The sequence below is a fragment of the Nyctibius grandis genome, chromosome 3, assembly GCF_013368605.1.
Source record: "Nyctibius grandis isolate bNycGra1 chromosome 3, bNycGra1.pri, whole genome shotgun sequence".
Lineage (NCBI taxonomy): Eukaryota > Metazoa > Chordata > Aves > Nyctibiiformes > Nyctibiidae > Nyctibius > Nyctibius grandis.
In genome coordinates, this window is record NC_090660.1 from 87,381,140 (window position 1) to 87,615,085 (window position 233,946).

At 42.9% G+C, this 233,946-nt stretch overlaps 1 protein-coding gene across 4 annotated transcripts; it reads left to right on the forward strand.

The window, feature by feature from the left end:
* Nucleotides 1–15,996: 15,996 nt before the first annotated feature.
* On the forward strand, nt 15,997–211,090 carry SAMD12 (sterile alpha motif domain containing 12). 4 transcript variants are annotated; one of them, XM_068396367.1, is made up of 6 exons: nt 15,997–16,080; nt 35,444–35,622; nt 64,879–65,008; nt 111,969–112,109; nt 124,383–124,454; nt 201,847–211,090. In XM_068396367.1, the coding sequence occupies exons 1-6, from the start codon at nt 16,068–16,070 to the stop codon at nt 201,867–201,869; spliced, it is 558 nt and encodes a 185-aa protein (XP_068252468.1). In that variant the 5' UTR covers nt 15,997–16,067; the 3' UTR covers nt 201,870–211,090. The 4 variants fall into 4 exon arrangements, with proteins under 4 accessions (XP_068252468.1, XP_068252466.1, XP_068252467.1 ...); XM_068396365.1 differs by lacking the exon at nt 201,847–211,090 and adding an exon at nt 127,137–127,211; XM_068396366.1 differs by lacking the exon at nt 201,847–211,090 and adding an exon at nt 127,137–127,211 and having other exon boundaries at nt 64,879–64,978.
* Nucleotides 211,091–233,946: the final 22,856 nt, after the last annotated feature.

Genomic DNA, 233,946 nt, shown 5'->3' on the forward strand with positions numbered 1-233,946 from the left:
TTGACAGCAAGACCCATGCACAGCCACTTCAGCCAGTGTGAAGAGTTTTCTGTTTTCCTGAGCTGTGGGTCAACTGAACCATGCTAGATATTGCAGTCGGATCTTCTCCTTGCTTCTACACCAACCTAATCCAAAATAATGCCATTCACTTTCCTGGAATGATGCTTGTGGGTGTGAGAAAGTAGGAATTGAGGATTTGGCACTCCCAAAGCTTGTCTTCATTTGCAATCATTAGTTTAAGTTAATACACCTGAATTACTTCATTTGTGCTTAGCTTAATTTCAGCGAGCACTGGCATTCAGGGAAACACCACTCCAGCTACGGGAGTGATTTGATTAGCAGTGCTGAGTGATTAGATTAGCAGAGTGGCTGGACAGAGCTGTTAATTACTTGTTGTCATTCCAGCTGACGTGTCCCCACTGCACCAGCAGCTCGAGCTATGCATTTGCATAGATAAAACCTGTGCACACTTGTATCCTGCTGTTTATTTGTAATTTACAATCTTGCCTCCTGTCAGTGTTTCTAGTCCCTTAGCTTACATGGTAGAGGTCTGTGATAGGCTGCAAGCTCTGTTGTTAGCCTGTACTGGAGATCATTGTATGGTACTGAAAATGTCAGTGAGACAAACTATTGGTTCTTTATTGTAACTCCAGCAGAGATGTATGTCTCATTCTCTGGGTAATACTCTTTCTGGAGTGGTGTTTCTTGGTGTACAACAGTGCCTCATTGCAGAAATGCTACAGTTTTGTGATGCTGTTGCAAATAACAGTAGTTTTCACAGTCTCTTAAGCTCTGTTGAGTTCCACATTGTGGCAAAAAAAAGCTTCCTAGAAAATAACCCTAGTTTTAATGCTGAAGATCCAGAGGTGGGATGCCCACTCGCTATTTGTGAGCATTTCTGTTCAAGGACAAATGAAAGTAAAGCAAGTAAGCAGTGAGAGTAGGATTTCTCTAAGCCTAGTCCTCTATGAGTTCCATGTTTAAGCTCACTGGTTTGTCTGTGCTAATGCTGCTGTCAGGAGAGAGGATGACAAGCACCTTCAATGAATGCTGCTTCTCCTCTCCTTGGTGACTTCCAGGAAATGTAGTCTTATTGAGTGCTTTATGCTTTGATAGATCAAGTTCAGTGAGATGAATCCTACCCTTCCTGCTCCCTGCCGAGAGGAAGCAGACCTATGCTGCTGCTCCTTTGCCAAGAAATAGCAGACGTTATGTTTGCCCATATGGAAGCAGCGCTCTGAATTCTTGTGCTGGGAATACATGTGGAATTCCCTTTCTATTAAAAAGCAAAACAAAACAGTCTGCTCAGAAATAAGTGGAAGGCTTTTAGGAATGTGGAATAGGTGTTCTTTCCCAGGAACAATTTAACGTTCTGTTGGGTCACTATGAATTCCCTTGTCTCTCTGGGTAGTAACAGCATGCAAAGTACAAAGGGAAAACATAAAGTAACACTGTATGAATGATCTCAAAATATAACACTGATGAGGAAAGGTAACATAAGAAAGGGGATAGGGCTGTGATGCTTTGCATTGCTGAGAACATCTGGTGTTTGCATAGTAACAGTGTCAAATCCTTCAATACTGAACCTACACCAGGAATTTTCACTATATGAAGTATAAGGCAATGAAAAATCAGGGTCATAATATCCCACTGAGTTTCTGAGTCATCTTATTGCACTGAAATAAAAGCACTTTAGAAAATACAAGCCATCTGTGATGTTAAATGCAATTATCTGATTTGCCTTAATAAATGTTCACAAATCCCTGCCAAACACTTGAATTTTTCAACACTGTTCTGAGTCATTCATAGGCAGGTAAAGGTCATCATGCTAAGAAATTATCAACTCTAATCATTATCAAGTTATTATTATCTGCAATAACACAATTGCTTCCATCCAAATCCAGCACATAAAAGATTTTTAAAGAAAGAGACGGGTTATTTTTTTAGCTCTGACCTTCAGAGGATCACACTAGGTATGTTATCACACTGAAGTCTACGCAGTATTGATTATTACTTATAGCTTCATCCTACGGGCACTGAGGTAAGTGACAAACATTACTGTTGTTAAAGGTCAAATCCCAACCTCTATGCTCCAGATTCCCCATGGCTGGAGCTTCTCTACATTGGGAATTCCTCAGATATGTCCTTTTTTCTATTTGCCCGGTAAGTTTGCCCAAGTGTGACAGGGCCACTGTGATTATTCAAATTAAATATTCAGGTTGTAAGTGCCTTGTGCCCAGGATGTAGCAGCCCTACTGTGCATACACAGATCATGTTCTAGACGGGCTCTGTACAGATGCACATGTCCCACACTGCACAGGTTCATGTATTTCTCTCTGAGGAGACCCAGAAGAGCTATGATAATGCTATCTAAGACTTTGTTTCTCAGATGTTATTTACACCTGTGACAAAAACTACCAAGATTAATTTAAAATCTATTTTGCACAAGTGTAAATGTTTCTAGCTGCCCATCAGGAAGAGCTGCATGTGTGTGTATTACCCAAATCTGAGCACACTGAGGCTCCACAACACAAACATCAGTGCACACACCAATCAATGTCTAATATGTGAGTGTAGCAGGCGTGGTCTGAATGCTCAGCCAGTAAAAATCAGCATAGAATTGCCAAAATAAGGACCTTAAAGAAGCAGAATTGACTTAGCTCCACAGCGAACCAGGATCTAGAGGTCCAGGATCCTCAAAACAGTAGAGAAGAAAATTGTTATAACCAGGAGGAATACAGAGACGCTGTCCGAGCATGCGGGGCTGATGTTAGCAAAGCCAAAGCCCACCTCGAGATGTATCTGGTGAAGGACATGAAGGGCAACAAGAAGAGCTTCTACAGTTATGTGAGCAGCAAATGGAAGACTAGGGAAAATGTGGGCCTGCTGCTGAATGGGGCAGGGGCCCTAGTGACAAAGGAAATGGAAAAAGGCACGGTACTCAATGACTTCTTCACTTCATCTTTACTGGTAAGACCAGCCTTAAGGAATCTCAGGCCCTTGAGAACAGTGGGAAAGTCTGGAGCAAGGAAGACATACCCGTGGTCAGGAGGATCAGGTTAGGGAACACTTAAACAAACTGGACATATATAAACCCACAAAACCTGATGGGCTGCACCCAGCAAGTGCTGAGGGAGCTGGCCGACATCATTGCAAGACTACTCTCAATTACCTTTGAAAGCTCATAGTAATTTGGGAAGATTCTTGATGACTGGAACCGGGCAAATGTCACTCCCATGTTCAAAAAGGGCAAGGAGGATCCCAAGAACTACAGACCAGTCAGCCTTGCCTCAACCCTTGTGAAGGTGATGGAGTAACTAATCCTGGAAACCATTTCCCATATTTAGGATGGGAATGCCATTAGGATGGAATCCATTATCAAAATGGATTTACACAGAGGAAATCATGCCTGACCTGAGAGGCTTCTACGATGAAATGACTAGCTTGATGGATAAGCAAGGCTTTCAACACTGTCCCATAACATCTTCTTAGAAAAAGTGATGAAATACATACTAGATAAATGATTGGTGAGATGGATTGAAAACTGGCTGCTATGCTGGGCTCAAAGGGTTGTGATCAGAAGCACAAAGTCCACTTAGAAGCCAGACACTAGTGGTTTACTCCAGGGGTCGATACTGGGGCAAATACTATTCTGTCACCTTCATTAATGACCTACTGGGATGATAGGACAGTGTGCACCCTCAGCAAGTGTGCTGATAATACAAAACTGGGAAGAGTGGCTGATATACTGGATGGTTGTGCTGCCATTCAGAGGAACCTAGACAGGCTGGAGAACATGGAGATACCGGAGTATGTCCATCAAAGGGCCGTGAAGATGATTAAGGGATCAGAGTATCTCTCATGCAAGGAGAGGCTGAGAGAGCTGGGTCTGTTCACCTTGTAGAAGAAAAAGCTTGGGGGGATCTCATGAATGCATATAAATACCTGATGAGGGGGAGTAAAGAAGATGGAGCCAGACTCTTCTCGGCAGTGCCCAGTGAAAAGAAACGAGGCAACAGCCACAAACTGAAATACAGGAAATTCCATTTAGATGGCAGAAGAAACTGTGAGGAATGACCAAACACTGGAGCAGGTTGCCCAGAGAGGCTACGGAGTCTCCACCCTTGGCAATATTCAAACCTGACTGGCCATGACCTTGAGCAACCTGCTCTAGTTGCCCCTGCTCTGAGCAGGGGGTTGGATTAGATGATTTTCAGAGCTGCCTTCCAGTCCCAATGGCTGCCTGGGGCTTGGATGGGTGGACTCTTCAATGGGTTAAAAACTGGCTGGATGGCCGAGCCCAGAGAGTGGTGATGATTGGGTCAAAGTCCAACTGGTGGCCGGTCATTAGTGGTGTTCCCCAGGGCTCAGTTCTGGGGCCGGTGCTGTTTAATATCTTTATAGATGATCTAGACGTAGGGATTGAGTGCACCCTCAGAAAATTTGCAGATGACACCAAGCTGGGTGGCAGTGTCGATCTGCTGGAGGGTAGGAAGGCCCTACAGAGGGATCTGGACAGGTTAGATAGATAGGCCGAGACCAACGGCATGAGGTTCAGCAAGAACAAGTGCCGGGTCTTACACTTCGGCCACAACAACCCCATGCAGCTCTACAGGCTGGGGGAAGAGTGGTTAGAAAGCGGCCCGGTGGAAAGAGACCTGGGGGTGCTGATCGACAGCCGGCTAAACATGTGCAAGCAGTGTGCCCAGGTGGCCAAGAAGGCCAATGGCATCCTGGCCTCTATTAAGAATAGTGTAGCCAGCCGGTCTAGGGAAGTGATCGTCCCTCTGTACTCGGCACTGGTGAGGCCGCACCTTGAGTACTGTGTTCAGTTCTGGGCCCCACACTTCAAGAAAGATGTTGAGGTGTTGGAGCAAGCCCAGAGGAGAGCAACCAAGCTGGTGAAGGGTCTGGAGGGTATGACCTATGAGGAACGGCTGAGGGAGCTGGGGTTGTTTAGCCTGGAGAAGAGGAGGCTCCGAGGTGACCTTATTGCAGTCTACAACTACCTGAAGGGAGGTTGTAGTGAAGTGGGAGTCAGCCTCTTCTCCCGGGCAACTAGCGATAGGACAAGAGGACATAGCCTCAAGCTTCACCATGGGAGGTTCAGGTTGGACATTAGGAAGAATTTATTTTCAGAAAGGGTCATTAGACATTGGAACAGGCTGCCCAGGGAGGTGGTGGAGTCACCATCTCTGGATGTGTTTAAGAAAAGACTGGACACGGCACTTAGTGCCATGGTCTAGTTGACATGGTGGTGTCAGGGCAATGGTTGGACTCGATGATCCCAGAGGTCTCTTCCAACCTGATTGATTCTGTGATTCTGTGATTCTGTGATTGCGGGTTACTGAGATCATTTAATTGTTCCAGCCCACATCAAGTTGCAGTTCAGCAAATAATAGCAGCAGCCAGGATTGTTTAAACAAGTTTCCCAACTGTTTGCCAACTGGTCACATGGACCTGCTATGGTAGACTGTTCCTCTAGCTCTGTTTACATATACATCCTCTATTAGATATGGTTCTTTCATTTTCTATGAGGAATGCTTATGCAGTAAGGATCAGTGATTCACACTCTCCAATTAAGAGCAAGGAGGGCACTCAACATTTTACTCTTCTCTGAAGAAAAGGGACCCAGGTATTTTTCAGGAAACCATACATCTCATTCACTGCTCTCAGATCTCCAGTACAAACTCATCTGAGGCTATCAAGGGCAAGTGTAGAGTCAAGGGCAAGTGTAGAGTCCTGCATCTGGGCAAGAACAACCCCATGTACCAGTACAAGTTGGGGACAGAGCTGTTGGAGACCAGCGTAGGAGAAAGGGACCTGGGGGTCCTAGTGGACAACAGGATGACCATGAGCCAGCAGTGTGCCCTTGTGGCCAAGAAGGCCAATGGCATCCTGGGGTGTATTAGAAGGGGTGTGGTTAGCAGGTCGAGAGAGGTTCTCCTCCCCCTCTACTCTGCCCTGGTGAGGCCGCATCTGGAGTATTGTGTCCAGTTCTGGGCCCCTCAGTTCAAGAAGGACAGGGAACTGCTAGAGAGAGTCCAGCGCAGAGCCACGAAGATGATTAAGGGAGTGGAACATCTCCCTTATAAGGAGAGGCTGAGGGAGCTGGGTCTCTTTAGCTTAGAGAAGAGGAGACTGAGGGGTGACCTCATTAATGTTTATAAATATGTAAAGGGCAAGTGTCAAGAGGATGGAGCCAGGCTCTTCTCAGTGACATCCCTTGACAGGACAAGGGGCAATGGGTGCAAGCTGGAGCACAGGAGGTTCCACTTAAATTTGAGGAAAAACTTCTTTACTGTAAGGGTGACTGAACACTGGAACAGGCTGCCCAGAGAGGTTGTGGAGTCTCCTTCTCTGGAGACATTCAAAACCCGCCTGGACGCGTTCCTGTGTGATATGGTCTAGGCAATCCTGCCCCGGCAGGGGGATTGGACTAGATGATCTTTCGAGGTCCCTTCCAATCCCTAACATTCTGTGATTCTGTGATTCTGTGATCACTGAAACAGCCAAGTTCTGCATTGGTGACATTACTCTTGCTTGCTTGTTTCCACCTCATACTGCCCAATTCCTAGTGCTACCATGTGCATTTGGGCAGTCATCAGTGAATGAGAGCAGATAACTGATGTGGGTAACACTCAACAGGCTTTGTGCCAGGTTAGTCTTCAGTACAAAGGAAGGCTGTTTGAGGCTAATGATAGCAGTAGAGAGCAGGAAGGTAAACCACTGCTTTAGATAGTGCTAGCCCAGGGTAGCTAAAAGTGTTCAAACAAAAAGCTAGAAGCCTGGAGAAGAGAAGGCTCTGGGGAGACCTTCTAGCAGCCTTCCAGTACCTGAAGGGGGCCTACAGGAAAGCTGGAGAGGGACTTTTTACAAGGGCATGTAGTGATAGGATGAGGGGGAACGATTTTAAACTGAAAGAGGGTAGATTTAGATTAGATATTAGGAAGAAATTCTATACTGTGAGGGTGGTGAGACACTGGAACAGGATGCCCAGAGAAGCTGTGGATGCCCCCTCCCCGGCAGCACGTAAGGCCAGGTTGGATGGGGCTTTGAGTAACCTGGTCTAGTGGAAGGTGTCCCTGCCTTGACAGGAGGGTTGGAACTAGATGACCTTTAAGGTCCCTTTCAACCCAAACCATTCTATGATTCATAAGTTCACAGGATGATTCAGGGCGGAAAGAACCTCAGGAGGTCTCTAGCCCAACCTCCTGCTACAAGCAGGGTCAGGTGTGAGATCAGAGCAGGTTGTTCGGGGCTTCATCCAGTTGGGGCTTGGAAATCTCCAAGTATCATTACTGCCAAACCTTTCCGAGCAAGCAACCTGCTCCAATCCATGACTGTCGACCTGGTGAAAAAGATTTTCCTTATACCCAGCCTGAATCTCTCTTTTTCCAGTTTATGCCCAATTTCTCCCAACCTCCAACCATGCACCACTGTGAAAAGCCTGACTCAAAAAGCTGTCGTCCAAGGCAGCCACAGCTGAGGTCTATGGATGCAGCCCTACTGCTGGTTTTGGATTGTTCTGCTGGGCAAGTTGTCACAAACTTGCTTCGTGAGGAAAATGTGTGACATGTTTCCACATTTGCATAAAATTTCTCGTTAGTTTACCACTAAGCAATGAATGAAATAAACAACTCATCACATCATTTGATGATGGCAAAAGTCAGTCCTACTCTCTGTGCAGGACTTAAGACATAGGTGCTACTGGAGAGTGGCATTAACCTCACACTTATAACAGGATAGACATTTGTATGTACTGCTGTTCACCCCAGAGGTGTACAGAGCATATTAACTCATCTGCTTCCCTTCCTCAGTTTTCTATCATATGAAATAAAACCTAACAAATTCTATGGATCTTCTGAGTATTTTAAAACTCAAATTCCACTTTTTTTCTTGCAACTAAGAGCAGAAGACATTGGCTATTTAAGAACATATTTTTTTATCAAAAAAAATTGATTACTGAACAGACAGAATAAGAGAAAACACCAGAAATTGCAATAGTAATGATAAAATACACCTTGAAGACATCCTATGGTCTTTTCTGAGTCTCCTACAGACCCCCAAATGCACTTCCTGTAGTATTATGGATTATCAGGCAAGATATTTTTGACAATAAGGGAATACAGGTGTGTAAGACAAATAATACTCAATGTATACTTCAGCAATAGTATCAACAAAGAATATTAATCATACAATTACACTACTACACTATTAAAATCTGTTTTTCAGTGCCTTAATGGCATACTGTTGAAATCATATTACATATATTTTAAATATGTTTATTATATTTTTGGGCAGACTACAGCCTCCCTGCCTAACAGCTCTTCTGAAGTCATTCTCAGGGCCCAGAAAACTGCTTCTGAATATCAGTGTTTACAATTTAACATATTAGCATACCTCGGTTCTTTCTGTGACAGTAGGATTGGATCCACACAAGCAAAAGTATCTGTTGCCATGGATCAGAGCATGGGACTTAAGTATAAACTCAGTTTCTCCCCTTTTCTCAGTATATGCTTAGTTGAGTTATAGAGCACCTTTTTCTCTTAAAGTCAACATCATGCAGAACATTAATAACAGAAAGTTGGATACTGAAAAAAAAAAACCAGCAATGCACCCAACATTTTCTCCCTGTGCTTTTCAGGCATTTGCATGAGACTCAGCAGGTCATCTTCTCAGGAAATGACACTTCCTACAGCAAAAAAGAAAATGCATAGAAACTCCCCACCCTCCTTCTCGCACTCCAGATCTGGCACCCAGTATCCCCGAGGCTGTTTTTCCAGCCATGTGGCTGGCTCTGACAAAGGGAGGGGAATTGGACGGGAATTTTCTACTGACTGCTTTCACACCTGAATTTCCAGCTACCTCCTACACTGTAGTGTCCATAAAATTTCTGCTGAAACTTCCTTGTTTTTCATTACTAAACCAGGGCAGCTCGTGACCCAGGGCGTGTGCTGAGAGTGTGCCCAAACGACCGTACAGCCCTTCCCTCTTCCTCTTCCAGCTCTCAGTACGGGCAGAGGGACTGAAGTGGAAAACCCCACTTCTTCCTGATCAGTCTCAACTCTGTATAGTCCTGTGCATGTTCCTCCCACACCTTCCCCCAATTTAAATGCAGTAATCATCAGTCACCTTTGAAAAATCCCACCCATTTCTGTGTACTGATTCCCAGCAATACGCAAGGCAATGAAAGAGTCCAGAGACTGAGTTGTGAGGCAGGTGGGATGGTCCTGTGACAGGGCTATTTCTGTCACACTTGAGTTTGATGGCAAACTTGGAATGGTTTTAATTTCACCATCACAGCCTAGACCCATTCTGCTAAGTGAATCACAGCCAAAAATATTCAGTCACGGCTCTGATGCTGTTCATCGCTGGAGACACTTGGTGCCTGACTTGAGGTCAATGATTTTCAGATGTTTCTTTCACTGCCCCTGAAAGATATCTCTGTGCATGTGTTTGGGCATCCAAAATAATTAATCATGTCTGAAAATCCTGGGTCATGATATGGCAGAAGCACCTCGCTACCAAGGTCATCGGATGAAGATGAGTGAGAATTTCACTATGTTTTACAGAAAGGGCTTAAGAGCACAAAGGGATGCTTAAAGCTTAATGACTGCTGGATTTCCATAAGGTGAAAGGGGAATGAAAAGGGAAAAATGATGATGGATGACAGCGTAGTGAAGTACACAAGCCTAGCATCTTGTTTAGACTTAAGAACTCTTCTAGTAGAGCTATGCTGTTGATGGACGCACTTTCATCTAATGTCAGCTGGCAGAAGTCCTTCCTAGAAATAATTCAAATAGCTAAGGAGCCTCTGGTCGGTATTGCTCATTTCATCTGGTGACCTAGGGCAAAGTACACAGCAAATTGACTTTGGCTGTGACAAACCCAGTCTGTTTAAAGGGAGTTTGCTACACTTTTAAGAGAAAGTTTAGAAGAAACCTGTCTGGAGAGAGGCAAGGTAAAAAGAGAAGCAAGAAAACAAGGAAGAGTGATGAGATAGCTCTTTCTGAGCAGAGAAAGCTGGTCTTTTTCTACTCTATAATTTAGCAGGGTGTTTTTGAAAGCTCTGCTCAAACCAGATTGTACTTTACCATAGATTAATTGAATCCATTTACAGCCTCTTTTCTCTAATGAGTGACATACATTAAATTACAATTTGTCTAGTTTTGACCAGAATTTGAGAAGTTTCTGATGTTTTTAGATACTGTTAAACACTAGGTTTCACTAGCTATCATGTAACATTAGGTATCAAACACTATACCTTTTAACTTCTGTCATGCCCTATTTGTTATCTAGTCACAGCCATAATTTTGCTGCTCTTCAGCAGGCACAAAGTTGTAATTAAAAACTACAGGGTTGTTTAAAGGGCTTAGTAAAATTGTACTCACTGGGGATGTCCTCAGGGCCCACAGCTGAAATGTAGTTACGAGTCAGAAATTCAGCATACTAATGGGGATAGGACTCCAGCTCTCCACGTCCATGCCACTTGAACTCTGAGCCTTGATTTATTCACTCTGTGGCTTCTAACTCATTCTAACCAAGAAAGCACTGCTTCACATACGCATTAGCCAGATAATTACTCTCACATACTTCCAAATATTGTCATGATTAAATAAATGATTAATGATTAATTGAATACATCAGCTTAATACAAAGTGTCATCAAAATCACAAAAGTTTATGTAGTGATGTTGAGAAGTGTGGTGGGTTGACCCTGGCTGGACGCCAGGTGCCCACCAAAGCCACTCTATCACTTCCCTCCTCAGATGGACAGGGGAGAGAAAATATAACGAAAGGCTCATCGTCGAGATAAGGGTAGGGAGATCACCCACTAATTACTGTCACCAGCAAAAGAAACTCAACTTGAGGACATTAGTTTAATTTATTACTAATCAAATCAGAGTAGGATAATGAGAAATAAAAACCAAATCTTAAAACACCTTCCCCCCACCTCTCCCTTCTCCTGTGCCTCAACTGTTGGAGCAAGTCCAGAGGAGGGCCACGAAAATGATCAGAGGGATGGAGCACCTCTCCTATGAAGACAGGCTGAGAGAGTTGGGGGTCTTCAGCCTGGAGAAGAGAAGGCTCTGGGGAGACCTCATAGCAGCCTTCCAGTACCTGAAGGGACCTACAGGAAAGCTGGAGAGGGACTTTTTACAAGGGCATGTAGTGGTAGGACGACGGGAAATGGTTTTAAACTGAAAGAGGGTAGATTTAGATTAGATATTAGGAAGAAATTCTTTACTGTGAGGGTGGTGAGACACTGGAACAGGTTGCCCAGAGAAGTTGTAGTTGTCCTCTCCCTGGCAGTGTTCAAGGCCAGGTTGGATGGGGCTTTGAGTAACCTGGTCTAGTGGAAGGTGTCCCTGCCGTGACAGGGGGGTTGGAACTAGATGATCTTTAAGGTCCCTTCCAACCCAAACCATTCTATGATTCTATGATTCTATGAACTTCACTCCTGAATTCTCTACCTCCTCTCTGCAAGCGGCACAGGGAGACAGGGAATGGGGGTTGTGGTCAGTTCATCACATGTTGTCTCTGCCACTCTTTCCTCCTCAGGGGGAGGACTCCTCACACTCCTCCCCTGCTCCAGCATGGGGTCCCTTTCCACGGGAGACAGTCCTCCACGGACTTCTCCTAAATGAGTTCTTCCCACGGGCTGCAGTTCTTCATGAACTGCTCCAGTGTGGGTCCCTTCCACGGGGTGCAGTCCTTCAGGAACAGACTGCTCCAGCGTGGGTCCCCCACGGGGTCACAAGTCCTGCCAGCAAACCTGCTCAAATATGGGTTCCTCTTTCCATGGGGCCACAGGTCCTGCCAGGAGCCTGCCCCAGTACAGGATTCCCACGGGGTCACAGCCTCCTTCAAGCCCATACCCCTGCTCTGGTGTGGGGTCCTCCATAGGCTGCAGGGGCACAGCCTGCCTCACCATGGGCTGCAGCGGAATCTCTGCTCCAGTGCCTGGAGCACCTCTTGCACCTCCTTCTTCACTGACCTTGGTGTCTGAAGTTGTTCCTCTCACATATACTCCCTCCTCTCTCTGGCTGCAGTTGTGCAGTTTTTTTCCCCCTTCTCAAATACGTTATCACAGAGGTGCTACCATGGTTGCTGATGGGCTCAGCCTTGGCCAGCGGTGGGTCTGCCTTGGAGCCGGCTGGCATTGGCTCTATCTGACATGGGGGAAGCTTCTAGCAGCTTCTCACAGAAGCCACCCCTGTAGTCCTCCCACTACCAAAACCTTGCCACGCACACCCAATACAGGAATAATCTGCTCAAGGTTGTATGTGTGTATTACATATATTTGAAAACTGTGAAATCTAGGAACACCCTATTTTCTTGACAGAAAGTATGTGAATATCAGCCCATTTCACCCAGCGTATGGGATCAGGTGTGTGACTGTATTGTGCTTGGGAATACCAGCGTATCCTCTCAATTGTTTTTACTTATAATGCACTGTGAATATGCCTACCACTCTGCAAACATGTGAAAGACAAGGCTGCTGCTCCAGGGAGCTTGTATCTTGACTCATATACAACACAAAGGCTAATAGTTCAAATGCATATGAGAGCAAAGAACAAGTGAGGTCTTCAGGGCAAAGTTGGTAATAGAAGGCTTCAGGAAAGGGTTGGGCTTTAAGGCCATTCTGTATAGGCTCTGGTTTTCCTTCATAAAATAAATAACGAGCTCCCATTATTTTAATTACTTTAGATATTTCAAGAATGTCAAAATTCCTGGGGTTTATGAAGACCTTATTCATTTGCACATTGTATATTCTTGCACTCTAATTTGAACTCATCAAGGTTTGTTTTGCAAAAATAACCTGTCATGAATAACACTTATTAGCCCCAATAGCCACTGCTAACAAACAGAAAGAACATGTGAAAATCTTTTCACGCCCTATATGTATTTGCCCTTGTATACTTGGTGCCTCTGCTCTTCCTCTCGATTTCAGTAGTGACATAACTTTGGTGAGTGAAGGAACTCATAGACTCTTGCTGGCTAGGTTAATATTTGTTGATACATTTAAAAAAAAAAATGGGTATTTTTGAAGGAGAAAAATCTTCAAAATTTTTTTAATATCTCAAAATGAAACAGAAAAAGGTACAAACCCACAGCTGTTTTTTGGACAGCAAACATTTTAGGACAGATCTTGAGGGTGCCACGTTGTTTGGTGAAAGGAAGGTTTGTGAGGCATTGAAGTAAAGACTCAGTTACTGTGTCCCTAACTGCCACCATTTTCTGGATTTTTTGGACAATGTGTCAGAGTTGGACAAGATAAAGATGGTGAATGGACAAAAACTGAGGGTCTCAGTCTGGGATGAGGTGCTGACAGGAAGCTCCTGATGCTCTTTGTGGGACGGGGAGCAGAATAGACCCCCTATAATTCAAGAGGAAGTAGTTAGTGACTTGCTGTGCCACTTGGATGCTCACAAGTCTATGGGACCAGACGGTATCCACCCAAGGGTACTGAGGGAGTTGGTGGAAGAGCTTGCTAAGCCGCTCTCCATTATTTATTATCAGTCCTGGCTAACCAGGGAGGTCCCAGATGACTGGAGGCTGGCCAATGTGACGCCCATCCACAAGAAAGGCCGGAAGGAGGATCCCAGGAACTACAGGCCTGTCAGGCTGACCTCGGTGCCTGGCAAGGTCATGGAACAGATCATCTTGAGCATGATTACACAGCACATAGAGGACAACCAGGGGATCAGACCCAGTCAGCCTGGGTTTAGGAAAGGCAGGTCCTGCCTGACCAACCTGATCTCTTTTTAGGACCAGGTGACCCGCCTAGTGGATGAGGGAAAGGCTGTGGATGTAGTATACTTGGACTTCAGCAAAGCCTTTGATACTGTCTCCCACGGCATTCTCCTGGATAAGCTGGCAGCCCACAGCTTGGACAGGTGCACTCTTCGCTGGGTTAAGAACTGGCTGGATGGCAGGGCCCAGAGAGTGGTGGTGAACGGTACCGCATCCTGCTGGCGTCCGGTCACTAGTGGTGTCCCCCAGGGCTCAGTACTGGGCCCAGTCCTGTTTAATATCTTTATTGATGATCTGGATGAGGGTATCGAGTGCACCCTCAGTAAATTCGTGGACGGCACTAAGTTGGGTGGGAGTGTTGATCTGCCTGAGGGTAGGAAGGCTCTGCAGAGGAATCTGGACAGGTTAGATAGATAGGCTGAGACCAATGGCATGAGGTTCAACCAAGGCTAAGTGCTGGGTTCTGCACTTTGGCCACAACAACCCCATACAGCGCTACAGGCTGGGGAAAGAGTGGTTGGAAAGCAGCTTGGTGGAAAAGGACCTGGGGGTAGTGGTGCACAGCTGGCTGAACATGAGCCAGCAGTGTGCCCAGGTGGCCAAGAAGGCCAACAGCATCCTGGCGTGTATCAGGAATAGTGTGGCCAGCAAGACTAGTGAAGTAATTGTCCTCCTGTACTTGGCACTGGTGAGGCCGCACCTTGAATACTGTGTCCAGTTCTGGGCCCCTCACTTCAAGAAAGACATTGAGGTGCTGGAGCGAGTCCAGAGGAGGGTAACAAAGCTGGTGAAGGGTCTGGAGGGTATGACCTATGAGGAACGGCTGGGGGAACTGGGATTGTTTAGCCTGGAGAAAAGGAGGCTGAGGGGAGAGCTTATCGCTCTCTACAACTACCTGAAAGGAGGTTGTAGCTGAGTGGGGGTTGGCCTCTTCTCACGGGCAACTAGCTACAGCACTAGAGGGCATAGCCTCAAGCTGCACCAGGGGAGGTTCAGGTTAGACACTAGGAAAAATTTCTTCATAGAAAGGGTGAAGAAATTAGGCATTGGAATGGGCCACCCAGGGAGGTGGTGGAGTCACTGTCCCTGGAGGTGTTTAAGAAAAGACTAGATGTGGCACTTAGTGCCATGGTCTAGTTGACACAGTGGTGTTAGGCCAAAGCTTGGACTCGATGGTCCCAGAGGTCTTTTCCAACCTAGTTGATTCCGTGATTCTGTGTGCCTTTCTCCTTCCCTGTGGAAAACCTCCTTCGGCTGCTCCAGGGAGAGTAGCGGGATGGGCTGACACCCAAGTGATAGAATCATAGAATCATTTTGGTTGGAAAGGACCTTTAAGATCATCAAGTCCAACCGTTAACCTAACACTACCAAGTCTACCACTAAACCATGTCCCTAAGCACCACATCTACCCGTCTTTTAAATACCTCCAGGGATGGTGACTCAACTGCTTCCTGGGCAGCCTGTTCCAGCATTTGATAACCCTTTCGGTGAAGAAGTTTTCCCTGATATCCCATCTAAACCTCCCCTGGTGCAACTTGAGGCCGTTTCCTCTTGTCCTACCCCTTGTTACCTGGGAGAAAAGACCAACACCCACCTCTCTACAACCTCCTTTCAGGTAGTTGTAGAGAGCAATAAGGTCTCCCCTCAGCCTCCTTTTCTCCAGGCTAAACAATCCCAGTTCCCTCAGCAGCTCCTCATAAGACTTGTTCTCCAGACCCTTCACCAGTTTCGTTGCCCTTCTCTGGACTTGCTCCAGTACCTCAGTGTCTTGTAGTGAGAGTCCCCTGGAGCCATCAGCCTGGAAGTCGCAGGGACAGAAATACCACGACAGAAATTCCCAGTGCACCTGTGCCACGGTGTTTTCTGTGGGCAGGTACCTGCTCAGCCCCTTCTTCCCACACCTTGTGGTGGTCACCACCCCTCCAGCCTCCCGCAGCCCAACCCATGCCACTGGCCACTGCCTGCCCCCATCTCCCGACTCGGCAGGTAAATGCGGAGGCAACCGACGCCGCCAAGTCCCCTCAGAGGGCTGCGGAGCCTCTCCGGCCGTACGGGAAGCCGGTGCCTGGGCCCGGCGCCCAGCAGCCCCCAGCGGGTGGCGGGCCCGGGCCGGGCCGGGACGGGCGGGACTCCATTTCCCGGCGTGCCGCGGGGCGGGCGCGAGGCCCCGCCCGCCTGTCAGCGGGAGCGCTGCAGGTTGATCGCGGCGGCTGCAGATGAGCGGAGCCCGAGCGCGGGCCGGGGGGCGGCCGGGGCAGCGCCGCCGGGGCCGGGTCGGCGGCCGGCGCACTATGCAAGGCCGGGAGGATGGCGGTGGAAGGTAAGGGCTCCGCGTCCCCTGCCCGCCGCCCCCGGTGTCCCTCCCTGTCTCCTCCCCCCGGGCACTCACCTGCGCCGCCGCGGCGGCGGCGGCGGCGGGGGGGAGGGAGGGGGGGGCGGGCGGGCAGTTGTGTCCGCCGGTGGGGCCTGAGGCGGCGGCGGCGGTGGCGGCGGGGCCACTCTGCCTCTTGCTGCACCGGCCTCGCCCGCGGGGCGCCCGGCCGCCCCCGGCGCCGTGCCTGCCCCCGGGCCAGGTGGCGCGGGGTCGGGCCGCCCGCCCGTGGGGGCTGGCGGCGGCGGGGAGGCAGCGGGGGCTGCCCGCGCAGCCTGCGGCGGCCGGAGGCTTCAGTCCGGCAACTTCCCGGCGGGCCCGGAGGTGCCGCCTCTCCCGGCACGGCGGGGGCCGCAGACCTGCGCCGCCTCCCGCCCAAGTGGCCCCGGCGGCCCCGCTCAGCCCGCCGGGCGCTTTCCCCGCCCCGCCGCCGGTCTCCCGCAGGAGCCGAGGCGCCGCCGTCCCTCGGTGCCGCCCCGATCCCCGGCGTGCCCTGAGGGGAGGCCGTGGTACCCACGAAGCTCGAGCAGCCCCCGTCCTCCCGCGTGGGCGCAGAGCTGTCGGCGCCGGGGCGGGCTCGGCCCCTCCTTACGCCTGTGGGAGATGCAAAAGCCCAAGGGCCGAGGAGCCCGGCTCCTGGAGAAGTACCCGATAACTGAGGTGGTGCCCACCAAGAGCTGGAAAGGTGTACGCTTTGCTGAGGTGTTCCAATAGATGCTGGGCTCCAGCGGCAGTCTGACGGTGGCTGCGTGTTCCCTTTCCATGGGGCTTTCTGGAAGTTGGAGGAGAGATGTGACTAGGTGTATGGGAAAAGGCAAATCCACTTTCCTGCTGTCCGCTTCCAAAATTCACTTGGTTTTCTAGTGCATTAGAGCAAGGCATTGAAAATCCTGGGGTTTGTGTCCCAACTTGCTTTCTTCTGTGCCCTCGGGAAAGTTTCAGAAGTCCACAGTGTGAAAAACAGCCATCTGACCCCTCTCCTATGCTTCATTTTGGGGTGTGTTGTTTTTTTTGGGGTGCTTATTTTGAGACTGGCTTGAGCTTTGTTTCTCAGATATGCTGAGATCTACAGTTCCATCAGAGACCCCTTGCTTTGTTGCTGAAAATCGTGTTGAAGCTGTCTTTTTCTGAGTACCCAAGTCAGCAGCACAAATGATAGTCCAGCAAAAACTTGGGCTTACTGAAGGCAGTGGACAGCTCAACATCCCTGAAAACCAGCTTCCTAGGCAAACTCAAATAAAGGTAAACAAACCTGCTATGTCTCAGAAGGTGTCTGTGTACAGCCAAAGTTGTCCACCCTAAGCTGTAAGGTTCTCCATGAGTCAAACAAATTTCTTATACACAGACTGCTTTACTGAATGGCAGCTTTGAAGACTGTAATGATATAAAGAAGGAAGGTAGTGGTCCTGAATAAAAGCATTGCTTCTATGATGGCAAAAACTTAGCAACATGAACTGGGCATGCGTGCCCGGTAGTGGGTAAGTAAGTAAATGAAACGGACTGCCATGCACCAGATGGTTCATATGCCAGCAGCAACCCCTATTTCAGTGTGCTCGCTAATGTCATCCTCCTTTATTCACTTGAAGTCCTTCTCAGACTGTTTGCTAGATCTTTTCAGGTCTGTAATAATTCCTGTCATATCTGCAGTGCCTTCCATCTGAGAATCTCTAAGAGCTTTGTAAATATTAATGAAGGAAAGCTCTGCTAAAGCTTTGGGAAGCAGTGCCTTTCCCTTCTCCTGAGATGGGATTTTTTTCTTTAACGCCTTCTTCCCATTTCCTTCCCCCAGGATGCATCCCTGCTATGGTCTCTCAGAACAGGCTTTCTTGTCTGTATGTTCTGCTTTCCTCCCATTTTGGGTTTTTCTCCCTCAACTTTCTTGCCTTTGCATAATTCTATTACCCTCACACTAGCACAGCAAGATGACTGCTTACTTCTTCAGCACAAGCAGCCATGTGGCTGTGACTACTTTGTGTGAATGTAGTGCATGCACATTTAAGACCTTTTCTTACCCATCTTTTTCTGTTGGAACTATGTTTCTTTGTGTGACTGTGCATAAAAGCATGCTTTTATCTTAATGCATCTTCTGCCGTATTGGAGCCCTGGGTGTGAGCTGTGTTCTTTTCATGAACTGTGACTTTTGGCAGGTAACACGTGGCATTACAGCTTCTGTTTGGGAAGCTGAGAGGTTACTTGTCCCTCATGGCTCTGATCACCACAGTGTGCAGATCCTACTCTAGTCAAAAGTACAGTTGTTGTTGAATCTTCTAAATTGATAGTTTTGTAGAAAAATGCCAATTTACTGAACTCAAAATGTCTTGGACTCAGGAAACACACACTGCTTCCCTCCCCCCCCCCCCCCCCCCCAAGTTGTTTGATTTGTTTGTTTTCATTGGAAAAACATTTTCCTGGTTTGCTGCTTGAGATCTCGAGAGCATAACGTGCTGTATACCAGCTCTGGAAGCTTGGAAATAAGGAAAGCCCTGAAAACCTGTTTTGAGCTGAGGTGGTCTGGCCTTCCAGTCTCTGTGGTAGTCAGCTGGGAGCTCGGCTAGGATGGGCATCCTGGGTCTTCAGACCTTTTTATAGAGTGTAGCAAGGCTTCTGGATGGCTGGGCCAACTGGCTTCTTGTGCGAGCTCACAAGTGGCTGGCTCTGGGATGCAACTGGCAGGGAGTGGAGAGGTCCCTGGGGCACAAGGAAACCATGGATCCTGGAGCATGGGAGTTCCTGGCCGGAGCCAACATCTGCTGCCCCACCAGCTCTGGCAGGGCTATTGTTCTGTGGAAACCGCCTGGTTGTCAGCCTTAGCCGTGAACCCAGAGACTCTTTGTTTCTTCTTTCAGAAATGCTCTGTGTGGCTAAAGTGAAAATATTTTATAACTTCTAGTTTGTGGAGAATCTTTGAAAAATTCTGATTTCATTTTATCTAACAAACTGTTGAAATCTTCCTCAAATTTGATTATTTTAATGCTGTCTTAGCATGGAGTGCTGGAGTTTTGTTATGGCAACAAATATCCAGTGGTTTACTTAAGGAAAACATCTGAAATTTTTTACTGGGATAGCTGACAGTGATGGATTTGCAAATATGAAATAGGAATTTGGAGGATACTACAGTTCTTTGCCAGTTATATATAATACATACCTGAGTGTCCCAAAAGAGATTATGTGGACTGGGACGTCCTTTGGGTTGCATAGTACCAGTGCTTCCTGATTGATGAAAGGGTTGGTGTGTGTTTGGGGAAAGTGAATTTGCACTCCTTAATATGAGCCTATCTAGATGGGAGCACTGCCAAGGTAAGTCTATTTTTAGACTTAACAGTTTTGACAATGTTCCTTTAAGTGTTTTTTTTCCCTCTAGTAAGAATGAAAGAACTAGGTCAGAGCCAGTAGAAAAAGGCTTTTGATCTCTGCAACAGCGTTCTCAAAAATTTATTTTTGCTGTTGTGCAGCAGAGGTAAAGGGGAAGGGAGAAATGATGATTTTTTCCCCCCCAGTGTTTATTGCACAGGAAAATGAGAGACTGACAGCACCCACCAGATAATGTATGCATGCAGGTAATCCCACACAGTTCTGTCGGGTCCCCTGCAGCTCTGACCTGTGGTGTCTTTGAGATTCCTGAACAAAGAAGTGCTAATTATATCATGGAGTTCTTACTACGAAAGTGTTTAATGAAGTTTGGTCTAATGCCTTTCCTGCTGTGTATAGGCTTTGGAAAGTGTATACATACGTTTGTTGCTGGTGTCCTCCAGATAGTTTATGTAAACTTCTACCATCCTATGGCTCTTCTGTAGTAGACTCATGCTACTGAGACCCTGGATCTACATACAGGAGAATATTTTTTACTAAGTAGCAGAGCCTTGCTGACATAAAATGCCAATGTCTCTGGCCTTACCCCTTGGTAATCCTCAAGGGGACTAGAGACTTGAAGGAGGTTATGGCATTCCGGAGTGTGGCATCAAGGTTTACTGCCGCAAGACTGAAGTTATTTGCAGCTTGTAACCAACTTCTGTCAAAGTGATCCTCTCGATTTCAGCAATGTGATATACCTGGGTGGAAAGTCTTCAGTGCCTAGCCAACTCCAATGGATATTGCATGCTCACGTGTGTTTCCTCAGAGACTTGAGATATGGTGAGCTCATAGATGTGCTATGCCAACTCTGGCAGGAATGTTAAAGCGAGTTCAGGACCATTCGAAGGACAGCTTTGAGGCAGGTTTCAGTGTAAGTACCTATCATGCTGTTCCAGGGTGTGCCCAAAAGTACAACTCTTTTGACAAATATTCAGTTATTCAACTTCGTCTTGTTCCTACACCCACTCCAGGCTCAGACTAGATGTCTCCACATCTAAGTTTCCAGGGAACGTGATCTAATAGCTGGGTTTTCAGCACACTTAATTGCCTGTGGAGCAAAGAAGTGACAAACCCTGTCATTCAAAAATAGCATGTGCTTCCATCAATGCTCTTATTTTCTTCAATAGTTTCCAACCACTCCTTAGCTTGAGGGACTCAGACATGTGGCTTCGAAAGAGCTGCCAGTTGGAAGCAGGGCTGAGATATGCACCTACCTCTGCTGTTGAAACTGTCATATTGGGTCATAGCAGAGGAGATGGATAGGACCAGTGATGGAGGTGCACACAGGGCAGAGAGGAGTAAGACCTGAACTCCAGCCTTTGGTCTTGGTACCAGTTCTGTATGTAATGTAGTGACTATTGCAAAAATGCATCAGCAGTTATGGGCTTCCAGACTATAGGTCTTCTCCCATCCGTATTCATGTGGCAGCCTTCTTATTGGGCTCTATAACACCTATACCCTTCTTTCTTGCTCAGCAACAGCACAACTTCAGAAGATGAGGCTACCCTTCTTGACAGACCACCACCACCCTCCCACCCCCACCTGCTGTGCATACAGCTTGGTGGCAGTGTGGGCTCCTCTGCTTTGAACCACTGCTTAGAGCCTTCCTATCTAGGTTGCTACATTGAAAAAGTCACAGTTCATTGCATCTGACTTTAACAAGACAGATAGTCAGTGATCCCTCTCCAAAGGAATAATGTAGCTAACTAAGGCCAGGAGTCTGTTTTGGACTGCAAGTTTGAACTCGTTTTGAACAGGTACACTATGCTCCTCAGGCATCATATAGGGAGACTGTGAGCTGAAGTTCAGAAGGTGCATTCCACTGTGGGAACTAGAGACCCCAAAATGATGCTGTGGCAACAAAGACTGTCACTGCACTGAAGTCTCTCTGGTGTATTCAGACTGAGTGGGGAGTGGAGATGATTGCAGGTTATGTGGTCATTTTCCCCTCCCTGGTTTTAGAAATGAACCCATATTAGGCAGGAATCAAGATACAGTATAGACTTGGTGTGTCACTGCATTTCCCTTGGATGAAATTTGGTTGTAGGGTAAGAGTGTACCTGGAAACTGAGAAGTGCTTTCAGGTCAACCAATTTAGATACAATTCCATGAGTGTTTGGCCTTACCCTTTAAAATACTTGGAAGACTCAGAAGCTGAAGGAGGACATTGATTAATATAAATTGGCTGTTTCAATGCAGTCGAATCCCGTCATAAGGATAAAACTTGTCAGGTGGTGGTGACGTATGGGCAAAGGGAAGGGATGGTGCTTTGAAAGTTCACATGCTTTCTCTGCCAAGAAGAGAAGGCAAGTGAGCAAATGACAAGAGTTAGACATTAGATGCATTTCCCTTCTTCCATACTACTGGAAAGAACTGACAGAGTCTGTAGTGACGTTTTAAGATCCCACCTTTACTGCTTAAATAGAAATTATAAAAAAGAATTCTTCTTGAGAGGGGTTTTTTTTTCTTTTCCTGAGGTGTCCAAGCATGGCAGGTAACATCCAAGGAGATTGTGTAGCTTTGTTCCTCTCGTTTACAGCTCAGCGTATGAGGCCAGGGCAAGCTGTTTGGAGCCGGTCTCTTGTGCTTCCCAGTATTGCTGTGTCACGAGGGTTATGGCAGGAGAGCAGCAGTGAGAAGATCGGAGTAAGGCACTGTAGCCAGGTGGTGGTCAGAGTTGCAGGTTGGTGTGGGTTGTTCAGCTAATAACCCTGGAGAGGTTTCTGTCCAAAGCATCATCTGTGCAGGCTTGCTAGTGAGTGCAGACCTAGGTACCTGGATAGCACCAGAAGTTTTTGTTCTGCCCATTGGACTCTGTAAGTGCTACAGCTAGTTTGCAGAGGGTAGTAGAGCTGCTGGCAGGCTACTGCTCAGCACACTGAGTATTGAGTTTCTGGGTTTGTTAGGGATACTGTGTCTAGTTCTGCCAACTTTCTCTGCTCTCCTGGCTGAGACAGCTTTACTCTCTTGTGTCGTGCCCCATCTCTCTGGTGTCTCCCTTTTTTGTTCAAACTGTATGATTTCTGAGGCAAGGACTCCCCTTTCTGTGCACAGGAGATACTCAGAGGTTGGGACTGAGCAATCCTGTTGTGGGTTATTTCTCATGAAAGCTGTTGCCTTTGAATGGATACAGGTATTTACCCTTGCAGATTAACGGTTGAACAACTCAGCCCTCAATTATTTGCTCAAAGCATGCAGAGAATGTGGAGGGAGTAGTTCTGGAAGGTGCCAAAGGCAAAGGTGGAGAAAAGGGCTAGAAAATGGAGTAATTTTGAAGTCTTCTGAAACTGTCTGCTTTTTGGTGGTCAAAATAGCAAATAGGTTTTCAGGAACTATGAGGAAGAGCTCCGAACAAGGCAAGAAAGATCTTTGTTTCTACGTCATTGCCTATTGCTCTTGTATTTTGAATGCTCCCTGCAGTTTTTGCTTGCCACACCCCAATAAAGGGACAGGACTGGAAAGAATACAGAAGAGGGCAGTCTGCTGGTCAGAGACGCTGTATGTTCCCTGAGGGCAGGTTACAAAGATTCTGATTCTTTAGCTTGGAGAAGAGATGACCTGGAGAGAATCCTTAGACGTTGATGAATGATTTGGAGAAGGTGAAAAAGGAACTAGGTCACAAGGCAGAACAGTGAAGTGTAGGGTTTTGTGCTTAAAATAAAAAAAAAGGAAATAGTTTTTCATATAATACACAGTTCCACAGGTGCAGCTTTCAACCTTGGGTCATTCCTAACCCGCCAAGGAAGGATCAATTCCTGCACGCCCTGCTCTCACCCCATTTCCTTCAGCAGTGGCATAAAGGGCTAGACTTTTAGTCTGACCCAGCCTGATCACTTTTATGACAAAGTCTAGCTCATCTTGTGTGCGTCCAGAGCAATTCCACTCACCACAAGAGCTTGATTTATGTCAAGTAACTGAGAGGAGAATTCGGCCAGGACAACCCAGAAACACAGAGAGGAGATGGGGGATTGGGCACTGAGCTATAAAAACGTTAACAGACAGGGTTGTGATATATCAGATATGTTGCTCTCTTTTTCCCAATAGATAAGTACTGATACTGTTCTGTAAGAGGAACTGTCTGCTATGTCAGGTCAGTGGGATTGGGGGGGGAAGGAGGGGCCCCACATTAGGCTGCAGCTATAGAAATGCCATCCTGGAAAATACCAGTTCCCCACAGCAGGTAGGGTTGGAAGCTGCTGTACTGACCTGCATAAATGAGGTGAAATATGGCCCGACACCTTCAGGAGAGCCTGAAGCAGATTAGATCTACAGATCTCACCCTTAGTGGCTTCTGCCTTGGGTAGGTTGTATGTTCCCTCACCTTTGCATAGGGTCCTCTTTCTCTCTCCAGAAGCATCCTGTGGCAGGAGGACTACAAAGAGAATGATGAGGGAGTTGCTGTCAGTAGCTGCGTGCTCTCTGTGCAGCATGAGCTAAACTTGGCATTAAAGAGCAGGTTCATTACTCAAAACAGCAAGAATTCACCCTAATAGGTGCTGCTTGTGGATGAAGCAAGTGGGTGGGCAGGGGGACTGAACTTGGGCTGAAGTGAACTCTGCATTCAGTTACAGGATCTAATATGCTTGCAGGGAGTATGTGACTGAACAGAAGGGCGTGAGGAAGACATTTGGTGTGGATTGTAGCCTGTCTTTAGTGCGGTCCTATCTGTCTGTATAATGTGGAACCTTGGTAGCTCCTGCTCTTCAGCTGAACATTCAGGTCATTACTTCTCTCCATTCCCCCACTCATTTGCTCTCCTCTGCCCTGTTTTTGTGGCTTCCCCCCCTCGAGGGGATTTTAGTTGAGTTGGTTTGCTTCTCTGCAAATAACCTAGTAAAAGCAAGAAAGAGACTTTTAATAATGCTGTTTCAGAAACGTAAAGAAAGAAGAATTGTAACGTGTGTAAATAGAAGCTTTCTCCTGGATTTTCCTCTAGCAAAATAATTGCATGCTCTCAGCTAACGGTTTGTCGCTACACAAATCAGCTGGGGTACTAGAGTGAGTAGGATACAGTGGTATGAGTAAGCAGTAGGAGGTGAAGAATTTTACTGGGGGAAGGCAAGAAGGCATTTCCAGGCTCTTCAGTTAAATGTGCAAGGGAAGGTGTAGCCTCGAACAATGATAAAGGGGGGTAACTTTTAGGCAGTTGAGAGAAAGCCAGGACTGAAAACAGAAGTCAACTGCCAGACTGCAAACTAGTTATGCTAGTGAGAATGAATAAATATATTTGCCTTTGCATTTTGATGACTTTGTGCATCATTCATGGGACAAGAAACAAAGCCTTGATTCACAGCTGGATTGCAGCCATTTCTGTGCCACATGTTCAGCACAGAATCACAGAATGGTTGGGGTTGGAAGGGACCTCTGGAGATCATCTAATTCAACCCCTTGCCAATGCAGGTTCCTCTAGAGCACGTTGCACAGGGTCACGTCCAGGTGGATTTTGAATATCTCCAGAGAAGAAGACACCAGCTTTCATGAGTAGGGCCAAGGCAGAGATCTGTGATGCGTGTCTGAGACAGCACACCTCTGATGCCATAATAAAGGCTTTACCTGTGTGTGTCTGAGCCGTGCTTTGTATGCTGGATAGGCTCACTAATGTTTAGAAAAGGTTTCTGATGTAATGCTGGCTGATGATAGAGTTGAGTAGTAGTGCTATTAGGACTTGAGCTGAGTGTTCTTAGACAGGTAATTTGCGGTGGAGTGTGACTAGCTAATCTCCTAAGCAGTGATTGCAAGACAAATTTCTTCCAGGAATAGTGGAACTAATGAAGACTTGTTTCTTACCCAGGTGTGTTCTTTATCCCTTCTGTCTACTCCCTCTCCATATTCACTGTGAAATCCTCAGAGGGCAACAGTGGTACCTAGTCTGGAGGTTGCCCAAGTCAGTTGATGACTGACAATTGCAATGTATGGTGGATACTTTTCCTTCAGAAAGAACATTATTGTAAATCTCTTCCTCTCTATCTACCCATTGATTTTTTTTGTTTTCATACTTGTACTTCTTATCTCCTGTAGCACCCTCTTTGATTGCAAGTCTGTGCATCTCACAAACTTGAAATCCAGAGCTGTTGTTTCCCTTTTCAGGAGAAGCTTTGTAGATGCTTGGACAAACCTTCTTATTAACAGAGGATGAAATTAGTTTGCATATCAAATTAATAACTATTTTGTACTGTAATCCATTGCTCCAGTGATGTTCCTGTATACATATGATGCATGTTACTGGCCTTTATTACATTGTTCACTAAGATCCATTTTGCTCTGAGCTAATTGCATAGCTCACCAGTCCCCTTCTTTGCCCGTATTCTCCTCTTCCTCTATACCTGTGCAGGATTTGTGGTAGACTTGCCTTACTTATTCACTGAATTGGTCCATTTTTCAATGAGCCTCTTTGTTGACAGTGTGAGTTCAAAAGCTGCTTGTACCAACTGTACATTTATTAAAATGGAATGAGAAAATGCTTTAGAAATAATTTGGCTGTCCCGTCGTTGTGCCTGCTTTTTATCATGAAATCCTGTTGCTGTTACAAAGGCAGCACTTGCATTGCTGAGGCTCCAAAGTCTATTTAGCATAGTGATAATGTGCGGTCTGTCTCCTGAAGAGCAGGTGTAACAGAAACTGTATTTTATGTTTACTGCCTTTGCTAAAGTCTATGAGATAAGGGATGGCAAGTGCCATACGTAATATAAGTAGTTTTCAGTAGGAAAATTGTCAAAAATGCACAAGTAAATTTCTTAGGTGACTAAACTTAAGTGTATAAGTATCTTGGTGGGATGAGGGTCTTAAAAGGCAAACTCAACCCGTAAAAGAAGAGGATTTCTTATTCTGGGCTTAGTGTTTATGTTCTGTAGACAACTAAGGAGTCTTTCTTCTCTCTATACACTCAAGATTTGCATGGCCTTAAACCAAATTATGAGTTTAGTTTGATTCTGATGAAACTCCTAAGTTATTTCTTCTGGTTTCTTGGTATATTTCTGATGTTATACAAGACTCACTGCCATCAGCTGCCTCTTAACAGCTGAGGTGTGTGTAAGAGATGTATGTGGAGTTTCATAGATTGTCTCATGTTTTTTCTCGTTCTCTGTTTGTCTTTGGCTGTAGTTTTGGGCACTTTTTCATTGCTTCTGGAGAGAGTGAATGGCTTGTATTAGTAATTGGCTTGGTACTGTGGGATGACTACCCAGTTACTCATCTGGAGAGGTTCAGAGATAGATCCATCAGGAGTGCAGTTACTTTAAATTTTGTCTTGCTGATGATAATTCTAAAGGGGTAAAAAAGACAAAAACTCCAAAATTTACAGTTACAAACTCAAACGAACACCCCTCCTCTGAACGCTTCATCCCCTTCTGCCTCTATCATCTTCCTACACCTGTCTCCCCACAGCTCTGCCCTCCCTGCCCATCTTCTGCCTCTATCATCTTCCTACACCTGTCTCCCCACAGCTCTGCCCTCCCTGCCCATCTTGATGTGGTTCAATGTCCACTTCCTTGCTGCAGAGCTGTATCTTCTCTTGCCCTTCGAGATACCTCCCAGCTGGAGGGCATGTCCCACTGCTTGGACAAACTCTTGATTGTAAAATTAATATGTTGTAAGAAGTTTATAATTTGTTAAGTTGATTAATCCAGTAGATGATTAATAGTCATGATAAAGAGAGGCTAGAAAGACAAGCAACTCTCTGGAGGGACCTGAAGGTACAGCAGTGTGCTGCTGTGTCTGCCAAGCCTTGCTGTCTATGTCTGAGCTTTGAACTCAAACCGATGGGTACAGTTCATCAGTAGCAGCAGTTTGAAAAGCACGCCGCAGCTCAGCGCTGGCCTGGCTTTTGGCACAGCCTGTTTGTGATGCTGATTTTTGATGCTGACTAACAGAAGAACATAGCTAGACACCAATAATACTTCAGCTAAGTACTTTGGGACTTCAGCCTTAGAGGAGGTTTCTGGTAAATCCATGTTATCTGTACTGAAGTAGAAAAGGTCCTGACTGATTTGGTGGGCTGCTTTGCTGCAGTGAATACTGCTGATTTGGTGGCCCTTGGATAGGCAGGTTCCAGAAACAGAGTGGGCAAAATCTTGAAGTTACCTCCTCAGCAGGTTGCAAGCAGTATTTACTGGGTGGCAACGTAAGCAGCAGGTTGTATTTGTGTGAAACTTTGACTGCGGTTTCAGCTGGTCCAAAGTGATGGGTTGGGGGAACTGTGCTGATTTACATTAGCTGGAGATAGGACTGTATGGAGAAGTAATTCCTACAGGCAAAAGTTTCTCAAAACTAGGAACTGATTAGTGAAGCAGATGGACCATCCATAGGACTTACAGAAACTGATTACTGTGGAAAAACTTTCTCCCAGATAAAATAGTCAAAATAATGCTAAATTTTATAGTACAAATTAAAGTCATCTTTATTAGCTGTTTTTAATCTTGTTTTTTAGTATTGTAGAAGTGGTAACAACTGCTTAGGTAAGACATAATCTTTGAAATAATCCCATGTTTTCTAGGGATATTCAGAGTTACTAATGAAGTACAAGCTTCTGGAAATATGGGAAGAGCTTTGCAAGGTGGACCCTTTTTGCTTGTTTGGTCAGTGTTGAGCAGGCATCTCAATGCTCTCAGTGTGAATGTCTCCCTGAATCTGATCAACCCAGTTAAAGCTAGGTGTGAATGATGGCAAGCAAAAAGGCCTAGGGATGCTGTTTGACTGCTCGGTATTGAAATGCAGCATCTGGAAGTGTATAGAAGTCTGACTGAAAGCACTGACTGCAGAATTTGATGTGGTTGGAGCTTTGATTTGCCCTCGACAAAGAACTGGGCAGAGATGGAAGGAACAGGTCTAGTGAGAGCTGCTGTCCAAAGGTCTTGCAGGATCTCGTTTCCTGGAAATACCTGTTAAATCTTCATGACCTTCATGAGAACTTGAGGTGACTGAAAAGATATTTGGATCCTTTTTATAAAGTCCCTGCTATGTCTGACCTGAGTTTGTTAATGTTCCAGCTGTACAGACTAACTTCTGTCTGTCTTTTTCAACAATGTGGCATTTTATGGTGGGAGTAGCAGGTGGATTGTATGGACTTACCTCCTAGCATTGTGCAGCTAAGTCTGTGTCATGAATACATAAAATGGAGCTTGCATGTTTGCCAGTATTTGACACATGAAAGTTTTCTAAGGATTGTTAGAGGTTGATGGGTATCTCCTGTGCCTGCTTTTTGTCTCCAAATAGCAAAAGCTAGCATATGACTGTGATGCACACAGAACAGGGCAGATGAGTAAGAAGATGCTATTTTTACTTGATTGCTTTTTAGAACAGAGCAATTGTTATTGCATGTAACTCAAGTACTTGCCAAATACTCTTTAATGTAGCATTAATTGATCTGCTTAAAATTTTAAGCAGCCAGCAGTATTCCCACTGAAACAAGTAGTTATGAAACATTTGACACAATAGGCAGTGGAGAGCACAGAGGTAGAGATTGATCATAGCTTTGATCTGCTAAGCCTCGAGCCTACAGATGGAGAGACAAAGACTTTCCATCTGCCCATGCAAAACTTTGGATATCTCAAGCCTGTGTTTTTAAGAGTGCCTTCAGGCTTTTCTCAAGACAGGATTCACAGAGTACCCTCTAGTAAAATGCAAGGCTTCCCCCAGATGCCAGTAACTTACTATGGCCCTTGGTGACTTTTGTGTACCATCAAGCGTGCTCAGACAGGCTGTCTCCTGGCTGCTTGCCATCCGGGAGGCAGGAGTGTATGGGAGGGAGGTAGAGAGGGGAACATTCATGTTGCCTTGCGAGCTCTCCTTTTGAACTGCATACGCACGCCGTAAGGGACCTGCGTGGGCACAGAGCTCGGCTCACACGTATCAGCTTCTGCAGGGCAACAAATTCTCTTGCTCTGTCTACATGGAAAGGACTTGGGTTTGTGTTCTAGCATGTGGAAAAAATACACTGTGTATTGCATTAATTTTGTTCCTTCCCTAGTTTTTTTTAGGACAGACGTGGTCATTTTTCCATTTTGGGTGCTCCACTTACTATTTTCTTGCAGAGTTTTTTGACTATTAACTTCGCAGATCTCAGCAGTCTTTTCTTTAAAGTTCTGGAAAAGTGGATATTTTCCTGTAGATTCAGCTCTACCATTGAGCTAGGAGTACAAGAGCACTTAAGTACCTTTGTTTTAAATAATAGTTTGTTTTGTAAATGTAATCTGTAGAGCTTTGTTATGGTGTCTGCCAGCACCATTTGTCATGAGCTTGGTGCTGTGCAGTCAGAGCTGTACAGAACATCCACCCTCCCTCCACAAAAGAAAACAAGTTCCCACCACAGAAAGCTTTCAGTCCAAGTTAAGTGACAATAGTTAGGGAGCATGAAGAGAGACACAGCTGTTAGGTGGGGTTTTCAGCAGGGAAAGGAGAATTTAAGTGCTCTGAAACTGGATGAAGAGTTGTATTACTGAGACATATGGATGATATATGAATATTGAGGTTGTATGGAAGAATATTGGAAAAAGGTTCTATTTCAAAATCTAACGATACTGTTGATATCTAGTGGTATTGGGCTGATACTGGAGGTAGAGTTTGGTGTCTTGATGGACTTTTAAAGTCTGGGAATGATGAGGTGGATTTAATTTGGTAGAGTGAAGAGGTGCTGAGACAGTAGTGATATTGTCTAAGCAGCGGTGTGGGAAAATGGTCTGAGTGCAGAGGGTGGGGTGAGCTAGCATTAGCTAATACCAGGGTAATAAGAAGTAAGAGCCTGGACAAGTATTTTAGCAAGAAACTACTTTGTAGGTAGAATCTTTTCCAGACGAAAGCCATTAAGTCCTGAAAGAGATTTAAGAAGAGTCAGCCTTAGCTGACTGGTCAGAGCAGTTGAGTTGTGATAAAGCTGGTGATTTGTGATTCTTTTGTAAGAGCTGCTTAGACTCAGTTCTACAGGATGTTAACCCTGGGTGCTGTCAGTCCCCCAGCCCCTTTTGCTTTGCACAGTCGATCCTGAGTTTAGTGCTGATCTTATCTAGCTAAAATTATATAAGGTGCTGATTTAAGAAGATAGTATGTTATTATTGACCAAACCTTGATATATTTCCCTGCTTTTAACAAATCTTGAAAGGGAGCAATTATGGTTTGTCTTGACATTTAAAAGGAGGCAAGAGCTCCATCTCTGCCACATAGATGGAAATATGTATTTTTATGTGGTAACAGGAAATAACAGACCCATGTACGCACATAGTCTTTGCTTCTTACCCTCTGTGTGGCTGAGAGTTGGAGGCAGCACTAGAGGAAAACAATAGAGCTGGCTACCTGAAGACGGCTCATGACAAAGAGAGATTAGCTTTGTGACTGAGATACTTTGCATCTCTGCTTCTTTTTTTTTTCCTTCTGCCCTTCAGTCTGCCTTAACCCCATGCTGAGACTCTTGTTCTAGGTGTGTCTTCCTTAAAGAACAGATTCAGCCCAGGTGTATGGTAAGCCAAGACTGTGGTGGGGGTGACGGAGAGAGGTGAACTCTTTCCTTCTCCCTCTAGCCTTAGGAAATGCACCACTACAGGCTTGGGGAAGAGTGGTGGGAAAGCTGCCTGGTGGAAAAGGACCTGGGGCTGTTGATCGATGGCCAGCTGAATATGAGCCAGCAGTGTGCCCAGGTGGCCAAGAAGGCCAACAGCATCCTGGCTTGTATCAGAAATAGTGTGGCCAGCAGGGCAAGGGAAGTGATTGTCGCTCTGTACTCAGCACTGGTGAGGCCGCACCTTGAATACTGTGTTCAGTTTTGGGCCCCTCGCTACAAGAAAGACATTGAGGTGCTGGAGCGAGCCCAAAGAAGGGCAATGAAGCTGGTGAAGGGTCTGGAGAACAAGTCTTATGAGGAGCAGCTGAGGGAACTGGGGTTGTTTAGTCTGGAGAAAAGGAGGCTGAGGGGAGACCTTGTTGCTGTATACAAGTACCTGAAAGGAGGTTGTAGCAAGGAGGGTGTTGGTCTCTTCTCCCAGGTAACAAGTGATAGGACGAGAGGGAACGGCCTCAAGTTGCACCAGGGGAGGTTTAGATGGGATATCAGGAAAAATTTCTTTATGGAAAGGGTTATCCAGCAGTGGAAGAGGCTGCCCAGGGAAGTGGTGGAATCACCATCCCTGGAGGTATTTAAAAGATGAGTAGATGTGGTGCTTAGGGATATGGTTTAGCAGTTGACTTGGCAGTGCTGGGTTAACGGTTGGACTTGATGATCTTAAAGGTCCTTTCCAACTAAGATGATTCTGTGATTCTGTGAAATAAAAAAAGCTGTCTCCCTCCCTCATCTCAGTATCAGCAACTTTGGAAAAGTCTTCCCTGAGGCAGCCTGTGTTTCTTTTAACCAGTCACCTCTTTTCAATAAAAAGGGAATGGGCATGTATGTCAGCACTAGCAGCCTCTCTGATTTTTTTCTCTCTTTTGTATCCTGAAGGAGCTCAACATAAAGCATTGCTGAAACAGTGCTAACATTCATTACTCCTGAAAGAATGATGGGCTAAGAGTCAAGCAGCATCTTGCCATGTGATATATTTCTTTTTTAAGCCATCCAAGTGATGCTTATGCTACCATGTTATCAGAAATCTGAATCATTTGCTCCCTGTAATGCATGGTAAATCAATCCTGTAACCCAGGAGGCTTTCCTTGTCCATCCCCTACCACCCTCCTCCCTAATCTGTATTGTTTGGGGGCACAGGGAAGGGAGGAGTTGCAATCCACAGGAAGCTTGCTGCTGGCAATGTTCTTCCAGGCAGTGTCCACTGTGCTTTGTGATTTCTCTCTAGTGAGCACTGGAAGGGGGCTGACAGCTAAAACCTGCCTGTTTCTGGATGCTGCTGAGCTGTGTTAGCATTTCAAAGGTGTATGCAGGAGCCTTCCTCTTCAGCTAGGCAAGATCCTTGCAGAAGACAGTTGGAGGGATTTTTATGGATCGCATTCCGTACCAAGTGCCTTTCACTGCTGATTTTCAGCCCTTGCTGGAGGAGGATGTGCTGGGAGTACTTTTACAGGTTGGTTAGGATATCTTCCATTTTTTGTGAAGGAGGGAATTAGTTTGGCTACTGAGAGAACAGTTTCCATCCTTACTGGGCTGCAGAAACGCCTGTCTTGGTGGATCACATCCATCTTTTCTGTGGTCTGGCAGATAAACAAAGTAGTCATTAGTAATTACTTGTTTCTTTCAGGTAGGTAAATAACTAGAGGTGATAGATAATGATAGGTGGATATGATCTAGGGGAGAGAGAATTTTTGGTGTCTTAAGACACACTAATGTAAATATAAAGCACAAAATAGTATCTCTTTGAAACCTCCCATGGGAGCTTAAAAGCCCCAAAGACCCCCTTCGTTGTAACAGCTTGGCAGGTTCTGGATACCTCCCCATAATGGCTGTACAACCAGAGCAGGTGAAGCCGGTTAGCTTCACTGCAGATGTGAAAAGAATTTTGCATTTTCTCTGACACAGACATCCTTCAAGGGAAAAAATCAAGCTGCAGCTGTGTTCAAGTTCAGTTCCATTGTGGTCACGTAGCCATGACAAAACCAAAATCCAGGAAGGGGTAGGTATGGTGTGTACCTAGAAATAAAGGGCTCAACAGTTAGGAAATGCCTCTGCTAACAGTATTAAGGTTTAAGTATTTATGTTTTGGATTGACTCAGTGATGTAGCTGGGAAAACCAACAGGAGGAAAGGAGTGACTTGAAGACAGTCATGTATTTTTTTCCCTCCTCACCAGTGAAAGGCAATGCCAGAACGGTGGGATTTGGTTTTGTATTGCCTTCAGTCGACCTACAGAATTGGTTTGAACCAGGGGAGAAAGACACTTTCAAGGAGAAGAGCTGCAGCTAGACTTGGGGAAGAGCTCCTTAGAGTTGGTTTGGGAAATGAGGCTCTGTAGCAACTCTCTAGGTATCAGGAAGAAATTGCAGATGCCTGCCCTACTAAAATGAGACAGGAAGATGACAGATAAGAACAACTGCTGCACAGGCTGCTGCAGACCCCTTTTCCTTATGTGTTTTTTTCCCTATTAAAATAAAAAATGCTCTTGTTTTTGAGAAACTGGTGCCTGAAGGGGAAACCCAGGAGTTCCCAAAACACTTGTCAGAGCATTTTCAGTGCTTTTAAAGCACATCCACAACTCACTATGCAAGACCTAAGCAGATGGAGGAGCCCTTTTGAGAAAGAAGGGATTTTTAGCTGGAAATCCTTCTCCTGTGGCAGTCCCTGGGGTAGCCAGTAGAAACCCTGCCTCACCTCCAGGAGCTCTGATCATTCATCTCTTCTGTTTCCTTCCCCAGAATGAGGTCTCTTCAGGGCTCAGCTCTGGACATGATGTAGTGTAGTGATTCCTCCTTCTCTTCCTCTCATGCTGTCTGCTAAAGAATTGACTATTTGAAGAGGGAACTCTGTCTCTTTTACGTGTAAAAGAAGTCCAGGACCTAATCCCCTACAACTACTCACAGTGAGACTGAAGTTTAGTTCGCTTCCCATTTTTAGTTTCATTTACTAGTTTTCTGTGGGCCAGTGACATATTTTTCCATTCTTCTGTAAAGAATGGCTGCAATTTGTAATAAAACATGTTGTAATTCTTTGCTACTTTGCATAACTCAGTGTCATTAATGAATTATCCTTCATAATGTTCCTTCGACTTGAAGCTAGGAGATGTTTCCATCCCTAGCTTGCAGGTGTAGGTATTGTAGTACTTGGACAGATCACTTATCTTTTACAAATATTTGGATGTTTTAAAAATCCCAAGGAGAAAAAAACAACTTTTTGGCCTTTCCTTTAACTCTGCACCAAGCAGTTGCTGTAATTTAGGCTCAAAGTTTTCAATTAACACTCTGGGATTTCAGGTGAATGGATTTTCAATAGGTGCTTCTCCGTCTGCTTGAGCCTGAGTCCTGTCAGAGGCTTTCAAGGGCTGATCCATAGCTGGTAGAAACTGGCAGTTCTCATTCCTTTCCCTACTCCCCACCCTTTGTTTCTAAGCCAAGCAAGAGTAAAAGGGCAGCTTTTATTTTGGCTTTACATTGTGTTTTGGGTTTCTATTCAGGTCTGTCAAACGTTGCACCACTGTATCTGAGCAAAGTTCTTTTGCATACAGGGGAAGTTGGGACCATTAATTAGGAGTCGTGCTAAAAGTAGCGCAGTTACCCAGGAACATGAATGCAAAAATCGGATACTCGCATGAAGGGGAAGTTGCCTCAGGATCCACACGTTTTAAAATCGCTACACGTGCCAAGAAGGTTGTTCAGGCTGCTCTCTATGTCAGTGCTGGAATGGTGAAATCTCAGACAGAAAACGATTAAACTACTGCCATAGTTCTAAATGTGCATTTCTGTGGTATGGTTTGCATTTATTTTATTTTTTCCTCCGGCTGCTTTCCTTATTCTGCTGTCATTAGTCCGCACCTCATTATATGCTCCTAGAGAGTACATCCCTCTTGCTTGTTAGGATGGTGTAGGTGGTAATTTGCAGTGGGACAAAGTGCTGAAGGAGGGATAATCAGCTGGGTAAGTCATTACTCTGTGCAGAGACCGACTTGCTGTGCACAGCTTACTTATCTCACATTGTTTAGGACCTAGAATGTTGTAGTAATTGAAAGTGTAATAGAAAAACTTTAACTTGCTTGCCTAGAAGAGAAAAAAGGTATGGCCGAATGATGAATACATGGGATATATTGTCCTACCCTAGTAAAAGCTGGAAGTTGAGGTTCTTGGATCCTGTAGTGAATCCAGTAGAGCACAGTTCAACACAGTAGCCTGCACTAAATAGCCTTATGCAGTGCTGCATTGCTTCTCATTTTCTTTCTCAAATATCTCACCCTGAATCCATGTCAAGGTACAGACAGTTCTTTTGCCATGATCTGACATAGCTCTGGTTGCCATATGGTACTTCCTAGTACTTTGTAATAAATGTTTGTAACATTGGGTTCTTCTTTCCTAAGTAGTGTTTTCTCTTTCTCATATTTTTTTCCCAGCTATCCATTGCAATCTGAATCCCAATGGTATTGATCACCCTGTCCCCACAGAAGGTATTAATCTGCAACTTGAAGGTGAAGGAGTTGAATCACCCTCTGTTAAGAACACTAGTACTCCAAAAGGTCCTGAGTCAAAAGAGACGCCCAAGAAACAACAAGTGGAGCCAGAAATATCTAAGGTAGGCAGGACTGAGTTATTATTTATTTTGGTGAGTCTTAAAGAATCCAGGCTTCTTCAAGTCCTGGCTACTGCTTAAAAAGCATTTATCATCCTGTTAAAGACATACAAATGTGCAAAAGTAAAAGTCTGAGGAAGTGGGTGTTACAGGAGCAAGGTATTGCCATGGGGTTTTAGCCCACACACATGTTAGACATTGCACTATTTTATTTTTCTCTAGATGAAGATAATTAAAATAATGGAATCTCTCTTTTTCATGCACTGTGCAGACTTTTTTCCCAAATGACGTGGGTAACAACCAGCATGGGAATAGATATGTTTTTCTTGAAGTTTTTTTTGTTTAGCTGTTTATTTTTTTTCTGGGGCAGGTAAAGGAAGAGAAAGGTTCTGTGGATATATGAATATATGGACTTTTTATGTGAGTGACTGAGTTTAATAAACTGTTAACTAATTTTAAGTAAAATACCAGGTGAATTCTTCTGTGCCTGGTATGTCAGTGAATAAACATACTTCAGAGGCGAATTCCTAAAGACAAATGAAGTGTCTATTCTTGTTCATAAGCTGCTGTTTCTTGTTTGTGTTCAGCAGATATGACTAACAAGTGCAGGTGAGTGTGTGTGCGCCAGACACTTTAGGTATAGGACAATAATTTGTCATATTAGATATGTTTTTAACTAGAATGAAAAATAAGGGAATGGTAAAAGAAAGAACTTGGGAGATATTATTTGAAAACCTTATCAGTATTTTAGATCTCTAAAGGCCTAAACCCAAGGTTTTGGGGGTGATTTCTGCCGAGTGGAAAATTGAGTTTTTACTGAATCTGACACTTTGGGAGTTAATAGAGCAAATAAAATGTATTTTTTTTTAAATAGGTCCAAAAAAGACAGTAACAATTAATTCAGTGAACAAAAAAGAGTATTTCCTACTGTCATCAGTATAATAAATCTAACAAATAATATACATACAGTTGTAATATATTTAACTTCTGGAATAAAATAGCATTAAACTTTTTGATCAGTAGCCTTGACAATAAAGGCTTGGTATGAATTCTCCATTCTGATTTGTATCTAAAATATCTAGTTTTAAATGAGTACAATTTAAACTCATTTCATTCTGTCTTAAGTCATTGAACTAGATCCAGTACAGGTTGGTATTGATCAAAGTCACTGCTACTTGCAGTCTGTTTTGTGGCCAATTATCAAGCACGTTGCTGATTTCTCTTGAACCCTTGGAGAACAGGTTTGTGCTTATTGCCTTGAATCATCCATTTGGTAACAAGACCACCAAATTTTGGATGGGCTTTCAGACAAAGCTCAGCTAATAATGCATTTACCCAGCTTTTTGCAAAGGCAAGCTAACCCTGCCCGTGTTCAACGTCACCAGATGAATATCTGCCCTGTGTTGGAAGCTAAGGAGGTATGTTAAGCTCAGAGGAGATCTTACAAGCTTGGTCGTGAAGCAGCTAAATGACGCAATCGAGTTTCCAATTGAGAATGGGCTCGTGTAGTTGACATGGAACACAGGCAGATTAAGTTTGTCTTTGCTTGCGAAATACTCATAGTGGAAAATCAGGATGAAATATATTGGTGTTTTAATGTAATGGAGCCTGTTTCCACTGTCTGAGCTGTACTTGTTGGATTGATGAATAGAAAACCGTTTCCAAGGCTGTCCCTGCTGGAAATAGATAGCTAGGGAAGAGGGGAAGCATAGTGCTCTCAAAGTAGTGAAATTAACTATTAGTTTCCTACATCTGATTGCAGCAGCTTTATTTAGAAGGTTGGGCATGCTTCAGATTTAAAAACAAACCAACCACCAAAACCACATAAACATTTTGCTTGGTGGAATAAGTGTGGCATAACAGTATCAAGCTAATGAAGTGGCCTGTTTTTCTGAATGTATTGCTGCCTTGTTAGTTTTTGTTTTTTGTGTGTTGTATTAACTTAGTGATGTTTTTCATCTGGATTCATATGTTAGAGCCTGAGGTGGCCTGTCTTTTCTGGCTTGTTCTGCCTTAAATTTAAAAATCGTGTTGCTTTATCCTCTAAAATGTGAGGAATGGAAATGTACAGTGGAAAGATGAGCGAGAATAGAGGAGAGTATTGTAAACAAAACATGGTGAGCAGATCCATTTGTTTTGTATTTCATCATTGCTCAGTTGTTTTTAAAAAGATTTCTTTGCAATCCTATGTTTTCAAATAATGTGAACACATACCTCATATCCACAGTAGTGAGACTTACATTGCACAAAGCAATGCAATGTCTTGAATGCAATTTAAGATGACTTACTACCCATCTTCTCTGCTTTCAGCTTTCTAATTTGTCTTCACTGGGACCAATTCCAGCACTTTAAATCCCTGCCTGCTTTAAGGTTTTGCTGTCCAAAGAAACAAACAAAATCTTTCTAATGGAGTGTGCCCTTCCTTTTCTGTTCTCAGCTATGGCCTTGCAGAAGAGTAGTAACACATGGGCTACAGAGAGATTTAAAGTTCCTTTTTACGCAGCTACTGTAATGTAAATAGGGGAGTACAAGTGTGTGTTTCTATATTTGAGATGCAGCAGCAGGAAGTGTAGTGTGAGTGAAGGATCACTCATTTAGAAGTTCCTGATGACTATGGAATCTGAGTTTTGTAGGCTGACTGAGGTAGAATTTTAATGGAAAATGGAACAATGATCTTAGTCTCCCTCAGCTGGTTCCCTAAAGAACCACCTTGTTACAAATGTGAGCAACTCCAGAAAAGGCCAAGATTATTCATATCTAATCTGATGTGCATAATCCAGTGAAACTCTGATAATGTACAGGATATAATACAAATTAAGGAAATGATATGCAGTGTAAAAATACTTAGCTTTTTGTTTTATGTATTTATTTTAAAGTGTGTATTTATATATGTCAATATACATACTTTCTTGGTCAGTAATTGATTTTTCAGTATTCATGGTATATGAAAAAAACTCAGGCAGCTGAGTGGACACTTCTACAGAGCAGAAAACTTCATTGGAGAAAGCAAGAACGGTTTGTAATAAACATTTTTTAAATACTTGTTATTTCTTTAACTAACACCTTGTACATCTAACCTCTGTTATGTGTGTTTTCTGGAATTCTTACCTTTTTCATTAAAATGCTACTTCTGGCTCTTATGTCTGGTCTCTTTGGTTTTAATATCATAGTTATCTCTAGATAAACACATTGAGTCAGGACATTTGGAGTTACAGAGTAGAGTTCTGTTAAAAAAACCCTAAAAGTTTTACTATACTTTTGAAGTCCTGTACTTCTCTGAGTATAGGATTTAACAGAAGGCGACTTTCCTAACAAGATTCAGAAAATAATCTCTTACAGAAGTATTAACTCTTATCAAGGCTTCCCACATATTGCATTCCTAAAGCCCTGTTCACTGTGGGCATGAGACCCAAATCTGGTCTGTCCCTTATTAGAAGATGATTGTTTATTCAGGGAGTTTTGATTCCTGAGTAAGGTGTGCATATCTTGTGACACACTTTGTCTCATTATGTGGTAGCAGCAATAGCAAATAATAAAGGCTTTTTAATGGCAACCACTACAGTTAGACTTTTTATCTTGTGTTAGCAATGGCAGTTTTTGATCTGACTTGGAGACAAATTAACAGTCCTTTAAAATGCTCATGAAAACTATGAAAAGAAACTGGTAAAAGAAGCGAGAAGCTTTTTTATCTTGCCTTCTGTTGACAAGTGCTATATAGACACCAGTAGACTTCACTTTTTGTTGCAGTGTAGCTCATTAATTCTTTTGGTTGCTTTTGCTTTCTTAAAAAAAACCCATGCTTTTTTTCCAAGATGACACTGAACAACACTGAAGGGCTGACTGAACTCAGTAACAAGAGGATGAGAATTTATATCGGCTTACTGGGCCCAGTTCAGGACTGATTGGGGTGGGAGCAGCTCCTCTGGCTTCCTGGGGAGTTCTGCTCTGCTCGGGAAGTATTTGGTGTGTGTGTCAAGTGTGTGATGAAATGTCCAAGCACAAAAGAGTGAGGCTTCTGAGTGATAAGGGTGTTAGAGCATTCTTCTTAGGAATATAAAAGTGTTTTGTCAGTTATTTAAAAAAAAAAAAAAAAAAAGTCCTGGTACTGTTCTCTAACAACAGAATAGAAAAACTAATTTTCTAGAAGAATTCTTCAGGTTTTTTAATCAGTGACTTCTGCTTCACAGTGTTAATCCTTTTTGGTCAAGCTTATAAAATGGATTGGTTGAGAAAGTATTTGCCAAGCAGTTGTCGTGGCAATGGGTATGATGGAACATAACCATTCATCAGCATAGCTGCTTGGTATGCTAAGACCATTTTATTCCACTCCCCCTCCCCTTTTTTTTTTTTTGTTTTTTTTTGCAATTGGTTGAGAAACACCAATGGCCGCTGAACTGGGGCAATGAGGTTTTACCATTTTGCTTCGTCTTCCAACTATCTTCCTATTGTGAAACTTCTGGTGGCCTCATGGTGTGTGAACAAGAACCCAGACTGGACTGGCCGAAGTTAACAAATGTTTTGCACGTTGAAGGTTCAGCGTAACCCCAGCTGGGCTGTTCCACTCTTCCAGGTCTTGCTTTAAAACTGTGTGGCAGGATAGGAGAGTGTTTGAATTGCAGAGCTCTACCTGTATCCCAGTGGAGGTGCAGACCCCAGAATGTTAAATGTTACTTTACTGACAGGAAGTTTGCTTTTCTTAGTTGATTTTTGTGGAGAAGTAGTTAACAGATTACCAATGTTCACATCAGATCACCACAATGAAAGCAGATAGATACGGTGTGAATATGACTTTTCACTTTTTTTTTTTTAAAATTCTTTTTTTCTCTCCCCACTCTTTGACTGCAATAGTGACAAAACACCACTTATTGCATTGGGTCTTTTTTTTATGACTACCAAAAATAGGTACAGAATCTGAGTGTACAGTATGTCTGAGGTGGATTTAAAAATATTTGGTAAATGTTAATATCAGCTGAAATAATTACACTTCAGGGCAATATGCCTTTCTAATGTCTCATTCTGTGATTATTAGTAATACACAATAATTAGTGTGCTCACTCCTATCTTCATTTTCAATAGACTTTTTCTTTCATGTGTTGTACAGTTAGAAGTATGCATTTGTCTTGCTTTCAGGTGTCTAAATTGGGGGCTGAAGTGTTTGACATATATGTATCTCTTCCTCTCTCAGCCTGTCATTCAGGATTGTGACCTCTGACTGAAGTCTGAAGTTTAAGAACTGTGCAGTGAACAAACCTTCTGTCCTGAGGGGTGACACAGGAGTGCTGGGTGACCTTGTACATTTCAAGCAGCTGAGGCTGATGTTTTGTTTATCACTCTGGAGTTTTACTGGTGTGAATGAAGTGCTGGAGTCACCCTACCTGTAGTGCAGAATATAGCTGCTTGGTTCAGAATTTACATTGTCATGAGCCAGGAAAACAAGAAACTTCTCTATGTTGGGGTCCGGTAAGCCAGCTTATCGTAGGAGGACAAATGCCTGATTCAGAATCCAAGAGTATTCTTGCTGTAGGATGTTTTTCCCCATTTCTGTATCATCCATTCTAGTTATAGTGTAATATGAAGGCCCACATTTTTGCAGCGAGGTTTCTACGTTCAGCGTAAAAGGTCTAGCTTCTCCTGTTCATCTTGTTCACCCTGATTGCATGCCTGGGGATTCTGAAATGTCATCTGCCCTGACAGCAGATGTGTGTAACTGGGAGATCTTGCCTGAGTTAGTTTGTTGTGCTCTGCCCAGGACAGTAAGGGGAAAAGAAGGGCATCTGCAAAGGACCATTACTCATTTCCTTCTCCTTCACTCGCCGTCACAAGGTGGGATTATTTTCCTATTGCTTCTCTTCTTTCTCCCGATAGAAAGTCAAAATAATTAGCTCAGACTAATGCTTAGCTCTTTAGATGAGTATAAGTAGAACAGATGAAGTTTACTCACAAAGACCACTATTGATTGACCTTCCAAACTATTTGAAGGGATCCTCTATGAAATTCATCTGTACGAGCATGCTCTATTAATGACTTCAGTCCATCAGGTGATAATAGGAAGAGAAATTTCTGTTTGTCAGGCTTTTTACAGTTGGACTTTCACCAAAAAATCAACGATGAAAACATTTTCAGTGGTTGCATGCACTGTGTGAAGGATGGAAGAGTGCTGGCCCATGGGAAAGGGTGCAGTCTGTGACCCTGCGGTGTGCCAGGGGCTGCGCAAACATACAGCAAAGCGGTGGTTTCTGCTGCAGGGAGAGAATGCCGTCCTTGTATAGGGCAGGCAAGAGCAGATGGTTACAAAGAGACAGCTGAGGGAGCATAAGGAGGGAAATGGAGTCTGATCTGGCTCCTGTTGTCCTGTGAAAGCTATCAATGTGAAATTTGTGTTCTTTCCCATTACACACTAGTGTGAAGAGGAGTGGCAATTGCAGCATGTATTAGCAAACATAAGCAGTAAAAAGCCATGGTAGTACTCTAGAAATAAGTGGGATGTCTAATACTATAGACATGTGTAGACACAGACACATTATTTAAAAGAACTTCTTGTCAGGGAAAAAGAAATATAGATAAAAAGATGGAGCGGCTTTTAGAGGAAAAAGCAATTCCATACAGCGTGTGGATGCATAATGTACTTATAGTGCCAGTTCTGCTGCTTGCCTCGTTGTGAAGCTGCTCCACAAAGCCATCCAAACCCTCTGCTTTCACTTTGGAGCTACTTTAAGGGCTTCATAGAGATTGCTTCTAACATAAAGCAGTATTTTAATGACACAGCTGCCTTGATAGGGAAGGAAAAGTATAGAATTGCCCAGTAAAGAAAATAATAGCATTGTGATTAGAGGGATTACAAAATGTATTATAGAACCAATTTAGCATTTAAAATGGGAAAGCAGTTTAATGTTCCACTGCTGGCAGTGCAGGTTCTGCAAATAGTGCATCTCATCTGAGTTACAACAATAAATTCCTTAATTTGCCACATGTGTTTGCCGGACACTGCTGACAAAACTGATTAGCAGTTGCTGTAGTCCACCTTTCTCTCTACAAGTGGGAACTTTTTTTCTTTTCCGTTTTGAAAAATAACATAATTGCTGAGCAGTAGGAATGAAACGTCTCACAGTCACAAACGGGGTGTGGGACTGTAATAGCCTTGATAATGTCTGAAGGGCGTTTCTTGTGTTACCAACCTGTCAAGCTTTCCCTTGGTGCAGAGGTGTGCTAAGGAGGGAAGGGATTTCATTAGGGAGTCTGGGAAGGGGTGGCCTGGGACAGAGTGGAGTCTGTCTTCCCCTCAGTTACGGTGGGTGTAATTGAGCTTGCTGATGAGGGCAACTGAAATGAAGCATCTATGTGTAAGCTGGGAGTCTAAACTCCTGTTACATTTGGTGGAGATCTAGTCAGCACGCTCAGAGGAGCATAGAGAGGGATCATACTCCATGTGAAGTGAGCACCACTCAGCTGAATCTGCCTACGCTTTGGGGACTGCATTGACACTTGAGTTTAGGTATTCATATCTCAAACTCAGTTCTGTTCTCTGCCTTACTAGCTAACCAGCCTCTGCGTTTGATGTTGAAATGGTTATTAATGTCTGATGGAGGTGACACCTTACGTTAGGAGACTGGTGCATTTATCTCAAAAACCATACTTTGAACGCTTAAGATAGACTAGTCCCATGTATAGGGCTACGTTCAAGATGATCTTCTGGCAAGCAAATACTTCTTAATCTGAAAAAAAAGTCTGTCTTTTGGATTAAGAGAAAATGATTGGAGTGTGTGTGTGTGTTTCATTTTTGCCCTTTCTTTTAATTGGTCTTGGACTTCAGAAGCCTGTTGCTCTTCACTAGAAGTAAAGTTCTTGCTCTATGGCTCAGTTTTTCCAGCTGTAGAAGAATGATGATAATTAGGGCCAGTTAAAACTGTTGTTGCAGTAGAAAACTGAGATTTGGAATAAATTTGCTACCAAAATTTTGGGTTTGCATGTGTATGTATGTGAAATTGATTGTCCAAAAGCTCTGCAATGTGTCCCTGAAAACTGGAAATCATTGGTCAGGCTGCCTGAGAATAACAGAAGCAGCAGCATGTTTGCTGCCTGTTCCTGTTCATCTCCATGGGACAGATTCTCCACCCGGTTTCTGTGGTGGGTAGTGGTGAAGGCCTCCACTGGTGCTTTGTCTGTGTCATGCCTCTCATTTTGACTGGAAGTATTTGGTGGATGGGGACTAGTGTCCATGGTATTTGGCTCTGAGGGATATCTTGTCTCATTTGGGGCCTCTAGGCAGTGCAAAAATGCCAACAATAATGACCTCTGAAATCGAGGAGGCTTTTCAGTATGCTTTCATTTCACACTTTGCAAATACTAGTTCTTTTTAGCTATTTCTGAATGTGGACTTCAGTCAGAAGTGTTTCTGTTTTATCTCTATTCTACAGTCAGCTGCAGATTACTGCGTAGCTGATATGCCACTGCAGGGAGCAGGGAAACAAGTCCCAAATGTTAAAGCAGACATTTTCTATGATGCTGTGTATTATTGGTGGGGCAAGCAGAAGGTAAGGAGAATGTCGTGTTTAATGAGAGACAATTCTTCCCTCTTGAATTTTTTTGACCAACTGATTTGTAAGGAATGTGGTGTTTCCTTGGCTATGATGTTGTTAATTGAAACTTTAATATAGTGATTCAGCCTGGGGATGGCTCTAAGTGCCTGTGTCCTACTTCTAGTACTTCTGTGCTTCTAGTTATGTTAATGAGGTGCTTTTGTATTGTCATTAACCACTTGGACATTTGCAGGGTTAGTTCAAAACTAAGAATGATATCCAAGTATGACAGACTCTTAAGCTAAAAGAAGTGTTATAAGTTTGCAGTGGGAGAGCAGAGGGAGGGTGGAAGCAGTGCCGCAGTATGTTTCTTTGAATTTGGGAGGTGTCAATGTTAATGTACGGCTGAGGCCTTTGGCACTTGGACAAGACATGCTGTTGGTGATAGTGGCGTCAAACATCACAAGTAATTTCCCTTTGAGATATTAGGGAACGTGAATCAAATTCCTTCAACAACTCTACAGTTTAAGAAGAGAAAAGAGATTGCCTTCTATTTCTAGGCTATTTACTTATTTTAGCTTTTGAACTGTCTCTTGTTCTGTTCATGCAAACTTGTGATGTTTAGATTAGATATTAGGAAGAAATTATTTATTGTGAGGGTGGTGAGACACTGGCACAGGTTACCCAGAGAAGTTGTGGATGCCCCCTCCTTGGCAGTGTTTAAGGCCAGGTTGGATGGGGCTTTGAGCAACGTGGTGGTCCAGTGGAATGTGTCCCTGCCTGTGGCAGGGGGGTTGGAACTAGATGATCTTTAAGGTCCCTTCCAACTGAAACCATTCTATGATTTTCCTATTCTCTAAGTAAACCAGTTGTCATCTTCGGTCTGCCAGCCCTGTGAGACCCTACAGACCAGCAGACACATAGACATCTTCTGCCTGACAGTTCAGTCTTCACTTCACCTGCCAAACTGATCTTGTTACCACTGAAGCCTGTATCTTTTCTCTTCATCTACCCATTCTATGGTTCACTAGAGTCAAAGAATTAGCTACGACCAGTTAAGACTGATGCAGCATTCCATCTTGCTTTGCAAACTGTTGCCTGAAATGGGAGATGCTGATCCTGGTCCCTGTGGTGCAATGCTACTAAAGCCCGCCTATGCCCGATTCAGATTGAATAACCAGCAGAATCTGCTTGGGGCTTCCCACCAGTCTGACTGCGAGTGTGCAGCAGGAGAAGCTCAGCATGGGTTTCAGGAGGCAGCCGTGCCCATCTTATGCCCCACAGCAGCTCACAGATGTGACCCTTCTCCTTTCAACCTCAGGAGCTGCAACAGCAGAAGCAGCTATAATGTGCAACCTGGGCTGTTGGGGAGAGGGACCAAGGCCACAGTTTTGGGTTACAGGAATCTGTTAAATTGGCCATTTCTTACAACATAAACATTACATTTCCTGCCTCCCTGGAGGTCGCCACACAACTGCTAGCAGTCATTAACATGGTCTGGAGCATCAATTCTTCCATCTCCCTTACCTCCTAGTTCCTCAGCCAGAGATCGTAGTTATTACTGGTAGGGGCTGTTCTCAGAAGATGTACTTGGTAGAATGAATATTTCTAATTTTACCAGTGTCTAGAAATGAATATTGTGATGATGCATCAAGCTGCACTTCTAGGGTTAAATGAGTCCTTGACATGTATATCTAAAAATAGAAAACCTTCAGCTCTGAACAAGGTAGATTTACTGCATATCTTGAGGCCTTTTTTCTATCCTTAACATAGAGAATCGCATAAATGGGTATTATGTTCTGCCTATTTTCCTTTTTTCTCTAATGTCTGTAAGTGCATCCATCAACTACTGATGACTTTGCTGACCTAGACACCCTCTACTTTTTTTGCCTTTTTTTCCTTGCTTTAAACAAAAGCATGACAATAGAGTGTGCATCTAATGGTTTTAGAATGGCTATTAATTCCTCTTTCATTCAAGGCTGATTGCTTTCAATCTTAGCAGTACACTTTAGATTGCAGAGGATTTTGTGAATGTATTTTCTTTATGAAAAGGTAGATGTGACTGAACTTTAGCATACCTATGCTGATAATACAGTCTTTTATCTAAATAAAGCTTGTGTATAGGTTTGAAGATGTATTTTTTAATAATCAATATCCTTGCTGATTAAATAGAAGAACTTTTTCTGGAGACAGACTATCACAATCATATCTTCTTCAGATGTAAGACTGTCTCAAACATACTTCTCTTTTCGTGACTCAGAATTTTTGCTTCTTTTCAGGTTTGTCCTAAAGAACAAATAGCTTAGTCGTCAACATTTCAGCATTAGGTGGTGATTTGTGAAGTTGATGAGAAAACTGAAAGTGTTATTGCATGTACTAAGCTTTCCTGAAACCTTTATTGTTGACTATAGAAGAAGAATCTAAAGTGCTTGTTAAGGTTCATGCTTATTAAACTGTCACTACTGTTTTCTTTTTCTGTAGGGAAGGCTACTTTATGGCTTGCAAACTATAGCTAATTGTTCGTAGTAACTGGTAGCAGATTATTCGGAAAAGTTTTTTGCCTGAATAATTATCAGCTTTGTTTTCTATAGCTGTTGTTTCATGTTCTCTTACTCTCTGTTGAAATAATTTAGTATTGGAAGGGTTTAATTTTTAAACAGGATTTTTAAGGGAAGAAAAAAAATAAAGAACAGTTCCAAATGAAATGCTCAGATCATGTAAGTTCAGCATGCTGATTAAACTCTCAAATTCAGATGAAATTCAATTAGTTGTATGTGTCCATTAGTACATATTGCCCCTTCTACCTTTTGCTGGGAGGAAAGCAGTGTAAGATATTACCTTTCTTTTTTTTTTTTTCCTGTTGACTTTTTCTCCCCTGACTGGTTTCCAGGTTCCAAAGGATACAAAAATGCTGATAAGAGCCAAAAAGAATGATTGGAAAGGAGGTTGTCTTAGCTTTTGATTTCAAAAAGAATACTGTAGAATATAGTCAGGTTATGTGAACAGGCCTGACATCTGGGGGGAAAAACATAGCCGAGGGCATCCTATTGTTGTGCTCTAAAATATTTTATGCAAATTGCAAATGATTCTAAAAACACAAAATAAACTGAACAGATGAAACTGAACTTGAAAATTAAATTAGCTCCTCTATACATGGCACAATGACAGCAAATAAAACTGAGTTATTGTTGATGAAACTCTTATTTAACTCTTCTCTGTATGTTCATCATCATCTTCCTCCCATACCCCTCTCCCATGGTTGGGGTTTTGTTCTGGGTTTGTGGGTTGTTCCCTCCTTCCTTTTTTTTTTTTTTTTTTTTTTAACAAACCTGGTTCCATTCAGGATCTTATAAAGACTTCTGCCAGGTTGGAGTGGGGGCAGGATGGAGTGGAAGTGCAAGTGTGTCCTAGCTGAACTGTGCTGATGACGGAGCACCCCATTTAGTGGTGTATTTACTGCAGCACGTTTCAGTCCCCAATCCATAATTTCTCTCATTTTATTGAGTTGACTGCTCAGATCTTTGACTTCAGTGAGTTGATGATCAATTTATTATCCACCTGAATTAGCTCACTCTGGCTTTTATTAGGGATAGAGTACTCTGTACTAGATAGTCAAGAGCAACCAGTGAGAGCTGTACCCTGTGGCAGTGTTTCCTTGCTAATTTGGCTTATTTTAATCACTTTGCCATGTTGGCAGTAGTTACGGAGGGTATTGCTTTGCTGCTTTTGCTGAGAGAGAAGTCGGTGGAAGTGCAATCTAAATAGAACTAGGGGGAGACTGCATCAGACTAGGAGGAGGAACAGGAGATATCAATCTAAAAGAGTAGTAACCGTAATAAGCAAATGTGTGTTGATTTTACACCACTTCACCAGCTTTACCAAATGCTTCAGTTTGTCCTAATGTGTAAGATGAGAATTGGATGATCTTACAATGAAACAGGAGATGGCAAACATTTTTTTGTTCAGAGAAATGTAGCAGCCCTCTGCATCCGGTGCTATAATTACATGAACAATAGAATGGGGAGCAGTGAAATTATCCACCTCATAGCCTGGGATATATGATTGAGCTCAAAGGATCAGAAGAAAAAGCCGATGAAGGCATAGGCTGCAGGGATAGTAGGTGGGTGATGGAGATCAGGCGAAGTAGTAGAATAGGTGCAGCAAAAGGGAATTTGATTGCAGAGGATGAAATACAGTGCAAAGGAAGAGTAGTTTCTAGGATGAGTGTGAAAATTCCACTGTATTTATAGATTTTAGGATTGAAGAAGAGGTAAAGCCAGAAAATTGTTGCTGCATCATGCAAATACACTAGAAGAATAAAAAGTCTGTGCTGACACAAACAAGTAGGGCTATAAAACAAGGTAGAACTTGAAACTTTCCTACCTATTAGAAAGTTCCTCCCATAATTTTATTAATGTGTATTAATCTGCCATATGTATAAACAGATTGACTACAATCTCTCCCTTAGCAAAGCTTGTATCGGTTGTTTCTGTTTTTATCCTGTTCTAAATAAATTGACAAGGATTATTGTATAAAAACAGTAAATTGAGTTTCATTGGCCTTTGGAATCTGCATGAAGTATAAAAATATGAGCTTTAGATGTGTTATTGATGTTTTAATCAGTGAAGGAACAGAAGCAAATACCATATGTGAATATTGCTTTTCTACTTTCACTTTTGAGATTAATTATCACAAGTGGTTCTTATGTTTGTTAGTGAAGGCCTTTAGGAGCAGTGAATTTTGACCAATTTGTTAGAAAAGTTATTCTAATTTGCTATTTTTATTCTCTCCAAACATATAAAAAAAACAATCTAGCTATTACTGTGTTGCAACACAAATCTTACACAGTAAGTAATTGCTATAGTTCTAGCAAGTGCTATCGAACAGTGTGCCATAACAGTTCAGTGCATTTCTACTGTGTATTATGCCTGGGTTTAGAAGTGATCAAGATGTTAAATAGCATTCCTAAAGGTTATTTCTTGATTATACTAGCCAAGAGAACCATTTGTGGATATTAATAATATTTTATTGTCTGTCAGGAAACAGCCTTTTCTTATGTGCATCTGCTAATCATAGAATGTTAGGGGTTGGAAGGGACTTCTGCAGATCTTCGAGTCCAACCACCCTGCCAGAGCAGGACCAATCTAGGGCAGGTTACACAGGAACGCATCCAGATGGGTCTTGAAAGTCTCCAGAGAAGGAGACTCCACAACCTCTCTGGGGAGCTTGTTCCAGTGCTCTGTAACCCTTATGGTAAAGAAGTTCTTCCTCATGTTGAGGTTGAACTTCCTGTGCTCTAGTTTGCATCCGTTGCCCCTTGTCCCATCACAGGGCACAAGTGAAAAGAGGTTGCACCTTTCCTCTTGACACCCAGCCCTCATATATTTATACACGTTAATCAGATCCCCTCTCAGTCTTCTCTTCTCCAGGCTAAAAAGCCCCAGGTCTCTCAACCTTTCCTCATAAGGCAGGTGTTCCAGTCCCTTAATCATCCTCATAGCCCTCCGTTGGACTGTCTCCAGTAGATCTCTGTACCTCTTGAACTGGGGAGCCCAGAACTGAACGCAATACTCCAGGTGAGGTCTCACCAGGGTAGAGTAGAGGGGGAGGAGGACCTCCCTCGATATGCTGGACACACTCTTCTTAATGCACCCCAGGATACCATTGGCCTTCTTGGCCACAAGGGCACATTGCTGTCCCATGGATAACTTGTTGTCCACCAGGACTCTAAGGTCGTTCTCCACGGAGCTGCTCTCTAGCAGATCACCTCCTAACCTGTACTGGTGCATTTTATTACTCCTTCCCAGGTGCAGGACTCTTCACTTATTCTTGTTGAACCTCATTAGGTTCCTCTTTTCCCAGCTCTCCAGTCTGTCCAAATCATGCTGAATGGCCGCACAGCCTTCAGGTGTATCAGCCAAACCTCCCAAATAATTTTGCGTAGTAAAATACTGCAAGATTGTAGTACTGTGTTCAAAGAGACGAAAAAGCAGTAGGCTAAAAGTGAGGAAGTAACCTCTACCTCCATGTAATCTCTTCCATGAGAACATAGAAAGGTATTTCATCTCATGAAGTAAACCTTGAGGCTTTCCGTAATCATGAGGTGATTGCGTCTCACCTAGGGACAGTTCAGAAGTGTTCAACTTCAGTGGAAAATCCTTGTTCAATAAGGAGGTTTTGGAAACATGTCCTCATAAACAGCTGGTAATAAAATGTTAATTTGTGATTGTAAAATGGTGGTATAGCAACTGTGTACAAGGGGTGAGCAGCTCCATGTGGGGGGCTTCAATGACAAAGTGAAATGGGAGAGAAATGGGAAGATGGGGGGGCCTGAGTGCTAGAACTGCGCTGCTGTGTCTTGGAGTGAGTGGGCTGTCTTGTGAGCCGCGAGCAAGAGAACAGCTCAAATGGCAGAGAAGAGACAGGACAGGTGAGAGAGAAAATATGAAAAGTACTACACATCTCCAAGAGAAAGCTGAATTCCTTAAAAGCTAGATTATCTGGAAGCCCCATGCAGTGCCTTGCAAAACTGTCTGGGTCTGTCAAAATGCTGCCTGTCAGTAGATGGTGCTCTTTATATCAGCTATTTACTCATGCTCCCTCTGTTTGGCTGTGTTTTCATGTAAAAGGTCTGGTAACATTCCTTAACAGTTCATTTCTCTGAATTCTGATGTCTTGGAGATTAGAAAACGGAGGCTTTTGAGGGCCTGCCAAAAAAAAAAAAAAAGTGTTGACTAGGTTCCTTTGAAATATCCTCCATCCTTGAATTTTTTCAACAACTTCTTTTGCTTGTGAACTTGGACAAATTCAGAAGCTTCCAGCGTAAAAACCTTGAACAAACATTCTGGATTGGAGAACATATAGCAGACTAATTCAGTTTGGCAACTGACCTGTATGACACTGCAATAACATGGTCTAAAATAAAACTGCAAAGCAGATTTGGCAAGTCATTTGCGGTTCTAAAGTTTTTCTTTTGCATATTAACCTTGCAGTTTTACCTGCTGTTTCTGCATAGATATGAATTAGTTTATTTTTAAATGTAATGCTTCTTAGAAAGGACTTAAATGACTCAATGCAATTGTGAGTTTTACCTGGAGTCATGTGTTCATCGGTAGTTGGATTGATATAAAAAGCTGCATTAAAATGAAGATTTCCTTATTAATGTGATTGAAGTATTATTGGACCCACCTGCATTTTTTTATTATTCAGAAAATATGCCAGCTCTGGAGGAAAAAAGTTAAACGTGTTAATTGTGTAAAAAATATCACTTGCCAAAGGCTGCTGTTGAGACGAAAGCCCTGATCTGGGCAGCAGAACAGCATGGCAGACCTAATGGGGAATTTGAGATTCTTAAAGTTATGTGTGTCTTTATGCAGTGGTCCGCGTATAGAACATCAGCTACTTAACCAGGAGTTAAATTTTTTGCTTGTGAGATGAGTTTTCCCCTGGAGTGAATCTTGAGAACTGCCTGCTGTTCGCTGCCTGGCACTACTGGTCTCTCTGCAAACAAAAACTGAAGGATTAGCGTGAATTTTTCATGTAATCTTAAACTGCAAGCAAATGATCCAAGAAAGAGAAGGGAACTGAGTTCCTTTCGGAAATCTAATTAAAATATTTCTAATTCTTATTCAGGGCCAGTTTGTCTTCCCAGCACATTGATTTAGATATCCCTTCACAGATCTCTTTCCAGAAACGATATATATTGTAAGTACTGAACACATTACAGCAGATGAATACCGTTCCTCACAGTCCTTAATTTACCTTCTCTCAGCCCTTCTTTCACATTCATCTCCTTATGATCCAAATTCCTTATATTGAGGTCAGGTGGGCATAATATTTTTGTTGAAAATCTCAACTCCGCATTTCTAGGGACATTTCACAGCTGCCTTCCCCAGGAAGGTGTTGCTGGGACATTTTGGGCTGGAATTACCAATGGTAACTTGAACCAAAGATGCAAATCTTCACTTGACTGGCATTCCGCCCCTGCTTAGCCTCCCTGTGGTGCCTGCTGGGATGTGACTGGGAAACTCTCGTTTTTCCATGAATGGCCTGGTCGAGGAGATATGTTCAGAGCATGGCAACAATATTAACCAATATTAAGCTCTGCATTCATTCCCCCCCGCCCCTTTGCTCCTTGAATCTGGTCTGCCAAGTCCCATCTATGTGGACTTTATAGCTCCAAATCTTCAGGGTTTTGAGCAGAGATGGTGCTGCTGCCACATCCTTCTGTTTGCTTTTAAAATAAGGACAAGCTTCTGACCTTTCTTTTGTTTTTGAGTTTATATTTGCTGCACTACAAGAAAAGGTGCTTCCTGTGAGTGAGAAGAGATGTCTTCCTTTGGCCTGGGCTGGCCTTGATGTGAATATGGGACTTGTGCTCTGTGGCTTTTTCTGTATCATCTTTTTGGCTGACTTAGGCTGCTTCCTAGCCAGGAGGGGCTGGCCTTACTGAATTTCAGTTTGAGGCTTTTTGCTTTCTGTAATAAAGGGGATAAAAGGGCATTGTAGTGCTTAAGCCCTTTTTATGAATGTAGGACTTCATAGGGATGGTAAGAGAATACAGGAATTCCCTTATTAGAGAGAGAAGACTAGTTTCTCAAGAGTAATGAGCAAGAAATTACATTGACGTCAGAAATGCCTTGCTTGTTTTGAAAAAATAAGTAGTGTATCTGCCTTAAAAATATTTATTTGAAAAATCCATTATCACCTTCTAGACAGGCATTGCAACACTCTTGCATGAATCAGATGGCTGGGCTAATCTGCCTCTTCTGTCAACATTTGCCTTTTTTCTCCTGCCTTTGCTGGAAGTGGAAGTGATGTCTTATGGGGAAGCAAGAGGTTGACCTGTCAGCTGAGGCTCAGAGACCTTTTTTTATTCATACTCATGTACACGTCTGGCCTATAAAGTTGTTCTCCTCAAAATGTATTTGGCTCAAGAGAACATAGTTAAGAATCAACTGGCAAAGATATCTAGAAAACTTTGATTTCTGTTGGGATATAAAATGCCTTGACTGCTGCACTTGCCTTCTGCATATGAATGAGCCTATCCATAAAGGCTGAAAGTTGGCATGGAAAGGTTATACTACTTCTTACAGTACAAGCCTCTTAATTGGCACATCTGCGGAAAAAAAGGTGCCAAAAATGTGATCCACTTGGAAGGAGTAAACCTTGCAAGAAAGCAATCTGTCATTATTTAATAGGGATTAAGATCCTCTCAGGATGTTAGATGTTCTCCTTGTATAAATGTACTGTTGTTGAGCTAATGGTGGAATAAACCTCACTACCTCCTAACGCTGAAGTAACAGTTTCTCTTATAGCTCTTCTCATATAGAAATGCTTCACTGTCTGTGTCTTTAAGAACAAAAAATGCACGGTACCCTTCACCTCTGACGTACAGCAGCTATTAAAAAAAATACACAGCTGCTTCTCAAACCCTAGGTTGTGACATGTCAAGTATCTTCTCGACAGAATACTGTAATTAGAAATGGAAGGATCAAGGTGTGGTCTGTGCTGGACAGATTTATTATGTCAGTGTAACTCCACCAGTAAATCCCAAGAGTAAAAAAATTCTGCCAGTATCATTAATGACAGCTCCCCCAGAGAAAGGTACGCTGCCTTGGCAAAAGCAATATTATGCCATAGATGTGTTTTTCTTTAAAATCAATGTCACCGAAAAGCACATAACCCCCACTGACATTGTTAAGTACATGTTTCTGAGATTAGGCTTAGCCTGTGTTTGAATAACCTTTTTATTAGAATATCCTGAACATTTAGAAACATAGGGTAATTTGATTTTGTTTTTTTTTAAATTTAATTTGTAAGGAGAAGGACTTGGGATTTTAGACATACATTTATGTTTTGTTACTAGTGTTAACTGAAATCTCTAGAAAGATCTGCTCTGTACAAGCTCTTTTTTCCCCCCCATTAAATAGAGACCTATTTGTATTATAGTAGTATTCCTAGTAAAGAAAATTAATTTTTATAAGCCTTAGAAAATTCTACCATTAAGCTACATATCATTATTGTTAATTGACACTTTTCAGTTCATATCCATGTTAGTATGGATAATGTGAATATGAAACAGGTACTTTTAAAACAGTCATGGTCGTGTCCAGTTCTTCCAGTTTCAAGGCAGCCTGCTTTGTGATTCTTATTGCTAACTATTGCTAACTGAGCTGTTTTTGAAATAATCCCATTAAGTGACCAAAGAATTGCAGCTAAGGCATCACCAAATATATGTGCTTGTGAGTCAGAAGCATTCTTATGATCCACAAAACAACACAGGCTGACCAACTTCCTTTAACTCTTTATTATTGAATTCGCAACAAAAAAATTAAAACTTTGTGCTCTCCTTCAGATCTTTACATTTTTAGCTCTCCCCTTTTGCTGTTTATTGTTCTGTAATTAAAGAGTAACGAGATTTCAGTGTATTATTGATATTTTCATGCAAATTAAACATTTTTCCAGTCTAGTTTGGCCAGTGGATTTTGTTGCTGCTACAGTCTGTATTTTAGCTAAATTCTTCTATATGACCATCTTCAAATAAATATGTGAGAAATTCCAAGAAAATCAGTGGACCTACTTATACGCCTGGTTTATATTTATTTTTAAGGCATTCCTGATAAGCAGTCTCAGCTTAGTTCAATGATAGCTGTAACTGCCTAAGATGCAATTTGCAGAGGTGCCAGGATTGGTTTAAAAAAAAAAGAAAAAGTGGCAACGGAGACTCCTTTGTAATGGTCAGTTTTGTAATATAGGTAGGTTTGGGTGGTGGGTTTTTTTATTTTTTTGTTAATCTAGACCTGGAGAAAATATTTTTGACAAATACTGAACTTCCTCAAAAGTTGAATTTCAGTTGCTCTGACGGTGTTTCTGAGTTCAGGACAAACTGTTGGAAAAGGGGGAGCTACATTTCATAATTGTCTCAGTTATTAGATATTCCTCTTTGCTTTCCTAAGTGCACCTGAATGGATTTGAACTTACAGCTTGTACCAAGATGGGGCACTCTCCTGTGCCTACTACCAGTCTCAGCAGAGTATTCTGTGATCAAGACTCACGCCATAAATCTTCTTCGCAGTGGGTGTAGTACTTAGTCCTTAAGACAGGATAAAAGATGAGCTAACCCACAAGTTATGTGCACCATGTCAGGGGTGAATGTCTCAAATTTTTGTTCTTGCTGTAGTGGATGGCTAAGTGCAATAAAGAACATGTGCTTGTAATAAAGTTTACTTAATTACTTTTTATAAGTTGCTGTTAATACAGGGCTATTAATTGAAATTCATTCTGTTTCTTCTTTGACTCAGTAGTGGTAGCAAGCAGGCCAGAGGAGTTCAAGGAGGAACCTTTTATCTTCATAGCAGCACAAGGCATGCTAATAGGGCACCAGCTGTGTGAACAGAAATTGTCCATTCTCCAGATCTATGCAGGATACAGAGTAGGTTTCTGTTTGTAAAAGCAGGAGGATTTATACTTACTTGTGAAGACTGTAATCTATGATATAAGAGAGTTATGGTTAGAGCCCAGACTTGGACAGGTTTGAATTGTCTTGGGTAGAGAAGGGGAATCAAAGCCACATCAATGAAGAAGTATCAAACAATTGACGCATCTTGTGAAGTAGGAACCATCACCCTGACAGAGCAACTCTTCCTCTCTGCGTTTTCTCTGCAAATATCCAAAAGCAAATATTTAATCTTTGGACTGGAAGGAATCTTCTGCACTGAGTGAAATGGATCTTTAGTTTGGCAAGATTAAAAATGCAGTGTTTTTAGATGAAGTGAATTTTAAAACATTAACACTCTTTGATTTGGATTTGGCTGTCAAAAGCTAAAATTGATTGTGTTCCTGGTCCTACTTGTGATTTTATTTTAAGCATTGTTGACCTGTCTGTCCTGGTTGTGGCTTTCAGAATTTTTGCTAGCAATTAGAATGATGTCAGGGAAGCTTCTCGACAATGCAGAAGAGTGCTCTGTCTTCTCCTTTCTCATCCTGACACTTCAGTTCTTCACAGTTTGCTGATAGTCACTGCCATTTATATCAACACCAGCATCTGCCAGTCGTGATTCTTGCTTTCAGAGTGTGGCATCTCATTGAAAGAGAGTAACTCTCACGGGAAATGTGTCACCTTATTTATCCTTGCTTGTTGTTTCGATACAGTCTTTATCCTGATCAGGGCAATGCTCAGTGATACTTTTTGGACAACTTTATCCTTTTATGTTAGTGGCTGTACTTGTGACAGCCTTAAGAGGGAGTTAACTCCCTCTAACAACTTCTCACTTTCCGGGTCAAGCTCATTATTTTTCATAATTTGTTTCCTTTCCCCGCCTTTGCAGTCTGTTTGTAGTACACCTAAGCTTCTGGCACTGGTAGAGAAGGGTACTGGATTGGGTCAGTCCCCATGTTGCTTGAAAGCCAGGTAAAACCTCCCTCTTCGTTCATTGGTCTTTGAACAAGTGGTGGTGCTACACTGATTTGGGACCCTGGGTAGAAGTTTCTGCTTGTGCAGAGCTGGCTTTAATCAAAATGCCAGAGCAGTCTCTTGGTAGGAACAGCAATTTACAGCAGCTGCTGAAGGCAACAAACAGAAGCCAGTGGCTGACTTGGCCCTTGGGGTTGTGCAAAGGTGAAGAGGCTCTGTAAGTGAGAGATACGAGAGGCTGTGGACCAGTGCTGCTAATATAGGAGGGAGGCTCTTGTAGAAGTGGTGTTTGTTCCTCTCCTTTTTCTACAGAAAGTGGGAGGATAGGAATAGCAAATCTACTTTACAGGACCTTTTCCACTTCTCCCACACCTTCCACGTCTTCCCTGCCAGTCTCCAGTCTTTGCCCTACCTGGTCCTTCCTGGACCAGGCTCTGATCACCTTGTGCTCAGAGTCCTGAGCTGGTGCTGCTCAGGTGTCCTCATCTCCCTCTTTAACTCTGTTCTTTCCTCTCTCCCCCACAATGTCAGCAGGCTGTCCCCATCTGTTTAGTGGCTGAATCGAGTGGGCAGTGATCTCTGCGACTCCAGTTTGTGTCTCCTTGGACTTCGGGTGTGTTTGAACTAGTTCAGAGTCAGTGAGGACATGGTTCTCCTGGGGCCTCGAGTACCTTGTCTGGACTTCATTTGTGCTCCTGTGAGACACAACGAGCTGGTTGCACTGAGTTGCTTCTCTTAAAAACCCAATATGTTCTGAGAATGTGGATTTAGGTGAACCAGAGGTATTATAGCTCTACTCCGATCCTTCTGCTGACCAGTGGTGGGAAATAAGTCCTTCTTGCCTGTACTGATCTTGTCTTTTGTGGGATCCCTTATGTGGACCCTGATGTTGGGCAGCATGGTATGGCCATGTGCCAGCAGACCGGACCAGGGAAGGACGGACTGTGTGCAGGACAACATGTATGGGAGTGATGGGAGAAGGGCTGAGATGTGGGTTGGTGCCGCTTCTGGCAGTGTGCTTTGAGCATCAGGCTGTGTGTTAACAGATGTGAGTGTGCTGGGAGCTGCACAGCCTCCAAGTCTTCCTCACAGCAGCATAATATGACTCTCTGCCATGCTCAGGGGTCATAGATTAGGCCAAGCAAAGTTGGCATTTAAAATGTGCTTTAAACTAAATTGCAATGATCTTTTTTTCTAAATATATTTTATTTGCCATACTGATTTTTTCTTTTTCACAGTGACTTAAGTAATAAATTAGAATGTGACTGTTTCAATTTCTGATCCAATTAAAGTTTTAAGCGTTAAATCTTTTATCAACATAAAAGGGAAGGTGTCTTACAGTATTTTCCTTGGTTTTTGTTTTTTTTGTTTTTTTTTTTTTAATAAACACATTTCCTTTGGTTTGTAGTTTCCATCTCTTCTTAGTATTAAGATTCTCAACACAGATGGGAACCCAACACAACGGAGGTTTCAGTGATTTTATGGGGTGTCTGCTTATTACTGCAATTTTCTTTAGTCTTTGCTGGAAAAATCTGTAAGTATGACTATCTGACTATCTGAGAAAGCGTGTTTCTAAACCAAAACGTGTCCTTTCCAGTTCTTCAGTATTTTAAGGTATCATATAAAAACACATTCACAAGCCTGGCTCATTTCTTCTGTTATTTTCAGAACTGAAACTGGCTTTTATGTTAGTCATTGATTCTGAATTCTCTATAGGCAGTTTAATGTTGGGGAAGTAGTTTGGAATATATCAAAAAGATTCCTATTTTCTCAGTTTTAGAAATATAACCCAAGCATGTTTAAAAAAAAAATCATGCTTTTGAAATTCTTACTGGACATTGCTGCTCCTGCTGCTTCTTGTCATAAACGATGAAGATGATGCTGTTAGTCTTGCTTCTGGAGCAGCCTGAAAAATTTGACAATAACAGCTTTTGGAGCTGTGTAGTTTAAGTTCTCTGCTATATGTATCTGTATCAGACACACATAAAATTTTATTTTTCTAATTTTTAAATATATCATTGGCCCTTTATAGCTTGCTTGCAGAAGACATTATGTTTTGATTTAACAAATATTTCCTTCTCAACTTCACGCATGAAGCGATCCCATTTCTTTCCTCCCAGTCTCTCTCTCTGATCACAGACACATCAATGGTTTTCTGACAAGTTTTAAGTTTTCCTGCCTTAGCTGCCTTTGCATTATTCTAGGGGTGACAGCCACCCATCTCACTCTCTCTGTCCCTACTAGGTAGCAGTGACCTTTGCTTTTCTCGTACCTCCCCTCACAACTGTCACCCCCCTTTTCTGTCTACCTGCCTAACTGGGTTAACCTAATGGTTCAACATTGAGCAGTTGGACTCTGAATCTACTCCCTGTGAAGATTTCTTCATGTCTGAAACAACTGGTAGAGCTCCACACTGCTGGTGAATAAATGATGGTGCTTCTCCTTGCAGCCCTGTCTTGCTTATGTCCTTTGACCAACACCGCTATAACAAAATTGATCCTGCTTTGTCTTTTTCTAGTTAAACTGTTAAGCTCCAGAGCAGAGTGTCTCGTGATGTGTATTGGAGCAGAATCTTCCTTAATGCTTTGAGCAGCACCTCTTTTATCCATCTCTGTTTCATACAAGTGTTTTTTTAGGCAGACTGAAGGGTCTGACTTTGGGTAAATTTGAAAGTAAATATGCATTGACTTTGCTTATATGTCAGGATCAGTATGCTGGCAAATTGGATGTTACAAATGGTATCAGGCAGCCTTCTTCCAGCAGACCTGCAGCCCTGTTTGACTGAGGACCCTCATCTCCACAGTCCCTGGATTTTGTAATCTGAGCAGATTTGTAAATGCACAAAATGTTTGGGTTGGAGAAGCTCTTTTAAATAACTTGGCTCATAGTACGTAAAGTAGTTTTAATAATGAGATTGAATCCTCTGTCACTCAAAAATACAGAAGCCTTTCTTTTCTGGAGTAAAATACAATAAATAAAGGTGAAGAAATTCTGGTGAATAAATTGACCTTCAAAATTGGCAGGCTTGTTGAACTGCACCTGGAAGGCTGAAGAGATAACTTGTATGTCATTGCTTAGGAAGAGCAGGGCTGGGTTGCTAGTGCTATTCTGAACACTGAAATACACTCTCTAGTAGCACACAGTTTGTGTAAGTTTGATTGGTTTATTTGTTTATTCTTCAATTGGTGATTTTAAGTACTGTCTTCTCTGCACCAGGGAACAGAGAGAGCGTGAAACTGTGTCACGTATTAAATACGCTAGTTTTAAGATACACATAGCAAAAACTGGGGTTAGGCAATTTAGAAGAAAGAGTTTGACACAAAATCCTGAAGAAACAAGTTTTCCTTCAAATATACAAGAGAAGATCAGAATACCAAAGACTTTTATTCTCATTAGATCTATATCTGGCACATAAGTCGGCATAGTGTTTGGCAGGATTTAAACTATTAAAGTGTTACCAGCACAGGGTGATCTTAGAATGAGTTTATGTCAGGAAAATGAAAGGGAAGGCCAGACCAAAGGTTTTTTTAATGGATATTATTTTATTTTAATCAGTTTGAGCCTATTGATTGACTGAGCTGATAAACAAAAATAAAGTAAAACATAATATCTTTTCTGCCTGTCTAGGTAGTTTATATATAGTTAGTGGCAGGGGACTCATGTGGTAGGTATGTTTATGGTAAGGGTAATTTTCTTTGGTTTACTGGGATTTTTTTTAGTATAGGATCTAGCTTTAGAGCAGGGAAGAAACTAACAAATTAATTTTGTGTGAGGGAAGCATATTTTTTAATAGCCTTTCATTTAGAGCATCTGGTTGGAAAATATTTTGGGTATGATGTTCCAAAAATGAAAGTGACAACAATATACTTTTTATAACCATTGCTTTAAAAACCCTGTATTTTTCTAACTTATCAAGTCCTTATGAATTAGAAAATTAAACATAACGCTTGACGGTGTCAGTGTAAAAATGTCATCTTTGGACTGCAGTTAAAGTTTAAGTCAAACATGTTTCAATCGGAATTCTGAACACTGGACAGTAAAAAATCAGCATGTAGGTTTGCTGTGCAGTGATCTGTATATTGCATGGCATAATAGCTACATTTGAAACCGACTTTCAGCTCTACAGGCACAGAGGGAAATGTTAAATTTGTACTGTAATTGCTGATAAACTTGTTTTTCAGATATTTAACATGATGGTGCTTAAACCGTTTAAAAGGAGAATAGTTGCTGAAGTGAAAAGAGCAACCTCTTAGTTAAAACAAACATTGGCACTACTTGTGTACTTTCAGCTAGGAATAAATAGCTTGTAAATCTAGAGCTAGCTATATCTATTTGTATGCAAATATTTGTAATTTAAGTATTTTTAGGATGTACAAGAAAAGCCATTATCAATTTATTTTTCAAGGGCTGACTGACTTTCCTCTAGTCTTCAAAAATTCCAGCGCTCAAGAAATATCACAGAATCATCTTGGTTGGAAAGGACCTTTAAGACCGAGTCCAACCATTAACCTAACACTACCAAGTCAACCGCTAAACAATATCCCTAAACAATATCCCTAAGCACCACATCTACTCGTCTTTTAAATACCTCCAGGGATGGTGACTCCACCACTTCCCTGGGCAGCCCGTTCCAATGCTTGATAACCCTTTCTGTGAAGAAATTTTTCCTAATATCCGATTTAAACCTCCCCTGGTGCAACTTGAGGCTGTTTCCACTTGTCCTACCACTTGTTACCTGGGAGAAAAGACTGACACCCTCCTTGCTACAACCTCCTTTCAGGTACTTGTAGAGAGCAATAAGGTCTCCCCTGAGCCTCCTTTTCTCCAGGCTAAACAACCCCAGTTCCCTCAGCTGCTCCTCATAAGACTTGTTCTCTAGACCCTTCACCAGCTTCGTTGCCCTTCTTTGAACTCTCTCCAGCACCTCAATGTCTTTCTTGTAGTGAGAGGCCCAAAACTGAACACAGTATTTGAGGTGCAGCCTCACCAGTGCCGATTACAGGGGGACAACCGCTTCCCTTGCCCTGCTGGCCTCACTATTGCTGATACAAGCCAGGATGCTGTTGGCCTTCTTGGCCACCTGGGCACACTGCTGGCTCATATTCATCCGGCCATCAATCAACAGCCCCAGGTCCTTTTCCACCAGGCAGCTTTCCAGCCACTCTTCCCCCAGCCTGTAGCATTGCATGGGGTTGTTGTGCCCCAAGTGCAGGACCCCACACTTGGCCTTGTTGAACCTCATACAATTGGCCTCGGCCTATCAATCCAGCCTGTCGAGATCCCTCTGCAGAGCCTTCCTACCCTCAAGCAGATCAACACTCCCGCTCAACTTAGTGTCATCTGCAAACTTACTGAGGGTGCACTCGATCCCCTTGTCCCAGATCATTGATAAAGATATTAAGGAGAACTGGCCCCAATACTGACCCCTGGGGAACACCAGTTGTGACCAGCCGCCAACTGGATTTAACTCCATTCACGACAACTGTTTGGGCCCGGCCTTCCAGACAGTTTTTTGCCCACCAAAGTGTATGCCCATCCAAGCCATGAGCAGTCAGTTTCTCCAGGAGAATGCTGTGGGAGAGTGTGTCAAAGGCTTTACTAAAGTCCAGGTACACAGCATCCGCAGCCTTTCCCTCATCCAGTAAGCAGGTCATCTTGTCATAGCAGGAGATCAGGTTAGTCAAGCAGGACCTGCCTTTCAGAAACCCATGCTGACTGGGCTTGATCACCTGGTTGTCCTGTATGTGCCCCATGATAGCACTCAAGATGATCTGCTTCATAATCTTCCCTGGCACTGAGGTCAGACTGACAGGCCTGTAGTTCCTCCTTCTGGCCCTTCTTGTAGATGGGCATCACATTCGCTAATTTCCAGTCCCCTGGAACCTCCCTGGTTAGCCAGGACTGCTGATAAATGATGGAAGGTGGCGTGGTGAGCACTTCTGCCCGCTCTCTCAGTACCCTTGGGTGGATCCCAATATCGTTAAATTTAAGCAGTAACTCATATAAAGGTACATGTTGAAGTCTTGACCATGTTGTTCAGGGATTTCTGTGGAATCAGAGAGACTGCTGGTATTATATGGCTATTTTTACTTGTTTTTTTCTTTGATGTATTTGTGAAGGACACATGTTTATATATGCATGTAATAAAAATACGCTAACTGATACCGTAATATTGGGCTTTTCATTGAAATTCAGTTTCTTCTTTGACTCACATAGCAGTAACAAGTAGGCTAGAGAAGTTCAAAGAGGAGCATTTGGTCTTCCTAGTTGCATGAGGAACAGTTACAGGGCACTTGCTCTCCCTACAGAGCTTGCCCCTTCTCCAGACCTATGCAGTGTCCAGAGCGGGTTTCTGTATTTGCAGAAGACTGACGTGCTTCTCAGAAAGGAAGGTGCTAAAGTAAGTGCTGTCCTGGTTATAGGGCACCATAAATACCTCTAAAAGTTTTATTTTTTTGTGGATGACAAGTCTGTCAGTCAGGCTTCTGTCTGCTGCAGGTTGGTAGGTGGCAGCAAAACATAAGAATCAATTATTTGGGGTGGTTTTGTGCATTATTGTGATACCTCTCAATGTGGATGGTGCCTGTTTGTGTGTTTGAAATGGGATTCATGTTTCTGGTGAGTATATTTTTGTTCAAAACAAAAAAGACTGAGCTAAGGGATGTGCATTGGATTATATATTCAACTATAATTTTCCTTCTGTTTATTTAGCTTCTATTCAGGCAGTGAAAAAGAGAGAGGGAAAATTGGACATGAGAAATTCAAGACATGTTTGCCCATTGGAATTTTGGCTCTGCCATATTCCCTGGCCCTAACTTAATATCTTTGCATGATGTACTTTATGGACTTAATAGGACATGCAAAGCACTAGCTTAAAACTGCCTTGGTCCTTTGGGCTTCTAGTAATGAAAAATTTCAAAGCAACTTTGAAAAGGTCTGTCTGACAAAGTACATCTGTGTAAATGCTGGAATAAACCCTGGCTGGCAATATCAAGGGAATCTGCCATGAGTCCTAATGGAGAAGAATGGTTGAGATGACATTCCCCTTCACCTCAAATTTGTGCAGAAAAACTTCTCTCGAACCTTCTGCACCACTAAGGAGCTAGAGCACTCATATTCTGCATGCATAGTGTGGGAACAAAGATACTTTGATTTTATTCCATAGACTCAGTTCTTTGACAAAATCATTGAGTAAATGGATACGTTGGTGTTCACACCCACTCACATCAGCCATGTCCAATGTTAAACATCTATTGTTGGTAATAACTGCCCATCTATTTAAGATTTTCTTAGTCTCCTGGGTAGACTGGGCAAGATGAAATCACTTCAAATATTTTTTCTTTTTTTTTGTTGTTGTTTTGCCTACTTTGACAAGAGACTTTCTAGACAACCTGCAGTTCAGGTCATCTAGAACTCAGCATTTTTATACGGTAAAAAAAAGTGTATGTGCAAAGGTGAATTGTTTGATTAAATGAAAGGTGACTTTATACAGATGATAATGCAATTGACTTAATTTATGAATGTTTTATGTATAAACTGTTAATCTATTTGTTCAGATAATCTATTATAAAACTGAATTTTTAGGAAAGTATTGAACAGTGGTCTTTTTATTTATTTATTTATAAAGCAGAAAGTGTTTTAAGGGGGGATCCTACTTCCTTCACATAACGGTGATTGTAGGAGGGTTAAAGGTAAAAAAGAAGCAGAAAAACTAAAACTGCTTGTAAACATTGCTCAAACTAGGAACGATTTGAGGTGAAATGCTCAATATGAACCGGTATCACCAGCTCTACCTCCATTGGTGTGTAGTCTCCTTTTCCTGGGTAGAACCAGTCTTTAAGCTTGTTTGCGCTAAAGGGCTTTGTTGCAAGATCTTTTCTAATTGTAGTTGAGGAACATGCCTGGCCTGAGGATACTTCTGGTCTTCCGTGTGTACATCCAAACTGGGTCACAAAGGTACATCCTTCTTATGAATTTGAAGGCTTTAAAGGTTGCAACTGTTGCCCTTTGGGTGCAGTCAGAGTTGGTCACTCTGTAAACTGTTATTCAAGTAAGACATGGTGCAGTATGTTCCTGTGATGCAAGGAACATGTATCCAATGCAAAATAATGTTAAAGAACCTTTCACTGTGTGTGATTCCTGCGTGATGTATTTGAATAGCTGGGTCTTGTGTAATGTGCTGGTGATTCCTGGATATCTGCCAGTCAGAGCAGCTCCTATCTGGCATTTATTCTTTTAATAATATCATATATGGATGTCACAGATTAATGTTTCTGAGACTTGTGTGCGGACTACACATCATTTCTGTTCTTCGTTCTGTGTTTCTAGTCCGGGACTGTGAAGCTGACCAAGCCTGTGGCATTATGGACCCAGCAGGATGTCTGCAAATGGCTGAAGAAGCATTGCCCTAATCAGTATCAAATCTACAGTGAGTCATTCAAACAGCATGACATAACTGGTAAAGTATGCACTATCAGAAATATTTTACTTAAAATGTAGCCAATTGTTTTGCTTTGTTGTTAATAGATTGTGACTGTGCACTGAGGGCTATTTGTTGATTGTATGACTAGAGAGTTGTAAGGTTTAGAGCAGGGGGAATATACCAGCTTTCATAGGATGTGGTAAGTGATTTCCCCATCTCCTTCAAAGGTAAATTTCAGATTATTCAGGGTTAATATAGTGAGGAAAGAAGTCAGTCTGTATGTAGGTAAGGGCCACACGCTGTTCATTCCAAATAAATAAACCCTCCCTCCAAAACATTAAGAAATGTCCTATGAGGAAAAATAGAAATGGGTTTTTTTCATTGAGGTGTTTTACCTTGAGTTCATATCCTTTTTTGCTTTTTTTTTTTTTTTAAATTAAACTTAAGAGTTCTTAACATGTCGGATGGGAAGCAAGCCCAACTGAGCCCCTCCCTAGGGCTGAAGCAGGATCAATACAGCAAGTTCATTTCTGACAGATGTTTGTCTAACTTTATTCTGGAAAATTTGCAATGGAGGAGATTTTTGCATCTCTCTATTCCAGTATTTTATGGTCCTTAAAGTTGGTATTTTCCTAGTATAAAACTAAACTATTATTTCCAGCCAATGAAGCCGATTTCTGTCCCAAGTGTAGCTTGAGCACAGTCATTCTTTCTTTCAGTCTGTCCTTTATTGGACAGGGGGCTTCCCACTTGCACATACTGTCCTTGTCTAGTCTAAGAAATATTTGTTTCTTCTGTCATGGTTTGTCCCTCAAATACCCACAGGACCTCCAAACCTTCCACACCTGGTGTCTTGTCTTAGAAGAATATATTAAAAAGCATCACTGTGTTTTATTTTCCCATTTACTTTAGAAGTTGATATTGATTTTGTTGATCTGCTTGACTTGTTAACTCCTACTCAGTTTGCTGTAGTGGTATTTTAGCTGACCACTTTGAACTGACATCAGTTTAGCAGAGTAACTGGATTAATATAAATACAGATGTAACTTGGGAGTTAAATAGCATTTTTACTCATATCCCAGGCAGTAATTAATCTGTAAAAAGCTTAATGTGGAACACTAAATTGTTCTCTGAAGTGGTGGTATACAAAACTGGGAATTGGCATTCAGCCGTTTAATATCAAGCAGAGATTTGAGTTTTCCATACTAATCTCAGTCTTAACAATAATGTATTGTTAACTAATGCATGTTTCAATCAGTGCCTGTTCGTATACATGTACTTGTGGTGTTTCAAATTTTCCATTGATTCCTTTTGCTGTTCTTTCCTTTCTGATAATATATGAATGATTGCAAACATGACAAACTAAACTACTGATATTTGTTTACTATGTAGCCATGAATACACATACACACTTAGATGTGAGAGGTGGTTTGTATTGGTTTGGTGAGTGTTCAGTTTTAGTACATAACCATTGTGCCCATTTCCTGTCGGGTTCCGGATTTAAGGTCCGCCTCTAAAGCAAATCTAGAAATAAAATGCAGACAGCCGCCCCCCGTCCGCCCCCCGTGAGAGAGAGAGGGAGAGAGAGAGACCCGCCTAATTAGTCAAAAAAGGAGCAAATCTAGAAATAAAATGCAGACAATCCCCATCCCCTGCTCCCCGAGAGAGAGAGAGAGAGAGACCCGCCTAATTAGTAATTCCAGTGCAGCCCACGTGCGGCGTGCCTGGTTCAATGCAGACAGCCCGCGCGCAGGGCCCGCCAAAAATATAAATAATTCCAGTGCAGCCCACGTGCGGCGTGCCTGGTTCAATGCGAACACCCGGTATGCTTAACCTGCCTGCAGGTAAAGCACCCCCAAAAAATCCTGACCCGAAATATTAAAGATTCGTGATCCTTGAGTTCAGACAAAGCACAACCGAGGCACGGTATCAACACACTTGGCTCTGACTTTATTAGGTCCAACACTGAGGCAACTCAATATTCAAGGAAAAGAAAGAGAAAGAGAGAAAGGAAAGAAAGAAACAGAGAAAACAGTTGAAAGAGAAAGAGAAAGAAAATATTCACCACCCTGAGATCCAGCGGTGTCCTCCTTCCTACTTGGAAGATGGCGGTGAGGGTCCCACGTGTTGAAGTGATCCAGCCTCTTTTATAGAGTTTTTCGGCAGAGTCATGTGACTGGGAGCCGTCAGTCAACAGTTCGCACCAATCACAGGTCCGAAGGCGGGACATGTCCGGTTCCTGCGCCGTAGGATTGGCCCCTTGCCAGGCTGTCACCGGAGACACGCATCCGGAGGCGGGTGGAGGGCGGGCGCCTAGCTTATTGCGCCATCTTACGTTGCCAGGCTCAGGCATTCCAGGCAGCCGCCATAAGATGTCGCCCGAGCACGTGGTTTACGATTTCTGAGACAATGCCCAAAAGGAAGGGCCAGATTCCCACATTTCCTCTGAGTCATCACCTGTTGAATGCAGTCCATGGGAATGTAGTCTGTGTCTTCACCCGTGTGTGTAGAGCTGACTGCATCCAGAGCACTACCAGAAAAAAATGAAGCTATTTTAAAATTTCTTCTAGTACTGTTTTACTCTCATATTGTCTCTTTTTAGAATTAAGGCACTGTGAGATGAAGTTGAAAGGAAGAAAAAGTTGTTTTCATTTCAACATAAACATAGATGGAAACCTTGTAGTTTCATTGCAGATGTGCAAAACTTCAAACTTTATAGACCTCTATGAAAAGGAAGAATCAAGATCAATCTTTCTTACTTTACACAAAAGAGATATAAGGAAAATATTATTACAAGTGTTAGATAGTAAGTCCACAGGAAGGAAAATAACTACCAAAGAAAAGAAGAAATGCAATCAATGTTTGTATAGATTTTATAAAAGTATATTGTGATAATATTATGAGTGAAATCAATAACTTGGGAGAATATTTCTAGTGCTGTTGGTCCCTGTGACTCTGATTATTTGAAATATAATAAGGGGATAGAACAGTGGATTTGTGGCTCAAAGAAAGTAGAGCATGAAAGGAGCATGGAAACTAATGTGAAGATTAAGCCAAGGTAGTGTAACTGTTTCCAGATATGGCTATGGAAAAGTGATGTGATTGTTGAAAATTTCTCAGGAGTTAAAGTGACTTTACAGGCTGCTTTGATATGGAAAAATATGATGGAAAAGAACTTGAAGAAAATGACATGAAAAGGATATTTAAACTTTATTTGAACATAAAATCTAAGGCATGGTCATAAGCCAGGAAAATAGTCTTGGGAAAACATATCTAGCAGTTGTTAACCATAGGTGTTGAAAAGCGTGGCATTTTACTTGGGACTATTACTTGCTGATTACAGTTTACTGAGTTGCGGGCAAAAATGCAACCCAGTGTCCTTTCCTTTGTGGAGATTTTATACCTTTTTACTGCTCCTGACAAGAGCAGCTGCAGATGTATAAGAAAAAAAATGCTTAATCTGGTGATTTACCTAGTAATAAAAAAGATCTTCATATTAACAGTGATCTTGAGGGTGCCATGGGACAGTGTACTCTGATCAGATTTGCAGATGACAGCAAATTGGGGGTAACGGTCAATAGACTCAAGAGTAGGGCTGCCATTCGTAGGGACCTAGGCGTAGGGACCTAGGCATAGGGACCAGACATAGGCTAGAGGAATGCATCAACAGGAACCTTACGAAATTCAACAAATGCAGAGTTCTGCAGCTGGGAAGGCCGAGCCCCTTGCATCCCATTAAGCCTGGGGCTGGCTGGCTGGGGAGCGGCTTTGGTGAAGAGGGCCTGTGGTCTTGATAGTCAGGAAGATGAAAAGAACCAGTGTTGTGCCTCGGCAGCAAAGAATGCTAACAGAATCATGGGCAGTATTGACATGAGCATAGCAAGCTGATCAAGGATAGTCATTATTCCCCTTTACTCTATACTTTTTAGACTCCAGTTCTTGGATTTCTAATGCTGGAACTTGCACTCCAGTGCAAGTTCATGTGAGGGCCACCAAGATGCTCAGGGCTGGAGCACTTGCCCTGTGAGCAGGGGATTGAGGAAGCTGGGCTTGTTCAGCCTGGGGAAGAGGCAGCTTGCCAGGGTGGGAAGGGGGGACTAGCAACAGCCCCCAATATGTAGAAGGATGTTAGCAGAAAGATGAAGCCAGACCATTCACAGTGATGTATAAGAGACACCAGACTTGAGTTGAAACAAAAAGCTGAGTCTGAACATAAGGAGAAACTTTTTCCCCCATGAGGACAGCTGGGCATTGAACAGGTTGCTCAGAGGGATTGCACAGTCTCTGTCCTGGGTAGGTTTCAAGCCCCAGCTAGATAAAACCTTGAGAAACCTGATCTGATCTCAGAGCTGACCCTGCTTTGAGCAGGAGATTGGGCTAGAAATCTGCTTGGATCCCTTCCAACTTGAATTCTTCTGTGGTCCTATGATTTCCTGAGTACTTACTGAGTACCTCAGAACCAGTGAAATGCATTTTTCAGACAGTTAAGAATAATTGAATATGGAACGGTCTAATAAGAAATTGGGAGACTTTTTTTGTTTTATACACAAAATCCTTGAGTTCAGGGAGTGGAGCTTATTAAGGTTGACTTATTCAGCAACAGGTCAGAGGTCATTTTCATGGTGTTGGACCCAGAGCCAGAACCAAAAGAATATGAAGGACTAATGCTGAGCAAGATCTAAGGGCACCTGATAGGAATTAGCAGTGATAGGAAAAATAAGACAATAAAAAGGGGGTAACAAAGATGACAGTGGCCTGCACAACCAAGAAAGCAATGTAATGGTAGGGCCATGTCACCAGAGGATCTACAACTGGTGTTGGCGTTTACACCAATGTGAGAAGATATAAAAAGTTGCTCTGACTGACCAGCTTTTTACACTTACTTTATACCAGTATAATCCAGGGGGCAAACCTGAGAAATGGACCTTGCCTTCAGTGTGCATTTGTGGCTTTGAATTTGCCAGGCAGCAATACTTTTAAATGACTAGGGAGTTCTTGAGAGAAGAGTTGTTCTTTGATGGTCTTATCCTGTATCATTCAAACAAATGAAGATTTTTGCAATGTGTCAGCATTGCCAGGAGCAAGACTGGGCATAGAATGACTAAGGAATAACCGTTTTGGGGAAGACGGTCCATTGACAAAGTAATAAAGAAGATGTCTAAATAACTGCTTATTGATGTGTGATTTGTTGAAAGAAAGGAAGGAAGGAAAGAAACCCTATTTCACCTCTTGTTTTGATGCCATGTTCCCCAGTGTGCTAATGCATGTCTTCAGAGCATGAGGTTTTAATGCTATGATCATTAAACAAACCTCATTCTGTCAAAGTAATACCCAAGAGGTACCTTGGTCCAAGTGAAGGAATTTGATAAGAGGTACTTGAAAGGACTCAAGCCTTTCTAAATTAAACTTTTAAGGAGGAAAGGAACAGGACTCAAGAAAACCTCTTTTTAGAAGGGACCAGAACTTATCAATATTCATTAAATACCAAATAGCACCTCAGAAAATGAAATATGAACTGCTACTGAAAACCTGCTGCAAATAGCCTTAAAATCTGGCTAATTCTATAACCTCTAAAGATGCTTGCATTAAATCAGCTATATTGACGTATAGTTTTTATGAAATTCATATAAAATCTTGCTTTTAAAATCTGAATTGGTTTACTTTTTTGCTTCAGTAATATCTTTGCAAATGTTACGGGTTTATCATATCATCTGAAATGCTCAAGTTATTTAGCACATTGGTGAAGGGATGGTCTCGTGGTTTAAGATGCTACACTGGAATTGGGAGAAAACTTGGCTCTGTTTCAGGTTACTCTGGTATTCTTAGGAAGCACATGGAATCCTCGGGGTATAAGTTACTCTCTCCGTACAGAGAAAAAGCTTCTTTTTCTTATCAAAGTGTTGCCAGATATCTTTCTGATTTCCAGAACATACATAGTTTAATTATGCCCTTTGTTTCACGGAACTCAGCTGAGTTTTGTGCTGCAACCAATGCAGTGACTTGGGGATGAAAGGTGTGCAGTGGAGCACAGGAGGCCCGGGTTTCATTCCTACCTCTGGGGCAGGAAGGGTGACCAAAACCAAGTGGCTTTATTCACCATGTTGTGACCTCCTGATCGTGTTCATCATCCCCATCTATGTTTTGGCATCTGTACAACAGAGATAAAGATACCAGTATTGTTAAATGTGTTGTGATATGTGTATAAAAGATGTTGCTTGAGCCAGCTGAGTCTTCCTGTTAACAGGTCCGTTTCATTTGGAACAACTTCTGCTCACTTCCTGATCCCTCCCTTGGCAAGTGATTCCAACTTTGTTATCCTTCATCCTTCCATTATTGAAGAGTATCACATTGACCCAAAATTTCTCTTGTGCCGGTGACACAGCACACCTAATGTGAGGCCTGATGCAAGAAGCAAAATGAGGTCTTCTGTAAGGTGACCTCAATAGGTGTTCACCCCAATGCTTCCCCGACTGTGTTACTTGACACCTGGTCCTCCAGGGTCTTCTCACAAATCCTACTGTAGTTACAGTGCAGAAGACTACGCAAACCAGCACCTTTTCTTAGCTTATTTTATCGGACATTGTTTTATTGTCTCTTATAATCAGGTCATAACCTACCCTCTAGGTTGTTATTGGTGGAGAACTGTTTTTATGATCAGGTGTAGGACTGGTGCCAAATGAAGAAGGTCCTGGGTCAGGGCAAGGTGTTGTAGGAAGTACTTTAGCCTCCTTTATAGCATTATTAAAGTTTTGCTTACCACATTTTTCTCTGTTTGGTCCAAAACCTGCAGCAAGTTTTGAGCATTCCACAGCACCATCATATATCTCAGAAAGCATCTAGTTTATTCACAGAAGAAGAAAAGACTTTTTTAGTAGAAACAAAAAGAACTTTCATTGTGTCCAAGTGGAGGGTATTTCCGATAAAATATTGGTTATCTTCCTTGTTTTTCATGTGACAGTGCTCTTCAGCACAATAGATCTCTTCTCCCAAGCAGTGTTCATCTGATAGTGGTGTTGTAGAAGCAACTTTCATCTCCAGCCATCTCTGTGAAGCTCTTCCCTTCTCCGTGGTGCAAAGCTTAAGCCAGCCTTGCCCATGGTCCTTATTTATGCCACTTGTCTCTGCTCTTTCTGTGAGGTCTTAAGAGCAATGTTAGTTGGTGGGCTGTCAGATCAATCCTGACTACATCCATCTGCAGTTTAAAAAATAAAATAAAATCACTGCTTCACCCTGGAGAGAGCTTTTATTCTGCTGCCTGGATAAGGTCAGACTTATTTGCAGCATTCTTTGTGGAGCTGTGATGCTCGTGTTGGAAAATGTGAGGGACTAAAGAGTTTTCCCGGTTTCATACTTGGCTGCTTTCAAATTTTTAACATGTGGAACACATCAAAGAGTGACGGGCACTGGGATAAGGCTCCTGTTCGCATAATATGTGGCAACTGTTCTTTTTGCATGGAAAATGGTATCAGAAATATATTAATGTAACCCTGTCTTTATATAGCATAGAATTGAAAGAAATTGGATGAGCCAAATAGTTGGAAAGTGGAAATCTTTTTTTCATTATTCAACCTCTTACTGATAGAGAAAATTTTGCATGAAAGTATAATCTTCTCTCATGTCTCAGCAATGGTTCCTGGGTCTGGCTTTTCAGTCAGATTATAGCTCATGCAATATATAGCGAACTCCCACAACAGAAGGCAAAAGTGTAATGTCTCATGAGAGATCTGGTATGACCAGGAAACCTCATCTGCAGTGGAGAAGGGGACAATGAGGCACTTAAACACTTCATGGAAGTTGTAACTTAAGTATCAACATAGTTGATTATTTTCTGATAAATTGGCTTTTCTGTGAAAAATAATCTGTGGAGTATTATGGCAGAAAGTGATCTTTTTTTACGAGGTTTTTTTTTTTAATCTGGAACAGGAGAACATTTTCTAACTAGCTGCCATGACAGAGTCTTCATTGCTAAACCAACTTGCTGCTCGTGCAGAGGAGAAATAGGCCCTACATGCCTAAGAAGAAATCGAATCAATTAGTCATTGTCACGGTTTAAAGCTGGGCCGGCTACTAAACCTGTGGCAGATGCTCTCTGTTAACCCTCCCCCTCCCCACCCGAAGGGAAAGGGAAAGGGAAAAGGGAGAGAGACTTACGGGTTGGAAAGTTAAAACAGTTTTAATAAACTATAGTAATGAAAAAGAGTATAATAAGAATAATAGAAATAATCAAATATATACTAATATATACAAATATATACAAAGCCAAGATTGAGAGCCCGGAAATCCTCCTCAGGCAGAGCTGCTCCCCCCAGCACGGGCAGAGGGGAAAATGCAGTAGCTCCACCCAGCACGGGCAGAGAGCAAAATGCAATAGCTCCCCCTGCCATCACACCTGCAGGCTTTTAACTGGAGAATTGGCAAAGCTGGTACCAATCAGTGGAAGACAGGAGGGCCCCTCCCTCCTGGGCCCCACCTCCAGGAGGCAGTGGGTTAGTGATAAATAGGAAAGTGAGAATGACGTGTATGGGATGGAATACCTTGTTGGTCAATCCTGGGTCACCTGCCCTGTCTGCTCCCCCCTGCAGGTGCTACCCCCCTTCAGCTCTTCACTCATAAGCAGTGAGGAATTTAGCAGTGACCTTGGTTTCTCTAAGACTAATTGGCCTGGTTTGGGCCAAACCAGGACATTCCACCCCTTATTCCATACCATTCACGTCATACTCAGATCACCACTACCTTTTCATTTTCAAATATATATACACATATCACTAGTTTATGATTCATCTTTATGCAAAAAGTTCATCAAGTTCATTTGGTTCAGGATTGTGGGTTTCCATCTGGCTAGCAGTCTCTCAGCAGTCTCTCTGGCTAGCAGTCTCTCTTTTGTCATGGTTCGTGCCCACAGGTTGCAGGTTAAAGATGTCAGACTCGAGGAGGTTACTGGGCACCACTTGATGAAGCTAGCTCCGGTCTCATCACCACTGTCTTAACCTAAAAGACACTTATGCAGTAACAACATACAGTTCAGAATTAAGTAGTCTCACCCAGAATCACATCACCTTCAGGGACACATCGGACTTCACCATCTTGCAACATCACCCACCAAGTACATCCAGGTCCCTGAGCAAAAGCAATCCCACAAATGGGTTTACCTTTGCCCGTTGCAGGAAGAATCCAGACAGTTTTTCCCAACAGATTCCTTTAATGCACCACAGGGACTTTATCTCCTTCTACTGTATGTAGAAGGTCTGACTGAGCAGGACCAGCTCGATTGATAGATCCCCTGGTATTAACTAACCAGGTAGCTTGTGCCAGATGTTTATCCCAGTTTTTAAAGGTTCCACCCCCCATTGCTTTCAGGGTAGTTTTTAACAGCCCATTATACCGTTCAATTTTCCCAGAGGCTGGTGCATGATAGGGGATGTGATATACCCATTTGATGCCATGCTCTTTGGCCCAGTTGTCTGTGAGACTGTTTTTGAAATGAGTCCCATTGTCCGACTCAATTCTCTCTGGTGTGCCGTGTCGCCACAAGATTTGCTTTTCGAGGCCCAGAATAGTGTTCCGGGCAGTGGCATGGGGCACAGAGTATGTTTCCAACCATCCGGTGGTCGCCTCCACCATGGTAAGCACATAGCGTTTACCCTGGCGGGTTTGAGGGAGTGTGATGTAGTCAATTTGCCAGGCCTCCCCATATTTATATTTCAACCACCGCCCCCCATACCACAAAGGTTTTAACCGTTTGGCTTGCTTAATTGCGGCGCATGTTTCACAATCATGGATAACCTGTGCAATAGAGTCCATGGTTAAGTCCACCCCTCGGTCACGAGCCCATCTGTATGTTGCATCTCTCCCTTGATGACCTGAAGTGTCATGAGCCCACCGAGCTAAAAATAGTTCACCTTTATGTTCCCAGTCCAAATCTATTTGGAACACTTTAGCAGCTTGATCCGCTTGTTGGTTGTTTCGATGTTCCTCAGTTGCCCGACTTTTAGGTACGTGAGCATCTACATGACGTGCCTTCGCGACTAGTTTCTCTAGCCGAGCAGCAATATCTTGCCACAATTCAGCAGCCCAAATAGGTTTCCCTTTGTGCTGCCAGTTGCTTCGCTTCCACTGCTTTAACCACCCCCACAAGGCATTTGCTACCATCCATGAGTCAGTATAAAGATACAGCCTTGGCCACTTTTCTCATTCAGCAGTGTCTAAAGCCAGCTGGATGGCTTTTACTTCTGCAAATTGACTTGATTCACCTTGTCCTTCTGTGGCTTCTGTGACTCGTCGTATGGGACTCCATACAGCAGCTTTCCACTTCCGATGCTTTCCTACAAGACGGCAGGATCCATCGGTGAACAGGGCATACTGCTTCTCATCCTCTGGTAGTTCATTATATGGTGGGGCTTCTTCAGCACATGTCACCTCAATTAAGAGATGGATTCATGCTGCTCACAGGGACTGGACCTTCATTTCTCCTATTCACGCTTGGGAAAAAGGAATTTGAGGCCCATCTACCCTGGCTGGGGTCCTGCTCACTGGTAACTGGAGCAGCCATCCTCCTAGAAAAATTCTCTCTGGTATTTCTTTTAGCTTGCAACTCACGTACTCGTGCCTGTAGGGTACTGGTAGGTTGTCCATGCCATCTGTTCATGTCCTCCCCATAACCACGCAGGGCAAACCACAGGATACCTCGTGATGTGTTCTGTTTCCTTTGAGCCGGTCCTGTAGGAGAGCGTTTTCTCCTAACAGCTGCAACGCGTGCCTGTGTAGGTAGAGAGTCAAGTTTATTCTCGATCCTGGACAGTTTGTCTGACAGTTGTTTAAATGAGTCCTTGTTTTCCTTAGTCAGTTTTTCCACAGCCGAGATGCGTGCCTGCAGTGGGGAAGAAATACTATCTTCATACTGTCGCATACAGTTAGCCATTTCGCCCACAGTAGAACGTGCCATATCATCTTCTCCCCATACTAATATTGACAATGTATGGGTATATGTCGGTGGAGCATTCTTCACAACCTTCCGGAACATGGATCGGTTGCATTCCACTTCATCAGGATCTACAGGATCTACAACGTCCCGTGGGTGTCTATAAATGATCTCTTGCACAGCCAGTTCTCTAAGGTAGTTAATACCTTTTTCTATAGTGGTCCATTTGCTTAGGTGGCTCATAACATCATCTTTATAGGGATACCTGCTCTTTACAGCTGACAAGAGTCGCCTCCAGAGACTGATAGTGTTTGACTTTCTTGCGAGCGCCTTATCAATACCACCATCTCTGGACAGGGATCCCAACTGTCTGGCTTCTCTGCCATCTAATTGCATGCTGTCTGCCCCATTATCCCAGCATCGGAGCAACCAGGTAATAATAGGTTCACCGTCATAACGGCTGAAGTCTTTCCTTATATTTCTCAGGTCCTTCAGGGATAAGGAGTGGTAGGTTATCTCTACGTCCGAGTCCTCCTCTTGTGATAGTTCTGCTTTAGAAGGACCTTTCTTCTGTGATGGGTCTGTTTTAAAAGGACGATCAAGGGAACCCCCATCTGTGTCAGGCCCTAACTCTGCCTGAGAAGGGCCCTCACCTGGGTCATATGATGGCTCTGCCTTAGAAGGCTCCGAGTCATCATCCTTCTCTTCATAAGCTGATTTCTTCTGGTATTTCTTCCTGGTTACAGGAGCAATTGGTACAGATTCGATAGATGCTGGAGTCTGAGTAGATGCAGTGGCTGTCGTGGGAGTGCTGAGAGTCTGAGTAGCTGCAGTGGCCATCTTGGGGGGTGTAGCAGCTGTGGTACAGGCTGCCGAGGCTTCAGTGGGTTTAGTGGCTGTAGTGGCAGTACACACTGTAGGATCTGAGGTGGCTGCATAACACCTACAACTGTCCCTGCACCGATATTTAATCTTATCCCACATCAGAAACACATTCAGGACAACCAAAAATAAAAACATGCCACCTAGACAGCACCATCCTTATTTCGCAAAATCTAGTGGAATCAGCTTGGCAGAAAAGGAGAAGGTACTATTTCCCAAAGTAAAACTGGAAGTGTAATCATTAACAGAATCAGCTAAAGGACGCCTGGAGTGTGCAGATGAAGTTGCTGCTACTGATTCGCGATTAAAGCTGCCCATCATTGTGTCATAGAGATAAGAGATCGGAATATTAACTGCCCAGTTTATCACAGCATAAATCAGTATCAAAGCCCATACCAAAACAATACATTTCGACCAGCGCCCACTGCTAAACTGCATGTAAACATTCATAAGAAGCAAGCAATAACACAGTGCCCATGGCAGGTAAGGCATCATTGCAATACTCAACTGTGAAAGAAACTCCATAAAAAGATGAGATAACACAGCATTCAAAAATGACATCACCATCTTCACTATCTGTTTTAATTTCCAACCCCTCATAAATCTCAAAGGAAGAAATCTGATATTCTCTCAGCTGAGCTCTCCTGGTCTCCTCCCACCAGAGCCAGGATTCAACTTATCAGAGCAACCTGTTGGAGCTTCTCTCGAGCCCCACCTTGGGCTCCAATAAATCTGTCACGGTTTAAAGCTGGGCCGGCTACTAAACCTGTGGCAGATGCTCTCTGTTAACCCTCCCCCTCCCCCCCCCACCCAAAGGGAAAGGGAAAAGGGAGAGAGACTTATGGGTTGGAAAGTTAAAACAGTTTTAATAAACTATAGTAATGAAAAAGAATATAATAACAATAATAATAGAAATAATCAAATATATACAAATATATACAAAACCAAGACTGAGAGCTTGGAAATCCTCCTCAGGCAGAGCTGCTCCCCCCAGCACAGGCAGAGGGGAAAATGCAATAGCTCCCCCTGCCATCACACCTGCAGGCTTTTAACTGGAGAATTGGCAAAGCTGGTACCAATCAGTGGGAGACAGGAGGGCCCCTCCCTCCTGGGCCCCACCTCCAGGAGGCAGTGGGTTAGTGATAAATAGGAAAGTGAGAATGACGTGTATGGGATGGAATACCTTGTTGGTCAATCTTGGGTCACCTGCCCCGTCCTCTCCTCCCTGCAGGTGCTACCCCCCTTCATCTCTTCACTCATAAGCAGTGAGGAATTTAGCAGTGACCTTGGTTTCTCTAAGACTAATTGGCCTGGTTTGGGCCAAACCAGGACAGTCATGAAGTGAAGCTATCTCCTCTTTCATGCACAAACCAGTGGGGAGCATCTAATGCCATTATTTGTTACATAGAATCCTGTGTGGAAGAAGTGATATTATCATCTGTTCTGTTTAATAGGAAAGGGAACTTGCTGAAGGGCAAATGAGGCATTTTTGGCCTTGCTTGCCAATGACATATTAATGTTACTACCATCCCTGGAGGTATTTAAAAGACATGTAGATGTGGTGCTTAGGGACATGGTTTAGTGGTGGACTGGGCAGTGCTAGGTTAACAGCTGGACTTGATCATCTTATAGGTCCTTTCCAACCAAAATGATTCCATGATTCTAATGTTATTGCTTCTATATCTACTAAATTCAGAATGAAGTTTCCACAGTCCTGCTCCGTTATTACTGAGAGATCTGCTATGCAAGTAGCTGATGAATGTTTTACACTGTTTCCTGTCTTACTGGATATTTCTTGGGGCTGGTTGCTTTTCCTTGGTATGCTCTCTCCATTTGTAACTACCTGGGAAGATCTCTCATGGTTTCAATAAACAATTGCTCTACAGCATACTCAGAAGTGAATTGTACTCTACCCACCTCTTTTTCTTTACTCTGTTGCTATATAAGAATTCAGTAAGAGCCATGGTAGCCAGATTTGCTGTAGCTTTTACTCCTACCTGTTGTATAACACAGAATCCAAATAATCTTTGAACTGAAAAGTATAATTCCTGTAATTTAGCTTCAGATTTGAAATTCTCTGTCAACTTAGCTTACATAAGTTCTTCTGTACCCTTAGAGTGTGAGTATTTAGGTGACAGGAGAAAAAGGTATATTGCGCTTCATTGGAAGCAGTGTTTACTTGCTCCTCAGTACGTACTCCTCAAGTGCTGTCAGATGTTGGAGAATTAATGTTTCATAGTTGCATGCAATGATAATTGGATTATCCCTTCCCTCTAATGCAAGTTTTTTTCATTTTACATTTAATCTTGTTCTCTTTATTGTAGTCAACTTTTACTAACTAGAGATCCTATCATCTTTTACCCTTTTCCTTGAAAAGATCTTTGTTGTACCGTCTTTGTAAACCTGATCCACTGTATTCTCTACAAAACACTGATTCACATCAGTATCATGTAAAACTCACCCCCAGAACCTCTCACTGTCGCAGCCAGTTTCAAAATCAATTTCTGTTTCTTACTAAGAGGGGAGCTAAAAATGTGAATGAAGGTAAGATATGGAAAACTGTATCAAATGTCTTAGCAAAGCCTATTTCAGGAATTTGCAAACCATATTGTAGAGCTTTGTGATATTTCCTAGTTTGCCGATAAGGCTGCGCAGTGCGTCTGCAAGAAGAACTGAACCCTAATTGTGATCCACTGACAGAGCCAAAAAGCTTAGGAGCTGCTGATTTAGCGATTGGGTGCTTACCGTATCTGTCTTAGGTGACTCAGGCATCCAGTTTAAGTGGGATTCATAAGACCAAGGGTAAGAGAGTAGATTGCTGAAGTAATCAGTGGTGGGGCGAGGGATGCCTCCAAACAGATGAATTTAGTGGACCTCATATAGCTAAGAGAAGACGTTATGAGAACATCCCTTTTATGTTCACTCTGTTTCCTTTGTGCACCTTCCTTTGTTTTGTGACCCTTCACATGTTCTTGATGAAGCATGCTTTTTATCAACTGTTTTCTCTTTAGCTGCTTTACAGGGCTATTGATTACTTTATTAATAGTTCTAACACTTTGCCAAACATTGAAGCTCTACCTTCTCATTTTATTTTTTAGGAAGTTCTTTTTCTACAGGTTTTTGGAACCATCTCCAACTGTTAGTGATTACATTATTATTCTACCATGTTCCTTGATCGATCATTAGGCTGTGTGATCCCATTATCTAGAAGCTAGGCAGGGTGAAGCACTGTTGTTACTTGGAGACCTCTAAGGAACAGCTTAAAGCCATAGGATGTAGCATTGTTAACCCTGATGGCACTTCTTTATTTCCTTTTTTTTTTATTTCCCCACTTGATTAATACTGATGAACTACTTCAGTATGGTGTATAACAGCCTGGAGTCTTTCCACTCAAAGGGCAGGGTCCGTAGTTTAGAGCCGGCCATTGAATATTTAGGCTGTCCTATGAATTCTGCTGATTCCAAGTATTGTGCCCTGACCAAAGTCTCATTAAGATGTAATTCTGTGTTGCTTTTTTTAAGACTCCTGCTGTATCTGTTGAGTGTGGAACTTATTTTTTCAGCTTGGTTAAACTGCTGGTTAGTACTGATGGGCTCTCATTTCCCACCAAGTTGGGCTTTCCTGCAGCGCTTCAGAAGTTCTGGTTCCCGTTCTGGTGGGAACCAGGACAAAAATGGGAGATACTGGAGGGTCTTCTTTCAGATTACTTGTGATATCATCTGGGAAGGAGTATTTGCCGCCTTTGCTGTGCAGACACGAAGTCAATTTTATGGCTCAGTTGTAGGTAAGGAAAACTTAGATGGGGAAAACTTCAGTGATTAAGTAGAGGAGTTGTTAGAGGACCTTACAGTTCTTCACTTTGAAAAAGTGAATTAATTTGCTGCTTAGGGGTTGTGTGTTTGTGATATCAGTGAGCAGCTAGAGCTGATTCTTTTTATTTCAGCTTGTTACTTGCCAGCATGTGCTATTCATGATATGGGGATTTAGTCTTAGTGTAATCTTATAATTATTTGGCAGTGTTCTCCAGTCTAATAACACAACTAACTTAACGGTGAAACGCAGGAGAAAGCCTGCCTGAAATCTGAACCTGGAGGAAGCCATGGCGGAGAGTTTGACTTGTGTTTTGTGACACAAACGAGTGGGTGCAAATTTAATCTCTCTCATCCGATCAGTCTGCAATTTGTTGTGTTCCTTTTCTCACCTCCAGCCCTCACCATTGCCTAATCCCCTGTGACTCTTCTCAAGCCAGATGCCCTCTGCAGATTAGACTGATTCCAGCTTCTCTGCTGTCTGTATGTTTTTATGTATATATGTAGCCAACACATCCACTCTTGCACCAAATCTCTGACAAATAGATTAACTCATATCCTAAATTTTGCCCTCTGTCATGGCTCCATGTTCTCAGCTGCCTTCTGCTTTCTCTCCCCTTGACCCTCTTTGGACCCAGGGCATCGCCAGTAAGCCCGGGACTCACCCTGTGTGGGTGCCCACACCCCAAATTCCCCTGCTGCTCCCGAGCAAAGGCAAACAGCCGCCTGCAGTCTTCTGTACTTCCCAGGTTCCTCCGGGTTGGTGTTTAGGAAGAACTGGAAATGCACTTGGGAGAACAGAGAGTTTTCTCCTCTGCCTTTTGCAGAGCCTGGGGCGCAGTTGTGGGGTGCTTGGGGGGTGCAGTACCACCGGGACCCTCGGCGGGGAGCCGGCACACCGGTTCGGCCCCGGCTCTGCTCAGCCTTACTGGACTGGGAACCTGCTTTCCGGTCTGAAATGGAATTATACCAGCCCCTATATGTTACTGCAGGAGGTTTTATCCCAACAGAATATCAGCATTTGTGTAACCTTATGTAGTCGGTGACGACTGCGCTCAGGAGGGTGTAAGACATGCCAGTCCTTACCCCTTGCTTTCAGTCTTTTCTAATTAGCTTGTCAGTTCCTAATTTTTTCATGTCCCTCTTTGAAAATGATTCTGGTTTTGGAAATATCAGCCCAGCCAGCTGAACCTTTTACAGAGAGCAAAGAGACTGGAGGAAAAAGCACTCCGCTCTTCCCTGCCTCCCTCGTATTATAATAAAAATAAAATCCAAAGCTGCCTTTTTTTTTCTTTTTGAACTGCTCAAGTGCTAAAACAGCTGGCCTCTGAAAGTCAAGATTTGCCAAGGGAATAGCCTTCAGTAATAAAGAAGTGCCTCCCCGTGCTCCAGTGGAAAGTATTGTTTGAATTGATGTAGTTAATTGAACAGGTTGAAAGTCTGACAGGGTCCGGTACAGTGCACTTGACACTGAGCTTTATCCATGTTATCATAAAATGCACAGCGGAGGGAGGTCACAAATACCTGGCTCTTTTAGCAAAGGTGTAAAGACCCAGCTCCAGCATTTTCCTCTGAATTCAGTGGAAGGAGCTCTTGGAACAACAACAAAACAAAAAAAAAGGCTGGATTCTGTCCAAGCCCTTACTGCATTCAGGAATTGATTTTCAGCCCTTCACCCAACAAGGATTTGCACACCCTGTGAAGTGTTTATCTGATTCCTCAGATCTGAGTGGTGATCGGCACTTAGGTGATACAGGAGAAGGCTTTCTGTCCTTCTGTGTGCAGCCAGAAGAATTGCTTGCTACTCAAAAAGTGGAATCCACTGTTAGAAATTTGCGTCTTTTAATTGATTTTTGTTATCTGTGAACTGAAAGCCTAAACTTATAAATGTGAGCCTTGACACACAAAAAAGTATGATCTTAATAAACCATTTTGGTCTGAAACATGAACACGTAGATTGATCCATGAACCTTCTTGACAAGGTGCACTAAAGGCATGACTCCTTAGAAAAAAACCAGCAAAACACACTCTTCCCTCCTCTGAGGTTTCATTAACCTTGCTGAGCCCCAAAGTTCTTACCAGAGGCAAACTCTGTTATACAGCGATCAACATTAAGTGGTTAACCTCAGATAAAACTTGGGGGACTCCTGTTCTAATGGGTTGTTAACTACAGCTACTATCTAACATAATCCAATATGTGAATACGTACATTTGAGGGCTGTGTTGCTGCTGAAAATCAGGTGCTCTGTTGTTACTGAACTTCAGTGGCTGCTATTAGAGTCTTCTGTGGATTTTAGTCTTTCAGGACTACATTGCTGCATATTTACAGCAGAAGCAGGGTTAAAGGATGAAAAAAACCCAAACCAACCCAAATAAAAAAAAAAAAGAAGCCCCAAAACCGTGTCAGAACATGAGCTATCCCACAGAAGTCTTCAGAATCTCAAGAGCCTGCAACCTGTCAGGCTAAGGAGACCTCACCCTGTCCCTCAATAGCTCTTCTTGAAGCTCAGAGGAATTCCTGCCCACCAGATTGATAAGAGAAGCCTTCCAGTTCCTCAGACAAAAACTTTGCTTCTTAATCACTGACTAAAAAAACCCAAATTCTCCCCCAAGCGGACTTTGAGGTTTTGTCCTGTTTTGTGAAATGCCGACCAATGATACCCTTGAGGAAATGTGTACCTTCTGTCAGAGTGCCATGTATTTGAGACAAGCCATCATGTAATCCCAGTCCTGTCAACTGTACTGACAGGGCACCTGCACTGCACAGGGCCTGGTGGCATTGTGCTGTGCTGAGAGGGAGGTCTTTTACAGGACTGTTTGAGCTCCCAAACAAGTTTATGTGTATAAACCCCAGTCAGTTTTCCTGCAGACTCTGTTGGGTGCAGTAAATTACAGAATTGAGATTACTTACCTGTTTGCAGGTCAAAATCACCAAATCCTGGAGTTATTTAGCTTGCAAGGGTCCTTTTGAGATCATCTAGTCCAACCCCCTGCTCAAGCAGAGTCAGCTAGAACAGATTATCCAGGACCATGTCCAGTTGGGTTTTGAATATCAGCACAGATGTTCCATTTAGTCAAGGCTTTCCTTGACTATCATTTTGAATGTACACTTTTTAATGTTTGTTTTGCATAGGTTATGGAGATTTTATCTTGCAGTTCATGTTCTTGATCTAAATATAACAGCTCAGAACCTGAAGATGGATTAATAAGGTTATTCAAAAACCAGTGCCAAATGTGGAATAATCCCAAATGGCCTATCAGGAAATGTTTGTTACGTCTTCTAATTTTTTGTTGCTGTTGTTAAGTATAAACACTGTCTGGAGAAATGCCAGGAATGTGACAATCTGTTATGAGCATTTCAAATCTATGAAGTACTACAATCCGATCTGCTGTCAAGCACTAGTTAAATTGCAATGCTAAAATGCTTGTGTCCATTGGTTTATGGATGTTATACGCACGTAGATAAAGCTTGTCATATATTGGCTTATCAAAAACAAACAAAAGACAGCTTGATTGTGATGAATGTCACTTGTAACCTTTATCCTAAGCTAATCTACTTCTGAATTTGCCATTCACAGATGTGTGCAGTCCTTTTTTATGTCACATTAAGCCATATTCAAACCCATACCATTTGACTCATTCAAAGTCAGTCTCATGGAGAAAGCTTCTTTCTGATCAAAAATGATGTTCTGAGATTTTTTTTTCTTTTTATTACACTCAACACAAGGAGCTACACCTGTTAGCCTCTTGCCAATTCTGCCAAAATAATGGAACAGTTAATTCGGGTTTCTGTCAACAAAGAATTGCATTGTATAGTTATTACCAGTCATCCTGATGTTCAGCCTGTCAAACTAACATGGTACTTTTTTCTTTCATTTTTCTTTTCCACTGGCAAGGGTACAAGTTTAGTAGTTAACCGCTACCACGTGGAATATAGTGTGTCTTTTTGCCCCCAAAGCATACAGCTTAGGATCACATGACATGTTAATTAAACATGTGCCTTTTAATTCCGTATGCTGCATGCTGAAGTCAGGCTGGTTCATTGACAAATGCCCGTACGCAGTAGGGAGACAGTAATGAAAAGGGCCTTTATTGGTGTCCCCTGGTTTAGCTGGTTGTGCAGCATCGTTCAGACTTTGTGTGGGTTGCTTAAGTGTTGCGGTTGGTGTGGTAGCAAACAATTAGCAGGACAGGTACAAGTGTGGTATAAATAATGTAGCTAAATAGTCCTGACAAAATTTGTTTTATTGTAGCCAAATATAGTGCAATATATGTGCGCTTGCAGCCCAGAAAGCCAACTGTATCCTGGGCTGCATCAAAAGAAGCATGGCCAGCAGGTCGACGGAGGGGATTCTGCCCCTTTTCTCCACTCTCGTGAGACCCCACCTGCAGTACTGCGTCCAGCTCTGGGGCACCCAACATAAGAAGGACATGGAGCTGTTGGAGCGAGTCCAGAGGAGGGCCACGAAGATGATGAGAGGGCTGGCGCACCTCTCCTATGGAGACAGGGGTTGTTCTCCTATGGGGTTGTTCAGCCTGGAGAAGAGAAGGCTCCGGGGAGACCTTCTAGCAGCCTTCCAGTACCTGAAGGGGGCCTACAGGAAAGCGGGAGAGGGGCTTTTTACAAGGGCAAGTAGTGATAGGATGAGGGGTAATGGTTTTAAACTGAAAGAGGGCAGATTTAGATTAGATATTAGGAAGAAATTCTTTCCTGTGAGGGTGGTGAGACACTGGACCAGGTTGCCCAGAGAAGCGGTGGATGCCCCCTCCCTGGCGGTGTTTAAGGCCAGATTGGATGAGGCTTTGAGCAACCTGGCCTAGTGGAAAGGTGTCCCTGCCTGTGGCAGGGGGGTTGGAACTAGATGATCTTTAAGGTCCCTTCCAACCCAAACTGTTCTATGATTCTATATGAGAAATCCCTTCGTCCCGCAGGTATGGTCTCTTACCCCTTGGAAAGCAGGCTGTCAATGAAGAAAATGACTTGAGAGTTATTGTAGGTAGCCACATTACATGCACTCTGAACGCAAAGCTAATGGGACTGCTGTAATCTCTGGTTATAAAAGTTGTATTGAATAGCCGGGACTGTTGTAACATACACAGGTCAGGTCACTTAAGTCTCCTACTAGGATACTGTGTCCAGTTGTGATGATTTAATTCTAAGAATAGCATAGCAGTAGATGGAAGGTGGAGCCCAGCCTTTTCCCAAGCTTGGAAGATGAGCCTTGTGTTGTCCTGTTACAGGAGATGAAGCTGCTGAAAGGAAGGCTGATAGATGACTTGATAACTGGGTATAGGGACTTAGCAGGACAACAGCGTGTGTTCAAAAGCTGAAATTGGAAGCTTGAGTGATTCAGTAATTGGAAAATGAATCCTGGCTTTGCAGGTCCATTCAGCAGTGGAAGCGCTTACTAGGAAAAAGGATAGATGCTGACAGAATGGAGTTTTTGAAAGGTGAGATATGTGGGTGGAAAAATACATGGTAAGCATGTGTACATGCAGTGCCCAGGCTGCATGGTCATGGTGGTCCTTTAGCAGAAATACCTGCAATCTCTAGATTCTGGTATACTCTACAACCTCGTTGTGTGAATTTGGGTTGGGGGTGATTTATATTTGCGGTTTTGTTTTTCTACTTCTTGAGAGTCTAGGCCTTCAGAAGCAAAGGCCCTTGGGAAGTTCAAATGAGCCTTGAACTAGGCACCCCATGTAGCGGTAGAAACTAATTAGCAAAACTACAGATAAAATTACCCTGCTGTTCTTCCTGTGTTCTACAAGTGTTTTTTCTTACTTGTTCGATCGGTATGTCAGACTAGGTCTAGGGTAAAACTTTTGATAAAAGGGCAACTTACATTCGTATTCCCACTTCGAGCTGTCTGTGAGCAGTCCTGCATGCTACTAGATGTACCCCTGTTGTAAACATCACGTTTGGGCTAAGTACTTGTACTGAGCAAACTACGTGGTAAAACCAGTTAGTAATTTATATGTGTAATTTGTATTTTCCTGACAGCTCTCCTAGGGTTTGAATCTATTATATTTTCCTGTGTTTGACCAGACAGCATGTTAGGCTAGATTAATGTAGTATAGAAAGGCTAACTCTGAGATTTAAAGTCCTCCTCTGTCTTCTTTTAGAATTCCCCCGTGACTTGAATTTTGCAAATGTACAAAGTGTGACATATGCAAAGATGACGTCTGTAAACAATCTATTACACATTTTTCATGAGTCCAGTGGGATGCTGGTACATGCTCACATACCTGCCATTCCTTTCATTCTCTTCTCAGGTATCATTTCTGTACAAGATTTCCCGCATAGCCTATTAATACCATCTGTTTTCCATATCTATTTACGCATTCTTTCTAGATCAGATAAACATTTGTTGCTGAAGCTGCATGTGATGCTCTCTTGCTGGGACAGGTACCAGAACCTACAGCCTGCTGGAGACACTGACTTCTAGAGCTGTTGCCTGGGAATTGCTGTAAAAAGCACTGTAGGGCAGATAACTAATTCTTATGTCATGCTATGCATTTCCTTACATTTGCAACATCAGAAGTGGCTCTTGCACTGTCATAAAAATGATAATGAAAATAACTATTTGAAGACCATTTATTCCGAAGCCATAACTCTTCAAGTATTTTTTCTGATTCACAAATGTGTGTCCATCAGCTGATGCAGCCTGGATCAGATCAATAGAAGGATTTTAACCGTGGAGCTATCTTCGGCCTACATATGCTGCATAAAGTAGTGCTGTAAGGTTTCCTGATCTAATGCTGTGTTCCTGGGATGGGACTTAGAGCTGCAAAGTGCAGACATCAAATCAGTCTAAAGGAAAGCAGGGTTCACACTGGCTGTGTTTGTCCCATTTTCAGGCAAGAGTATATTCTACTTGTGCAAATGCCATTGCTTCTTTTTTTCTGTACTTGTGACTTTTTTGGGTTTAAATAGATTACCTAATCTCAGGGTCTGAGATTTTGCAAAAACTCTTGGGGGATTCAGATTGTGAAGTTCTCTGGTGTCCATTCAGAAAATTAATTCAAGGACTGTAGCCTCCCAGGAGATTTTATCTTGGTGCATGAATTTTCTTTAACAAAAGCAGAAAGTTACCTACTCAGGTCAAAAGAATACATTGGCCATAACTGTACAAGACTTTTTTTTTTTGACTAGGCTAAATCTTAAACTACTGTGTGGATGGTTCAGGGAGAAACGCTGACACTGGATCGTCCAAGTCTAATTTCCTGCACCTTTAATACCACTTTCATAATTTGTAGATCCTAACTGTTGCAGCATGACACAGCTTTGCCTGAGCACAGCACTCAGGCTAGATGAAGGATCGTGTGGAGTCACAAAATCACAGAATCACAGAATCACAGAATGTTAGGGATTGGAAGGGACCTCGAAAGATCATCTAGTCCCATCCCCCTGCCGGAGCAGGATTACCTAGATCATGTCACACAGGAACACGTCCAAGCGGGTTTTGAATGTCTCCAGAGAAGGAGACTCCACAACCTCTCTGGGCAGCCTGTTCCAGTGTTCAGTTACCCTCACTGTAAAGAATTTTTTCCTCATATTTAAGTGGAACCTCCTGTGTTCCAGCTTGCACCCATTGCCCCTTGTCCTGTCAAGGGAAGTCACTGAGAAGAGCCTGGCTCCATCCTCTTGACACTTGCCCTTTCCATATTTATAAACATTAATGAGGTCACCCCTCAGTCTCCTCTTCTCCAAGCTAAAGAGACCCAGCTCCCTCAGCCTCTCCTCATAAGGGAGATGTTCCACTCCCTTAATCATCTTCGTGGCTCTGCGCTGGACTCTCTCTAGCAGTTCCCTGTCCTTCTTGAACTGAGGGGCCCAGAACTGGACACAATATTCCAGATGCGGCCTCACCAGGACAGAGTAGAGGGGGAGGAGAACCTCTCTCGACCTGCTAACCACACCCCTTCTAATACACCCCAGGATGCCATTGGCCTTCTTGGCCACAAGGGCACACTGCTGGCTCATGGTCATCCTGCTGTCCACTAGGACCCCCAGGTCCCTTTCCCCTACGCTGCTCTCCAACAGGTCTGTCCCCAACTCTACTCATACATGGGGTTGTTCTTGCCCAGATGCAGGACTCTACGCTTGCCCTTGTTATATTTCATTAAATTTCTCCCCACCCAACTCTCCAGCCTGTCTAGGTCTCTGAATGGCTACGCAGCCTTCTGGTGTGTCAGCCTTTCCTCCCAGTTTTGTGTCGTCAGCGAACTTGCTGACAGTGCACTCTATTCCCTCATCCAAGTCATTAATGAATATATTGAATAGTACTGGTCCCAGTACCGACCCTTGAGGGACTCCTCTAGACACAGGCCACCAACTGGACTCTGTCCCATTGACCACTACTCTCTGGCTTCTTTCCTTCAGCCAGTTCACAATCCACCTCACTACCTGATCATCCAGACCACACTTCCTCAGTTTAGCTGTGAGGATGCTGTGGGAGACCGTGTCAAACGCTTTACTGAAATCAAGATAGACCACATCCACAGCTTTACCATCATCTATCCACTGGGTTATGTCCTCATAAAAGGCTATCAAGTTGGTTAAGCATGACTTCCCCTTGGTGAAGCCATGTTGACTGCCCCTAATGATCCCCCTATCCTTGATGTGCCTAGAGACAGCACCAAGGACAAGTTGTTCCATCACCTTTCTGGGGATGAAGGTGAGGCTGACCGGTCTATAGTTACCCGGGTCCTCCTTCTTGTCCTTTTTGAAGACTGGAGTGACATTCGCTTTCCTCCAGTCCTCAGGCACCTCTCCCGTTGCCCACGACTTAGCAAAGATGATGGAGAGTGGCCTAGCAATGACTTCCGCCAGCTCCCTCAGCACCCGTGGGTGCATCCCATCAGGGCCCATGGATTTATGGACATCCAGATTGCTTAATTGGTCCCTGACCCAGCCCTCATCAACCAAGACAGATTCCTCCTCTATCCTGACTTGCTCTGGGGCCTCAGAGGTCCGGGGCTCCTCAGGACAGCCTCCAGCAGTATAGACAGAGGCAAAGAAGGCATTCAGTAACTCCGCCTTCTTTTTATCCTCTGTCTCCAGGGCCCCCACCTCATTCATCAGTGGGCCTACATTGCCTCTAGTGTTGGTTTTACCTGCAATGTATTTGAAGAAGCCCTTTCTGTTGTCCTTGACCTCTCTTGCAAGGTTTAATTCCAAGGAGGCCTTAGCTTTCCTAGTTGCCTCCCTACATGCTCTGACAACAGACTTATATTCCTCCCAAGTGGCCAGCCCCTCCTTCCATGATCTGTACACCCTCTTCTTCCACTTGAGTTTGCCCAGCAGTTCCCTGTTTAACCATGCAGGTCTCCTGGTACCCTTCCTTGACTTCCTACCTGCTGGGATGCTCCGATCTTGAGCTCGGAAGAAGCAGTCCTTGAATGCTAACCAACTATCTTGGGCCCCCTTACCTTCTAGTACCCTGTCCCATGGGATTTCCCCTAGCAATTGCTTGAAAAGGCCAAAGTTGTCCCTACTGAAGTCCAGGGTTGTGATTTTGCTAGCTATTCTGTTCCTGCCACATGAGATCCTGAACTCCATCAGTATTGATGAGCAGTCTTCTCTCCAGGCCATGAGTGAGATAGAGCCTTATAAGGGGATGATCTGTGATACTGCAGTGGAGGAATACGTATTTCAATGCATATGCACCCACAAACTGCAGCTTTAACTCACAGTGAGTTTCTCACTGCATTGATTCCCACATTGCTCATCACCAGATCTGAATTCAGTGGAGCCGTCCCTCACTGCTTCTGACGATTACAGCTTTACGTGGTGGTTTCTCATCTTCTGCAGGGACCAGTCACTGAAAGACAATGAGGGCTTCATTTTGCCAGTGGATTTCACAGCAACTGACTGACAGTAGAGGAAGTCTTGAGAGTCTTCTGTTTCAGGTATTGATGAACATCCATTCAAAAGACTGCAAATTCAGGCTCTGTTTTGGTCACATCTAACTGGGAGCTTCCATCAGTATCTTGCCCTAGTCTTAGTCTTTTCAAAAGTTTTTTCTTCTGTTTTCAGATTTTTGTCCTTCAGTTGAAGTCTTCTTTTCCAGTAGTTGCAACCTTCAGCAGTACAGGAGGGACAGTTTTCTTCTCTTATTATATATGCCTCCACAAAGGCACTACCTGGCTTAGATGACTTTGTCCCTTAGCCTGGGATTGGATCATGCACAATCTCTTGAAATGACTTTTTGAGTGGGTCTGTTGAGTGGTTGCAGACTGAAATGCTTTAAAGGTTCTAACATGAACAAATTTAGGTTGATCTTCAGGAAGACAGCATGTTGGCACAAAGGCTTACTCTCAAGTTGTGCTTTCCAGCTAGAAACTGTGGGGTTTTTTTCTTCCTCCCAATAGTTATTTAATTCTTTTTACTGAACTGCAAGTATTTTGCCTGACCTTGTATTGAAAACCATTGAAATTTTGGTGACAATTAAGTCTACCAAAAATCAGTCTGATGCAAAATAATTGACATGGAAATTTTCAGCCTCAGTGGTTGTGGTTCAGCAACACTTGATGATTATGAAATGTGTCAAGCAGCTATAATCATAGCCATCTACACCTGTGCTGTATGTGTTTACCAAAACATGTATTTGGTCTCCTTTGTTAGGAATATATGCAATGCCTAATTGTTACGAGTCTCTCTATGGGCTGCATTACACATTTCTCTGTGTAAAAGGAATGTCTGTTTAGAGTGGCTGCTGCTATTCTGTGAATCAAGAGTATACTTTTATGGAAGCTTTCATTTTCTTCTCTTATTGCTTTATTTAAAAATGAATTTTTCAAACTAGAATTACAGTATCATTCCCTGCCTAGAAGATAATTATCAGTAAGTTTAGTTTCTTACAACTAATCTACTAATCTGTTGTGTATGCAGTTTCTATGTGTTGTAATAATTTTCATGGATTCTCTCTCAAACCTCAGTACACATGGTATTCAACTATATTCTATATGCGTCTCTAAAGCAGCAAAATAGCTGTGATTATCAGTATGCTACATTTGGCTGAAGATGCTTCTATCCTAGAATCGTTCCTCTGTCCAAAAGTAGTGCTTAGGGAGGAGTATGAGTACAGGTCCAGTATATTTCCTCCTAATACCCTCCAGCCCTCCATCAGTTTGTTGTTCGCAGTCTTCCACAAGGTACGATAACTCATATGTTTGAGCAGTCACTATATGAACACATAGCCGAAGTCCCTGTGGAAATATGTATGAGTAAAGGACAGAGATAAGAGTGCTCATGCAACCTGAAACCTGACATTTCCTGATTTCTGAGATCTGAGCAGTACAGCTTTAATACTGACTTTTGATGTGCTCAGTGATCATGTTGTGCTTTATACTAGAAGAGATGAACATTTTAAGGTGCAAGGGAGTGGTAAGAGTATTTAAAAAAACCCCACAAAACACAGAAAAAAGCCCCACCAGGCTGATGGAGTAGAAAACTGTGTGCCTCCTGAGTTTGTAGTTTTTATTGATACTTAGTTAATATTTTAGTTGAAAAATGGATTCTCTGGGTTATTTGGTGGCACAAATAACTTGTATGTCCATAAAATATAACCTAAATGAGCACAATATGTGCCCACGTGAGTCTGTTTCTGTTTTCGTACATGATCCAGACTTGTGGTGTTTGAGGTATTTCTGTCAACATAGATGGAAGTCTGCTTTGAAAAACTTGAAGTATTTACTTACAGATCCCTACTGTTGCAATACAGTTCTGACCTTCAGAGACACCACTTCTGAAGAACTCACAGAGCCTTGTTATTTTGTTGAATTTGATGAATGATGCCTGGCTTTCATTTCCCTGACAGACTGTTTATTTTCACCAGGTGTGCTTCAGGACTGACTGTTTGTTTGTTTTTCCCCTCTATTAGAGAGCCAGTTAGTTGTCAGTTAAATAACAGTAACAGTATCTGTGCACTTATTACTTGTGGAATGCCAGATGTCAGAATACAACTTACAGGAAAAGATGGAAACTTCATCTCTTCTTAGTCATAGTAGTCTTGAAAATTTAAGGCAAAGCAGGATATGTTTTCTTACATCCCATCTGAGTGAATCCTTCAGTAGTAAGCAGGTATTTACATACTCTTTATGTAAGCAAGCTCTAGCTAAACAGCACCCACTAAATCTTGTACAGTCTATTGCTGACTTGCAAAAATTGCTGGGAACTGTTGCACCAATATGATCATCCATCTGGCAGAAAAAAATGCTGTAAACTGCAGTGCAGTTAACACTTGTGTGTGGCAAAAGCTCTGATGTGCTGGATCCATTCTGTACCTCCGTGAATTACCCACAGTAAGAGAATAGTATAAACAATCGTAGTCTGAGACACTCACACAAACCTATAATTATAATTGGTAGCAAGAGACTATGGGAAGCAGTATCGTTTGATAGTATCTCTCAAAAATATATCAAAATGATTAAATGTCTTTCCCAAAGAAACTGAGGACTTGCTAATTCTAGACTCATATGTGATTTTTTGAAAAATATGCAGCTTGCTGTTTTTCAATAATTAATGGCTTTCTCTGAGTGCAGAAAAGTGAAGCTGACAACTTTGACTGTGTACCCGAATCATAGCTGGAATATTGAACTTTTTTTGTTTTGTGTCAGCCGCAGTGACCAGTCATGTAATTGTCCTCTGCAGGAGGTTACTGAAATGCGCTGGAACTGATTGCAACTGCAGTGGCCCGACATGGGCAACAAATTAGTTTGACTCAACTTCAAACTGTTTTGCACTAACATGCCTTGTGTCCATAAACTTTGTATGTCATCTGGTTGTCAAACCACATTGGAAGTGGGTTAACTTATAAGTGGGTTGGATTTGCCCTCAGCAAAGTAGGCGTGGATGCCCTTGTGTCCTTTGGCAATTCTTGCAAGCCTACTAAGTTTTCTAAGTAGTTCCTTATAACTCATACAGCCGGTAAAGCAGTATCTCTTTGCGGACAGATGTGTTCTCTCCTGCTCCAGCGGCATCCAGGCAGGATTTCATCTCTAGTTTTAAATATTGGTGTGCGGCTGTTACCATCCTGTGCAATTCTAGTTTGTGGGGAGATCACATATCCTTGTCCCGATTACTCCCCAGTCATGCCTCAGGCAACTGTATTGCAGTCATGTACTGGAAATCCTCAGTGTAATTGACCCCTGGAGAGGGGAGCTTTATCTTTGCCAGCTGTCAGGCAGTAGCTTAACAGAGGTATAAAAGCAGGAGTTAGGGCAGGTTCCAAGTAAGGGGACAACCTGGGCACTCTCCAGTGGCTTTGTAAAATGGAATAGCTGTGGTCAAATTACATTGTATTGACTGTTGCCTCTCAACAGTATGATGAGAGGTGTGATGCTGTACCTTCATCTTCTGCATATCTTATTAGATGTGGCACATTGTTTTTGAAGCTTGTGCTGGTATGAATAATGTAACTCGTATCCAAACCCAGGTACTGCTATCCCACTGAACCAGGTGGAGTCATAGAAGTCTTCAACAAGTCCAAGTTAAAACAAGAGCAGAAATCTGGACCATAGGTCTCCACCTCAACTGATTATATTTCCAATTCCTGTAAGTATTTAAGACTAGGTAGAAATAGAACTTAATGGAAGGAGAAGTAATGTACTTACTGCCTTCCTGCCACACCACCGCTGGACCAAATGTAGCACTTAGAGATGATGCAAATTCTTTATTCCTCTTTTAGGGTGATAAGAAAGTTCAGGAAAAATTATACTTATTTGTCTTTCCATTTGTGTGGGTTTTTACCACAATCCTTACCACAATCCAAAAATAATAACAAAGAACAAAAAATAACAATATCACCTGACTAAAAAAGTTTTAAGAAAGGCACTGGAGAGAATTTGTGTGCTTTATTTTCATTGTAGTATCAGTGTGAGAAGATAGAGAGAAACTTAGCTGGTAGAGAAGCAATTTAGCCCCTTAAGCAAATGCTGTTCTAGCTTTGCACAGCCTTATGACTCTACAATAAAAATGCTTTAATATGAACAACTTTCATATTTGTATACTATTGTGGTTTTATTATTAAAAATAATAAATAATATCCTGAAATTTAATTGCATTTGTCATTTGATGGCTTTATACCCCTCTCTTTCTGTTTTGAAGCACTACTGACATAACATCCAGGCAGGCCTTATAACAAATTCAGAACAAGGACTATGTGAAAATAACTTTGTAATAAACAGTTTATTAAAATTGAAGATATAATATGAATGAGAGCATATGAGTAACAGTTTGCCTGAGTTCACACTTAGGTAGGTAAGCGTATAGGGGACAATATTTTACTTTATCACACAAGTAAAATTTCTTATCTAAGAACATGGATTTCTCACAAACTGCTCCTGGATTTGAAATGAGAGTCTCTTTTTCAAATCACTTCATTTCGTAGAGGCTGTTTCGTGTAGCTGAGATTGTCTGATACTCCATATTGAAGTGCAGGTCTCTCTTGCTTTCAGAAAACCCTTGATTGCATTGCAGAAGTCAGTCATAGCAAGAAACATTTCCATGTTAAGAGCCTGGTTAGCTGGGTGCTGATCTATTCTGCAGCTCTTTAAAAGCCATTTCCCCTAATCATTCTGGGACTTCTTAAGGCAGACTTGAATTGGTTCTCTTTTCTAGGCAAGTGTTTAGTGAAAGGTTTTGCAAGCTTGGGGAGTGCGTTGAGTGGCTGGCAATTCCAAGATGCTGCAAGTCAGGACTCATCTCAGGAGATGCTCCTCTGTCTGTAGATGCAGATGTTCCTGTTGTCAGCATGTGTGTGGGTGTAAGTCAGGACCTTTCTAAAATCCTGGCATTGTGGTTCTTTCTAACTTCCTCCATCACCTCTCCAGGTAAAACTTTTCAGTGGTCAGTACGGTGCTTTAAAGCCCAATGAAAATGTATGCAGTGAATCTCAAAACTTAAGAGTGGGAAGTGGCAGTAAGAATGTTTCTTATTACAGAATCACAGAATGGTTGGGGTTGGAAGGGACCTCTGGAGGTCATCTAGTCCAACCCCCTGCCAAAGCATGAACCCTAACAGTACACACCATTAGTAACTGTCTTCATATTGATCACCTTTGTGAAAGCAGAGTAGTTTTCTTTATATCTGTGCATGCTTCTGTTACAGCAGACCTGTAGCAGCAGACCTGTAGCAGCTCTGCTTCTACCCAGCCACTCTGCAACAGCTGGAGGCTCTTGGCTAGCAACAAGCAGGTGCTTTCCCATACTGGGGAAGTTACTTTGCAGAAGGTGTTCAGTCTGCAGAGTTGTAGGATAGTGATTTGCTTTTACCACATGGTGTTAATCCCAAATCTGCCATGATATCTTATCCCATTAATTATTGTGGTTACGTAAAGACCAAAACCTGGTAACTGTCCTTAGAAGTATCAGATTTTTGTCAGTCTTCCTTTCTTTCACGGGCGCTCTGATTGCCCTGGCTTTAAAGCTGTTCCTGTGGAGTCTGGGCCAGCAGTCTAATGGTACTTGCCGGTGGAAGGAGACCAATATTTGTTAGCATTTTTTCTATGTTACCTGACAGTGCTTCAGAAGCAGTGCTGTCTTAGAGGACAGGATTGCAGAACACATTAAGGGTGTGCCCAAGAAATGCAAGTGAACTGACACAGACATACCCTACAACTATAATTAATGGTCCTTGTAAATCAGGCAGAGTACATGTGTAAAAATCCATGACAATTCTTCTGACTTGTGCAATCTTATATGCAGCATGTTGCCCTTCAGAAGTAATCCAAAATTGGTCTTGAGATTATGGCTTTTTGGGCTCTTTTTCATACACTCTCTCCTACAGGACTTCACAGAAACAGTGTACCTTGAGGAAATGTGTTGTTGCTTTCCTCAAACACAGTATCCCAGTCATTCACACCTCTTCTGTTTCTCCTCCTCATTTCCAGCATTTGAAAATGTTGGAATACCTTTCTCATGTGGCACAAGAAAGAGCTAAGACAGGTCTGAAAACAGCAGAATCCTTCAAATGCCTAGAGGTGAAAATTAAATCTAAAGAAAATTGTCATAGTCACCAAAAATTTAACCAAACATCTCTTTCCCATTGCTTTTCCTCATTTCAACCGTTGAGAGAACTAAGTTATTTAATAGTTTAAAACAGGTAAGAAACAGCAGAGGAAATCCTTTCCAACTGCTCTGACTTGTGCCAGTAGACACATAGAATTCACAAGGGAGGAAATAATTTTGACTCACCTCTGAATCTCTGATTTCTGAGACACTATCTTATGCTGCTTTTCAGGAAGAGATAATGAATCCTGGAAGTCCTCTTGTTTTTTAAAATTGAACAGACCCTTACATAGCAGAAGTACTATGTTAGTCGAGCTGGTTGGGTTTTGCCAACAGAACTTGTGGCTCTATATTGCCATGTTGATGTCAGTGATGTTTCCTCAGACATCTTTTGGCATTGAGGCTAATTGGCAAGGAATGGCTCGTGCCCATGCTGCTAAGGGCTTTGACTCTTCAGGACAGGATGGCTGTATTCACACCATCTATGGGGAACAGCCCCCAGTCTCTGCTTGTTCCTGAACCACACTTGGCAGTTTCTAGGGAAGTGTTAAGTGGCCCAGGCCAGAATCATCCCAGGAACCTTTGAGCTGATTTGGTAGTAGAAACAACTAGGTTGAGTGCCTGGACAATGGTGGCACTGGTTAATGTACTCGAATGGACAGTGGTGGAGAATGCATTCTTGGAACCAGCCACAGCCCTGTTTTCAGAGCATGCAACATCAGGTGAGCTTCAAAGGGCTGAAAAAAACCCATGTTTTACATGCTTAATAGCCCCCATCCTTCTGCCTTTCTAGCCTTGCTAGTCATAGCATTTCCTTTAGAGAAACCCAATGCCTGGACGCTCCTACTGAGGGATACTGCAGGTGGTGTACACTAGTAAACGAACAATTTTGAGGGAGGTTCCAAGTGGCTAGGTGTTTTTTCACCTGTCTCCTTGGTTTGCACATTTCGATCAAATATATTGATATACAAATTATGTAAGACCCTTGTATTCAATAGCTGCTAATTGTGACCTTGCTAACTCTGTTGAAGTTCAGGCAGCCAGATTTGCTGCTCTGTGCCTTCGTGGAATAGAATCAGAGAATCATTGAGGTTGGAAGGCAGCTCTGGAGGTCATCTTGTCCAACCCCCTGCTCAAAGCAGGGTCAGCTAGAGCAAGTTGTCCGGGATTGTGTCCCATCAGTTTTGAATATTTCCAAGAATGGAAACTCTGCAACTTTTCTGAAAATATGTTCTAGTGTTCCAGCACACTCATAGTAAAAAAGATTCTTCTTTAAGTTTAAATGGAACTTCCAGTGTTTCGGTTTGTGCCCATTGCCTCTTTACTCCTCCCATCAGGTATTTACACATGCTGAAAACTCCCCCCTAAGCCTTCTCTTCTCCTGGCTGAGCAGTCTCAGCTCTCTAAGCCTTTCCTTACCTGACAGATACTCCAATCCATTGGTCATCTTCATGCCCCTTTGCTGGACTTGCTCCAGTATGTCCGTGTCTCTCTTGTACTGGGGAGCCCAGAACTGGATATAATACTTCAGATGTGGCCTCACCAGGACCAAGTAGAAGAGAAGGATCACCTCCCTACACCTGCTGGAAACGCTCTGCCCTACTGCAGCCCGGGAGGCAGTTGGCCTTCTTTGCTGCAGGGGCACATTGCTGGCTTATGTTCAACTTGGTGTCCACCAGGACCCCAGGTCCTTTTCTTGCTAGCTGAATAACAAAAATGATTCCTACACCACTATGAATGGACCTTATGTGATCTCTTCCTTATCGTTTAAGTAGCACCTGGCTGCTGAGAGCAGATGCAAGGTCTTGAGGACGTGATTGTGAATGCCCGTGGCTCACTGTATGTTGCAGAAAGAATCTTGACCTGCCTGTCTTCAATGGTCATCAGAAAATTGTTTGGGAGCAGGCTAGAAATAACTTAATTTAGATCAGCTTCTTATGCAACTGTGCCAAAGGATTTGTAGTTGATACTTCAATCTATAGACAGCTGTGATCCTACTTACCATCCAGCTGGTTTACTTCTGGGGTATTGACAGGATTTCACACTGTCAGTGCTCACGTGGTGTGCAACATATTCCTTAACCATGGAAGCTTTGCAGTCTGAGCAAAGTGCAGAAAATGACTTGTTCCAGTTGGAAGAAAACAGAAAAACATTGGTGAGGAAAACCAAGCACAATGTGTATCGCAAAGAGGACTCAAAAGAGAACATTACAGAAGAAATATAAATGAATTGAGCAAGGAGTATTTACAGATCATGGTATTTGTTTTGGAAATTTAATTATACACTGGAAGATGAAGTAAATAATTTCTTAGTATCTGTTCTTGCTTTTAGGGTTTGTATTGCTGCTATTCAGATCTTACTATGTGAATACTGTTACTTGCTGGAGTTTCACAAGAAATGTGTCTACAACCCAGGAAAGAGTGTTAAGCCTAAATGTTTATTTATTATGTAGAAACAATAAAATGTGTTTCATGCGTAACCAAAACTACGTTTGAAACTAACTCTAAAATGATTTGGCTTTGTATTGGAGACTTGAGTGCAAGCTAATGAATGGAGGTGAAGATAAACAATTTAGTACTTGACTAAGGATTAAATTTGTGGCTCAGTGTTAGTACTCAGAAAACATTCTCTAGACTCTTGTGGTTTAGGAAAGTTTTGCCAGGCTGAAAATGGTGTTTTTCTTTTCTTTGTTCTGTGTGTGTAAACCAGTGGAAAAATGATTTTGTGTATTTGTGTCTGAACTCTGATGTAAGTGTGTGCACCTTCATTGAACCTGTCAGAATAGTCACTCTTTGCACCAGGGAAGTGTCTGGCCCTAGACTTAACCAGTGTGTCACTGATACCTAATGCATATTCTGTAAGTAAAAGCACTGTGCTTGAACAGTGTGTCATCTGCTCTTTTGGTCTGCTTAGAGAGCCACTCTTCAGTAGCACCGTAGGAAATTTCTGTGATGATAGTTTCCAGTCTTCTTCCTCTGTATAAATTATTATATGCAAATTGTCGGTAAGGGTTATAATACCTTCACTAATTCACTAGCCACAGTTGTTGCGTTTTCTCTAGTCTGGTTTTATTGGTTGATTAGTGTTTGTTCAACTCAGTGCCTCTTTAACAAAAACACTTAAAGGTGGATCATGTTGTGTTCAAATGTGTCCTCTCCGTATACTCTTTATTAAAAACAAGATGTAACTGAAGATTCATACATAATACAGTGCTTTAGCGTTTGCTGTTCTGAAGTCATGCAGACTCTCTGAAAGAGAAAAAAAATAATTTATAGTAGAAAGAAAGCCCACTGAAGCTATCAGAAAGACAATATAATATAAAGCAAAAAAAAACACAACATTTTCCTGAGTTTGGGAGTTTACTCGTACTTGCTTGGTTTATATACATTTCTTTTTCTTCCTCTTACTCTTTCCCACACTTTTTTCCAAGGCCTTTCAGAATGCTGGATCTCCTGCAGAGGTAAACAGCCTCCCAGTACTGCTGCCTCCCTCTTGTGCAGACTCCAAATACCTGAGCTCTTCTGAACTGTCTCTTCCAAAAACTTCATCTGAAGACCACAAGGACCTGAGAAACACCCATTTTACGGCTAGGTGGCTCTGATTGTGGATTAGCTTCATGAATGAACTCATTTCTCATTTTAATTACTTTAGGTTTACCTTGCAGCACTTGTTTCTTGTTTTGCCCCTTCCTGCTAGATCAAATCACATTGAAAATGGGAGAACTGTTCTGTCATTTTAAGATGTTGGTGAGGTTCCTCTCAGAAGCAGTATTGCTATAGTCACTGGAAGCCATCTACTGACCTTAGGCTCAGCTGTAGCTCAAATTAGCCAACTCTACTTTTGTCCCTAAACTACAAGATTTTGGAGGCTGAGAGGATATTTTGGGAAAGTGTTGTTATATTCTTCCTTTGCTCCCAAGCTCCTTTCTAGGCATCTGCTGCTGAGCAGCCAGAGAGGGAGTGCCATGCACAGATCTGGTTGCACCTAACGGAGGACTGAGGTGCAATGCTCTGGACTGCAAACTGAAATCCTGAATTAGCATCCAGAACAGTCCCTTGTGTGGCTGCTGAAAAAGCCTGGAGGTGCCTGTACACCCTATTTCCTATTTTATTTTAGCTGTGAATTTATCTCGGTGCCTGGAGTTGCTTCTTTATGCATGCCCAAAATTGTCCAAATCTGAGCAGAAGGGAAAATAAATCTGTCTTCCCCCTCGGCCTGAGGGCTGTCAGCACCTGCCTCGGAGCTAACGACCTGCCTGGGCAGTCGGTGCTTTCCCTGGCGTGCGGAGAAGGGAGGGCTGTACGCTGCGGCCAGGGTGCTCCTCCAAGGGCTGCAGTGATTTCTCTGTGTCTGGTCTTGGAAACAGGCTGGGAGTTGGCAGAGGTTTGTGCATCTCGCATACAGGTTCCCAAGTGCATTGCAGCCAGGTCAGTGCAGCCTTTCCCTGGGAGTCTTGGGGCCCCTGGCTTAGAGGAGGAGCTGGGCTTCGGCACGTTCCCCTGGGAGTGTGGAGATGAGGTGTCTCCCTCTTTTTGGGAGAGCTCCTTTGCTCCTAGCTATAATAATTATTCTTATGAAAAAGGTCACACAACATCTTCCTGCCTTTCTGCTCCTTGTAGGGAAAGTAAGCTTTTATTTTTCTTGAGGAGAGTGAGATCCAAAGCCAGAGCAGGGGTAGGGGCTGCATATTCCTGCATGGACTGCAGTGCCAGGCTGCACCCTCTGGTAAGGCTCCTGTACGTTAGTGTTATATTATTGTTATTGTTGTTGTTGTTATTATTATTATTATTGGTCCTGCTTCTATATGCATGGTGGCATGTCTTGCTGAGTCAAATACATGGGGTACAGAAGGCAGAATTTGAAAAAATAAGGTCTGGATTCTGTTACAGGGACAGTTGCTTACAAATTAGGTACAATAAGTCATTGCTTAGGTATCTGTTTTGTTTCTGATCCAAAATGACTACGGTCCTACAGTCTTCTGCAAGTTGAGAGCAAGTATTATATAGGAGGACTAGGCCAGCAGAATAAGATCCTTATGTCCTGATTCTCCTCGCAGCTACAGTAATAAAGACTGGAAGAAATGCAAAGGAGCTCTGCAAAGTTTGCTGTGCTACTGAACCAGCAATGTAGCAACAGACTAGTGTCTGTATCTCTAACACTGTGCATGTGATTGAGTAGAGGTGACTCTTACAATAGGAAAATTGTCTTCCCCTAGGTTATAAAATGGGCAGCATAAACTGTAAGTTAAGGGCACACCAGAGGTGGTGTGTGCAGCTTGACAGGTGCCAGGCTCATAGTTACAGCCCCTGAAGAGAAATGGTAGAGCAAAAAGTGCATCGGGAGAGATGTGGCTTATTCTTCCTTCAGGTTAGGAGAGTTGAAGCAGTCCATGGTGTTTAACCTAGGAGTATGCTGCTTTTAATTTTCCATTTTTATTAACATGAATTATTAACATCATGAATATTAACACAAAACCTTTCTCAATTTAATTTTTTATTAAAAAATGGAGGCTAAAGCTGGTACACGCATGGAAGAAGGCACCACTAAAAGCTGCCTGGAGATAATGATGTGGAGCAGGAGGGAGATAGGGGTACAGATTGGGGAAAGTTGTAATACTGTTTGTACCTCAGCATTGGCATATGAAAGCTTATTTTAATATTTAATCAAAATTTAATTTTGCTCTTTTTTTTTTTAAACAAAGCAGTGATTGGAAAATCTTACTAGAAAATGTAAGTTCTCAAATTCTAGTCTGCTGGAACCCATGATGGCCCACAGAGCTTTTGTAATGCAGTACAGTAAGCTGTCTGATCACATTATGTAGGTCCTCTTTGCTTCCCACAAGTTTGGCATTAAAAGAAACTCAGAAAATGAATTAAACATGTTCCGAATACTGCTTCTTTGTGTACGTTTTTGCCTGAGTGTTGTATGGTGGTTAGAGTAATCATGGGGAAGAAGGGATGGCCTTCCTCAGCATCGCAGAACGAGTGAGGTGGCCCCCAAGATTGCCTTCTGAGGCGTTACAAAAACATGAAAGATACTGCATATAAATGATTTGTCTTTCCTCATCCTTCCATATATTGCATACTGAAGAATTGTGTCCTTGGTGTGTATTTTGTGGTGTAGCACCTTTGGGTTATTGATTGGATTGATTAGTGGCAAAATAGAGCAAGCAGCAATATTTACTCACCCTTTCTGGCCCTTGGATGGGGGAAGCAGGCTCCCAGAGCCTGGTCTTCAGCCACGTGAGTGTTTCACACCAGTGCAGTTCAAAGAGCTCAGTGGGTACACTTGTCTGTGATAGGGGCAGGTGTTCTTCCTTGATTAAATGGCAGCTTTTTTTGAATTCACGTGTGTACTTCATGGGGCTTGCCCCCTTTGCCGGATGTACATACCAGTTCTATTTCTAGGCAGAACTGCAGAACGCCTTTTGCTTTAGAAATGCCAGAAGGTAAGAGAGTCTTCTGTGTGGTTTCAAGGATTTCCCAGTTCCAGTTGGGTTGGGCACTTCAAGAACGAGTGTTGGCTTTTTCCTGTGCATACGTGTATGTGGTTATTTTTCTTGTGGTAATAAATGATTCTTTTTTTCTGGAAGAAAACTGATTTTTGTAAGGTCCACCATTCAGTCGATTCTAATGCTTTCCAAATTGGCTTTCCGTTTCCTAATCTGTTCTGTGTAGAAGCTGTGCATTATAATATATGAACGTGTATTTACTCCTGAATAAATTAACAGGAGTTTTGCCAGCAGGCATAATCTAATGCAATTTTCTTGTAATTAATAAAGAAATGGGATATGTAATGCATAATGCGTTGCACGCTGAGCGACATTAGATTAACTCGGAACTGAAGAACTGTGTGTCCTGCTGATGGTGGACAAAATCAAAGGTGTTGACAGATTCACTCACTCCATCACAAACAAAAAAGACCTTGAAGTTGTTTATTTGAATAGGAGGACCATAAATCTAGCACACAGATACCAGTAAACAATAGTCCTGGATTAGAGCCACGAAGATGATTAAGGGAGTGGAACATCTCCCTTATGAGGAGAGGCTGAGGGAGCTGGGTCTCTTTAGCTTAGAGAAGAGGAGACTGAGGGGTGACCTCATTAATGTTTATAAATATGTAAAGGGCAAGTGTCAAGAGGATGGAGCCAGGCTCTTCTCAGTGACATCCCTTGACAGGACAAGGGGCAATGGGTGCAAGCTGGAGCACAGGAGGTTCCACTTAAATTTGAGGAAAAACTTCTTTACGGTGAGGGTGACTGAACACTGGAACAGGCTGCCCAGAGAGGTTGTGGAGTCTCCTTCTCTGGAGACATTCAAAACCCGCCTGTATGCATTCCTGTGTGATATGGTCTAGGTAATCCTGCCCCGGCAGGGGGTTTGGACTAGATGATCTTTCGAGGTCCCTTCCAATCCCTAACATTCTGTGATTCTGTGATTCTGTGATTCTGTGATTTTGTTTCTTAAGAAATATGATGTGCAATATAATAGAAGTCCATTATTATATGTCTTTATATCTTTGTATATAGCTGTAGATAATATATAATTTTGTATGGCCAGGAAGTAGGTTTGGCAAATGTATGTAGAACAAGCAATGTGGATTTATAGACTGCCTGCTAAAGGTTTACATTTATCCTTAATTTACTTTGTGGGTCCTATCGGGTCCTTCCTGAGAGCACTAAAAATGGTTGTCTCACATTTTACAGTACATTTGAAAAGTGATGTAATGTGATTTGTACCTGAATTTATATTTCAGAGGGGAATTCAAGTTATTGCTATTTCCTCCTATTAAAATCATCAGGTCCTGAATATGTTCAGCTGAAAAACAGGACTGTCTAACAGTCTTTTACTCAAGACTTGTAAGGAATCAATGTAGTTCCCATCAGTACAGTAAATTACTTACTGAACCACTTCCAGTAATCATGATGCACAATTTCTCATTAACCCCTTCCCTTGTCTGTATAGAACCAATATTGTCTTAGAATAAAGTTACTTTGGAATATGTCTGTAAATCAGTAGACGCTACAGTTATTGCTTCAAAATTTGGTAACTAAGGCTGTTACGTATAAGGATGTGTGGTGCTCCTACACAGTTAAAGTATACAATTAAATACTTTCTTGAAAATGTGTGGATGAGTCAAGGAGCAGGAATTGCTTCCTCTATTTATAGGAGGAGTTGAGCATCCGAAAACTCACTTCTGGAGAGGTATTTTTGTCTTTAGCATGACTATTCAAGATATCTGGACTGTTTTGAGCTGCCTGGATGGAAGAAAGTGCCTACTAGGGAGAGAGTAAGCGTACTTTTAAAATGCAGTACTTGAACATTCAAGACCCATGCTCTGTTAACTCACTGTCTTTTAGTATTTTTACATTGCTTCACCATTACTGCAGGTTTGTTGTTTTGTTTCAATAGCATAAATCCAACATTGTTGTGACGGAGCAGATGGACATGCTTGAGCCTGTGTAGCAGGGCGTAGGAGCCGCAGAGATAGTGGTAGCTGGGGAGAAGCAGCTGGGGGTAGCTAGCTGGGAGAGGTCCTTGGGAAGAGCCAGGGAAAAGCTGAGCGCAACAAAGACATCTCTTAACTTAGTGCATTTTTGGAGACCATTGTGAAGCAGGAGATATACAGCTCAAAGGACTGTGTCAGAATTAAGAGAGTAGAAAATGACAGTGTTATTTGATGGAATATGGAGGTAACTGGGAAAGGCAGCGCTAAGGTGAGAGGAAGTTATGCCAAACTAAGTAATCGGAGTTAAATAGCCTCACAGATACATTACTGATCACTTAATGAGTTTGTCAGAAACAGACAAATTTAGAAACAAAGTCATGTCTTGGCTGTTGCTAATTTTGTATTTTAAAATGTAGCTGAGGTAAAGATTGTGTTGAATTACTTTTCTTTCATATCCTGTTCATGCTCACAGTTCAGAAGTGTGGAGGAAGGGCAGAAAGGTGCAAGAGAACTGCGACCTGAGAGGGGTTTTGTGGAAATAAACTGGTTTTATTGTAGATTTATTGGCAGCTGTAACAATAGTAATCACTTCCTCTTGTCAGAACTATAAACAGACATGATGTGAAGACAAAGGATGCAGATAATATTCAGAAAGTGCCTTTGTTTATGTAGCTGCTTTTTTGAGTTTGATCAGACATTAATTGACCAGTCTGACAGTGTTTTCTTTGAGAAACTTTACTGTAGAGCTGGCCTCATCCAAATCCAGCAAATAATGAATGAGAAAGAGACAGAAAATCATCTTATTCTTCTTTGATTATGTTAACAAATAAAGACATGTCTGAAGCTAATTTGGTACATGAGCAAATGCCTTCCTGTGCTTTCCTGCACTTCCACTGGAGCCATACTAGAGTCATGGGCCTCTCCCATTCCTGTGACTTACCAGAAAGTAATTCGTACAGCTCCGTGGAGGTTTGCTGCGTTTGTCAACAGGATGAGAAAGCACAAGAATGCTGGGTCTGATGTTGGAGAACTTCCTCAGTTGGAGATCTCTGATATTCATCAAGGTTTAATAGTCGTCTTTGCTCCTTCTGGTCCCTACCATTAGAAACTATTGTTCCCTCTGCTTTATTTCCATACCAGTATCCCTTGTGTCTCCTATCTAAGTTGGTCCCCACTTGAGAGATGTTCATTGTGTCAGAAGTACCAGGCAGCTACCAATAGCAATTTTGGGAGCCAATTCTCCTTTGCTGGCAGCTGCCGTTATGCTAGTAGGTAGATCAATAAAGCGTTTGCTGCTATGGTGAGTCTGATGAAAAATGTATCCATTTTTACTTCTGAAACAAATGAAAGAGGGTGGTAATGAAAGCTGCAGTTTACCAAGAGTCTGCACCAGTTTTAGGGCTAAAATGATTAGTAAGACGAGCCAGATCTAACTGCTTTTGCAAGAAAAGCTATAGATGTACCACAAGGCATTGATGACAAAGTGGCTGATGTGTGTCTGTTTGACTAGTGGTGAGACTGGCATGAGGAGAGGCGTGCTCTTAAATTCTCATGTGGAAAGCAGAAAATCTAGGACTGTAGAAGATCTGATGGGTTATCAAGAACAGCGTCATGAAGTCACATCAAGTTTGCTCTGAAAATTTGATTGATTTCTGGTTTGTGCTTCTTCTTTTACAAGATGTTTCTGAACCCAGTGTCCTCAATTGTATTCATATCCATTTGTTCTCTTTTCAACTTTGTTCCTTTGTTTCTTTCTCTGATGTTCATCTCTCTCCACTGCCATCGTGAGGCGGTTTTCATTCTGTAGGTGACCATTCTTTTTCTCGCCTCCTCTCATAATTTCACCATTCCACCCTATGAGGTCATAGCCTCTTTCTCTGCCTATTCTTGTTTGAATTCTTCTTTCCTGAATATATGGTGAGAATTTTATACCTGTGTCTCACCAGCACCTGAACAATGATATTAATGTCTGTGTCACTGTCATGGAAATTTCTTACTTGATAAGTCCTGGGAGGCTTGTTTTTAAGCACTGAAGTGAAGAGAAGCCAACAATCAGACTATATGAACGAGAGGAAAGCTGTGATCAGACTATTTCAAGTAGAAAAACCCAGTGAACTAGAATTATGAATATGTTTGCGGAACTGAAGAGGTAAATACAAAAGCAACATGTTTGAAATTGTTCTACCCTCGAACTAGAGAAGCACATTTTTATCAATTAAATAAGAATATACTGTTGTTTCATCAACAATTTAAAACGGTGTTTGCAGCATTTAAGTATAAACTTGAAAAAGGTTTTGTCTTGCATAATTTAAGGGCTTAGTGAATTCCATGTTCCTGTTTTTCTAGGTTTGTCAGCTGGATCCATCCAGAAATATGATAAAAAGGCATATGACTGAAGTTTACAAATCATGGAAGCAACAGATAAGCTGAATGTTGAACTGTTAATCAAATACTGCAGTGCAAGAACTAGAGAACACTTGAAGCAATTAGTAAGAAATCAATATAAAACAGACAAAAATGGGCAGTGAGCTTCTGGAATTTGCTACCACAGGAAGCTGCAGAGGCAGACAGTATCAGGAAGATCAAAAAGACAAATTTATGGACATCAGGACAATAAGTAGGTGCTAAAAATGCTGTACTCTCTAATAAACCTAGTATAACAGTTCTGTATGCTGGCATGGTACAAAGGGAATGACTTCAGCAAGTAGCCGTCCCAATGGCTCTCCCCAAATATATCTCCTACTGCCACTCTAAGTACAAGGCTGGATGAGCTGTTGGTCTGGCACTAGGGCATTTTTTAATGTCCTTATGTTCTCTGTCTTGTTCTTTCTTTTCTAGATTCTGTGCCCCATGGTAAGCAAACTGAATATCTTGTCTTGGTATTCAGGTATACCTATCATATTGTACTCAGGGACAAGATCACCTTTCTTAGCCATATTTTAGACACATCATTTGTTCCCACTAGTGTTTTATCATCTTCATCAACTTCAAATTAGTCATAGTTTTCTTCAGGGCTTTGTGTGAGACCAGCCTCTTACTATCTGCTCTCATTTCCCTGTATTTCTTCAGTGATTCTGTGATTCTTTCTACATGTTTAATAAGTCCTTTCTTACTATTCATTCACCTTCATTACAAGTGTACTTTCAAGGCTTCTCACGTGGTGTCCCTCTAGATGTCTGCGAACTGGCAGTTGACACAGCTTCACGGGCTTGGGGAGAAGAGCAGTAGGCTCTACCAGTGCAGGGAGGTACGAGCATTTCTGGTTAGGTACAGCAGACTGTGCCACATTCCTTGCTCTAGGGCCAATGCCAACCTCATTGGACCAATGCTTATACTCATATTAATGTTCTGTGGCATGCAGTGTTTCTCCCTCCGTCCAAATTTTCATCTAATCCCAGCTTGATCGTGTAAGAACTGCAGCAGCTAAGTCATATTAGAAAAAATTAGGCCATCAATCCGTTATTAAGCTGGAAAGTATTTTTTATTCTGTGTGTGCCCTCGAGGTGTCTCAGAACATTCCACGGCTGATCTGTCCTGAGTATGAGAGGGCTGGGATTTAGGTGCTGGAAGATGCGTACAGATACTGAGGGAGTTGTGGGTTTTTTTTTTAAAGCATTTGATTTCCAGCCTTGCATTAGGTAGAGCCAAGGCCTAGGTGTTTGTGACTGCGATCTTTATGGTTCTGTTGGTCAAGGTGCTTTTGAAAAAAAGCTCCTGGTCTTTTTCATGCATGTAGCTGCTACATCTAAGAGGTAGTGCCAGTTATGCAGCATTAGGAAATTTTCCTGAGATGTAGGTAAAATTCCTGTACTTCTGCCCTAGCAAAGATCAGTGTACACTCTTAGAAAATGTTACATGTTCTGCTCTTGATAATATATTCTATCCAGCAGACTCTGAAAATTAGAAGTCTATCCCCAATTTTTACTATATAGCTGTCTCTCTGTTTTAACCACGATGGTTGCCAAAATTGCCATCTTTTGCCTATGCTTATTAATTTCCTTTGTTAATCTTCTCTTTTTCAAAGAAAATAGATCTTTATCTTGAGATCCTTCATGCAGGTTGTTTCACAGAATCACAGAACAGCTGATGTTGGAAGGCATCTCTGGTGATCATCTAGTCTAATCTCCTACTCAAAGCAGGGGCAGCTACAGCAGGTTGCTCAGGACCTTGTTAGTCGGGTTTTGAATGTTTGCAAAGACAGAGACTCCACAATCACTCTGGACAACTGGTTTCAATGTTCGATAACACTTACAGAGTTCTTAGCACCAAATGATAACTCTTCCAGATATGTACAATACAGGAAGTAAGACAGTGAAGCATCTGAAATAATTAGCTGATTGTCAGGACCTTGGCCGTAGTAACTAATTGGCTTTGGTGACTGATCCAGGCATTAGCAATATCTTTTCAAAGGCCTGACTTAGTACCAGAATAAAAAATTATTCCAGAACTGACTTGGATGTTGTTGTTCAGAGTATTGAGGGGGAAGAAAGTATGGGGAGGATTGAATTTTCTTAGTTCAGGTCACTTACTGCATTCTTGAAATGCCACATTTGGATGTTTGTCTTCTTGCCTCACCACTGCCTCAACGTGTCACATTGAATTTGGTGCAAGAAAGAGTTAATTTAAGGCAACTTGAGCAAGCTGCTGCAGATAGTATGAGTCAAAGACATTTTTGTCCAATGGCATTGTGCTTTGAGCCTAAGCCGCAGGGGAAGTTGGCATGCCAGGAGTTGAAAAGAGATGTCTGTGTTTTGTGCACACTCAACTTCCAAAAGCAGTGACTAGGGTAGAAAACTGACATGAATGTGAAATAAAGAGTTGCCCAGAGGAAATAGAGAGTAATGACTATATCTATGGCCAAAAAGAGGTGGAGGGCGCTGGATGCGATGCATGGCCTCTGTCTGTCCTTTCATATTACTGTTTCTGACTCCCTAAGATGACATGCGTGTTGGCATTCTTTAAACTGATGACTTGTTTATATTTTGTTTGCTTTCAGTTGCTAGATTGACATTACAGACCATGCTCTTGGACTGCTGTACATCCTTTATAAATTGCTTTAAGATGTTTTAGTATGATAAGACGATATAAAAATTGAAGTCATTATTACTATCTGTATCACCAGGGGAACTGGACAGCTGGCATTGATCTGTAAGGGACTAATTTCCATATTTTGTTATTACATTAACCCATAGAATTCTTCTTGTTTTTGATTTCAAATAAAGTTTTCCTAATCAAAAGGTCATTCTCCGTAGTGTGTAGTGGTTGAGAGACATGGAAGGGCAGAAAATGTATGAACCCTGTCATTTTTTATCAGATCAATAACATCTTGCTTTGTTAATGGTAATATCCCAGTATTTTACATTGTGTCATATCAAGATCCCAGTAACTGCTTCACAGGACCGCTTGTGAGTGAAATCTAGCAGTTAGGCAATGGTATACCGCTAACTGCTTGGTTTGGGGCAAATATTATATGCCCCTTTAAATTCTTGGCATTTATCTTAAGTTTTTTAATTAAAATAATCATAAAAATTCTGTACTCATTGCTGTTTTGTAAGGAAAGATTTTGAATAAGGGCCTTATCTTGCTGCGTTGAGTAACACTTTATGATGAGCTAAATTGTACCATTCATCCAAAAGCCACAGTAATGGTAGCACAGAGGCCGCTGTGTTGCAGAGGGAGTAACTTGCTTTTCTCTGTCTTCTTCTAGTTTCATAATAAAGCCAGAGAAATCAAAGAAGGGACTTTTAATAATTAAAAAGCGCTTACAGTCAGAACTAGAAGAGGTAAAAAGTTGAGTCTGTTTAAGAAAGTGAACCAAACAACATGCCATTTTCCAAGGTAGTATCAATGTAGCTCCAGTGTGATTTTCTGGTATTGCCCAGGGCGCTTTTGGATAGCAAATGTATATACTGGGAATCAAGGGTCAGTAGAGGGCTGGAGGGCACTCCTCCCTATACTAACTCACAGCAGTGGTGAAGACCAAAGAAAGTAAGTTTTGGTTTTCTTCCGAAGGTAAAGATCTGCTTGATGCTTTGGTTCTTTGCTTGGTCCAAATACTTCCTTAGTGTTGGCTCAGCCAGTGTGCTGCCTTCCTCCTGTTTACTTATAGCATAGCTATGCCCAAAAGATGGAGTCAGAGTTCCACTAGCAGAATCTGGGGAGTGTGGATTGTTTGATTTTTTTAAAATCTACAATCTATGTGGGATTGTGGTTCAACATTACCCTAATGGAAAAGATAAGTCACGAACTGGGAGCGATTGCCTGCAAAGACCATAGGCTCCTTATAGTTGGGCAAATGTCTTTTTCAGGAATGATTTAGTTATAACTGATAGTGCGAAGGAAAATTGCTGGCTCTTTTTTCTGTTTTGCTATGATAGGTTGCTGTTGAGAGGGATTTGGAAGGCTGGACCACAAAGTACAGGGCCCTCCTGGGAAATGGTGCTGTTACACTATAGATATATCTGAATTGCAACAATATTCATCCTCATTATATCTTAACTTGATTAAATTGGTAAAATTCACTTTCACTGGTGGTTTCTTGACAGTAATGTAAATGCTTGAAAATAGGTGCGGGTCTATTTAGGCACCTGGACCAATTCTATTCTTACAGGGGATATCCTACCTGTGGGAGACCAGCTGGCACTTAAGAACAGCAGTTGGTTGTCTAAAATGGCACAAGATACCTATTTTACATGCCTAAATGTCTCACAAAGCACCAAAACAATACAGAAAATCAAAAGAAAAGGGAGGAGTGGAACATAGATCTCTGACAGTAAGGAAGAACCTAACTGAAGAAACAATAACCTCTCAGACTGAGGCCTTTCAGGGCTGAGAATTTTTTCTGTAGCAAATTATCCTCTCAGAGTGAGAATATTGCATTAATGGAAACCCTTGGGTGATTTTTCTTTGTGCCTTTTGCATCTAGGCCGTGCTTTGCTGAGACTTACTGACAAAAAGCTTGAACGAATGGGCATTGCCCAGGAAAGCCTGCGACAGCACATTCTGCAGCAAGTCCTTCAGCTGAAGGTGAGAGAAGAAGTCCGAAACCTCCAGCTGCTTACACAAGGTATGAAAAATAATTTTGATATGGGCAGTTATTGAGATCAGGTAGGAGAAGTTTGCCTGAGGGCATAAAAGGTGACTTGATGTTCTCCCGCAAGAAATGATGCGTGAAAATGTCTCATAGATTCCACATGCTTTCCAAGGTGGGAACAAAAGGTAAAATAATGCATAAATAAATAGAAATGTTCAGCTGCCTGTTTTGCATGATGAATAGGCTCCATCTACAGATTGATGGTAGTCTTACTTAAATGTCTGCTTACTAAGATGAAAATAATTACATATAAAGGGCACAAGTAGTGAATATGCTGTCTTCACAGACATACATTTTGCATTAATTGTTTACTTTCAGTGTTAGATAAAAGAGTAATCTCTGTAACCTGTTTTATGGTAAAGCTGTCAGTGGAAAATTACCTGTTAGACTCTGTTTTTTGTAGATGGCTGATTCCTTTTTCGTGTTGGAGTAATTTTATTGACTTGAATAGAGTTGCTTGTAATTTATGCTGCTAAGAAAACGCAGAACTGGGCTCAATATGGAGATCTTGGTTAGAAGACAGGGAAGAAGGAGTAACAAAAAAGCTCGTACATATTTTCCAAATGAGGTTGAAGATGTTTTATGATGACTTGTGTTATTAGCTCTCTATTAAGGCTTTTTAACAGCTGTGGTAACATAGAAGAAAAGCAATCATTGTGGCAGTAGTGTAAAGGAACATTTAGAGATCCTCTACTATATATCTGCAATACTTTCTCAATGTTAAATGTTGTTTGGTAGTCCAGTGAGATGCATAAACCGCCTACTTCTGTGGTGTTTTGGTTCAGTGCCCGTTACATGTCACATCATATGAAAAAAATAGAGTTCTGCAGTACATGCAGTGTATTTTTAACAAAATGTCCTTCACACATGACATTATGTTCCTGATTAAGCCTTGCTCACTGTGTTTGGGGAAAAACTCTCTGATTAGTTGAGTAAGCTGCATTTTATCTGAAATAGCTGATCTCTCGACTGAATTGTTCCTTTAGGCTTGGTGTCATGTGGATTGTGATGAGGAGCTTTAGGACTTTTTCATTTTGCTATGATCCGTGAACATGAGCTCACCTCATCTTGTGTCATGTCAAAGGCAGTGCACGTGCTGAAACATCAGTGTCTTTCCCAGATGTTTACAACTGTTCCTTTTCCCTTCATCCATTCATCCTTTCATCCATTATTCCTACATCCTTTTCTTCAGTGTTGGCCAGGTTCTCTCCTCCCATACACCTGGAGTGGTACTTGAGAGTTTGCCAGACTGCAAAGTTCTGGTCACCGACCATCACTGTTTTAGACCTGCTTAGAGAAGTTGGGATTTTATTGATATGGGACAATGAAGACCCACTAGCTATAAACTTGGGTCAGTTGATCACCGGAGTCCAGATAGATTCCTCCATAAACCTGTATTTGGCATTGAGAACTATGTGTTGCCAGGCTTCTCCTTTATTGTTTCTCTCTGCTTCCCCTTTGGACACATCAGCTGGTGTATGAGTCACGATCAGTCAGACAGTGGCAACTGCCATTTCAAGGAATTCAGGGCATCATCCTCTGAGATTTGTTCCTTGCCCATGAGGATACAATGTTGGACTTTGGTAAGAGGATGAATAAACACATGCTGGACTATGAAGGACAGGCTAGTGATAGATGTATGGATGTGTGTTTAACGTAGTCTCCCTCTGCCACGTAGAGAGAACATTGTTAGTTAGTCTGATCATATAAAGGCATGCCATCATATGCTTTATGAAAGCCAGCACAAGCTTACAAAAAGCTGGTGGTCTGCAGCTCCTGCTGTCTTCCCCTACAATGCCATTGGCCATTGTGCTGCACTTCAGTTCCACTCCAGCCTTCTTAAATGGAGCTGAAGTTATGGGGCAGCACAACAGTCCATAAAACATTCCCCTGTGCAGCAGAGCTGTGTTAATCATATGATCCTGGAGGAAGGGGACAGTGAGTGATAGGATGACAGCAGTATTCCTGCCTCTTATCGCCTCATTTACACCAAGTTGGAGTGTGTGTCTGTTGAAAGTGCTTGTTTGCAAGTAGTAAGGTTAAGATATAATTTCTCAACTACAGTGCAGTCTGTAAAGCTGTGTGTATGTCAGTTGTTCTCCAAAACTGGTGCTGTCCCCTTGCCCAGTTTCTTCAAACTGTGTCCACTCATATTCTTATGGTTTATGCGTTCCTAATCCAGGTTGTTACTGGAATTCCAGGTTGTTACTAGAATAGCTTTCTGGGAGTGCTTTTCTCTTTTGGAGAGCATTTGGAGAACATTTTTTCTCTGAGAAGTAACACATTTGCATGCCAGCAGTTTCTGCCTTTTGGAAATTCAACTTGCAAAATGCAGGTCACAGTGTAGCTATTGCTACACTGTGCTTTGCTGTCCTCCAAAATGTCCTCCAAAAAGAGGGGGAAAAAAAGCCCTCTGTCTCTCAGTGGACGGTTGGGAGATCGTTAGCTGAAAGAAGCTGTTAAAACCCCTTTCGGAATTAATTTAGCACACAAGCTGTGTTGCAAGCAATGAGGTCCTAATTCAGAACCCATTGATGTCAGCGAAAAGACTTCCACTGACTTTAGTTCGTACCCCAACTGAAGGTGGAACGAACGGGGAAATTTTTAAAAAAGCATCATGTAATACTTATCAGATATTTTAAGTGTTCCTGTGTTCTGTTGTCTGCAGAGAAAGTTAACCTCATTTTAGAAACTCAGTAGAGAACTAGCATTCTTTTCTACTTCTGTTTCAGAAAATGACTTAAAACTGTTTCATTCTTCTTCATTCAGGACACACCATCCAGTCTCTTTCTGGGGATTTTAAAGCCAGAATAGTATGTGATTGTGTAATTGAAGGCTTGTCTTGAGTTTTCGGAAGACTTTTGTTTGGAGTAAGAACTGCCTGATTGTGGCTATTATCAGCAGAAACATTGTTCCAACCTCCACTAGGATAGAAGGGCACCGGCCCAACTACTGGTCTGTGCTTTTTTCCCCGACTTAGGGATGTTGAGGAACTAATTTGACAAAATGTCTTCCAGTGTCTCTTGGGGAGAGCTGCACACTGTTGGAAACACCATTATTGTACTGTTACCACTGTAAGCCTGAGTTGAAAGATCATTTTTTTTTTAAAAAAAGCCTTACATAACTACACAGAGAAGAAGTTATTTTGGGATTTTTCAGTGCAAGTCCTGCTTTTGGTTAGCATAAAAGAGACTGTCCTCAAAGTGGTAGAACAGTGCTATGTGTGATTCTGAGCAAAGTATTCATAGACAGCAATCTGCTAATAGGGCTGAGCTTAAGAAGCATTTTTGGGTTTGGATTAAATGATGCCTGCATTAAAGATGACATTGGACCCCCTCCTAAGCTCCTCTGAGTTTCATATGGGGCAAAGTGCTACTTGAATATACTGCGAGGCCACAGAATATGCCGAATTTTCTTCAAAAAAACATTTCTCCTGCTAGCAAAATGTGTTAGAATAAGACTTTATGCTTCATTGAAAATCATCACAGCTGTTGATACCTGTTGGAATTATTTCTTCAATAAGTTTTCTGCTCATCCTGCACCTGTCCTCTGCTACTGAAAAACATACGTGCCCAATGATAACCACAATAAGACCAATATTTTTTCTTCCTTCAATTTCCAAAACAGTCCCATTCAAAACCTGTTATAGTACTCGAGCACTGTATTCTTCCAGGAAGGGAACTAGAGAGCCTTCAAAGATGCATCTTATCTTCTGCCAAAAGATGAATTAAGAGCCATGTATTCTAGTGATGGATCATTCACTGGGTTTTAGAGGAACTGTGTAACAGAAACATTGCCTTCAGGGTCCACATGGTGAGTAAACTACGACCATGAAACCTCACCTAGCTGAAACATGTTATAAGGATTTTTACAGCATTATTACCCTCTTAATACTAGAGTAAAGGCAAGCTTGATCAAAATTTGAGCTGTTTGGCACTGAACCCTCCCAGGCGGTCAGAAACATGACACTAGTTCCTGTTCACCTTATCTGCTTCTTCCTTGTGAATGTTGAAGGTGGGAGGAACTTGAGCACTGCCATTCCAGCTTGCATCACCACGTGTGATGAGATTTGTTGTCATTTTCCATAAGCAAATCCTTGAAGTACTAGACTCACTCCCATCTGAATTCCCACATATGAAGACCTTCCCTGCTGTGATGGCTCCAGTACAGAGCGTGAATGATTGAGAGTTACACACCTGCCTAAAAAGGGACTTGAGCGGTCAGAAAATTTGAGAACGTGGGACCTTGCAAAGTGCAGAACTGGAAGGTCATTTGGAGTTAAGAGAAGATGATTGCAGCTTGCTGTCCCCCTGCTGTGTACGCTGTACGGGTACTGTGGTATCTATCTGAACTACCATTGCCTACTGTCCTTCATGTCCCTTGAAGTAATGTTGCTTGAGATCAGCAGATTTCTTTGTCATCCCTGTAAAGAAGTCAGAACAACTGAGGTTTGTGATTGAGGGCCATCCTGTTACACTTCCAGGATGTACTGTTTTCTTTCCTGGTACATTCTGGACTCAAGGTTTTGGCACCCAAGGAATCGTGAGTTCCTTCCACCAGAAATACTCTTTTTCTTGTCTGTAAAAAACAGCAACAGATGTTGCCTCTGTGAGTGCTCCAGGTAGGCAGTGTGTTCTCCTTCCCAGGCAGCTGGCAGGGGAAGTGTGTAACACTTGAGGAATCTCGGTTTCACATCCCTGTGTTGGTGTCCAGAGGCATGCGGCATTTGAAATGTTGGCTGTCCTCTTCACAGGCACCCGTTCTTTTGTTTTCATTGTCTTGACCTCATCTTTTTCTTTTCCCTAACCCTGAATCTTCCAGCTAGTCAGGAAGGGCTTTTCTTCTTATAACACAAATTACTATGCAAATGTTTCTTGCATATGCTGCATACATGGCATCTATCCAAGGCACAGAAAAAAAAACACTTGATATTTCAGAAGAGCTCCAGCAAACTTAATTCCCAGCTGATTTCCTTTGCTCTGTGCTCCTGTTACGCTTCAAAATCTCTGAGAGACCTTGTGAGTTGACCACCAAGTATAGCATGGAAACATTGACAGAAATTACCCAAAAGTAGTAGTTTATCGCTTATCAGAGCATCAAAACTGTGTTCCAAGACTCAACATGCTAAATTGCCTGATTATAGGTAAAGAAATCTTAACTTCCTTCTCGATATGGCTTTATTTTCACCATACGTTTTATCCCTCTTACTCCTTTCCATTGTATGTCCTTTTTTTCCCATACCACTGTAGGAATCATAGCACTTGTACTTAACACTGCTCTTCCAAGACTGTAAAATGACTTTGCTATCATCCGTTAGAGTACAAAAGAGCAGTCTTTGTTATATTCTTTCCATTCCCAGACAAGGACATTTTTAGTACTTACAGAGGACATAGGCTCTGGAGTCAGAAGCCATGGTTGCTCCTGAGAGGTTTTTCAGACTTTAGGCACTGTTAAGACTTATGAAAACCAATTTTTTCAGGTTACAGGTACGCACTGAGGGGTTCTCTATAGTTTTCATTTGTTTTAGCTGAAGCAGAATATCGTATGTGGAGTGTGTATCTGAGTGCAGATAAAATGTTTAAAACACATGCATCAGTGACGATAAATATCAAATTCTATCTATGGCATCAGTTATTTGAATTGCATGTGGCTGGTTTCTAACCTGAAGAATATACTTTGCAGTGCAATCAATGGTCCTTGGTAGACCATTGAATTACTATGGTTCTGTTAGTTACCTCTTAGCTATTGCTGTGATGCTAATACATATTCATATCAAATAACTGAGTGATTCAGCTGACAGGTAAAATAAGTTCCAATACACTGGACAATACATTGTAATGCACTCTGGATAGGTTTAGCACAGAATTGTCCTTCAATATGGGTAGTATATTAGTTTGGATTATGAATAAGGAAACATGTATGCGACTATGAAATTTGTATTGATGAACTTCTACAGCAAGGTTTTAGCTGTATAATATTATGTTGTGCTTGCATTTTTATGTGTTTCTATAAATAATATTGCAACTCAGTCTACTGGGAATGTAGTATTAGCTGTTTTGTATGATTGCAAGGACATGATTGCAGTTGTCTGGTTTTCTTATTATTTTATTAATGTTGATTTTTTTTTCATTCCTGCTTTTCAAATTTCTCAGAAGTCAGTCTACTGGAAAATTTGGTCTGGAAAGTTTAGTCCTGAGCTAATGCATACCCAAAACTGTCTTACATGTTTGATGAATAGGTATTACACATATATATATATATACACACACACACATATATGTACGTATTTCCCCACTCGTGTAAATTGGAAAGAGAAAAAACAATTTTGTTCAAGGTTTAAGAAAAAAAAATTAAAATATTGCTGTTTGTGCTGCAGCCAGTCATGAAAGACTTTCCTCTAAATGGGAAAGTTTTGAGCAGTCAGAGGCTGTGATTTAACAACAGCTGTTTGTGATCAGTGCCAGTAGAAATCACTTGTTTTCACCCAGCCGAAAGGAACAGGCTGGTAAAAGGGATTCCAGGAATAGGTACAGTCTTTCACACAGAGTTTAAATAAATCAAGTCTACATATTGTAAGATGGTGCCATTTACAATGTAACATATTTGTCATTTCTAACGAGTTGTTTCCAGAAATCAGACATAGAATAAAATTCGGGTTGATAGTTTTATAAAAGAATCGAGGAAATTGGAGCCCTAACCGATTTCTGACCCCTTAGAAAGTACATGGAAATTTTCACTGCTGGGCTTCTGGTTCAAAACCTGACTGTCTTCATCAACTAACACCTTTTTGGTCAAACTGAGTGGATAGCGTTGGAAATAAGAAGATAAGAAATGCCATTCTTGGTCGGATCCAGTATCCCTCCGTCCCAGTACTCTGCCTCTGACAGTAGCAGATGCTGTGTAGGCAGAGCGCAGAACACTGGCCTCTCTCTGTGGTCCCATCCCCTTAGGCTCCCCAGCATTCAGAATTGCTGCATTAGGAAGAGTACTTCCCTGCATAATTCTTTTAGTATCCATTGGGTATCCGTCTCACTCTGTCATGAAACAAGTTGTTCACGAATCAAGTTTTTTTCTGGACTAGAATATAGTCACTGGCAGCCTCTGTGGTGCCAAAAGCACCAAAGCCTAACTTGGCATGCCTTCAGTTGGGTATCTTCTGCCTTCCACAGAGACTCTAAGCAATCCTACTATCGTGTGCGTGCTGTAGTAGCTACACATCCTCTGTTATTTCAGGTACACCAGTCACACCTCAGACACATAAGATGAATTGTGCCAGTTGCTCTCCACTGCTTATACAGAAGCTCAGGATGGCTGCCAGATGTATTTGTCTACGTGGTAGACGACTAAACTTAGGTGAAATCAAGATCAGGTTCGAGACCATCTAAGGAACCTGAAGGTGAACAAGTCCATGGGACTTGATGAGGTGCATGCACGGGTCCTGAGGGAACTGGTGGATGAAATTGCTAAGCCGCTATCCATCATTTTTGCGAAGTCGTGGCAGTCTGGTGAAGTTCCCACTGACTGGAAAAGGGGAAACATAACCCCCATCTTCAAGAAGGGAAAAAAGGAAGACCCAGGGAACTACAGGCCAGTCAGTCTCACCTCTGTGCCTGGCAAGATCATGGAGCAGATCCTCCTGGAAACTATACTGAGGCACATGGAAGTCAAGGAGGTGATGGGTGACAGCCAACATGGCTTCACTAAGGGCAAATCAGGCCTGACAAATTTGGTGGCCTTCTACGACGGGATTACAACGCTGGTGGACAGGGGAAGAGCAACTGATGTCATCTACCTGGACTTGTGCAAAGCATTTGACACTGACCTGCACAACATCCTTGTCTCTAAATTGGAGAGACATGGACTTCACGGATGGACCACTCGGTGGATAAAGAATTGGCTGGATGGTGACACTCAGAGTTACGGTCAACTGTTCGATGTCCAAGTGGACACCAGTGACAAGTGGCGTTCCTCAGGGGTTGGTATTGGGACGGGTCCTGTTTAACATCTTTGTCAGCGACATGGACAGTAGGATTGAGTGCACCCTCAGCAAGTTTGCCGACGACACCGAGCTGTGCAGTGCGATCGACACGCTGGAGGGAAAGGATGCCATCCAGAGGGACCTTGACAGGCTTGAGAGCTGGGCCTGTGCAAACCCCATGAAGTTCAACAAGGCCAAGTGCAAGGTCCTGCATGTGGGTCAGGGCAATCCCAAGCACAAATACAGGCTGGGCGGAGAATGGATTGAGAGCAGCCCTGAGGAGAAGGACTTGGGGGTAATGGTTGACGAGAAGCTCAACATGAGCCGGCAATGTGAGCTTGCAGCCCAGAAGGCCAACTGTATCCTGGGCTGCATCAAAAGAAGCGTGGCCAGCAGGTCGACGGAGGTGATTCTCCCCCTCTACTCCAGTCTCGTGAGACCCCACCTGGAGTACTGCATTCAGCTCTGGAGCCCCCAACATAAGAAGGACATGGAGCTGTTGGAACAAGTCCAGAGGAGGGTCACAAAAATGATGAGAGGCCTGGAACACCTCTGCTATGAAGACAGGCTGAGAGAGTTGGGGCTCTTCAGCCTGGAGAAGAGAAGGCTCCGGGGAGACCTCATAGCAGCCTTCCAGTACCTGAAGGGGGCCTACAGGAAAGCGGGAGAGGGGCTTTTTACAAGGGCAGGTAGTGATAGGACGAGGGGGGAATGGTTTTAAACTGAAAGAGGGTAGATTTACATTAGATATTAGGAAGAAATTCTTTCCTGTGAGGGTGGTGAGACACTGGCACAGGTTGCCCAGAGAAGCTGTGGCTGCCCCCTCCCTGGCCATGTTTAAGGCCAGGTTAGATGAGGCTTTGAGCAACCTGCTGTAGCAGAAGGGTGTCCCTGCCCATGGCAGGGGTGTTGGAACTAGATGATCTTGAAGGTCCCTTCCAAATGAAACCATTCTATGATTCTATGAAATCAATTCCCACTCGCTATGGCTAGGTATAAACTACGCTGAAAAAAGTTGGTCTGAAAGCTGGATGAATTGCCCTCTTCACTCAGTTGGGTTTTGGTAACACCATCTTTCTGATTTTATTAAACTAGTGTTGCTGATGCCTGCATGAATGCATCTGTTTGCAAAGTGTTTCACCATATTGGCGCTTTTAACAAACATGAAAGTCCCTTAAAGCCTTTTTGAAAATGCAAAATTAAGTTTTGCTGTTTTGAATCCCTGCAGGTGAACGTTGCCAAATAGTTCTAAAGCATTTTTTCTTCCTGTTGTTACTAGCATTTATGTCCTGTGCAATAAAGATTTATAATTACTGGAAAGATTCAAGGGAGGCAGGAGAAAAACCCTCTCCTTTTTATGCCTTTGTAAAGTTGCTTTTCTAAGTTGTGTAAAAAGAACCTGTTTTATTTAGAAGCTTCTTTTTTTTTCCTTCACATTCTTTAAAAGCCTTTCTGTAATGTAATTTTAAAAGTAGATGTGGTTCTATTCAAATAAAAGTTTACTCTTAATGGCGTTTATGCTTCATATGATAGAGCACCTTCATTTACTTAGTTATACATAGGCAGTTAGCAGTGTTATGAACTGTTTCTTTATTACTAAGCAGTATGCAGATCTCTGGCATCTTCCACAAAGGAAAGGGTGGGGTTTTTTTAAACTTTGTATTTTACATGATCATAAAGTACAGGTACTAGCCCAGTGTTTTATGACATGCTCAAGTATGATTAATAATTTTAACTATGCTGGTTCCCCCTTAAGATCAATATTATAGAATTTTTCCAGTCACTGTTTGAATGGATTTTAATTGAAATTGATTCCCTATAAAATAATAAATTGAAGTGTATTAACAATGATCCTGTGGTCCTTGATGTTAAGGAGTTCTGAATTTTAACAAAATTCTGAACAGTTTTCAAAAAATACCTGATTTTCCTCTATGCAGCCCAAGTACTCATGAAACACTTGTAGGTTTTTTTTTTTATTTAAGTGCTGATTCCAACAGATGACAGCATAAGTGCAGCAGGCTTGATTTGCAACATGAATGTGAATGGAAACGTGGCAGGGAATTGTTGTTTTTTAAATAAATCTATTTTTCTGTTTGCAGTTCAGCTACAGCTGTATTGAAGGAACCTAACATTTAAATATATACTGTTATGCATAGTGTTACCTTCAAAGTTTTTATCAGTAAAAATATCTGCCGGTCACCTGACATTAAAAGTTACATGTACAAAGAAAGGATGCATTGAGAAAATCTGCAGTGAGTAGCTCTGTAAGAACCTCAGTGTTTTTCCAAAGGTATCACCTGTAAGGGCATTCTTTGTTTTTCTCAGTGTATGAAGAAAGGCTGAGAGAGTTGGGATTTTTCAGCTTGGAGAAGAGAAGGCTCCAGGGAGACCTTCTATCAGCCTTCCAGTACTTAAAGGGGGCTTATAAGAAAAATGGGGACAAAATTTTTAGCAGGGCTTGTTGCAATAGGACAAAGGGTAACACTTTTAATCTAAAAGAGGGTAGATTTAGACTAGATATAAGGAAGAAATCTTTTACAATGAGGGTGGTGAAACACTGGAAGAGGTTTCCCGGAGAGGTGGTAGATGCCCATCCCTGGAAACATTCAAGGTCAGGTTGGACGGGTACTCTGAGCAACCTGACCTAGTTGAAAATGTCCCTGCTCATTGCAGGAGGGGGTTGGACTAGATGTCCTTTCAAGGTCCCTTCCAACCCAAACTATTCTATGATTCTAAGAGTGATGGGTTGAGTTTTAGGCAGTATGTACATGTCAATACCACACAGTTCTGAAGCCCCTCAACCACTCTAAGGTTTCATCCACATCCTAGGGCTTATTCTCAGCTAAGCTTATCTACATAGTTGGAAAAGTAGTTGGTTTACATATTACATACATTTGGCTTGTACAGTGACTTCCACCTCAAGACAACCTGGTTAGAAAATAGCCAGAGTCAGTAACATGCACATCATTTTATATCCAGGCAGCCTGGTATAAAATGTCAGGCTCTGATGTGGCATACTCATTCAACTATACAAGAGGGCAAAGCTCATTCTGAGGAACTGTAGGAATAAGTAAGTCAGAGACTTTTGCATGTGAACAAAAAGGCATGTCAAGGTTTCTCTTCAAGCCTGAGAGCAGTCTGAAGGCATATACATTGACATGGTCTTAGAGTTTTGAGTCCTCTCCACTTGAAATAGGATTCAGATCTTCCCGGTCAGTTTATCTGGGATACCATTAGCTGGCATTTGATGATGTGAGATGGAGTTGAAGCAACTCCAACACCTGGGCCTTGAAACAAGTAATTTTGCCATATTCTTTCATTCTAAATGGGTTTTGAGAGAAAGACCTGGAAAAAAAAAAAGGTCTTGCACGGCAAAAAGAGAGAGTTCTTGCTAACTTATGTCTTTGTTCAGGAAGCAGTAATGCAAAGCTTCTGTTATTAAAACTTATTCTCCAAAGTCCTCTAAGCTCTATGGTTTTTGTTTTCTTTTCTCTTCAGCATATGTTGGAGATGGACATGGAGAGGGGATGGTAATCACATTTCCTTCTTTCTTTAAAGTGTTAGGTCATTCCAGTCTTCTTGAGAAATAAAGAGGAAAGCCTTCTTTCTTACTCTGTTTCTTTTTGTCTTTCCTTTCTTTAAAAACTGCTGAGTAACTGAGGATTGTTGTTGAAGTTGGGCCAAGAGATTAATATCTCCTGCTCTAGTTTTCTTCTGTTGATTCTCCTTTAGCTGGAGTGTTTAAATGGCTGATTAGACTAGAGTTGTCTGGTAAGGAATTTCTTTAGCTTGTTCCAGAGAGTGTAGCTATGTGAAACACTTCTCAGACGTTCCTTGTGATTTTCTGTCGTAAGGTGCCAGGATGGTCCAGCCGTATTTAAAGAATCTTGGATGCTGGAAGGAGCAATCAACATCATCTTAGACAATGGACTGGCTTTTAAAAGTGTCAGGCAATTAAGGATGCAGTTAGACCTTTGAAAATTCCCTACGCTGATCCCTCCCACAGTGTCACAGCAGTTACAATTGTCGGCCCAAACTTTAAAGACTTTGAACCCAACAAACTATATTTCAGATGAAATGGACAGGAAGGGAGGGACAGTCCTACCTCTAAAGCTCCACTGACAAATCAGTTGTCACCTGTGTAGTTTCTGAATGCATCTTTCTCTAGACTCAAGAATTGCTTTAATGTGTGCAGCAGTGCAGCTGCCATCCATTCTGTTACAGCTATTGACTGTGACACTAACCACTGATATTGTTGACTTTTGTAGATCTCTACTTAAACCTGGAGCATGGTTTTTTGAGGGTCATAGAAAAGCAGCCAGCCCTTACAGCCCATCAAGGTAACAAATGTCTTTTTGCTGGGATGTATCTTCATAAAATGAGACATCTGTGAGCTTTTTTTGTCTCTTTCTAGAAATGTTTCCTTTAGGTATAGAGGAGTTTTCAGCTATCACCATGAAAATAGTGTTTTATTTTCTTCTAATTCTAATAAGCTCTTTCTGAGTGAATTATTATTGTTTACTGATATTTGCTTGCTAGAATTGTTCGCTGATAAATTTTCTTTCTCCCTTCTTAAATACCTGCTGCTGTGATATGCACTAAAATGTGTGACCATTGCTTTGTCAGTAACTCATGTTTTCCTCTATGGTACTGTTACTGCTATTCTAGAGATCTCTTTGGTTCCCTCTAGTAATGGGAGTGTCACTGTGGGAATTTTACTATACTTCTACATGGCTTAGCTGATCACATGACAATTCTGGTATAAGAATACATGGTTTAATGCTTTCTTCAGTGTTTTCTCTTGATCCAGATGATCAGAACCCGGGGTATTTAGGTGAGGAATGTGAACAGATGGTGGGACCAGAAGAGAGGATCCTTTTATCAAGGATGTCTCTAGGAATTAGGAGCACCTAAACCTAGTGTCTTCTTTAAATTTCTGCTGCTTATAATTAATTTGGCTAGCATCTTTGGGAAAGTCTTTAGCTGACTTAGAACTTGATCCATACTCTTCATGTACACATTCTGTATCAATTCTAGCACACTGAGCAAATCGCAACAGTAGCTGCTCTACTAAGAAGAATGTACATTTATGTCTACCACCAGCTACGGGTTGGTTTTTATCCCAATTATCTCCCTTTGAAAATCTGAGACCTCAACTTTACTCTTGGTTCTGTGAGGGCAAATGAAGGAGTAATGCTCCATTGATTTCAGCAAAATGTGAAACTAGTTAAAATGAGAGCAGGATCAACCCCATTTTTCCTCTACAGCATGAGACTATAAAGCCCATTCAAATCAATGAAGGGTACCAATGACTTTGCTGACCTTTGGATCAAATCCATAAACCTTTTTAGTAACTTAATTAAAACCACAAATACAGGAACATAAGTGTTCTGTTCTCTAACCCGACGTAGGTCTTTCTAAAATTTAAAAATATGATCCCTTGCTAATTTTATTGTATCAAAAATACAATTTTGATATTTTATTCTCTTTAGAACTTTTTTCTTAGCTGTATAAAGCCTATTTTTCACTTGGTCTCAAAATCTCTTTTGATGATGTGCACTGCCTATGTTATTTGCAATCCTAATTTCATAATCACTGTTGAAAATGAAACCCACAAAACTTGTTTTTATCTTACTCTTTTTATTCATATTCTTTACTAAAACAGCATAGTCAAAGTTTAGCGTGAGCAGTTTGAAGTGTCTTTGTTACATCTCACATAAGCCAGCTAGAAGTTATGTGTATGGTTGAACTCATTGTTCACATTCGTCAAATAATCAAGGAGGAACAAAAGCCACCTCCAGAGGTAATCTGCGCCCTTCTAAAACAGATGCCCATGATAGATGCAGCACATTGCCCTCTGGAGGTTCCTGCCTCTATCAGCTGGAGGACTCACCATCTAACTTGGGACAGCTAAAATTAAATAGAGGAAAAGTAGGCGGTAGCTTTTCCCATTTTTTACTTCTCAGCATGAAGCATATAACAAGTGATATTGCCCACTTTTAATTTGCCATAAATCTTCCACTGCCTTAGTATATTAATTTTATTGTCTTTATCTGTACCTGTTAGCAAAATTTGGTTATGCTATGCCCTTAAATTGCTTTTTTTTTGCTACAATTGATGACATCGTCTTTCATATTCTATTACTTCCTATGAACATTTTTTTAACTGAGCTAGCTACTGCTCACTGGTAGTAGAATTAAAGTACCAACCAAAAAGGCTAAAATTAATGAGGTAGAAGTTCTGGGTTAAGGGGTTTTGGGGTTGTTTCCTTACTTGTAATTTAAATGGTCCTTTAGTTTGAAGCAGATGAGGACTCATTTTATATATTGTCTTGGGATAGGGTTATAACTTACTTATGCATTGGCAATTTTTCTCAGACATGAGTGCTTTAATATCTGCAGTTTGACAGATTCTAGTCCTCTGAGTTCTTCCTTTCATCTGGATGTGGTTGAGCCTGATACAAATATTAAACCATTATTATTATTGTTTTATGACTGTGGCTTTTGTTGCCTCTGTGGAGCTTGGTCCAGTCTTACACAGGAAGGCCAGGACCAGGCTGAGAGCCCCAGATGAAATGCTCATTGAGAACTGAACTTTTTGCTTTTATAATTCAGAAAGCTTACTGAAAACTTCTTCCCTTTCATATAATTAATTAGTACAGGCAATGAAGGTGTAAGTCTCTTGAAAACTATGAACTGCATAGTTTCGATTAAATAGGAAAGCTGGTAAAACCTATAAAAAATTACTTGAAATAATAATACAGAAGAGCAACTGAAAAAACAAGCTTCTTCATATGTCTGTCTTTGGGCTTTCTGTGTCTCCCTTAAAGCTCTCTTACATTCTCGTGCAGCTCGTTTGTTTTATTGAATGCTAAAGCCTTTTACCATCTGCCAAAAGGTTTTATTTTGGGGTTTCCTCTTATGTGGGAGGGTGCTTTCCTCCTTCCCTTCATGCTAGTTTCCTTGCTATCTTTAGGACTCAGAGCCTACTGAAGACCTTCCTGTCTCCCTTTTATTACACAGTCTCCTTCTTCCTTGCTGCAAGTTCCTGCTCCCGGGGGCAAAGAAGAAAACAAGAACTGTAGCTGCCTTTTTGAGCTGCCTGGCTGCTGCAGACGGCTTTTGTTTTAAACACAGGAGTCCAGTTCCTGGAGTGCAGGGCTGCGTGTGCTCAGCAGGAATGTTCCTCGGAGTGGGTGTTTTTAGGAATGGCTCCTGCATGAAGGTGCCCCTAACTGCCCAGTGCTTCGGCTACGGAGTGCAACGGGCTTCTGAAAAAGGGTTCTGGAACCTGTAGCGTTTACTCTAAAAGCAGTTTACTCCTCTCTATTTGTTAGTCTTTTACATCAGCACATTAATCCAACCTCTTCTGCCACTGTTAAGACATCTGTAGCCATAGCCCTTTAGTTTCTTCCTTTTATGGCAAATTTTAGATGTTTATTTTTGCTATTAACATATTGATTTCCTGTCTTTACCTTTCTTGTGCTGTAGAGAAAAAGAAGTGCAATTGGAGGTGTTATATTTGCAGAGGGATAGAATTGCTTTTTTTTTTTTTTTCCCCTGAGAGCAAAATAAAGTGGATGCTAGTCTGGGTTTTTGAGCATAGCTCTCAAGGATGCAGGGAATACAGCTGCAGTGGGCTGTGAGCATCCAGGTGCCAAGCCATGAACATGGCAGGAGGATGCAGCAAGCCCCAGTCAGGCACCTCCATTTAAATCTCTGCTGTGGAGCTCTTCAGGTACCTGCCATCATCTCTCCTTGAAGTAGATGCTACATGGGGGAAACAAAGGGCCCTGCCCTTTCCCTTCAGCCTCTGCCTGCTGGGAGTGAGAGCAGACACTGTCTGAGGAGCGTGCAGTCCTGTTTCTGCCTGTCCTGATTTGCTGTACAGCTGAGCTTGTGTCCGGAGGCAGTCTGAATGTGGAGGGCGCAGGCATAGGGAGTTGCGCTGGGTATCAGATCACCTCCTGAGATCTCTGCCAGGATCCATATCAACCACATGATGCCTCTGCTGAGTGCATTTCTGGCTTTCCTTTTTTGACTTTTTTTTTTTAATCACTGGCATTACACCAACCAGCATGTCAGGTAGTAATAGGAATGTAATAGTATTTTATTTGTGATTAGCTCATCTCTTGGACTCTGAGATGTTCTAATCTCTATCCTTCTGTCATCACCCGGCTCTCTTTGAAGCTCTGTCCTTCTTTGGTTTATTTACTCTCCCTCTGCAATTGAGAACTTTACTGTTGATCACCGTGAAAAATTGTGAGTGCTTAAAAATAAATGATCCATCTTCCATCCCTTCAGTGCATCCAGTTTTTATGACTATAGGAATCTAATGAAAGGTTGAAATGGGGATGAGGAAGTTAAGGGTGTCCCAGGGTGTTACCTAAATGTCTGATCTACAGATGAAAAGGGATACTGGGATTTCTGTTTAGGAAAGTGCCAGTAAAACTGCCCATTTCTTAGCACTGGATATTTTAATGACATTCAGTTCCAAACTCCAAGTACAACATTGCAGAGAGAGGTCAGTGGTGCCCATTTCTAACAGCAGAATGGTGCAACATAACACAGCAGCCTGAGATGGCATTCTCCTGAAAAATAAGAGAGCTGTGTGAAGAAATTGCAAGCAGGAGACACACGTATCTCCTCATTTAGAAAGCAAGGCATTGTACTTCTGTATAAACACAGCTTTCCGTGTTCGCCCCGTCACACAGATGCACACACATGCACACACTCTAATTGGATAAAAACGTAAACAGTAAATTAAGGATATGATTAAAAATTAAACAGCCACTGCAGAAACCATCAATAGTAAGTGCTTATTAACTTACATATAACAGCATGCTGGTGTGATAGCTTCAAATTGGCTGCTGAAACTGATTTGCAGCAAACAAGGCCAGCTTTCCAAAAGGATATTTCTGGGTTTCAGTAATCAGACCCTCAGCTCTGATTGCTTGTTTTGTTCCTTCACAGTTGTTTCCAGCCTTTTTAAGTTACTGATAATATGCATTACTTTCTTGAACTGTAGTGGGTGATATGCTTAATCCTTCACCTCTGGTGCTTAGCAAGAAAGAGACATGAGACAGTGTGGGTCTGACCCAGCTTTGTCCTTTCTCATGCATTGCGAGACTGCTATGTTTTGCCCCTCATCTCCACCCCCTTTTTCTGCAGGGCTTCACCAGAGCCCCTATCCATGCTGTGACCCACCTTGCTGGCTGTTCGTTTATATACGTGCTGCATGGCAAGCTGAAGGGCAAAGTTGATTTATACATGTTCACCTGCCCATCTGAGTGCCACATCCACATCTGTGATCTGCAGACCAGCTCCATCTGGCAAGGCTGCAGTTTCTGGAAAGGGCATCCCCAGCTCCATGGTCCCTTTCCATCCACTCCTATAACATTTATGTCCTACTCTCTTGTGTGACCTGCATGTGGAGGCCTGCATATCAGACAAGACGTTTGGCCGTCTTGCTTTGGAGTTAGCATGGTTTTGAGATAGAGCATGGCATTCTCAGTAGAACTGTTACAGCCTGGATTCAACACTGGCAGCTCCACATTAAGCTTTAAGCATTTAGGGGGAAAGTTGAAACAAGGTTGAAGTCCTCTCAAAATCTGGGCTAATCTGGCAGGGCTGAGCAAAACATGATCTTTTCCAGTGAGCTCTGTCTTCTTGGATGTTTGCTTTTCAGGTAGGTTGGATAATACAGATATGTCACCAGTACATGGTACAAAGGAGCTTTTGCGTACTTGTCTCCTGCCTTTATATGGCCAAAGCTGCGTGCTGCTCACTCCAGAAAGCAGCTGAGCTTTCTGCTTTTTATCTGTGTCTCCTGTGTTCATTTAGGCTGGGGACCTCCTTCCCACTTTTCTCCTGCCAGTCAAAAGCGAGAAATGAATGGGTGTTACTTGAGTTAAAGATCTATAGCCAGCCCAGTATCAGTGGGTTGTGTATTTCCTGTAAGAAAACCTTTAATTCTGCCCTCCTATGAGAAAGTAGCATGTCCCCTGAAGGGCTGCCAAACCCCTTGAACGTGGCTGCAGGTGGCTCCAATGTGGTTTTTGTTAAAACACAGCTGGAAGATGATTTCTGTCATGAACACCTCAGCCCTGTCAACTGTTTCTGTGCTTGTTCTGCTCCAATTGGTGTGGTCCGTATTTGGAGCCATACAGTGGGTGGCTCTTTGGCAGCTGCTAGCGTTGTAGATCAACATCGGCTGCAGCCACGCTTTGGGGAGCCAGACAAATGAGTGGCAAATACCAGAGCAGCTGTTCTTCATTCAGGGTTCCCTTCAGTTGCTTAGACCACTGACTTGTGTTCTGAGGGGTATGAAGGCTGTCCTGATAGGGATATTCACCGTTGGAGTTTCTGGATATAGCAGGGGAATGGTATGAGAAGGGATACTGTAGTGCTAAGAAAGTAGTGGAGGACATCATAATGGATGTGAACCTGGTCTGAGATGCAGAGCAGGGAGCCTGGGGCTGCTGAGAGCCACTGCTGAAGCCAGGATCCTGGGTTAGGTGGACTCAGTATGGCCTTCACTCTTGCTTTCTGTGCTTTGTTTCCCAACTTTGCCAAAGCCTTTCCAATATAATTCCATCCCTGTCCCAGCCACCAATTCTCAGACCATGGAAAGTAGGGAGGAAGCCAAGGATTCACAACGTGCCTGGGTGGGACACAAGAAACAAGGTTGGAAACTCACTGTCTTAGGCTGGTAGAGCTGAATTGCTGTCAGCAGCAGAAGGAAACCTCTCCAAAATGGTCTCAAGTGTACAGAATACCGCAGGGAGCAATTCCATTTCTTCTCCATGTCCTGAAGAACAGATGGATCTGACATGTTTGCTGCCTCATGCTGTCTTGTTTTATCAGCACATCAGATCTAGGTGCTTGACAGATGTGCCAAATGGAAAATAAAATTCATCCATGCCCAGTTGTATGGATTTTAGCATCTCTAGTTCCTCTTTAGAACTATTCTCTTTAGTGTCCAACTTAGCCTGTGTATAAATGAGGAGGTATTTTCATTTAAAATTAAGGGAAGACAGAGACAAATAAACTGTTACAAGTGCCAACCGATCTTGTGAGCTTTAAAAGCAGTTTGGCATCTTCAGCTTTTTGGTTCAGAGCTGTGTCTAAGATAGGAAAAATGTCAAACTCAATGCAAAGAGGCCAGGTTGAACCATACTGGCAGTAGTGAAGTAAGATTTTGTACATGTTACAGCTTGAATAGCCTGAAATTTTAAAACCTGTGTTACAATTGCAAAAGCATGAAATAAAAGCTCTTTGAAGCCAGAAGTATGTTTGCTCAAAAGTTATTGCAACACAGTGCTGAATATCAAAAGCTGATTTTATTCACATCTACCCCATTCCTGTTTCTTCCCCCCAGCACACACTTGGTTTCTATGGGGGATGAGGCAGCAAGTGCTTCTGCATCTTTTTTTCACAGAAATGTCTCTGTCATGGTTTTTTTCCTTCCTCTCTAAAAAAAATCAAAGAACTAAAAATTGTGTTAACATACTGTGGTATTTCCAGCAGTTGCAAACTGTGCAGTGCAAAGTGAGTATGAAATATTTAATGTGATTTTAAATTAAAACTGTGCTACCTATTTACTTTCTAAAAGAAAAGTACATCAGATTTATTTGAACTTCAGACAGCATAGTAAAGTTAGATCTTACAGGTTCTTGAAATTACTTAAATTCATATATTTCAAAGTATAGAAGTGAGTATTTGCTGCTGAAATGCAAAGGAAGTCAGACAACAGAATTGGTGAAAGTCACTGGTTAAACACCTGCTGTTGAAGAGCTAAACTCTTTTTTTACTTCTGCAGGTGCAGAGATAATATCTTTTTCATGTTTGTTCAGCTATTTCGATTCAGTGACTAGTTCATTCAAAAGTAAGAAACCACTTGGGAGAAAAAAAAGCTGAAAAGCTTCTTTTCCTCTTTTAATCTATAAACAAAATCTGTGCAGTAGAGAGTAAGATCTACCAGTTCTGAGATGTTGAGAAATATGCTAACCAGAACAAAGACATTCCGTTCGTCAAGTGAAGGTAATGCTTCCTTGCTTAATGAGACTGATTACTTAAAAAGTATAATGATAAGCTTATTTTTGCCTGATTATGTAGCTTATTTGGAAAATACCGTTCTTCAACATTTTTCTTGCATTTCACTTTTACCCACTAAGATCTATTTTACAACTAGAACTTAACATGAATCCCAAAGGAAAAAAAAAATAGTCAACCTTAGTCAAAAAAAACTATCATTGCTCATGCCCAAGTGTAATGAGAATGTAAGGAATGAAAATCCCTCACCGCATCTTTCTGGACAAGTTGTCCAACTGTGGGATGAGTAGGTTCATGGTGTGCTGGGTGAACAACTGTCTGAACGGCTGGGCTCAAAGGGTTATAGTGAATGAGGCTACATCTAGCTGGTGACCAGTCACCAGCAGTGTTCCTCAGGGTTCAGTTCTAGGGCTGGTTCTGTTAAATATATTTATCAATGATCTGGATGCAGGAGTTGAATGCACCATTACCAAGTTTGCTGATGATACCAAACTGGGAGGTGCTGTTGACTCTCTTGAGGGACAAGAGGCCTTGCAGAGGGATCTAGATAGATTGGAGCATTGGGCTATGATTAATGGGATGAAATTTAACAAGTCTAAATGCTGAACTCTGCACCTAGGGTGGAGTAACTCTGGGCACAAGTATAAATTGGGAGAGGAGTGGCTGGAGAGCAGCCCTGCAGAAAGGGATCTGGGAGTGCTGGTTGACAGCAGGCTCAATACGAGCCAGCAGTGTGCCCTGGCAGCCAAGAGGGCAAGCCACATCCTGGGGTGCATCAAACACAGCATGACCAGCCAGTCAAAAGAGATGATTATCGTGCTGTAGTCAGTGTTGGTGTGGCCTCACCTTGAGTATTGTGTGCAGTTCTGGGCCCCACCATCGAAGAAGTATGTGAAGGCCCTTGAATGTGTCCAGAGGAGGGCAACAAAGCTGGTGAAAGGGCTGGAAGGCATGTCCTATGAGGAGTGGCTAAAGACTTTGGGCTTGTCTAGTTTGAGAAAAGGAGGCTGAGAGGCGACCTCATTGCTCTCTACAGCTTCCTGAGAAGGGGAACTGGAGAGAGAGGTGCTGATCTCATCTTCCTGGTAGCCAGTGATAGGATGCATGGGAATGATTCAAAGCTGCACCAGAGGAGTTTTAGACTGGACATTAGGAAGGATTTCTGTACCAAGAGGGTGGTCAAACACTGGAACAGGCTTCCTAGAGAGATGGTCAATGCCCCAAGCCTGTCAGTGTTTAAGAGGCTTTTGGACAATGCCCTTAATAATGCTTTAACTTGTTCAGCCCTGAACTGGTCAGGCAGTTGGACTAGATGATTGTTGTAGGTCCTTTCCAGATGAAATAGTCTATTCTGTTCTGTTCTGTTCTATTCTAAAATCAATCAAGAGTTGTGTATAAGAATGCAAATCATGGACATAAATATGTGTACATTGTGTTAACTGAAAAAAAAGAAATACCATATTTATTGATACATGCTATCTTTAGATTTAGGTCAACATGCTGACAAGTTCAATATTACATCTGGACTCTATTGCCCACAGGCTTAGGACAAGTAGTATCAAGAAATATTAACAGAAAGCAGTTGTATGGAGGACAGAGAAGAGCAAGTAATCTTTTCTGGTTTAGAGGTCTAGGCACACAAAGGACAAGGAGGTATCTGGGCGGAGCCAACCTGGATTTACTAAGGGCAAAACAGCCTGATTGCCTTCTACATTGAGATAACTGGCTGTGTGGACAAGGGAGGAGCAATGCACATCGTATACCTTGACTTTACAAAGGCCTTTGACATGGTCTCCCACAGTGTCCTTGTAGCCAAATTTCTGACTTATAGACTGGATAAGTAGACAACAAGTGAATGGAGAATCTAGTGGCATCCCTAATGGGTTGATACAGGGTCCAACACTGTCCAAATACCTTTGTTAGTGACCATGATGATGAGACAGGGTACACCCTCAGCAAGTTTGTGGATGCTGCCAAATTGGGCAGCACTATCCCTCAGAGGGATCTGGACAGACTGGAGAAGTTGGCTGATGGAGTCCTTAGGAGGTTCAGTAAACACAAATACAGAGTCCTGCATCTGGGATGGAATAACCTCCTGCACCAGTATGGGGTGGGGGCTGATTGGCCAGGGAGCACTGCTGGAAAATACCTCGGGGTCTTGGTAAACAACAATGTGAATACAAACAAGCAGTGTGCCCTTGCTGCAAAGGAGGACAACAACATACTGGGCTGTACAAGCAGCAGTGCAGCCAGCAGGTCAGGGGAACTGATCGTTCCCTTCCCTTTGGCACTGATGAGATGACTTTTTGAACAGTGTGTGCAGTTTTGGGCTCAGTACAAGAAGCGCGTTGACAGACTGGAGCGAGTCAATGGGTAGGTCACCAAGATGGTCACAGACTGGAGCACATCATGTAGGAAAAGAGGGTGAGGGCTGGGTTTGTCCAGCCTGAAGACGAAGTTTGGGGGGTCTTACTGCTGACTGCAACTGCCTGTTGGGAGGGCACAGAAAAGACAGGACCAGATTCTTCTCAGATGTGCATGGGGCCAGAATGAGAGGCAACGGGCACATGTTGTGATACAGAAAATTCTGACCAAATATAAGGTGGAGAAAAAAGGGTGGTCAAACAGTGGAACGGGCCCAGAGAAGGTGTGGGTCTCCATCCTTGTAGATATTCCAGACTTGACTGGACATGGCCCAGGGCAACCTGCTCTACCACTAATCTTGCTCTCAGCAGGAGGTTGAAGTAGAGAGCTCCAGAGGTGCCTTCCATGCTGCCTGGTTCTGTGATTGATAGATGCCAGTGTGTGAGCTAATTGCCAGAGCTTCTCTTTGTGGGTCACTCTAGGAAAAATAGGAACAATTAGAGATGTTTTATGTGATTTGCTTTAGGCATCTACTATGGTGTAAGTTGAATCTCACTCTGGGAGGTCTTGATCTCTTCTCTGGAGTGACAAGCTGAATAGATGCCTACCTTTGGTCAAGTGAATCTTGTCTAGGCTGTCTAATAAGAGTTAAAATCTAAAGAGGGTTACTTTTGTTTCTGAGGGCAAAGGAGATTAGTGAAGGAATTTACTTTATTCTGAGTCATCAGAAGGAAGTGGTTGTGAATTTAAAGGCAGAAGGCAATGTGAGTGAAAATTATCACAAAAGAGTTTCTGATCTGAAGGAGAGGAAGGAATGAGTAAAAGCAGCTGAATAATGTCAAAGGACTTTAAAAGAGCTGGTTTCTTTGAACTTTGGAATAAGTAGGTAATGGCTGGGAAAGGAGGGAAAAGAAAGTTCAGGGGAACTGACAGTTTTTTTTAGAAGACAAGAACTACAGACATGGCAGCAGACTGTCCCATTGAAGGAAGAAGACACAAAATGTCACAAGTACTCCAGGCCCTCTGCAATTGCTTGAAAATCAGGAATAATACAACTAATGGGAACAGGAGAATGCATTGCTAAGGGAAAAACTTAAAAAGTAGCACAAACACCTAGTTCAATGAGTTGCAATTACAAGGGGTATTAAAATTTAGGTTTTTCAAGACTACAGAAATAAGGGGAAAGCTGAAGGAAATTAGAGTTCTGTTACTTTGTGGACAAGGAGGAGAAAGCTGGTCACAAAGAAGAGGATAAATACTTCATGTACACCAATGCATGCAGCATGGGGAATAAACAAGAGGAGTTAGAAATCCGTGTTCGGTCGGGGGGGCTATGATCTAGTGGCAATTACAGAGACTTGGTGGGACGCCTCGCATGACTGGAATGTGGTCATGGATGGCTATGTCCTGTTCAGGAAAGACAGGCCGCTAAGGAGAGGTGGTGGAGTTGCTCTTTATGTGAGTGAGCAGCTAGAATGTATTGAGTTCTGTCCAGGGGCGGATCAGGAGCGAGTTGAGAGTTTGTGGGTGCGAATTAAGGGGCAGGCTGGCAGGGGTGATACTGTTGTGGGTGTCTATTACAGGCCACCGGATCAGGATGAGGAGGGTGATGAGGCCTTCTACAGGCAGCTGAGAGCAGTCTCGCAATTACAGGGCCTGGTTGTCATAGGGGATTTCAACTACCCTGATATTTGCTGGGAGGCCTACTCAGCCAGCCATCCTCAGTCCAGGAGGTTCCTCCAGTGCATTGATGATAACTTTCTGATGCAAATGGTGGATGAGCCAACTAGGAGAGGAGCGCTGCTGGATCTGATCCTCACTAACAAGGAGGGTCTGGTTGAAGAGGTGAAGGTTGAGGGCAGCCTTGGTTGTAGTGACCATGAGATGGTAGAGTTCAGGATCTCATGTGGCAGGAACAGAATAGCTAGCAGAATCACAACCCTGGACTTCAGGAGGGCCAACTTTGGCCTTTTCAAGCAATTGCTAGGGGAAATCCCATGGGACAGGGTACTAGAAGGTAAGGGGGCCCAAGATAGTTGGTTAGCATTCAAGGACTGCTTCTTCCGAGCTCAAGATCAGAGCATCCCAGCAGGTAGGAAGTCAAGGAAGGGTACCAGGAGACCTGCATGGTTAAACAGGGAACTGCTGGGCAAACTCAAGTGGAAGAAGAGGGTGTACAGATCATGGAAGGAGGGGCTGGCCTCTTGGGAGGAATATAAGTCTGTTGTCAAAGGATGTAGGGAGGCAACTAGGAAAGCTAAGGCCTCCTTGGAATTAAACCTTGCAAGAGAGGTCAAGGACAACAGAAAGGGCTTCTTCAAATACATTGCAGGTAAAGCCAACACTAGAGGCAATGTAGGCCCGCTGATGAATGAGGTGGGGGCCCTGGAGACAGAGAATAAAAAGAAGGCGGAGTTACTGAATGCCTTCTTTGCCTCTGTCTATACTGCTGGAGGCTGTCCTGAGGAGCCCCGGACCCCTGAGGCCCCAGAGCAAGTCAGGATAGAGGAGGAATCTGTCTTGGTAGATGAGGGCTGGGTCAGGGACCAATTAAGCAACCTGGACGTCCATAAATCCATGGGCCCTGATGGGATGCACCCGCGGGTGCTGAGGGAGCTGGCGGAAGTCATTGCTAGGCCACTCTCCATCATCTTTGCTAAGTCGTGGGCAACGGGAGAGGTGCCTGAGGACTGGAGGAAAGCGAATGTCACTCCAGTCTTCAAAAAGGGCAAGAAGGAGGACCCGGGTAACTATAGACCGGTCAGCCTCACCTCCATTCCCGGAAAGGTGATGGAGCAACTTGTCCTTGGTGCTGTCTCTAGGCACATCAAGGATAGGGGGATCATTAGGGGCACTCAGCATGGCTTCACCAAGGGGAAGTCATGCTTAACCAACTTGATAGCCTTTTATGAGGACATAACCCAGTGGATAGATGATGGTAAAGCTGTGGATGTGGTCTATCTTGATTTCAGTAAAGCGTTTGACACTGTCTCCCACATCATCCTCGCAGCTAAACTGAGGAAGTGTGGTCTGGATGATCGGGTAGTGAGGTGGATTGTGAACTGGCTGAAGGAAAGAAGCCAGAGAGTGGTGGTCAATGGGGCAGAATCTAATTGGAGGCCTGTATCTAGTGGAGTCCCTCAAGGGTCAGTACTGGGACCAGTACTATTCAATATATTCATTAATGACTTGGATGAGGGAATAGAGTGCACTGTCAGCAAGTTCGCTGATGACACCAAACTGGGAGGAGTGGCTGACACACCGGAAGGCTGCGCAGCCATTCAGAGAGACCTGGACAGGCTGGAGAGTTGGGTGGGGAGAAATTTAATGAAATATAAGAAGGGCAAGTGTAGAGTCCTGCATCTGGGCAAGAACAACCCCATGTACCAGTACAAGTTGGGGGCAGACCTGTTGGAGAGCAGCGTAGGGGAAAGGGACCTGGGGGTCCTAGTGGACAGCAGGATGACCATGAGCCAGCAGTGTGCCCTTGTGGCCAAGAAGGCCAATGGCATCCTGGGGTGTATTAGAAGGGGTGTGGTTAGCAGGTCGAGAGAGGTTCTCCTCCCCCTCTACTCTGCCCTGGTGAGGCCGCATCTGGAATATTGTGTCCAGTTCTGGGCCCCTCAGTTCAAGGACAGGGAACTGCTAGAGAGAGTCCAGCGCAGAGCCACGAAGATGATTAAGGGAGTGGAACATCTCCCTTATGAGGAGAGGCTGAGGGAGCTGGGTCTCTTTAGCTTAGAGAAGAGGAGACTGAGGGGTGACCTCATTAATGTCTATAAATATGTAAAGGGCAAGTGTCATGAGGATGGAGCCAGGCTCTTCTCAGTGACATCCCTTGACAGGACAAGGGGCAATGGGTGCAAGCTGGAACACAGGAGGTTCCACTTAAATATGAGGAAAAACTTCTTTACGGTGAGGGTGACCGAACACTGGAACAGGCTGCCCAGAGAGGTTGTGGAGTCTCCTTCTCTGGAGACATTCAAAACCCGCCTGGACGCGTTCCTGTGTGATATGGTCTAGGCAATCCTGCTCCGGCAGGGGGATTGGACTAGATGATCTTTCGAGGTCCCTTCCAATCCCTAACATTCTGTGATTCTGTGATTCTGTGATTCATCCGTTCTTGGATTCAGTTTTCCCAAACAGATTAATCGTGATGGGGTGCTTTGAAGTGTTAACTTAAGTAGAGGGGAAAAGAATATGAGCTGGAATGGGGAAGAGATGTGAAATATATGGAAGGAAATTGGACACAGTCAGGTCATCGGGGTCTAACGAAATTGACCCCTGAGTACCTGGGAGTCAGATGAGACCATCCCTGAACTTCAGCTTCTATCTTTAGGAACTTGTGAAGGATGAGAAAGGGCAAACTTAAACACTTAAAATGAGGAAGCCTGTCAGATTAACTTTGATACAGGGTGAAATGCTGCAGAAAATGATTAATTAATTTGTAAACAGCTAGAGGATAATAAGCTGATAGAAGAACAGCCAGTGTGGATTCGTTAAGAAAAAAATGTGTCAAACCTCTCTAATTTCCTTTTTGAATGGAATAAGAGGTGTAGCAGACAGAATTCGTAGGTATGTCTTGTCTTTAGTAAGGCTTTTGGTGGTTTTGTGGAAAGGCATGTAGCCTCCTACAAGTAAATAAGGAAAAAATCATCTAGGTAAAGTTACTGTGAAGTAAGTGAAGGGCTGGTTGAAGTACTGTGTTCAATGATAGTTATTGTTTGCCTGGCAGATGGGGAGGGAGCCAGAAGTGCAGTGCTGCTAGATTCTGCCCCAGGTCATAGTTTTCATTAGTGCTGCTTGTGGTTTTCGTTAGTGTCTTGGATGATGAACTGGAGAGTACAGCGTGCAAGGGACTATAAGCTCCAATAGGTTTTGGGTATTATGGGGGACAGATTTAGAGTCCAAAGTGATCTTGATAAGATGCAGAAATGGTTGAAATGAGTAAGATGGGAATTCAGCAAATGAAAGGAAGCAGTGGGGAAGGGAAAACAAGCATATGAATGCAGACGAGGGATATCTGAGTAAGTAACAGTGCTGTGAGAGAGCACGTGGTGTTGGGATAACACAAGCTGAATATGAGTCATACGTGATACGGCTGGGGGAGAAAATGAGGAAGGGACCAGACTTCAGTCTTGCATGTAAGCCATAGGATATCCTTAACTCTTTTCTGTTGGCTCGCTGTCTCTCTGCTGGGATAGTGTCCAGAGCTGGCTTCATACCATGAAACAACATAGACAAACTGGAGAAAGACAAGAAGAGATCTGTAGGAGTAAGCCGGGATTTAGAAAAGACCAGTGAGGAAATATTGAAAGAGTTGGGTCCAGGATGCAAGGTCAAAGTTGGAAAGAGACACAATCTTTCAGGTATATTAAAGGATTTGTAATATAAAATCATAGTGGTGTTTACACATGCCCTCTCTCCCTACCCAAAGGCAAGATGGAAAGTAATTACTTCAGTTTTCACCTCAGGAGGTTTAGTTGGGGTATTAGAAACTTAGTGTAAGCATGTTAGAGTGGAGTATTTGGGGGAGTGGGAGTAGAGGAGGGCTGTAGGTGTGAGGAAGTTCCTCAGTTCCAGAGTTACCTGGAAGGATATTTGTCTTTGCCTCGAGTGGAGGGATAGACTAGATGATCTTTTTGATGTCCACTTCAGTTCTGTGTATGGTTCTGTCCACCAAAGAAAAACACATTAAAAATGCAAAGCAAGAATAAAACTGATTTAAACCAAGGGTTCATGTTCGTTAATTTGAACTATGATTATATTTGGCATTTTAAATAACCCTGGTTTAAATTAATCCCTCATGTTGCAGTGTTAGCATCTTCTATTTATAGAGGTCTTTTACAATGCCGTTTTATTTATTTTTTAAAAAAAAAGCGTTTGCTCCTTGGTGTGATAATCTCTTTGAGTGTGAGTTATACAAGTAATGATGAAGAGACTAAGATGTTCTTAAAACTGCTCTGAGGTATTTGCTTCAGTGCCTTCGTTTTTTAGTAAATTGGCTGAATCCATACTGTAAAAACTAGACATCTCTTGCGACAATAATGTCTGAATAAATACCAATTTCTTAAATAGGAAACACTTGCTTAAAGAAGTATCTCCCCTCTAAAAATGAACTACTCTCCAAACACGCAGCTCATCCAGACAGTAGCCTTGTATATCTTACTTTATCCAGTGCTGTACTGGTGACGTTAATTCAATGAGGAGACCAGAATGGAAGCCTGCTAGTTATTTTTCATGTTTGATTTTCTTCTCTATGAATATATAAAGATGGTTATGTTAAGCTAATTATACCTTGGCTTTTTATTTTCTGCTGCTGAGTGAAATCATGTAGAAGGATGGTTTTTTTTCCCTTTTCCCTGAAGAATGGAACATTTGACCACAATTACCATTTTTTACATTAGATAGAGCACCTCGCTGTCTATTACCACAAGTGATTTATTAGTACATAGGGCACACTGCTTGAGAAACAGTGTTTGACTAGCCAATGGGACATAGTAATCACCCAACGCAATGCTTGCAGAATCAAATTATGTTTGACGTTTAATGTAAACTCAAACTGCAAACTAAGACTTAAAACAAACAAAAAAAGATCTTCAAAAAAGGAAAGCCCAAAAGAAAACAGAAACCAGGTAATTGCTGGGATAAACTGTCTTCTTACAGGAAATCTGTGCTGAGCAGAGTGTCCAAGGCAAGGGAGGGCTGCTTTCTGCCCTTTCGCGTTCTGCTGTCCCCGGCTGTCCTGCTTCCTCTCTCTGTCTCCCTGCACATATGTGCCACCCACCTAAGGAAACAAATAGAAACGTCTGGTCCCAGTGTGACACTTCAGTCCTTCAAGTTGATTCTGACCAGGAAGATTTCTTGCATATAATAATAGGTTGTACACACACTCAAGGCTTGTGCTTCGGTTGGTGTGGAGGGCAATGTGCTCACCTGCTGGCACAGAAGAACTAACATCCACTGAGCTCCGTTTAGCCAGGTGCTGAGCACCTTTCATCTGAGAAAAAAAGGATTCTTCACAGCCCCTGCTAAAGATGTTTCTGACTGGTGTAACGTATTAACAGCAGGGATGAAAGAGTTAATTCATTTTCCATCCATAATTTTTTTCTTTGTAGAACTGATTTGACACAGTCTAGCAGGGTGCTGTTATTGAAAAATTGAAGCACCAGGTGTGATTAAATAAGATCACACGTTTCATTCCCTCTTTAATTTCACATCACCCTTCAGCAGCTGTATCCCTTTGCTTTCCTGTAGTTGGAGAATGCATTGCATTTACAGCAGGCAGCTTGCCACGTTGGTAGCATGCACCATTGGGCTGTTGTGAATCAAATCTGTTTGTGCACACAAATTATTTATTGCTTGATGGACCAAACTTATTAATCTGTTTATTTCTCAAGAGTAGAAAATAGCGAGTACATTTGGGTAATGGAGACAAACCTAGCCTGGTTCCTCAGTGTTTCTAGAGGTTCATGCATGCAGCAGAACAGGTTTCATTCCACTGCAAAGAGGATAAAAAGGTAAAGTGTAAAGACAGTGATGGACTTGGGATCCTTTTTCTGTTCTTACCAAGGATAGCTCTACAGCATCTGACAAAGTCACCTGCTTCCCTGAGATTTCATGGCCTGCCACTGACACGAGGAGACCACAGCACTGCCCTCCTGGCCACTGCACAGCAGTAATACTGGCACTGTGCACAGACTGTACCCTGGTCCCTTTGCTGCTCGGTCAGAAAGGTGGCACTGGGGCCACAATGGCTATTTGCAGTTAGGACATGATGCCAGAAAAAGAAAACAATCAGGTTTTTAACTTTCCATTGCTTTAGAATAGTGTTCCTATGAAAAACTGAATTGGATTCTTAGAATATTGCTGGTAGTTATTCCAGGCAATGTTTCCACTTCCAGACTCTGTCTGGCCTCACTTCTCAGCCAAAAGCAACTCAAACCAAAGAGATACATCTTTTTATTTTTTTCAGTCCTCGGAGGAAGAGGGCTTTGTTTGCCATACTTTGACACTGTTACCTGCAGTGAAAACTTTGTGCAGATGAGAGGGTGTCTTGGCCTGAGATGTTCCTGCGCAGCTCTGCCATAATTAACCCAAAGAACAGAAGCCTGTGCTCTGTTGTGTATCAGTATATGATCTGATGGATTACTGTCCTGTGGTGTCATCTCCGAGGCATACAGTTCCTGGGAATACGGGTTTGGGTGCATCTGAAGAGGCCTACTGGTGTAGCTTTGGCTTTGGTTTCTCCCCCTGCACCTCTGGTGCTGCACTGCAATGGTTTCCTGCTGTAGCCAGTGGTGGTATCACATATTTATACAGCTATGGTATTTCATGATACTATATGGTAATGCTTCTCAGCAATTTTGAGCAGCGTTTGACAGTTGACTATATATAAATGTATAAATTTATATACATCAGTCTTGCCTGTCCTCCATCACTCCCAGCCCCCTGTGTAAACAGCCAGTTTTGCTCACTGAGGACTTGTCAAAAGTGCATCCATCAAAATTAAACAGATGAACTAAACAAGTAAAATCGTAGCTGAATATCATAGCTCTTTCATTCCCAAGTGAACAGGGTTTGGTTTGCTTTAGCATTATTCCCACATAAAAGATGCCAGAGGAGGGTCACAGAAGTTTGGAGGTTCTAGGGATGCATCTGGGCCTGCGTTTGAGTGTAAATAATGCCTGTGAACACCTGTATCTTCTTAAATTTGATCTTGGAAGCACCATTGGGACCAGCTCATTTGATGCCTCCTTTTTTAAATCGAGCTCTGCAGATAAAACTGGCTGCCTACAGTGCCAGCCTGTCCTTAAAAGTGAGCTGACATTTATGCAAACATGACTTAGTTCATGCAAGAAAAGATACTCTTTGATCTGTGAGACAACAAAAAAAAAACCTCCATAAAACTCCAAAGGAAACCATTTTTCTTTTCTTTACATTAGTAGACAATCTTCATGGCGATAGAGGAAGCTGCTGTGACCTTTCTTTCCCTGTGTGATACAGACTGAGCGTGACTGTTTCATCCTAAGTGAGGCCAGTATCAAATCAATGGTTGGAACTAACTATGCCAGTTTCAGCATAATTATTGCCATATGAAGTGGGCTGTGTTTTCTGCAAATACTTCTACAGTGACTCTGAGTTGTCTCAGATTTACTGCTGTTAACACAAACAGGATTATTTCCTACCTGCGTATTCACATATACACAAAGGAAGTGTTTCAAAGGGTGAAATTATATTTAAGTAATTGTTTCTTATTATGTTAGGGATTTTTTTAAATTATCTTTTGAGGTTGCAATGAAGGGCTTAGGAAATCTTTCAGGTTGTGAAAGTTACCCAGTAATGACAACCAGAAGTATTAAAAAATACAGTGTTGACCCCCTTCAGAAATAATGAGGTTTAAAAAGAACCCACGTTTTGCTCTGGATGTTTTGGGAATTTGAGTCTTTAGGCTATTCTTGTTTCAGACTGAAGCATTAAACCTTTTAAAAAACTAAAGTAGACATCTTCATGCCATTCCCTGGTTTGCGGAGCTGTTGCTTTAAGGGAAACGCTAAGTTAATATTGGGAAAGTTGGCAGTAGCCCTTACTCCTCCTGCCAATGCAAAGCAGGGTGTTACTTTCCCTACTGCTTTCCCTGTACCCCTTCTTTTCTTTGGGTGGATGAACGCCTCTTTCTTGCTCAAAAACCAAATGCCTTTGCCATCAGTGCTGCTTTTCCAGCAAGGTCGTTTAATGCTGCTCTTTTCCTCTCCACACACAAAGCAGCCTTTGCTCACACCTTCCATGTGATAGGATCCTTCTCCCTGAGGAGAGCACAACATCTGTTTTGTTTCTTCAATGGAGAGAGAGAGAGACACTCTCAAGAGATTCTCCTCCTTTCCTGCTTGCTAACAACAGAGATTTTAAAGCATTTGGTGTTTCTGGAGAGACGAAAAAACAGTGGAGCCCTAGACAGGAAAAAACAGCCATGGAAAAATAAATTGAACATAATTTGAGCTATAATTAAAGGTCTTAAAAAGAAGCCAAAGAAAAATGTGCATCTTGAAATAAAGTACCTTTATGGAAGGATGTGCTTGGGGTTACGGTGTAGGACTGCCATTCAGGACATCTTGGCTCTATTTCTGCTCTGGGCTTCCTGGGTGATACCAGACCAGAAACTTAACCTTTATTTGCCTTGATGGTCCATACGTAAAATTTGGTGATATTGTGAGTCTTGGTATTTCAGAGTGCTTGTAAGCACAAGGAGACGATAGAAGTTATTTAAATGGAAGCTGCTGTGGCATTGCAGTGATGCCAGCTTTTTGTTTATTATATCGAAAAGAGTTCATATCCTTTAAAATATTAGAAGCATTGTGAAACTGTGTATCACTGCATCCCTGGGGAATCTGTTGTCAGCATAGTGTAACCGGCAGCTTCAGTAAGGGGGCCTACTTCAGAATGAGTTAAAAGGTAAAGTGAAAAAAAGAGTGCTTCATCGAGAGCTTCACAGAGAAGGACCTTGTGGGCTGCCTGCCGATGCCGTCCATGCACGTTGCACGTGACTTCGAAAGCAACAGATTTTGTTACGTACAATCTGCTTGCTAGCTAGAAGCCAAACTGAAACCAAAGGCTCTGGGTTGAGCTGTCTGTGATCTGGGTGGGGGAAGATTTCACATCTGCAAGGTTGCTTCTGCTGTGACATACAATAGGAAGCTGCCAGGCTGCGCGATGCGATCAGTGGGAGAGCAGGGCACTCCTGCTGCTGCCTGGAAAATCCACATGTGCAGCTTTAAGCTACTAAATAAGCATTGCAACCTACCAACGCTCACATTTGAGGTGTGGTTAGAGCTGGTGTCTTACAGGCAGCTAGTTCCATCAGTCATAAATTCTTAAACCCATATGAATAAATTCAAAGATTTTTAGCTTTTAAAGGTGACCCACAGCTCTTTAAACTCTCTTTTGTGTTTGCGGTTGAATACCTCAGCCTCTCTGACAACATTACCAATTTTCACTCAGCAAATCTGGATTTTGTGAGACAAATGAAGTCTGTAATGCACTGTGACTTCCTTCTGCAGTACGAATCAAAATAAATCAAAAAGTTATTCTCTCCTGTTCTCACTACTGGTATCAAAACTGTCTCCAAATCAGCATGGAAATGTGCCAAGAGGTAAAGACAGATGTGGATTTTGGTGGCATCTTGGTTTAATATTTTTGGAGCTGTATTAGCAAAAATGCACATTCCTTGGTGGTTATTGTGTGCTTGAAGGGCCAGTACAAATTACATTTTCAGAGGTGTCAAAGTAGGAGATAGTTGTTAATAGTATTTCAGGACTCTCTTAATTCATCAGACATATTCTTTGTATATGTTTCTGCAGATCACTTCGATTGATTTTCTGTATTTAAGTATTCATCTAACAATTTCACAACCTGACAGCAATCTCGCAACATGGTATTTATCCTAATGAATTTGGGACACATGCTGTGGTTTAAAATAGAATAGTCAGGCTTTTGGGTCCGTTGGCTGTAACATTTCCATGGTAGTTTGAACTTTGGGCCACTGGTGAAAGTTCTGTCCCCTCTCCAGTGCTCACTGTGATACCCATATACATTTCCCAAACCTACTGTTCGCTTCCATCGTTATCTGTTCGTTACTGGAGGAAACGACCAGATTTCCACCATTGCCATCCAAATGTCCGTCGCTGAGGACAGTATAGCTTGTGGATAAGCAGCAGAGAACTGTGGAACAGAAATGCTTTTAAAAAAAAAGTAACAACCAAAGCAACCCTGACTACTGGAAACAGAAAATTCAGAGCTTAGCATTGGTTGAGTTGCAGCAAAAGTAATGAAGTGTGAAATGCGCTATTCCCAACCAGTACACCATGCTGCTTTAATTTACAGAATATATAATTATATAACATTAACATTCTGGTACATCAGGCTGACAAGAATTGAAATGAAAACAGACAAATGCATGAATCTATAAGACAATTATTGTAATAGCAGTGGATAAAAGTACAAACTTAAATAATTTAAATTATTTTAAGGTGATGCCTTTAGGTTCCTTTGATTTTGTGCCCCGTTACGTACTCACATACTATTGCAAACCAGCTTAGTTTAGTAAACCTTTACTAAACACTTGTGGAAGTCCTTCCAGCATACGTCTAACTTCCTCTGAATCCTATTAGCATAAGACCAGGGATCTGCTTAGAGATCTGCTTTTTGAACTTCATGGAAAAATTACACGTGAGATTGGTGTCACGGTTTAAAGCTGGGCTGGCGATTAACCTGCGGCAGATGCCCTCTGTTATCCCCCCCCCTCCCCCCAGAGGGAAAGGGAAAGGGAAAAGGGAGAGAGACTTCTGGGTTGGAAAATTAAAACAGTTTTAATAAACTATAATAATGAAAAAAAAGTATAATAATAATAATAGAAATAATCAAATATATACAAATATATATACAAAACCAAGATTGAGCTCCCCTGAAGTCAGCCACGTCACCACCGGCACTGCAGGGCAGGCTCCGGGAAGGCCCAGCCTGGGCCTAGCGATGGTCGAGAGCTGGATTCAGGAACGCACGGATCGGGATCGGGGGCAGCAGGAAAACAGACGGAGTCCTCCTTGGACACCGGCCATAGCAGAAAGAGGAGCGAGACCCTCGTGATCCCCCCACTTTATACCGAGAATGACGTGTATGGGATGGAATACCCTCGTTGGTCAATTTTGGGTCACCTGCCCTGTCTGCTTCCCACTGCAGCTGCGACCCCCCCCTTCGGCTCTTCACTCGTAAGCAATGAGGAATTCAGCAGTGACCTTGGTTTCTCTCAAGAATAAGTACAGCAAGAGCCTTTCTGCACAACATCCCTACCAGTGCCTCAGTGATAACTACAAACTTCGAGCGTTATCAGTCCTGGAAGCAGACACTGTCTGCAAAAACATGCAGTTAGTTAGAGGAGACTTAGCTGAAAGTAAAAATCACTGAAAGGAAAATCGGTCTGGTTTAGGCCAAACCAGGACAATTGGTTTTCCCAGTCAGACCATGGTCCATTTAGACCAACCCTCAGCCGTTGGCAGCGGCCCGAATGAGCTGGTTAACCAGATGTACAATGCTACAGCAATTGCAATGAAAAGCACCACATCCCATCACTCCAGGCGTCTGTGTTAACCACAGGGTTGTTAGAATAGGAGATGCCCTTTTATTTCATTTGCAAAGAGATGACAAATACTTACTATTAATGGTTCCCACTATATGATTACAGAGGAAGAGGAGAAAATCCTTTCCTAATCTTCTGCTGGCAAATTTCTCCTCTGAGATGCTGTTAGGTCCCAAATTGACCTACTGTGCTTGTGGTACAGTCCAAGTATCTTTTATTTAAACTATTTTTGAGAAAATCCACTGAGTCTGGATTGCTCAGGAGACTCTTAGCAGTCTCTGTTGTCATTTGCTTTCATGGAGCTGAGGCCAGAAGCAAAGAGATGATTAAAATCAGATTGGATGGCTTAGGAAATTAATATGCTTTTCTAACATGCCCACTGATGGACAAGTCTCCCCATCCCAAACCTGTTGCCAGGGCATCCACTCTCCTTGAAAGGCCAAGTAACTGACTTTCCAAGGCTAGTCAACCCCTCCTCCTCCTTGGATATGATGCTTCCTCTTAGGGTCAATGTAGGACACTGGGAACTGCGTTGTTTGGAGTTTCTTTTTTACTTGTACCTTACAGGTTTTTTCAGCTGAAGAATAAATAAGTTCCCGGGCTTTGTTTTGTTATGGTGTTTTGTTTTGGTTTGTTTTTTTTTCCGGAAGATGTGTATTAAAAATCAGATTAGCTTTCATCTTTCTGCAACTTGGTAATGATTTATACTGAGCCCATAGACAACCTAGGGGATCCAGAGTGCATACGCACAGTCTGGTTGGGTCAAGAGATGACCTTTCTGAGTTCCTGTCTCCAGAGGAAGCAGAATTGTTTAGTCTCTGGGATGCTAACAGGGCAGTGATGAGACAGACTAATTTTGGTAGCTTCATGCAGAAAAAAAACCCCTCTGAAACTTAATGACCTTCTGTAGGGGAAAAAGGCTTTAGGCATGAAGATACAAGCGGCAAGCAACAAGATTGTCATCTGGGGAGTGGAGAGAATACGGAAAAAGAAACAGCTGGAATGCACTGTATGTGTTAACTAAAAGGTATTATTTTGACAGAGGAGCACAGCTGACAGAGCAGGTAAGGTATGATTTTCAACATACCGCATCACTGTATTTAAAACATAGCTCTTGATCCTTCACAAGGAATGAAGCAGGATTTTTATTAAGGAATACCTAGTAGTTAGATGTGTTGTACATCATCAAAGGCATTGAATCACCGCAGCATTAAATTCAGAGAAACATGAAATGGCATATTATGAGCAGGAGGAAACTGGGGAGCATAGTAGGAGGTTATACTGAATTTGAGGAAGAGGAGTATGTTTCTGACAGTAACAACAAGAAACTCATGTTATGGAGAGTATGCTGAGGAAGATGATAGTCAGACTTATGTGGTTTTGTGGGTACCATTTTTGAAGAGGTGGATCTGGTTTGAAAAACAAAATAAAGCAACTGTTTAGAGTATTTTTATGAACAAGTACTTTTCTTACATGTACAGATTATGCCAGCATTCATACAAGAGTGAATGACGTCATGGCATGGGGATGTTTGGGAACAGAATTGTTCTCTCTCACCTTGGAGCACAAAGTTACTTAGGAAGAAAAGTCTACGTTGAATACTAATGAAAAACAGATATACAAGGTTTCACAGATCGTGTAGTCCATCCCTTTGCACTGAAAAAAAATCGGTGCATGGAATATCTGGAAAATGGATAGAGTTATTTTTAGTTGGCAATATTAATGGTTTGATAGCATATCAGAAATGCCAATTATACAATGACCTATTATAATACTAATTGGATATATCATGTAGCAACCACAATTGCTGAAGGACATGATAATGGGATGGTAACTTACTCAAATTAATTTGTATCTCGCCAGCCCCTGGCCCATGCACTTTCATGGTGACCAAGAGGAATAAGCTTATCCTTACAGAGATGGTAAGGCTGCAGATCTGCAAGAATACAAGCCTGTGTATTGATCCTGAGTATCTGATTCATCTCTGAGAAAGGGAGATGACATTGTTCCTGTACCACTTTGGGGGCTCTGATATTGGAGGCTGTCTTATTGCAGAGATTGGGACATTGTGCCAAAGCAGCTACTCGGAGAATGAGTTTGCTGTGGGACTTCTCTAGCTGGTATTCCACGTTAGACAGGCAGTGCTAGGTCTCGCTGAAACTCCCACTGTGGAAAAGGCTGACAGATGCTTTGGACTGACACAACAATAATACCAACTTTTTAATATATATGTGCCAGAGGAATTCAACATATCCCTTAGCTAGCTCAAGTCTTTCTATGTCCCATTTAAGAAATATTGATGAAATGGGCCGCATTATCACTCAAGTCATTAATATATATAACCTATAAAAGGACCTGGGGAAAAAAAAAATTAAAGGAAAAACTCTAAACCAAACCTATTTTCTGCTCCTATGCTCCTTCTGCTGGTTATGCAGAAGCAGTAAACAAGCCCTATTCCCAGAGCTGTGCTGACAGCACTGATGGTGGTGGTGCACAAATTAGGAGGTAAACAAAAAAACGTGTTAATTTCAAGCTCCATTAGAAACACAGGCGGTAAAAAAAAAATCAATGTCTCCCAAACAGAAAAGGTCAAAATTGGTAGGGTAAGAAAGTTGGTTTTCTGGTAGGTATAAGGCATTATTATTATTATTATTATTATTATTATTATTATTATTATTATTTCTTTTAAATTGGGTGTCAGCTAGAAGAAGCTACTGGACAGTGTCACGTTAATGACTAATACACAGAAAATAAACAACTACCAAAAACTGATTTTAAAGAAAAATATACTCAGCTTTGGCTCAGGTTGAAATTCTTGTATTTAAAGGCTGGATTCTATTTTAAATTTTGCCTGTAGGTTCTGTGGATATTCGGTTGCATTTATAATCTTGGCATGACACATTGGAGGGATCATTCTTTTGAAAAGTGTAATCATCAGATTTCACTGTTTTCTCTTGGCATAGTCTATTCTTGGATCCAAATCCTTGGGGCTTGTTAGTTTAAATTTTAGGCTTTGTTGTGCATCCAGATTAAGTCTGGAAATACACGTGTGTCATTGTGTTATCAAGTCGTCTAGCAGAGGATGACAGGAAGAACAAATACTGCTTTATATGTTTTCGTTTTATGGTAGTGTGTCACCTTCAACTCCAGTAACATTAAATGTTTATCACTTCATGTGATCTTTGCTTTGCATATTATACTAAATTTCACATGGCCACGTTAAATTATGTATGGTGATGGAGTTCTGTGGTACGGTGTTAGGAACCAGTTCTTCAAATGTGAATGCATATGCAAAAACCTTGGCATACAAAACCCACAGATTAAGGAGACCTTACAAGAACAAAGTTGTTCGCTTGTCTAAGTGTTTGAGGAACATCACGTGGTCTTCGCGTGGCCACAGATATTCTGAAAATTATTTTTCTTACACTTACTCATTATAACTCTGCTATAGTTATACGTATTTAGCATAACCTCCTTTGACCAAGAGCAGTGTTGGGAACAAGGCTGTTAACGCTTCTTCGTTCTCCAGCACCAGCTAGTCACAGCATTTTACCAACACTTACTAGTGTTCATCCCTGTGTAGTAGGCAATATTCCCCTCTATAGAATAGGACCAAGACACAGTGAGTTCAAAGACCGTGTTTTATGTATAAAGATGTATTCATGTGATATTTAGATTGGTTTGAAAACATCTTCCACAAAAGTATGGTCAATATCTTTGTAGCAGAGTCAGGATCTCTGTGGTAGAGAGCACAGATAAGAGATACAAGATGGTCCTGGCTCAACATATTTCCTTCCAAACAGCTGCATCTCCTCATTGTCTCTTCCTCTCATCCCTAAGACACAGCTTGCACTTCTAATTGTCATTCCCTTCAGTGGACATTAGCTTGTTGAATTGGCCATTTGTGTCCCAGAACTCCCCTGCCTGTCCAGTGACTCACTCAAACCTGCGTTTTTCACACCCTCGGGGAGCACGGAACAAGTTATCTCTGTATTTTCAGCTTCTGGTCCTAAAACTGTTGTGCATCAAATTCAGTCCTCCCTTACTGCTTCATTAACCACTTAAAACTGCAGTTGTTGTGAGAAAAAAGTGACTTTTTAAGGAGAAAGAAGTCTGAAAGGATGTGTTCTCTCCTATGGATTTCAACATCTTCTTTGTTTTCTTTTGTTTTTACAAGTTACCAGGTGCCTTTTTCCTCCCTGTCTGTGCTGTCCTGCCAACCTTACCTGTCTGCCTCCTGTTTCTTAACACAAGCACCACCAAAACAGACTTACTCCACCTCACAGCATTGTAATTAAAGCATGAAGGTAGCATATAGAAGTCAGTTCACCCGCCATAGTTGCGCTGCGAGTATATTGCTAACAGCAGTCAAATTTTGTTTGGCCAGGAAAGTAAGCAGTAGTGATTTGAGGATGAGTAGAAAGCTAATATGTTGAGTGCCAGTTTTCAAAAGTTCCCCTGATCTGATTACTTCAATGTTCAAGTTTCAGCTCTCTGGGTTAATGACTGCCCATTTTGAGAACAAGACTTTTGTATTTATTTCAGAAAATGATACCTCTTGTCTCTCTAGAGTAGGCAGTTTCAAAACTTCAGTTATAAACAGCCTCCCTTCTGCAAGTCTGAGGCCAAATACTGACTGTTGAAATCGTGAGAAGCTAACTTCAATGAGTCTTGGAGTTTTGCTAGCTGGTTTTTGTGTCTGTCTGATAATAAATTATGAAAGTCATGTTGAAGAAGACTTTGTGAAACTAGCCTTCATGACATCTAAGTAGTAATTACTTCAGTTAAGCTTGAGGGCATACAAAGTGCTCACCGTTTACTACTACAGTGAATCCTTTCACAAGGCTTTTCTCTTTTGCAGCACAATTAATTTTATGTTTCATTTACTGACATTGGCATGCACTTAGCTTTATAATATTAGTTAAAATTGGTTTATGATGTCAGTCTTATTTTTAGCACACTTAAAGCAGGGGAATAATTGAAGTGTGCTGTTGTACCATTTAGGGCTTGTGGTGGACTTCCATTCCTGCTTCAGTCAGCCTAGAGGGAATAGCTCTTCTCTGTAACATTTCATTGTAATCTTTCTGATGATACCTCAAAATGTCAGCTTGTGCCTGATAGCTTAAGCTGAGTTCTTCCCAGAATAACTTCTGATGTACCTCAGAAGTTTAAAAATTAAATCTCAGCGATATACACCAATAACATTTGAATCTGAAAGGCTGTTGAAGTTCAGTATATCATTTATTTTGTTTTAGTTCTTTTTTCAGTTCTAAGTTGTCTCCTGTATGTTACTACCAACGAGTTCACTTTGTAGGCTACCACAGGGTACTCTGCTGGTCATGCTGAAAAGCTTTACCAGGTTGTGGTGTTATATTCTAGTGAAGTCTTAGTAACTTTCCAGCATGAAAAGGAATTAAGAATTATTTTGTCTGTGGTTTTCTTGCTTGCTTTATATGATAGTGCTTTCGTTCTAAAATGCCTGGTTTCCTAATGAAAGTAGTTTTTAGCTTTTCCTCAAAGAAATGAATGGATTAGGAGGTCAATCAAGCATTGATTAAAATCTGGTTTGGGGCTTTCACTGACTTGCACAACCTTTCTTAAATCTTATGATGACTTGGAGAAGGGGACATTCATACATGTTTCCTATCAGGAGTGATTCTCATCAGAAGTTTGAAGGAGGAAGAACACTCTTGAGACATCTACACGTGAATGGCGTCCTGCTTGACTTGCCTTCAGGGAAAATAATGTGTGTAGATCATAAAGTTGGCTCCGTCTTTAGAGTTTATGGAACATGTGCCTCTACGTTTGCTTTTTCCTATGAGATAAAGCAACCACAGGGAAGCACTGAAACTCAGTGTGTTAGGATGCACCACACACAGAGCTCAAAGAGCAGCAAGAGCTTCATCAGCTGAACAAGTCGGTCCACGTGCTGACCTGAGCTTACTCGCACTTTTTCTGTTAGAAGAGTAGGTCATTTGCCAGAGTAATTCTAAACGCTCACTATGAAACATGGTTTTTGTGCTGTGCTCATATCTAAAAGCTATCTATTTTTATTGCTGTCTTCATCTGAGATATTTCAGGCTAATGAAACAATATGATTGTTTCTATCTCCAAAGTATTTCATTTCTACTGAAGAATATCATACAGAAGAATGCAAATCTAAATCTGAGCAGTTATCTCTGCTAAGCTGCTTTTAAAAAATTGAATTAGCTTAGCAAAGAACTGGCAAATACATGCCAAACATTTTGTGAGGATCGTTGATTGTGCAGTTTTGTTAAATTGTGCTTTCTCCAAGCATGTACAAAAATAGCAACTCTGGAAATCATGAAACTGTGTCTTTTTCACAACTGAAGCTATTATGAGACTGCAGGCAGCATTCTCATTCCCTCTCTTCCCCTTTGAAAGCTGAACATCATTTCGGAAATGTGAGGAAGGAGTAAGTGTGGTGCTTAATGTGACTGACTGCTCAAGAAATAGGTGCTATTTGCCATTTTAAGCATTAGCCATCAATTAGGGTTTGCAGCACTGAGTCTCATTCCGTATTCATTAATGAGGTCATTAACAAAGATATGATACAATCATTTCCTCCTGTTACACATGCAACTCTAGTAAGTGAAGACTTCAAATATATCCAGGCCAGTATTACTGTCTTTATGAACGTGCCTCCGTGATGCCTGTAAGCACAAGCAAAGTGAACTTCTGCAGTCTTTGGGAAACTGCCCTCCACAAAGTGATTTGGAATCCTTTTCAGGCCTGACTCTTGTGTACATATGAAGTCTAAGCTGCTTCTCTTTTGTTCCAGCCCTTCTTAGGCTCCCTGCCTCCCTGGCAGCTTTTACGGACTAGCAAGGATCATTCCCCATTGCTGCAATTCCACCTCCCTTCGCCCATGTCTAAATGGTGGCATCACCTCTGCTCTTCCTTGGGAAGAGCTCCCTGAGAACTACCACTACGTCACCCTACGGTCTCCTTCATATCCCACCTGATGACTATATCTTGTTGGTTGAAAGTTTGCCAGCATTTGAGCTTCTGAAGCGTGCCGACTGCTTGCTGTCTTGCCAGCCAATGTTGTCTCACTGTTTCCTTGTGTCTCTGCATCTGCTGTGCTTGTCTTGTCTTAGGTACCTCTGCATTGCCTTCTGCCTTACGTCGTGGAGGAACACAATCCAGCCAAGGAGCTCGGAGGAGTCTACCTGTAGGAGGAAAAGCTTTGTGCTCTGCTACGTAGCTCCTTTTCTCAAGCCAGCTCATTTAAACTTGGATCACTGCACCATACATTATGCTCTAGTGCACAGACTTTCTTTTTGTTTTCCGTTAGGAATGCACTTGGCATGAGGAGTAGGGGAATGTTTTCATTACTAATAGGTAAATATGTTTTCACATGAATTAGACAAGCGATAGAGTTGTGTACATTACAGAGCTGCCCTATAACGACAGGGAAAATCATTAGAATTCACCTTTTCTTCACCGGTGTGCTGCTTGTGCCCTGTCTGGTTTGTCTTGCCAGGCTTCAGGACACATGCAATGTAGTTGTAAGTGTAGGCTCCCTTACTCTCTTGCAGGTCTTAAAATAATACAGTTATTAAGAGTATAATGTGAGAATTTTAATTTCTCCACTGATATTGCTGCACAAAGACCATTAGAGGATGATCTTTTAGTGAAACTGCCAGTTTGGCATTCCCCTGTCTCCTGAATGTTTTGATAAATGTATTATTTTACAGAACATTTCTACTTTTTTCTCCTTGATGCAGTTCATATTGGACCTAAGAAATGCCTAACTGCTCTGCGACGTTGATTTTTATTATCAGCTTGCTAGAAAAATGAGGAGGAGAGACAGAATACAAAACCTGCACATTTGAAGGTGTTTTCCAGCTCTTTTAGCTGTTGTTTTGTATTGCTGTTGTACCTGCCAGCCACTGGTGAGACTGGTCGCATATGCATAGTAAAAGTGGCTGTCCTAAAGAGCTTATCTACTAACCAAGACAAATGGTAGGAAGCATCATCTGAGGGTTGCTCCTTGGAGCATGGGGCGCAGAGGCACTGAACCATACGCTTTAGGTTGAGTGGGAAATTGTGCTGGGACCAGAACTGAACGCCAGCTCGAAGCTCCTGCAGCCTCTATTCCTGAGGAAAAACCCTCCTCTTAATGGTTTTTAAAATGCCATCAGGTAAAGCAATTCTTTGAGAATCTGTGTGGGCAAAAGCAAAAGCAATGCCGAGCCTCATGGCTCCCTTCCCGCCTCTACGCCACTTTCGGGAGCACAAATGAGACCCACCAGCCTTTTTCATCCAACCTATCCGCTTAAGACTGGAGGAAGATGTGATTTATTATCTAGGACCAGGATGGATAGCATCATAAATCTCTTCTAGACAGCAACAATTAAAGTTGCCAGGGCTCTTCTGCTTTGCCACGTGGAATCCACGTGACTCTGACCAGATTTGACTGGCTTATTCTGCTAAATGAGGGTGTTGAAATGACCGTCTGCAGTTTATTAATAAGTATATAAGTCTCAACTATAAGGGGAAAAAAGATGAACTGGTGCTAGTATATCTGTGACATATACTTAATAATAAAACTTAAGCTCTTATACAGCCTGATACAAATTACTTGCTCTACTGGGCCAGTTCTGCCACAGCTACACTTTTCATTTTTGCGATATGCTCTGCGACGGCTTGGCTAATAAGTGCTGAGAAGGGAGAGTAATAGATAGATAGATGCATCTGGTATTTATAGAGGACTGTTTTAATGGTGCTAAAAAACTGATGTGCTCAGCGTTCCTTGCAGCTGCAGTTGCGTTCGTGTCAGTAATCCTATCAGGAGGGTTGCTGGTTTCCAGAGTAATTAGAACCCTGAAGCAAATAAGCACCAAATGAATTCTCTTCTTTTGAAGTTATCTTTTTCCCACTCTTTTAAATAGCCCTTCTCTGGTCTAATTATGTACCACTCATTATAACATTAAAAATCATTTTAAGTGAATGAATGCTATTTTTGTTGTTGTTGTTCCTTGCTAATTATTATGAACTAATTGTAATTTAGGATAGTCTTCTAAAACTCTCATTTCATTACAGAATGGCTACTGACTTAAACTGCTTCCCGCCTTGATCCCGGGGAGAGGCAGCAGCTGCAAATTGGGTTCACCTAAGCTGGTCTGGTGGCTTGTAACACTCGTGGATGGAGTATAAGTTGTTGCTCAAAGCCATTTTGATAAACTCCTGCACTTCTAGCATTCAAGACAGAGGTTAAATAGAAATTCACAGTACCGTATGCTTGCCACCAGGGAAGTGATGACAGAGATACTATATGATAATATAGGGAGGTAATAGCCTTTCTATCTGGCTTTTTGCGACTGTGTCTGGGATAATACATTGAGCCCCGAGCAGCTCGTTCCTGAAAAGGTACTGGCAGGAGTTCAGAGGACAGTAACAACCCCTGCAGTCATCTGGGGAGGGTTTGACTCCAAACTGTGGTTTCTTCACCATTTATCTTGGTTATTAGTTTTGCAACATTTGTGGCTTCAGTCAGATGTTTTGGGTTTGTGCTCTCATATGCTGAGTTACGGTGTATGGGCATTGGGTCATTGTTGTGTAAACTCTAGTCTGGTTTGCATTTTTTGGCTCTTGTATATGAACTGTTTTCAAGATTAAAAAATAGAATAATAAGCATAAGTTACAGCTACATAAGCATGTATATATTAATTGACATTTACTGGTAATGAGGTATGAGAATGAAAAACCCCCACCCCACCTCTCAGATCCCAGCTTGAGTTTTTAAGACTGGCTGTTAGAAGAAAAATGTCTTTGTACTCACAAATTGAGCACATTCAGCCCAGAGTCACTAGCACATAATAAACATGGAAACATCTAGTGACACTTTCTTTAATGGACTCATTCTTTAGACCAGAACCACAGCTTTTATAACTCAGATTCTTAAAATGCCTTTTATAATGTCGTTTCTTAAACAGCCTTAGTTTCTGTTGTCCTGTAATGGCAATTCTCTCCTACCAGGAGGACCAAGACGCCGCAGCCCTCTGGCTGTAACCTGGCACGTTCACAGAAATACCTGAGAGAGATGTTATAGAGATACTAAAGCTCCAGGTGGTTCAAGTATTTCTAAAATGCGGTGTAAAGTGGAGTTTAGGAGATACTTTTATAGCATTGGCTGTGCTCAGGACTTCCCGCCTTTCCTCACCCCTCCTGCAATTATTTTTGGGTGAGGGAGATTTATAGCAAGAGAGCAAATTGCCATGTTAAATCGGAGCTCAACTTCCAAATCAGTTGCCGCTGAGCAGGGATGTATATACACAAATACATAGGGGAAAGATAAGCCAAATCTGCTAATGCTTTAAGTCAATGCATCTGTGATAAAGCACATAAAATCCTGTAAGGAGAATTACGATGTTGTGAGTTATGACTACTTTATGCTTGAATGAAAGCATCCACTTGTAGGTTTAAGGGACACAACCTACTACACAGTGCCTTCATTCTTTAGAGTGATTTACCTTAGTTTTCCTCAGTGTTGCCATGTTTTGGATTGGAGCTTATGTATGCTGAATTACAGTGTATAGACCTAGGGTCATCTTTTTCTGAACTCTGTATTTTATCCTGCCTTTTTTACGTCTTGGCTCTGAAAGGCATCTCCTGAGGAAAGAATGTGGTTTTGTGCTTGTGATACATCTCTGAGGCTATTTAGATAATGGTTTCTTGACACGGAGGTGATTGTGTTTATTTTGCTAAGTCTTTTATTCCAATTGTGATAAATTTGTGCTGTATAACAGTGAAAATAAAACCCCACGTAGTTTCTTTTGAAATGAGCTTAGGAGTGTACCATCCAAATGCCTCATACTGTTAGAGAAACCCTTAACACCTACTGTTGCACACACTTCTGCTGATCTGGGAGTTTTTAAGCAGGGAAAGCAAGATATGCTTCATAGGTGTGTATCAGCCCCAAAAGGAATAGGGAATCCATTTAGAGGAGAAAATTCTGTTTCCAGGAAAAAATGAAATTACTGCAGAAGGTCCTAAAATCTCGCCATGGTCTGGCAGGCGGCAAATCCTGGAAAGACATCTGATCACAAATAGCACTGGTATGTCTGGTAGAGGCTTCTGACTGATACTTCAGTCAGCTAGATAGAAGTGAAGATAGAAGTGAAGCACAGGTAAAGAGTCTAATCATCCAAAAAACACACACTCAGACATACACTATCTCTCGTCCAAGAAAAAACAAACATAGAGTCACGGCAGGCACGAAAAACTATTTTCCTAGTCCAGAGAAAAGTTAACATATATAGTAAAAGATGCTCTTAATTAATTTTTGCTCTCAACAACTTTGAACAATTTAGATGCAATTAATGGGACAAGAAAATAAAATTAAAAAAAAAAAAAAGCCAGACTGTAATACTGTGCTCCTTGCAATTATTTCTTAACGCTAAATAAACACACTGGTGAGAAAATTGTAATTTGTAATTATTGCACAGTGCTAGAAAGAGCAGTGTGATAGCCAGTGCCAGGTAAGCCCTTGATGAATAAAACAGTTATTTATAGCATTATGCAATGCTGCATTCTGCCAGCGTATAAAAGGAGCGGATTTCAATGGTGATGTAAATACGGTAAAAGACCATTGTGCCAACCTGTTCCAGATTGGTTTTTGGGAGATGGAGAAAGGAGAGGGGAGGGATAGCAATGTCTATCACAGAGAAAAAAAGGCAATGAAATGCGACCCTCTTTTAATTAAAGGCTTCTCACAAAGTAATTTCGCCCTTCAGCTTGTGATAATATGCTTTTGGCAGGAAGAGTAATGCGAACAAAACACTCTTCCTTATAGGCAGAATCGAGGAGGGCAGGCAAATTGTATTCAGTAGCGATTTGTTGGAGGATTTGTCATTTGTTTTTGAAGCGCAGTGTGAGTTGGACAGGAGGAGCAGGGTGTTTTGCTTGTGCCTCGTGAATGGCAGCAGCAGTGGGGTTTGAAAGCCTTTTAGAGGAGTCTGGGGATAGTCTCCCATGGGAAATTATGGAAAGTACCTGTCATTCTTAATGGAAACTCATCATTCCAAAAGGAGACTAATGTGCTCTTTGGAAGTGTATTTTATCAGCTCTGAGTCCTCTTTGTGGTAACATAAAATAGGGTAAATACAATCGAGGCAGTGAAGTCTTATAAACGTCTCCCCAGCTTGGGGAATTTAAAAAAAAGAGCTACCCGGGTTCCCTCTGGATATTAGAACAGGGTGTCAATAAGTATAAAAATTGTCTTTTTTTCCCTATTTTGATAATTTCTGATACATTTATTCCTTATTTTCTGCCCATTTGTGACCAGATTGAGCCAATATGCTTCATTCCACTTCCCAGGGTAACAGTGCTTTCCTTGTGAAAGGACCTTTTAATGACATATGGCCAAAAGAGGTGGGGCCCTTTTTTTCCCCCACTGGTTGGATATCGTTTTGGTCTGTAGCCTTAGAGGTTTTAGGGAAGTGCACCACTCTTTTACATGGGATGGGAGAAAATATACATCTGATGTAACTTAATTAGTAAATTGTGCCTCTCATTGTAGGGTCTTCTGCAAAATATAGAATCAGAGAATCATAGAATCGTTTTGGTTGGAAAGGACCTTTGAGATCATCAAGTCCAACCGTTAACCCAGCATTGCCAAGTCCACCACTAAACCATGTCCCTGAGCACCACATCTACTCATCTTTTGAATACCTTCAGGGATGGTGACTCCACCACTTCCCTGGGCAGCCTGTTCCAATGTTTGATAAGCCTTTCGGTGAAGAAATTTTTCCTGATATCCAATCTAAACCTCCCCTGGCGCAATGCCCCAGGAATATGCTCCAGGAAGGATTTTTTATAAAGATGAAATGCAGCATCCTGTTGAGAGGCTGAATGACCCTGAAGTGGGTCTGCAATTAGTGAGCGATAGCCGGGAGAAGTCGTGCCGCATGTGACACACAATGCAGTGCTTTCCAGCCAGAAGAGACACATGCACAGTGCTAGGGAACAGCTGATGGCAAGCCTTTCTGGAAGAACAAGCTGTAACACAGTAAAACTTAATCAGTGCTATCCTCCCTCTGTCCTGCTTTGTATGTCTTTATTTCTGCCTTGTGCATCTGCTGCTTCTATTGAAGATAATATTTTAGATGTTAATATCTAAAAGAGAGATCCTACAGAGAGTCTTGCGATGTGATGGGTTTAGGCACTAAGCTTTAGGAAATGGCCAGAGGTTAGAGATACCATAGTTGTTGGTACTGGCAAATCTGTTAAAACTAGAGGGAAATGGAAACACAAAGACATGACGAAAGTTTTAAGTGCCATGCCGGTACCAAATTTTACTGTCATACTGATAAGAGTAGGGTTAGGTTCAATATACCTTGGAATAATTGGCAGCAGAGTCTTTCCCTTTGATCCACTGATCCATTTTGGTCTCTTTACTTGAATAATCTCACCATAAAAAAAACACAACAAAACATAGGTTTCCAGTCCAGTGATTCCAGAAGCAGGTGAGTCGCTGCCATTGGGCTTGTCCTCCAGCCAGGTCAGAGAAGAAGCATGCACTCGCACGTGAAAAGCAGCGGGGGGAAGGCTGGTTCTGACAACAACTGTAATAAACCACCTAATCTTTCTGAGCCGCAGCTCTAACAAATAATTAAGCAGTGGATGTGTCCAACAGTAGTACCAGCTGGGGCTTTCTCTAAGGCTCTAGACAGATTTGCACTGCAGAATTAGCTCGAGCCGCGCTTCTCTAACTAGCATAGCTCGAGTGTCCCCAGTGCAAAGGAAACCTGAGGTGCTTGTGTTCATATTATATCTTCTGGGGTCACATGAAAGCATCCATAGTGCTACTGTAAATACTCAGACATCCCTGATGGAAGGGGTACAACACTCTCTGGTTGTTTGCGTGTGTCACAAGGTGACAGCACGGATTGCTTTACATTTTTAGGGATTGCTGCAGTTCTGGTAGGCTCCAACAGCTGCCTTTTCTGTTTCCAGAGGGTACCCAGTCACACTGCCAGACTGAACTGGGAAACAGCTGTTATGACAGAGGTTGACCTCCTTTTCAGAGATTCCCCCTTTCCCCTGCTCTCCAAGATGCACGCAGTCTGGCAGCGAGGTGGCTGCATGTTTGGTGGGGTGTGAACCGACCCTGAAGAACCTCTTCAAGCAACCATTGCAGCTGCTTTCACTGTTGCCTTCAGCTTGGTGATGCCTTTGTGAATCTTTAATACTGATCCACAGTACTTTGGTGTTTTTTTTTCTGTTGGATCAGGACATGTTCAGACTCCCCTTCTCTCTCAAGGGAAGAGAGCACAGACAGAGACCATCCCATCTGAACCCTTAGTAGAACCTTCTTCCCATTTCTTGCCCATAGCTCTTTCACCCTAGTACTGCAGCTGGACTTCTGGCCTGGTACCTTTGACTTACTAGTCATCTGTCCATCTAAAGCTGTTACCTGATTCTACGTCAGTATTGCCACGCCCATCAGCTGGCATTTCCCTCAATTTTCCCACTTTTAAGCGTGTTTGGCTTGCATCTGATTTTGTGAAAGGTGTTTCTGTTCTGCCTTCTATTCATATTTCAAGTGTTCCCAGGACTGCTTCTCTTCACAAGTCTGCTGGTACCTCTGACAGGGGCAGAGGCACTTCTGGCCATCTACCAGAAATACCAGAGGAGTGAGGTACAGGGTATCTTCTCCACCTGGAAGTCATCTTGCAAATTCTAGAAGTCCTTTTAATAGCAGATCTTCCTTTTTTTTTTTTTTTTTAATGAGCCTCATTACACCTAACTTGTTCATCTTTTTGTGAGCTGCCATATGGCATCAATGGAAACCTGGTGAAAATGTATTTATCATCTCACAAAACATGTATAAAGATGTCAAACACACATAATTAAAAGCATTCTCTTTAAGATATATTCTTACCAACACTTGGAGCTTCTAGACCAAGTCTTATCACCTGGCTGGCAGGGGATATCTTGAAGATACGTGTCACGAGTCAGGATGAGATATAAAGCAAGCATATCAGTAGTGCTATTTCAGGTGTCACAAACTACTTCTGAGTTCTTGAAGATCTTGAGTGAAATGTTTCATTCTTATCTCTTAGGAAAATCTCTCTTGGCACTGAGGAGAAAAGGAGGCACGTTGGAGAAGTGTTTCTTTCCTCGGTGCTGGAAGTGTGCAGCCATGATAGTACAGCCTGGGGTTTTCCCACCAAACTTGCATTATATACCTGGAGTTGGAAGGCAAGAAACTCCTTTCAAGCCACCGATTCAGATAGGCTTCCAGAGGGCAGCTGAAATGTGAGGCAGTATTCTTCCTCCTCTGAATATAAAGTAAGCAGGTTCTAAGCTTATGAAGGCATTTATTTAAATGCTTTCAATTCAGTGGGATGGAGCCAGCCTATGAGGACTGGCTCTGCAGCCTGGCAGAATTTGGTTGGACAAGAATTTGGCGTCCAGGAAGTGAAGAGTTTTTTGGAGAAGCCAGGCAGAGCTCTCTTTAGAAGAAGTCCTTGCTCCACAGCTCTCTCTTTATGAAAATGTTTGATACTGCTGCTCCTTTGCCCAAGACTTAGGTCAGTGGTTTCTCTGGTTAAACACTCTTCCTAAAAATCATTTACATCATTCATTCTCCATTCATGAAACAAGGAAACTCACAGATTTATTTTTTGTTCCCTTTGCTGTGAATGTTACCTAAATTCATCTGCAAGGCCAGGCTTGGAGCAGGTCTAGTCAACAGCTGCTTTCAAGTGCTCTGCACCTAGCGCCCTAGACAATGAGACCATGGAGGCAGTGAGATCTCCATCACAACTTGCCACCTGACACAGCAATGAGAATGTTTAGTCGACAGGCTCCAGTTTTGAGATGTTTCTGCAGTAGTTGAAGGCCATCTGGGTGGAGGCTGCTGCAGCTTCTCCCCAGCCTCTTGCAGGTTCCTAACTCCTCTCTTGGGACTTGTACAGCAGTGTGAGGAACTGATTTACTGAGTTGGTCTAGCCAGAAACTAGTCACTTTAATGACTAACGACTACCAAAGCATTAGGGTTTTTGTGCACTGAGACGTTCATTGTTCACATTAGCACACTTTGCATTGTGCAGATACATTGGCGTGGTTTAACCCCAGCAGGCAACTAAGCACCACTCACTCCTCCCCCAGTGGGATGGGGGATTTGAATCAGAAGGGTAAAAGTAAGAAAACTAGTAGGTTGAGATAAAAAGAGTTTAATAACTGAAATAAAATAAAATGATAATAAATTGTGATGAAAAGGAAAATAACAAAGAGAGAGAAATAAAACCCAAGACAGACAAGCAACACAAATGAAAACAATTTCTCACCACCAACCGACCAATGCCCAGCCAGTCCCCGAGCAGCAGTCTCCTGCCAACCTCACCTCCAGCTTTGTATGCTGAGCCTGACATTATATGGTATGGAATACCCCTTTGGTCAGTTGGGGTCAGCTGTCCCAGCTGTGCCCCGTCCCAACTTCTTGTGCACCCCCAGCCTGCTCGCTGCTGGGGTGGCGTGAGCAGCAGAAAAGGCCTTGAGGCTGTGTAAGCACTGCTCAGCAGTAACGAAAACATCTCATACTAGCTACTATGAAGAACTGTAGCGTGTTACCAAGATGTGACTTTGTGGTCCCTGTTTCCACTTTCCTCTGACTAACATGACTGCAGAAAGCAGAAGGGCCTGCACTTTTTGAAAGGTGGCACCTTTTGTATCTGGGCTTTCAGGAACTGGTGCAAAAATTCCAGCTCTGCTTCCAGGCTTGCCTGCTGCACATGCAGGGTATCGGTATGGGAACGGTGCATGCTGAATTGGGCCTCCTTGAAAATCTGTCCCAAAATATTTGCTGTGGACTCACCTCATTTTGGGTTTGGTGAACCCAAACTCCAGTGGTGGAGTTGCTTATGTTGAGTTACCATCCCTGGAGGTATTTAAAAGACGTGTAGATGTGGTGCTTAGGGATGTGGTTTAGTGGTGGACTTGGCAGTGTTAGGTTAATGGTTGGACTTGATGATCTTAAAGGTCCTTTCCAAAACGATTCTATGATTCTATATATACAGGGAATGCTGTCAGTTCGGTTTGTTCCCCGATGGTGCTCTGTATCCCCAGTTGTTCCTGAGGCAGACAGGGTAGATCAGCTGCAGATCCTGTCCATGAAGAAACAGGTCTAGGTCTCTTCCCAGAGGAAGCCTGGGGCAGTTCGGTGGTTCCCTCCATCCACAAAGGGCTCCGTCAGGTCGTGTTAAAGGGAGATGAGCAGATGGAAGAGTGAGTGCTCCCTGGGGCAGATCGCCAGAGAGTGCAGACCTGGCCTACACGTGGGACTCCTGTTGCGGGGTTAGAAGACAAATAGGCAAAAGGTCTTTCCTTGTGTACTTAGCAATTGTTTGCTGGTGATAAGAGGACATTTTAGAGAGGGGCACTGCTTTCCTGTACCCACCCACCCTGTACCAAAGCTCTACCCGTGACTTTAGTAATAACAATTCACCGTTAGTGAGTGCCTTTCCTCTTTGGTGGTGTTATTTAGCACAGGCTTCAATTAAACAAGCAAGCTGGGGAAAATAGGGAGTGGTTGCCTAGTAACCAATTGCCTTGAGATCTGGAAAGATACAGCAGAATCAGGGGTTAATTTTTGCAGGTGAAAGTAGAAATGTCCGGGGATGTGGGTGGTGAAGGTTTTAAGCTAGAAAGATCTAGGACATGGTTCAGAGAAGTAGAGTTCCCACTGGGTTCTCTCTCCAAATAACAACACAAGAAGAATGGTGTTTGTTTAGTTAAAATCCACGCTGATGGAAATTTAGAGAGAACACAAACAAGATCACGGTTTGAGGGTGCTTCCTTGTGTTTGATATTTACATAATTTGCCACAGCATTGCAACATTTTTGATCAGTGCATCTCATTCAGAGTTCAAAGCTTGCCTTAAATAAGCAGCTGCACATGGCCGCATAGCCTACAAAAAACAGCGACTGCTTTTGTACACATGCTCCCTGGGATAGCCTGGCTTTTACAAGGTACCCACAGGTGTCAAGTGATCTGTAGGAAATACTTAAAGGTTTATTTTGAGAGAGCCAGGGCCTGAATAGAGCTTCTGAGGGCTTCACACCTCTGAAAATAAAGCAGCAATCATGCTTCTTCAAAACTTCCTATTCTACCTTATCGAGTGCATATTTTCCCTTCTTTAAAGCATTTGAAGTAGTTTTAAAATTAGATAAACCAAGAAGAGAGACAGTTTGTGTAACAGTACATGCTACTTTGTGAAAATATCCTTGGCATATGCTGCTAAACAATCTTGAACCAAAGAGCGTGAATCCAGATGTGGAGCTGAGTGCCCTTTTGGGAGACCTGTGTGCCCTTCCCCAGTAAAGGGAAGAGCAGTGAAGGAGCCAAGGACAAGGCAAGGCAGATATGAAAGCACCTAAGTGTGCTTCAGCCTGGACTCTCTTCTACGGTGTCATCATGAAGAACAAAACAAATCTGCAGATATGCAGATTGTTTCCCTGTGAAGGTAATCACGAGGCAAACTGTGAAATCTCTTCCTTGCACATTAACTGGTACATGTAGTCTGTCTGCAATATGCGCTGGTTATTTTCTGTCTAGATACTAGAGACCTTTTTTTCTTACTGATGAAAAGCACAAGGTAAAATTAATCCTTCCCATGTGCTGTTGTTATTTTTTTGTGCTTATTTGTATTATGACAGCACTTCAGAAGCCCTCCTCATGGGCCAACACCTCGCCTCGTTCGGTGCTTTATGAATATGGACTGTAAAGACTGCAAAAGATTGCATGTTAAATATGTCAGAAGGCAGTAGGTAAATGCAACAAATAAATATGGGAGAAAAATAACACAGTAGCTCTCTTAAAATAAGCCACAATCCCAACAGATCTGTCAAACTTTTGTAGTCGTCATGGTAAAGGAAAATCGTTCTAGATTTCTTCTAAGACTTTTCAAGAAGACAGTAAGGTGTGGCCTCGCAGGTGTTTTGAACAAACTCTGTCCAGAAGTGGGAGCCTCTTGGGAGAAAATCTGATTTTCTTCGGAGACTTTTTTTGACTGGGTAGCAGAGGCTAGTGTCCCTGGCAGAGTTAGGACCAATAGCTCAGTAACAAGTAAGAAATGGTGAGTAAAGATAGGCTCTGCTCAGAGGGACCCTGGAAGTCTTCAGGCATTTCTGAGTCTGCTGTTGCAAATATGAATCTGTTGTCATCAAAGTGAGGAAACAGAAGATAGTCTTTGTGGCAGCATTTTGAATGGAGGGGAAGCAGGGCCAGGAGAGCCCGTGGAGTGTTAACAGCCCACAGCTGATGGACCCTGGCTCTCAAGACAGTCATGAGCTTGGACAAATTTTCATTTGGAAATGAAAAACCTTACAAGTGTAAGAGGGAAGTAATGCCGAGACTTAAATATGTTTTTAATCTCTGCAAGATTGTTCAGATCCTTGGTGGAGCACTGTTTGTACTCTCACATTTTAAACTGATGCCTGTGCATCAAATTTTACATGCTTCAGGCCAGGTACAAGTACCTAAAAGATATCCTAAAGCTATTGGTTTTGTGTTAGGTGCATCCTGGTAGAAGAGGAATGTGTGTGTTTGGGACTTGTTCAGTATTTATACTAAAATCCTTTGGAGTGTAACTTAAAATACTGTATCTCCTCACTCCTCCTGTTCCCACTCAGAGGAGGATGTGTGCTGGGCTTGCTGTGCAGGATCACACTTACACCACGACAGCCCCTCTGTACAGAAGCGCTTTCCTGTGGGACGACTGTATTTTGTGTTGGGATTTACCAATCGCAAAGCATTTCCCTGCTTCCCCATTTCCAGAAATAGAGATTTTTAAGTAATCATCTTGTCCCCGAGCAAGGAAGCAACTTTGTCAGATCATACAATCTCCAAGCGCAAGGTGTGCTCAATGCTCTTTATGTAGGACCTACAGGCAATAAGTTTTTAAAATTAAATTACTTTGACCTAGAATGAGGTTTAATTAAACACTGTATTAAACAGACTTAAACAAAAAGGCATTTAGTAAACCACTATGCAAATTTCAAGGTAATTAAAATCTGAGATCTCTCTACTTCACACTATCTCTATAATTGTTGCTAAATGTGAACAGATCAAATAAGTACACTTTTTATTGTGTTTCATTTTCTTTCTTGTGCAAGCTAAGATTGCTAACGATTCCTTTGAATTATTTCTCTATCTGATCTGTTGGATTCATCATTAGAGTGGGTGTCTTTGGGGTTGGTAGTTAGTGGTTGGTTTGGATGTGCCAAAGAAATCTTGCATAATACAGAGGTGACAGGGCACTCATTAAAGAAAACAAGATAAAAAATTAACTGAAGACAATAAAAAAGAAAGGACTCCTTACCAGAAACGTTGACTACTGGCTTCCCAAGTTAAGTGGAAAAGAGAAGCTCAAAGGGAAAAGTGCGTGGAACCAATAAAATAGAAGAATGTCCTCCAAGAGTTTCTAGAATTGGAACTGAACCAACTCCAGTAGAGCAGGACTGTATTCAGTCCACCAAGACAGCTGACTAACTTAATCTTTGAGACTAAGGTCAAGAAAGCACTGAGCTATATTCATCATTTTCTGCCAAGAACTACTTGCTCTGAGTGGTAAATAATCAGTACACATACATTGAGAGCCTTTAATAAATGTCTGCACCTAGGCAAATATGGCCCCAAATGCTGATGAAACTGGTTCTGCTGCTTGAACCAGTAGACAAAATGGGTGGTGAAGGGAATCCTTCTCCACCCAAGGCACATAGAGAATCAAAAATGGGTGTGATGTGTGGGGACAGCCTGTGTCTGCCTCTGCAAAACCCGAGGCTTAACAAAGCCAACATATTTCTGCATTGGTGGCATCTATTACTACTGCTACAGCAGTAACTGCTCTGGCTCTGCAGCAGCTGATGTGACCCAGCTGTGGATCAGCGTTTATGAAGGAGCTGAGGATTATGTGCTCAATATCTTTTCAATACATCCTGCTGTGAACTCCGCCGATTTCCAGGGAAGCCTCCGGGGAGCAATCTGAATTGCTCCGAAAGCTGCCAGCTCTCCCTCTCGTTGTCCTCCATGTTGTCCTGCCTCTCCTGCCCCCCTCCCCTGCCTGTCCCCCTTTCCCTTGGGAATTCATCCATCCTCAACCACCTCAAGAAAAGATTGTGGTTTTTGCTTTTAGAGTTGCAGTCTGTGTCATAGAAAATTATAAAATACCCACAGCCAGTTAAAAAGGCAGGATTTAAGATGACCTGCAGAAATCTTGAGACAACAGAACATAACCATAGTTAAAATTACAGTTAAACTTCTATTTTCTGAAAAAGAAAAACCATGTGAAAACAATGGGCTCTCCCATTTACCCTCCAGATTACAAAGGAACAGAAATCAGTTCTTTTGTATTGAGTCCTTAAAAAAGATCTGCCTTTCTCAGCATTTTTATAAATTAGTCTGACTTTGAAATTGTGGTATGTGGATGGTTTCAAAGGTAAAAGCACGAGCATTATTTGCATAATAAAAACACAAAGAGAGTGAGTATGCAAAATTTAATTTATTTAAAATTCACCCATCCAACATGCTGGGCACAGGTGCGGAAGATTAATAGTAAAAATAGTCACCTACAGCATTGTTGTGGTTTAACCCCAACAGGCAACTAAGCCCCACACAGCCGCTCACTCACTCCCCCTCCAGCGGGATGGGGGAGAGAATCGAAAGGGTAAAAGTGAGAAAATCCGTGGGTTGAGATAAAGGCAGTTTAATAGGTAAAGCAAAAGCCACACCACGCACGCAAGCAAAGCAGAACAAGGAATTCATTCACTCCTTCCCATGGGCAGGCAGGTGTTCAGCCACCTCCAGGGAAGCAGGGCTCCATCACGCATAATGGTTACTTGGGAAGACAAACGCCATCACTCAGAACGTCTGCCCTTCCTTCTTCTTCCTCCAGCTTTATATGCTGAGCATGTTGTCATATGGTGTGGAATATCTCTTTGGTCAGTTGGGGTCAGCTGTCCTAGCTGTGCCCCCTCCCAACTTCTTGTGCACCCCCAGCCTGCTTGCTGGTGGGGTGGTGTGAGAAGCAGAAAAGGCCTTGGCTCTGTGTAAGCAGTAACAAAAACATCTCGATGTTATCAAGACTGTTTTCAGCACAAATCCAAAACATAGCCCCATACTAGCTACTACGGAGAAAATTAACTCTACCGCAGTATTACAGAAGTTTGATTAACCGTATTCTTCTCTCTGAATAGTCTCATTTAACATTGGTGGCTTAGCATTAGCAGCTGAAGTAGCTGAAGCCTTAGGCTGCAAGAGCTGACCGAGAGCAAACTTTTTTGAGAAAACAAATGCAGCTAACAAAGTACTCACTGAATTTAGCAGATAAGAGTGAAATAAAGATGATGAGGACCAAGGAGACAATTTTAAGAGCGTGAAGTAACTTCAGAAGGCAGCCAGCCCAGTGACAGTGAAAACCAATAAGAAATCAAGAGTCCACCAACCAGAATTAAGTGATTGGACTTGGGGTTGGAGTTGGGGATGGGATGGTGAGTGGTACAGGTATAACTGGGGTGAATTGGGGTAGGGGTCTCTCTCTGGAGCCACCCAGCTTGAGCTGTAACCTAAGAAATAATAGAAGAATGATTGGAAATCTTCACTCGGACTTGGTGTTCTCAGTGGTATCCTAGGGTCAGACCCTTGTATGGTGGCCAGTGTGCTTAAATCCATAACACCCAGTCAAAACCAGCACAAGCATATAAATTAATGGCAATGTCCAGAACTAAGAGCTTCCTTCCCCACAGTCAGAAAAACCTTTGGAGAGGGGATACACAGCATGACCTGAACGTGATTGTTTCTGTTAGAGGAGGGAGGGTGAGAACAGGCAGCACCGTGCTCCCCTGTGCCAGCCGCAGACTTGCTGCAGCACCCTGTGGGGCTCCGAGTACGAGCTGCCGTGGGGCAGGGTGGCTGAACAAACAGGTCTGGGTGACAGTGGTACCTCTGTCAAATGAAGGACATTCTAAGTGTCCTAAAGGATCTGCTCTTGTGTTTCAGAGACATGTTTGTCGCTTTTTTCCCCAATCACGTCTCTGCAGTCATTTGATGCAAAATGGATGACAGGAGGGTATTTGGTAGTTCCAGGATCTTGTTAAAAATAACTTTTTTTTTCTATTACAAGCATCAGTGACTGTAATGTTTGCAACAATGCCACTTCATTTCTGACAAAAACTTGCTGAAGAGATTGTGTTTTATTATAGTTTTTGTGTTACATGGTTAGTGATGTGTTACACTTAAAAAGCCCAGACTGAGACACTTTAAATTCTTTGTGCATGCACTGTATTTCCTAGTAGGTGATGTCTGAGTCTCCTACCTAATAGGGAATATTTGGCCCAGGGAGAGGGAAGGATGTTTGAGCTTGGATCTGATGAAGAGTAAGTTTGGGTTTTTCTCTCCTAACTGTAGACCTAATGATGTGACCTACATCTTGCCTAATTTAAATGTCTACTTCCAGATGAGATGAGCAGACCTGCACACCAGAAATATCTATTGCTCTCCAGTGTGGAAGAAAGGAGGGTAGCCGTCAACCTCTCGGCTGTTCTGCTCTGTAGACATCTGCTGTTGTCTAGATGAATCCTATCCTAAGGGGATTGAATGATGGCCTGAAAACATTTAGTAAATAACTATGCTCATGGTATTGAAATTAAATCTGTAAGGGGATGTCCTAGGAGGCTTCATAACAGAGATTAAAGCATCTGAATATCAAAGTGTATGGGAAGAACAAAGACTACTGTTAGATTTTAAATGGATTTATGGCTTGAATATATGATTTGCAAATATTAGTGGGTTTATTTTGGCTGATTTTTTTTAAACAAGTCCATCACAAAAAGCACATCTAAAAAATCCACAAGCAGCTTGGAATGGACAGGGGCTGTCCATTAACTACCATTTTGCTTACTTTACTGCTCTGCGGTCCATTGATATGAACCTCTCTGCCCACTAATAATGTTGGTTTTGTCCATACTGCATCCATGCTGTGGGATCCAGTACTGCTTCACAGCTCCTGGATCCACAGTGGTGCAAGACCCACGTGTTCCCTCCTCTCAGTAGACCCCAACACCTCAGTTTCCATGAAGAGAAAGCCCAAGGAGCAGAGTACCGCAGGATGCTCCAGTGGGCCCCTCAGGTGGGCATAATTGTGGGCCAGGTGCGTTTTACAGCATGTTCCTGCCCTGCATTATAAACTGAGCCATGGTGATATAGTTCACCTCAGGCATAGATCAACACACAGGGTGTTACAAGTGTAATGCTTGGCTTTACTCCCAAAGTCCATTGTTCAAAAGTTTATAGAACAAATCAGGAAAAAATTTTTTATCATATATCACAATGATAATTTTTCTTCCTGCTTTACTTTCTTCACCTTCCCATTTCTTGTCCCTCTTCTGAACTGGTCCATATTGTGCCTTTCTCCTCTACCTCCAGTTCTCCCCACAGGGCACAAGTGTCACAGACCTGCTAGCTGTCCTGTCCTTTCTTCAGTAAGGTTAGCTGCCACACAGGTGTTTGCAGACCAAGGGCTCCCAGCTTCAACTATTGACAAATCAGTAGTAAATGGCAGCTGAAGAGAGTCTGCAGCCTGAAAGGGATGAGGTGAAAGAGGGCTGGGGAAAGGAGACTGGTGCCCTGGGTGTGGTGTTGCTACATGCAGGGACCTGATCAGAAGCAGCAGTCAGAGAAACCGCAGTTACCATCTGCTTAGCTGTTATCAAACAGTAGCTGTCAATAGGTGTTATGGCTGATGCTAAAAAAGTCCTGAATTTGGGTAATTGTAGGAGCTCTCCCCATTCAGACCATGAGTCTCTTTCTGGGGAACAAGGAAGCCAAGATAAAGGGAGTGGGTCTAAGTTGGAAGATCTCTTCTAGGCAAGTTTCACAGGTCAGAAGGGCATTTCCACATGAGAAAGTCAGAGATGGGATGAGAAGCCCAGCGTACAAGGGCAGAGCTGTCAGAGGCATATGAAGATGATGGCCCCCACAGTAACATTTTGAGTGCAGTAGAGAATCGCTGGGCAGCAAGAGTGGAAGAGGAGCAGGTGGCAGGTAGAAAATGTGTGATGTGGTCAGGAATTGGAGGATAAATTTCAGAGTGTTGACAGCATATGGATTAATAGATCAGCAGGATCTATTAATCTAGATGCAAATCTATAGATCTGCCTTGATAGAGCTGAGACCTAATGCTATCACTAAAAGAGCTGCATGTCTGAACAGGAATTTAAGAAGTGACGCAGCAGTGGAAGGGACTGACAGAGCAGCATACACAGGTAAAATGAGCCTGGGAGAGATCATTTGGCTCAGTTCCTCTGCCTTTGCTACGTTCCCTCTACACCCAGGAAGAAATCCTGAGCGAACAGGCCAGAACAAGAACAACGACCCTAATTTGCCATAAATCCTCTCATCCTGACCAATCTTTTTCTTCCCCACACCAGTGGCATAACGGGAGGTCATCTCCTGAGAGCATTCCCTCTACCAGCTTTGCAGAAGGTGAAGAACAACTGTGTTCACGGTGGAGGAGTATGAAATCTGGCTGATACTGTTAGTGGACAGAAATCGTTGAGGGTAGATTTGTGCTTTAGTAGTGCTGAAAATACGGAGCATGGGATGCTGTCCAGATGTGGAGATTGGCTTTTTATTTATTCTTGATCTGGAAAAAGTATGAATGATAGTAAATATTGTCTGCTTCCGAAGAGATTTATGGCACAAGCTTAATGTGGGCTCCTCAAGAAGGTATGAGAGGAGAATATAAAATGAAACATGGGTGATTATAATTGAAGAACAATCGCCCCAGGGGATCATATCACAATTTTTTTTTAATGAAAATTCAGTCAACTAGATATTTAGTTAGCCCAAGGAAATGTTTTCAGTTATCAATTAAAGGGAGTATGTGTGTTCTGTTGCTTGAAGATGCCATATCTTAAAATGAATCAGGATGCCGGATAATTATCACTTTACTCTTTATTAAATTGCTGCTTTTCCTCCAGCAGTGGCTGTAGCAGCTGTTCAGCCACATTCATTAACTTGTAGAGTAGGAGTTTTTATTTTAACCACAAATACTAGGATTAAGGTTACATTTTTAAAGTTAGTTTTTCAGCTAATATTTGAATACTGGAATCAGTAGGTATCTAATCCGTTTGCTGTTTATATATGATATCTTAGAAAGGTAAATTTCTAAATATGAGTTAAGTTTGGGATGGACTTAATTATAAAGTTGCTTTCAGTGCTGTTGTAAAGATCTGCATTTTTAAGAGTTTATATTAAAAATACAAAATGGCTTGGTCGATGATTAAAGCAAGTGAATTAGAAAAAAGCATTTATAAAAGAAAAATGCTTTTTCCTGAATATTAATAGGGCAGGGTACAAAAAATTATTTCATTTATTGAGCGTTCATGCAGAATTTAAGCCAAAGCACAGTTCTATTGTAGATGAAAAGATGTTTAAATGCACTGGTCAAGGTGGGATTTCATTGATTTTTGCAGTTGCGGACTGTTTCAAAACTTGGTGGTCCTGGAGCGCACAGGAATAAGGCTGCAGAATCATGAGGTACCTGAAGGCTGCTAGAAGGTCTCCCCGAAGCCTTCTCTTCTCCAGGCCGAACAGCCCCAGCTCTCTCAGCCTCTCTTCATAGCAGAGGTGCTCCAGCCCTCTGATCATCTTTGTGGCCCTCCTCTGGACTTGCTCCAAGAAGTCCATAAGTTCTATTTATGAAGTTTTTCTGAGGACACTGCTAAACAGTTTCAAATCTGTAGAATGAGGGCGAGATGATAAATTGAATGCCTACACACCCTAGATGATGAAGTTGAAGGATGATATGTAAAGAAGAAGGATTTGAGGAAACTCTCCAACCATAAGCACACAATAGGGTACGTTATAAACTGAGTTAGCATTAAATGTATGTACTGGTTTTGGCTAGGATAGCATTAATTTTCTTCACAGTAGCTAGTATGGGGCTATGTTTTGGATTTGTGCTGGAAACAATGTTGATAACACAGGGATGTTTTAGCTATTGCTGAGCAGTGCTTACACAGAGCCAAGGCCTTTTCTGCTTCTCACATCACCCCACCAGCGAGCAGGCTGGGGGTGCACAAGAAGTTGGGAGGGGGCACAACTGGGACAGCTGACCCCAACTGACCAAAGGGATATTCCATACCATATGACATTGTGCTCAGCAATAAAACTAGGGGGGAGGTTGGCAAGGGGGCTGCTGCTCAGGGACTGGGTGGGCATTGGTTGGTGGTGAGACATTGTTTTCATTTGCATCTTTTTCTTGGGTTTTATTTTTCCCTCTCTTAGTTATTTTTTCCTCTTTTTCTTACAGTTTATTATTATTATTACTAGTTCTACTACTTCTTTTTAACTATGAAACTGTTTGTATCTCAACCCACGAGTTTTCTTACTTTTACCCTTCTGATTCTCTCCCCCATCCCACCAGGGTGGGGACCGACTGAGCAGCTGTGCGGTGCTTAGCTGCCAGCTGGGGTTAAACCACGACGATGAATTTCTGCTTTATTCCTAAAGTATAACAGTGTTTTACTTAGAATATCAGAGGCTTTAGAGAAAAAGTCCAAGGCTACAAATCTTAAATTAATTGCCATTGCTGGAAGAAGCAATCATGGAAGAGAATAGCTGAGGTGGGAAGGGACCTTGCCATTGTCTAGTCCAAGCCCTCTGCTGAAAGCAGGGTCTTCTAGAGCAGAGTGGTCAGGGCCATGCCCAGTCAGGTTTTAATATCTCCAAGGATAGAGAGTCCATAACCACTTCAGGCAACCTGTTCCAATGTTTGACCACCATCACAGTAAAAACATCCCTTCTTATGTTTAAATGGAATTTCCTGTATGTCAAATTCATGCCCATTGCCTCTTGACCTGTCACTGGGCACTGCTTAAAAGGGCCTGGCTCCATCTTCTCAGCTTCCCCCCATCAGGTGTTTACACACATGCACAAGATCCCCCCGAGCCTTCTCTTCTCCAGAGCTGAACAGCCCCAGCTCTCTCAGCCTCTCCTCATATGACAGGTGCTCCAATCCCTTAATTATCTCTGTGGCCCCCTTTGCTGGACTTGCTCCATTAAGGCCATGTCTCTCTTGTACTGGGGAGACCAGCACTGGACCCAGCACCCCTGATCTCACCGGGGCTGAGCAGAGGGAAGGATCACCTCCCCTGACCTGCTGGCAATGCTCTGCCTAAAGCAGCCCAGGAGGCTGTTGGCCTTCTTTGCTGTGAGGGCACATTGCTGGCTCATGGTCAGCTTAGTGTCCACCAGGACCCTCAGGGCCTTTTCTGCAAAGCTGTTTTCCAGATGTTTGGCCACGGCATGTACTGGTTATTCCTCCCTGGAGGCAGGACTTTGTGCTTCCCCTTGCTGAAGTTCATGAGAACAACGACATTGGAAAAACAGGTTGTGAGATTCACTGGAGCTCAAGTTTGTTTCTTAAGGAGAAGTGGACTGAGTACACTGAATGTTAAGTAAAATTAAAGGATCCACTTGTTCCCGGTGGTATGGTTAAACCATTCTCTAGACTGGCAGACCAGGAACTAGTTTGCTGAACTGCTAACATTTGGCTCCCAAAATCAGATCCGAGTTTCTGATTAAGAAGGTTAAGCCTGGAAGTGCTGGAAGTCTGTGCGTGCTGTTGCATGAGATGGAATGTGGGAGTGATCCATCCTTGTTAATGTTGGGTCATTTCTAGACACAAAAATAATGTGGTTGCGTACCTAATTTTAGCCTCCTTTTTCTGCAAGCTTTTTCTTTCAAAAAGCTTAAAGAACACTTTTTGGCTGATACACATTCATATCCAGATAGGCCCAAATGTAGTGCAGCTTTTCCAAAAAGTGCAGTCTCAAGGATTCAGCTTTCCTGGCATTCATAGCCAGAGCTCGAAGGCAGTCTGACATGTTCAGTCCAAGTGGAGGTGTTGTGCATACATTGAAAGACCTCTCATTGTTCTTAACCTTAGCTGCGAAACAGTATTGAGCAAGTGCAGGCAAGTTTTCCTTTGTATGCTTTCGGCTTAACTGAAGTTTGAAAACGGATGAACTGAATTGCAATGTAGAGAAGAATAAAAAAAATAAGAAAAGGAGTCAAGAGGGTTATGAATAAACATCTGCTCAAGATTTAAGATCATTATTGTTAACAATATTAAGATACATAGACATTGTATGCTATTAAAGATTTAAATATTGATGTTAGTTAGTAGTAGGGCCAAACGTTTTTCTGAGAATGCCTACTTTCCAAGAAAGCTGTTTGGCAGGGCTAAAAGAGGTCCCTTTTGCAGACTGTCCAAATGCACTCAGTAGTTTGTCATCTGAAAGTGTAATGAAGAAATGCCTGTTCCTTAAGGAAGCTCTCACGATAAAATGGCTCAAAATCACTCACAGTCCCAGCATGCCTTCATCTTAGTTCAAAGTTAGCCTAGGATGATGGAGGAACACGATGCGTCAAAGCGTTTACTTTGCCTGTCCCAAGTAATTTCAGTTAAAATCAGATTTCTTTCTCACATCACCTTCTGTTTATAAACCCCCCAAAATTGCACACCAAGTCCATCGCAGTGTTGACATGCCCGTTGTGTTTTCTGTTGCACCTACTTTAAACAAAATCCATGATAAATCCTTATATATCAAGACTACTGTAAATGAAAAAAAATACACGCTGTTGACTGTGCTAGGACCAGTGTTCCTGTGTATTGTTTTGAAGTGAAACACAAAGCCCAAAGAATCAAGATTTCTTGGCATGGTAATGTATCTTCAAAAAAATGTTGGCTGGAGTCAGGACTTGTTTTTAGCTGTTTGGAAGGGGTTTAGGGAAGAAGACAAGGAGCATACGGGGGATGGCTATCTTTCCCAGACAGTTGACTGATGCTGTGAAAAACCAAGTTCACGCACAGGAGGCACGACTTCACAGCTCTGCTTTTCACATGTTGCTGTCAGCAAATCTTTCAGAAAGAATCAGCACAGAAATAGGCAGATTTGGTGCTCAACAGCGTTCCCACCCTAACACCATCTGGTGAAAACAAGAAACTCTGGGAGCGGTTTGTGCAAATAGGTTCATTGAAGAGGCTGTAATCTCACCTGCAATGCTGGTAAAATGCTGCCTGGTGTCATTTTGTTAAAGGATAATGAGGAAAGGGAAAATAGCTTGATACTGTAACAAGTATATTCTTGTGCAAATGTGCAACCTCATATTTGGATCAAGCTCTTCTTATCCCGCAAGTTTTTGATTAAATGAGTTATAGAATTCCTAGGCGAAAGTAACTGTGTATTCTCTTTAAGTTTTGAAACTGTATGTTTTTTAGCATACATTTTGATTGACTTCCTTTCCGTTCACTGAAAAGCAGGGGTTAATTTAGATCTATCTTAGGCTGAGACCAATGTGATTCAGACATCGCTGGACCTTTTTGGCCAGACCTGGCACAGGCTGCGGAGAACTGAATGGGTCTGAACTTCTGTATTGAATGATTTTCGGTCTTTACTTCCCTGAAATTGCAATTTGTAGAACAGGTGATTGAATGCATTTTTTTGCATGTGAAATAATGAAAAACAGCTGGCGCATTGCAGGGAACAGAGGACCTTTGCATCATCATAAAATAGGTTTTAGGAAAGAATTTTTAATAATTAGATTTTTCATGTTTTCTAAAATTGCATAATTTTCTTAATTCAATTTTCTTACCAGAACAAACACTAGGAAATATATATTGAAATCCTTTTGGTTTTTCTCTGACATGGAAATTTCATCTTTGGACAGTAGTTCTGGTTTTATTTTTCTGCTTTCAGATACACTGCTAGCAGTTTAATCCAAGCTTAGCTGTAAATGAATATATGACTCATTCTCTAGATGAGAGTTTGAGAGGGGAGTCTTTACATGTCTTGCTTGTTACTGTTTTACTTGCTTTTTAATATTTCAAGATTTGCCTTCTCTATTAAAACAGCCTGTAAGAGAAACATGGTACTTTTCCAGAACTGGCCAGTCATCAGGATTGACTATAAAAGTCAATTCTGTTAAGAGAAGAGTCTGCTGATCTTTGAAAAGTATTGAAACTTAGTAAATTTTGGGTTGCATAATTGTGGGAATGGCTTTTTCTATTTTCATATTGCCAACCTTTTGTGTAAGTTGTCGATTTATGAGAGGAAATTTGAAGAAGTTCAAGAAAAGCAGTAGGCTGGAAAACAGTAGAAAAAGCTGTAGAGGACAAATAGAAATATAGGAGAGTTTGGATTTTTTTAAATCTAAATAGCCAGTATTGCTCTGATACTTCTCTGAATCAGTCATTTTCATTTAATACAGTGGAAGAAAGATTAAGGCAAGTGCTTTTGAAAGTAACCCCACTACTCTCCCCATATTTTAATCTCTGTAATCAGAACAGCAGTTTAAATATTAAGTTTACTGACTTAATCATAAAATGTTGCAATACAGTAGCAAATACAATCAAGAACCAGGAACTACCTCTGATTCCATGGAAGAGCACGGGATATCAGATGCATTATTTTCTCCAAGAGAGATCTTCTACCTGAAAATATTTCTACATGTACTGGGTTAAAGCAGGTGAATGTAAAAATAAGTTGTGATTGCTGCAATCCCTGTAGAAAAGTTTACAAAATATTCACGCTGTATTGGAGTTCTTTATAGAATAGCAATATTCTGTCTTTTGTCTCATAAAAAAATGATTTTCCAGATTTTATTACAACTGAGGCCTTGCTTAAAAGTCTATCTGCATGACTTGCTGGCAAAGGTAGCATGTCAACCCTCAAAATCTTAAAACTGTGGCCAATTGTATGGTTCATCATGACTGTGACAATATTTGGTATTTCTCTACAAGCTACTGCTTCTGAAGTCATGTGAAATTATGAGTTTTCAGCTTTCATTAAGCAATAAAAAAGAAGTTTCTGGCCCTTCATGGTCTGGAGAGAACAGCTTGGAAATGTGACTCTTAAAAACTGAAAAATCAGAACGCAGATCAATCTCTCACATTGATTTTTCACCCAGCCTGATGGTTTTGTGGAGGGGAGTCTAACTCTCATCTTCTGCTGAGACTGACAATATTGTCAATATTCTGTGATCTCTGGCAGTAGATTTTATCGTCAAGATCAGGGTCTCAAATTTTATACAAAAATAAAACTGTTGATAGACAAAATGAGAAGAGAGAGATGGAAAAGGAGACTACTTTGAAAAGTGTGTGCATGTGCAAGAGCATCTATTTTTAAATATGCCCAGAAAGTTCCTTTTCTGCAGGATTATTTAGCTGTATATATGTAATTGGGTGTGTACATATAAGCACATATATATATATATGCGCATATGTGTGCCTGTTTGTACACATATATAAGTGGTCGTGCAGAAGAAAAGAACCTGCATGATCCTGCATAAAGCTGTATCAGGTTTATCTCAAGAGCTTTGATAGCTCTGACATGGTTAGGATTCCTGTCCATTTGATATTCAGTGCTCGGTTTCACATGATACATCCAAACTTGTCTCCTCCAGCCAGGAGAGAAAAGTACAGGGCAAAGTTTTGCTGTAATTATAGATGTAATAAACCACTTTTATATTTCTTCAGACGCAGTTAACTGAGAACACCCATAAGCTTAGATCCAGCAATCTACTATTTTAAGATTGCCCAGAGCAAGTTAATTTTAGGTTTAGTGCTTTGTAATTTGACGAGAGAACTGCACCTAAAATTTTAAGATTGAGTTTTGCAGACCTTAAGAAGATTTGCTTCTTTATTATTATTTATAGCTGAAGTGTGTTTAATAATTTGCAGTGTTATGTGCACAAATCTACCACTACAATCCCGGTTTAGCTAATGGCAGTTGATGGCATTTTTGTTTTTTTCTCCTGGGCTGTTTTAGAGATGCTGTACTGTGATCTTACCCTGATCTTAATAAGATCCAGCCAGGAGTTAAAAGAGCAATAGCCCCTCCATGCATATACATGTGCTCCAGAAATGTTGATGTGGTCATTTTATTGTTCAAAGCAGGAATTTGGAAAGTAGCTGCAGCCACCTGGAGCCAGGGCTTGTTGTGAGGGGCTGGTGAGAGGTAATGAAGACAAGACCAACAGCGGTCAGCAGGTTTCCAGGCATTGTACAGGATCTGCACCTCCAGAGGATGTATGTTTCTGAGAGAGCTACAAACTGATGCAGGCTGAAAAATTGCTCGTGTTTCAGAGTTTCCATCTAAATCTGAAGAAAAACATCAGTCCATGGCCCAAGACTAATCTGATAGTGTGGTCTGAACACTCACACTAGTAATAGCCCTGCCTTCAGCCCTGTTTTGAGGAGACTCGGTCTCTGTGCAAGTCCTCCTGGCTCCTACAGGAGAGTCCCACCTAGGGAAGCAAACAGCTCCAAGACATCCACAGCTCTCTCACCCCATCCAAAAGATGTGTAAGTTATTTAAAAAGTCATCACTGAATTGCATTTATTTGCACATCTGAAGAGAGCGGAGGAATAGGCAGGAGAAGGATTAACCATTCGTGGGTTTTGCTGTAAATGGCACAGAAATGCGAGTCACGTCTGAGCAGCACATTCATGAGTCTGCTCTCGGTTTGATATGGAAATCTGACTGGTTTTTACCACGGGCTTTCCCGCAGCCATCCTCCGGCTGTGGGGACACCGTGCTGTTACGTTTAACTCTCCTGCTTGGAAACCTGTTTATCTGAAAATGTCTTTCCAGACAAAAAGATTGTGCTGGACGAGCTGTAACACTTTCAGGGCATCGTACAGACTTGCTTCATCTGCCTGCGGGTGCCCTTCAAACAGGCTGCATCCAAGAGGAAACTCTCGCTTAAGTTTCCATAGATCCAGGGAGGCAGAAGAAAATGGGAGGAAAAAATGAATGGGATGAAGGTCTGAGTGTCTTTGCCTGTGTCTTACCATATAAAGTAGAGAAAAGTTTATGCCATTAAAAAAAAAAAAAAAAAAGAACAAGGAAAATGTTGACGGAAACACGTTTAAACAGCTAAATGTGAGTCAGCATACAGGAAGCTAATGCATGTGACTCGTGAGATTATCAGTAAACCTTTTTTCCCACTTTCCCCCCCCCCCTTCCCCTAAATTACAGTTTAATGACTCTGCTTTTAAAAAAATCACCCTGTGAATTAAGTATAAAGCTTGTTGCTTTCCTGGAGCCCAAAATTTCCCTCTGTCCTGCGGAGAGGTCGTCTCTCTCCCCCTGCAGCCGCCAAGGCACAGAGCCACGCACCCCTGGGCTGGGGGGGAATTTAAGGCCCCAAACATGTTTTAAAGCTCACTTGCTAATTATTAGGTTAAGGAGAGGAGAACTTTGGTTTCATGATAAGCATTTTCAAGGCCCTTTTTTCAGCCGTGCACAGAAAGGATATTCAGTACTTTCAGTCATGAGTGTGTAAGTGAGAAGGTGATACTGTAGGGCTGGATTGATAGCATCTGCTGAGGCACTGAATACCGAGGATAACCGCACTTCTGCGAAGCACCATCATTAATTCAGCGATCTAAATTAATTAAGGGTAATTAATAATCATAATTAATTAAGGTATAAGTTAAGTGGGGTGAATGCAGTTGTAAGGTCAGACTCTGGTTGATCCGATTTCTGTATGTAATGGAGGAAAGAGGCCTCAAGGAGTCCTCCAGCTGCCGTCCAAAGATGTCTTGTAATGTACCTCGCTCAGCTACCAATGCCACAACCCCTTGCATCCCTAATTCAGGCTGTCAGTCCGGCATCTTCCATGATAGCTAATCTCTTACTGGGGAGGTGAGGAGCTGGGTTTTGGTTTTCTTTTTCTCCTTCTTCGGAGTTGCAATACTTGACGGAACCGATGGAAGCACATGCAGTGGCAAGCCTGCTGTGCTAATCCTCATGGGATGCCCAACTGCCTCATTTCCTGAGTACATGGTGTTCATCAGCATAGGTTGACTGTGATGCAACTCCAGCCAACACCCTGAGTGTTTCATAGTCTTGACATAACTTGATTCCAGGAATGACTAGAGCCAAATCTGCTTTAACTTTTCTCCTTCCTCATTTGCACTTACTCAGCTCGATTTCATGCCCACGATCCAAGTTTGTAAAGTCAAACCACAGCTCAGGAGAGGAAGGTGTGGCTTCCTCCTTTGTTCCTCCAGGTAGACCTGAAATAGGAACAGGGAGAAAGCAAAATTTCTCTTCCTTTAAAGAAGATGCATCAATTCACAGCAGTAGGTACTCAGTAATGTTTGTCAGCCTATTCAAGCAAAGCTCCTACTGACTTTGAGTTCAGGTTCAGAACCTTGTTCATGGGCACTAATGGAGATTTCCAGAGGGGGAATCCTAATACCACATTTTTAAGCCTTTAAGGCACTTATTTAAGTGGCCTCACTTTCAAGGTAACAACACTCAGCTCCTTTCACTTGGGTTTCAGTACAGATGTTTGAAACGGTTGGGAGCTGCTGTAGGTTCAGCATTGTTTAAACAAAAAAAAACAAAACCCAAGATGCACCAACACAGCCCTTTTCTGAAACCCTGTTTTGCATTGGCAAGGCACAAAATGCTGATTTCTACTCACCTCCAAGCAAAAGGTAATAGCGGATGTTATGTTACTCTAACCTCACTTATGACTATTTTTACAAAACAGACTACAGTACATTTACTAGTACATGATGAAGGGACATTAATAATTTAAACAACAGTTGTCAAAATAAATGAGCAAAGTGCATTTTGTGATAAATTACACTTGCTTTTTTAATGTGTTTCTCACTTAGTTGCAAAATTCAGTTATTTGCAGTGGATCTCCCAATCATTAAAGTGAATTAGCAAGCCTCTACTCTCTTAGCCATAATTTAATCTTAACTAGAAAGGAATTATTTAGTATTATTTTGGCAAGGGTTCCTCCTTAATATTCTTTTGCAGCCACAGTCTTACAATGCAATGTAAGTTATGTATGTATCCTGGTGACTTGGATTTTAGAGCTGAAAGCTGATTATGAACAGTAAAGAATTTCAGCTAGCATGAAGATATAGTTGTTTTAAATAGAGTTTAACAACAATTCATATCACTGGCTGCTTCAGTCCTTCCTGGCATGCAAGTACCAACCAAATTTATAGTTGCTTAAGGAGTGCATAATAGGAAGTTATTTTTTAGAGGTCTAATACCAACATTAATGTATGCACAGAGCACATATCTGCTTAATTTGTATGCTTGCTTGTGTTTAGGTTATAACTTACATGATGGAACTCTGTTGTTGTCGGTCTTTTTTTAATATATATATACATCTATGCTTGTTCTCCTTTATAGTTACCCAGGATTGTTTTTTTCACTTATTTTCTCCTGAAGCTAAAGGAGGCTGCCACAGTTGAGCATCTCTGCAAATCAGAAGTGAAGTCATTTTTCCCTACCACTCTGTGGGTGCCTATGAGGGTTTTTTGTTTTGTTTTGAGCCAGGTTTGTTTAAAGAGAAAAAACATGGCAGGAAAACCACAAAAATTGGCAGTAGGCTTCAAGTGCACTAGTAATAACCAAAGTATTTTTTTAAAGCATTTGGCTTGCATAGACTAGTTATGGAGATGACAGTATGTTTTTAAATAAATCATCCCTGGTTAAGTATCACTGTGTGTCCATTTTGGTCTTACCTTGAAATGAAAAAGCAAATTTCCCATAAGTTTTACTCAGAATAAGGAAAGACAAAAGAGAAACTTTTAAATGCAGACTTTTAGGGGTAAGTCTGGCATGCATCGTGACACACAAAGGATGAACTGGAAGAGTGAAAAATATTTTTGTTTGGAGCTGCTGACAATGTGGGTGTGTGCAGTAATCAGTGCCAACAGAGAGATAAGACAAAAATCTGATATCCAGATAGACAGATAGATAGATAGATAGATGTTGATAAGGGCTGTTTTCCTGGTCCATCCCCATGGGGCAGTTTTGACTGTCTATATGAGTGACAATGTTCATTCCATAGGTCCAGATGGCAACTTCAGAAGGGCTGAGATATTTTATTTTTGTCCTGGTTCTGGCCCTTTGATCTTGGCCATCAGTGACTCAAATTGGGGCAAATCATCAGCATTAAAAAGGCCTTTTTTTGGGGAATAAACCTCAAAACCAAGCCTTTCATTTAAAAGGCACAAATGGGATCTCCACCAATCTAAATGTCCTACCTTGAAATTTAATTTAATATTTCTACTGGATTGAGAGACTGGTTGGTTATATAATTTGATTTCACATTTGATATTAAAAGGCTGAAAGTTTGCGGACTGTTCCAAAAATGTAAGAGGGAGAAAGGGTGTCTGACGACACTAGAAACCAGCTACTTGCTAACCCTTGATGCAGCAGGGTAACAGGTAATGCTTTCGGGTCCCCAAGAGGTGCTGGAGAAGAAGTTGCTAATTCCTCATTCATAGTGTATGTATATGCACACACACCTTTCTGTTCATAAGTTTTGTCCCTTTCTTACACTAAGCAACTGCTATGGGGTGTGGAGGCAACACCATAAAGTCCCAAAGACTACAGAAGGATTGGGAGCTACTATCTGTTTAGGATGGATGTTGCTTCCGGGTGATGAGAGCTCCATTAGTGCCAGTCGGAATAGACTGAGGTGATTTGCTGTGCAGTCACGGAAGGACATTTAACAGCTCGCAGATAGCTGGTATCAGACCTTCACAGACTTTTATTTAGAGAAAGGAGAAGCCCAAGAATCAAGGCACCTTTATAGAATTAACAGGGAAACTCGTGAACAGGGGACCACTTACATTCCAGTCCTCCAAACCCTTTGTCTGGTCCTTAAAATCTCAGATACAGATTTTAGCGCAACATATAGCCAGCATTAGAATTAACAGTAATTTGTCATAACTTGGTATTAAGCAAAGAGTCTTGGCTGTTCCGAGCAAAGTCAGTAATTCTGCTGCCATGCAGAGAAGTGAGCACCAGCCAAGCTACTATCAGAAACCTCCATAGAAATGACACAGGGAGACTGTTTTTCACCTTGCTAGTGGTTGCCATGGTCTTCAAATGGCAAAGTTTCCAAACTAAATCTGTCTCTCACAATCAAATGCTATAAAACATTTTTAGAATGTGTTATTACTCATCAGTATGTAAAAATGGCACTGCCTTACTAAAAAAATTCTGTTCCCTATGTGTATTCAGATCCGTGCATGCAGCCTTGGTTAACTAAAACAGTTTTGTTGCTTTTTTTCTCCCTTAGCTCTGTAGATGCAGCACAGATCACAGTTCATTTTCTCACTTGTTAATTGAGGTTAACAGTTGGACAGGTCAGGCAGTTGGACTAGATGATCATAGAATCATGGAATGGTTTGGGTTGAAGGGGACCTTAAAGATCATCTAGTTCCAACCCCCCTGCCACAGGCAGGGACACCTTCCACTAGACCAGGTTGCTCAAAGCCCCATCCAACCTGGCCATGAACACTGCCAGGGACGAAGCGTCCACAGCTTCTCTGGCCAACCTGTGCCAGTGTCTCACCACCCTCACAGTAAAGAATTTCTTCCTAATATCTAATCTAAATCTCTCTCTAATCATTGTAGTTCCGTTCCAAATGAACTATTCTATCAATGAAAACCTTGCTCTTCTGCACTGCTAAATAATTTTGAGGTCCCATCTACCCGCAGGTACCTCCCAGGTTTCTCTGTGTTCCCACTGTGTTCCCAACAGTAAGGATCTCCCAAGAGTGATCAGTTTTGGGGCTGGGGACAGGAGGCAGGTGACTGTCTCTGCAGTGACTGTGTAGACAGTCTGCAGATGTAATATAGGTAACAGCAGTAGGTGTCTAAAAATAGTGGGATGAATCTGGGCCACATTTTCATTTGCAAGACCTTTTGCTGGTACAGCAGCCCAAAAATACCGAGCGTGGTAGGTAGGCTTTGGGCTGAATGTGTTCTATAACGTCAGTAGCTAATGCTGTGTGATGGGGAACGGATATTTTAAAGAATTAGCTGCTGTCACCTTCAGTGGTACTTCTGTCCTGGTCTTCGGTAGATGACTCAGTGTGGTTTCAGAATGGATCCAGATCCTTACCACAGATTTTAAAGACCATTTAGAGAAATCCAATTAAGTTGTGGCTGTCAGAAGCGCAGAAGGCTGTGTCTTAGCCTTGGTTTTAATGGAGAAGGTTATCGAGCTTTCCAAAAACCTCTCAGAGGCTGCTACAAAGGTTTTGGAAGCAGAATCTCAAACACAGGGAAAAAACATGGTCTCAGAACTGTTTTTCATGTTAGATCAGGTGAATTGGAGTTGTGTAAAGATATTAGCCACTCAATCATGAGCTTGTCTCCTAGACACTTGTCCTGCAGGCAGTCTGCTCTCTGGGAATAGGGGTCATTTTCTTTAAAGGTCATTGCAAATGATATCTCAGCATGGTAGTATGGGTAAGTTGCTGGATCTGCAGAATGCAGGTATTTAGTCATAATCACTTGTGATTATTTTATATATAGTCACGATAGATTTTGTGATATATATATATATACACATATATTTCTCATGACATTTTAGCTAGAGTTACCACAGACACATATCCTGTCTAGATTCTAGACACAGATCCTGTCTATATTTTGCATTTAATGTGCAAACAGTGTTTTAAAAGTGTTGTGCACGCTTACAAGCACCTCATGTTGTCACACTGGAGATGATGGCTGTCTGGTGATAGACACAGGGAACTCCTTTGTTCATGGGCAAATGAGTATGCGATTGTGCAGTTGGTTTGTAAAGCACGCCTGGATGAACAGCACTCGATAAAAGCAAGATAATCACCATTCATTAAAATGTGTTTTAAAAGATCATGTACATATATAGACTTTCATTTCTGTATCTTCTACTTTAACTCCAAATCAGTGCCATTAATGGAACTGAGTAATTTGCTGTTAGCTGACAATGTGTTTATTGAATATCTAAATTTAAATATCAGTACTCTAACTGCAGTGCATATTTTTCCCATGTAGTTTCTTTACAAATGGCCCATTTGTCTAATCCCTACTTTGTGATTACAAAATAGCCAGGTTACATAAAACCAACTAAATTATATATTTGCATACAATACTGCTGTGGCTCTGTGGAAGCCATTTTGGGCTGTTCAATGCTTATAGTTTTTTTCATTGAAATGGTTTGTTATTTCACCAGCAGTACTGCAGAGTTGTTCCAGTCTTTTGCTTGGAAACATTTTTTTCATTATTCTACTCCAATTGCCACAAATGAAGTAAATAATAGTTAGTAAAATAAGTAATACAAGTCAATAAAAGAAAGTACTGCTAATGTAGTTCTTTCTGCCATTTAAACCTGTGGGATTTTTGTAAGTTGGATTTCAAAGTCTTTGGGCAGAAACCAGCCTTTAGTTAAGTGTTTGAATAGCACAGTGGGACCCTGATTCATGGCTGGGCACCGACAAAATAACGCTACTAAAAATAGTTTGCAGAGTTGGGCCCTCCAGTAGCAAAAAAAAAGTTGGAGAATGCATAATTTGAAGAAAAGCTCTGGCTGTTGCCAGTGGGTCTGCTGTCCCTATTGTTATTTAAAACCAGAATTAGCTGTGCCTGTTATCATCTACAGCACAGTCTATCCATTCGCAGGCTGCTGGCCTCATTCTTTATTACCTTCCTAAATCGAGTTAAACATCAATGCTCTTTGGGAGGCCATAGTCAGCATTTGGGGAGACACGAGATATGACTCCACGTTATGAACACTTCAGTTGCAGAGCTGGCTGAAGAGGCTCCTGCCACTGCCCATGGCCATTCCTCCCCGCTCCGTGCCAGGACCGCACTAGCTGTGCTGGAGCTCTAAAGCAGATCTGGGGAATGAATTGGTTTAAAGCTTCGGTCTAGCTTTTCTCATGGGCTTATTTCACAGGCCTGTTGTACAGTGCAGCAGGGCTGGCCCAGCAGCAGGGCAGTGGAGGAAGGGAAGGAAAGATTGGAGGACCACCTCTGCCTCCACCGTTGCGTGATTCATCACATGGAATGGTGCTCCCAGTATTGTGTGCATGCTGGGAGAAGAGCCATGGTCTTCAGCTCACGGGCAAAAGGGGAATCTCTTTCCATTGCACAAAGGTGCGAAGAGAAAGCTGGCTTAGCAGTGAACAGAGCAACTCCTGTTAGGCATCCAGAAGGGACACAGAATGTGCATACTCCAAAAGCAGGTAGATATTCCCAAAATGCCATGTGGAGTTTGCATAGATAAGGATATTACCAGTCCCAGTGCTGCATAAACCATATACTTTAGCATGCGAAGCTAAAACACAAAGGAAAAATTGCTTTCCGGGAGAGAAGAGCAGAACTATTGGATCACCAATTTTTATATACCAGATTCAGCAGTCTTACCTTTTTACCAGAGATATTACAGGTTATTGACTGCTTAAATTCTTGAGACTTTGAATCAGAAGCAAAAAGGTGTTTTTTTTTTAAAAAGCTGCTTTTTTTTGTTTGTTTTGTTTTCTCCATAAAGCCAGTAGTATCTGCAAAATGAAAATCTGGAATGGATGGATTTCCTAACTTACAACTGATGGTTGGGGTGGATTTATAGCAGTGTATTTAGAAGTGCTCACTGGAGTGGCCTGGTCTGTGTAATAGCAATGAACAATATCCATGTGCAATGAAGAAACACCTTTCAACTGTATCAGAAGACGTAATTTCCTGATACATTAGAATGAATTTCTGATCTGGAATCCGGGCCAAGAGGTTGGAGACAAAAGTTCTTCTTGGCAGGCTGTGCTCTGGTGATCACAGAGATGTCTCCAGGATGCTCCACTGGGGCCGCAGATACAGTAATCTCATGGGAGCCTCTAACCAGAGAAAGATGGAAAAAAACAGGGAGGCCTGAGCTGTAGCAGCATGTTGTAGTTACGCCCTAGTGAGGTGAGATCATTTCTTTTTGTAATCTCAGAACTGAAAGGAGAAGCTGAATGACAGTGTCATTAAGAAATTGATATTTAACATGTTTACAGCTCTCTTGGTTCCTGCACCCTTTGGCACCAAACTCCAGAATCCTGAAATCTGGGGCTTTTCCAGGGAAAACCCCTTCGTTAGTGGGGCAAACTAAGTGGCAGTTCCTGAACATCTCACACTGCTTTTCTGACAAGGCTGCTGCTTAGTTCTGCAGTCTCTGCAACGTCATAGCTTTTGTTTTTTCCATTTAGGCATTTCACCAGTACAGTGTTTAAATACAACCTCTCTAGGAACCTAGAGGTTCATCTTGATAAAATACCAGGGCACGGATCCTCCTAGCTGAGCAGTGCCCAGCATCCATTTCTTCATAATGCACCCAGCCTGGTGCAGCCTAAGCAGGGATGAGCACCGAATACAAAATCCTTGAAGGGCGGGCTGGAGATGGCAGTGAACAGGCTAAGAAATGACTTAGCAAAAGACGTTCTGCCTGTGTTTATTCTTGGGCAGTCTGTGATAGTGGCTGGGCTTGTAAAGCAAATCTGGCAGCGTGGCTACCTGAGCAAGGTACCATGAGGCAACTGGAGGGTCGAGGGTGAATGGTGAGCACGTGTTGCATGCTCTTCTTCAATGACTGTGCACCGAGCTGCCTTGCGATCACCACGGGGTGAGGGCATACACGTGGACAGTTGCAGTAGAGCATCTGTTCTGCAGTAAACCCAGACGCAGGTTACCTCGCAGTAATGTGTTCACGGAGGCATGCCCTTAATTATCCTAAAGAGACAAATGTGTGATGCAGACTGAAGATTTCAGACATACGGACATGGCAGAAGTTTCGAATCTCTTGTGGGTGAGGCTTTAGAAATGTCTTGAGGGGTTACCGGAACTTGTTGCAGCCCCAGATCTGCTTTTGAATGATGTGTCAGCACTTGTTTAGGATAAATATTAAGACTAGTAGGAATCATCAGAGAACATTTTCACAAGTAACTTGGAAATCAAAGTCTCGTTGACTTCTAATGAGACTTTGGTGTGCAAATCGCTTGGGGTTTTTTGAAAATCTTGTCCATCTTCTTTCTAACCAAAATTCTGTTTCATACTCCAGTGGCAGAAATTCTTCCTTCCTAACTTCCTTGAAGCAAAAATTTAACTGGGATCTGTACTTTTCTGGCACTGGAAGAGGAATACCACATCCCATTAGATATTTTCCCCTGATTTTTGAAGCACAGAAGTTTGTCTGTGCATGAATTGCAATAAACTATTTGGCCTGAGATAAAATGGTAGAACTTCTCCAGCTGCCAATTCCTACCAACCTGATTGCCTACCATAGCTAAAATATGAAAGGTGTTTAATAATAAACAAAGCATTATTTTTGTTTACTCTAATTTTACTTACCCGTGTGAATTCCTTGACTTGCGATGTTCATATATTGCAAGTGGAAATGAAAAGCAAATCAGTGGCAAATCGAAACAATTTGGCAGCATGGACACAGTAAATTATCCAGCTGCAAAATGATACCAATAGTGCTGAGTAAATAATTCCTCTAAAAAACTTTAGTACTTTGTGGATTGTTTGCAGGAAGCATCACATTATCTCAGTTGCGTGTATGAATTTCTAAGAAGATTATTTAGTGTGTAATTTCCTTGTCAAATTCCAATATCCAAGGCCTCAAAGGAATTTAGGGCTCTTATCCCTCACTGGAATCTATATCATTCTTGATTTCAGTAGAAATGTGAGCATTAAACATGCTAATCCTGAACATTGTGGTACCTACATTTCACATGCTAATTGGACTTTGTAACAATCAAATTAAGCATTAAGTTGCAATTCCTGTCACCTCTCATTTGCCGTTTAATTGCTGGATACCTACTCTGAGCTCATCATTCAGCTTTCTTGATAATCAGTGAAGAGAGGAACTGCCAAAGCATCATTTATCCAACATGACAAGTGAGTAGGTGGGTCACTCTTCCAAGGGCCCTGTCTTTCTCCACTGCTTGTTGAAGCAGCCTAGATAACTAGCTTGCCTGCCTAGGATGGGTGAAATGAGTTTGTCTGTGCAACCACCATGCAAACTTCAGGGCCAAGTGAGCTGGTGCTCTGCAGAGGGAGTTACTCCTCACAGCTCAGCACACGCAGCGATACATTCTCCTATCCCACTTCTATTTGTGGTTTGCATTTATCTGGGTTTGCAGTCTGCAGTTATGTGTGGAAATACCCAGGTAGATTTAATCAAGCTAGCTGTAGAATTTCAACAGAATCATCTCAGAATTCCATGCAAGCTTATTTATTTACATCTCTAACCTTAAAGACAAGCTTCCAGGTGGGAAGGAGGTAGTCTATATATCTTTTTTTGATGCTGTTCCACTTTGTGCTGAACAATTATGTATTTATTTAACTAGACAGCAAAGGGAAGTCTAGTGGTCTACGATATGGCAGATGAGGCCTTCACCTTAACCACTCAGTCGCTGCTCTGCTGTACATTTCACTGTCTTGCATCCATCAGTCCCTACTGACATGTTCTGCAAGCAAAGAATGCGAATGATGAATGAAAGTCTTTTCCCTGATATGACATTTAGCCCAAAACCCCTCTGTTTAAAGTGTGGTGATGCCCTTCTGTCTGACTTACTTTTAAAGGTCAATTTCTACCTGGTATTGAATTATTTTCTGCCACTAAGTACGTGGGTCCTGTCCTTGATTTACACTGGGTATGCCACCAGTGCAGCACCTGAGAGCATGTCCCAGCCCCAAGCTCTGGATGCCCAGCCTGGCTGGTGATGACTGCGTGTGAGGGTGAGGATGAGGACTGTGCCATCTTCCCAGGCATGGCCTTCCCTTGGAAGGAAAGCTGTGTTTGCAGGCAGCCAGGGCGATGTGGAGTGCTCCAGCAGGTCCTGTAATCTGCCCCACAGGGCCCACCTGCAACACATTGCAGACATGGTTCATATCACTTTGTTTGAGCAAAGGGAGACATTACACAACATCTTGCTTGGGATGGCAGCAACCAAATATAGCATCACCTCCACAGCATACTGATCAGCCACTGTGGTCTGAAACCATTTATATACATTTCTGCACGATTGTATTTTCAGGAACATGGTTGTGTGTGACGCAAAAGGAGACAGAAAAATCTGCGGGTGCTTTGGATAGCCTCCAAACTTAAAGAATAGGAAAGGGGCAAATCAGAGTAAAGCAGATTTTGCAACCAGTCAGAGGATTCCTGTGCGGAGCTAATTATTACTCCCCAAAAACTTGAATGACTGAACATCTCATGCCTTTGGAACACTGGCCAGATATTCTTTGTTTCACACCTGTCGTGTTTTCATGACTGACTTCATTGCTTGGCTCTGTGGTCAGTACAGTTCACGTAATTTCAGGCCTTGGACTTCATGCCTGACTTAAGAACCTCTTCGATACAGTCAGCCTATCCTTCATTTATCAAGCCCTTCTGCAGAGGCAGCATTACTGGTGTCTAGGGTCTCTGGTGGGTGTACATCAAGATATAGTCTTAATAATCACCATGGGAACTTTTCAAAGGTGGTAACTCATTTTGATCTCTGTAGTTCATTTTCCAGACACCTAGATAGACACATGAAGCTTGATTCGCAGAGTGGCGAGCACTCTCATTTGCCTTGTCACAGCATCAGTTGTGGGGTGGAAGAGGACTTCTGCCTCCGACAGGACCTTCTCTTGCTGCAGCACTCTCCCTGAGCTTGGTCCTGCAGCTAGGAGACGTAGACATGGGGCCTTTGATTTGATTTTTAAAACAGTAGTGGTATATGCACTGTGCTAATTTTTCCATAGACCTTTTTGAAGAGGCCCTGGAGGAGTTCCTCGATCTGGTCACAACTGGATTGATGAGGATAAGATGGTGACTGCTTTTTTCCTAGACAACCCAGTGTCTGTGGAGGGCCATGCTGGATTGTAACATCGATGGTCCAGAAGATTTCCCCTTCAGATAGGTAATCAGTAAGGGTCAGTTTCCTGATAAAAGCAGACTTTGGGGGCAGATTAGAAGTCATCATCTAAAAGCATGTTGAGTCTGCATAGACGGTCAAACCCAGACTTTCTTTGGCATCTTTAGGGTCCTGCTGTACCACTCCTTGGGGCTGCAGCTTCCAGACCCAGCCTACATATTCCAGGAGCCTCCTCAAACCCTCTCTTCTCTGTAGGGTTTTCACCTAACTCAGGAGCTCCGCAGAGCTCTGACGGCCTGAAGCTGTTGATGCTGGAGCCAGGAGCTGGACAGACAGCACCAGTGCAGCCATGTAACTCTCCTTGTGACTAACTAGGAACTGTAAAATAAGGTGATGTCTTCTCGATGAGCTATTTTGAAATGGAGGCATTTTGTTTGTGAAATGGTTGGACACTGTGTCCATGAGGACAGCAATAATTCTTTTCTAGATGGGGTTGAACATTGTGCCTTACAGAATCACAGAATCACAGAATGTTAGGGATTGGAAGGGACCTCGAAAGATCATCTAGTCCAATCCCCCTGCCGGTGCAGGATTACCTAGATCATGTCACACAGGAACACGTCCAGGCGGGTTTTGAATGTCTCCAGAGAAGGAGACTCCACAACCTCTCTGGGCAGCCTATTCCAGTGTTCAGTTACCCTCACCGTAAAGAAGTTTTTCCTCATATTTATGTGGAACCTCCCGTGTTCCAGCTTGCACCCGTTGCCCCTTGTCCTGTCAATGGATGTCACTGAGAAGAGCCTGGCTCCATCCTCATGACACTTGCCCTTTCCATATTTATAAACATTAATGAGGTCACCCCTCAGTCTCCTCTTCTCCAAGCTAAAGAGACCCAGCTCCCTCAGCCTCTCCTCATAAGGGAGATGTTCCACCCCCTTAATCATCTTCGTGGCTCTGCGCTGGACTCTCTCTGGCAGAGATAAGATTAAATAAGGTGATGGGCCACATGCTGAACTGCAAGGATACAGCAAGTACTGAATGGTACCAAAATACTCTTTCTCTTAGTTCTGTCTGTTTGGTGCTCAGAGCAATGCAAGGGTCTGGGGGAAACAGTGGTAATGCAATGTGATAGTACAAGTAAAGGGTATATATTAATTCATTCCTCTAAAGGGCTAAATAAAGTTGTTTGTTCAGCTAATTAAGGGGGGAAGAGGGGGCTGATTTTGTAGGCTTCATGATCTGTTTCTGTTTTGTTTTGTGGTAAATGTGTGTGTGCACGTGTGCAGTCTTTTCGGTGGTTTTAGTAGGTGTAATTTCCCTTTTCGCTTGATTAATCACTTCACAGAATGGGAACTTTCATTTGAGGGAACCTCACAGTGAATATCTCCCTAAAGGTGGATAGTTTGTTCCACCTATTAATCCTGCATAAGCTCTGCATAAGCAGCGAGGGAGTTGTACCTCCAGAGAGTTTCCAAACCCTTTTGCTGTAATACTTTGATTTTTCTAGTGAAGTCTTTGTTTTTGTCTGATTATGTTTCCTAACTTAATGCATATTTTGCTGAAGATCCTAAAGCAAGTAATACGATGATATAATGGACAGAACTTATTCCCAAATGCTTCTGCATGCTTCTGAATGGGATAGGCTTGAAAGTGTTCTGCAGAAGCTGCAGAAGAAATGCAAGGACAAGTTCCAGGTGATGATCAGAGCAGCCACCAAACCACTGCAGGCCACCAGGGACTGTGTGGTTAAGCACCTTCTGTGCACACTGAAAATACCACTTAAGGCCACGTCTTTTTTAAGTTCACTCAGTTTGCACAGTTCCTGGTGCTTCATATTAAAACCCAGTCTCTTGAGACGAAAGTAATAGATATGCAAAGGCTCACGATACAGTGCAAATGGCTATTCAGAGCCATGGAGTGTGGAAGACTGTTCATCCGTGACAACCTTTTTCACTTCCTGCAGAGCACCCCACGAGGACCTGTGAGATCAAGAACTGATTACAGGCAGGTAGTGGGAGATATGCATGATAAGGCATAAAGTCAGCAATCTCATATGCATTTTCAGTTGCAGACGGCACCAGCTGAGACTATCAGACTCCTTAGCATCACATTCCCTTAAATCTCTCTGTTTGTTTGCTATAATTTGAGTCTGCAGAGTAGGATGCTGGTGGACAGCCAGTTCACTGTTCAAAGTGATGAGTAAGTGTGCAGTAGATCAAGAGAATTCTTTGAAAGAAGCTATAGACACTAAGGAAGTGGTTGCATGCACTTTTTCAAAATATTTTAACTGCTTGTTAGTTCGAGGAAATTATAGTGAGCTGTTGAATGCAAAAGCGTTTTTGTTTTTTCTTTGTATGTTTGCAGCAGCAGGTAGGTGGTGGGATGTATGAAGCATCTTGAGTAGGGATGAATGAACCACTTCAAAAAAAAAAAAAGAATCTCTCCTGGGATTTTGTCTGGTTTTTGAACCAAACTTTTAAGCTCAGGAAATTTTCACATGCTGGTTAGGCTCAGGCATAAAAAGGACATAATTTCTTGGGACAGATTTTTGTTCTGAGGTTTCCAGATTAACACTGTAAAATCAAGCTCAGAGGATGCTACAAGGCTTTTCAGATCTTTTTCAGAACAAGGCTGGAGTGTGAGCTCAAGCCCTTTTGAGAGCTTCCACCATGAACTCTGATTTTTGAAGAAAGGGACAAGGAACCGAAATTCCTGCATAAATCATCTGTATGCAGAATTGATGTGTGTCCTCATAACCTAGTAAAGTTGCTGAGAGATTTGCTTTGGTAGCGAAGCTGGAGTTGTGCGTGACTCATGAAGAGGCTCTTGGCTAATCTGACTATTTCAGGGCATTGAATAGCTTAGTGAGACACATTTTGGACAACTACATTTTCAACCCATTCTGTGTGAACCAACTGTGTTCCACAGAGCAGCTGCGATAACCTCTGACTAATTGGCTTTTCAGAAGGTTACCTGCTGAGAGCATCTGCCATGACATCCATTCTCCCAGAAATGTTTCATCTCAGAATTGCCTGATGCAGGCTGTGGAGCCCAGCATCACAGGCAAGAAGTGAGTTTTCTCTTGAATCAGAAAATAGGGGAAAGGATTTGCCCGACCTTGTTGAATGTTCATCATCTGTCTTGAAGCACTGAGCATCCTGTCTAAACTGCCTTTTGAAGGCCACCCTGAAGCCTTCCTTGAGACGAGATTTGCCGTTGATCCAGACAGCGAATCTGCGAGCGAGCCAGGATCCCTCATACCCATGTACTTGAGATGGCTTATTAGGGCTTTCACACTGCGTCGGGCAGCGTCACACGCAGTGCCGTGCCCGAGCAGGCTGTGCGCAAGCTGTATGACAGATGCTGCCTCAAAGCCCTTGTGCAAACCTGGGACCACTCAAAGTGAGCAGTGTAGCAATACATAAATAACGCCAAGGAGTTTGTTGCATGTAAAGTCATTCTCTTCCATAGAGCTCACACAGGAATATTTATTCAGTTGAGTATTTATGGTGATGGCATCAACAGATACTAAAACTACGTCCAAGAGGATTAAGAGTACCTGGTTAAGGGAGCAAGTTGTCCAGAAGAAGAAATTTCTTCAAAAAAAATAAACCTTGAACTCATGTTTGCAGAAATAGCAATTCATGTGTCAGCTGCTTTTTGTTGTAAAGACTCTGCTCCTGGAGTCTTGTGATGCTACATAAATGTCCCTGGTCATTTGAACAAAACCTGTCTTGTTTCATGGTTAGGTTTTGTGGTTCATGATGAATATGTCCTAACTGTATCCTAAAAATAGTAGGAGTGAAGGGAAAGCAACATTTATTTTTAATTCCATGTATTTTCAGCTTTATAGTTATTTTGCATAGCCTCATTAATGAATATTGAACGCTTGGGATTAGGATTACTCTGTTTGATGCTCTAGATGGGCTCATAGATCCACCTCTTCTGTCAGGCTACTCCAAAACTAAAATCTTGGTTTCCTGCTTGGCAGGCAAATTGAAAAATCAAAAACAAGAAGAGACTTCCTTCCTTTCCCCTTAGTATTCTTCTACCGTATTGACACTGCATTTGACAAACAACATTAAATAACCTTCAAGACTGTAGCAGCTACCAGGTCTTAGTAATGAGGGGAAAATCAGGCAAGCCAGACCAAGACATGACTGGTTGGGAATCAAAACAAAATTGGCAGTCTTATCAAAAATCATCCACATCTCTGTTTTCTCTCTCGGCTGCTGCGTGTTGCATTCAGTCCATTGATTAATGTGTCACTGCTGAACACAGGCTGCTGGGCTGTGACACTTCTGGCGAGGCAGCTTGATGGCTTTGTGCAGCCCTGAGGCTTGACTTGCTGCCTGTATAAACTGGGGCTGCTCCGAAGAGAGGAGGTGGGCTGGGAGGTGGATAGAGCAGGCTGGCGAGCATTGCTTTGCCACCTTCTCTGTGCTGGCTCCAGCTAGCTACAAGCGTGAAAATGTTTGAGGTGACCTTGGATCTCCGGCACTGTTGACTCTGCTTATCAGTGACCTGTTAGGTAATAAGGATGTGCAGCAATAGCTGCATTTCCCTAGAGGTTAAAAGAACTGGTGCTGTTCTCCACCCACAACAGCAATGGGATGGTTTTGTGGTAGGGTGAAACCAAACTCTGGTACAACTTCAGTCTCATCTGACCTGAGGCAAATGGTTCCTGTCCCTGCCACAGCTGCCCTGTGGCAGCATTTCCCAGCTCCTGGTAATCCTCCTTCCTCCTTCCACCATGGTTACTGACCAGGATCAGCATCTTCCCAAGCAGATATTTTGTTTTTACATTAACTTCCATGAGCCTCACAAAGACACCTCATGCTCTGACACCTCAGTGATAATAATTCAATGCACAATAAAGAAAGGGGTAAATGAAAGGGGTAAATCTACAAATGGGCTGCCAGCTGTTTCCTTTTGCTCGTGTATGAAATTCTTCAAAGCTGCTAGTATCTCTGATCTGTAAGTAGCAAGATGCAACAGGTCTGCAATAATGTACAGAATATTGTAATGTCTCAAGTGACATGAGTAGCATGAAGTGAGATACCTGTGGCCTTTCTGACACAGGAAAACCACTAATAAATGTAGCTGAATGCAGTTTTTCACCAGATTCAAACAAATAGTTGGTAGATGGATGTCAGAAATAGGCATTTTTCATAATAATCCCATGTTTGAAATGTCCTGACCTTAGAAATATAGTATAAAATTAGCTCCAGGAGAAGAAACCTAGTAAAGGTAAAAACAGATGCTTGTTTTCTTTATCAGAATCCCTCACTTATGAAAACATGACAAATACATAATAACACTAGGTTGAGCTGAATTAACATGTGTTTAAAATGAATGAAAAATATGTCCCTTTCCCAGTTAGAAAAAAAATCACACTGTACAAGTACTCAAAAAATGAAATACATCTCTGGCTTTGAAATGATTGTTGTCTTTCTACAGCAGCTTCTTGAAAATGTCATGTGAGATTAGATCTGTACGCCGTTGTGTTGGTAAGCGTACGCACTCCCTGCAAAGGGTGGTCTTCGTTCCAAGAGCTTACAGTCTCAGGCAAAGTTTTTCAAAGAAAGACAACTGCTCATTTGTGATACCTTTTAAAAAGATCTTTCTTTCAGAAAGCACCGAGTACATAGTGTTAGAAAACCAGGGTCCTTAGAGGAGTCTCCAGCTGGGCACCAATAATTGTATAGGTAATGAGGCAGAATAAGTGCTTCTAAAACCCTGTCCTCAACAGACATAGTGAGAAGAGAAGAAACAGGCTAGGTGACCACTAAATCCTCAGTTTGCTTGCTCTAAATGCAGAGCTTAAATAATTACTGCTTGGCCAGTGTCACCGGTTGTATCCAGACAGGCTCTGCTAGGTGTCCTGCATGGCTTGAAGCAGTTCTGCTCCCTCTGTGGTGTGGATGGAGCTCAGGTTGGGATCAGCCCCCATTTCCCCTCATTCCTGGGTTTCTGTCTGAAGGGCCAGCTGGCTCATTTCAAACTTGAGCAGGAGTACAAGCCAATGGCTGAGACAACATGGATGACTGGGGAATTTCAGCACGAGTGCAATCCTGAGGCCTGACCTGATACAATTAGCCAGTTTACCCAATTTATTTTAGTCCTGCAACTCTGTGGCTAGGCAAGGTATTTTCCATTGCTTGGGAGAGCTTTTCAAATTTCCCCTTCTTTGCAGCAGATGAGCTATTTAACCTCAAAAAAGTACTATTTCTCCTCTGTGAGACAGGCCCATCTCTGTTGTATTACACAGATGGGAGATATCCTCCAGTTCACCTGGAATCAGACACTTTTGTGATGAGGTACCAGTTTGCCTGTCTCCAAGTTTAAAAACTCCCCCCCTAGATTTCCCTTTTATCTACAAACCCACTTAATATCACCACTGCTTTCTTTTCTGTCCTGGGGGATGCGGTCAGTTATCTGTCTAGACCAGCTGGAGGCTCAAAACCTTCCCGTATGTTCTTCCATGAAATAAAATAGTTGTTGGATCCCAAACGTGCATCTTTCTCAGGCCACTACTGACATGGGTATCTGATGTAGTAGGTAGGTGTGGTGGGATCTAGAGAACCTTGAGAATAAAAGCAAGGCAGCTGTAAAAACAGAAATCAAAAGTAGCGCTGTAATCAGGTGGATATGCCCACATAAGGAAGGAAATAACTAAGACAACTGTTTTTTTATTGTTCCTCTATTTCACAGGACATATTTACACTGAGGGGTAAAGTGCTTATGGCACCGTGTAGGGGGGTTTTTTTAAACTTATTCAGCATTCTTCTAGCACCTACTTATTTAACATCCCATCCTTTCCCCACTCGATCAGACCTTCATGTTCATTGCTACAACAGTTTGGGGTTGGGAGAGGCAAATACGGGCAAACTGACAGCTTGGCAGAGCCAGCCAGCCCACACCCTGCAGAGAAGAGCCTGCCAGGCATGATTTTGAAGGGGTGAGAAGCAGAAATCCACTGCCAGCCTGAGTTTCAGCTGATGTGAATGCTGCCTTGGCAGCATCAGTATCCCATTAGCTTCACAATTTGGAATCTAGCCAAAAAAAAACCCCAACAATCCAGCTCTTTCCACACATACAGACACGTACATTCATGCAAGAAGCAGGACATCAGCTGGAAAGGGTGCAAAGCCCACCCCAGTGAGTCCTGTCCCAGCACTGCCCTGGTCAGGGATCTGGTCTGTAAAGCCGGTGATGGGTGAGGGCTCTGTGAGGGACAAAGCTGTGTCCAAACACATTGAAATAACACATTGAACTTCCCTCTGCATGGCTACTTGGCTGCAGAGGCCAGTATAAACCTGTGATGGGTTTACATGCTTTTTCATGGCTCCATACTGAATAAATGACTGAATGCGTTTCAGTGTGAGCAGTCCTTCACCGGCACTCAGCTCCTGTTCAGAATTCCCATCAGAAAATGTATAATCATAGCATAATTTAGGTTGGGAGGGACCTCTGGAGATCATTCTACTCAACCATGCTCAAAGCAGGGCCACGTTAGGTTGTTCAGGGCCTTGGCTGGTTGTGTTGTGGATATCTCTGTAGGTGGAGATCACACAACCTCGTCAGGTAATTTGTTGCAAAATTTGACCACCCTCACTAGGAAGAATTTTTTTTCCTTGTATCTAACTGGAATCTCTTTTGTTGCTTCTTGTGTCCAACCTCTTGGCCTTTTGCTGTGCATCTCAAAGAAGATTTTGGGTGGAGGGGAGGAGTAATTACAAGAAACCTCCACATATTCCTCCTTTATGATGTGATCACCTTACAGCTTTGCAAGGGCTTTCAGGCAAGGAATAGCAGCCACCAAAATTGAGTGTGCTTTACTGCTTTTAACAGGGAAAGAGAAACTCTCTGCAACTCCCTAATTATCGTACAGGGTCTGAAGCGAGGAAGGCAGTGGGTGAGCTGTTTTCACATCTCCTATGCAGCAATGGTCAACTCTTGCCATCTTGACCAGCAGAAATGGTGAGGGAACATCAGCCCCTGCTTTGGCATTTGGCAGACCCTTTCCACCATTTGTCTATCAAGCCTTCAGTAGTTAATGCAAGGCCAATCAAACCAAAGAGCTTGCTCTCTGGGACTCAGACTAGAGGAAGAGTAAGCAGTGCTTTCACATGAGGCAATAAAATTCAAGCAGGATTTGTTAAATCATATAAATGATTGCTGGTCTGCGCTTTATACTTATCTAAAGAATTGATTAAGCACTGAGTTTTTTGGTTGATGTGTAAAGCTGATTTAAAAAGTACCAGGATCACAATATATATTCTCGGAGTAGTTTGTCTTTACAGCAGAAGTACATTTACTTGGCTCAAACCTGACTTTTTTTTATTTTAGTTGAAATACATGGTAATTCCTTTGGTCTGTTCTATACTCACTGTCTGGTTTTGGTTTTCTGTTTTGTTTCTTACAGCCCCAGCAGAGAGCTCTCCATAAACATTTCCAGCCTCTAAAGCTGCTGTCCTGCCACTTGATATGAAAGTGAAATTTCCTTCATGAAAAAAACATAATAAATGGCACTGCCAGAAGGTGACTATGGAGGATTGAAGACAAACTTGAAGTAAAATCAGCCCACTCAAGATGACGTGTTCTGGGAAGACCTGGTTTGCTGTGGAGTAAAAATGTGGTGCATAATATCCAATGCTCATTAGTTGAAAATGGTCATTGACAGACCTTTAGCTGGAAAATTTCTTCCAGTTTTCATCACTGTGCATAACTTTTGAGTTCCCTTTAGGGGACTGTCTATGCCCTTCACTAGAAGTCCTGTTTTAGCATGGCAACTACTGTATTCTTTTATTATGTATGCAGATGGCATGATGTTTTAGGAAAAACTTACAGCAATTCTCCAGTCTCAGTGGATATGTTCACAATATTACACCCCGATAGGAATGTAAGCGTCTTGTATATGTTAGTTTTGCAGTCTAATGGTATTCTGTTAAACAATATCAGCACTTCATACGTGCTTTCTGCACAGAACTAGCACAGTCCGTATATATATATATAAAATGGTCTTTTTTAAAAATACTGAGGATACGTTTCAGTATTTGTGCTGAGACTGCATCCAAACTGAAGTCCACTACTAGCATACCTTCACCAATTCACAGTAGATTGTGTAGATAGATTTGCACATGGCAGAGGTGTGACTTCTTTTATCAAGACTCAGAGAACAGCTGTCACAGAGGTAGCCAAGAACAGGGTAGGTTGAATGAGCTGTAGAGCACTGTGTCTGCTCTCCCTCTCATCCGCCAAATATCAAAGGTTCTCGTTTCTAGTGTGCCAATGTGTTTTCTTACTTGGCGAGGGAGAGGCAAGGGAGAGAGCCTTTCTCAGAAATGCATGTCACCCTGGGTTTGGTCTACAATAAAACCAGAATAAACTGGAAGAATTCAGGTTCTTTATGCTGGCCACCATTTATGTTTTGGGCAAGGCTGGGGAATCGTAGTCCAAACCAAACTCTCCGAACAAGGTAAAGTGTAAGACTACACTTCTAAGGAGCAAGACACTCCCTTTGGAGAGGGCAGACTTCTTCATTAACTTTTTCCAGTTTCTATCCAAAACAGTATTTTGGTAGGAACTGGGAGTAAGCAAATGGTTCCAATAAGCCTTTCAATATACTGTAGCAGGCTCAAGACTGTTGCATTCAATCTGAGCTTTGTTTTTTGTTCAGTCTCTGTATGGCTGGCCTCATCTCTGGCTGTATCACAGCTGGCTGTGATACTGTTTCTTCCATGGGGGACTCAGTGGAATTAGTGTCTGTTCCTTACATCAGGACCTTCTTGACACACTCTTTATAATGAACTGATGCCATCAACATCCTGAGGGGACTTACCTATTTGTTCCTTCTTTCTTTAATATCAAAGGTAGCTTTTTGTGTATTTAAAGACCATCACTCTCTCCAGTCTGATAGACAGGTACTATAGAGTCGCTGTTCGCATATATGCCAAACTGGGTGAGACACCATACTGGTGTGAAGATGCAGCGATGGAGAGAAGGTGCAGCTACATCAAGTCAAAGGGACCTTTTTAGAGGAAGCTCCTGTGTTACAATTCTTAAAAACTGTTGTACAGTTCATTGCCAGGGAATGGAAGGTCAACCACTGAGGGTGCCCGTACGACCAACAGATAAATATCGATAGGGCTTAATTTTTTTCAGATGGGTATGGGCTTAGGTTTCAGCTCTCTACCCATCTCAGATTCAGCATGTTGGATACTTCTATAGTATTCAGTCCAAAAGCAAATTATTTTTATTGATGGCCAAGATTTGCAGAAGTCACTAGTGATTTCTAATGGTTTGGGTCTTTCCATGGGTTTTCAAATGGAGCTCCCAAGAATGACAAAGCAGTAAGCTTCTACATTCTCTTTCTGGAAATCCTCGTCCCTAGTTTGAAATTAATTGGTGTAAAAATTCTCCTTAAGACATAAGAATCTTTGCCAATGGCAACATTTGCACTTTTTAGAGCTTTTCATAGGGTTGCAGGATGGAATCTGATACCAAGAGACCAGGCCGTGTGCATGGCACTGGTCCACTGTAAGCTTCAGCAAATTTTACAGCTCTTTCTGCTACAGGTTTTAAAAATGTGCTCTGGCAACTGACATCAATTTCATGTTGGTACAGCAATTAAAAAACCCCTCTTTGATATAAGTAATTTTAAAAAGAAAGAGAATGCTGTACTTCTGCAGTAGGAACTCTCTTATTTTACTGCCCAGTGAAAAAATTGGGAATAATTTGAATGATAAAAGAAGAGTTTGTCAGCAAGTGTTATCTTAAAAGGGCGTACGAGAAGAAGCTGAGTTAGGCAGAGAGCCACTAGAAGAATTTTTTGTCTCAATGTTAGTTTTGAACATCTTCCAGTATATGGGCATGAACTTAGATGTGTGCACTTCTGTTAAAACAGTTTGTTTTAAAAGCTTCCCTGGATTTTAGCTACGGTGACCTAGAAAAGCAGTGTTATAGGCCCTGAGAAATGTGAAAATCAAGTCCAGACACTTGTGTAGCCAGACTCGGTGAGAAGTCTGCTGTAGGTGCCTATCGGACAAATCTCCTCTGAAGCTGGTGTAGGTCTCCATCCTACAGCCAGCCTGTGCATGTGGATAACTGCAAGCATAGTTCCCCTGAGACCCATGACACTTCTCACATGTGTAACTGTCTGCAGGAGCCATAAGGAAATAACTGTACTTTTTTGGCTTGTATTTAACTATTCATCGTGTTTGGATTTTTTAATCACTGTTATTCTCCCAAAGTAGGCCATGCTTCCTCAGGGATATTTATGAAATTGTTCTACATCTACTGAACAACTATCTGGATCCCAGCATATTCTTCTGAAAACTTTTTAATATAAATAAACATGTGGGAGAGATTTTTGTTATTGTGAATGGGGGCAGGCACTGTGTTCTCGGAAAGGCTATTGAGTGCAGACAATCAAGTCTATTGCATTTTTTATGCCAAACACCTTATTAATAGCAGACACATCCGCTTTTGCCTGGGTCGCAGGAACAGTTCAGGGGAAAGAATGCTTTATCTCTAGTCAATAAATCATTTATGTCGAGAGTGCCAAAGACCAAGTCAACATGAAAGGGAGCGAATAAGTTATTCCGGCAAAGGAAGTGAATTTAAATACACCCAGAGCCATTAGTTCGGTGCAAAAGTGTAGGAGACTAACGCTATTTTCATAAAACAGCAATTATCAGCCTTGTGGAGACAGATAAATTCACAAAGGCCAGCGCTGATGTTGCATTGATCACTAGTTATTATCTCTGAACCAAACCAGTACTGTGATCAGGACACCGTTCTCCCTGTGCAGACCTGCAGCCCTCCTCCCGTGCCCGGTGCCTCTCCCTGCTGCCGTGCTCGCCTGGTTTCTTTATGTCGAGAAAGGTCGCAGGATCGGGCCCCGCTAAGAAATGCTGAGAGAGACTCAGCCATCCCCAGTGCTTCAAGCCGTGAGAAGACCTGCACTAGACACCTGAAGGAATTGCTGGCCCCAGAAAATACCCTGCAGCTGAAAGCGTCCTTTGCGCTGTTTTGTTCCTTGTTTTTTTCATTGGCGTGGCATTCGGTGCCTGAACACCCACCATTTATCCTGTGAAGGGAAATGCAGCCTTCCAGGAGGGGACTTAGAAAAAGCTCCGCGAGCCCTTTGGTTTCACCCGCCCAGCTGCATGGCGATGCTCTACCGGTGGCTTCATCCCTCCCCGTCTGTTCCTTGGGGTAAGTGTTGTCACTCGACAGCAGCTGCAGCGTTGTTGAGGAAATAAGACCATTAAAAATGACAAAATTCTGGGTTTGTTTTGCCCTGAATTTTCAGGAGACCCCAGGCCAGACCCTCGGCAGACCTACACTGGCGCTACTCCATCAAAGTCTCTGGAGATGTGTTGATTAATGCCAGCCATGCAGCCAGGCCTGGGGTATTTTTTTTGTTATCACTAAAATGAACCTCCCTCCATCTGCCACAAAGCCACAAGATCTCAATTATTCAAAATTGTCTCAGGCAAGCAAAGTAAAATCCTGCATCTTTCACATTGCTCCCCTTTTAACAATTAACAACTCTGCCATCAGAGTCTCCTTGAACAGCCCCGCTGCAGGACTGTGCTGCAATTGACCCTGGTATATATAGACTGTGGTCAATAAGTTTTTAATTTAAAAAGAAATGGTCCTCTGGTATAATTAAAATTGATGGGCAGGGGGGGGAAAGTGCTACCAGCATTACCTGCAACCTCCTATAGTAAAATCCAGGAGAATTATCTGGAGTGCAAAAAAAACCACCAACATGACGTATGGGTGATTAGGCAGGCTCATGAGGATAAATCAGCAAGTAAGAAAAGTAGATGTTTGATGAGGGAAGCCAAAAAAATCTATGGGAAGTCAGTGGCCAATAGGTTAGGGCTGGTTAGACCAAAGGCTTTACATATATCCTAATAAATACAGTCATAGCAAAGCTGAGTCTGATGTTAGACAGGCACAGCACAGTGATCACTCACAGTATATGCAAAAACCAACAAATATTCTGATTTGGTATTTGAAAGCAGTAGAAGGAGGGAGTCAGATTGCACATTAAAATGTAATTCCTCCTACTCTGTCAGTAATTATGGGTAAAATTAAGTAGCAACTATCCAAACATACTTTTTTTAATTTGCAGAACCAGATAACCAAATCCAAAAGTGTAGGAAAACTTGCCTAGGACTGTTCAGAACCAGAAAGCATAAAAGAAGCTTCAAATGACACCCAAAAACACAAGAATTGAAAAGAACTAGTGATTTGACCCAGAAAACTATAGGCTTATTAGCTTCCTATCAGTCTTAGGCAAAATCATGGAAAGGTTGATATGACACAATCATTAAAGCAATTAAAAATTGATAAAACTCTCCAAATGATTTTTATAGAAATGTATCATGCCAAATAAACTCACTATCATTTTTTGTGATATCAAAGGCTTGTTCATAAAAGAAACTCTGCTGGCATACTATACTTACCCTCCTATAGATCATTTGATTCTGATAAAGAACAAAATAGCACAATGCAAAATCTATATCGCCCATATTAAGTGGATTAAAACTGATAACAGGCTAGATCACAAAAATAGTTGTAAATACGAAATTTTCATCAACGAGAGTATTCCTAATGAGCTCCTCCCAAGGTATGCTCTATTTTCAATATTTCTCCCAGGGAAAGAGAAAGTTATTGTTGGCAATACCCAGAGATGACAAAAACAGGGGTGCGGTAAGTAACGATATGGAGCAGATCAGTGGTAGAGAGTAACCTGGAGGATGGCAAAGTCAGAAATCCAGGAGAGATGGCAGCAAGTCCCCCTTCGAGGCATGGGGAGTACATCTGGAATAATACAGTGGCTGTGAAGGTGCGATAAATAATCTGTTCAACATCAGCCCCAGAGATGCTCTTGCCAGCTGGGACATAGGACCTGGCAATAGCGATGCTGTTCCAGTTTGTTTGGTTACTGCCCGTCTGTCAAAAAGGGTATCGACAACTTGGAAAGATTATTTTCAATCGCTCCCAGTGTTATTCAAGGGCAGGAAAACAGGTCTTATTATAGTATCAGACTAATGAAGCTCAAGCTATTAATTTATCAGCGGCAATTTGAAGAGGTGACTTGATCTCCGTCTGCAATCACAATCTTCTACCTGGGCAGGGAAGTGCTGTCTGAAGGCAGGTAACTCTTTTATTTAGGAGAAAAGGCAATGATGTGCTCTACTGGTTGGAAACTGATTTCAGGCTAGAAATTAAGTGCAAATGCTTGACAGGGAGGATAATTACCCGGGAGACAACTTAGTTACCTGGCGTGTTCTCCATCACATAAAGTCACATAAAGTCTTTAAATGTATGCAGAGTTTTTTTCTAAGTCAATAAGCTCTACCTCAAACTGAAATCCAGGCTCGGTGCGGCAATTACTAGATGAGGTTATTAAGCATGTGTTATGCAAGGATTAGACTAGATCATCAGATGTAAACTTCTAAATTAAAAATATCTTAAAGTTTCCAGTATTACAGGAAGGCAGGGCAACCTATATCTGTTTTTTCACACAAAATGGTCTTAATTCAAACAGCTTACATGAACAGAGCTGTGCTTGCCAGCATTTGGTCATTGAGCATCGGTAGACCTTGCAGTTGCAGTTGCAAGGTCCTTCTGTGCATAATTAAAGGAAGAAAAACAGACAAGAAAGGACAACACAAACCCTTGGACATATAAAGTATGTTGTCTTTCATTAATAACAGCCTGAGACAAAATGATGCACTCAAATGATGGGGCCAAGTGGAAGTGTAGTCTGAGTGAGGAATAACAACTGTGGGTCTGCCTCTTAATTAAGGAGGTAGCATCTTGCTGGCAAGAAACAGATTTTCCTGCCTTCAAAAACCGGCAGAGAAGCTGCGGTGCTGATTGAGAACTATATTGTATTGCTGCGCAGCTGAACACGGTACACGAGTTCCTTGCTTCAAAGACAGCAAACTGTTCCTGCTGTCATGACAAGCCCCATCGCAGCCAGTTAATAAAGCCCTAGACGTGAAATGACTTCAGCGGGACTACCCAGAGCAATGAGAGCTGCTCCCGGCAGTGGGTTGTTGCAGGATTGGGCCCTATTGTCTGCTTTGAATGTTGCACCTTGGAAATAAGCAAAGGAGCTTATTAAGCAAAGGTTCAGGTTTCACAAAACAGCTGTCGATAGGTGCGAGGCAAGGGCCAGCCGTGAGAGACACCTTCTGCTAGGCTTCATCGGGCAGTGGAGAACAGCACAAATGAGGATGTACGTTTTAAAGAGTAAACAGTTCACGCAGACAAGAGAAACCGTAAAAGCAATACTTACTGCAAATTGGTATTGAATCGACATCAAGAAGCTGAAACAAGAAGTGAGCTAGCTACGGCCATAGCTAAGAAGATAAAGATCTTTGGGGATTCTTTCTCTAATCCAGTGTGAAATCCTAAGAAAATGAGTTTGGTCTAGATTTATTGTTTAAAGAACATTGGTACATGCCGGCCGCCTGTCAAATAAATTCTGCAGCGTCACTGGCTTCGGTGCATGATGGCTTACGAGTGTCCTTGTGCTGCTGACCCACCTTGCAGCTCTGGAGGAGAGCGGTCCTTAACGGGCACGTATGGGGTCAGGCTGGACGGGGAAGCAGCTGAACTTGCAGATGACCGTATAACATCCGCTTCTGCCCTGAAAGTGGGATTGCCAGCACTGTTATAACACAGCCAGGCTTAGTCTGGGAATGAGATGAAAAGCTCCTACCTGATTTTAATTCCAAATATATCTAAATACTTCGCTGTAGCTGTTGTTACATCTGTAATCACGTTACTTCTATTAAACACTTGCCTTGAATTCATCTATTTAATATCATGTCACCAAATTAAATAGCGATACACAATCTACCCCGTCAGATGCTTAGGGGACTTGTTTGTTTGGTTGGTTTTGTTTACTGAGAGCACGGTTTTACATCTAGACAGAGGTTTTCCCTACTGAGCCAGGCTCTGGTCTCAAGACTAGTCCAGATAGATAAAGAAATGTTTGGAGTCCTCTTACCACTTCATCTGCATCCCGTGTATGCAAGAGGCTCCTTCTCTGCAAAGAGAAGAAAAGAGAGGAAAAGAAGTAGAAAAGAGATTAAGTGGCAACAGAGAAAGCACAGAGCTTCCAGCCTATGCAAAGCATCTCAGCACGAGACCCCGAGCTCAGCCTGCTCCCCCCTGAGTCCAACGCCACTGACTGAGGGGAGGAACTGGGCTGTGCTGGGCTAACCCGTAGGCAAAGCCTGGTGTCCTGTGCTGTGCTGAACGCTCTCTTAGAGCCATTGCAGGAGGCACATTACCTTGCAGAATCGGACCCCACGTTTCAGGGCATCATCTGGGTTGCTGCTGTCTGCTGGGCTTCCCCTAAAATACAGCCGAACTGCATGGGGCAATGCTCTGGCAATGGGAATGACCTGTGTTTCCCCAGAGAGGCTGCGTGCTCTGAGGAGGAGACTCCTTTGCTTTGCACTAAGCTGCTGAGATACCTGGCGAGAGTAAAAGGCACATCTTTAACTTTCTCACAGTTATTCCAGAATCTGGAAGTGGCAGGGACATGCTCTCGACATGCTGGGCTTTGCACTCAGTTTCTTTTAGGGACTGTAGCTATATGGACCTGCCTCGCAATGATTATTTCTTTTTCACAAGTAGAGGTAAGGCCTGCCTGACACTGCACAACATAAATCAGCAAAGGGGCCTCTAAAATTGGTCTCTTCTGTTTTGGGGAGTTGAATTTAAAGTTGATTGAACCTGACCCTGAGGAGAGCAGATAACTGACAGCTGGAATTACAGCCGCACCAAAGGTTGCCTCCAAATCAGTGGCCCACGTACAGAACCAGATGCCAGGCTGCGCTTGCACATTGGCACCGGCAGCTGATGATGGACACAAGCTGCAGGGAGTGAGTGGGAGGTGGGGATCAAGATCCTGGGAAACGTGGTGGCCTGATGCAGGAGAGTGGGATGCAGAAAGGCTGGGTGCCAGCCCATGGCCATGCTCTATGGGCAAAACGGTCCCCTGAAGCCAGCAAGTTGTGTCTGGTCCAGCTGCCTTCAGAGTCAGTTCTGCTTTACATTCACTGAGAAAGTAAGTCAGTGATCTCCTCTTAATGTTAACTTGGTTGAAAATCTAGGAAAATGCCAGCACTCTGACGGTTAAAAAGCGCCGCAATGTCATTCCCAGTCCGTCTGTGGCTGAACTTTTTAAAGACAGAGCCAAATGAGGTAGCATAAGACAAAAGCGTGCCTTTTTGTTTGATGTACGCTGGATTTCCCCAGGCGCCCAAGGTGTTCATCTGTACAGCAGTGATTTTTTTCCCAAAACAGAAATTATGATGCAATCTAATTTTTAGTATACAAAGTAGACGTCACTGTTAATTCCACCCGACAGTTTTTATATTTGCTCTTTAATTCCTTCTGTTTTCAAAAATCAACAAAAAATAAAACCCGTGTGGGAGGGAGGAATTCTTTTAAACGATGAAATTAAAATCAATATCAAATTTTTGGTATCTTTGGGCATGATCTCTGGAAGCTTTGGATATCTGCTTTATCATTTTGTATATTTGACAATTTTGTACTCTGCATTGTTTGACTTCATTTGTGCATGGCGATGTATTAAAACATGGAATTTTTATTATACAGTAAAAGTATTTTGTTTGATTTTAACAAGGTCAGGGCTTGATCCATTGCATGAACAGGAGGAAAAAAAACCTAAAAATAGAGGTTTTTCCTAGCAGCCACTCTCACTTGACACTCTGACCGGTCTCATTCAGGAGGTTTCCAGCACCTGAAGGTGGGCAGAGCTTTTCTCCCACCTGCACATCTCCTTCCCCAGCTGTGGTATGTGGGGTCTGTGCAGTGGTTTGCTGCACGGCGGTGCAGGTGCTACGTAAACGTGATGTATTCATAGATGTACCTGAAGGTGTTAACCGAGCAGAGGGCTCTGTTCTGCTCCGCAGGGTTTGGGTGTAAATCCAGACCAACTGCGCTGACTTGGCTCGATTTACCCAGGATTTAGTGCAGCGTGACTGCGAGCAGACACTGCACACTACAAGGAAGAATTCTGCTTTCATTGCTTTTATTTCTCAAGACTTGGGGGATGCCCCCGTAAGCAGTGTAACATCTTCTAATGGGACTGAACCACAAAAGAAGGAGGTACTAGACTGTTCATGGTGCACGGCATTTCACTCCCATCCCACTCCCCATTTACAGAATCACAGAATCAATCAGGTTGGAAGAGACCTCTGGGATCATCGAGTCCAACCATTGCCCTGACACCACCATGTCAACTAGACCATGGCACTAAGTGCCATGTCCACTCTTTTTTTAAACACATCCAGAGATGGTGACTCCACCACCTCCCTGGGCAGCCCATTCCAATGTGTAATGACCCTTTCTGAGAAGAAATTCTTCCTAATATCCAACCTGAACCTCCCCTGGCGAAGCTTGAGGCTGTGTCCTCTTGTCCTATCACTAGTTGCCCGGGAGAAGAGGCCGACTCCCACTCCACTACAACCTCCCTTCAGGTAGTTGTAGACTGCAATAAGGTCACCTCTGAGCCTCCTCTTCTCCAGGCTAAACAACCCCAGCTCCCTCAGCCGTTCCTCATAGGTCAGACCCTCCAGACCCTTCACCAGCTTGGTCACCCTCCTCTGGACACCTCAACATCTTTCTTGAAGTGCAGGGCCCAGAACTGGACACAGTATTCAAGGTGCGGCCTCACCAGTGCCGAGTACAGAGGGACGATCACTTCCCTAGACTGGCTAGCATTATTCTCAGCATTAATGGCATGAGAGTAATTTAAAAGTCAGTAGATACAGTAGTTTTCAGAAAAACTAATGCTGAAACTCTAGCATGATATTATGCTCTTCCATATATGTTTTTTTTTCTTTTCAGCCATAATTCTGAATGTTCTCGCATTTGTAAGGGGAGACTGATGACATGTTTTGGTCAAACACAAAATACTGGGCTTAATACAAAATAATAGAATGAAATTATAGAGTGTGCGGTATAACTGACAAAGTCAAAATAAATTGTCATCTAAAAAAATCATAAATCATGTTTTTTATTGCAACATCTCATGTTTGGGCTGCAATTTACTAAATTCTGTTTATATCTTTTAAAAGCTTTCTACTCCATAAACTTTGTCAGTGAGAAGAATATGTTAGCAGAGAAAGCTTTGGTTTAGTACAAATCAGCATGTTACATCTCACGCTGAAGGAAATTAGGGCAATTATACGAGTAAAGAAAATATTTTCTATGATGTCGCGTGTCCTTTTCACCATTTAGGTCTCATAGGGGTTACAGTGGCACCATATTATTACTACTCTGGATGCTGCACACTAAGATTATTTCCATTATAAACAATATGCCACCTAAATCAGATCTGCTTTATAATGAAACAGCATCTACCATGATAATGAAATAATACTCCCTGGAGACAGAGAAAAGAGCTAGTGATGCTGTGGAAGAAGGAGTTTCCATGTGTGTGCATACGAGTTTTGCGTTATAAATCTCACCAATGGGTTTGCAGTTTGTGACTCAGAAGTCATCCATGGAGCAAGCAGTTGTACAGTTTGGGTTTTTGGTTGTTTTCCTTCCAGTGACAATTAGTCCTTGATGCAACTTGCATGATCTGATGTTATATCCGTGTACGTCCCACAGGTCCGTCAGAGCTTGCCTTACCCTGAGCAGCTATCACGGGTTACAGGCCCAGGTCGTGCTGCTTGGACCCTTGGGCTTCAATGTCATGTCCAAAAATTGAATTCCTGAGCTGGGACCTTATTAGCTGAGTAGATCTGTGCTCATTTGAGCAAAGCCCTATGATGTGAGCAAATGTCCTTAGCCCGTAATGGAGTACAGTGAATGAAGTACAACCCTAGAAAACCCAAGTGATGGTCCCAATCCCAATGTTGACCTGCTGTATGTGAAAGAACAAGTTCCATCACATCGTCTCTTCATGTCCCACCTCCTTATCCCATTTACCTGTCACTGTTAAACCTTGAAACTCAACACAGAAACTGTAAGTCTTCCAGGAAGACTGTGTTGCAAGTGGGATTGATTTGAACAGACCAGGCATCTTGGTACAAAAGAAACACTCTCTAGTTGTGAGTGTTGAAGAAGTTGCCATCCACAGCTCGTGCTTATCTGACATTCCTCTCCTGCTGCACCCGGGCGCCGATCTGTCAGTCTCAGTGCATAGCGTGATGCTTTCACGGGTGAGGTATTGTATCAGCCTGGACTCAGGTTGTCTGAGGTTTACTTCTCTTTTGTGCACTTCTTCGTCTCAATCATGTCACTGCCTTGTCATTGCCTTCTCCTTGCTTTTCTGCACCTGATGTGATTTCTGGCCTTCTACTGTTACTAACATCACATGGGAAATAAATACACTGAATTACTGCACATGAAAAACACACTTTCAAGTGAAGGAGTTTTGCTTTAACTAAATGGCACCAAGGCACTGCCCTTAGGAGGAGATAAAAGGGAGGATGAAATGCTACAGGTGTGTTCTAGGGCAACATGGGGATTAACTTCTTCTTCATGTCTGTGTTGGAGTGACAGGCTGAAATGGCAGCACAAAGGATGCGCACTGGACACCAGGAACAGCTTTCTAGGAACAGGGACACTGAAATAGTAGTGACTGCTTAAAGAGATGGAGAACAGCTTCGACAAGCATCCATCAGCAATCCTGACCCTGTGGCAGGGCAGGAGGACAGACCAAGTTGTCTACCAAAATCTCTTTCAGACCAATTTTTCTGCAGGTAAGACTTGAACAGGAAGCAAAGAGTTAACTTTGTTAATTATCATTACTTTAGATTTTAACTGGAACTGAATTTAGCTCTTCTTTTTCTACCTTTTCAAGGTAAAAACCTACTACTATGTAGCTATGAGTAATTCCAGACTCATTTAAGTCAATACATCAGGCTGTCAGCTGAGAAACTGGGACACATCCACTCTGTAGCCAGTCCAGGTAGGCCTGGGGTGACAGCAGGGACTGGGACCACCTTCTCACCCAAAATCACTTTGCTTATCAAGACTCCAATTCCTGTGCTATATAGCAACAAATAGCAGCAATTAGTGAGACTAAGAACACAAAAAGGGTGGCACCCTTTAGGGTTGTGGTGAGGATTGTGCCTCAGCCCACCTCCAATAGCCAGGCTTTCATCTGGTCTTTACTGGCACTATCAGGGCATCAGGGCTAGGTGGAGAAGAACCTTGGAATGAGGGGGTTAAAAAAAAAAAAGAAAAAAAGTATATTTTGAGTCCACTTATAAGCTGAAGAGAGGCAACATTTTATAGCCAGCTGGCCAAAGCCTTGAGAGCTTCAGCCATCCATTGCAGAGGGCAGGCTGAGAGGGTGCGCATGGTCATGTCTGGCCTCCACCAAAAGCTGTAGGCTGATGAGGAAAAATGCTTTCCCTTCACTGGGGAGTTTTACTGCAGAGAAATGAAGGACTCCAGGGCACATCATAAGTCTCAGCTTGAACACTCCGCTCTGGTGCTTTCCAGGGCGAGACCTGAGCATGGTCAGTGCTGAACCCTGGATGCTCAGCCTGAGGGGTGCTTCGGCTCTCCCCTGTGCTGCGAAATGGGACGGAGATGCAGACTATATGGCAGGCAAATCGTTTTATGGAAAATATTGGGAACCATTGTACTAAGCTGATTAACTCATTTTAACAATTTTATTTAGCCGCAAAGGTTGCCCCGCATGAACAGTGCAGCTGCAAGTGTTTGCGCAATGAGAACGCTCCCACGTGCAGGGCGGCCAGATAAGCCCCTGCCTCTCATCGTCACAGCAAGAAATCCTAATACTTTGGGGGAAATGCAGGGTTATTTCTGCCTTTGTTTAAGCTTTAACTCAGAGCATGAAGGATACTTTTATGCTAACTGGCTTTGTACATGTCTCTCGTGTCCCAGACTCGGCCTGGTTTTGGCAATTCTTGGGAGGTAGAACTTAGTCAGAAATGTGAGGAATTGTGGGAGCCTGGGCTCCCACTGCCTAATTCCACCTGGAGGCAACAGCTGCTCGTTCTACCCCAGGGAAATAATTCTTCTTCCTCCCTCCACTTCCCAGAGTCATACAATATGAGCTAGGGGAAATTAGGCTTTCTTCATGCTTCCCCTCTTTCTCTGTGTTATTAGTCCCATAACAGGCTGCCTCTTAATCCCAAAATACGGACTTTTTGGACAGTCTTCTGCTAATCCCATGAGGGTTGTGGCAACCAACAGGAAAACCAAGATTGTTTGGAATATTATCCAAACACGTTGGACCAAGTACCACCCTCAGCCTTCAGCATTTCTCTTGGGACACCAGTCACACACCCCTCCCTGTTAAACTTAAATTAAAACCACTCTACAAGCAGTGTGGTTTCAAGCACTAGCAGCAGGGCATTTATATGGGATTTTCAGACCCATACTTCTCCACAGGCCAGTTTGGGACCCCCTGAGTGTAGGATATTGTCTCAAAATATTCCCTGAAAGCCGTCAAGAGGCATTGGTATCCAAGCACAAAAATAACAGCTCTGTCATCCCTGAAAGCATTTGCTTTAAACCAGTTTTACCCTCTCTGGTTGTTTCGGAGCTCATGGCTGATACTTTTGCTCCAGTTTCCATTGCTTCCCATTATAGACTTGGAGAAGCAGCAGACCTTCATCAGAAACAGGAGTTGGGGTGGCTGCATGTTCATGTGCTCCCAGCCAAGGTGCAGAGCTGCCTGGGTTACAACTTAGCGAAACACAAAATGTGAGCATGCATCTCCATGGAAATATGTACTTTGGGAAGCATCTGAGCAATTCTGGGGGTTACGTTCTGCCATTCATTTCGTTTTGAATGGTAGCACCGTAAAAAATCAATATGGCACATCTTAAATGGATTACGAGGCAGTTAAATGGCAGGTCTCCAAAGAGGAGTTGCAAATGAAGAGTGATCCCACGGGAGTTTTTACAGAGGGAATATTCAGGAAGCTGTTCTTGGCTGTTTACTTTAGAGGTCACGATGGATAAACAGTTGAATATGAGTTCCCCATGTGATGCTCTTGCTAAAGGGGCTAATATGGCCCTAGGATGTATAAATGGGAATATTGAGTGGTAGGGGAAACATATTAGCTCTATACCTGACATTAATGAGACAAAAATAGTCCAGTTGAGCTGTCAACACTTAAAAATTGTGTTGAAAAACTGAGACTGATTGAAAGCATATCTTACAATGACCCAAAGGAGCTAAAAAAAAAAATCAAGTTGAAAACAAGGAACATTTTTCTCCTTAATAGCTTTGTAATTAACGACTGGCAGAGCTGACATGGGGTATGGTAAGTTCTCCATCAACCAAAAAGATCTTTAAATTACACATGGATGTCTTTCTATATGATGTAGCTCATGTATCTGTGTGGGAATTGCTGGGCGAAGCTCCACGGTCTGCATTATGCAGGACAGCAGAGGAAACCACCATGGTGGTGCCTTCTGGCTGTGAAATCTATGAAACTATCAAAGCAATGACATCCGTATATCACATCCCAGCAGCATCTAGCCTGTTTATGCAACACATGTTATGAAAAGACTCTTTTAGGGATATTTAGGGGGCTTTAAATATTTTATTAGAGGTTTTTTTACAGACTGCCCATAAAACCAGGTAGATGAAATAAACGTTAAAAAAAAAAAGATCTCCTGCAATAGATTTCCTATACCCCCAAATCCCAGTATTAAAGGCCAATATCTCAGGATACTCTGGGCTTTCAATGTGATGCTCCAAGAACTCAGCCCTTCATCATGGTTTAAAACTCCTATTTCACAGATTTATAGATGCTAAACTCAGAAGGGACCACTGTGATTATCTAGTTTGACCTTGTCCATAACGGAGGCCACAGGGCATCCCTCACTTGCTTTCAGGCTACACTGAAGCCTTCCAGACTCTTCCTTCATACCATAGCCGAGATGCAGCCTTTCCCCTCTGTCCACACAGCTAAACTTCACACAGTCTCACATCTCACCGCAACATCCTTCCTTCTGCCCCTAACAAATGAAATCTTTCCTGGCACGTGTCCATTCAAACTGCTGCTGCAAAGATCATTTGCCATTCCTGTGTCTCCTTGCCTGCCTTGCTGGCTCTCCCTTCTGCCTTTCCATCAACACATCTCCTGCCCCTCACACCCTGGTCCCTACCTCTGCCTCTTCGTCTGCATTCGGTACCAGCTTGCTCTTGCCTCTCATGGCCCATTTTGCTCACATTTTTTTTATCCGCTTTGTTTTTTTCCAAACAAGCCTCATGTGGTGTAGCACCGGTCCATGGGGAGGGCCCCTAAGACACATGCCTGCTGGTAAATGAAAAGATGCCGGGAGCATCTGCACCCGGCAGACGAGGTGCAGCCACATGCACTTCTAAGTGCCGCTGGTTCTATGGCTCGAGGATTATGGCAGGACAAACGTGGTGGAAAAGTCCACCTTTTGGAAGGAGAGAGAGGAACTGGAAGGGGAGATGGTGGCACATCATCTTCCTGGCAGCTTAGTTTGGTTTTCAAGACTGTCACAGGATTTATGAGTGCAAACGTAAATCCTAGGGAGATGGAGCATTAAAAAGTGATAGAGCCATAGACATGTGAGGCATTTATTCGTGCTTCTTCAATTTACTGCAGGGAAATCACCTCCAGCCTTCAGCTGTTTGAGACCAAATCCTTGAGTGGTCCATCAACATCAAGGGAACACTGCCAAGGTGCATCAGTGAAAGACCTCGATTCAGGCGCAGGGAGAAATCATTCATGTGAATTATTAAATGCCTGTATATCATTCCAAGACATATAACAGCATGGTACAGTTTGCATCTAGACAAAGCCCGTATTTTATGGCTCTTCATCTTTCTAAAACAACCAGCTTGATAAGCCTGAGTGCAGGAGATCGTTACCATAGAGCTCTCTGTAAATAAGGGTAAACTGAGGCAAGGAATAGGAGGTCCCACAACGGGGGAGTGGGCTGTGCAGGAGGAACAGTCAGACCATGGAAAAGCCCATCCCAGACTTTGCTTTCTAGAGAAGAGCTCCTTGCTCTCTGTGTGCGAGCAGTGCTCTGTCTGGGGTAACAGGGAAGTGAGGAGAAAGGATGCACAGAAGCCATCTACTGCCTTCACTGCTACGAAAAATGACAAATATCCTCTTTTACAAAGCTTTGGTGCTCAGCATTTTTTAACCTGATACTGTTATACACAGCTGCACAACTGGTCTCCGTCTGAATGCACAACGGTTACCTTCCTTTGTGTCACGAGCAGAGTTTAATCCTTCTGGAGCCAAACAGCATAAAATTGCCAAAAGCCGACACACGACTCTGCTCAGCGTTGCCTACTGACAAGCAGGCACCCCTGGCCAAACTGAGAGGAAAACATCTGTCAGCAGGTGTTAATGAGACCATAGCATGTAGCAGGCAAGACCCAACTAGCTCAGCAAGATCAGACAAAAATGGTGTTCTTGTTGGGTGATCACAGCTATCTACAGTTGCACTCAGCCGTCAGGGGATCACTCACACACATCCTTCCTTACACAGATATTTTACGAATTTTAGAGTTAGCAGGATGTAAATCAGGCTCATCAGTCAAAACAGAGCTTTGGTCAGTACCTTGCAGAGGGTTGTGCAGGAAGACAGAGTGGTATTAAAGGATGTCGCAAGTGTCCTTCTCTCGGAGCCAGCACAGCTGAAGCATGGGGCGGGAAGTACCTTTTTTTAGCAGAGATGTAAAATTAAATGCCCCATTGCTGGTAACTAGTCCTGGTACCATGTTGTTTGTGCAGGAAGTCATGGGCAGCTTCAATCTTCACACCTACCAACGGTCTGGTTGAAATGCTGCGGCCGGAATAGGTATGTGGCGTGATTTCAGGCTGTCAGGTGACAGGATCATGCCTTGGAACAGTGGTGAGTTACAGCAGAAGGAAAGGAGGGGAAAGTGGTGAGAGAGGAGGCAGTAATTCACAGAGAAAATTTTTATTTAATTAACTGGTTATTTACATGACACTGTACAAATCAGAGCTAAGTATATCCATCCAAGCCAATGTGTATGATTCACAGTTTGTCAAAGATATTCTAGAAGTGAGAAGTTACAGAAATAAAAGTCATGAATCATCAATTGTTCTTTTATGCTTATGGACAGCATCTTTTATTACATGTAAATCCAATTTATAACCATTGCAAACAGAAAAAATAGCTCAAGTCAAGTTTGTATAGATAGAAAGGTGGCACAGCTTTGAGAACAAGAAATTGCGAGTCCAAGGATGGATTGTGCCCCGTTGTTTTAGTGGGATCCACCTGAGCAGCAGTGAGCATCGGCAATGCCTGTTTGTGGGCTTATCTGGGGATTCTCCATCCCAGTCTAAAATAGCCAGCTACAATGACAGAGCGCACCCTAAAAGCTGCTGTTTCCCTCTGTTGACCATCAGAGGAAGCTCAGATAAAGACTGTGGTTTACTAAAGTCAGGTGAGATGAACCCTACTTGCTAATGCTCCTTGAAGCCAAATTACTAGACAAGTCCCTAAGAATTTTGAGAATTTCAGGTAAGTTACCTGGTTTGATGCATGAGCCCTTCTTTGCAGGATGCTGAGCTCCTGCGGTGCTACCTACGAAGATAAAAGCTGCAAATACCTCTCCACACACACCTTTAAGAGTCATGTTGCAGAATCTGAGCTGAATAGGCAAAAAGAAATGGCTCTTTTTTTTTAATGTGAGGTCTTTCCTGCACCCATTTCACAGGACAGGCACCCACTACTACGTGGTTCACTGTGGGCATAACTCAGCCCCGTCCTCTTCTTGAGATTCATCACATGCTTTTGCCATGGCTTGCTGGGAGGACACACGTAGTTTAGCCTGCAGAGATAGTAAGCACATTTCTTGACATTTCTTTGACATGTCAAGAAATGTCAAGGGTGTGTACAGTGGGAAGAGCCCCATCCCAAAACATCTCAGGTGGGGTGCCCCTGCTGAGACAGCTCCTGTCCCATAGTGCTCTCTTCTAAAGATGCACCAAACAGGAGGACTACAGCATGTATTTTTGTTTCTCTGGAGGACATCTATGCAGGCAACAAACAGGTGGATATAAAGTTACCTGTTTAACTGGCTCGACTGTTCAGAAATTTAACAAACAAATGTAAATACCACCAGGTATCTGGAAACTAGTGTTTTATTTTCTGTCTGAGACAGCAAAATGAACGGAGAGCAATATCCAAGCACTGAAAGTGAGCAGACTAGGGACAAAAATATACCAGTTGCTAGGAGATGGCATTTAATCTAGAATTTTAGGCAATAAATAAAAATGAAGTTATAGGACAAAATATAGTTTAGGGCAGAAATCAACCCAAAACAAGTGGTTGTTTATGAGAGGGAGCTGCTCTGCTGTGGCCACAGAAGAGCAAGGATGCTGCCCAACGCCACACCGCAGGGACGGAGGTGAATGAGGTTATTGACTTGATCATGGGAACAAAACCCCTGCCAGTGAAAGACATCACAGACAAAACTCTTTCCTAGTTGAAGTTGCTGGGAGATGTGTCACTAAGGTAAATAAGGGCTGTACTTCAACCTGCAAATATCGCCTTTGTCTGTGATGGAAGCCCAACCAGAACCTAAAATGTTGTGAAACTCAGCTTGCTCCCTCCGGTCGTGAAAATTACAGAAAAACACAGCAAGTGTGAATTGCCTGTGAAGTTGAATCCCGAATCCAACAGAATCTGCCGGTTTCTTTCCCCATGGAAAGCCCTACTTTCTTAATAGTATTAAAATTGATAAATGTTGGTTTTTAAGACTAAAATGTCTTGTGAAACCAAACAGGCTTCAATAGCAAAGCCAGCAGTGAGTGGGCTTGTCTGCTCCTTACAGCAGCCCAGCCCTTGGTGGGATTTACCTGAGTGGGATTTTAGTCCTGTTGAAATCGACGGCAAAATTGCAAGATATCTCAGAAGGTCATTTTCTCCCACACATACAGAGCTAAAGGTTTGTGTGTAATCTAGTCCAGCACATGGTAATCACCTATATCTTTTGAGGACGCAGCCCTCTTCTGGTTCGTGTATAAAGTAACTATATGCAGGTCTGAGAAACAGTGTTTGCTTCAACACCGCCCCTGGGTAATTTCCATCTCAGACATCCCCTTGACTGAGGCTGGTAAGCACTTCCACAATATTTGGTCATGGTGATTACATTAATTAGTAGGATCGAACTGTAGGGATCCCAAGGACAAAAGGGAAATTCAGACCTTTCATAACTTTGATATTACTTGAAATCCTGAACACTGGAGCACTACTTGCTCAGACTTGCTTAGGATAGTGCTTGTCGGAGTGATTAATAATTTTCTCTGGGCAGCAGCCAAAGATCAGAGTCCATGCTGATGCCTGCAATCTGCCAGAAGCCTTTGATATTCTCAACAGGGTATGGCCAAGCCTAAATGACCACTGGTTGAGGGGATATGTACTCCTCGCTCAGAAGATCCAGAGGACTGTCCTCTCTGCTGGCCCAGCTTGTCTTCCGAAGGATGACTGCTGATTGCAGGCATTGCTAGCTGCTGCAATAGCCTCTGCAGACCTATAGGTGCTCACAGGAAGGCAGTAATATATGTGCTGTTGCATTAATGCTGCTGGTGGCACTGGCATCTCCTCTTCATGCCATCCGGACAGCACAGATGGTACCATCACATCTGGATCTGCACACTTGCCAGGGTCCTCCACAGTGAGAAAGGGCTGGACAAGGACTGGTTGATTGTTGTTCGATCCCTTTGACTGATCCCATCGTCTGGGTGGGAGACTATCAGCCAGGGAGGGTTGGCTGGATTTTTGTCATTACATATGGTTAAGAGCCCAACCACCACAGGCACTAACTGCATCTCTCTTATTTTATCATCTCTAGGTGACCCTGCTTGAGCAGGAGGTTTCGACCAGATGCCCTCCAGAGGTCCCTTCCAACTTCCACCATTCTGTGACTCTGACTTTTATGCCAGCAATGATTCCTGAATTTACGGAGCTGAGTGTAAAGCCCAGTCAATGAGAGACCTCACTTTCAGGAACCTGCTCCTTCCACCCCTGTGAGAGGCCCAGCCCATGCTGTAAGGCTTTCCACTTGCACAGGCATCCTCCAGGAGGGACCTGGAGGATGCTATGAGAGGGTTTGATAATGGTGACATACACTAGTGCAGGAAAGGATGGGCCCTTGCAGCAGCATGGTGATGCAGTTGGGTCACAACAACCCCGTGCACCGCTACAGGCTTGGGGAAGAGTGGTGGGAAAGCTGCTTGGTGGAAAAGGACCTGGGAGTGTTGGTGCACAGCTGGCTGAACATGAGCCAGCAGTGTGCCCAGGTGGCCAAGGCCAACAGCATCCTGGCTTGTATCAGAAATAGCGTGGCCAGCAGAACCAGGGAAGTAGTCGTCCCCCTGTAGTCAGCACTGGTGAGGCCACACCTTGAATACTGTGTTCATCTTTGTGACCCTCACTACAAGAAAGACATTGAGGTGCTGGAGCGAGTCCAGAGGAGGGCAACAAAGCTGGTGAAGGGTCCGGAGAACAAGTCTTATGAAGAGCGGCTGAGTGAACTGGGGTTGTTTAGTCTGGAGAAAAGGAGGCTGAGGGGAGACCTTATTGCTGTATACAAGTACCTGAAAGGAGGTTGTAGCGAGGAGGGTGTTGGTCTCTTCTCGCAAGTAACAAGTGATAGGACAAGAGGAAACAGCCTCAAGTTGCACCAGGGGAGGTTTAGATGGGATATCAGGAAAAATTTCTTCACCAAAAGGGTTATCCAGCAGTGGAACAGGCTGCCCAGGGAAGTGGTGGAGTCACCATCCCTGGAGGTATTTAAAAGACGAGTAGATGTGGTGCTTAGCGACATGGTTTAGTGGTGGACTTGGCAGTGCTGGGTTAACGGTTGGACTTGGTGATCTTAAAGGTCTTTTCCAACCTAAATGATTCTATGATTCTATGACGGCATGGCCACTCTGGTCTGCGGGGGGCTTTTCTCCCAGAATGACTGGAACTGCCTTTGCTTCTGCCAGCAGCGAGCACAGATTTATCAGTGGGCAACGGAGGCAGTAACCTCCATCCCTGCCATGTCAGGTAGGAAGGGCTGCCCACACTGTCCATCTGTCCACACCGTGGCTGAGCCTGGGGCTCCCTTCAGCCCAACGTGGAGTTTGAATGAAGATCAGAAACAAAGAGAAATGCAAAAGAGGCTTGTGGGAACCATATGATTTTTTTCAGTTTATTTTTTAAAAGAGTGTGTCCCTGGGCTTCCAAGGGCCAGCAAGAGGGTTTTGTCCATATGAAGATGATCATAAATCAGGAGAGAGGAGCCCAGAGTATCCTTACTGTTCAGTTTGTAATAATTTGCAATGACTACAAGCTGGCAAAGTGCACCAAAGCCAGTCGTATCCTGAGCTGTGTAAGAAGCAGCGTAGCCAGCAGGTGATGCAGGTGGTGATGCTCCTCCTCTATTCTGCTCCCATGAGACCACACCTGCAGTACTATATCCAGCTCTGGGGCCTCCAGTACAGGAAAGACATGGACCTGTTGGAGCAGATCCAGAGGAGGGCCACGAGAATGGTCAAAGGTCTGGAACACCTCTCCTATGAGGACAGGCTGAGAGAGTTGGGGTTGTTCAGCCTGGAGAAGAGAAGGCTCCAGGGAGACCTTATTGCAGCCTTTCAGTACTTAAAGGGGGCTTATAAGAAAGACAGAGAGAGACTTTTTACCAGGGCCTGTAGTGACAGAACAAGGGGCAACAATTTTAAACTAAAAGAGGGTAGATTTAGATTAGATATAAGGAAGACTTTTTTTACGATGAGGGTGGTGAGACACTGGAACAGGTTGCCCAGAGAAGTTGTGGATGCCCCCTCCCTGGCAGTGTTCAAGGCCAGGTTGGATGGGACTTCGAGCTTTTGAGCAACCTGATCTCGTGCAAGATGTCCCTTCCCAAGGCAGGGGGTTGGGCTAGATGATCTTTGAAGGTCCCTTCCAACCCAAACCATTCTGTGGTTCTATGCTTTGATTTTTGAGCCCTGTGTTCTGACTGGGGGCACTTTGTGAACCTTTAAGTCAGCAACACAACTCCTAAGAGGTCTGGGAAGAAACTTCAGCTTCTTTTCTAGTATCTAGGGCTGAAAATAAAGAACCGCTTGGTGAGATAAGTACCCTCCAAATCCAGGGACCAGCACATAGACCAGTCAGCAAAACCAGCAGCCACAGGGCTTCTCTGATGGAGCTCACCACTGAGCAGCGGCTTTCAAACATTAACAGCGATGTTTATCTGCCTTCAGAGAAGCTCGCTTCCCGCATGCATGGACTGTGTACGAGTCAGCCCTGCTTATCTCTTGATACAATCAATATGCAAGGCCTGCTACCGTTTGGTGCCTTATGCAAGCTCAATAAAGCCACCAGTGTAAGTGCTGCTATTTTAGTATCAGCTGAAGAAGGAAGTAAAACCACAGGGTACTGCTGGGGGTCCAATGCCAGCACCATGTGAACTGTAAGAAATATGAAAGGAGGGTAAAGCCTGTTAACATTTTCCTTCAAGTTTCCTATTTCTCTTCTTTTAAGACTTAAGGTAGATGAGACACATCCTACTGTGACCTCAACTGTAACCCAACATGAAGGTCTAGGGGAGCAAGGGGAGAGGGGAGAGGCTGGTCTGCTTTTCAGGTGTGGAAAAGGAGGCAGGGAAGCCAGGGCAAAATATTTCTGAGGTCCACTCATGGCTCAGTGGGGATCCCAAACATCACCTTTGTCACTGGTTTAAAGCCACAGAAGCTAGGCGTGCACACCCTGAAGGGACCAAGGTCATGCCAGTGACTAGAAGTGACTGCTAAAGGCTCCCTCTCCACAGCAGCATGGCTCACAAAATCAGGAGAGTCTGGAAAGCCGAGCTGAGGCCAGCCAGGTGCAGCCCAGCCCAGCCCAGGGAATCTCTGCTTCCTTGGGTGAGCTTAAGGATTCTTCTTATTTCCTCAGAAGCTGCTTTGGGTTTACACTTGCTACCTGCCTATGGAAATGGGAATGGGGACTCACACCCACTTACTCCGTGCAGCGGAGCAGGCTGTGTGGAGAAGATGGATTACTTTCATCTTTGTGATTGTGTTTTACCTTTTGATGCCCTGGATGTTTATTCCTTTATCATGTATTAATTATTGGCATTCTCTAAGCTTCCTTCTGTCTTAATCTGATTTAAAACAGACATTTGCATTTGAAAAGTAGCTAGCATGTATAGCAAATCCTTTCCCTTGGTTCACTATTCATGCAGCCAGCTTTGATGTATTATATTAATGCTGTTTGCCAGGGGTGAAATTAGCACACCACCTATGGAGAGGCACTTCCTTGGTGAACCTACTGCTTTTACCCACAGGCAAAGCATCTACCTCCCCTGGTGCAAAACCTGGATACGTGACTGCAGCAGCACGATCACACGACCGCTCCTCTCCCCACTGCCTTTGAGCTGGTTTTGGGAGGTCCACAGGCTCTGCAACCTGCCCGTGGCGCAGGGTGCTGCACGCAAACCCCAACCTGCCGACCTGCCACTGGGGAAGGGTGAATTTACAGGAGAAGGATTAGACTTCTGTTGCAATGGAGGAAGCAAGAGCTAAACACACTACACTGCACCAAACCAGCAGCTGAGGGCTGTGCAGGGAACATGGCAGGTGAATGCAGAGGAACGCGTGGTCAGAAGAGGACTGGGCAAGATCAGGATTTGCCTAATGGTCTTCATAAGGGTGTAAGCACAGAGGCTGAAACGCATGTGTGCTTCAAAATTATCTAACCTTTCTGTTGCAATATCTTGGCCAGTTGGGGAATAGAATAAATCAGTCCTTTGGTGAGTTCAGTACCAGTGTTTCCTTTTTTCCTTTTCTTTTTTTCTGATTGCACTCTATCATCGCTTACATAATTTAGGTCTTTCGGGAAGTTGCCCCGAGCCTGATTGATCTGTTTAAATTGGTGCAAAGGGCATATGGAGCCACTGGTGTAATTCACTCAGGTTGGTTTAACTACAATGATGAGTGATGGGCACGGGACCGGGTGACCAAAGGTGCAGTGCCAGGCTCACCGGTGTGACGGTAGCTGAGCTGGCTCAAGTCACCAGCCTCAACCCCCCACGGCTGCTCGTGCTGGCTTTCTCTCCACTCTGCTGAGGTCTGGCAGTCAAAGTGCACGGAGCAGCCTCTCCTCACCCCGCTCCGGCACAATATCCTAGATCAGCTGCGACTCCTTGAACAGGAGGGTTCGCTCACCTGGCTCCTGCTGTCTGGACAGGGTGGGGAAGAGTATTTCCATGCAGCAGAGCTGGTGAGGGGATGGCCTTTGGCAAGAAGTAGCATCGAGCAGCAGGGGCTGTAAACCAGGCTCTCCCAAGACAGCATGTCTAATCATGGTGTTAGTTGATTAGAAACAGCTCAAAGTGAACTTGTTTCTTCATAAATGCCCACATATAGTTTTGCACCAGGTTGAGTTGGTTTTAAAAGCATTTAAGTTAAATTATTACAACTTCTGCCCATTGATGAGACTTAAAGCAGCTTCCAGAGCTCATTTAAAAAGGAGTTGGAAAAGTTACTTCAAGTTAACAGCCTACATTACAGTAGTAGTTATTTGAACAGGTGGGGACTGGGGGAAGCAGGGACATTAGCCAAATCATGAATCATAAGCTAATCAAATTGCCACCCATGTTTGCACCGAAAGAAAAAAAAAAAGTGGTGCACGAAAATACCACACATTGCCAGCTACAGAACTGACTCAGCAAGGACCCAAACTTTCACTGGGGTTTGTCAAGGTGAGTGGCTACACTTCCATTTGGTACGGGCAGGGGGTATCTCTGGAAGCCACCGGAGATGCTGGCTCTTCTCTGACTTCACCGCCTCTGAAGGCCTGGGGCTTCTTTGTACTCTTTGCTCCCCACCACATTTCTGCTCCATCCAAGCAGGGATGAGCCTGGGGCCTTGCACTCTTTATTTACATTTACCCCTCACTGGGTCTGTTCTGCCAAAGTGATCAGCCCTCAGGTTTGAGGCTCTTCCCACACACAGGTGAGCTAGCAAAGCAAAGAGTCCAACTTCGGATGTCCCAGATGGGCACCCCAGGCTTGCAGCCTCTGCCTCCTCCAGTGATGCTGCGAGCTCCTCTCTCTGGTACAGGGGGATGCGGTTGGCTGTCCGTGAAGAAGCAGGTCACAGAGCTGTTCCTTGACCCTTCAAAAACCCAGGCGAAGGGCTGTGCAGAACCACACCGTGGCCCAGCTACGTGGGGCAGCAAGGGCTGCAGTGGGTCTGCGCTGCCCATGCACCCCAGTGGGGGTTTGCCTCCTCCTGGAGTGCAGTCACGGAGGAGTCCCTGGGGTAAAAAAAATACGAAGATTTAACCAGATTAAAAACTAAACTAAACTAAAATAAAAACTCCACTGTTGAAACTCTGTTGATGTTAGTGGAATTCCTCGTGTCTTACACCAGAGAGCAGAAAATCAGATCTAAAGTGCTGAGGCTGCTGGCAGGTGCTTGCCTGTTTGTGTGTGCAGTGGAGAAAAGTGCTTGTTTGGTGCTGATTGCAGACTACGGAATAAGAGCAATTTCTCAACCCACCTCCACAGAAGCTATTTAAATGGTTCTACACCCACTTTGAAAGATGCTCAGTTAGAAAGGGAGTAAATCTGGAAGTTATTACTCCTCAAAGGAAGAAGCACCAACAAATAGGCTCTGCTAAGGCTGCCGGTGCTCTTGGGGATAGCAACCGCTTAAGAGCCACAGCTCCCTCCGCCAGCTTGCCTTCTGCCGTGCAACAGTTGTTATTAGGCAGCTCGCAGAGAAAGCACACGCTGTGGGGAAGAGCCCTGCGGCTTGTGTCCGCGGAGCCCTGCGAGCCGGCTTTTTGTCCCAGTAAAGCCATGGGCCAAAGCCAGCTGGCCGCGGGCGGCTGTCTCGCAGGCTGCACAAGCCCCCACGCACTCCCCTCCCAGCACAGGAGGGGAGGGAATGGGCAGCAAAACCCCAGGACACGCAAGGCGAAGCGATAGGCAGAGCGCTAATTAAAAATGCCGTTATGAAATACTGGGGACAGGGTCGTGCCACGTGCAGTCGTTAAATGCCTCCCTTTCCCCTCCTTGGCAATTCTCGGCCACAAACTCACTGGCAAAGTGAGCAGCGTTTCCCAGCTCTGTCCCAAAACTGGCGGTGGAGATTTAACCGCCGGCACAGCACCTCCGCAGGGCTCCTGGCGGGATGCTGCCCAAGGCCTGGCCGCTCTCTCGGCTGCCCGTGCCCCATGTCACGCTCCCTCTTTGCTGACCCTCCTGCCCAGCGGGACAGTGCGAACCAGCAAAGGCCCTTCCCCAGCACGGCCGCTCTGGGGCCAAGCGTCTTCTTGGGGGGTATCAAGGGAAAAGTTAAACCCAGGTGGGGAACTGGGCCACTGGCTCTGCGCACGGGGAGCCAGGTGTGAGCCAGGGACCTCGCAGCTTGTCGCTCCCAAGCCATCTGCAACGCTGCTTATGCCTGAGAGCGGGCATTCAGGCAGCCAGGGAGCTTTCCCAATCCCACCTCATTAGATGTTTGTGCATTTAAGGTGTTTCTGAATTCGGCTGCACCCAAAGAGAGACTTTTATGAATTTACTCACTAGAAATAGCCGCAGAGTGCCGAAGTCCTCTAACGGATCTCATACAATGCTACTGTCAGAGCCAGCTGCTCCTATTTGTACCCTCTCAGCACAGTCATCCTGCTCCGTAAGGCAGCACACCAGGGCCCCGACCCTACAGGGAGTTTCAGGCAAAGCCTTATTTGTCTCTGGCTTTCCCCCAGCAGAGCTCTCCTGTGAGATTAAGATCTTAATATTTATAAGCCTCAGGTTTTACTATCTGTTTAATGTCACGGTAAATCAGGTGCCTACACTGCAATCCCTCCATCCCACCTGAAACCCTCACCTTCTTAGCAAAGGGCAGTTATGTTTTCCCTTAAAAATAAACTAATTATGAAACTGCAGTGATTTTCTCACATTTAAATAGCCTCTGTAGCAACCAATTATTTTCGAGGACATGAGAAACAGCTGTTGCAATGCCAAAGCTCAAACAGTTACATCTCAGCTATTTGAATGGATAAGAGTTGATATTTTTATTCCCATGTGATATTACCAAGACGTGATAAACAACCATAGCGTTAGTATTAATTTGTGGAGCAAAGACCACTTTAATTTGCTCCAAGCTGAGCAATAATTTTAACAATTACCATTCCACAAATGACTATTTGAAAGTCTGTCCTGTCTTTCCCTCCTTTTTTCCCCTTTTCCTTTTGTTTTTGATAAAGCAACATAACCCCGGGCAAGGGCTATTTGAAGGCAGAGACAGTTTGTAAACCAGCCTTCAATCTTTCCAGACTGGGGAGGGGACTTCAAAAAATGCTTTAAATGAAGTTTAACCTGGCACTGTTGGCTACTGAACAAAAGGAGAGCACTGTCTTTGCCTCCTGGGGACCTTCTCAGCACCCACCAGAAGGTGGGCAAATATCACACAGCAGTGGGTTCCTCTCCTGTGGCCTTCAGGTGAGGACTTCTGCCAAGAGCTTTGCTCTTCAATCTGCGTATAATCACCCAAATCAAAGTGGGATCTGCAAGTACTCAGCAGCTGTGGAAAACGGTCTGCCTTCATTGAGGCTTGTACACATAGAGCCAAGCCTGGAGCTCCAGGCCGCCGGCTCTGCAAGGTTTTGCTTAATTCTTTAGAAATCCTTGCTGCACTTAGCCATGGAAAAACACATCCACAGCACAAAGAATGGCGGCTTGAGCTAATTAAGTAACAGGGTAACATTTTTTAACTGCACACACGCTTGTCACCAAGCCCTTCCAAACATCTTAGCTGTGCTTTGTTTTTTTATGCTGCTTTTCTCCCCAGGTTCATGACATGCTTGACAATGGTGATAAATCAGGTCTCGTGCTGTCCTATTAGCCAGGAAAGCATTATCAACCCCATTCAGGTGAAAATCTGGGGCCCACAGGTAATCTAATAGAGTGATTATCCCAGGTAGTTACCTATAACAAGCCAGTCTCAGGAAGGGAGTCCCACTCCACCCTGGGAGGATGCTCTCCTGGAAGGCATGAGAGTGATTCCAGGTCTCCTACCTGGGCCAACACTTCAAGCACAGAGTTACCAGATTAAAAAAAAAAGGGGTAGGGACAGGTGAGTGTGTAACAGCATTTTCTGTTGTGTTTTATATGGATTTCAATCCAAGAAGCACGTTTTGACGTTCAGGCTTGAACTCTATAGGCAAAGTAGATGGAGGAACATCTAATGCCCAGTGGGTCAGTCAAGCCCATTACTCAACGGCATCAAAACTAAGGTGCATCCAAGTGTGCAAAGCAGTGAGGAATTTTTCCCATATAAAAGGTGGAAGGTACCATAGACTTCATGCTGTTCCAGAGTTAGGTGGCACCTGAGTAGGGAGCTCTGAGGAATTAAGTTTCGGAAGCACCTAAAGCTGCAGCTGGACACCAAGAGAAAGAGACAAAAAAAGACCCAAAAAGAGGAGTCCACACTAATCCACTTCTTTAAAAATCTGGCCCCAAGTGACTCGCCACAGATTGGACAGGTGTTCAGTTGCAAAGCCAGAAATAGAAAACCAATTCCCTCTCCTGGCCTTTCATTTGAGGGCTTGGACAGATTCCCAGACAACTGCCAGCCATATGAAGATATAAATTATTTGGAAGAGTGCAAAAGTTAATGGACCAGGGTCAAAAGCGACATGCAAGCTTGCAGACCCTTAGCAGGCACCAGTGGCCAGAGCAACCCTGGGCGTTGTGACTCGTGTATTTGCCACGTGGATATGTTGAAATATCCTTTCACCACCGATTATTCCTTTTTTTCCAGACAGGATTTCTACTATACAGAATCACAGAATGGTTAGGGCTGGAAGGGACCTCTGGAGATCGTCTAGTCCAACCCCCTGCTAAAGCAGGTTCCCCTAGAGCACGTTGCACAAGGTCGTGTCCAGGCAGGTTTTGAGTAACTCCAAAGAAGGAGACTCCACAACCTCCTGAGCAGCCTGTTCCAGTGCTCTGTCACCCTCAAAGTAAAGAAGTTTTTACTCATATTCAGGTGGAACTTCCCACGTTTCAGTTCGTGCCTGTTGCCCCTTGTCCTGTCACTGGGCACCACTGAGAAGAGTCTGGCCCCGTCCCCTTGACACCCACCCCTAAGATACTTGTAGGTATTGTTAGGATCCCCTCTCAGTCTTCTCTTCTCCAGGCTAAACAGACCCAGTTCCCTCAGCCTCTCCTCATAAGAGAGATGCTCCAGTCCTCTGATCATATTCGTAGCTCTCCACTGGACTCTCTCTAGTAGTTCCTTGTCTTTCTTGAACTGGGGGGCCCAGAATTGCGCACAGTACTCCAGGTGTGGCCTCACTAGGGTAGTGCAGAGGGGGAGAAGAACCTCCCTTGATCTGCTGACCACACTGTTCCTAATGTACCCCAGGATACCATTGCCCTTCTTGGCCACAAGGGCACATTGTTGACTCACGGTGAACTTGTCCACCAGAACTCCCAGGTCCTTCTCTGCAGAGCTGCTTTCCAGCAGGTCAACCCCCAAACTGTACTGGTGCATGGGGTTATTCCTCCCCAGGTGCAGGACCCTACACTTGCCTTTGTTGAACTTCATGAGGTTCCTCTCCGCCCAGCTCTCTACCCTGTCCAGGTCTCACTGAATGGCAGCACAGCCTTCTGGTGTATCAGCCACTCCTCCCGGTTTTGTGTCATCAGCATCAAACCATCATACACTGGTTTGTGCTCCACCATCCACCTGCCTGATAGCAGACGCAGGCAGATATATTACAGGTTTCCACTTCTGGAGTGCTCTGCCTCCAGCGCCCGCCCGGGCTGCGGGTGGCTCTCTGGAGGCAGCTGAAGGCAGGCTGCGTGATTCCTGTCGGCCACCGTGCTGCCTGCTGGGCCTGAGCAGCAGCAATGAAATGGGCTGGAGACAGGCTGGTTTCATTCCATTACGTAGGAAAATTACAAACAGCGGGTGACGGCTGGTTTAGAAAGGCAGTCTTCAAAAAGGCAACCACTCACCAGAGCCCCTCTCCCCCCCGTTCAGGGCATGCACACGTCTCCCTAAGTAAGTCTTGCCCAGCACAACGGGATCCAGATCTGTCTAGAGCAACTGTACCACAACTCAGGAATCCAATGGATAAAGCCTGGTAGCAGTGATCTGCAGAGGTTTATTTCTCTGTGCTCTAAAAATGACACTCTGCTTTTTTCCAGATCAAAATATTTTAAAGCTTTGGTATTCACTGCTGCTGCGAAGCAGGCAGCAGCGTGGGTACCTCCAGCGCAGGGCAGTTCAGCTGGAAACCCAACAGCTTTCACTGCCCTCCTACACGTCTCTATTGCAGTGAGCAGCACTTTCATGTCACGGGCTCACCAGCACACCCCATCCTCAAAACCTACCCACAGCAGCTACCGTCCTTGGCGCAGGCAGCAAAGCTCACAGCCTTCCTTTTCTGTTTGAAACTGGTCCCCAGAGGCCTAATTTGCAGGCGGTAATGGGATTCCACCTTCCCGCGCCTGACAGAAGGTGTCTCTTCGAGCAGCCTTGGTTCACCTTTCAAGAAGCTGACCTCTTTTTTTTTTCTTGAACAGCATCCCAGTTTTGGTATGTGGGCTGTGACAAATGTTTCAGGGAAGGATTACAGGGTTAATTAACACATTAATATTTAATCCCACTTCCCTGCTATCAGGTCGTTGACCAAAATTTCTGCCCCCTGGACCTAAATCTACACCAGCCATAAATATGACTTTCTTCTCAGAATATGACTTTTTCTTATTATTATTCCCAACTCCCTTCTTCTGCCTCAAGCCCTGGCCTCCTTCCTTCAACAGTCCTCCCTACAGTCAAATTATTTCGGAAGGCAATTGTCTTCTCTTGGCTCCAGCTGCAAGATCGAACCTCATTTACTGTCAGTAATACGCCCTTCCATGGTAGGCTCTCACCTCTTTGGCTGAGGAGGCATGCTGCCTTCACACACGTTATCATTACATTTCTCCTCCTCAACTCTGCAGAAGCGGAGGGAGAAGAGGAAAGGACAAAACAGGAGCCCCAGCTCACACGTGGGACAGGGCACAGAGCACAGGGATGCGGAAGCTTTTGGCCAAGTCAGGGTTTCTGTCCCTCAGCTGGTGTGAGACACCTCTGGACCTGGCAGCAGGAGGGTGGGAGGTGTGATCGCAGTCCAGGGAAAGCAAATCCATTGCAGCTCTAATGGTGGATACGAGCAGCAGGGAAAGCACGCTGGCACAGGCTTTAGCTCTGGTGACATACAGGGTCTTGTGCAAACAGCTTGAAGCCCACCCTGTACAACTTCCCCGCTATTACCTGCAGAGCTAGCAGGACTGAAACACGTACACCCGTCCACGGGGCAATTGCCGCCTGCGCAAAACACGAGGGCTCTCCCCAGGAACCCCGCGCCAAGGAGCGGATGGGATGAAGCACACCCGTGCAGCTGCAGGGACGGTGAGGTGCCTGGGCAGCTCCCCACAGCCT

Excerpts from the sequence above, each read along its gene's own strand:
- SAMD12 (XM_068396365.1), top strand. Across the intron at positions 65,009-111,968 it reads CAAACAGCATGACATAACTG|GCCGTGCTTTGCTGAGACTT; the intron begins GTAAAGTATGCA and ends TTTTGCATCTAG. Across the intron at positions 124,455-127,136 it reads AGCCCTTACAGCCCATCAAG|TCTCCTTCTTCCTTGCTGCA; the intron begins GTAACAAATGTC and ends TTTATTACACAG.